The sequence below is a fragment of the Syngnathus acus genome, chromosome 13 (genome assembly GCF_901709675.1).
Source record: "Syngnathus acus chromosome 13, fSynAcu1.2, whole genome shotgun sequence".
NCBI classification, from domain to species: Eukaryota; Metazoa; Chordata; class Actinopteri; order Syngnathiformes; family Syngnathidae; genus Syngnathus; species Syngnathus acus.
Genome location: NC_051098.1, coordinates 7,116,710 through 7,404,846, shown reverse-complemented (window position 1 = coordinate 7,404,846; position 288,137 = coordinate 7,116,710). Strand labels below are relative to the sequence as shown.

Genomic DNA, 288,137 nt, shown 5'->3' with positions numbered 1-288,137 from the left:
CGAGAGGATCGGACGAATCTTTGCAATATTACGAAGGTGAAAGAACGCAATTCTGGTTATATTCTTAATGTGCTTTTGAAAGGAGAGAGTTTGGTCAAACATTACCCCGAGATTAGTTACAGTATCGCTCTGAGTGATAGTACGGTTATCTATAGTTATAGCGGTTTCCTTGAACAAGTGTTGAAAACGAGTTGGACCAATTATCAACATCTCAGTTTTATCTGGGTTAAGACGAAGGAAGTTGAGAGACATCCATTGCTTGATCTCCGCAAGGCATGCCTCAAGATTACAACAATCACGCGGATCTGTCATCGATAATGGCATATATAATTGGGTGTCATCCGCGTAGCATTGAAAACTAATATTATATTTACGTATTATGTCCCCAAGCGGGATCATATAAATATTAAATAAAATTGGTCCGAGAACCGATCCCTGTGGGACACCACACGTAACATTATAGAGCTCAGAGGACGCATTGCCATGGACCACTCGGTGCGTCCTATTTGATAGATAGGAATGGAACCAGCCTAGTGCTGACCCTGAAATACCAACACAACTTTTAAGACGCCCTAATAAAATATCAAAGTCTACAGTGTCGAAGGCAGCACTAAGATCGAGTAGTAACAGTACAGATGAAGTGTTTGAATCCATAGCTATGAGGAGACCCTTTTTAAAAGGGTCTCCCAGGTTGGTTTTCATTCTGAGATTTTGCAGTGCTTGATGACCACCACACAGTGGATATTATTGTTTGTTTTTAATCCACACATGAGTACAGACACATACTATCCAGGTGGAACTCCTTCTCCAAGTGCCCACTTCACAAATCTATGATCTCCCTATACTGCATATGATTCTACCAGAGAGGTCTGCTTACATCTCCTTATAATGCGGCATATTTAAAGACAAAGAAAGAATCCGCTTTGATTAGTGGTGAATGAAATTGGCTGTGTTCACACCCACAACTGCACAAAACACATTTTTCAAAAATATGCCACTCTGCACCAGTTTGCGCATGTTTCCAAAAATAGCTTAGTCCAGCCCATACCTGTGCAGATTTAGAATTCACCAGTTCATACTAGATTTGCACTGGGCATGAAAATAGAACCCACTGTTTAATTTCATGTCACTGCTCTAAAAAATAACACAAATGACGTACAAATCGTATGTATAATGTAATTCATATAATATTAAAGAAGGTTAGCCATTGACTGCTGTAAGGCACAGTTATTAGAAAGTGTGGTGGCACGGTGGTACCATTACTAGCATTAACAGGAGAAGTGAGCCAGTCTTGCTAGGAGCATTGCCCAAATCTTAATGAGTGACTCGGTGGCAGCAGACAGTAATTGTCATTTTATCAGCAACATGCCCTCTGTGTTGTATCATTAGCTTAATATCCTCTCAGAATGTGAGAGCATCATTTTCATCATCACCCCACTTATTTTTATTCATTATATGTCTGCAATAAAAGCCTGGAATGCAGCACACTTAAGAATATCGCTTTAATGTGAATGTACTATATAAGCTACACAATTGTTAGAATTTATTCCATTGGTTTGTATGAATTGATGATGTACCCTTTATCTCCAAAATGGACTGCTACTGCATTGCCCAAGTTAAAATTTCCCATGCAGAGGTATTTTTAAAGCTGCTGCTGTTTTTTCTTGCTCTGCTCTGTCTTTCTCCAACTTCAACTCCCCAATGCATGTTCCACAGCAGAGTGGCAAGCAACCTCCTTTACTTTCCGCTCTGAAGACACGCAGGAAAGTTTTGCTCCAACAACAAGACCTCCCCAAGGATTTTCCTCTTGGGAGGAAGGCGAAGGGAAAGGACTGTCATTTTACCTGAAATGGCCGCACGCCCCCAAGCAAACATTCAACAGCAAAGCCACAGCACAGGAAACCAATGACACATGAATAAAAAGAGAAATGGAAATGCATCAGAACATCCATATGCACATGCTTACCCATGCATGGCCACAGAAAAAAAAAATCAAGGGCGCAGAATAGAGATATTTTGCAAAAGCAAGAACTTTAACTATGATTCATAAGTGCAGAGGAGCAGTAGGGTCGTGCCGGGTAGTAAAATAGGGTAATCATTTCTTAATGTTCTTCTCCACCACTTTGGAACATAGAAACACAATCATAACAATGGTGCTGATGAAATGCTAATAAAAATGTTTTTGCAGGCTCTTAAGATCAACACCTTTGGACCAGAGGTGGAGTCAGAGTTTCGCCTGCATCAACATATAGCTCATACTGCAATGTTGTTGTTTTGTTTTTTGGAATGTGGAGAAAAGCTGGGGTACCCCGTAAATTGAACGAGCTGAAAAATTAATGTGTGACCTCATCGTGAAGTATAACTGCATGCAGTAGCAAACTTGAATGTTAAGTTAACAAGAGTCAATGGGTTTATACAAATAGGACAAACTGTTTTGTCAGTAGGATGAAGTTTGTCTCTGCCTGTGCAGTCATTGCATTTAAAAAGTCCTTTCTATTCAGCCCCAGCTTGCCAAATTAAGTGGAAATTAACCCACCCGGTCGTGCACAAACAAATCTCCCAATGAGATGAGAACGTCAATCAGACTCATTAAGAACTACTTCTGTGTAAGCGCTGCAAGACTGAATAAGCGAAAGTATGAAGGTGGTAGGATTCTCTCTCATCATTTCTCTCTACCCCCCATAACTCATCCTTATCCAATTATGATAAAGTCTGCAGCCTAGATTATAAGCTATTTTTTATTTTTGCACAGGCGGGGTAAAACTCATTCTGAAAGACGTATCATACAATGAATGAGAGGGAGATTTCATTTGAGCTTCACCGGGGCATATCCTTTTAATTAATGGGCCTTGCTTGAGTGAGAGATGAGTGTGGGTATTTAAAATGTTAAATGGTTTTTCTGATTCCTTACTTTGCACAGCAGTGCTGACACACACAGTCAGTGGATGTGTATGCATGCTCTCATTAATTTTGCTTTTGCGGGGATTCAAGTGTGAAGGTAGCATGTGTGCAAGACCGAGTTGTGACAGAACTGTAACAATAGACTGATGATTAATATCAACTGGAATCTGGTTCAATCCCATTTTTGAATGTTTTGCCATCACACTTGCCAGGTAAACTTGCACAATCTAAAGCGATCCAAAGCAAGAGCTGAAACTAGACGTCTTTCATTACAGAGATATAAATGTTTATTTTCAGTTAATGCAGAGCCAGAGCAGGGCAGACAACCCAGGCAATTGCCTAGGGCCCCAAGCTGAGGTGGGCTCCAAGATAGGCGCTGCTTTAGATCCTGCAACCAGAATGTTACTCCCCCTGCTTATTGCCCCTTACTAGCTGTAGCGTCGAGAAGGCCTCAAGAGATGGCAGCTATTGGACTGGAACCATAGTCAGCATAGATACATATATAAGGATTCAGCAATCACCTTATTGGGTACCCCATGTAACACAGGGAAAAAAATTTCCCCCAAAAAAACTGGCATTTCAAAAGAGCTGTTTTCCACTGTATATAATGATGTTTTCTTTTATACGCTTTCAGTGTTGGTAATTAAATATTTTATTTTCCAATATAGCAATTATTCAAGGAAATACATCATTGCTTATCCACAGTCCAGTTTTCTTTTAGGACCTTGTTGTCTGGGGCCCTCAAGGGGTCTAGAAACATCCCTGCGCACAGCAGTATTCATAAAATTATATTTGGTATTGTAGTTTTATATTGTGTAAAACTGCACCATCACATTGTGATCTGTGACTGGTGAGAAGATGTTCATTTAACTATGCATTATTAAAACCTAATCTCAGGATCATGACATTAGAATAGCCTATAGAAGAATGCTTTAGTCATATATTCCGACATATTCCTCGTGGAAAAAAATGCAGGCGTGTTAAAATCGCCACAGTGACATTTTCTTCCTATTAATACACGCAGTCGTTCATGTCTAAACATGGTAAAATGGAAAAAGAATTCACTTGGTGTTATGTTTCTCAAAATAATGCAGATGTTCCCATTATAAGCCATTTGATTAATATAGATGACAAGGTGGCAGATTAAAGTACATTACTGCAATAAACCAAATTCAATACATGACAAAAGAATAATTTAACATCCCTTGTGTGGAGAAATAGATTTAAATTGAATAGAAAGATGCATAGCTTTTTTGGCAGCTTTATTCCCTTTGCCAATTTATAGGTACACCTAGATATCACCATGGCAGTATAATACAACATCGCCACAATAAATTAATCTTTTATTATAACGCTCAGGGCTTGTGTGATCCCTTTTGTGAGTCACTGATTCATTCATTTGTAATGAATGACGCTTTTGCATCTTTGAGAATTGCTACGTCCACATTGGTAGATGGATAGATACACAGATAGTTAACCATCCATCAGTTTTCTGTACTGCTTGTCCTTATTATATAATCCTGGGAATGCTGGAGCCAGTGCACAGTCAATCGTAAGACACATAAAGTTACAACCATTCCAAATGATACTTGGCTAATTAAGACCACAATTTACCCTCCAAGATTTTTTTTAACTTAAAATTGTCTTCACAGTAAAGTGAGAAAGGTTTATTTTGGTCTATTATTTCTTAGAGTAAAAATCCTGATAAAGATACAAACAAAACCAGCATTATTTTCAAACTGAAAGGTTGGTGTCATGAACCTGGTCTGGTTCTTATTTTGCTGTACTTCAAATTAGCGGTTCAGAAAATGGACAGTCGGATTGGATATAATCGTGTTTATCTTTGTGTTTTCTATGACTTTGTGTTCACCCAGAACAGTCGGCTACAGGTGAGCTGCGCCAGATCGCATGCAGCTGTTTTGGATTCTTCTCACCACAGTTTAAAGGCTTAGGGCCTATTTTTGTAGACAGGCACTCATGCACTTGGCATAAAAACGGGCACATGTTGTCTTTCGTGCCACAGCAAGCCTAGTTTACGGTGTTTGAGAATTTGGCAGATTGCGTCACGCATCACTGGATGTTCTAGAGGCCGGAGCTGGTGCACCCCCTGACACACAATTAGTGGGGGTAAAATTAATGGGTGGTCTTCCAAGTGCATATTAACAGCAGCCAACTTTACATACGCAAAGTGATTTTCATTTGTATTTTATATTTTGTCTTTTGTCTCTGCTCTACCTTTTTGTTATTCAAACGTAGTTGCCTGGCGACCTTTGCTCTCTACTTTTAGGCTGATGTGGGATTTGTACTTCTGAGTTAAGGTCACCTTATCGACTGTATCTGCATTTGAATTCTCGTTCCTGCCCACACATCACAATTACTCTGTAAAGAAAATTTCAAAATAAAAATCCGTAATTGTAATTTTCAGTGTAGTTTATACTAGTTTAAGATTGTGGACATCAGACGAATAATTTGAATTTCAATCATGGTGTGAATAGCCTTGAGTATTTTTATATAATAACTGTCAACTGAGTATCAAAAACATTGATTCGGAAAATATTTGAAGGAACTAACAAAAAGTGACCGTACAATAAATCTTGAACATTTCCATCTGCAACAATGGCCTCATGAGAAGCATTTAGCGATTTCAACAGCTGTCTAATTTTAGGTGAAAAAAAGTTATAAAATGACCATAAGTGTAAGTGACTTAAACCTGAAAAACAAAAAAGAACAGAGAGGACCAATGAAAAATCCTAGGCACATTGCAGATTGTTTACCCTCTCGACCTGCTCGGTCCATTCCTCCCCAGTGTGCTCCACATTGCTCACCCTACCCTGCCCACCTCCTCCTCTCCCTCATGAAAATCAAGGGTCCCTTGGGCTACCATTTGTGAAATCATCTCTGCCCTCACAGCTCTGCTCAACTGTCACATCGCATCTCGCACACCCAGACAGTCAGTGCTAACAGTGTCGGGCTTTTTTCATACTTCATAGAGCCAACATCTACCTCTCATTGTGCACACATGCAACCTGCTCGTTGCATATTCTGACATCAACCACTGGCAGTTTCCATCTTTTTTATAGGAGGATCACAAAGGCATTAAACCTCAATATTATATACTGAGCATATCACCCTTCTCTATTGCAAGTATACTTAATCTATCCTTTGACATTAGTGTAATTCATAACGGTCAATCTCATCTTGAATGTAAAATCCTACTTATATTTATATTTTTGACTAGTAAGTCATAAATATATTAAAATCCAATTTTCATGACAAACCACAGAAAGCGAGAGAAGCTCTGAAACATTTCATCATAAACCTTGGGGATCTGTGTTTTTTAATGGAAGGTAAAATTTAGGGCAGGATACAGAAGAATGAGCCCAGCTCAGGAAAAAAGAGCTGGCCAAATGCATTGTGCGAGTGCATTTCAGGGACAAGAGGCCTGGTGGGATAAGACCAAGTGGAAGATGACAAATAGAGAATGTTGGGGGGAAAATGACAATAGAACAAATGAGGAGAGAGGAGAAACTTCCAAAATTGCTTTTTTGGCATTCTTCAATCTGACAACTGAAATCTCAGGTATGAAACAGGTTTGTTGTTGTTTACTACAAGTGAAGAATGACTTTTGGCAGATAAACTCCCATTACAGAAGCAGACAGACAACACACTATGACAGAAGGATGGAGGGACTTCAAATGCAAGCTGTGGGCTGGAGTCTGTCAAATCAATAACACCTCAGTGTGCACCTCTGCCATCTCCACTCCATTGAGTGCATGCATGAAAGCCCTCTTCACACACAGCAAAATAAACTTCAGCCAAAGTTAAGTGACACTTCATTAGGTACACTTGCAAATGCAAGAATAGAAACGACATCTTTTTTAAATCTCACCCCAATGTTTCATTATTATTATTATGATTATTCTGATTATTATTTTTATTATTATTATTACTATTATTATTATTCCTATCACACACGCACACACACGCGCACACACACACACACACACACACACACACACACACACACACACACACACACACACACACACACGCACGCACACACACACACACACACACACACATTTACTCCAAGCAACTTCAAACTTGAAATATGCTTGAATTTCGAATAAGGTTACCGTAGGGTCAAGCCTGTCCATACATAATTGTAACCGCTGTGAAGAACTGCCCAGACAGTCAACCACTGAAGCATTAAGCACATTTCTTGGCCTCTTTTACTGAAATAAATATTTGCTGACAGCCCTTTCCCCAAACCCCTTACTCACAGATTGTCATGGGCATATTTTTGAACCATGTCAAGAGTTGGCTTCAATCACTCAGATTTAACCTACCAAATACACGTTTGAGTGTCATGTAAGATTTTTGTAACGCTCATCGGCTTTGCTGCGATAAACACGATTAAAGAAGAGTTGTTCACTCAAGTGGTGATTAAACTTAGCCAAGCTGAAAAATAATAAATATATATAAAGGACAGAAAAACACAATGTAAGTTTTGCAATTTCATGCAAGACTGCCTTGCATTATTGTGATGTATTCAACAGCTTTTGTGGTATGAATAGCGATTGTTGTTCCTTATTCACAGCTGCTCATCTTGCCACTCCAAGCATGCTAGTCCTGATGTGGACTAGACTGGGTTCAAAGGGAAATAAAACGTCGGCACATTTTTGTCGGAAGTTTACCTGCTGGGAATTTCGGGAATAATCAATTTCAAGCACTTGCAATAATAATTAGTTTTTTTGGAAGGACATTGCTTTTTGTATGATCTCACAGGTGTTCAAGTTTAGAAGATTCTCTAACATATGACTGGAAGCTGGTTAACTTGTTTATTTAATTTCAGCAAGCAGCGTTCTGTATCACCTTCTTTGAATTAATTGGTATGTTCCACTGTGAGACAGCATGGCACCCCATAAATGTAGCTGAGGCAATCACCATCCCACCTACACAGCCTAAAATTTCATGCAAGACATAAGTCACATAAGGTTATAGCGTCTCAAACCGTACCATGGCAAAACAAATCCAATTGTAAACAATGCTAAGGTAAAGATGCAGATTCTGGAATCTTTCTATTTTTGTCTTTGTGCTTTCTGTGTCCACTGGGATGCCTGTCACATGAGCAGCCCTGAAAGGTTCTATGCCCCAGTGAGAAAAACAGAAACAAAGCATTGCAGAGCAGGAATGGGGCTGACAAGGACACTTGTCAAACTAGCATTGCAACTAAAAGTGATCGATATTAGGCCGACAACAAAGCCAAGCCATCTTTAATTCCGTGGTTATCCCAACTCACTGATTTGCGTGTCCACTTATGTCAGGAAGAAAAATGTTTTGCATCAGCATTGTGCCGCCGGGCTGTGTTTGGCATTAAGCGTTTGATTGCATTATGGGACATAAGCATGATTGATGCCAGTAGGGGGAAATGTGAATGTTGCCGACAGTGCAGCTCCTCTGATAAATTCACCATTTGCATATTGACCACTTTGATCGTTGTGTGAAAGACTCAAAGTTTACAGTTACTTAGCATATTATGTAAAATGATCCAAAATGTGCATAAATATATATATTTTTGCTAATGGGTGGAGAATTCTGAAACACAGTAGTAACATTGACCAATGATATTTTAATTTGCTAGTCTCCCTCCACTTATACAATCAGCAGTCTCTGCTAATGTTCTTTGCCCTCTTTATGGTACGACTGACAAATATATGGTGGAGTGACGCCACAGATGTGTTGTGCAGTTTTAATGTCGAGCCGGAGAGCCTTTATATCTTGTACGGTACAGTTGCCATACCAGACTGTGATGTAATTGGTCAGGATTGTGTCTTGTGTGCATCTTAAGAAGTTGCCGAGCACTTAAAGTGGAATTCCAAATTTGATGACATTGGTGTCATCCTGGCAGGAGATGCAGGCATGGCTGAAGAGGATGTAGAGAAGAGGGCTGAGCATGCAGCCTTGTATTTGTGCCGGATGCCAATGTGCCAACTCTGGCTTTCAGGGGTCTGTTCTGTGATGAAATGCAGCATCCATTTGGAGAGTGGGGGACTTAGTCTGAGGGTGAGCAGCTTTTCAGCAAGCCTGCTTGGGATAACCATGTTGAATAATCAATAAAGCACATTCTGGAGCGGTTCTGGGGATAAACAAACAAGGGTCTGGGGCCTCCCTCATTCATGTCCTGTCATGACTACTTTTTCAAAGTACTTAATTATGAAGTGAGTCTAATGGGGTGCTTGTCATTTAAAGGTGTTACTGGTGGTGGATTTGAAACAGATGGGCACAGATGAGTGAAATAGTGACAGGTTAGAGATGTCGGTAAACACCTCTGTTATCTTCAGAATCTGGCCTGTTAATTACTTACTGTAAAGCACTTTGTGTAACATTTATGAATGTGAAGTGTGATATAGATAAAATGTATTTTGATTAGGAAAAAAATGATCTTGGATTGAATTTCAAGATCACATGAGGAACATTCTCCTAGACTGTCTATTGAAGAATTGGGATCCACACAAGTGGAGCAGAATGAGACAAATATTTGGCATAAAAACATACTTCAGTAACCATCTAGTAAAATCATTTATTCATAGCCTGTTCATCTAAGTCATTTACTTTTATAATAGGGCATTTGCCCTTTAAATTAAGCCTGAATGCCGAGTTAGAGCATTATTTCATATGATCACTACCCAAGCATGCTCCCGGGGGCAAGGTTACATGATGACTTTGACTGATGACTTGGTTGTGCTGTTCTTTCCATCGGCATCTTTTCCTTTAGATTTTACCATAAGTGTCCCTTCAATATCACTCCTTATTAAATCATATAAATGCCTGATGGCAACGATGGCTCTGTCAACAGCAACATTGAAGCAGCAATGTTGTAATGTCTAGGCTTGGTGATGTAGCTCATGGTTTGTTCTCAGAGCGGTAAATGGTCATTGTGTTGCGGATTTGGACACATCTGCTTCTGCCTTATTTACTCCAGTGCGTAAGAGAAAATAACAGCTAGCCTGATGTGATCTAGTAGATGGGCTTTGTAAAGAGTGATAACTATGTGATGGTCAGTCGCATTAACATCAGCATTGGGAAAAGATTAGAGACAGCGTTGATCCACAGTAATAACGGTAGGCTGCATCTGTATGTGTTCCTTGAATGAGCCAAACACATAATCAGAGTAGTGTAACGTCCAAGTGAATCTAATCCAAAACTGAGACTCCTCCATGTACAAGCTTAGTTTTTCGTCACCACCACCACTTGACGATGTGAGATTTTAAAATAGCTGAATATGCTTGTGCCAAGCCTTGAGGGAACTAGTGTGCTCATGAATAATTCATAGTCTGATAATCAGAGGAAGACAGGTTGTCAGTCAGATTTTTTTTCCTTCTCGTGAGAAGAAACAGGAGACAGTGCAGCAAGAAAGGAGGAATCTACAGCATTATGGATGGAAACCATTGTCCTGACATCCCTTGTACTTGAAGATAAAGTATTTCACCCGATCGCTCCAGGCAAGGCCAATGGCATACAATAATTAGCCACCGACAAATACTAGCACCCAGCCATATAGGGAATATACCACAATATTCTTCCCATCAGAGTGTATTGTATCCCCAAAAATGATGACTGGAACGTCGCTGTTGACAAGTGGAGACAACACCAATTTCCCTGAATAGCCTTGTTCTGACAACACTCACCCAAAAATAAATGCTGGACATCTCATCATCAGTTTGACTTAAATCACTGCTGTTTCTGAATGCTGAGATTCCAGTCAACACACATTTTTTCCAGGAAACACAAAGAACCCTAATGTTGGAAAGATTTTAGGGGCTTTATGGCAATGCACCATTCCCGAAAAGGGATTTGTAATGGTGGCCATTCACAAGTACATTTAAGCTGTGAGGAACACTGTCCTTTTTGCACTTGTGCAAAATCTAAACGGAAGTGGTCACCTCTTTCCCTGAGGAGGTGGTGCAAATGGATAGTGCAATGGCTGCACTGTGGTCTGTGACTGCCTAGTGGCTACATGAAATGGAGACGCTCTGTTCGGAAAACCAGTGATCTTCCACTTATCCTGTTAAATGTAAAGGGGCGGGAATCCTACCAAAGAGCGGCATGAAGCGTAACAGTGTGTGATCTGTGTGCCTTACAGCCCAACACGAATGTCTACTCTAATTATGCCATTTGCTCTACTTGCCTATCTGGAATGTGTTGGGTTTCTGGATGTCTAGCTTTTTTGGTGGCATAAGAAAATAAGCTTAATTAAAAAACCTGCTGGCTACATTGACATAGAATGCAATGACCTAACAACCGCCCTACTAGAAAAAAAAAAATGTGTAAGCATATAAAGTTACAAAACCGGATGGCCAAATGTTGAGGCATATGGGGTCTTTTTTTTTTTCCACGGGCACTCGACTTGCTAAAGCCTCTGACTTCAGATTTTGATTACTTTTATTTTCTGTTAAATGCATCTGTCATCTGACAATCACAATGAACGACATCAAACAACTATATCTCCTTTCCTCCAAGTGCCCTACCAAATGTAAATAAGTGACACTGTAGACATGTATATTCCTAATGCAATCTGTAACTTGTTGATAGTTATGTCCCCTATGAATAATTTTATTTTTGATCTTTTACTTTTTTTCTTCAACTTTGTGATTGTTAGATGCCATACTGATTGTTATTGTGCCTCTGTAATATCTTAGTGTATTTTATTATTTTTCAAGTCCAAAGCATGAATACTGGGGAGGAAAAAAATCCCCTATTTCCTGAGCTGTTGTAGATAAAGTCCTTAAAATCCTTTTTGTGGATTATTATTTAAGAAATGAGTCATCCTAATGCTTTTACCGTGATTGATAAGATTATGAATCAACATTTGATATTATTTACAATTTCAAGCACTTTAATATTATTACACTCCATTTCCTTAATGCATGCTGACCACAGTACCGCAAGTGGAGTAACCGACTCTTTCTTTTGCTACTCACGCACGTTACTGTGTAAAACATTAAAATCTTAAAATGTTTAATTTCCATTCACGTTCTCTTAGGGAAAATCTGTTTTATACTCTCAACTGCACCAACATTTATTTTGCAGCCGACTTCTTAAATTAAGGGTACTCTGCACATGCTCAGTAAGAAGATCAGTCCATCAGATTGGAAGGGATAACAGACTAAATGATTATGATGAAAAAAAAAAAAACTTTAATGTGTTCTAAAGTCCACGAGTGTGAGCTAAGAACTAATTAAAGAAACTTTATGAATCAAATTTTATGAGACATTTGGGGACCTCAAGTAATTTCAAATCCCCAGGCAGCTTACTTATGTTTGCCTAATGGTACATATGTATGCCCCTGTCTCCCTGAGAATCCGTTTATTAGTTTTCCTCTTGAATCCCTGTTGAAAGTCACGGGGAAACTAGAACTTATTCGTGCTGACTGATCACCAGACAGTCATGGGGCTGATTCATCCATTGTTGATGACATCATAATGCCACACAAAGGTTCTCCCAGGTAAAGTCTCCTTCAAACGTGGCCTTCTTTTCACTTTTGTGTTTGTTTGCCACACACACACATACCTATCTCCATTCAAACTCATTTTGGAGCTCTTCAAATACTGCCTCTTACACGAAATCAATATTGGGCAGTGTACAAAAAAATAATTACCGTATTTTCCGCACTATAAGGCACACCGGATTATAAGGCGCACCTTCAATGAATGGCCCATTTTAAAACTTTGTCCATATATAAGGCGCACCATACTATAAGGCGCACGTTCAATGAATGGCCCATTTTAAAACTTTGTCCATATATAAGATATATACGTTTGGCCCGCGGGCCGGACTTTGGACACGCCTGCTGTAGTGGCTCAATATTGGTCCATATATAAGGCGCACCTGATTATAAGGCGCACTGTCGGCTTTTGAGAAAATTGGAGGTTTGTAAGTGCGCCTTATAGTGCGGAGAATACGGTAGTTAATGGGCAAATGAATCAAGGGGGATTTGTCAAAGTACTGTGTCTGTGAAATTTGTAACTCATTAACTGCCATGGTGTTATCTTTCTTAGATATACAAATATTATCGGGTATTCTCATATTGACAGAAGACTGTGAAAACAACACAATTCTCCAGTGTATACAAGCAAACAAAATATTGGCTTGACTCCATTGCAAATGTGGAACTTGTCTGGGAAGCTTTCAGTAATGAAGATAACTAGAAGAAAAGGAAAATACATAATGTCGACAGTGTTAGGATAATGCTGATGGGGTTAATGCTAAGGTTGCAATGATTATTATTGTACAAATGTGATTTGCTACGCATTGCTTGTTATCTTATGAAAGGACTAATTACTGACATCAACCCCTGGAAAGGTCGAATTGACTGAATGCATGGTGTTAACTCGTTTGTTGCTCATAACCGTCAGTATAATCAAAGAAAGTCATTAGCATTGTGAAATAAAGTCTGAAAATACAAAGGAAATGTTTAAATGCCTTGTGTTGTCATTGAAAAAAACATTTTCTGTTCTGTAAATTGGGTCGTTTCTTGTCATGGTACATAATGCCTCTATAAGTATTTTCATACAAATTCCACTTTTGTATTCCATGAGACTCACCTCTCAGTACACCTCTGAGACTGACGGATGCAGTGGCCTGAAGCCAAAGACAAACTTCCTTGTCGGACATTGACATTTATCTGCCATAATCAGAGTTGAGCCTCATTTTAACACAAAGCAGAACAGTATCATGCAAAGAGAAGAGTTCCTGCAGCCTCGATAACATATACAGTGTGGTCTGGACCTGAAAATTTGGTTTCCATCAAACATAACACTTGTCCTGTGGAGGAAAAAGCATGTCAAACTAGGAGAAAAAACAGATGTGTATGATAGGATTTATAAAATATTTCAGTGCATGTCTACCAGTGTACAGTGGAAGTGAGGCAAAAAAAGATATTGTGAGGCAGCCTTAATATGGTGTATATCGTCAATTTTCTTTCCGAAATACACGAGGACGCACCAATTTGTTACAATTACACAATCAATGGACCCGGCAAAAATTCTGCCTTTACAAAATAACTTTGTTATTTTTTTACTAACACGGTCAGCTATTTACATAGCCTGAATATATAAAACAAAGTAAACAAACACAGTACGCTTATTTTAACATTTGTGCCATACCATTAGTTGATTAAGTTTGTATGTTTTGACCTTTGACTTGGGCAGCCACATCATCATCAGTACATGATGGTTCTTTATAATCACGCATTTCTAGTTATCTATGTAAAGCTTTAGTTGTTCTTTGGGAATTTTTCCTGTCAGCATGTCAGTGACCAAAATAAATGACCAGACTTTCTTCTCCACAGGTGCATCTGAGGATGCCTCAGCAACAGATGTCCAGGGATTACCCCGTCTGTGTTTTTGGTTTTAATTTTGCTTTACTCGCTGGAAATCGTCAAGTATTTTTAGACAATAGCGGGATGAACAGCTGAATGAGCAGGATGTGCATCAACACATCGAAGGTCCTATGTAGGTGACACCTCGTCCCTCCCGCCTGGCCTGCCCGTTGCTGCGTGGCACGAATTGATATATATTTACAAAATACTAAAAGATATACTAAAAGTTAGGTTGTGAATGTAATGGTGTGTTTTGTTTTTGTCTTTCTAGTCTTGACTGCCTACCACTGACATTGATAATAGTGTCCATTTTGGCTCTGATTTAACCATGGTGCCATGGTGGCTGTCCTGTTGCAGTTGTGTATTTCTTCATTTTCAGGCAGCTAACTTGTTTGTTCAAATTATTTGCAATAGAATTTCATTAGGTGAGCTTTTTCGACTTCACTAAATGATGCGGTATTCCTTATGTTTCTTTTTCCCCATCTGCCTAGAAGCTCTTCTGCTTGCCAGTTCATCATACTCCTACGGTGACTCTGCCATCTGGCTAGCCGATGTATTGATACAGATTAGCTCTGGTGAGATCAGAACATACATTAGATGACGAGAGAAAATTTAGTTAACCTTCTCTCACATGAGAATCCATTTCCGCCTGGCTCTTTTGCAAACTATTTATGTTGCCTGCTTCACGCACACCAATTAACCTTTTGTTTCACTCAATTGCGTTTGCAAATGATTCTCTCGTCAAAGGCAAAGCCAGAGACTAATTCTCTATTGGCCGTAGGTAGTTGTCAATCGATGTGGATGTACTGAGCAGTTGGGTGAAAAGGGTCTGTATGTGATATTGTGAGATCAAAATTACGTACTACAATCAATAATCAATAGCCTAAAGAGTTTGGACCTGATCATACATAAATTAAGTGATTAGTACATCTGCTTCATAATTCTGAGGTAAGGGATTCAAATCCAGGATCCTTCTTATGTGGAGTTTGCCTCATTTACTTTCCTTATTTGTAATTACCGAGTCCATGCATTGGGACTGTATCGGACAAACCACATCCATTCTGATAAGCAGCCAAATGAGACTCTCTTGTTTAAGCTTGGTGGTCATAAGGTTAAACACACCATCCTTGCACACAACTCCAATGCGGCAGTCACAACCATTGAGATTCATCTATCAGGTATTTGTAGTATCCTGCCAGAATGGTGAGAATGTATTCAATGAACCATAAAGTCCTGCGGGTCAATATTGCTGTGGTATTTGTCCTTGAAATGCTGTTGATGGGGGATTTTTATTTGTTCAAGACCTTTTTTTGTCCACCTTTGACGCCAGCTGTTCTCTCTTGCAAGCCAGCGGCAAGAGCACCAAGATCCTTCCTACAGTTGCTTTGAGAGGACTAATTATAATAAATACACCTGCAAGATTGACTTTTTTTATTTGACACCTTGGGTAATAGAGAGCAGTGATAACCTGCTGTGATTCATTGTTCCCTTCACGCAATCATGTGACCGTTTTGTATTTTTTCAATAGTAGGCTCAATTTTAAGATTTTTAGTAGAAAGTACAGTGAATCTAAATCTCGTTTTTTTTTTAAGGAAAACTTTTTTTCCCCATTATTGGGGCCAATAATCAACACAATTGATATTTTGAATTTTAATCTTTTTAAATGACATGCACACTGCCTTACAATCAATCCCTGATGGTCCAGTGGTGAGGATGCGGAGCTTTTGCCGCCCGTGGCCTGCGTTTGATTCCCAGTCAGGGAACCTTATGTAGCCATAGGAGGGCACATGTCAGTGCCTTCCTGGTGCTGGTCCCAAGCCCGGGTAAATGCAGAGGGTTGCGTCAGGAAGGGCATCCGGCGTAAAAACTGTGCCAAATACTTCTCATGCGAATCATCTGGACAAAAAACGGGTGTTTCGCTGTGGCGACCCCTTCAGTGAAAAAGCTGAAAGGAGCCACCACCACAGTCTTACAATCAAGATGTGGCTGTGTTTGGAATTAACTATTCACATTTAAACTTTTTAAATGGAAATCAACACACACTTGCAATTATTTAGATTGCTAACGATTCACCCAAAATAAAAGCATGATTCGGCCACCACTATGCTTCATGATGTCAAAAGAGCGTCAGTGTTTAGTTGTGACCGCATTATTTCCATTGTTTATTTTTACTGACTAAGAGCAGGTTCCAGTCATGGACGTATCGCTGCGTATCACATTTTGTTGAAAGCCAACCTTTTGGTTATTTGTTGATCTCAGCACTGAATTACTGTAAAGTGCTGTATGGTCATACCATGCGATTGTTTTAACTGCTCAAAGAAAGCACTGCAGTCAAGATTTTCGCCTAGCGGTTCTACAATTTACTGCTCTTGTAACGCTGACAGGATTAGATTTGGCCGTTGCCCAGTCATTCAGAGCCCCCTTACGTTTATGGGCCCAGAAGAGTAAGTAATTGGTGCAGAGTGATAGAGAAAGTAAACAACATAGGGCGTACGTGTGCTATTGTGGTTTCGTCCACTTGATATCGCAGCCCTTTAAGATCAAGTAGCCAAAGTCAATACTGGCGCTGTAGTCCAATCAATTGTACTCTGATATAGTGAAGGGCAATGTCATTTTGACTGACATTTCATTTATAACCAAGAGCCATGAGACTGCGGAGGTACAATGCAAATAGGCCGTACTGTGTGCTCTTTATGGACTTGCATAAGCATACCACCACCAGCCAAGAACAACTAACCCTCTAATATACTCTCCCTGCTGGTTGAGAGTGATAAATCTGGGTGACCAGACTTTGTCCTTGTCCATGTCCTTTTTGTGAACTTAAAATGCCTCCGAAAGTTTTTGTTTCTTTTATGATGGTAGACACACTCAATTGTAATTGGTCGGCATCTCGCCCCCGATAATTGGCTAGGTTATTTAAGTTACTATTTGAATGCAAGAATAGTGTATTTACAGTTTGTTTTACTCACTTTGCATGCTTCAAATGTTTTCTAGTGCCTGAGGACATCAGCTGCCTGCTTAGGAGTAAGCATCTGTGCTTGCAGTGCCATCTGTGAAGAAACAATCATTTGTTTTGTTTTTTTACCACTAATCAAGGTATGTGACCACCTTCATTGATGGTTACTCTGACGAGGCAGAAATGAGTGCTTTTTAAGCACTTCAAGAAATCAGGTGCTATTGTTCACCCATTTCTTTCCCAGAATTCAATATTCTAATCTATAGTTCAAGAATAGTACTCAAAAGAGTACTGCCGATGCAGATTAAAATGGCTTTGTATGATATAAATGAGTGATACTTATCTTTTCTGATAAAATTGTATTCCTTCCCATTGTAAATCATAATGTGTTTACGGGGATTCTTATAATTCTGCATTGGGAAGATGCTGATAGGACAAAAATGTTTAAGGGCATTCATTGAAACTAAGCAGCGTGCCAACATGGAGAGGGCACACTTAATCAAATTTTCATCCTAAAGTCATAGTTCCACTGACTAAGCATTATGACCTTTTCTGAAATTTAAATGACTAATCCAGCCACACTACTGCATCATTCAGCACTTTGAGTGGGCTTTACCGCTATATGACAACTCTGCTCTGCGGGAAGAAGCAGTCTGGCAATCTATTATTGAAAAAGTCCCAAACACAGCATTGTTTTATACTCTTAAGTTCTCGCTGTAGGCCAAGCGACCAAACAGGAAAGATCTGTTCAAACTTGTCTTGTTCAGTCTACTCATTCATATATAATCAATGACAATCACATGAGAGGCACAAGGCAAGCCCCTTAAATCTAAATAACCGTTTCCTTAGTTCGGTTCATCTATTAACGGCGTGAAACTGCAAGCACATCAATTATTGTCAAAAGCGCCACACTAAGAGATTCTGACAGTCAATGTTGAAGACACCCATGATTAATATATTATCTGTGCGAGTCACCAAGTCAGCCACAAATTCAGTGAATTCATCTAAAAAGCCAGAGCAAGGACCAGGGAGATGGGAGATGACTGCAAGATAAAACCGCACAATGCTCTGGATCACATAATGAGAACCTCAAATGTTTTCAAGCCATTGTGAGATAGAGATAGGGCTGACTTTAAGAGCCATTTTGGAAATGAGAGCAATACTAAGAGGATACGCAACATGTGAGCTGTGAAGTTTAGAGAAAACGCTTCATTTAGCGGCAAAACTCATTTGGTTTCAACCAATTCTCACAACGACCAATCATATTAAGATTATTCTCTGATAAGGTCATTAACTAACAAAGCTTTTGAGGGTAGTGATCTAATATTCATGGGACTGATTTCCATTAGAGTGGGTTGATTGAAAGAGAGTCTCTCTATTAATAAGTGCATCGTCTATAACCCATATTGTATTTTGAGTCATTATTGGTGCTTACTATGCAGTACTACCTCAATAAAAAGAGTTGTTTATCAGTATGTAAAGTGTGCATAGTACTGATTAGCCCGAGCTTTAAATACTACGTATTTGTCAAGTTCAAATATTCGCTGTTTAGTGTTGGAAGTGGTTTAACCCCGCACATCCCAAGAAAAAAGATGTTTTTGTCACGCAAACTTGTGTTTTTCTCTACGGGTATACTCTCCAAAACAGCAGTGTGTCTGACATGAACAACTCCTGCAAGTGGATTGTGTTTGTCAGGAAGTGAGGTTCTAAGTCCTGTGGAGGACCAGACTGGAGCCTTGTGGCAGTTCCACAAAAGGAAGTTGTATTTTTAGCGGTTAAACAACAGGAAGGAGAAAAAGAGGCCAATTCTACCTGGCAAGATATGCAAGAGTGATGACATCGGCTCAGTGGAGTGTAAATCGAGCACTGAGAGGGGTTGACACCATTGAGGGATAGGCAGGTTAAAGCTAAGGAATTTCTTCTTAGTACTGTATGTGTAAGTCACAGTAAAAACCTGATATTCTGCTTAACATTACATTTTCTGGAATAAGAGTTAAACATAATAATTCATCAACCCGAGGGGACGCCATGTTGGACATTTCTGTTCTGTTGTTGATCGAAAAATACGTAACTGAGAATGCATTACATAATTCTGTTTGAGTTTCTTCCACTACAACTGCTATTGTTTTTGTTAATAAACATTGTTCAGTACATTCTTCATCCCTGCCTTTCTAGATCTGCTTCCATGTATGTGGTTTTGCAATCATGACAGCATTTCCCCCTGTCACAGTTGTGGACACAGCAAATCACACTGTCAGTGGCACACACACGGGGCTGCTGAGGTGCCGGGGGTGCAGTTGGGGGTATCGGTGTCTTGCTCAAGGACGCCACAACCATGGAGCCAGAGGATTTTGATGGCTGATGGTCTATTGCTTCGTTATCCCAACTTCTGTCAAACTGATGGGAGTGGGGTGGCTTCAAAAACTTGTTATTGTAACAGTAGGAGTAGTAGAACAAATGTTTTTTCTTTAATGCAATGTTGGGGAAATAGACATTTCTTCCACTTGATTTACTTTTTATTCAGTTTTCATGAATGCTTCCTGTATGGTATGCCATCATGGTTTGCCGACATGTTTGAATGCATAAAAATGAATGTGACCTTCTTCTGACTTGGCATGTATAGTGTTGTGTGGAATACTTGCATATCAAAGAACATTAATATGCAATAAGCAGCCTGTTCAAAGCTGGTGGTGAGTGGATGGGGACTACATTGTGTAGGAGCAGATTTTACCCCCATTGGACTCATGTACAGCATGATGTCAACACAAGTACCAATGTTACATAGGAAGCAATGGTGGCAATACATGAATATCGTTATTAAAAATTGAAATGACAAGGTTTTAACTCAACAAAAAGTGAAAGTTGTAGGCCTTGTCTTGCAATGGAACATCTTTGTTTAAGGGGAGAGCATGTATAGAAATTTATTGGATTGTGCTGGGGTACCTAATAAGATGGCAGATTATTTTTTCATTTGAGTGTGTCAAACTCTTCTGTTTTGTTTACCTTTTGATCTCCAATACGCCACAAGGTGTTTATTATAAGTGTCCGGTGCCGGCAGCTCTCATTAGCAAGTGACCCGCTTACAGAAATCTCAAAGTTGGCTCGGCGTGTAGTCGAGGGTACTGCAGAGTGAAGATATGGCTCAAACGCCAGCTCGCTGCTTCACAGCAATTTGTTCAGGTATCTGAAAGCAGTGCATTCAGTGGTAGTCTCATGACAGGCTGTGCATATTGTGTCTGCAGGGGTTTTGTGTCTTTATTGGTGTGTTTTTTTCCTTTCTTTTTTACTGGGATGTCTAATTGTAAGAACTGCCACTTCGTCTGCATTCACCTGCATGTAAAATACTGAATGCGCCGGACGTCTTTTTCATTTGTCATCCGCTGGATTATTATGTTGTTATTCTAGCAACAGGATTATATTTGTCACTATTTCAATGTTAGATGTGACGTGCAACAACCCACAAGGACTCATTTACATAACAGTTCAATGAACACGCTATCACTTCCGACATATTCGCAGAAGACATGCATCACATACTGTAATCCTGTGATGTAGCAGCTGTGTTTTCTCTTATGTCCGATACAGAACAGGTGTAAGGTACTCTCCCTAAAGATGGGCAAACACTTTTTGAATCAACAGTGTCCAAATTAAATTTTTCATTGAAAGCAGTTTGTTCTACAGAATTTAAAAGCAACAAGGTGAAAATAGAATACGTATTTGACTATTTTTTCCCATGTCTTGTAAATCCCTGCCCACAAAATGTTACATAAAGCAATGATTTAATTGAGATACTAGTACCGTATTTTCCGCACTATAAGGCGCACCGGATTATAAGGCGCATCTCCAATGAATGGCCCATTTTAAAACTTTGTCCATATATAAGGCGCACCTGATTATAAGGCGTACCTTCAATTAATGGCCCATTTTAAAACATTGTCCATATATAAGATATATACATTTGGCCCGCGGGCTGGACTTTGGACAAGTGCTGTAGTGACTCAATATTGGTATATAAGGCGCATCTGATTATAAGGCGCACTGTCGGCTTTTGAGAAAATTGGAGGTTTTTAGGTGCGCCTTATAGTGCGGAAAATCCGGTAACTTTATTCAATTGTAATGAATTGATATGCTTGGAAGAAAGGTAGCACAGTGGTCTTAATGAGGACAATATCGAAAACTGATGGTTGGATATATTATTGGAAAATTCCCTACCCATCATTAAAAAAAATCCATAGAGATGAGAACATTCACAACCAAGTAGCAGACTGTTGAATCCTCCTACATACAGTACATGGATACATTTGATAGCAAGGCCTTCAGCTGGGAAATGGAACAAGGTATGCATTTATTAGCGTATGCAGTATTCTTTCCAACCTGTCACCCTTCCGACTCTTTTTCGCCATGAAGTATTTATTATTCCCTCATGAACACCGATTGGTGATGGCTGTAAGCCACTTCCAGGTCATAATAAAGAAAAGTTCTTCGTAATACGGAGTGTGTCATATAAACTGCGGAATAGGTAAATCCTTACAGGTAGAAAGGTTGCACTATGAACTTTTAAAAATCAATAGTAAAAGGAAACAGACACTTCAGATGTACAATGTGATGAGGGCGTTTTTATAATCACCCCATAAATCAGTAGGCACAATGGTCTAATTAAAAATATCTAATAAAAATGATCTTTCTTCTTCCTAGGAGTATAATGCTGCTGGCGTTCAAGACTGTGACTGAAACGCAAAGCGGATTTGATTTCTAACTCCTATGTTCTCAATTTCAGGTCTTATAGGGAGTTATTTCTGAGTAAAATATGGGTCATGGCTGGCAAGGTGTTATTTTTAAACATCAGCCCCCTTTAGCCAGCATCTGAGCCACAAGAAAGTCAAGCAGCCTTGATTTTTTAAGGAGATTTGGTTTACTTTGCAATGTCTCTTCTACTCACTTGCTCCTCAGATGGTAAAGAAAATCCTAGATAAAGCTATTGTGTCTGGCGTCGGTCCAATAAAATGCGACACAAAGTGTTAGATGAGCCTCATAGCGGATCCCCTCCCTCACGGCTTAATGAAGAAAAAATGTCTCACTTGGATGATTTCATGGCACCACACGTCATTCGGGGAAACTTTAATTACTTTCGAGGTTCCATGTTACAATCTCCAGTGTGCATATATTTGGAATGCTGAGACACTTCTCATATTTTTTTCTGGAGTTTAACTCGGCCATTAGCGTGGTTCTGGTGACTGACCACATCTTAGCACAGGGAGAAATGATATGGGAATAATCACTTTTAAAGCAGCCTTACTGGTGTGTGCGTCAAGATGACTTGAACCCTTTTCCATTTCAAAGTTAGACACGGCCACTCTTCAATATTCTGCTTCTTCTCTTGGCCTTTTAGTTATCCAATTAGCTACTTGAATTGACTGAATCCAATTAGCTGCTTGAATTGACTGAATTCTGACATGGGCACATGGGTGTGATTCCATGATTTCATCTATTATAATCCAACGGTTGACAGAAATGATTGATAAAATATACATATACCTGCATATACACGGAGAGAAAAGTCCCCCATCAGCACCTTTATTCAAACCAACATAAACAATTTGGAGGCAAACAGGAAAATCGTAACCATATTGTTGGCTGTATTTGTTTTCGACTGCTTTCCGGATCTCATCCGTTGTGCTTGAATGATGCTCTCTGCTCCAAGTAGCGTATCCAAGCCCATTTGTCTGAGCACTTCCATTCTTTGCCCTGGTAGGAACTCTCATCTTTTTCTCTTTCGTCGCTGTCACATTTTGAGTAATTTGTTTGCCGAATCACACAGAAAAGCCACTTTGACTCCAAAGACGATCACTCAGGTTGGGCCTCGAAAACAATGACCCCTTCAAGCACAACTCTCGTGTTTATCATGTTCAGACTTTTTTGCAGGGGGAAAAAAAAAAAACAGCAAACACTCTAAGTATTTATCACAAACAGCAAGTGACAGAGGATATTCCGCCACAGCGGCCAGATATGTAAAATGTGTTTCTCCATGCACTATGCCAGTGATCTGCAAGTATAATGACTCTGGCAAGCAAACGGCTTATCCTAAGTAAGGGAAGTGTTTAATGAATTCAAAAGGTCTATGCGCTCTTGCACCATTGTTGATATAATCATCCATCATTGAGTGGATTTTTCCCTCTGTCACCTTCATCTCGACTGCTGCTGTCATGGTGCTTTTTAACGTAAGTAATTAGAGTATTGTGGGACTAAAATAGCACACTGAAACATACCGTTAGAATGTCTGCTCCATGGCACAACAGTTTGGAGTTTGATTCTAAGCTATGGTTGCTATTTTTCATGTTTTCTACATGCTTGCATTTTTGCTATTCAACATTTAGTATTAGCAGCGGTTAACTAACACTGGTGTGAGTCTGACCTCGAAACAGATTACTTTCATTTCCATTAATTCCAAAGCGAAAACAACCAGCGGTCAACCAGTATTGCAAATTATGTACACTGTAGAGGTGCCACTGTAGTTTTGCAACCCACCAATTAGGAGATCTAATTGCCAGATGCTGTGCTTAATGCCCCCTTTGGTGTTCTTGCCTCGATTTGGTTGCTTGCACTGTTAAATGCTGACAATCTACTTTTATATTGTTTCTGGAAAGGATTTTTGTTTGCAGTGGCCAAGCAGGCATTTCTTGCCTTGTGCCTCCTCTCCTTGTGCTCAGTTCCTGTCTGTTGGAGCTCATTAAACACGACTAAGGGACTGCGAGACGTGAGCGGCGTGTCCTGAGGAGGAAGCTTGTCTTCCAAAAGAATTACCATAACCCTCCGAGCATGTCGCTCTACCGCTCTCTCTCTTCACCATGTTTTCAGTAGCCCTCAGCCATGTGTGTATATATTGACTATTATTAGGAAGTGCACTGCTGGAAGGTATGGAACATGCCAGGAAGGGCAGCTATTTTTAACAGCTGGTGCTGGGTCTTCGCCCAAGGTTTTACCTTTCTCTCTTATGCATTGCCACCTTTATCACGGAGCTTACGTTTTTTTTCTCATTATCCATCCATTCCTATCGTTTTTGTTTGACTAAGAACTATGTATTGTTGAATTGAGGAGATGTTGCATTAAAATGTTTTCACCATGTATATTTTTTCCCACACTTTGGCAAAACAGCTGACACACACCCAGATTATGCTACACTTAAATAGCTTGAGCTGTACAGTTACATAGTTGGGCCACCAGTCGGCAGTCACATCATGCCCCCATTTCTATTTTATGGTTATATTCTACAGTAACTATTAAATTTTGAAGGTCTCATCAACTGATTTTACATCACATAACGTACCAATACAGTCGTTGTACTTGATTTAAAGTTAACAGTTGAGCAGGTTGTGGTTAAGCGTATACACAAAAAGCATTTAACACAATTTCTTCACACGTTTTCTTTTGCCAAACACTTTTCATTCTTTTTTTTTCTTTCTTGTTGACACCAAACACTTCTCCAAAGGTGAAGAATGGGAACAGGTGGTTTTACCTGATAAAGAGGCACACACATGAACAATACTCAACTGTGATTATAGCCCATTACCCAATAACCACTTTGGGAGCTGTCACAGTGGTAACAATGCGTCAAAGTGTTAGCTAGGAAAAAGGTTATGCAAATGGAGCTGGTGGTGTTTTTATTTTTACCCTGTTGTCATGACTACTACTTGAAGCCAGGATGTGTGGCTGCATGGTGTGGAATGTGTCTCATTTAGCCCCCTTTATTTACAAAACTATCACAACTTGACAAGACTTGACTTGACTTGACTTGACTTGACAAAACTATCACAAGTGTTAACATAACTCAAACCTTTTGAGGGTTCTTCAATCTAGTGCAAGTTGGATATTATGTTTTTGAATTAAAGTTTAGTCTTTTAAAATACATGCACACATTTATGATGGATTAATACCAAAATTGAATGCACACATCAGTTTATTACTGTGCCATTTTATACATTTTACATACAAGTTTGTTGTTCCTGAATTGATGTACCCCAACTGGTTTTAATGCAAGTAACCTCAGTATTTCTCCAGTGGCTGCCATCAACAGTCTTTCTTTTATTATTTAGTGGACTGTGCCCTAGGGTTCATATTTACCATATTTTAATCTATGATTTTGACGTTTTTTTTCTTTTTTTAAAATGTACTATGGACTCTTTAGACGACATTATTTGTATTATGTGGTTAGAAGTATGGCATCAGCCTCCGATAAGCCGGAAAGAGATCTGTTTTCAATGTCTGTCATATTTAGTATGTCTTATTTTAAAACTGAGTCCAATACAAAATCACAAGTTGTTTCATTTCACCCTCCCGTGACATTTTTTAATTGTGGCATTCGGGAGCAAAAAAGTCAAAGTTGTTTCCCGATAACCATGTATTGTAACCCCAGCTTTAGATTTGGAGGGTAAATGCAGCCCTTGTAGAAATAAAGCATTGCCCTCAAGAAATTTGCATGTCCATAAAAAGAAATGATTGTGACCTGCACAGTCACCTTCAGTTTTTACAGTCTAGCAGTGGATGTACTCAAGCTTATATGAGCGCGCAAGAGACAGAGAGAGAGAGCAGATAATTATAACTGTACTGTAGATGGACAGCTAGAAATTGTGACATTGTGCAAAGAGTGAGCGGACACGCAGCTGGAATCAACCCAACAAATTCATTTAGCGACACTAACAAATCATGCGGTCTTATTCACGTCAGAACTTCAAACTTGTGTTTGCAATAAAATGGCAGCAAAGCTGTCACAGACTTGGAAGAGGATCAAAGTGGATTGCGGCACAACGTATATACGGGGAACCATTTCGCATTTTAATTCACTTGTTTAGCTTCTCGTGTGAGAATCATTAAATGGCGCCCAGTTATCCACCTACAGCATAGAAGCTGACTCTACATTGAGTGGACCGGTTCAGTCATGCGTAAATGGCAAGCACCCCCACCAGGCATTTCATGTATTTAAAAAAAGAAGAAAAAAAGGAAAAAGATGTTTAACCTTATCAGACTACATTCAGAAAACTGAATTTCAACATTTAATAAAGGCGCACTATGAAATATGACATCTTCAATAATAGCGTATTACTGTGAATGGTTGATGAATAATGTAGGAGTATCGCCATTAAGCACACCGCCACATCAAAACCTTTGCACATTTTTCAGCGTACCATAAATACCCAATAGAGACCAGAATTATTTGCAGTACATTAAATCTATTTATTGTGTGTTCAGGCTCTCAATGCTGTAATGAGCTGCTTGATATTTAGTGGGTGGCCGTCCTGGCTAAAACAAAGTGACAGCTGCATGCTAGCTTGTAATTTGTTTCCTACGGAACCCCACTTCGGTGTCCAAGCTCATTAAATGTGAGAATGTGTCACAAGCTGTATTTTATTGCTAAGTAAATACGTCGGTGTTGAGCACACAACACCTCCAGTCTAATGCCCAATGCAATTGTGTCGGTGCAAAGCAACCGTAGCTATTGCGGTGCCGTTTGTTGTACAACATAACTGTGGAAATTTAAGTTACAGCTATTTTAATGACGGACTTGAACCGTCTATGGCAATGCTTCATGTTAATTGTAATCTGTTCATTTTTCTTGGGTCAAGCTTCATTGACACATAATCAAATATTAAAAAGACTTACTAAGGCCGATGTCGACTTGTGTTTTACTTCTGCATACTTTGTACTGTCACGGATCGGATGGAGCAGGGCGACCAAGTGCAGCTTGGACCAGGGTTTATTGAAGAAAACAAACTAACAGACCCGGCAAACTGACATAACGCAACAAAACAACAAGAGGACTAACCGACAGGGCCGTGAAACAAAGGACGTGAAGACATTAATGATCCGACGGGGAGTGAGGGGCAGACAGGACTTAAATACACGACAGGTAACAAGAGGAAGGTGAGAATGATCACACTAATCATGGGCACACAGGAGGGGAGGGGCGAGCACACAGACAGAAACCATGACAACAGACACAAAGTAAAACGGCTGGGGATAAGACGTGACATGTACTATGTCCTGTTTTACTACCGCGATGCCTGGATGCTGATGACGGGGTTTGGGGTTGCACTGAATTGAAAAAATTCTGTCAAAATGTTAAGTCGGATTTATGGTCACAGATGATTCCAAAACACACTTTTGAAAAGTGCCGTCCTTTTCATGTTGGCTGCTTCATTTTCAAAATAAAGTACAAAGTCACCCTTGGCTTGGTCTTAGTTGTTTATCATTTCTATCAAGTTTTTGCTTGAAGCCTGAATCTCCTGATTCTGATGTCACACAATCGCACAATAGTGTTGGTATGAATGAAAGGCTATCAAAGCCTCCAATTACAGCATAACAAAATGCGCGTCCCAATACAGTCATATGAGACAATTTGATGTTGATGTCACTGCAATTGAGAACACATCATGGTAGCGGAAAGAAATAGTTGAGGGACTAACCGGACACTGAAAATAAAGCAAAAACAAAATCATGTCATTACATGTCAAAATTGAAAGTAAAAAGGAAATTAAATTGTTATCGTGCTTGAACTATGCTGCAAAGCATCTCTCATTACATGTCAAAATTGAAAGTAAAAAGGAAATTAAATTGTTATCGTGCTTGAACTACGCTGCATAGAATCAAGAAAAATGAATTCTATCCCCCTCTGCATAGACAATAACTGTTTCACAGAACACAGTCTTCTCAGAAATATGCTTGCATGTGAAATAAACGCATTCTGTTAGATTTTTATGAGGCTAGCATATTTGAATAAATGGAAATTGCAAACTATTTTTGTTGCAAGAGGTTGGAGACAATCTTTATTTGGAGTAGCTGCAAGGCATCCCAGAGGATCCAGGGACTGCTAGCTGTATTTGATTGTGTTCATCAGTGCACCTCTCTGGAGTTTTTGCATCAACTCAGTTGGCTTGATAGCTTCCTGAAATGTCGCATTACCTGACCCAGACATGATTGACGCTTGACACGCACATACCTCTTTTATCATATTCATTATCTGTGTTATTGGGAACTATAGATGCAAGTTGGTCCATCTCCCTCCTATGTAGAGATGCCATCCCAGGAGACCAACTTGTGCTTCTCTGCTCATGCTAGTTAGTTTCATATGGAAATTCTTTTACTGTGACTCACTTGGAACCAAGCTGTGAGTGGTTGTGCACCAAGCAGGATCCCATCAGAACAACTTAAGACTACCATGAATAAAGTTTTCTGAGAGGAAGGAGGCAGAGAATCAAAACAGACATAAGAAAAACACCCCCAAGGGCTTGAGCTGATATTACTCTGATTTTCCTGATATGGCCAGCTAGGATGAAACCTGCTTGTGCTTTCATCAGAAAAGACTGAGCCACAGAGATCTATTTCCCACTCCAGTGACAAATGAAACCTATTATTCGTCCGGAAGCTAAGGACAGTGGTGGAGAAGTGCTGAGCAAGACAGTTGACACAATTCATGTCTTTGCCTTGTACTTTAGCATTCACTTTTCCCATTTCCTTCCTGTGAGCATCATGGGAATGCTTTGATGCTTTAACACCATCACATTGTAACCTTACCAACCTGTCCGGTGTAACATTTTAGGTTGACCTTGCTCCCAGACGGGCATCACCTACTTAATTTCCCGAGGGATCAATCCCAAGGGATGAATGAAGTTGAGTATAAGTCTAAACAAATTAAAGAGAATAAAAGGAGCCACTTCAATTGGCCGTGAATCAAGTCGACTGTGTTTCTAAGCCAGTCTTCGAAAATATCAAAATCCGTGCTCTATGTTACGTGACTCACATCACAAACAGTGGGGTGACAGTGAAGTGAAGAAGTAAAACGGGATAATTTCCCATTGCTCAGCACCCCCTGACACAGTGATGGGGAATGACTGCTCTCGAACATTCTGCGCTTTGTAAAACCCTCCAGAAAATATGCTACAGAAGATCCTACAGCTTTTTGGAATAACATTAAACACCTAAATTGTTCCTGTTATTGTTTTGTGTGGCTCCTATACAGTTGCTGACTTTTGAGAGGTGCTCTTTTGAACATCTGTCCAGCACTTTTCCTATGACAGCAGAGGCGTGCTCCATAATAGACAACATGGAAAATAGATGGATGCTATGTCATTTTCTGTGAGTTTTACAGTAAAGCTCCTGGCAATCTTGAGTATTATAGCTCGTGTCATTTTCTTCATTAAATAATATGGTCACTGCACTGAGACACTGAGGCATTCACTCTATGCATCGCTGACATTCCATCAGGGTAATTCCCTGTGATCGTTATTAAAAAGAAAAGAATTAAACACCCATACACGATTAGATGTGTGTCACATGGTCCTTAATACCCAATAGGGAGCACCTTTCCTTGTGTTGAATTTTTCATTTCTTGTCATTCTTTCTTGCCTAGGACTTGTCAAACAAATAATCATGCTTCACTAGCGGCTGCATCGGTCACGCCTCAGCACGTAGTCGGTCTGGAAAATTGGCCGGGCTTTAGTATAGTCCCCAGCTTTGAGTGGAGAAAAAGCTGTGACCAATATATCTTTTTCCCCCCTTCCTATTAGAAATAAAAATTGCTCATGAATGTACTCGTTAAAACCTGATAGCCTCATCCTCCAAAAATTATTTTTACAGTATGGAAGGTAAATCAAGATAGATAAACATGTGGGAATGATTTTTCATCAATGTCTTTCACAGCTTTTTTGGTATGACTTCCCTTTTGCTGTCACCAGTGTGTAATTGTCGATGTAAGACATTAAGCCTCCTCCATAAAAGATCATTTCATGCCTATAAATTGAAATAATGGTGCTCGGTGAGAATAATACATGCAATGACATATTTGACCTTGCAAGCTCTGCTGCCTGAGAGCTCCTTAGAGGACTGCGAAGTATCCTTCAATCATTTAGCAGAAAAAATGAAACTGCTTTGTTGAAGGACAAAAGCACCCGTTATAACAGTTTCGTTTCGGGACAAAATTCGACGCAAAGTATGAAATTAACGTTTGCTTGTAGTACAGGATTCACAGTCAATTTAGAAGTCATGTGTTTTCAAGAAGACTTACGACTTTATTCCCTCAAACACAGACTGTCCTTTGTAATGGCAACATTGTTAAACAGCCATGAAATATGTTTTCCACTCTTAAGTAGACAATTATAAATGGAAGCCTACAACACATTTTGCCTTCAAAAGTTAAAAGGGAACATCTTTTTCTGGAAGGGAGGAGGAAAGACAATATACCTATCTATACTGTGCTGTACTTCTTCACCTCATGCAAACAATTAGAAATATCCACAATATCCTCTAATAAAAACTTAGCCCCAATTAACTTGGTGCATGATCCACTTATGCCAAATGAACACCTCCCTCATTAAGACGCTGACATTTTCTCAGTTCACAGTTGGAGATTGTTTGTAGCCCACTGCCAGCTCGGTTGCTAAAATAGCAGAGCATTAACGAGCACGTAGATGCACATGAACAAAATGGATGACTCTTCAGTCTTACTGTGCGTTGCAAACGAGTTCCCTGTTCAGTACTAAAAAAGTATCTCATGACGGCATCTTAGCATTCCAATAGGTGGCATACCTTGGCTTATGTATTATAGGTTCCCTCAAGTCTGTCTTTGTTCTTGCCATTGTGCTGTCTGACCTTCACCTGACAAAAAAATTAATATCATATATAACATTACATAACAGTATTTAATGTTATTATAAAAGTATGTTGAATAAAGTTTTCTCCTGCCCACTTATAGTTGAGAAAACAAATATAGTATGCAATCTGTTGATCCAGATTCTTTCAAAATATGCCTCAGCCTAAATTGACAAATTGCCAATTACTTTGAATGATAAATCCAATAAATCTTTGAGGAATTTGCATCGTTCCAGCAGCCTACACATGACCTACAATATAATGCAAAGGACTGTTTGATTTATGCCTCTGCTCCATCAACATACAGTATACCTCACATCAATCTCTTCTCGATGAGAGGAAACCAGTTCATCAAGTTAAGAGTAGTACTGGAAATATTGCATGGAATGGACTCTGAAACCAAACACCCTGAGGAACGTATCCTCTGTGTACACCCTACCTTTTTGTACCTATTGACTTGTTTTTGTTTTTCTACCAAACGGGATTACAAGCTCTCCACCCCTTGCTGATAAACCTGAAAAGACAAAAAAATCAATATCAAGGGAGGCTTTCAATTTACGTTTTAAATCAGAGACAAATCATCTATTTTGCTTGGTTCTGTGTGAGTAAAATCCCCTTACCCAGTCATGTGAATAATCACACTGAACCAAATTGACAAGCTTCTATCTTACCAGGCATACCAATCAGCACCGTGCGTTGTGATAAATCAGCAGAAAGTATTAACGCTACAGGCACGAAATCTGATTTCTTTCTCTTTTTGACCCATAAATTAATTTTAGCTTCTCTAAAAATTCCAATGTGCAGAGTTACGACGCGCACCACCTAGGATTTATGCCATTTACGAAAATAGAGACACAGCTGACACAGAAGGAGACAGGCGAATGATGGCAAAGGTGTCAACCCTGCCGGACAATCTAAGCTACCCCTTCCACGGCACTCTGACAGCACTGCACAGCTGCTTCAGCAAAAGACTTTTAAATCAGTGCTATGTCAAGGAGAGATTCCACTGCTTCTTCCTGCCTGCAGCTGCCAGCGCATAAAACTGTAGGTGATTCTAGCCCAAGTTTGGGTGCTCAAACACCCCAAACTTAAATCTCGGCACCCCTAAAATTCGAGTTTGTTTTAATATATGCTTCAGCTGATCTGTGACCATTAAAATGATCCATCAATGGATGGATGGTGTCAGTCTCCTTAGATTTCAGTTCTTGGATGTCACATGTCATTAAAAGTCCATTTAACTTTTTTTTTTTAAGTTACAGATTCAGAATGATACATTTTTCAACTCCTGCTGGTGTTGAGGCAATGCATTCTAATGCAGCATGCAAGGTGGTGGAAATTGCATTCCAACATGACTGATCTGTTTATCCTGGACCAGGCTAGGTCACAATTTAACATTATCACCTTTCCCAAAGACAGTTATGCAATTTAAGATGAACAACCATCAATCATATAGAGCATCCTGGTGTGTTTGGTTAACTCAACCATTTACTTTCACTTGCGTTGATAAATTCATTCACTTACTGAACTGCTCCATCATCTCCTCTCAGCTCATCATTTGCCAACTCACCGCACACCAACGGATGTATAGAAGAACTATGCGCTCATGGTTTTCTGAATGCAATTCAGTCAGGCTTCTTCTCTAATTAGAGCACGAGAACATCTTTCTAAACTCTTATCCTCCCCTACCTCGTGTTCCTGGAGAAACGCTCATGAATAAATTGAGGGGGAACATCCACTTTTGAACTTGCTGAGCTTTGCAGTGCAAGAACACGAGTGCTGCGCCCACTGGATCATGTGGAACAGGACATGACAGAAAGTTGTCTAAAATGGGCAAAAGCTCCTTATCTTCTTCAAAAACAGCAAAAAAATGGTCTTAAAGAATGTTTTAATATGATATGCAAAAAAGATCACTTATCAGAAGTTAGTTCCTTCCTTTAGCTTAATGTCCATCTGACAATGTTAATGTTCTTGGTGGTGGGAGAGCGTGAAGCTGCTTTATTAGCCAATAAACAAACATCCAATTTGAATCTATAAGCCAAGTGGTCAATGCTGTCTCAAGATGCTCACCATAAATCTCTCGTAGTTACCGCCCTCTCCCTCATCAAATTATAAAGGATCTATGAGCCATGAAACACTAACGGTGACACATCACACTGGTGCCAAAAATAGTGAAGGCCTGAACAAAACATTTTTTTTACATTCATGTTGTTACTCAAGAATCTTTTTAACTATGCTTTTCTCATTCCCTGAGGCCAGTCCAGAGAGGTGGCCAAGGCCAAACATCCCAATGTGCTATGCGTGTGTTTGTAGAGCGGATCAGCAACACATCCTCATGATGTCATCATGAGCTGCACCCCAAAAACACTGGATCAAGTGCCTGTCCTCATCTCGACTCACAGGTTTGAAATGAGTCTCGTTGCTGCGAACCAATCTGCGAATCCACTAAAACACAGGTGTCAAACTCAAGGCCCGGGGGCCAGATACGGCCCGCCACATCATTTTATGTGGCCCGCGAAGACAAATTGTGCATCAAATTCGTGTGTCATTACTAGAACTTCAAATAGTCTTCACTTTTAATAATAGCTTTTTTAATATTTGACCAGTTTTAACTTGTCTGATTTGAAAACGAGTTATTTGTCCATTTGTATTGTAGCTTTTACTGTATATAATATGAGGTGCTCATACATTTATTGGGGTTGACAGTCATGGCCCTCCGAAAGAAGCTGTGACTCCAATGCGGCCTGCGAAAAAAATGAGTTTGACACCCCTGCACTAAAACCACACAAAGCAGGGATGCTCTCAGCTAAAATGCCTAGCAGAAGAGTTGTCTTGGCTGGGACCCCAATATCAGCCACCATTCTTCTCACTTGTAGGTAATTAGTCAGTACTCACCATGGCAATGAGTCTTCTTCCCTCATTAAAATATAAATATTTGGCATACTGTCATTAGGTAACCTACTGTAACTTAATGCTATAGCTGGACATACATTTCCAGTGCTGAATGAAATAAGTGGGGTAAGCCTGTTGTGCTGGGAGAATGAACAGTTTTCACACTGGTGACTTTTCAAAGCCCTGTGGTATAAATATCAACCATCTGTGATGCCATCTGCATTGGGGTGCTACATCATACTCTAAGGCCAAGCCACCAAACATAGACAGGTTGCCTCTCATGGCACCAACTGGACTGCATGTGATATATGCAGCTCAACTACAATGAGTTACAATCAACAATGAGCTGGTGTCACATTTCATGTCCACCTGCCATAGATGTTCACTAAAGTGAGGTCATCTTTTAAAAGAGCAGTCATGTTCTAACATGTCTGTGATTCCACTAGACATTGGTTCCAAACCTTTGACTTAATTGGTCCAAACCTTTTCCTCATGAACTCCTGATGAACTGTAGACAAAATATTTCAGGTAATATTAGTCTGAATGTGTGAAAAGAAGTTAACCACTGAATGACGGAGGATGAGAGGATTATTGTGGATAACAGGCAGGTGGCTCTCAATATAGATTTGGTGTATATTCCAATCTTCCTTCATCATTAATGATCTTTGCATATCACTTTATTTTTGTTGTACTGGGCAGCCAGCATGCATGCTTACTTCTGCATGGATTTCATCTCCTGTTCTATGGTTATTGGCACAATTCCTCATTGCCAAAGCTGGTGCCTGGTATCATGGGGTTTAAAAAACAAACAAAACACAAATAGTCCCGTCCCCCCTGAAAATAACACAACTTAACCTCCAATTATTTGAATTAATTTTTGAAGGTTAACTGTGCTTTGCCACGAGAGTCTGCTGCTTTTAAGGAAATGTTGCCAAATGCAATCATTCATTTGTTTGTTTTGTTTTTGATCAGAACTTTCATTACAGTTGCAATTGCAGGGCAGACGCCTTTTAAAACGAGCCATCCATCATCTTTTGACATCAGTTCTGTAATAGTTAGGTTGCTTTACCACACTTTGATACAGATTTTCTGCTGTGACCTTTTTAAATCCACAGAAATCCACAGAAAAAAATCGACAAAACAAAAGGGAGAAAAACACTGCGGTGTTGTCCGTGGTGCACAGAACTGAAGACACCACTTTACTACATCTTATCTTCCTCTTGCTCCAACACTTTTGAATTATGTTGTGTATTTGTCGCTCTGTCTCCCATCAAGTGATGTCTGTGTGCATTTTGTTTTGTGTGCTCCGTGAGTGAGTGCATGCAAGACGTCATTTCAAGCTCTCTAGTTATTGGAACGGAAAGGAATGGAGGAAGGCTGGTGCTGAGGCTGAAGAGCAAGTCACTTGAGGGGGGGGAGAAGGAGAAAGCAGGAAACAGAGAAGAAGCCACTGGGGGATGAGAGGCCTTTTGTTATCTCTGTCGATTGTTGGGAAACTGGAGTGGGGGATTAATTTCTTTTGGGTTCTGAGAGCAGACAACAGTTCTCTACCTAGATTAGTCGGTTTTCATTTGACCATTTTTTTACTCCTGTTAAAACCATTAAGCAAGACTTGGCGGTGAGACAGGGGGGGTCAAAAAGTATGTAATTGTTTTAAATGGGGAAACAGATTGATCACATAATCCCCAAATACCTGTTTTAAATTAAAAAAAAAAAATGCAACCTGGTTTCAAATAGATGTATTTAAATGCCTTTGATCACAAACATGCGTCATCTCAGCCTGAAAACTATAAATAGCCGAGGAGAATATATGGAGCCTTTGGAAATGAGAACATGCAGCATATTTTTGTTTAATCTCCTCTGACCTCAATGACTTAATGACTTAAAAAAATACACATAAATGAATAATGAAATTAAGGAATAATAAACAAACAAATAAACAAACAAATAAATAAATAAATAAATAAATAAATAAATAAATAAATAAATAAATAAATAAATAAATAAATAAATAAATAAATACAGAAAGTATGTGGTCATTACATTAGGTCCACCTGCATAATTCAATCACATCCAATGCAAGAGGTGAATGAGATTTTTTTTATTGTCATTCGCATGTTCATTCATATAATGGACGTTCATGTGGACAGACCAACCTTGTGCTCATTGGTAAGTGCATTGTCTGATCTTCTGGCAATGGTATGGCATCAATGTCACAGACAAATGTTTTACATCCCCACATTTTGCTGTTTGGTCAGGTATCAATTTGTCAAGTTTAGCTTTGCATAAGTGCTGTCTCATTCACAACAAAGAACAAGTAAGGCAAGTCGAGGGAGATGGTTTCCCCACACTGAATCATTATGACGTGCTTTCAAAGAACTCCCTCTGCCTCCAAATTGCAAGCTCATGTGGGAGATCTGTTGGGTTTCTTTCATGTGGTTATCCACTACTCTTCATCCATTTTACAAGTACCTTGAGATTATTTCTGTTGGGAGTTAAAAGTGTAATATTATAATTGAATGAATACTGAGGTTGAATCCCACGCTACGGCAAACTTTCAAAACAAGTGGCAGAATAAGATTAACATTTAGACATAGTGACAATTTAAATTCAATCATATTGTGTGAATAAAAAAAGTATGAACAAGGATAGTAAGAGAAAAAATATGTGTTTTTGATGCACAATAACCAAATGAGGATTGACATTTATTTTGCAAAAAAATTAATGTTGGACTTGGACTGATGTGCTCATCAAAACTGTCACTTCTTGTCTCGTGTCTCGATATGCTTAGTAAGATTCCAATTGCAGTGGGTGTATATCCATGCATATTTCTCAAAGGATGTTGCCTTAAATTTCTCTCTTACAATAATGCAACCCTAAAAACAATCAACCAGAAATCCATTGGTGTGCAGAATGCTGCGTAAGAGAAGTTCAGACTCTAGAGGTCTCCATCCTTCAGCATCATCATCCACCTTTTCGCCCTCCTCCTCCTCCCCTACCTCCTCCTCCTCCTTGCTGGTATTTTGTGCAGCGGAGGAGCCAAAGGAGGAGAGCCTCATGTGAGGAGGAGACCGAGTAGACCCCGCACACGACACGCACGTCCCACGGCACAACCTCAACGCAGCTTTTCTGATTGCAGGAGAGGGAGGAACTTTGATCCGAGGCCAAGTGTGCTTGCGCGTGTTTTCCACCCAGAATGATGACATCGAAGGCTCGCGGAGACACATGATGTCCCCGTGTCAACATTTTTGTGCTCTTTTGCTGACATTCTCTCTCGTCTAATTCGCCATTCGCGTGTGAATGTGACGGCGTCCTCAGCGCATTGTTTCCACCTCCTTTTGTATGTGGGATTTCCAGCCGCGATGTCTGCAACATTTCGCTATTTGTTTCTGGGTAAGTCTGTGTTCTTTTATTTAAAAAAAAAAAAAAAAAAAAAGGGACTATATTAGACAAAGGCGAATGGGAACATTCTCCTCGTCCATGTCGTGATCTTTTTTCAATTATTTCTCTCCGTATAATAAGGGAGTCCTTGACAACACATCTGGCACCAGCCAAATGATGTCACTGGAAATATAAATAATTATTTCCTTCTGTCGTGCGCGTTCTATTCCCATAGCAAGTGCATACATCCATTTGAGTGATGAAAACACAGAATTAGTGGAGCCCCTCAAAAAGTTAGCTTGACCACTCCCTTATGAATAAGCTTTTGTTATAATGACACCGAATATTTACTGGCTAAAAATGTTAAATTGGGTTACACATATGCTTTTGCTATTTTATGGAGTTGGAACCCCATTTTACCAGAGAGAGAGAAAAAAAAACATTTATTGAGAGATGTTTTTATGTTTAGTTTTGATGATTATAATGATCACAAAAACATTCTATAAATTCCATTCTCGTTTTTCCCATACTTTGGCCAATTTTTTAAAATAGAAATACACTCCTCTTGAAGTGTACTGTCCATGAATAGTACTACTAACTGTAGTAATGCGCTAAGAAGAGGAGTGTCCGGCAGATTCTGAACTAAATTAAGGACTCTTTAATTCCACTATGACTCTTCTGGCTGGGAGTTAATGTAAGCCAGTGAGACTGTGTAAAAACTGACTTCCAGTAAAATGTCTCATACCTCCTCCCACTTCTGTTTCATCACCTGCAGTCAAATGGGAGGAACGGGCCAATTTGGGAATTGGAATGATTTAAACCTAGAAGTATGCACCAAGAGTGTATGAACAAGCCAGGGTTTCTTTGTTTGCGCAAAGGTTTGGAATCCCCTGTGTGTTTTCTGTTAGACCACCAAAGTTCTGCAGGCTTATTTTGTCTGGTCGGACTCCAAAAGTCTTGTTTGAGTGTGGGACACTTGCAGTTTGGAGAGGAGTCAATAGACTGCAGGCTTTGTGTTTAAAATTTCATACCTTTGTTTAGTTGTACAGTGAATGCTTTGTTTATGCTCCATGTTTTTTTTTTTTATTATTGCTGTAAATTAGTTATGTTGGCCTATATATTGTACATGTATTGTGTTCAGTTACTAAAAATGGGAAAAAATTGGGGTTGGTCCCAATTACTTGTCAGAGTTGTGGAGCTAAAAGACTATATATTGTACATATTGTACGTATCGTGATGTCCTGAGGCTCTTGATGCTCCCAAATGTGTCCCGTGGAGATGGTCGCTCGGACTGCACTTTAACTGCAAGAGCTGACGCTGCTGTAGACTTTGCATACAAGCACATTTTTTGGTTTACCTCATCTCTTGTGTTTGGCTATTAGGGGATTTTTAGCTCAACTTAATGCTGCTCAAAGTGACTTATTCCTGATAACATCATAGCACTAATTGCACACATATATATAGTATTTTTTTTTTTTTGTACAAGCAAGGTGAGTTTGTCTGGCCAAAAGAATGTGAAGATGATATACCATTCATTATATATATATATATATATATATATATATATATATATATATATTTACCTGAATTCTTGAATGTCAGCTGAATTCAAGGTGAGTTACATTCTATGATTTGACCACTGGATGGCTCTGGGTCTTGCACACTGTACCTTTAAAATGAAGAAATATGAATGACATATACAGTATACTTGTGTGCCTATGAATGCATGTACAGGTATTTACTCAGGTATTCATCTCTCAAAATTAGAAGTGTAGGTATGTACGGGCAGTGTGAACGTTTCCTGAAATGCGGCGGCATGTTCTGGAAATGAGGGTGTGTGTGGTTGCTTGTCTATGTATGCCCTTGACAGAATGTGCCCCTTCTCTCAGCTACTCAATTAGGACAGAATCATGTATAAAGTTATAAAACTGATATGATAATGTGAGAATAAAGTTGTCATAATATGAGAGTCAAATTCAAATGTATAAATTGTAGTGACAACGATTAGGTTGAAATTTAATGAGATGTCATCATTTCTGATCATTAAGGGTTTTCTTTAATAAAAATGCATCGTTTTAAAAAGTACAGATTTTACAAAAAAGACTAGATATACACAAGAATGCAGTCATAATAATTATTCATTACTATTCATATACATTCTACTGGTTCAGAATTTTATGAATCCATAAGTACAGTTAATTGTCATCCTTTTTGATTTGTCTCACATTCAAGCATGTCAGCAAAAATATAGTTTCCCAACTAGTGATCTATCAAACTATATATATACGTATATATATGTAGATGATTTTGCTGTGACTTAAAGAATTTTTTTCCACCTGAAATGGTACCAGCATGAATGCATTTAAAGATCAATAGCAGTGCAAGGAGAAGAATCAATTTTCATTAATCAGGGCTCTTTCCTTTTCTATTTGGCTACAGCGCTGCAAGTAGCAAAACTTTGTTAATTTAATATCTTTTGCCGATGTAATTTCCACTGGTGCCATTACAGATAATCAGTGCAATTAATCGCCACAGCAGGCTCCATAACTCCCTTTTGTATTTTGGCTAATGCAAAATGAGAAACAAGGTCAAATCAAGTGACTCCACCCGCTGCAGGGCTTGACTCGCACAGGTAAAGCGGACCGACAATGGAGTGGCCATCTGTCCTCCAGCGACTGGTTGGGAATGAGGCTATGACTTTCCAAGTCATAATAACGCACTGTAACATTTGTGACAAAAATGTATTTTTGTGTGTGTACGTGCGTGCGTGTGTGTGTGTGTGTCAGTCTTTCAAGGAGATCCACTGATGGCAGAATTTGTGGCTTCTTGCCTGCATGCTCTTCGAGAAGATGGCGGTGTCAAGGCACACAGCTTGTTTTAGATGTAGATGAGCAGAGCAGTGGTTACAAACAGCAAATTTTGTCCCCATTCTATATTTAGCATGTCTGCGGGGCTCGGCCGACGATATCAGAATTGTGAAGATGACAGGAGTCTCCTGAGCCAGAGGTTATGAAGTGACATCTTGATGTGTTTGCGCCTGAATCACACTCCACCACAAACATGCACATACACACACACACTCACACACACAGCTGCTGACGTTTGACAATCCACAAAACCATAGCTTTTTGAGATCTAATTATCAGGCATTATTTTTTTTATATTGTGTTGATTATTTAGCGTTGGGCCTTAAGTGCTGAAGATGCTTTGAAAATCACCACTAGGTATGGAATTTTCTACATATGCTTCGTAGATATTTAAAGCATTTGTCGGTCAGGTGGTGCGCTGAATGGAAACGGAATTAACCTTCATATCACGTTGCAGTAGCGTACACCCTCAAATGGCTTTCACTCTCAGTTTAATTGGCAGGCACAATTAATTTGCACTTGATGATGCAGAGGCAAATCTCACTTGCACACACAATGAACGAACGATGCAAATCATCCCAGGAATCAATATCCTGTGGATTTTCATCTAAGAGTGTACAGTGCAATGTAAATGCAGGAGGAGCTGTGATTACATTGCACCAACTAGTTCAAAGACTTCCTTTCCACCTGCATGGTAGATGTTATGACAAGCGGGGCACAGTATAAAGCCGATATCATGTGAGAATTGTTGTACTCGGTGTAAAAGTGGCACATTTGAAGGGCTCAGCAAGGGCACGGAAAACTAGATGAGCAAACGCTCTTCATGGAAGGTGACTGAAGATTAATACTGAGGGTCTTCCCAACAGTTGACCCATATTATCAACAAACACTGATTTGGCTTCCAAGCGCTCCCCCCCGTCGACATGCGTGGATTTTCCAACGTAGGAGTGCTTCTCTGAATAACAAGCTGTCCTTTTTCTGTACCTGAGGGCTTCTTCATGTTTCATTGATTGTGGTGCTTTTAGTCCGAAGGTCTTCCTTTTTTATTCTGTCGCTGCAAGCCGGCTGCCATGATTAGAATGCTTGTAAGTAGACATGCACCCTTTTGTTCAGTTAGTGTTTTACTGGTTGCACCATGTTTTTTTTTTTTTGATAGCAGTATAAGACACGGGAGGTAGGATTAAAGGTCACGGCGGTGGAGTGAGTATCTGGTGAATTTGTCGTCATTGTATGCGATCTTGTTTTTTGACATTTTCTTAAAATTTTGGCTGCCGTTTTTACGACCCCCACACACACACACACTCGCAAGTTATTCCAGCTCCTCATCTGTGTTGGCCTTTTGTCCCTCGGAGCTTGTAAAACACAAGGAACATGCATTAACAGAGCTGGGTTGCTGTTATGTTTCTGACTGATAAATTTGCCAGGATTTTTCTTTCTCTTGGAAAATGAGTGCCAGATTATTCTGAAACGTAAGAACGGGAACTGCCTATTTCACTTCACTCCTAATCGTTGACAGATGTTCTGGAGAGACTTGCATTCATATTAAATGAGCCACATGTGTGCAGACCACACATGACATCACCTCACTAGAATGCTATTATGCTTGTTTAAAAGAAATGTATACACAGATGAAGAACCGATTTGCTTGTCCTTATATAACAGCCTAATCTTGTCTGTCCAGCAGAAAAAAAAAGGAGTGATGATAACACCAGGCAGATGCTCTGGTTGTTATTATTACGATAGATGATATCAAATGATATCATAGAGAATCAAAATTCTCTTTCTTGGTCACCAAATCCAATCCAGACCAAGAATTTCCCATCATTGGCAACGAAACTAGCAGATCCGTTTGGTAAATACATTTCTTTTTCGAATAACAAGCAACATTTGTCATGTCATGACACAATTTCTTGCGAATTGTAGTTTTGATAGAATCCAAAAAACATACACGCTTATAGTTATAAATCTTGTTATGATCAACCACTTGGGATAAGCTAGGGCCTATGCAGGTTCGGAGGCGAATAACTTCAAATGAGGGCACATGACCCGTTAACAGCCCTATAGAAATATAGGGCCCCTGTTCCATATAAGCTTTATAGACCCGGACACTCCCCCCAAAGGGAGGGATTTTGATTTATTTGCAGTGGGGAATAACCATGAAAGTCAATGGAGCAAATGCAAATACAGCTTTCTTTTTCCTTGAAAAAAATGTGAGGTCATCTGCTCCATGGCATAAATATTGGAAAGAGGCACTTGAGATTTTGCTTTCAACTCACCCGAGAGATACATGCTACCACATCGTGGCAATGCTTGTCAAAGAGTGAATGTAACAGTACGACTATTACTCTTCCTACTACTACCACCAAGCATGAGATTAAGCTGCACTCTCAATATATTTTGGTTTAAAATGAAAATGTGTTGTTGTTTTATTGCAATTTTAATCAAGGTCTATTGATTGTTCTATGTAAGCAATACTAAGATCAAATCAGGAATAAACGCCGATTCAACACTCATGCAGTCCGTGAAGCAGAGCATGGAAATTGTCTTGTGCTGATTCACCCCACTGTGGTTTTGCCCCCAGTTATGGACGTTGCAGTAAACAAGATTCAATCTTTGACCAACACAACTAAAGTGCTCTTCGCCTGAAGCAGCTAAGGTGATACCAGCTCAAAACACCTTGCATAATGTTCTTTAATAGGCATTTCTTTATAAATATAAACACGGTCAGAGCTGAAGTGATAAGAACTCGCTCAGTCGTAACTGCTGGTGCAAATGCGCGAGTTTGATCTAATGTAAGTTCTCTTTAAATCTCCCAATCTATTTTCTGTGCCGTTAATTGTGCAATCCAACTGTGCTGCAGAATAAACAGCTTAAAAGGATAAATCTTTATTGCTCAGAGGGAGCTTGGAGTCTACGAGACGCTCTGTATTGCGGGCACATCATGGAGACAATGAGCTAATGAGGAAAAAATCCAAATACCACATTGACGCTATATGCCAGACAGTAGCTTCTGTAAAAATATGTGCTTATACCGCCCAAATATAAAACGCCTTGTCAATATTTCAGCATTATTGGTAAAAGTCACCCAGTCTAGGTAACAAATCCATCCATGTGAATGAATAATCATTGTAAATGACTGGTTGTAGTTAACCTCACGATCTTTATCTTTTAATTGTAGTTGTGACTGAATTAACAGCACTCTATTTTGCCTCCATGGCTTCAGGACACGTTTACAAATCAATCAATTCCATGTTTACATCACCATAAGAGCCTGAACTCCATGTTTGCTGGCTACCATTTCCCAGGAGCGCTGTAAAGGGAAGAAAAGTGATTAAGAGTCTGAGGGCCGTGACTGACAGGGGTCCAAGAAAATTCTAGGCTATTTTCAATTTTCTGCAAGAAATGGTGGGACCTAAAGTAATATTTTACTTCACAGTCCCAAAATCCCTGTCTGTACTTTTGCCCTTTCCCAATGAGTGGCGGGTGTGCTAACACTAGTAAACTGTCTTCCAATAGTTGTTGGTGTTTTCCAACCAGAAGCTAAGCACTTTTAATTGGTTATGACCCGCAACTGTCAGACCTAGCCGGTGGGGAGACTGGTTTCACACTGTGATTATCGATTATCATGTTGAAATATCTGTGTGGATATCAACGCAAGCTGCCGAGATACAAATCAGCAAGACCTCACAGCAGAGACCACAGGGAGTCTCCAACCATCAATCTTGAAACATGGTAATGTAGAGAGAATAAATTATAAAATATTGTGTACACATTTAGTCCATTTTGGCACAGCTACCTGAAGCATTGGCTTTTCTGTCTGTTCCGATGTTAGTCAATGGTCAGGATTAATTGCAGAACAATCGAAGCAACCCGTACCTGCCCAAACAATAACAACCCAGCCGTGCCTTTTTGCCTCTCCTCGCGCTTTTGCAATTGGTTTCTGGCTGAATGAACTGGTGGAAATGTTCCACAGCGCTCTGTTTAGTCGCCTGCTGTTCCTTTCAATTTGAAGCAGTCTATTAGCCCAGCAAGCAGGACACTCCATTAGGTGTTTTGAACCCTGTTTGCTCCATTGTCTCACTCCATTTCCTCCTTTGCTCGCCACTCTTGCCTAAAGCATTTATGGCTTTAATCATGAGAAACCTTTCTACCCTTCACACATTTATCTTTGGCCGCAGCAAAGGAAGGACCGGAAGACTGATGGTGTCTGATCGGCAGTGGAGGGCGTCCAGTAGTCATTGATTCATGTGGTGGAAGATAAACCAGTTTCCTGCATAAGACTTAAACAACCAGCTCAATGTAATGGACTAAACTATAAGGCAAAACTTGGTTATCGCTTCAGTTTGGATCAAAATATTTAAATGACTATGTAGTATAAGGCAGGATTGTGTTTTCTGTCTGAAAGATTTTCCTTGGAAGAAAAGCAGTTTCTGTTTTATAACTTAAATTTCAGTACAGTGGTTTTGTGAAATAAATCTGTATTGTTCAATTCCTAATTGTGCTTGCATTTTGAAGTTGTGGAACGACTTAAGAGCTACTCCTATCAACATACACACGACTTTACCCTTACAGATAATTAATTGTTGATGACATCAAGAGTTTGACCCTGGTTGACTCTTTTTTTTTAATGATTCCCTAAAAATGACCACAACAGAAGTTGATCCCTCAAATGAACCAAATCTCGAGAAACAACTCCAAAATAATTCCAACATTACACACTATGATATAATTTGATTAACTCGATGTCTGCTACTTTACTGGTTCTTAATAGCTACGGACCAACCAAGACAATCTCATGATACGTTATTAAAAATTATGTTCACCACACACTAAAACAATCTGTTAATATGTATTCCTAAATATGTTTTTTCCTGACCATTCTTTGTCAAATAAAAAATGCATTTCATGGCGATACATATTATTTCCCAAAGTGGCTTAATGTACAGATTATTCTTCAGTACAGTTCTCCCACACTGTCACTGCTATTTGAATTTTTATTAATCATTGATTTGAAAAAGTCATCAAAAGCACACCTCATGCATTTGATATCAGCAAACTGTGAAGTAGTCCAATCTCACTCTCTTGCAGTGTAAGGCAGGCCACAGTATTTGATGGATGGATGGTTTAATTATCTAACCACAATGCCAGCAATTTGGCCTTTCATACCACAGTATAAACCTTGTTAACTGGCTGTCATTGATTAATTACAAGACTCAATTATTAGGTATGTAATGGCAAATGATTGTGGTACTCCCCCCGGTGTTACATAGTCAGGAGTTCAGTGCTCCTCTGTCAGTCAAGGGGTCAAGAATGAGGAGTACATTTGTGTAGGAGATAAAAGTAATTTATTTGGAAAATCAGAGACTGGTCAAACACTTTATCTTTTTTTCTCCCTCTTTCCAGCAAAGCGCTTGAGCACAGATGGTGCAAACACCTTTGGATTTTCCAACTCGTTAGACATGACTGGTTGATGAAATGGAGTCTTAACACTATACTGCCCGTGCAGATGTGGAGCTGTGCATTTTATAAATGTAGACTCACAGTGATGACTGTATCGTCTACAGTGTTTAAGTATACTCACTAGGGATGTTACATATCTTACATGAGAGACGTCTCATTTTCTCAAGTATGAGGCAGGCATCTGTGTATAGCCATTAAATGTAAAACTGTTCTTGTTTAATATGATTTTTAATCAAACTCTCTTTGCTAAGAGGACTTTCACACAAATATCTTTGGTGAAAGTCAAATGAGTGTGATTTTGGCCCTTTCCTTTATTCTGGCAGCCTGCCAATTATGGAACTTGTCATATTTAACAGCCGTTGCATCAGATTGGCAAGAGCTCAGTACAACATTCCAGTCACAGTTTGACCTTTTACATTTGAGCAGTCATATGAGTATTTTGACAGTCACTGAAAGGAAGTGTAATGCTGGACTCTCTTTTTTATGTCTCTCTCAAAAATGTTTAAACAAAAGATGCCATGGACATCAATTTTTATTTTGTATTTCCTTTTTTAAGAGGGGAATCCAGAATGTTACTGTTTGGCTTGATTTATTCTCCACATCCCAAATGTGCAGTGTAGGAGGAAATACTGTAGCAGTCTGCACAATCAAGCTCTTAAAATAATTTGTTGGCATGATGACACTGCTTTCTAATGGATTCAAGCTTAAAAATAGACCGTTTGAGGAAGTAACATCATAGCAAAAGTATGGTGTGTTACATTCTGAGATTAAACCTGATGAAAGATGTATAAAATACGGTTACCCCTCATAAAACACAAATTTTCCACATGCCGGTTTCGCTTTTGACCTCAACTCTCAGTTGCACGTTTGACATTGAACTGTTTTTAAGATGCCGACTCCTCGCTGGCCCCTTTTGCTAATGAGGCAATTAAGTCTATCCTGTTTTGGTTCAGTGAATGGCTGAAAGAGTAAGGCAAGTCATCTGCTGTCTCAGCAAACAGCAAGCGTCTTAACCATGCTGCACTCAGAATACAGAACAAGACCTCCCTGCCGCTTTTTACTGTTATGGTGGCCCAGTGGCTGTGCTCCTCCCAAGTCACAACAACCCTTGACAGCTGGCGATCACAGGTAGCATTTGAAAACTCTGTGTACTAGGTCACTACCAGCAGGACTGGACAATTTGTGAGCATTTACCGTATTGAGCTTCTTGATTGATTGGAAATAATAGAAATCCAATTGATAAATTCCATGATCAAGCTGATGCACACATAAAGGGTTTTATTTGAAGTGCCAAGGCACATTCAACTTCTGAGGTTGAGCTGTTTTTCTTTAAATCTAGAGTCTCCTGACTCACTCATGGTGTAGTGGTACATCCGACAGGGAATGCAAGTGTGAATGTTTGTCTGTCTCCACATGCCCTTTGATTGACTGCTGGCTAAATCAGGGTGTAGTCTGTCTTTCACCCAAAGTCACCTGAGAAATTCCACCTCCCCCAACCCTGAACCGAATGAGCTGTGTAGAAAATGGATGGATGAACAGAATAGGCTTCTCCATAGCATAATTGGAAATGTTTAGAATGCCAAATAACGTTATGGATTGTGCTCAAAACATGAACACTAGTGTTTATTTTGTGCAGTTGTGCACACTTGCATTATGTATGCATTACTTGGAAGTCAAGCAAGTGCTGTCGGACCCGTAAATTACATTACCCATTTAATACTGTAAGCTCAAAGCTACAAATTGGAAATAACTACATGCAGTACTTGGTTACATCTCCAGGATTGAGCCACTTTCATTTCTTTGGGCTATGTGTCCCGTTGACCTGGGTATTTACAGTGTTTATTTTGTGTTATAAGTTATTCATGGTGCTAAAAGAGCTTTTGCTGGTTGACAGACTGAGAGGATGTAGAGCTGCTGAAGGCCAGCCATCAAGGCAGCGTACGCTGCAGCTTGAGAGTGATGTGATCCTTGTCATACAAGAGGGAAAACATTTTTTTAGGATATTTTCTCAGTGATCATCTCTGTTTCTGTCATTCTCGTATATCAACAGGGATTGAGCAGATTGACTGCAAAAAGTCCAACAATAAAATGACATAAATATTTCACTTAATTTTCAGCCAATAAGCAGCCACCACGGTGTACAAAAGAGGGTAGCATTAAGGCGTGCAGTAATGTGTTTAAGGCATGCACAATTCTAACGAGCGATAACGGAAAGCTTATGGCTGCTCAGAAGGGATCAGGGGACATCGTTGTCTTTCTTAAAGCTCAGGCTTAGTCATCATACTTTTCTCCCCTTCACATCCACCCACTTTCATCTCCCCTCGCTGGTAATGTATCAGCAGTGTTTCCTGACACGCGGCATGAAAAGGAACGTCTTACTCGACAGGCAATGAAGGCGGACCACTCATTAGCTGAGGAAAGGTGAACTGGACCGGAAAGAGGAGATGTCTGGACAGATTTTCCCGAAATCAATGCCCAACTCTTGAAACTTGAACTGAGTATGTTGTTGTCACAATTAATGACATCACACTGTACACCTGTTTCATTACTTTTGTGTATTTTTTTCCATGGCCCAGTTTAAAATATTTAACTTTGCCGGTTACCACAAGACCAGATCAATACGAGGGGATTACGTTTGCTCTTTGTGTGGTGGATGTTTCTGAAGAGGCAGAATGACAGAGCTGACGGTTTTCAATTACAGGACACAAAAGATGCACAGTGGCAAGGACGCCAGAAAAAGTGCACATGTAGCAAAAAGAGCTGTGCTGGCAATTGAGCCGGTTTGCCCGAGAGTGGCTGAAATGACCCGAGACGTGACATGTCGCTGTACATGGGTTTTTTTTTCTGTAAAAAACTTGCGTGTAAAGCTACCGTCTATGAATTCGTCCCTCAGTAGAATATTTTGTTTACTTTTATATATAACGCAAACTCTGTGGTCAAGCACGTCTAGATTTTCTTACCTAGAATTAAAAACAATGACATATTCAAACAATAATAAGTAATATTCATTGTCAAGTTTAAACATAAAGCAACCACGATACAATAATAATCAGATGTACAAATTATTTTAAAAAAGGGGATTCTCTTTGATGAGGCACTATAACTGTGGGGATGATCATGCAGAGGTTGGGAAGGAAAATCCAGGCAAGTGGCCTCGACAGATACCACATGGTCAATTTGGAGAAACAGAGCCTACTCTGCCTTAACCGCAAAGAAGCCGTGCCAGTGGGGCAGATGGCAAGCGTCTGTTGTAGGGGGCCGAATACATCCAGTGTGCTGGCGGTAAGAGGTCCACGAATGTCAAAAACAAACCAATGCATTTAATTTTTCATTGTACATTTAGATTTTTTATTTTATAAAAATGGTTGACTTCAGAATTATGCTGAGCAGCCTGGACAGAGACATGCAAAATGCTTTCTTATGTCACATAAGGTTTGATTTCAAAGTCAGATAACAAACAAAACAGGTTCATCCTTAAATTCTTTCAGTCAATGTTGTGGCTAATGACAAATGATCACATTTTCATCCACATTTCAGGTATTCTTTCTTGAACATTTTGGACAAATTACACATTTCACAATCTTCAGGCCGTTCAAATTTGAAGGTTATTCTCTAATTGTAAAAGTGTGTGCAACAGCAGATGCTCATTTTGTTGCGGTCATACTTTATTGTCCATACCATGTTCAGATGACAAGACTGACCTTTGTCTTCATGTGTTGCTGACCTTTACTCTAATTTTAATGATAGATAACCATGGACACTGTTTTACTAAAGTGACATTTGTATTGCTGTCATAAAAAGTCCTTTTGACCTTTTTTGTCATTTGCACCTTTACCAATAAGTCAGTCAATGAGGGTTTGGGCATAGTTCATCTTACCATTTATACAATTAGATTATAGTGAGGCCCTTTTCTGATACCAGTGTACAAAGAAAGTTCAGAAAGGCCTCACTACACGAGTTGGGTTTGGAAGACTGACTCCCAAATCATCCCACTTGCTTCATTTGTTCTATACACTATATCTAGACGTTGTTTGGGGACATGTTGTTGAGAGGTAATAGAGGTATGAATGATGTTTCAGAGGAGCCACCTGCATGGTCGTTCATCCTAATATTGTGACTCCCGGTCTTGGCTTGACTACAAGTAATCATAGCAATGTAGAGCTGTGTATTGTGCTGCAGGAAAAACAACTACAAGTGCAAAAGCAGAGTTCATCCATCTCACTGGTCAGACATTTCCCCCTCTGACAATCGGCTTTACATGACACCCTCCCCCTTATCCCGAGGGAATTTGCCCTTCCCCTGACTGTCCTCCACCTTCCCGAACCCCTCGCCCTCTGATGGGATGAGAGGTCTGAGCGAGTCGGGCGTGTATACTGTAGCTCTCCGCCTCAGGGTCATGATGGATGGCCACTCAGCTAAACGTGCTTTGCTCACCAGAGACTGGCCGTATATCTCCTTCACTGCCCACGTAGCCCTGTATCTGCATGAGGAAAGTCAAAAGTGAACTTTTTGGAGTGCTCAGCAGGCCCCGAGGAACAGTATTTGGTTTGTTGTAATGGAATTGTAATGGAATTACAGTAATCTGATTCCAGCTAAAAAGAAGACATCTGTAATCTTTTACAGTTACTGTAAATATGTTGGAATTAGATCCCAGACGCTTAAGAGCTTCAGTTTAACTTATTTACATTGTTTTGCCAATGTGGCAGTCAGCTCACTGAAGGTGCACTGATTAAAATTAAAATGAGCCACGTTTCTTCTCTGAAGTGTGGAAATTAAATATTCTACAATAATTGCTGGTTACGTTTTGCTTTTGCGTGTCATCGCTTGTTCATGTAATTGTCTGTAATCCCGCTAATGCTCTCGACTGGTGTCATGATCAATGGCATGTTGGTTGGTGGGAAAAATCGTCGATGGACAGCACGTTACCAGGGTATGATAACCTGAGGGTCTATTTTTTTTCCAGAGTCTGCTGCTCTGTCATGGAAGGAATAACCGCTGCAGGCTGCTCTGCATGAAAGCACTCTCATGCTTTTGGGTCACAGAAATAAGAGGAGAGAGCGGTTCTGTCATTGATCTGGTGGCATTAGCTTGGGCTACAGTCGTAATAAAGCCAGGACTGTGTGTTCTTTGAGTCCGTAGGAAAAAAAAAAACATGCAAATATCTGTTATTATGTAAATCTTTTTATGTGTACAGTGGGTCACAGATTTTTTCAGTACTTTTTCGCACTATAAGGCGCACCTAAAAACCTCAAATTTTCTCAAAAGCCGACAGTGCGCCTTATAATCAGGTGTACCTTATATATGGACCAATATTGAGCCACTACAGCAGGTGTGTCCAAAGTCCGGCCCGCGGGCCAAATGTATTTATCTTATATATGGACACAGTTTTAAAATGGGCCATTCATTGAAGGTGCGCCTTATAATCCAGTGCGCCTTATAGTGCGGAAAATACGGTACCTATATTAACTGTTCGAACTTTGTTATTATATGACTTTGAAAGCACTCAATTGTACAACAAACATTCAGTGTTTAAACCTCCATCTTGTCATCAAAACTACGGTTGAATATTTTTTTTTATTTTACATTTTACTGCAACCATTGTTCACTTTATATACCACATTTAAGAACTGAAGGGCACATTGATCACTAATGTTTTTCATGTCAACTGTGTTTTTATGTTTTACTATTAACAGCTGCTCACGTGTGTGCATGTGTGTGTGTGTGTGCACTTGTGTGTGTACAATGATGAGGCAGCAGAGGCTGTTTGGCGACTCATCCATCATCCTTCCCAATGTCCCATAGCATCACCAGAACAGCTCTGTCATGGTGACATTGGGCTCATTCTGGACAGAAAAGGTGTATCCGCACTCACAAGCTTGTCTGCTGCACGTCACTCGCTGCTTTCAGTCTCCAGTAACAATCCACATCATCATCTTTACATGCCACCTCCATGGGGACTGATTACAAATCACACTCAGCGCTCTATTTTAGGGTCCTTGTTTTGTTCACAATATTTTAGTGTAGTTGCTTCAGGTAGGCGTTTACCTTTTGTAACCTTCTCCTCTAACCTTTTCTCCTTCTCCAGCAACCCCCTTATGGCTGCCAATTTTGTATCCTTATCTTGCTGGTAAGCTACAGGGCAAGTCAGCATTGTGCAGCCGTGGTCCAATCAGTCTGTATACATTAGTCTCTCAAGAAAGTTAACCCATTGCCGGTGAGCCCTTAATGCTGCGGTGGGTCCGGTCAGTGAGGCAAGTGTGTGTGACCTGTGTGCGCGTTTGTGTGTGTGTGTGCCTGGTTTTCAACACACTACAGATATGGCTGTACAGGATAGCATCCAGCCAGAAGTGAAAGGTGCCAAGCGGAAATGCGGAGTAAGAAACATTCAGTCATTCGGGGAGCAATGAAAATGGATGAGAGGAGGAAGTGCAGTAGACAGTAAGAAAATTGCAAATGTTTGTGCTGCTGTCGCAAATGGCAGTCCAACTTTCTCCCTCATTTTGAGTTTGAGAGGCAGCATTTGAGGTACAATTAGATGCGTCAATGAACATATACCGTAATTTTCGGACTATAAGTCGCACCGGAGTATAAGTCGCACCAGCCATAAAATGCCCAAAAAAGTGAAAAAAAAACAATATATATGTATATAAATCGCTCCTGACTATAAGTCGCCCCCCCACCCAAACTATGAAAAAAAAACGCGACTTATAGTCCGAAAATTACGGTACTATATTTACAGTACTGTATTTTCCGCACTATAAGGCGCACCTAAAAACCTCAAATTTTCTCAAAAGCCGACAGTGCGCCTTATAATCAGGTGCGCCTTATATATGGACCAATATTGAGCCACTACAGCTGGCGTGTCCAAAGTCCGGCCCGCGGGCCAAATGTATATATCTTATATATGGACAACGTTTTAAAACGGGCCATTCATTGAAGGTGCGCCTTATAATCCGGTGCGCCTTATAGTGCGGAAAATACGGTAGTTGTTCTTTGCAATATATGGTCACAAACTCTGGCACTTGCTCATTATATCAACTCTGCAAGAACTGAAAATGAAAAGAATTGTTCACGTTGCAGCTAAAACAGCTTCTGCTCAACATCCCCGGTTTACCTAAATCAGAGTGGGAAACTAAAGTATAATGCACGTCACTTTTTATTGGATCATCGAATGTTAGAGTAGGATTAATACAAATTCTAGTTGATAAAGAGACGTGTCCCAAGACAGTAGCCCACTGGTTCGACTCGCCTCGTTTGGTGCACTTGGTTTTACATTTCAAAGTAGTAGCAGGGGAATTTGGAGGAAACATCAAAAACAAGACAATCAAACAGTAAAATTGGAGAAGAACAAGGTTAGGGTTTCCTCTATTTATTTCTCAGAATGTGGCTACAGTATTTGCCGCAGTCAGGATACACATTTGAATCCAGGCAACACTAAGAGCCGCAGCATGTCCAGAGCAAAGGGCCTAAAATTCACACTTAAAGATACATAGCACATTGGCACAGACTGTTGGAGCCGATAATTACATAAACAGATGCAGACGTTGCTCAAGTAACCATTTCCGTTACGTAACTGTAGTCACCATATTTTAAAGTCATTCCCCTGAAAGTGACACTTCAGTCTCCAGGGGTAAGGACAGAGAGAGGCAGCGAGACAAAAAGACTAGAAAAAGAAGCGTAAGAACAGAGAAAATCTGGAACAGACAAGCCGTGGAATATGCAAAGCAATGTGTGCATTTTAGAGATTACAGCATTCACTATCTGCACCTTACTTCGATCTGCGCCCCTTCCGGGCTCAATCCACTGATACATCAGCAAAGACGCGACATTTTCCTTCAGTAGATGGCATGAATCCTGATCTCAGCAGTGATGGAGAGCCCACTATATTCCTGGCATATCGTTTTGTTAACATTCTCTGACGGTATGCTTCCTAGTCAAGTGTAGGACTGACTGATCAGGCTTCCCAGTCAATGGTTATCAATTGCCATATTTTCTTATCCACTGGAAATCCTATTTGCTCCATTCGCCTGCTGCAACTTCGTATTTCAACCTGACCTCACCTTTCCCAGAAGTCAGGCTGAAGGCTACCGCATGTCATCAATTTATCTAACCTTGTCCATGGTAATGCCCTATTGAGCCATGCACTGTGCAGTGACTTGCTAGTATTATCTTTCATACCATCACAAGAATAACTTCCCTCCTGTTTACCTGATCAATAAAGTAGCATGGTCTATACGAAATATTATGCCATTTGCTTCCGGTAATGACAGAAAGGGAGGTACATCAGAAAGCCTGGAATCAATAGCGCTAATGTAACTTCCTCCCTTTTGTCTTTCTGTGATGCTATTATGGTTTGTCTGGCTAAATTTCTGTTCTCGAACAGTCGATTTCTTATCAGAGAAGACACTGTTGACAGTATTTCATTGTCTCCTATTTGGAGATCACAGCAGTTTGCGATTATGATGCATCTCTTCCCTTTTATCACGTCGCCCTCACCATAAAGAGAAGGGTGGATAGCACATTTTAATCACGCTGTCACGGGAGAACTCTAATCTTTCTTCTGCGTGGCATATGTCCTTGCACTTCTAACTAATCCTTATTATGCCTCTGAAGCGAAGGTCATTGTCAAAGCCGAGGGGTGATTAAGTTAATCCACTTGTTTTCTGAATCCGATTTACCTCACTTTCCAAACTAGGGAACAATGTTATGGCACAAAGACATCAAGATGATAGTGTGGCATGCGTTGAGAAGGCGGGACCTTACACTGCCGAGGCTCCTATTATCAGTCTGCTTAATGTCCATTGCATTTTACCTCCAAGTCCTATCAACAGTCTTCTAATGACTGCATTGGCAAGCTGTCCTGCGTAGAGGGTGAGCGTGAGGCAGAGGCGAGCACGCAAAGTTAAAAGCAGCATGATCTGACTGATTCATGAACAGGTCCACGCTGCTGCGGTATAAGCCAAGGCGAAGCGCAGAGCACCATGGTGAGCAGCAGTCCTGTGCAAGCCAGCTTCAGTGAGTTACGCAGTGCAGTGGCTTACAGTTGACTTCATTAGCCCGTCCCTTCCTTCGAGGGGATAAGTTATTTACGACCGCCGCAAGCATGGACAGAGCTTTTATACAAATACAAAACAGGTTACACCAGACATCACCAATGTGGTGCCCTTCAGGACCAAATACCGGTGATTGGACATTATGACTTTTTTTGCATGATTGTGTAAGTTATATTTGACAATCTAAACACTGGCAGAGATTTGTAGACAGTAAATCATTCACATTATTAATATTTATTAATTTTCTAAATAATGTGAAAAATCAATAACAGAAATGAAAATAATGCTGGGAATTACAAAGAGCAATAATGATAATATATGACTGAGAGAATTTCAGCAAATTTTAGAAGTGTGTCAAACTGGTAGGCCTATGCATTAATCGTTTTCCAAGAAAGATGTCTCGGTTTCAAAAAGGTTGGTGACCCCAGAGTTACACAATGTGTCTCTGTTAATGGACAGACAGACTACTATATTTTTGCTGAGATCAATTTGACCTTTCCCGACATTGTTTTTTTTGTAGTTATTCATGAAAAGGGAGAATTTTATTTTTTGAGTAGCATTTTAGCTAAATGTTACAAGCCAAATATAATATATACTTTTTTGAGGGCGGCTCAGTCATGTGTGAGTCAAGTGAGCAACTTTATTTTGGTCTTGTGTGTATCCTTTAATGCAGATTCGTCCAAATAAACATCAGAATAGTTGCAGAGAATGATAAAATAAAAAACACACACAAATTGACAGCATATTGGAAAAAGGAAACCTTAGCAGTCATGTGACTGTTTAAGGATAATTTGTAATATCCCAGTGAGTCACACTAAATGAGCATACTGCACAATTAAAACACCTCAATTATATTAAGCGAGGCTTAGAATTATCATGGGAGGTGAAGTGGAATTGAACAACTACGTGTGCATGCATGCGTGTGTGCGTCCGTGCAAGTGTGTGTGTTTTTTTACGCTTTCTGTGAACCCAAGAGAGATCTCTCCATGACAAACACTTATGTTTTCACATTTATTAAAACACAAACTCTATTATGATACTGTACAGTTGCACATTATTTAAAGGTATGACTTTTTTCACAATTTCCCAACAATAATGATTCTGGTTGTTTTCTGTTAGAAAATGCTGATGACTTTTTTTTTTTAAACTGAATTCCAATCAAGTTTATGTTTGTGGCCATGCTCGATTAAATTTTGAAGTATGTTTCCTTCCATTTATTGCTGCAGCCTACCCATATTGTTTTGGTATTCCTTGAATTTGCAACAGTCTTCAATAAACTCCTCAAACATTGGCTTAAGTTTATTCAGACCTGAGGATGAAATACATACCCCCAAATGGGAATAGGAATTGTACCAACATAACTATTTCATCACCGGTGACCGTGTAAGAGGGCTAACTGTCGGAACTTGAGGTCAACTGAAAGGTCCCATGTCTGAATTTTCGCTATGTTATTACTGTTAAGCAACCCATGGATATTCTGCCACAAAAAAAGGGACTTTAACTATTTTTTGTCAGACCTTTACCAAGGTTCACAAATGTAAAAATAAGAAAATAAAGGAGCAATTTTTTATGGTTTTTGTCCATATATTATCATGCACTGCCTGGTTTATTAAATATGACATAAAATGATGGGACCATACCATTTGATTCAGTGGCAGGGGAGTGTTTCATGTTTTATTGTGACTCAACTGAGTGAATTTGACAGATTGTTTACATATATTTAGTGCCAGTGTTGGTTAGTAGAAAATTAGCAAGACTGGTCAAGTGGGTTTAGCTGTCCATTGTTTGATGTTTGTATGTGAAAACAACTAGATCTTTCAATTATTTGAGGGAGGCATTTATTTGTTTTAGGGAGATGATTGCACTAACTGACAAACAGGGACTTAGTATCTTTTACAGTGACTGACACCTTTTTACATTCTATGCCATTAGGTTTAATGTAAATCTGTTGTAATCTGAGTAATCCAATCAAACAAATATCCAATCAAAACAAAAATAGTTCTTGCATTTGGCCTTGCTGGAGGCAAAAGCAGCTCATGCTTAGCGTCAGCACACTTATTGCTTTTATGTGGATTGTAGATGACTGTGATGATGATGCGTTGTTCTCGTTGTCGATCCATCCATCCATCACTCTACTATACTTAGCTTTAGCCCAAAGGAGCATAATCCCCAGCACGGTAGAGCGCGAAGCAGTGAGCACTAATGACAGAGGGCTTTAATGGTTTAAAGTGTTAATCCCCGTCTCCCCGCACATCCTTCTGGCCTATTAGAGTTTATGTTAATTAGCTTGTTTAACAGTTGCCCGACCTCTTTTGCTCTGTCTTCAACAGTGTATGCGTCTTTGGATCCTGCTGGCTACAAATGATCATAGGTAGTTAAGACAGAGGTGACTGTGTGTTGAATTTTCAGCAATGCAATTAGCTAATGAATTGGGCCCGTGAGATGATTTCTTGCGGGTTTTCATCTCTTTAGAAGAGTCGTGATGTTTCCCAACGAGTTAAATGTCATCTGTTTGGGACGCTGGCCATCCAGTTGAATCATTGTCTTCTTTGAGACTCTGCCTGTCCCTACAAATTATTTCTCGCCTCATCCAGGGAGCTGGAGCGCGATGATCCATTGGAACAAGAGAGACCCCCCCACACCACCATTACTCTCAGATTGAGCCTGGCATCCTCACACGGTCAGACTGGTCATAGACAGATCAGAGTGGGGCTGGCGTGCAAAGAAGGGCTCGTTAGACATCACAAATCTTTTATAAATAGCTAAATAATTGTGTCAGCACCCGTGTCGTTTATTAGCACAAGATAATAGCAGCCCAGTTACCACCATCTATCGCATCATTTGCATGTCTCGGAAAAATAACCAGGATTGCAGATTGGCAATGGCAGGTCAGCCTTTGGATCAGACTTGACTGATAATAAGATTATTTCTGTTGTGCGTGTTTTTGACTCACCGAGAGCGCCATTGAAGAGGAACCTTACAGCTTCTCTGTGCTGGGCCATATCCTTGCCGCTCTGTGAGGAAGGAGACAAAGAGTCTGTAAACATCAAGCCGTGTTCTGTTATTTATTGAGAGGCCAGGCAGAGATCAGAGGATTGGAGAACCTGAGAAATGGCGGTCAGCAATAACTCGATCGACAGCTTTTTTACTTTGCCAGCCAGGGTGGCGTGGGGGTGAAACAGCCACATGACGCCATGGGGTGGTCTCATATACAGCTTTGGTTTTTGCTCCACGAGAGGTGTTTTTGTGAGAGCTCAACATCCAGTTCGTTTGTCATTTTTGTCGATAATTGTGTATAAAGTGTTCTTGTTTGTATTTTTTTTATTTTGCAGAATTTTCAACATCATGTCCCCTCTTCGTTGATTGTTTTATTTTGCTGTCTGTTTGCTCAGGTTTTACCCACCTCGGAAATGCGCTTTGACAAAATGTAAAAACATAAGGTACCACTGTTAATGAAAATGTTATAAATGTTGATAAAAACACATTCAGATTAACCTAATTTAGCATAAAAAGTAACAGTGCATATGGTAAGCTGTCATTTTACAGAATTTGAGTGCACCAACAGAAGTCCACTTTATTTCTGACGTTCTTCTCTTCACAAAATATTCTTTTATCACCCCTTGTCGAAACTGCTCCTTTGAGGGTAAGTGTCAAAAATGAGTATCACAGTAATGCTCACTGAGGGTTTTATGTCTTAAAAGGTCTGCTGATACCACATGACAGAGCTTTTAATTCTTTTTTGTGATTTCTCTTTGTATTTAACTCATTAAATTGTGCATTGGGGTTCTGGGTTCAGCTCTGCATGTTCAAGTTCAAGATAAAAGTTGTCCTAAAATAATTATAATTGTCCAATGAATGTGCTGCTACTGAGAATTAGGCTGGTCTCAACTAGACAGGAGAGAGGCAATGGGCCGGAGGAATCGGGTTTCTCGGATGCTGATGAGTTGCGATGCATTTGGGTGCCAGATGTTTGGGGACATGCGATGAATATGGCATGTCTGGCCCTTGCAGCGTGCAGCAAGATGCGAAACTGCTTGGCACAGCCAAGGCCCATCTCTCTTTGGCACACTAAACATGTGTGTAATCTTAATCTCAGTCCCACTACCCAAAAAGTCGATACATCAAACGTTCCCTGTTTCCATTTTACTTTAACCACACTTGCCATTTATCTCCTCCTATTTTCCATCCTTTCCCTGCATAAAAGCAGCTTTTCTTCCTAAAATGGTATCACCACAAAGCCGGTGCAGGATGTAATTTTGCCAAATCAAACAAGTCACGCAGTCTTGTTCTAAGCAGGAAAGCCAATCATGATAATTAACGATCACCATCTTGTCTGCAGCCTCCTTCCAAATCTTAGCAGAGCTTGCTGTGTAGCCTTATTGTGCCATCCATCTTATTGTACCGATTCAACTAAATTGCAGGTAGACAGGTAAGAGGTAGTAGTTTGACTTCCAGCAATTGATCTGCTGAGGATAGATTGAGAGTGTCCACTGCCTACATTCATCTTGCAAATATGTCCACTCCCAAGGTTGTTACTCCTCTCGGCCGCTGTTTATTTCATGCCCAGGGTTTATGGTGTGGCATTTTGCTAACTTGCCATGCCTTGAGGGGTCAACCAGCGGGTCTAATCACTGACCTTCTGGGTCTCTGAAGTCAAGTTCGACAGCACCCACAACATCAATGACGGATGGCCTGTTACCAGCACGAAGTGCAACCTTGCAACCCTGAGGCTGATTAAAGCACAGGTTGATGGGCATTATTTATTGCATGGCCTATGAGTGCGTTATGTGTGTATCTGTCTCAAGGACTCTGGCTACAGTTGGCTTCTGGCCTTGGAAGCCCCTCCCCTTCATCTGTGTAAAAGGCCATGCGATCAAACGGGGCAGAAAGCAGGGTGGAGGCCAAGATGGCTGTCATTTCTTCTCCACTGAATGCATCACCTTTAACCTTGGCCAATAGCTGGTTGAAGGCTGCTGACATACGCCACGATGTTCCAAAATGCATGTGTGGTGTGTGAGACAACGTTGTGTTTATGTCTTAGTCCTACGTTTGTGTGTGTATGTGGGTGTGTGTCGGCAATGCGGCTGATTGCTTGTCACTGATAGTGGCCCCTCTGTGAAACAAAGGTCATGGTTACTGTGTGGGTCTCATCTGGCCTCTCATAGGAGTCCTGTAGTGACTATCAGGGGATAGACAAAAAAACTGAGAGTTGATAACTGGGGGAGGCGGGTGTACTAATGAGGGAGGAGAGGGAGTATAGGAGGCGTTACAGGAAAGACAAATAAGAAATCGAAAATAGAGGTTCAATCTGGAGGTGCAAGGGATTGGGTTCATCTGGACTCAAAATGTCAGCCAAAAGAAAAAAAGTCGCTAAATGTTTGATTGATTACAGAATGTGATCAATGTGACTAATTGTGTCTTGCTGGCTGCAACAACTCTCTAGATTCCGTTTCCTGACTTACATCTGTGTACACCAAAGGATTATTCAAGCAAAGATATGAAAAAACACACCCCTTCTAAAATTTTACAGAAATTGGATAGATTTTACATAACCCTTCTACTTTGATGAAAACAATACTTGTGCACTTTGTGGGAGTAGCACAGACTCTTGTTGCACACATTTATGTCGAGGGAAAATGGTCATACAGTGCATTTAAATTGAAAACCAAACTGAAAAAGTAAAAATAGTTTGTCATGGCAGCATAGAGCTGAGCAGTAGTGGCCTCCCGTCACCTCATTGCACCACACCCTCCTGTCTCCTTCACCGTCCATCACCTTGTGGTTGCGTCCATGACTCACCTCCTCCTCTGCTTGGCACCCTATTTGACTTCTCCTCTTTTTGTATCTCCCACTCATTACATTTGGGAGCAGAAGAGAGGGAGGGGTTGAGAGAGCTCTCAGGCAATGCCTTTAGGCCAACATAGTCTGGAATGATGGATTGGGTCTTGGGCACATTGAAGCGGTGGGGTGGGGTGGGTCCAGAGCACTGCAGTGTAGCATTACTGATGGGAACATGCATTATTTTCCTGGAGGGCTTGGCCGGCAAAGGGCTCAGCATGAAGTATAATGCTGGTACACTTTCAAACGGCCCGCAGTACAACGATGGTTGCACTTTAGAATGCATGTGCCGCAGCCCCAAGTTATAACCTTGATATGTATTCCAGTCACTGTTATCATTTTGGCTCTTGACAGCAAATGGGGAGGATATTGGCAGCTGTTTGAGCTGGACAACGCTCCACCACAGCAGTCAAAGCAGCTCCACCCTGCCCGGTGACTCAATTGGGACGTCATCTCACACCCACTTGGCTGACTGTTATGCATCATACATATGTAACACTGTGGTCAGCACCCACTGTACTTTTCCCCTTAACCCCCGCTCTGTGAGCAATACTTTACACACCCGTTGTAGTGCTTAAACTTAGAATCAATATTAAAGACTGTGAATTTCTCCAACCTCCATAAATGCCCCTCGCTCCGGCGTTACACGTCCCTGCCGTGTTGTGCTTATGTACTCCAGCCTGAGTCACTCTCATTCATTTGTTATGAGGCGGATATGACTCCCTTGAGTCATGCGGGGAGAACTTGCATCTTACTGTTCATTCAACCAGAATTTCCTGTTGGTGCCGCAAAAAAAGGGATATGCCATCCTAAAACTTTTTCTTTAAAACGTTTCCAAAAGGATTGTCCTCTAAAGTCACACAGTTCGGATTATAAATCTGTGATTGGTTCAGATGGAAATTTAGCACTCAGGCTTAGAAAAGATGTGGTTGGGTTTTTTTTTACAATAATTTAAAAAATAAAACTTAACATGGCCAAAGTCTGACATAGTCAGTATGCACAGATAAAATAAATGCTCATCTTAAAAGATGACTTTTTGGTATACTAATATCCGTCCTATTAACACCCTTGCTACGCGTTGACATGATTTGCATTCAAGTTTTTCATTTAATAATCATAATGAAATTGCAGCTCAATAGTAACTAATATTTCACATTAATTCACAGTAGCACAACCTTGTTTAATAATGAATATCTTTTCCATGCTTTTGTAATTTCTATTTAAGACTTTTTAATTTTGCGGCAAATCATGATTTATTGAGAGCTAAGTAAAATTGATATGTTAAGTGTCTGTTGTTTGTCTTCACACTCTTTTTATGAAGAGAGTTTTCTTTGAATGTACATTTGTTTCCATGTTAACTTTTACATCCTGCTCAGGTCATAATTAGTTGGCCATTTTGCAAGCAATGAAGAACATAATATTCCTAAGAACTAAAATGCATTACAACAAACCAGGTGACCCTTCTTCCCAGTGCATCAACGTTTTAATTAAACTATTGAGAGCAGTCCATGAACAGATTGGCAGATTTTACCAGCTTTTAAATTATTTTGAATGATCTTGCACTGGCATTCTTTGTAACCGTCGTCAATAACCTCCATTACTTTCATCGTTATTGGCATTTTTAAACAGGCTGAATGGTTTTAACAAGTTGTTGATGGGCTCCTATTTTTCATTTACTGTTTCATGTTGGAGCTGCAAGTGTCAAGACTAATTGTTGCTTCATGACAGATGTCTGTGTAAATCTTTTTTTGTTCTATTATCTTGCATTACACTGTAACCGCTTAGCAACCCGTTTTACGTAAAGAGTCAAACAGCACGCTTGTGCAAGGATGACAGCGTGTTTATGAAGACGGAGGCAGGATTTAGTTGTGCATCAAGTTAAGCTTTCAGAAGCCGAGGTGTCTATTGCTCAACATTCATTCGGCTGTCGTCATTCAGCTTGAGTTTCCCAGCTGAAGAAGTTTGCGAGAAGAGCTGTGTGCCAGACGGCCGCAACCTAAACAGAGTGAGCATCCCCTTTGCAAGGAAGAATCCTTGCTTTCATCACATCAGATTCCTGATCCCATTCTTCCTCCTTTATTCAGTCACCCTCCTCCAGCTTTTTATCACCCCCCAACTGAGAGCTAGCAGACCTGCAGAGAACACAAAGGCTGAGGAGTGGATGTCACAGAGTCAGCTCCCATGAAAGGCAATGGGTCGCTACCATGCCTGTATAAGGCCACATGACTAGCCTATTTGAGTGTGAGCGCCGGTGTGTGTGTATATGCATGGACTTCTTAGGAAATGTACTTACCTCTGTGCACTGTGGCATGCACATGAGGTTTGGGGATTTGTATTTATGTGTGTGTGCAAGCCGTGGACGTGTGGCGCGCGATGGCCAATGGGACCGAAAGAGGGTTCTGTTCCCACTCAGCTAATCCAAACAAAGCTCAGACAGCCCAAGTGAGGAATGTCACTGTTGGTCATAGACACCAAAGTTCAACCAGGATGACAGGGGGGAGGTCGTGTGTCTCGGTGTGTGTGTGTGTGTGTGTGCGTGCGTGCGTGCGCGTGTGTTCATTTGATAGAAAAACTCTACTGCATTTTGTCCGCGTGTGTCTGGAGTGGAAAGACTCGAATGTTTCCTCTGAGACTCAGAGGTCTGTTTACAAAAACAACCCGTTTCATTTCCTGAAAGTGGAAACCTTGTATAAGGTTTCTTTCTTTCTTTTTTCTTTTTTTTTTTTTTAATCCACTCCATTCGAGCAACTCATTCCCGTTTGGCTCTTTCTGACAGCGGAGCTGCAGTTTTCTCAGAATGATTGTTAAAAATTTTGCACTAGAGGTTTGGAAACTTGACTATTGGCCGAAGCCAAAGGGATGCTTATACACTGTCTGTTAAAAGACTTCAGCATATTGTGCATTTTCCAGTCCAGATTTCACAGCCAGCTGACAAAAGTAAATCCCTATCCAAGTTGACACGGATCATGGATCGCTCCCCACTGAAATATGTCATTTTAAAAAGCAAAACTTTGAGACCTATCTCAACTTGTCATACTGTGATGTAGCTATTTGTGGGTGTCAAGCTCGACACAAATGGAGATGCCCATCACAAACAGCAGCGTCACTAGAATCATAAAACACCGAACATGATATGAACATTCCATTGTGCCAATAGATGGTATTCACATGAAGTTTTCCCCATGTTGATAGTCTCGTAGGCGTCATGTTGATAATCTCATGGGAACTGTATGTCAAACACAGGGAGGAATTTGATGATGTGAGATAAGAAGACGTTGGTAAAATGTGCTGGCATGTCATGTTTGGAACGTTGTCCTTGTGTTTATGCTAAATACCCACATACAGGAGCATGTAGCCACTGGGGACATGGCAACATAAGAGCAGGATGACTATCTTTGTAACCCACTTTAATTCATTCACTTTGTTGATTAGTTTACATCATGTGTACTGCATAAAATGCCCCTTTTTGGCTTTGTATGAGTCTGTATGTGTTCGAAAGAGACAGAGTGAATGTGCGTGTCTGGTTGGTGTCCATGTGTCCCGTGAGCCCATCGGCCATGTACTCTAGAGCAGCTGTGACTGGTTTGACCTCTAACCTATGAATATTTCACTCGCGAGCTAAATCCCTGGGCGCCACCTTTTGCCTCCATAGACTGATGCTTTCTTGATTGTATTGCAGAGGAAATACAAATACATAATAACATCCCTTGTCAGCTGGGATTGCACCACTGGAGGGCTATAAAACCTTGAAGTGGACTGCAGAAAGGCTTTTTATATGTGATAATAATGAAAACAACATTTTGGGGACGTGAAAGATGCACTTTTACTCACTGTGCACTTTACCTTTCTCTTCATTAAGTAGAAATCGTGGCAGTAATGAAACACTGGAGCAGTGGAGTAGTCCATTAACATCAGAGGACGGTCCATTTGCAATGGCACATACTCAAGGCCTGAGCTCAGTTTTTTGCCGGCATACCCTAGCTGTGTCCCAAATTTTCACAAAGATCAATTTGACATCCGGAATACTGTTGTCATGAAAACGAACAATGAATTCTAATATGTATTAAAACTCGATATTGGTAGCATCATTATCTCTCAATTTCCTGCCAGTCATCCTGTAGGTCACAAATGAACTGCAGCCCATTCACTTTAACTTGATGATTGTGAATGAGTTATTAAGTGGACATCAGTCAGACAGTCCCCCTAGAAATGCAGCTCAATGAAACATGACAATTTCAATTTAAAAAGTTTGTTTCCTCCCAATATGTTTGCAGTCTTGCATTGTTTACGTGTTGTGCTTATGTTGGGTGATATGGTCGTTAGCGTGCTACCGCAGACAATTGGCATCTCTGCAATTCTGTGGAGGGTTTGTTTGTGTGGGTGCTTATTTTAACTGGTGCATGGGTTAAAAATTAAATTATCCTTTTTATGAATTCATATTTTTCCTAGTGAAGATCAGTAAAGTACAGTTCACCCTAAAATCGACCAGTTGTTATGACTTATATCATCAAGTCCGAAATGCGTAGTGAATTTCTTTAGAATGTATTTGTATTTTTCCAAAGTACAATAACATTAATGCATCATTTTTAAGCGAACCCCTAGCCCTGTCAAATTGGAATTTTTCAGCATTGGATTGTTGTATGAAGTCATTCCTAGCAACAAAGTAACATACATGAGGCATTTCACGATTCGTCCAATTAAAAGCGACTGACATTAAGGTAAGCATACGGAATGACATTATAGCTAATTCTCGCTAAAACTCAGCGGGCGCTAAAACCCAGTAGCGCTACTGCATCAATCAGCCAACTGAAGCGCAGACGTTCACTGACCGTATTCTAATCTGTGAGGTATTTCAAGAATTCACTGGCTTCAATCTTTCAAATGTCATTAGGCTTTTCCCTTCATTTGTTTCTTTGCGGCTAAAGTAATCGACACATACTGTACAGGGTAGCTGGCGGATGAAAGAGCTGTGTTCGGAATCTAAATTAGCTGCATTACTGAGAACATTAACATGTGAGATGCATTCGCTTCATTCTCAGTAGAGCTGCAACATCAGAGCCAGAGGACACTTGGTATTTCCAGTTGGGTAAAATGGGACGGGATAACACCACCCCTTTCACCTCGCTCCAATCATTCTGCTGTTAAATCCTGACAATCATGCGGATGCTCCCCCCCACCTCTCACTCTGCACTGGGAGTCATCAAGGACACCTCAGGGACGAAGAACATTGTGGCTTGAAGGTCGCGTCGTGGAGTAGGTAGCGCAATGCTTAGGACAGCAGTACTCCCTCGTGCAAGCGTGCGTGCACGTGTGTGTTTGTCAGGAATGTGCTAGACATGCATAACCTCAGCAATGTCTAGGCAAGCGCTTCCCGGTGTGTAATTAAGTATGTACACTCTCCAGCCTTAGAGTATTGGGAAAGCAAAGAGGACATTGTGCAGTGCTCCAAAAGACCTCGCTTCCGGCTAAACTATTCTGCTCATTAAAGCGAAAAGAACTCTTTTCTCCATCATCAGAATCATCATGCATTGCATTCCTGAATGCACTTCTTACTCACTCAATTATATTAGTGGACTGTTACTGCACGGTCATAGGAAAGACACACAACATACCACTTTGTATTTTTAGTGTATGTACACAAACGCGCTGAGAATAAATGGCAGCTCTGGCGCTCTCCGATCTAGCCTTTCCATTTATCCCCTTATTAGCCTGGCTTTTCATGCGAAGCCATACGTGTCACACTGCATCACTGACGGCCAGGCATTCCGAATGAAAGTATTCATATGAGCAAGATGACAAAGAAAATCTTTTGACCTCTTTATTCGGCATCCTGATAAGTGGCGAATTCAGCAAGGTTGACAGGGGACAGATCCTACCTAACTGGCTACACTGGGTGGAATAAACCGTTACAAATGAATGTACGATACGGAGGACTGTTGTTATTTTTTTAGTGCTGTGTATAGTCTGGAATATCAACTCGACAGTCCAAATAGATTGTTAGTGAACATTTGTCCTGTATTTGTTTTGATTTCTTTAAACTGATTTTTGAACTAAATGCACATACACGGTCAATGCCTTATACAACTTTCAATGTTTTTTTGTTTTTTTTTTACACTTTATGCATATTTTCACAATTCATGGACCCTTTTAGAGGTTCACTCGTGTTGTTCAGTTTGTGGCTCTCTTTCTGTTCAAGCATGCATCTCATCATAGTATTGTGGGCTCTCAGACAAGTGGGCAGCAGGCTCTCTATGTTACTGGCATGCGGTAGCTGATGTGGGGGGTTTTCTTACCCCCACAGAAGCCATTCAGTTAAGGGAGTGAGTTATGCACATGCTATTTTGATAAATCCCCCAGCATTCGTTTATGCTATTCCTATTGAGCATTATGAGATCACACCTGTTTGTTCTTATTGTGGCCCCCATCATTCATCACAAGCTGTCACAGACACCTATTATGACCATGCTTTTGCTTCTGTTTGTTAGTCATAAGTACCATCTCGCAACAAAAAAAAAGTCAGTTTTAAATGAAAGCTTTGTCAAGGAGCACGATGTCAATGACAAGAAGCAGGAAGTCGCAAAATCAGATATTAAACTAAAATGTGCTTCAGCTTCCTCCACACCATCCAAAAGCATTCTTTTAGGTTGTTTTGAACGTGAGGGTGAAAGGTTGTGCTCCGCGATTAGCTGGCGACCATTTTTGAGTATACCCTCCCTCTCATCCAAAGTCAACTGGGGAACTAGCTCAGCCATGAACCTATAAGTGTTACAGAAAATGGATGTGTTATTGCTACTCAACATGCAGTGTAAAACTGATGCAATGTAATTTTCTGGAACCAAAAACTCACCTAACAAGCAGAGTAACAGATGGGGCCTGTAAATTCCAGTTGGCGTACTAGATCACTCATCAAAGTAAAATTAGAAGAATAACATGAAATAAATTGACATACACCCATGAGATAATGTATTTTATGTATGGAAAAAAAGCCAAATGTATAGACATGGATTCACATTTAGTAGAAAATTTATTCAAATTTTTTTAGATACTAATTATATTTAAAAATGGATATATTTGGATCAAATACAGAATAATGATGTTTAATCTTAATATCTCATTGCTCCATTAAGAACATGCAATCGCATCGCACTGGTTGGCATAAATCCATATATAAAATTTGTTTCGTCTTATTTAACACATCAATGCACAAAGACTTTGCAGCCATCCGTATAAATAATAAAATGCTTTATATATCCTGGAACATTTCATCAGGTGACTTTTATTGTGTGGATTGAAATGAACCTTGTCTCCAGGAGAAATACTGAGACAAATGTAATTGAAAAAAAAATCATAACCCACAAAATACAGTCGAGCTTTACAAGACGGAATTGTTTCTCGCGGTGAGCAGAACCTTGTCGGCGGCACGCCACATAAACCTTTCACTGGTCGGGGGCTGTTTTTAACCTTTACGTGGGATCTAAAATGCCAAAGAGCAAAACATCTTTCATTAATCTCAAACACAAAAGCCCCTTATATCAGCACAAGCTGAAAAAGTGCTAGCAAATCATTTTAGAAAACTTTCAGAGAACACTAGTGCAGCACCTTGGCTTGGATCACGCAAACTACCGACTCCTTGATTTCCTTCTCTTAAGAAACAAAAAAGAAATAAAGAACTGTTGCCTGTTCGCTGAAGAAGCCTGAAGCATAAAACATGTCTAACCAGAAGATTTCAGATTCTGCTTCCTAAAATAAATTAATTAGCTGCTTTCTCCAGGCTATGCTCCCCGTTGCCTTGAAGAGGGCACTATTTTGATGATGGCCTTAGCTGCCAGCCTCTGTCGATTACACATATTCAAGCTGTGTGGCCATATTTAAATGAAAGTCTCATTTGCATAATGCACACATGAACAATGAGATGAGGCGGGAAGGTAGAGCATGACATGAAGTGACTCCTGATTTTATTAGGGCCAAAATGAAATCTCAAATGTCCACCCCTGCAAGCATACGCTATCATCTGTTAAATTACAACCTCACCTCTGTGACATATCCTCAGATACACTTCATACACATTCATTCTAATGTTTAATTCACTTGAAAGTTAGCATGGGCGTTGTTTTCTTTTCTCTCCTCTCTCATTTCTGCTGTTTCCCCCTGGCGATGTCACAGGGGATTAAGTCACGGAGGCCAAGGGAGTTGTTTATGATTCATCTGGAGGGAGGCCGCAGCCGCCAGTGGTGCCCACAGGGTAGAGGCGGCTAGTAGGCTACTTGCACAGCTACTTTGCCTTCTTGTACACACACGGAGATGTTGCAGAGGGAGCGTTCTTGTACATTCACATTACACGTTTCAGGACGTAAGTCTACTTGATGCAAATCCTACGTCACGTCGTGTACTGTACTTAAAATGTTTTTTTTTTGAGGCGGTGGATGAAGTTGAAATGTTTTGTCGTCATCTGAATGCCAAATGTTTCCACCGTCTCAACTTTTATGCCCTTCGATGAACTTTAAGTCACACCATCGGGCAACTGCTTTTTTTTCCTTTATGGTCGGTTAAAGTACATAAAACAGCAGTTAATAAAATTAAAAGGTAAATTTCTCCATGATTTATATTATGATTATTTCTCTGCCATAAAAGCACTTTGCAACAAGGGTCCATCCATTCACTGTTTATCCTTTACCCAATTATCCCATTGTTTATATCATTAGTTATTTATAAGCCACAAACTGTTTTTAATTATAGCCTCTTCTACAAAAGCATCATGGTATTTTGAAATAAATATTGGCAATTTTTGCACTGACACATGCATACATATAGAGGAATAAACATTGTATAGCGTCATAAGTGTATTCTAGCATTTCACTGGATGAAGCCCCTTGGTCACATACTCAGATGTGATGTATGCTTGTATAATTAACTTTGTTTGAAAGTCATTAGTCACCTTGTTGACAAACAGCAATTGTGTGTGCAAGCTTTTTATAATAAGGCCTTTTATTGTTAGTAAACCACAACTGTTGCCGTAGGTCAATTTGAAACACTTGTGGTTTGTCATTTGTCACGTGCGACAGTCTAGTCGAACTCAATTCTTCCCAACTTCATTCTGTCTTATTAATTTCTCATTTAATTAACTTGCCTACAACTTGTCAGACCATGCCCAAGCATGCCGTTTAGCACACATTTCGAGATTAATCTCCTGTCAACCAAACTGATGTAGATCAAACGTTGCTGTGAAAGGGAATGAACTGACTTTTATTTACTTCCATGCGAATGTACGTCTTGGGGTTGTAACATCGCTAAATTGTCAAGAGGATGGAAATTGGGCGCTTGTTTAGCTCAGATGCACACGCAGGGCCGACCAGCTGCAAACAGGCCAAACAGTATGGAGTTGTTACACACGACAGACGGCACACAGACAGTCAATGAGAACGCCGCTAATCTCTCAGTCACACTTGCACATGTGTTAGGCTTCACACACTCAAAGTAGCCAGACTCCCTCTAGGCTTGTCCCTATATACATTTCCAGAGCGCTCAAATGATACCCCTCCCAGTGCACACATTCACCAATATGTCACATGACCTGTGACACCACCCATGGCGAGATGCCACGCCTCTGATGAGCTACTAATAAGTTAAGGCAGGAAGGAGTCATTTAGTCTTGACATCTTTTCATCTGAACATAGCAACACTAAACAACATTCAGGGCCCATCGCCAAATTGCCAGATGCTCGGGGTGGCGTGCAATAGAATACTATCACAGTGTATTCGTCTCTCTAATTCACAAACATACCAAACTGGACTTGTGCCGCCAATATGTAATTGTTTATAATATGTGTGTACTGTAATGGTTATGTTTGAACTGCTGTCTGCACACTGCAATACTGTTTGATGTTGTCTCTTCTTGGAGTTTGCCCTCATTTTCTTGGTTCTCCAGTTAACAATTTCCAGATCACTGTCCTAATTATACCTTGTCCGCTGCTTAAGCTTCAAAAGAATAGAACCAGTTCTTCCTTGAAGTATCATGATGACTTTTACAGGAGACTGTTTGTCGATTTTCCGTGACAGATTTGCTTTTACTGACGAAACCTCTACTCGAACAGTGTGAACAAATAGCGCAGACTTAGGGTGCGACCTTCGGCCCGTTTCCTCTTTGCCTGTGGTGTCACTGCAAGTAATTGTCCTTCTCAGAGCCACAATAAGCCGTCTTGGCCGAGCTCGCGCCTCGCCTCATTTTAATCAGACTTTGGGGAGTGAAATATGGGCCCAGTAAGCGGGCTGTGCCAGAGCTCCATTCATCTGGTTTCAATCTTCTCTACACCCTTGTGATGAGGCCATGTGGACATTCTTTTTCTAGACTCTGGAGATGCGTGCATGTGTGTGTGTGTGGGGGGGGGGGGGGGGGGTCTGAGGACTCAAAGGACCCATATATGTTTGGATGAGTGCGTTGCTCTCTGTCATTGTGCATTTTTATCACCTTTTATAGTTTCAATTATTAACATAATTGCTGGCCGATTACTCACATTTTTTCGGTAATCACTGCAAGGCTCTGTCCCTATCCCCATCAAATAGATGGGCTTCAGTGAATAACTAATTACTGTCAAAAGATGATAGCAGGTTAACAGTCAAAGCTTGGGCTAGTTCCTTGGGTAATAAACAAAAGCCCCAATCGCTTAGAGTTCTCCTCTGCGATTTACAAGATATACTGCTGAACACTCCCCTTGACCACAATAGTGATCCATATTTATTCCCCATATATCTTGCAGGTGTATAAACGAGTGGCCTGTGTGAATGGACGAAACAAAAGGACAGATGGTGGTTGTTCCATTAGCCCTCTTAAATGAGTCAAGGTGATGCCTTTCCTGGAAGCTTTGCAGCCCAGTTTGACCTCAGCGGCCATCATGTAGCCACACCGCCACTCTGTCAGCTGGCTCACCAGTCAACACCTCTCAGTACACAGCTGCCAAAACACACATGGCATCCGCTCACCTCTGGGGAAAGGGTACAGCCATCATTCCGTTTTTTCCAGATAGAGTTACCTCGTTGTCCTCTACAGCTGCGGCTTGATACAGCTGTAATAAAAGAATGTTGTACTGCTGTTATCCCCGCTCACCGATTTAGTGATATGAAACATCATATGCATGCCATTAGATGGGCGACGTTGCTAATCTGTCATGGATGCAGAGAGCAGCAGAGCTGGGCGGATGGAGAGGGGGAGTCGGCGTCCCGTCTGTTTTCAATTAGCTGCTGAAATGTTCAACATGGGAGCTGCTCTGCCGTATTCAGTTCCTTCTCTCACTCGGATTCATAGAAGTGAATTAGAGACTTTGTTGAAATAGACTTTCCTGTCCAAGCCCAGGTGAACTCAGACTTTGGAGAGTGACAAATTATTGATCTATGTAATGGAATCGCATCCATGTGTGCAGTGAGGCGAGGAAGACATGAAGAAGAAGAATTGTTATGATCAAATTTAACACATGCACAGTATTATTTTTCGGGAGGTGCTTGGGGACTTCCAGCAAAAATGAAAAATTACTAAATTGATGGAGATTGGCGATACATGCTTTTCTTTGGACACTGACAAGTTATCATGCTGACGTCAATAATTGTATTAAATCCATGTGTGCACATAGGGGAGGAAGGCGTGGAGATGAATAATTGTCACTGTCAAATGTAACACATGCATCTCCGATTGTTGTTTTTTTTCTTTCTGAAATAACCAAGAGAAGACAAACCAAGTCATGCTATTGTTTGTGTTTGTCCGTTTTGTATTCAGCCTTCTAGACTAGGACAGTTGGATTATGTTCCACATATTCAGAGTGCAGAAAGTGTGCTCGATTGTCACCCATTACCTAGGAGCGCTTCTTGTTATTATGGTGGAGTGTTTTAATAAGGATGTATATTTAATCTCCAGCCTACCATCTGAGACAAACCTCCCAACACATGAAACACACAGGGCGTGCTTGCTGTTGCATCACTCTGCATTCATCATGTACTATCAAATCCAACCGTGTCTGCTCTGTAGTCTTTACACAGGTTGTTAAATGTTTATTTGACCTCCTCAAACGGAGTACTATATTGCATTACACTTAATAAATCAGGCATGTAATTCCTTTATATTGTATGAGATGGTGAGAATTCCAATTTTTCATTAATCCCACGCTATTGTGAAGCATCCATCATGGATGAGAACGTGGGTGAAAACACTGCCTTCCACTTCCTGTGGTCATACACCTAGTCAGCTCTATTTTCAACCTAATGGACATAAAAAAAAAAAATTGCGGATTGCAGCAAAATGGACTTGGCAGCACAAAAGCTTATTAAGTATTGATCCGCTGAGGTCAGTGCCCATGTCTCGGTGTGTGCCAACAACGTGAGAGGGCTTCGCTCTCATGCTTGCCAGCCACAAATTGTGATTAGAACACATAAATAATGAGGGGGGGGCGGGATGTTTAGAGAAGCTGCGTCGTTTCCTGATCTGTACTTTACCTGAGGAGGAAGGTTGTTTGCATACGCTCCCGTGAGCATTACGGCTGCTTATATCGGAGCTTACCCCATCTGTCTCACCCACCAGCAGCGCTTTGCTGATGTAAACCATATATATCGATGCCCAACAGGAGAGATTTAAGCTGATCAGCAGCAGGCAAAGCTGTCTTCTAGCGTGCGTTAATGAATACTGCTCACATTCTTACGCACTCTACCATCTGCCAGGCATGCAGAGTTGAACACAATAATTTAATTCGCCCAAAGAGTAACTTTTCTCAGAGTTTAAAAGTTGCACACTGTGGATTTTGTTCCTATAACTCATGAGCCACATGGCCAATATTTTCCTTATTCTTAATATCTTGCCAACAAAAATAGCTTCATGCCACTCAGACTGAGAAATGAGTTGAGCAGTGGGATGAAGCCTTACTGAATGTTTTTAGGAATGTTCTGTTGACAAAGGGGAACCAAAATTTCCTATAAATTGTTCCCCTCATGGGATATGGGGATGTTTAGGTAAAAAATTCAGATTTCCCGATTTGAAACCAACCGAATGTTTTTCCTCACAGTCTCATGCCAGATTTTTTGGGCTTTAATATGTTAAAATATTTACATAGCTTCATATGTCCTGGATTAAGATGTATTCAGTATGTGACCTACCGGAGATCCCATGCTTTTCCATCGACTCATATTGAATCACAAACAGTATGCAGACGTACTGTCAGATTTCTGCAGGAATGCAAAAACATCTTATCTTACGTACGTCAGGAAAATGAGGCATGTTATCTGCTGCAAAACGGACCATTTGACAACCCGCCAATCACGCAGACACATCGACGACAAGAATAGCGTGATGTAAAGTGTGGCAATTGGGGCGTTTTGAATCTGAATTTAATCTGTGAAAGGTTGCTAGATTAGTTTCCCGGAGATTTCTTTGCAAGCCAAGCACAAATGGATCAAATATATGACTGTTGTAACCTTGCGAGGCAGCTGGATTTGCGATAACAGAGGTGTTTAATCTTATGTATCTATCTGAGATTGAAAGCTGAAAATATGTTTGTGGTCAGTAGACAATGTTCACAGTGGCCAGACCAAGCAAATCTTAAAGTAATGTAAATAAAGTAAGTAAAAGACCTGTGGTCAAGGTCTTCTATTACATTGTAAAATGCCAGAAAAAGCGCCAAACATAATGATGATGGCTGTGATGAACAACAGATGAATGAAACTGGGGAAAAGGTAGATAAAAGTTGCTTAGTGTTGAGAATTAAAATGTAAGGTGACAAAAAATCAAGTTGGAACTTTTTGTAATTAAAGCCATTACAGTAAAAATGTGTCAAGGAAAAAAAGGCATACCCTTTTGTGAATTAATGGAATCAATTTATCCTCGACAAAATATTTTCCCTAATTTAATTCATGATACGCTTGTAATATGTTAACACATTTTTCTCCTCATATTAAACTTTTTCTTCTCTTCTCTCTTGGCCCAAAAAAGTTGTTTTAACTTAATATATTTTTTGTCAAACTGGTTCGCAAAACTGTAGTATTCAATTGTTGTGCTAAACTAGCAAAATACAAATGTATGGAACACCTTGAAAAAACCATTGTCAGCTTTTTTATAAGTGTGATTTGACTTTCATTTGTTTCCAATGTGGCTTTCTCCTCTCTACATTTCTACTTTTGCATGTTTTACTGTAAGATTAAGTGCTTCATAACTTTATTAATAAAAAAAGTTTTTGAAATTCCCAAAAATTAAACCGAATTATTTATTTATTCATTTTGTTTTTATAAAATGGTCCCCGATTGTCTTTCTGGTTCTAAAAAGCTAGAATCCGGAGATTTATGGAGCAGCTGTAGCATTTTGGACAGCAACACCCAAGAGTGTAGGAGGTGCCAGCAAATACAGCGCTGATACAATGTGTCCCTGTAAGCAGTTTTTACTGCCCTTCCCTCCCATGGGAATGGTGTAATTAACTTCCCCTCGCCATCTTATTCCTGCACTCTCCTAATTTGCAAATAGGGGGGGAAAAAAGATGAATACGTGGCTGAATACAACAGAAATGGCTGTCGTGGAACTAATTTTCTAACCAGTTTGGGAATGCGACGACGGGATGCGTCGCTCTCGCCCAATATTACAGCAGTGTTGCAGCCATGAAAGCGCTGCTAATGAAGGCGCAAGAGCAACACGGGGTGAACATCTTGCATTATTCAGGCATCTGCGGTGTTTCATCTCCTCCTTTTTCTCCCATTCCCCAATGGTCCTTCATAGCTTTTCCCTTTCACCTGCACCTCTTTTCTTCCCGCTTCAAGCCATTATCTTGAGAATGATTGCATTCCTTCTTTTCCTCTCTAGTCACAGCTCTCAGAAATGTCTGGGCTAAGGTTAATATGAGGAGAAAAGCCTGCACTTGGAAGAATTGTTTCACATCTTTCACATCACATACGCAGGTATGATTTGAAAATTGTATGTTGCGCCTTTAAGTGGTAGAAGCCTCAGTGGTACTACTTTACTACACTTGACTTCTCCATCTTGAGAGCTCACCTATTCCATTTTGACTTCTGAGTCTTCTAGTCCATGTCCTTTTGTCCATGCCTTTGTTACATCTCAGCTAGACTACTGTAATGCACTTTATTTTGGAGTCAGCCAGTCCTTCTTAAAGCGTCTCCAGTTAGTCCAAAATGCAGAAATTTGTAAGATGGAGCACATAATCCTAATATGGCAAGAAATAAATCATAATGACCAGAGAGTGACATGATTTGGAACTTTAGAGGTTCCACAACAAGACCGTCAATTTTGACGTAGGCATTCTTTTTTTGTGGCTTTATATGTTGTCGCCAAAACCTTGATGCCAACAGAGAGTACCAAAAGTAGAATTTTGATCTATGAGTCAGTGTCCAGTGAAGGAAAACGAAAACCTTTGCTTTTTGTTGGAGCAATTTCACAAGTTGTACCACGGAGCAACAAGTAGTGGGTCATATGCAAAATATGCGTGCACGGTAACCTAGTATGTTTAAGTGACTTAGCCTTATAGAAGCTATAATACAAAAAAGAAGCATAGCCGGGATGAAAAAGAAGTCTTGCAGAACGAGCACACGGGTTGTTTTTGCACTGTGCGCTAACAACTGGAGGCAGCCTGGTGTCTGCTGAGACATCTAAAGACTTTTCTCCCTTTCAAGCAATGCTGTCTGAAATCCCATGAAGATAACAGCAGCGGGAGAAAGAAGAGGAGGATGTAAGGTGTAACTTGCAGCCACAATAGCGGTATTTATAGGACCCAATGTTTGCCCTTTAAATCCCTAATTTAGGTCACGCTAGACGTTTGATGAAGGCAGCCTTCTCAAATACCTCCTGTCTGCTAACAAGCATGAAGGTTCTGTTGGAAGGAGAAGGGACAAGTGAGTGAGTTGTGCAAATGTGACTGTGACAGCTGCATTCTAAATCACAGAGTACAGTGGTGAAGGCGCTGTTTTACTCCGACGTTTCCATTACGCAGATAGGCAGAAAGTGTCCTTCTGACGCCTTCAGCACCGTAAGTGTTGTCATGCATGACGCCCTCGCCCTGTTCTACCTTTTGTGTATTTGCTAACCTGTGTCCAAATCCTCCCTTTGTGATGGTGGAATTTTCTCTCCACACTTGTGACTTTGAGAAGGTCTGCAGGAAGTCAGACATTGCACCATCCATCCTCCTCCCCTCCCGTCCTCCGTAACTCATCTTCTTCGATGTCGTAGCGCACCAGAGGTCATGAGCTTTGGTAGACAGCGAGGGTTGCATCCACTCGCTGCTGACTGAGGGGATATGGAGTTTGACTTTAGGCAGTGTGAAAGATCCAGGCCTGCCCTGTCATTCCGTCTGTCTCTCTGGTCACACTATAATAAGATTGCTGGGCTCTGTGAGGCAGATTTACTGGAGCACAACTCCCCCTAGGGCCTATTCATAGAAGTCGGTCCCTTTTTCCACCCTTTGTGTCCAGTCCCCCCTCTCTGTCGCTCTTTGCAAATCGTGTGTTTAGAACCGATTTTCCTTTTGTTAATCGTGACTCGCTACTTTCCACTCATCTGGTTGGGAAATCCTAATCTCCGATTCAAATGGCTGTGCAGATCTGAGCTACAGTGAGAAAAGCAGACGTAGCTTGGGACGTGGAACCTCTAGGTCACAACTCTTCTCGACATTTAACTCTCTCCCTCAACATATCGGATCCATTTATTTGACCTTTTACTTGTCCTTGTGGAATCTGAAGAAGACGTGTGAATTCACAAACATGACTGACTATATTACATCCGCTTTAAGGTTTTTTGTTAGACTTTTATACAATATTTTTTTCTCTTGCTGGTTTGTATAGTGGTGAGTTGGTCTAGTCGGGTTGAATTAGCAGGATCATGGGCAAACTACATCACAAAGTTTCGGAAAATATATTGTGGTGCCAGTTGGAATAATAAGGTGGCTTGAGGAGAGAAACACTAGACAGCATTTGATAGAACCTGCATCTTTCCATAATTGTGTGGGGTTATTAGAACAAGGAGGAATTCAATATTTCATTTTCATTATTACAATTCGCAGCAGTAACAAATTGTTTTCTGTGTTAACACATTTGAGTCCTCATTATTAACAGTCAAGTAATATTATATGCGTTAAATCTAAGTAGGACACATTTTAATGCATAGTCTTCTGGTAAGTAGACAGTCTTTTCTGAGGACACATCCACTTTTTACACTGTATTTAAAGTACTCTGCTGGCCTCTTACTTCATGGTATCTTTGTAATGGATTGTTCCATTTCAAGCTGTGATGTGGCCTACAGTTTAAGTCAAGCCTTTTTGCTATCTGGAGACTCGATTGTCACTCCATGCAGATGTATCATCGGATGTCATTTATTTATACTGGTAATGGCTAAAAGACATATTCTAAAAGTGACTATAAAGAGGATTGAAAGTGAACATTTGACATTTGAATAAACATTGTCTAATTTCATAACAGTACAAAAGCCCAGTGGAAAAAGGGTGTATAATTTCCTGTCATTTATAATCTGTTGTGCTGCTGTCATCAGTATGAGTGCATACACATTAAAGTTTAATCTCAGTTTTATGGCTGTTTTGGTGACAGTAAATCAAAATGAACAGAAGCAGTGTCACACATTACAATTTGGAGACAGTAAAACTGTGAAAAATTGAAAGTTATTTTAAAGAAAACCGTAAGCCTGAGCTGGATAGGATTAGAAATGAGCTCATCAGAGGGACAGCCAAGGTTAGATGTTTTGGGGACAAAGTTAGAGAGACCATACTAGAGATTTGTACTAATGGAGCACATTGTAACATCAAATGTGATTATTTACTGTTGCTGTATGAGCCACAAAATAATAACAATTGTTGTACTTTAGCTTGGGTGTATAATGTTTATTGTATTGCCCCCATGGCAATTTTCCTCAACAAAAATATTTACCCTTCAAAACATGTAACAAAGTATATAAAACAGATTTTGCTCCGAACTAATATATAAATAACATAATTTCTCGACTTTGTAGGAAATTAACACTCTAGTGAGTCTGTTTCCGATTGCTACTATTTGTAGGTTTCCGAGGGACTGCTGTATCGAAAATTGTCACACTGTGTGTGCAAAGATGCTACAATAACGAAATTCACCATCAAGTATTGTTGACACAAATGATGGGGTCCAGCAGTACAACTGTCCCAGCTGTGTACACTATGAAAGAGACCGACACAAACGCAAACTCGCATCAGAGCGAGCTTATTTTGGCAGTGTGGCGTCAGTCATTCCGCAGCACAAAAGTCTCCCTCCCCACCATAAATAACTGGCAAACTGGAGTGGTGATTATATACCAACCAAACCCCCTCACTTCTCACTCGTCTGCCAACTCTCTCTGGCAAATAGTGTCATTTTTCTCTGTCAAAAACTATTTTTAGCATCAACACTCAGTTGATATTTGGTAACATACTCCTCCACAATTTAACGACAGCCAATCTGTATAAAAAATTGTTGTCTAAACGAATTGTGCTGCTCCATTTCTGACACTGTTATGCATTGCCTCCATCGTGCGCATAAAGGAGGATATATTTTCATGCCGTTTGCGTCCTCGTTTTTTAGATTGCCAACTTTTGATTACACAGCTAAGCTACCTGACCATTTTTTAAGAAACAATTTTGAAGGAGTGGATGAATCTGTACTATATTTTTTATAACATTGCACAATACTTTGCAAAATTACCTCAATGCCAGTAAAGCTTAAAGACAAAATTCACTTCTCAATAAAAGGTGCAGATTTTTTTTGCAAATTGAAATTAGACTAAATGATTTAAAAAAAACATATGAGGCATGAAACATTTGGAAGATGCTCAGTGGCATCTATTATGGTCATCTACAGCCAAATATTTGTCGATATTTTTTCATGGAATCAGTTTAAAGTGAGTACTTTTGAAAAGCGAACATTTTCATACAGATCTGTTATTGGGCTGTATTAGATTTTGCTGGTGGGTTCAATGCTGTATAATTTTTGCATCACCATAAAGAAACTGACATTGACTTTCCTTGTTTGAAGGTCTTTTGAAAAACTGGTTTTCGTGTCATGTTGGAAAAATGTTATCGTACGCCCACTTTATCCGGTCAACCGTGCCATATCTATTGGGAGACTGCTAGATTCCCAGAGCCGTTGAGGAGTAAGTGGGAGGTGAAAAGGGGGCACAGAGGGTTCTTATCAGGCCTTTGGCACACTGCAGGATTCCGCATTGAGTCTCTGATGTGCTCGGCTGATTAAAGACTGAGGAGTCGAGGGAAGAGAGTCGACATAGCATTAAGACCCCCACCATCAACCATTAACCTCTACTGTAATGTTCAACACACTGCATGCACATAAACCCATATTTTTAGAACGATAGAAAACCGAAACACAGAGGAAGAAAGAAACTGCATCAAAAAGTCATTGACATCCACACAGGGAATGAATGTCCCATCTTCTTCTGCTGACTGGTGATTTAAAGGTCCAATAACAGCAGGACATCAGAAACTGTTCCTCTCAAGAGAGACAAAAACAGTCTCAGCTGTCAAGTTTTTTTTCTCTTTTCAACTGGATTGACAGTGACTGTACAGAAAAAAAACAAACAGAGATGCAACAAAACTCAAAGAACTGCTGAAAGCAAGCAAATGATGGCACGTGCATGCTTGAAGAAGCTGTTTATGGACGGCTGCTCTTCTCCTTTGTGCCCTGCGTCAGCGCTGACACTTTGGCTTTGCAGCACTGAGTTGACATTTTCATTGGCCCAGAGCTCACTTATGGGAGTGCTCAAGTAAGGATGGACCTGGAAATGAGTGGACAGGTGCCCACTGGGTGTGTATGCATTCTAAGACCACTCCACAACATTTGACAGTTTTAAACCAAGCACATTTATAACAAGTGTGGTTTCCACTAAGGGGAAAGGAGGTGGAATGATAATGGCTACAGTATAGCCGCTATACTTTGTTGAATTTATTGACGAGTTCATGACACACTATGAGGCCAAACTATGAAGCTGAAGCAGGTTTCACGCTACTACTAACAAACACAGCAAAAGAAGCGTGTTCACTAGCCAATCATACTGTGGTGAAAAAGGTGGAATGCTTGGTGTAAATGTTTCGTGAATTCCTCAATTTTTTAATAAAAATAGTCGACAAAACACCAAAGTTAATAGCTCTGTACTGTATTGCTATTTGTAAGGAATTCTGGCTACAAAGCAAAATGATCAAGCTATAAAATGCTTATTCATTATTTGCCAATAGAAGGAGCCATTAATCAGCAGATTAATGGAAGAAAGGATCTACTTATATACAACACATACAGCCTGAGACTTAATGATCATCTGCTAGGGTGGATAAATTTATTTTGAGCGCTACAAGCCCCACAAACTGTTGACTCACACTGCAATTAAATTAAAAGCAGGTAGTTAAGTTAAATGTTGAAAACCCAAAAATACTTTGTCGCATTTTAGTGGATGAGCCCGCTGGAGCTCTGCGTTATATTAGCAGTCTCTGGACCAGGAGTTGAGAGTTCGCTATATCAGTCGTGGGATACACCCTCTGGATGCACAAACACAATTTTCCTCCACATTTCTGTGATGCCTCTGGCTAATTCTGCTGAAGTCCAGCATGCGGTCCAGTGTTCGCTAGTAAATTAGAATTGCTGCTCGTCCACAGAGACTTGTGACGCCACGGTCTGGCCGGTGCCCTGAGTCACTCATTAAAAACACACATATTTATTGCTACGTATATTTTTTACTACAACATGAGCACTTCACAGAGTAGCCTGGGGTTTGTTAGTGCTCGCAATAAATGAGAAAATAAAGTTTCTTTATCTAGGACTTGGGTTCAAAGTGGTAATGTGATGGTATTTCCCTAAAAATGAAGATTTGTCAAAATTATAATTTTGGTGGAACATCCACAGTTAATACAGTGCATTAACAATTTTGAAAATCAGGTGGATCGGCCACTTCATTAGGAACAACAAGGAGAAGTTATTTTATGTATTTAAAGAAGGGTTACATGCTTTGGTAGTTGACAAGACAAACAAATATATTGGAACAGAATCTAATTTGATCAGTCCGATAATTGAAGGGACCCCTTACGTTCTGTTTTATTTTAATTTTAACGAAGAATATACTTATATACATTTCTGAAACATGCCAATAATGCCAGTAGTCACTCAGAAAAAAGTTATACGTATATTTTTTTTATATTCTTATGTTCTGTTTTATTTTCATTTTAACCAGGAATATACTTATATACATTTCTGAAACATGCCAATAATGCCAGTTGTCACTCGGAAAAAAAAGTTATATTTTCTGTCAACTTTGGTGTTGTACACAAGTTCACAGTTACAATGAAATTTAATTGAACGTGAGAGTGAGTTTTGTCATTCTGAAGCCTTTTATGCAACTTTAACAACCTTGATGGCATGGAGTACCCTAGTCTCTTTTATTCGCTCGCTTGTTTTGGTATATTCAGACCATGTCTTTGACGTTTTATAAATTTATGTTGAAGTTGATGACACTTCAGGAGAGTGCTGGAGAAATACAAATCAGATTATATTTTACTGTTGCTTTAATGCTCATGCAACAGTGCCAAATGGTCTTTTCCCACATATCCTGACAAAAATGTCGATCTGACGTTTCACCCCCGTCTTCTGTAACAGTTTTTTTTCCGAATGCAGACGTTTCTATCCAATTTGCAAGCTCTGTCTCATGTCTTTCAGTTGACATGTGTCGCTTGTTTTTGTTTCTCCGCCTCCAGTTCTCCTCAGTCCACTGTCAGGAGGCGCCCAGACCGAGATGAAGAAGGTAGTCGGGGACAACGCCACCTTACCTTGCCACCACCAGTTCCAATCTTCTGGCTCAATTGACATTGAGTGGCTCCTGCAAAAACCAAACTCCAAACAGAAAGTGGTGAGAACACATAGAGTATTTACTATCCTTTCCTTTTTTCAAAACAATCATACTTTTTAATGATGAAACATGGATTCAAGATAATAATCTTAGACATATTAATAATGGTTTGACAGGCATTTAATTCAAAATAGCTGTCGTGAAAGGGCAGACGATAAGTTTATGGTCCTTGTCACTGTAAAATGTCTTTGATGAGTGGCTTTGACAGATTCTGCAGACACAAGAAAGAATGTTTGGATAGATAAAAACATAAAAACTCATAGGGCTAATATAATTTCATTGTAAATGACCATAAATTACATGATAGACAATTTGATACATTGTTTCAGATTTGGATTTATTTATTCAGATATTGTTTCTATTTACTGGAATTCTTGTTGTAAATATTTTGGCACAAGAAATTAAACTTTTCAAATTTAGCACTCCAGAAATTATTGAATACAGTACACCACCAACTTATTATCACTGTGTTTATAGATAATTGATATCCGGTTTCCTTCCACATTCATGCATGGTAGTATAACTGAAGATTCTAAATTGTCCGTAGGTGTGAGTATGAGGGTGAATGGTTGTTTGTGTATGTGTGCCCTGCGTTTGGCTGGCAAGCAGTTCAGGGTGCACCTCCCACCCTCCACCTCTCACCCACAATCAGATGGAAAAGGCTCCAGCACACCTGCAACCATAGCGGATATAAGCGGTGCAGATAATAGATGCATAAATCTCTCTGTGCTGGGAGAAATCACACGGCTGCCAAATATAGGTTGTTGCTTTTTTACAAAATGAATCCGAAAATGCGAATAACAGTCTTTACTGTTATTGTGTTGTTTAGTTTGTTTTGCAGAATTAATCAAAGACTGGTCTCAGTAGAAGCACTCAGTGCCTTTAAACACATATTGCGACAGGCAGAAGCAATATATTTTTAGAAGTATGGAACAATTTGCAGTCCTGAACCCAGAAAGAGAGCTCTAAAACAGCAAATGGAATTATTATAACAGTATCAAAAAGTTATAGATTCATATTGAGACAACAAAGATATTACGTGAAGGTCGACTATAAATGGCTTCAGAACAAGCTTGATTTAATTTCTAGTGGGATTTCGAAGCACTTTTGTTTATGCTTCGGGCCAAATATCAACAGTGCTCGTGTTGCTGAATTCTCAGGCAAGTGACATTGTGACCCTTGTTAGTTCCTACGAACATATCATAATGGAATCATAATGGATGTGCTGGGATTCACTCGCTGTCTCTAGGCAGTACTATCATCGACATTATTTATTCTGTGTTCCTTCTTACAGCGCATCATTCTTCTTGCACGCATCTTGATATGTCGCTGACATTTTAAACGAAATTTACTTGGGGCATTGATGGTTTGTGTGAATTCCTGGAATATCCAAAATGTCACGGCAAAAGTAAACTTGTAGACCACCTTTAGGTCTATAAGTCCATAAGAATGATTTAAATTTATATTTTACATTTAAAAAACATTTTTGACACCTTATGACAGTTGTATGTATCTTAAAGTGAGCTTTTAACTGCTCATTGTATTCAGACGGAACTATTTTTTCCAAGAAATATATAATTTTTTCATTCATTCATTTTCCTAACTTCTTATTAATAATAATGAATTACTAACTTTTAGAAAGAAACTTTGAACTCAAAGCATCATCATTATCTAATTGGAAATCTGGTGTGTTTTGCTTCTTTTGCTTGTTTGTTTTCTTTACTTTTTGTGCTGACGCAGAAGTGCAGCAATGATGGCAAAAAAGTAGGAGTAAACTGAGAATTTGAAATGGCACTTAATGCACCATAGCAAAGTATGTGGCTGCTCAATGCAACATGAGCATATAGTAGAATTGATCAAATTAATTTTACTGTTCAGGTTTTTACGTAAATATATATAATATATAATACTACCTAATATGCAGGCTATACTTTGTTTCAAACACCACTAGGTGATGTTGCCTGTCCATTTTGTGTCTGTCAGGCTTCAAGGTGAGTAGTTTGACTTCACCTGTCTTTTTTTTTTCTTTTGTATATCTTAATAATGGCAACAGTTTGACTGTAGAAGAAATGAATTCACTGTCACTCTGCACTGTGAATAATTGTTTTCTTGTGATGTCAACAAGCATGACAGAACGGAATGTCTTCCACTGTACCTTGCCAAAAAAAAAATGTTCAAAACTAATGTGAAAGAAAAATGATTAATACCCTAGGGGCTTATATCTTTCAAGCTTCTACAATGACGTAGTGGTTTGTTTTACCTTGGAGAACTTGTGGGTTAAGAGACATTCTCTACCCAAAATGAACACATTAGTGTGCAAAATCTCTCTGGCTGTAGAGTGGACGAATTGAATTCTTTTATATTTATATTTACATTTATAGTCCATTAGGAAGTCGTTTGTTTGTGTCCTGATGCGTTAGCACATGGAAGTGCAACACAGCGAGAAAGAAAAGAGCAAGAAGAGGCCAGGAAGGAGGAAACAAGTCGTCGAATTAAAGCGTCTGTCTGAAGCTTTAATGATTTAAGGCGGAGAGGGGGGGGGGGGGGGCCACATTGCGATGAATATTTAACGGGAAGATAACATTGAAGGCGCCATTAATTAAAATCAAACATCTGAAAATTTGATTAGGTTGAAGAGTCTGTGCCTGTAGCCGAATGAATAAATCATTCTTTTGTACTGTCAGAGAGAGAAAGTGCATTCTGCAACATTTAGCCCCTTTTAGTTATTTTGCAGGTTCCATTTGCTCAGATCACCAAGGGGGCTGACCACAAGTTCAAGGTCAGGCTTTCAATCAATAAAATACATTCATCTATTAGGTGCAGTTGCATAATCAAACAGCAAATACAAGAGCTGGATTAGTCTATTTTAATTTGTTGTCAGGGTTGTAGTTTGCACTGCATGTAGTATCTACATAATATTGATAAATGTTCTTACCATAATGTAATGCAGTACTGAAAACCACAATGACAATAAAAAAATATTTTATTTTTTTTCAAGAATACTATTACTCTCTGGCAGTGATAATCACTGAGCATATTAATATTTTGTAAAGAGAAATTTGTACAAAGTACAAATGTACATAAAAAAGTGTCTGCTGGCTGTCATCGTTAAAACAACAACATAACAATACTGACATTTTAAAATCTGCGATTTAACCTACAAAAGGGCCAAAAAAAATGATCTGACTTATAAAAACATCTAGCAGTCATCAAATGTATTTTAACTTAAAATTATAATTCAGATTCTGAGATGTATATAGTATAAGGTGTGGCGGTACGATGACGCACTGGTTAGCAGGTCCGCCTCACAGTTCAAAGTCGCGGGATTTCATTCTGGATCCAGCCTTCCTGTGTGGGGTTTGCATGTTCATCCCGTGCCTGCGTAAGTTTCCTCTGGGTGCTCCGGTTTCCTATATATACTATTAGAGTATGCAGAATATTATGTCAAAGCATGCAGAATATTAAAATAAATACTGAAATCATATTTACAAAAATCCTCCTGTCTGTAGTATGTTGTTATAATATATTGAGGATTTTTTTTTGTTTTTTTTGCATTAGACCCAAACAAGTTTGAAATGCAGCATGACTTATTTCATGACAAAAAAAGTTTCTATATGTAAAAAAAATCCCAGTAAATGTGTTCTTCAAAAGCCTGCAAAGGAAATAAACCTCCACGTCAGCAATTTGTCATCACAGCTTTAAAACAACAGCCTGTAGCCATTTTGTACAAATTCCCTTGATTAGCACTCTCACTCTCTATAGTATGCATCTTTACATCTGTGCACAAAGACAATAAATTATTTTCAGATGCCTGTGAGCAGTAAATGTGCAGAAGCCATATAATAAACAAGAGGCATATGCTTAATGGTAGTTGTGTAGTCGGCTAAATGTTGTTTCTGTAGAACGCTGGAACGTGCTGTAATCATCAATTTGCATTCAGGGTCAGATTTTTTTTATTGTGTGCGTTTTTTTTACATATTTGGTGCAGGTAAGCAGCCAGTCGTCACCTGTGGTCACGGCAGGTGGCACCTGTTTGGTCGCCAGTGATGCGCTGTGGCACCGCCACTTAGTGGGTCCCATCTGCAGGCTCTCACTCGCCCTGAGTAATAGGCCACTGTGACAGCTGTGTTTGTGTTTGCGAGCATGTACATAGCCAGAACGACAGACTGATATACAGAAGATAGAGATGCAGATAGAGATACAGAGAAAGAAATCATCTTTTTTTTTTTTTTTTTAACAACACCCCAACTCTCAACTGTTCAACCGGTAAATAAGATAAGAACAACACTTTGACCCGTAATAACGTTTTGGTCATTGGCACTGAATGGCCTGCACGCTATTTTTGCCGCACTTGTTGTAATAACAATAAATCTGGATCTGAAATTAAAATGAGGAAACTCCATCTGTATGGTTGGAGGCCCAATGGTTGGGGACCACTTAGCTTAATTTGCTTGTGAGGGCTTCAGCATAGTTCACTAACCAACATTAATGACAGTCTCTGAAATGTTGCTCTTCAATATTTCTAGATCATTACGTTCTTCGGCGGCCACGTGTACACCAACGAGGCGACAGGCCCAGATGCCAGCCGCCTGTCCTTTGCTGGGGAGTACCTGGGGGGTGACGCCTCCCTGCTGATCAGTGACCTGCTACTGACTGACTCCGGGGAGTACTACTGCAAGGTCAAGACTGGAGGGAAGTACCACTGGAGCCAAGTCAACCTCATTGTGCTGGGTAAGGGTCAACACACACAAACACACACACACGCGTGCGCACATAGGCACACACGTGCACACACACATGTACACAATCAGATACCTCGTGAATGGGTCATTAGCCTAACACATTTCCTCTGTCATGCTGACTGATCTAATGATTCAATTTGATTCAGACTGACTGATTGGATTCTTCTTTTAGTTTGTTAATGAGGTGAGATGAGAAACATGCAACTAATTTATGAGTTTGAGTGTCAACAAATCTAACTTTGCAGTACATGCATGTGCGTCTTTTTGAGGAAAATGTGCCCTTATGTTTAAAGTGAATGCCTATAATTACAACTGTCTTCCCCTAAACCCTGTATAAGCTTCTTAGGGAAATTATTTACCCAAATTATGTTTGGGGGAGCTTGTTTTGGCTTTCTAATCCTCAGCAAATTCATTGTTGGTTATTTCATCCCTGCTATTTTTTCATTATTTTTATTTTCCTCGTTTATGCAACAAGAATTAGAGTGAGCTCAGTGTGAATGTTCATCCTTGCCTGCTCGTAGCTAAACAATTCTGAAGGACAAACGGCAAAAAGGCATAGCGTCCTAATACTCAAGCCAGACACAAAGTCCATCGGGAAGAGTGAGATCATCTCAGTGACGAAAAAGCGGGCGATTTATTAAAACATCATGGGAGATTAGTTCGGCCCGCGGTTATTGGTTTTCTAATAGAACAGTCTGTTAATCCTCTCACTCTCATCTCTCTTCCATAAAAACATTTCAGTGAGTTAGTGCCTTCGTTTGTACAAATTGCCCTCAGCTTTCGCGGTGACACTTTCGATTTTGAGAGAGACGGACATTTGCATTTCGCTCCACAAGATAATAGCCTTGTGCCAGGCAGGTTGTTTATTTGCCTGCCTCCTGTGAGTTGTGAGTGCTTGTTTTTATGACCCAGTTTCCAAAAGCATTCCTTACTATGGGTTTAAATACATAAGTTTAAATGTGGGTGCATGCATGTATCGTATGTTGAAACAGGTATTTGCGCCGTTGTGGGAGTGAACACAGCGGATTTACTTCCTGGCTATGGAAAGTGGCTCCTTCCATTCCATTGAAATTCAACGCAACAGAGTTGCACTGTCTACATGGCGGAAGCATATGTTTATAAAAGTATGTTTGTAAGAAACTGTAAACTGATAGTAAACTCTAAACTGGAACTGTGGATGATGTAAAGTTACAAGTGTAACTTTATACATTTCAAAAGTCAACTGTAATTCCAAATTTTCTCTGAGTAATATAACTGTAATAATAGAATATAACAGCAATTGAAGACACTTTGTAATTATATTACATAATCCCATGTAAATGTAAATCGTTGCTCTCCAGCCCTGTTAGGTGTATGACATCATTCGCCCCAAATCAGCTCACCCTCAACCTTTTGGATCGATGAACTAAATGTCCTGTACATGTTAATGTGAGTGTGAATGCTCGTCTATTTCTATACTGTATTGACCAGGTTGTAGTCCGAACGAGAAACTACTACTTAACGAGAAACTACTACTTAGTATTATTATAGATGCGGTTAGAGCTTTAACTTTTGAATCACTCTCAAATAGTTTCAATCTAATGTAAAGAAATCCATATAAGATGAGTCAATGTACAAGCTACCTCACAACAGTGAGGCTTTAGCAACATGCTGCAGCTCTGCAGACAATCAGCACCAGCCAAATGGCACAAAAGCCGACACTGCGAATATGACAAAATAGAAAAGAGCTGTTTAAAAATAGCTTGCCACTGATCTAAAAATACCCTGCTGGGATGGAAGCCAAGCTATTTTCGTTTTTTCATAGCTCAGCAAAGCCGTCCGGTGTGTTTAAAGACAGAGGCAATGCATGTTTCAACAGCATCCAGCACTTCTCTTCTGTGTTCTCTGTGTTGAGCTACTGGACTGAAATCTTTCAGCTGTGGCAAGAACAAAACAAAAAAAAAATAGAAAATACAAGACTCACAGCCAAGTTAGCACTAACATTAAACGAGTCTCGATAGACTGTATAAACTCTCTGCAGTCTCAAACTGAGACTCGTAATCTATGGCTGTATATTGACAGTATCAAACTGTTTGCCACATATGTCCCCATAATTCCCTTTATTTTCATCCATACAATGCATGTATTTATGGGTTTTGTGCGAATGGAAAAAAACAGAGCTTAAGCGATGACCGATGGGGTAACCGCAAGCATTCTGATCAGCTCACAAGGCAGCCTGGGAAATGGGTCGGTGCTGGGTCACTGCAATGAGCAAAATATGCCCACGCCTAAAGTGTTTCACTTAAAGGTTCTGCAAGCTTTTTTTTGTATTCCACTGATGGATGCATTGGACCGTAGTGTTGATGCTCACAGTAAAATACAAAATAATCAATGAACGAACAAACAAATAAATAGAAATAAATAAATAGATAGATAAATGAATAAATAAATATGTCTCCATCTTACTACATCTGAACCGTGTTTGTCATACCAATGAGTTAAACCCATTATTCCTTTGCTAATTTCATAGTGAAACCCTCAAAACCCAGATGTTGGATGGATGGCGATCTCTTGGAAGGTAGTGACGTCAAACTGAGCTGCAAGTCCAGCGACGGTTCTGACCCCATCAACTACAAGTGGGAGCGAGTGCTAGACAAAGGCAAGAGCCTGGGCAAACTGCCAAACCTGGCACTGATAGGTAAGAAAAATAATGAACGTTTAACCCCACTAAAAAATGTCAACTGAGATGTGCTATAAGGATTAATTTTCATAACAGCACTTTCCGCTGCCTCCATTTATTCTCTCAAATCGTTTTTGTTAGCCTTCCCACTTTTCTCCATTTTATGTCCACCTCCTGTTGCCATCAAGACACGCATAATAATTAAGTTAAGTTAAGTAGTGCTGATCTCAGGTTGATTGATCACGGGTTGATTTTGATTGTCACAATCAGGCCACTGATTCTGCATGACTTACATGGTTTGCACTACTACTACCCCTACTTGACAGCAAAAAATAGCTGCACTTCAAATTAATAGTAGAGTAGTACTAGCATTTTTTTTCCAAGGATGATTGTCACTTGCAATCCTCAGTATTCAGATATACATGAGGATTGATCTGAATCAGATGAAGATATCTATGACACTGATATGATAGCTCATAGTCTAAGTGAATTATACATAAAAGCGTACAGAGTTGAAACAAGCTAATGTCACATACTGCACATTCTGCTCTTCATCCTGGAACATAATCAAAGAGCATATATGCCTCTCATTAGCGACACAAATATTTTACTGCATAAACCCAAGTGAACAGTTACTTCCCTGGACTCTATGAATCATATATTGATTTTTCTTGAAACTCCTAGAAGTAGTCATCTATATTATAGTGATACAAAAACTTTATCGATTGGGAATAAGACTGTGAGACAAGCCTTTTAAACCATTTCAGTGCAATAGACTACACACTTACTTGATCATGACTAAACCACTCTGTAAAATGGATGTACCATTCTGCTGTCCAGATTTGAAGAACCCTGAACTGGTGACCCTAAGGAACCTCACCATGGATAGCACAGGTGTCTACAGGTGTACAGCCAGCAATGACGTTGGCGAGGAGAATTGCACCGTTGAGGTCACAATGCAGCGTGAGTGTTTGGGGGTGGGAGAGGCTTTGACTGGCAAGTCATTGCGGCATTCAGCTCACCTCCACCTGCCACACTGACTGATGGCTATTGTTTCAAACTGCAGATGGAAATACATTTATTTCTGCCTCTCTGCTTCCACACGGCCATTAAACTTCCCCAATGCACCAACACAGGAACACAGGGGACCGCATTGAACGTACTACTGGTGGTTACTGGTCACCACCTGTGCTCCAACATTAATGTTTCTCTGTCAGATGAATACATTTGCAGAGAGGCCGGGCGGTCGGGGTTACATGTAAACAAATGGAGAGCTTGATCTGCACAAGCGAGGTGATTTCCATAGTGGTAGTAAATTGAATTTAGGGGTGCATGGCATGGTGGAATTGCCGTTGTATGATGCTGTGCACTTCTACACCACTGGTGCTATAAATGAGAAATTCCGGTAGATGTGCAGTTGTACCTAATGTGACTGATGGAATGTGTTGTGTGTTCGCAGATGTGAGGGATATGGGCATGGTGGCTGGCGCAGTGGTGGGAATTTCCCTGGGTGTGCTCATCGTTATATTAATTATCTGGCTTGTCTTCCGAACGAAAGAGAAAAAGAAGTATGAGGAAGAGGAGACCCCAAATGAGATAAGGTTTGTCCTTTCTCCTTTTCCCAATGAGTTTTCCCTTTCTTTGTGTCTGTGTTCTAACAGACCTGTGCAATAGGGAAGTTTTATAACAGCATTGGGGACGTACTGTATTTCCTCTTTGCTCTAATCAGTTAAATTCTGAAATTAATTGCGGGACGTGTCACACCTATTTATTTCCCTGCAGTCACTATCCTAGCTCATGCAGTACTATCTTGTGTTGCCGCAGACGTTTTTATCGCAAAACAAAAGCAGACATTGTATCTGTAAAGCTGACATTTGCATTGAAAGTGCTGCTGTATGCAGTGGAGACAATTCTAGGGCCTGCTAAGGGTTTACCCAAAGGATTGAGATGTGTGGAAAATAAAATAACACAACTGTGAAGTGTAGAGAAACGTACCGTTATAATATGCAAAGATATGTCATTATTATCGTTGTAATGTAATGTGATATAATCATATTATGTTCCGTAATGTTTTAATTAATATTTATTTACTTGCGAGCAAAATGCTATAAATTGTAGTCTCTAAATTGTGCACACACAGAACAAATTTGTCTTATAGACACCATCGAGCAACCTGAAGCGCATCTTTCCCATAATAAACTCTTTGTAGTAAGTAAATAAACGCTTTATATGAAGAAGTATAGCGATTGTATTTGTTATGCTATATGAATCTTGCTCTTTATTGTCAATGGAGTTCTTGGAGATGTGTGCGCCTGTGGACACCAAGTGACACTAAAGAAGAAAAAAAAAATGTAAAAACACTTTTTTGTATGTGACTGATTTGCATCGGTGTAGGTGCTCATTCATGAATGTAACAATGAATAATGTAACACGTTAGAGGGCCAGCTCTCAGTAAATAATGCAGACGAGATGAAGCGTTTTCTATTTGTATGCCTTGTGACAAGTGGCAATGTGCTTAAAGCAGACCACAACCACTTTGGGTGTAAGGTTTATGACAAACCCCACCTATTACTTTTGCTTTATTGATATATTTTTCGGCTTCTTAGATTCTTTTAAGAAATATGTTTTTACACGAGAGGTCTTTGACTCTCTGTGGAAAAGCCGACACTAATCCCTCATAAGCAGCTGCTCGAATGAGCTTCACAATGCGCAAAAATGCTGACGTGATGACAGTGCCTGATAAACATGACACCACTTACTGTGGCCAGGCAGGCACATGCTGAGAAATAAATAGAGGAGACCCTCACTTTCCATTGTAGTTGTTTTTTTAAGTGTGTCTTGCTCTGACTGATGCCTGTGCATGTACATACAATATATTTTGACACCAGTGAATATTCTTCATGTGCGTGTGTTTGTCCAGAGAGGATGCAGAGGCTCCCAAAGCAAAACTGGTGAAGCCCAACTCCCTGTCTTCATCCCGCTCCGGCAGCTCACGTTCAGGTGCCTCCTCTACCCAGTCAATGGTGCACAACAGCGCCCAGCGCGGCCACCGCCCCCGCCCACCTGCAGTTGCAGCGCTGAAGGAAAACGGACAACCTCCGGGCTTTCCCCAGTCCCCTCCGGCCTACACCACAGTGGTGCCGTCCAAGACCCCCGCGCCCCCTACTCCTCCCAAATTCAACACCAGGAATACGTCTGGTCCGACACCACCGACCCTCATGGTCCCCGCCCAGACCAAGGCCTTTCAGACTGTGTAGGACTGAAAGTTAACTACTTCCCCCAGCCATGCCAGACTCCCCATCCTTAACCCTCAACCTTGCACCCCCTTCCCAAAGGCTAAGACTCTTCTATAAACAAAGAAATGCAACTAGTTAAAAGGATGTAATTAAAAATTCAATACTATAAGTCCAAAAGTACTTCTAATGAATGCATACTTAAAGGGAAAATATGAAATGCTTGTCCCCTACTCAATTACACAAAAGAAAAAAAACAAGATCAGAGACAAGACACTGTTTGTGTCTTATGACTCAAGGAAGGAAGGAAGCACTGTGTGTGGCAAACGGAAAGGACCCCCTTGCCGAGTATTTATCTAATCAAAACTTTAGGCATGTAACAAAGCAAAGGGGTAAAACGCTGAGGAAACTTTCAAAGCTGAGTGATAGTAAAAGTAGCCCCCTCCTACCATGAGATGTTCAAGATGGAGACTACAGATATTTTCTTCTCCAGCAGGAGGATGATGTCATCTTCTATCTAGCATCAGATCCAAAACCACAGACCCCATTTGCCACCTGTGGGTTGACCCAGTTGTGCCCATTTGTGCGGACAGGCACAGTATTTCAGTGTGTCTGTGTGTGCGTGTGTATTTGTGTGTGCGTCATCAACCTCTCTCATGAGAAACTCACGAGGAACTTACTTAGATTCACTCAGCTGACTGAACAGCCAATCTGCTTTACCACCAGCAGGGCAAACTTCAGGTATAAGGATGTAGCACTCACAGTGGAGTTATATCAATGGGATCGTCACCTTTTCTCTGGTATTGGATACCTTTACGTCTATTTAATACATGTACTAGGCCTATAAACAGACCATGTTTTTATTAGAGGGAATAAGCTTTGATTAGCTCAAGTCACATATATATTTTTCCCATCATTTTTTTTATGTTTCTTTTATCCGAGCTAGTGAAAGGCTGACAGATAGCTTGCTCATGAGAAGTGCCACCATTCTCATTTTTTTGGGTGGGAGAGTTTTTTTTCTTTATTTGTTTATTTGCTGCATTTCAGAAGTGAAACCAAAATGTGTCACCATGAATGTGATTGATGATAAGGATGGATGGCATCATTTTCGCTCCCAGGGGGGTACTGAAATAATAGAACGCAACTTTATTTGGGGGTGTTTGTCCTCTCTTCCCTGGTGTTATCTTCATAATCTTTTTATACAGTCCTTAATAGCTGTTGAATCTCAAAGTCTTTACTTGAGTCTTTACAAGCCCACAACTATGAACGACATCCCCTAATCTAGACCCCCCAAGAGGGCAAAGAAAACTGAAAAACCCATATGGGCAGGAATGAAGAAACCATGAGAAGAGATTGCAGATGCTGAGAATCCCACTTCCAGGATGACCAGGCTGCACTGGATGCAGAGGCACACAGCCTGAAGGTATCCAATATTAGCTACCTGCTTTCACTCTTGTAATATGACATGAAGAAATTAATAACTAATGATAGTTTTTTATCATTGACAATTGTACTTGCACTGTGCAGTGTAACTTCACAATTTCACAGTATTGATCGGATCAGAAATAATGGACTCATAGATGAAAGCATGAAAACACACCGCCTAAGAAGTTGGAAGATGCTATGGGGGTAGAGGAGAGATGCTAGAGAACCTTCCTATGGTTGATGTAAAGACCTACAGGTAAAAGTCATCAAATCAAGAAAACAGATACAGCCTTGAAGAGAGATTTGTGAGGTTCAGTTTCTTGCGGCCTATCCTCTCGTCTGCTTCCGGAAGTCTGTCTACTCTACTCCTTGCCTATCTTATCATGTTATGCCCTGAATTAGTGAAGATAACCCAAAGAAGAGACAATGTCTTAAGACATCATAGTGAGAAAGGGTCAATTAGGCCTGAGGAATGAAAAGTATGATCGCTTCAGTATGTATTGAGAGCTAAGAGTATGTATAGTCAGGATTCTGAAACCATTATAATTGAGTGGCTCAATGGCCGTCTGGCTGAATCAGCGGGTGCTGGTGTGTTATTGGTCTGCTTGCGATCAGCCATTTGCCCCTTTTGTCACATAGTCACAGAACCAGTGCGGTTTGATTGAACGTAGCTTAAATTAGAGCAAGTCGCTTTTCTATCAGTGTGCCTTTGCAACCCATTATTCCTTTTCAGGCTTTCTTTGTCCTTATCTTCAGCAATCAGCACACTGTCTCACCGACTCAGAAGGTCAATAGCGGCAAATATCAATGCCACTGCAATAAATCGCCCCGGAAAAAATGAAGCATCCCAACGGGGTGATTTCAGAAGAGTGCAAAATATCAGTTGTTGAGAGAGTAATCCCATGCCACGAGCAATGTACTGTACATTATGTAATCAGTATTGTTTTGTATTGTACATACAGATAGATATATGCACATGATGTCATTTGATTTAATAAATTAGGGGTACTTGAGGGGATATTTGCTCCCTACACACGTAAAAGTCAAATGGAAAACCCAAAGGTGAATTCAAAACATGTTGTTTTGTGTTCTCAATCAGTGCTAGTACAGATTTTTCGCTGAACGGCAACCATTCGCCAAGAGGGTGTTGGCTGCATTTAGTATTTACACAGACCTGGAAATTTTTTTTTTTTTTTTAAATATCATACTCCTATGCTAAATAATTTATTCATTGTTCACCAAGTGATAATGAAGTCTGTGCACTCTGCACAATGAATGCCATAGCGAGAACAATCTTATTTTCCCTTTAATTCTGTCTATAAAAACAGCTTTTTAAACTATATCCAAGAGAAGACTTGAAGTGAAAGCAGCAAGAGCATGCACCACAACAACAAAGTCGAGACTGTGGAGTATAAAGCTGCCCTCTCCAGCGCTAAGACAAATTCATATTAGCATGTGTGTTTACGAGGTACAGTTGTAGAAATACAGTGTAGTGATGTGAGTGTACCTGATTTAGATAATACAACATTTATGAGTCATTCTACTTTCAAGATTCCACTTAATGTTAGGATTTGGTACTAGTGTCTTGTAGAACTGATGTGAAAAAGGAATTTAACATTCAAATTCAAAGATCTGAGGTGGGCTGTGCACTTTGACTTCACATGTGGGACTTTCCATCTGACTTGCCTGTGCAGGGAGAGGGATAGATTCCTTTTATATTAAACTACAGCGGTTCATATCTGACCAGGGAAGCTAGTGTGTGTGTGTGCGTGTGTGTGCATGTGAGTGTGTACAGTGGGGGTGCGTGCATGTTAATTCAGTATAAGCCCCCGGGCCACACCCACACTCTACTGTTAGCCATTCAGCGAATGAGAGGGGATCTAGCCAGGCAAAGTAGCCTTTATTTAACAATGACATGAATGCAGACTGGCAGTATTTATTTTCATTAGGACTCAAAAGTCAATTGAAGCTGGCCTCACAAGCGGCAGCCATGTTTTCACTTGTGGGGGAGGAGTGAGTTGAGACAAGCGTGTACATAATTCATAACTGGGCTTCATGCTTTTACACTTGGCCATGGGTGCACACGCACACAAGAGTATTGTGCCCAGGCAAATACTATATGAAGAAGTTTGCATGTGGACAAAGGTCTTGGGAAGTAGCCTACCTCTTGATCAAATCATCAAAGTCAGGTTGGATTAGACTTCTCAGATGCCTGGGAATCTGACACTCCATTCCAGACTGCTTAAAAGTAGGAAATATCCTATTTTAAATTCCTGAAGTCCCATCTCAAAGTCAAACACAACATTGGGGTACCACCTCAAGGATTGAGTTCTTAACCTCACACCAGACATTTTGGACAATATGCACTTTGAGGAAGGTCAAGCATTGCTAGATGATTCTGGTCCGGACAAAGAAACCTAGACATAATATGAAATTATGTCTTTACCAGAAGACTGAATTATGAATACTGCATGGTTTCCTGTAGATGTGTCCCAATACCTTTGTCCATATAGCTGCATTTCCACAAGCACACAAATGCTCACACGTCTGCTCCTTCAGAATCAGTTTGATGGATGAAATGTTGGGGAGTATTCGTATTGATTAATAGAGGTACTGATGCAGATAATCATACCCACAATAACAACACGCAGGCACTCGCAGAGACAGCTGATGCATTTCAGCAATAGCCTGTTCTCCAAGACGTTGGCTGTCACAAGAGTCAGTCTGAGCACGGTCGAGCTGGGAATCAGGAGGAGCTACTCCTAACGCGATTGATATCGAGCCAAGGCTCACGACATTGAAATTCCCCTCCGCCGTCGATGAAAGCGACAATAGCGGCAGCAACGGTGGAGGAGGAATAAGGGATGCAAGTCTTCCAGCTTTTAGAACTCCTCCATGCGCTTTGACTCAGGTGGCAGATTCCTGACTTCATCCCCATGTGCTGTTTGCGCTTTCTTTTAACAGATTTCCGTTATCTCAGTAGGGAAATAAATCCCACAAACATACACTCTGTATCGTCTTTTAGAGCAGTATTCTATCGACACTGTATGTGTATTGTCTCATCGACACTCAAGTGTTAGGTTAACCTGTGTTGTGTGCTAGCCACAATGTTTTTATGTTTGTTTGAAGGTGTTTTATTTCTGACTTGAAGGCAGAGCGAAATGATGCTCAGACTTTTGGGCCTTGGAATGTGATGCGTTTTCCCCAAAAAATGATGGAGGGTGCTGAAGTCACCCTGGAAAAGGGATGTAAAGGGACCTGCATGTCATAAGAATCTGAGCAAAGGAATGAGAATGCTTTGCTTTGATGTATCATACCTGCATTTGGATAAGGAATTTAAAAGAATCTACAACTGTAAATACATTCACAGAAAAATTTATGAAGCTTTATTTTTGTCTTTTTTTATTTTAATTCATGTACTTTGCACTTTTATGTGTGCTAAGCTCATCATGGGTCTGTGTGGGATGTGTGTGGTCGGCTGTTTCTCCACGACATCTTAGCTGAAGCGTCAGGAGCAGACAAGCTTGGCACAGCGTCACTTAAGGGGACATGCAAGAAGACACTTGTTTCCTTTGTAGATCATCCTTTTTTTTTTCTGCAGTCGTTTGGTTTTGAGTAACCGTGCAGAATTCTTTGTTTGATGACAAAACAATCCATGTAAATATCACAATTTTAAAAATGTATATTTTTACGACTTATGAGTTATTACTCTTTCATTTGCAAATAAAATATTCAATGACAACCTACTCTGATTGCTCATGTCTTCTTTTAAACATTACAATCTTACAAAAAAGTTCTATCCACAGTTAGCTTGCAAGCAAGAAAAAGGCTTTTGTATATTAGCCAATTTAATTGCAGTGTGCATAACCTTGCAAGCTATCCCATGATAGATGATGATCTTTTTAAATTTCGTTGTACATGTGACAATGACAAATAAAGATCTATTCTATTCTATTCTATGATGCAATGCACACAAGCAGCTAAATCAAAGCAGTACAAAGTTTAAACAAAGTACACATTTTATTATAGTACAGTTCTATTTTGATTAGATTTTAGTTTTTTTCCTAGAACATTTTCACTCTTCTAAAACCATCAGGGCTGTTAAAATTTCCTACTCCACAAAAGTGATGGGAAAATGAAGCTTCAAATTTGCTTCATGAACCAGTTGTATTTTTTCGAGATGGCACTGTTGACTTAAAAATTTGTTTAAGAAATGTCTTGTTATTGTGCTTTCAGCCCACTGTTGAACAGAGAGTGAAGATGTAAAAAAATACAGCTGGTTCATAACGCAAATTTGATGTCATGTTCTTTGTTTGGTTTTGATTAGGACTTTGTTTTGTTTTTCTTGTCCCTTCTGTCAGTGTTTAGTATTCCTGGTGTTCTTTATGTCTTGTTAGATCTTTTTTTTCCACCTGTTGTCATTAGGCCCGCCCCTGTGTCTTCCAATCAGCTCCCTCAGCCACTTCAGGTTTTCCTCATTGTCTCATCATTTTGTCTGTATTTGTGCTGCCTTCACATGGTATGAAAAAGATGATCATTTCCCCTAGTGAAGTGAAAAGTGCATTGTGCTAAAGTGCTTTTGTTGTTGTAGTTAACAACATGGGAACATGGCAGACCCAGAGTTGACCCTTCCCTGCTACTTAGGTAAAACAGTATTGGACCTCTTAATTCATCTGCTACTGCAGGAAGAAGATGCAGCAAAACATAGACGGTAAATATAATACACCTATGCTATAATTTTATGGTGTTTTTAAACATGGCAACAAGATGTTATCACAATTGTGTATGCCACAGCACCATGGAGGCCACAAATTAACCAACTAAGAGCAGTAAAGAACACTTAATGCAGTATTTACCATTCACAACACTTTCGCTACTCTCTGCCATGTTGAAAGGTCAAAGTTGATCTCATCTCGGCAGCCCGTGTCTCAAAAATGTTTTCCAGCTTTTCAGTGGAAATTATGACGCGAGTGAGTGGGTGTCCATGTGCATTTTTGACATTGGTTTTTGGTATTTACTTATTTACCAGAGTACGTAAAGGCAGGATTAGTTCCCTCCTTTCTGTTTTTAGTCTTTGTTGGGTCCTCTGTTTTGTGAGTCGTGTACTAGGCTATGTGCTTTGTTCTGTCCTTGTCAGGCTTTGTTATTTTTATGCTCCCCAAGTTGCATTCAAATCTGTTTTGCTAGTGTTTACTTTGCCTGTTGTTTTGATCTTTTGTTTCTTTAGTCTGTTTCTTTAGTCTTTCCATGATCAGTTGATCAGTAATGCCTAGTCTGTCTGTTGTTTTCCTTTTAAATTAAATCCATTTTTATTTGAACCTCATCCCTGCTTCCTTGCTTTCCTGCACTTGGGTCCTCCATTCCCCCGCTTTGTGACATCACTACTCTAACTCTCCAGCAAATGTTTATCATCCTGTATCACAGCCGTTCGTGGGTTTAATGTGTTAAAGCCACATCAAAATTTCATGGGATAAAAACATGTCTTAAATGCTATACCAGAATTTGGAGGTCAAATTGTCTGACCACAAATATTATCAAAGTTGTCTGTGTCATAATGGTGCTCATTTCAGTGGTCATCAGTGTTTTGGATATAGTTCATTGTGTCATTTGTATGCTTTACACTTGGTGTACAGTTTAATGGCAGCATTTTGTTTGCTCTTTATTTCCAAATCTGAACAGTTACTGAACATTATTGTAGGTTTTTATTGATGGACCTCATGACTAAATGTACACTATTTATGATGCATAAATGCTCTCTGAATAGCTTTTACAATATACAATAATACTCTCTATTGGAGATTACATTTATCATTTTATGAGTGGAGCCTGTTGTAGGTGCCTTAATATTAAAAATAAACAGTCTCCCTGATACTAGAATGGTTCAATCGCATCTAGCATCAGCTGTCAAACTCCTAAAAATGATTGAAAATAAAGTTAATTATTCCTTTTTGTCTGGTGGAGGGACGTCCTATGCTATGAGACTCGTTGTTGGCTCTTTGGGTGAATGGACTCAGCAGTGCATGAGAGACTTTGCTTACAGTTCCCTCTAGTGGAACCTGGTGATACAAACAGCACTGATAGGCTTGCCATTTATCTTCTGTGTTGTTCCCTTTGAAATTGGATGGTCAGACAACTTCTATAACCAGCTTTCAAAATAATTACATTAAGTAAAAGGAAGTTCATTTGAAGACTTAATTGGTAGAAATCCTATGCTGGCCTTTGATTTGTTTTATTTCCTGCAACTGAACTCGTGTGAATATGTTGATTGACACATTCATAACAAAAGCTCTTTGTTTAAAGATTCCATTTCTACATAATTTATTTTCTAATCTGATGGTCCATTGTCCTCCAAGCATTGAAATGGAATAGCCGCCCTTGGTGTGCGATGAGTGTTACCCTGTGACTCGTGTCGTCAGTATATCGTACTCTCTGACAACTTATCCAATTATGGCGTTGCCATGAATCCATAGAGAAAAGTTAATAGCATGCTATTTTTTGACATTTATTCACTGAAGCACTTCCACTTTAAATCTTTGAGTTTTCTTTGCACTTGACGAGCAATGCGTCTGTTCTCTCTGGCTTAAATTGTAAAACCAGCTATCATTCTGACATGCGCCTAATTCAAGAAAGCATTCATCCATCCATTTTTTTTTTTTTTTTTTGCACGAGTTGTCATTAGCCCATCCCAGCCAAGAAGCAAGATAGGGTGAACTAAAGTCTGGTTGCCTGCCATGTGTATGTCACATGGAAACAACCATTCTCAGTCACATTTACTCCTATGGATAATTTGATATTTAGCAGTTCTGCCTAATTCCTCATTGATTGATGTCCGCTTGAAATATGTAAATTCTGTCAGGCAAGAAAAAGTATGCTTAATCTACACCAGCACAACAAAAACAAGGACATGTTCGAAGCTTCCTCTGTGTGTTATCAGAGTAGGAAATAATGTGGGTTGTCGGCTGTAACCGTCCATATCAAATTCAAATCGCAGGTGAATAGCATTGCAGATGTAACGTTTTGGATCACATGTGCAGTGGGCCTAAGAGTGGGTGAACATGCAATTTAGCACTTGGTGTGTGTGTGTATGGTGTACTTGAGTCTAGAGATGACCTACATAGCACAAGTCTGCTGTCGTAGCTGAACTGACCTGTGAGCGGCCACAGGTTGCCACAGGGCGTAAAATAGAAAGTAACATATCTTATTTTTGCAGCTGTATCAAATGAAGTTGTTGATGAATTTGTCATTTTAACACCAAGCGCAACTCACCTTGGTTAATCGATCTTTGATAACCAGCAGTGACCGAGCATCATTTTAAATTAGATTACAGCATGTCATTTAATTTGTTTGATGTTATACGGGGCGCTCTGATTTGACTCTTGCAGTGAGTTGTGTATATTTGAGCGTTCTGCACAGGACAAGGTTAGGTTGGGCCCACGCTGTCGTATGCTGATTGCCTCTACAAATGGATGATGGTCTCAGTGGAGGCAGGAGTGCTTCAGGGAGTGAAAACTGCTTCCGTAGCACCTCACCAAGACTGAAACAGAGAACTGGGAAAGTGTTCAATCTTACGAGGCAATGTATTTGCTCCTACATTAAAAAATGCTGGCAAAAACAAAACGTCCCTTTGAGCACTACAAAAATAGGAATGAATGTTACTAATTGGGCCACATTTGATCTGGAAATTAAATAAATGGTTTGAAAAAAACTCTGTTTGCAGCTGACGTTTCTCTTGTATGTGTACCAGTATATGGCGGCGTGAATGCTGTGTGTGCATGAGCACACTAATGAGGACTCAAGTCAAAGTAGTCCAATTCAATGAGAAAGCTCCAGATCTCAGTTGAGAAATTGATCTTTTTATCATCCCTGCAAAAGCTCTGATCACCAAAATGCTGGGAAAGAAAGCCTGATGATGCACTTCCCGTCTTCCAGCGTCTTGGATTGTTTGAAAAAAACTTTTGCAAAAAGTGTTAACAGAAAATCCAATGATAAATGTGGTTTTAACTTTTTTGCTACTCGCTTGTTTCGATGATAAAAATAGAAGAACAACGATGTGGGTGCTATTGACTGACATTATGTCACCAGTAGCAGACATGGCACAAAAGTTGAAAAGTCTTTATCAAGTGAAAGCAGGGCTGGGCACTCAAGAAAATTAGACGTTCTAACTGTAAGAAAGCTCGGTGCGCTGACATCTCTCAGTGTAACCTGAGTTTATATACTGTAAGACCTCAAGTCTATATGACAGAATAAAGGTTGACATAACAGGACAAAGCATATAAGGGAAATGGCAATTTATGACACAATGAACTTATGACAAAAGGATAAAGCACAAAGGATCAGCAACTTTATAACGACTGATCCATCGAGATACGACAACTCACCGACGGCCCGGGTCACAACACATTAGGCCTATTACATGCAGCAGTCTTTTAAATGTATTTTCCTATGGAAATTACATATACTGTATAAACAGTTGCATTCAAAATCTACCATTATAAAATTTGAAGTCATTCATATATGCTACATTAGGTTATGTCACTTCTATAATATCAGGATATAATACCCAGGCTGCTGTTATTTTTATTAGATTGTTTATGTTGTTGTAAAATGTCATTCGATGTTTTTAAACAACATATATCTCGGAAAAAATCAACGTTGTTGTATAATTGATGAGAGTTAATCTTTAATCTTAATGTTTTTCATCTGTATTGCATTTCATAATATTTGAAAAAGCAAAAGGTATAAGGTTGTATTTGTTATGTCCCTATTACATCTTTGTGGACCTATGCACTTGTTCATGGTCTTCCATTTTGATTTTATTATGCAGCAAATTCATTTGTGTTTAATATTAGTTTCATTTTAATCTGCTGTTTTCGCAACAAACTAGTAATTGGCCTGGCTTTCGGTGACAGTGTAGGAAATCAAGCTGATAAACCACAGAGGCAGTTAAACCCTCTGCAACATAATTAGATTCATATAATCCAAACAACAAAAGACATAATCCTGTTTGAATTTACAGAGTTCTCTTGGCGTTTAACTGGCAGACCAGTGAACAAAATGCAGCCAGAGAGATTATAAAACTGATCCTTTTATTGGATCGCAAACCACAAGTTATGCCGCATTATGTTATGCCATATGTCATAGTGAGGCCTTGAGTGTGTGTGCTCATGTGCACGCGTGTGCCTGTGTATGCATTATCACTTGACTGTAAATAATAATCATCATCATCATCATAAGTTAATGGAAATTGATTTTCTTTAAATTAATGAATTAAATACTCTTCCTGCAGTTAGTGAAAACATTGTAGCAGATTCACAGATATATGGAAGAGGATGGATGGATGGATTAAGGCCAGTGAAGAAAAAAAAGGGGGGTGACAGGATTCTGACTTTTTTCTTCTTCTCAGAATTCTGACTTTAAAGTGAGAATTCTGACTTTAAGGCTGACTTTAAAGTCAGAATGCCCACTTTCTGACTTTATTCTCAGAATTCTGACTTTAAAGTGGGAATTCCCACTTTCTGACTGTAAAGTCAGAATTCTGACTTCATGAATTCTCACTTTTAAGTCAGAATTCTGAGGAAAAAAAATCAGAATCCTGTCACCCCATTTTTTTTTTCTTCACTCGTCCTAATCCTCTTCCGTACACATGCCATGTTTACGCGACAGTTAGTGTTAATGGAGAAGTGAAAGCAATAGGGTTCAAATTTGTAGATGCACTCCAGTGTAAAAACAGGCGATTTTTGTTTTGTGTGTTGGCGAAAGACTCGTTTAGCTCATTTGGGCTTGCACCTTCACAATAACCAAGATGTGCTTGTTTTTACATCTACAAAAATAGAACCCATGATGTTAACTTGGCACTCTGCTCGGGAGCTGACCACAGTTCAGAGGATGGAAAAAAAATAGTATTGGGAATCTTCATCCTAACGACACAACTCGGGCGCCCCCAAGGGCAACTCCTTGGAGGCTGCCTCTTCCAAGGTCCTTGGTTAATGAGCAAATGCAGGGACATTGATTTAGTCTCCTTCTCTTTTCCTATCCCCTCCCTATGCAGACTCTAGACCACAGAGTCTCTCGGGCCGTGGCTTAACAAAGCCCCACCAGAGTTATTCTCTTTGCTCACACTCGAGCGCAACATTAATTATCTACCAATGTAATGTAGACTCCAGGCCAATTACAGTAGTGAGCATACTGAGTTGATGCAATTCTTTGCTTTAAAAAATCTGCTTGTGTGTTGCCTGGTGAGCCAAGCACAAATTATTATAGACTAGTAAAATCCTAGCTATTTTAATTCAAGTGGACCAGAAATGCTATAAATATTTTCTGGATGCACTGTAGCATGAAAGTGTTATGCTAGTGATAAAAGGTCCATCCATCCATTTTCCATACATATGTACTAAATTAAAGACTATTGTGTTGTGGGTGTAACGATGCATAACTGATATTGTAAACACTGGAATGGAAAAAAGACTCCCATGGTGATGAAAACTTTGTCCACATGGTGGCACAACAGCGTCACCCTTCTTTGCCGTCCTCTCCTTCAAGGCTTGCTTTATTTTTGGTGAATGTAAATGGACCTTCACTTGTATAGCACTTTTCTACCTTTGGCACTTCTTAATTCACCTACTGATGACATACCATCAGGAGCTACTGGGGGTTAAGCATCTTGCTCAAGGACACTTAAACATGGTCTGAGCCATGCCGCCGCATATAAATATGTTATCTGTTGCCTACTTCATATTGTGCAGTACAAAAATGTGTATTTATGAAGGTTAAGGAAAACTGTACAGAGAATGTAGAGATGTTATGCTTACATCATAATTTTGAATAAATCCCGCCATAAAATACACATAGAGAAGCAAGCAATGCTGTCAGACTTGTCCAATGCTCTTTTTGCGTATAACTATACTATAATATATATATAATACAGTGGTTGTGCTTAGATTTTTTTTTTTTTTGTCACAACAGGGTTTAAAAGATAATCACTGCTTATTTTACTGTGCATTGACTTAAAGCTGGCAGTTGTGGAAATGACAAGCTACATTCATGAAATTAACAAAGCAATGTTCAAAGTACCTCATTGTAATTCTCTGTCACTGTTAGATTATAAGCGGCTTTCTATTAGCCAGATCCACTTCAAAATATGGTTTTAATGACTCATAGCGACATCTACAGAAGATTCAAAACGAGAAAGTACTGAACATTCATTATGGGACAGAATTAAATGGAAATATCTGGTACTTCACTTGACATAAAACCAGAAGTCGAGTGATGTTGGGCATATTAAAGCCCATCATGTTTTCATTCCTAAAAAAAAAAGAATGAGAGAATGAAAAATAGCTTCATAGATGGAGGATCTGTCAGCCTGTGCTCAAATCTTGGAATGCTGAACAAACCTTTACACACACATTGTTAAACGTATCCATATAAATTACATGCATCGCGACTGCACCGTCAGCAAGATCTGAATCTGGATACATTCCTTTTATTATTTTCATATACTGTATTGTGCATAATGTCCTTGTAATGTAAAACAATACAATATATGAGCACACTTGTTTTTGCTAGTTGCAGGTTTTGCTCTCTAATTATCATATTACAAAATATAAATCTTAAAGAAAAATCGATTATTGTTACTTTGATTATATGTTTGATCGGACTTGAAAGTAAATCACCACTTTAAAGGTTAATTATGGACACAGATTACAGTATACAAGCGTTCGACAATGTTGACCTTCTCACACACAAAGTAAACAGAACGACACTAAAGTCACCTTGACTTATTACGTAAAGTTTCATTAGTGGTTTCAATTTCAAATAGACGCCATTCAGGGTCAAATCCAGATGACACCCCATTTGAACAATGTATCAGTGTTAAATCCCAGACTCCACAGGCACTTTTCTTACTGTGTGGTGTTAATGCGACTGTTTTTAATACAGTCCCCGAGCTTTTGACACTGGCCAAATTGCAGTGCCAAGTGTGCCAAATTCCCAAACATGAAAAACTAGATTTGCCTCAGCATGAAAATCTGCTGAATTTACACAAATATGCAACCACAAGTGTTTACCAACTGCAATCCTTTTTTCTTTATTTTCCAACAATGATTTCCTGAGTAATTTATTTGTTAAATTGAAGGAAGTTTTGATTCACCCAGTTACCGTAATTTTCGGACTAAAAGTCGCTCCGGAGTACAAGTCGCATCAGCCATAAAATGCCCAAAAAAGTGAAAAAAAAACACAAGTCGCTCCGGAGTATAAGTCGCATTTTGGGGGGCAATTTCTTCAACAAAATCCAACACCAAGAACAGACATGAACGAGCAACAACAGGCTAAACGATAGGTATGCTAACGTGACATAAACACAAACAAAGAGCTGAGAACGGGCCTGACGTAACATTCAGAGTTATTAAAAAAACTATTACATAAATAACACGTTTATAAAACCATCTGTGTCACTCCAATTCATTAAATCCATCAATTGTCCTTTGTCAACAATGGGTGCGCGCCGCTGACGGCGCTTGCACTTCAAAATATTCCACATGCCCATATAACGATATATAAATTAGATATCAAATAACTATTATATAAGCAATAATATTATCAAACCATCTGTGCACTCTAAATCATTAAATCCATCGATCAAATTCCTCGTCCTTTGTCAACAACGCCGCGCGTGCGCCCTGACGTCAGCCTTGTCGTTATTCCACAGATCTAGTATATAACTATATTGTAGCGTTAACAAAGTACAAGGAAAGACGTGGGTTTGGTAAACGGCTCTTTATTTAACAAAACAAACTTCCAGGCGTGTGGCGGCGTGGACTTCCAGCCACGGAGGTGGAAGAGAGATCCATAGAATAGGACCGGGCGTGCGTAAAAGCCATGTCCGAGCCCCATCCACCGTCCCCGGACAGCCACCCGGCCGAGCGCCGGCCCCCGACTTCTATCCACGGAGGTGAAAGAGAGCTCCGTAGAGTAGGACCGGGCGTGCGTAAAAGCCATAATAGTTTTTCAAACCTTCTGTGTCACTCCAAATCCTTAAATCCTTCAAACTCTTCGCCCTCCGTGTCACTTAGAAACAAAGCCGCTAATGATGCCGGTAGTACGTGGGGCCCTTCGTCATTTTCGTCATCCCGTGATCAATCTTTGTCCTTTTTGTAAACAACCGCCACGCCGCGTCGCGCTGCTGACGTCACTTGAAATTCAAATTACAGTAATCCCTTGCTACATCGCGGTTCGTTTATCGCGGTTTCACTTTTTTTTTTTTTTTTTAATTTTTGAAAAAAAAACACAAGTCGCTCCTTATTATAAGTCGCCCCCCCACCCAAACTATGAAAAACAACACGATTTATAGTCCGAAAATTACGGTATTCATTTTTGTGTACGACTGTGGCAAACTAAATTGATCTGTAGTCATATGGGGACATTGTGTAGCCATGACAAACAATAAAAAAAAAAAAAAAAAAGGGAAATATGGCTGTGTCAACCTGTTATTTGCTACCAGGTGGACTTAGCCTGCCATCTGGTAATGGCACGGGTCACCGCATGACTATTTTTATCTACAAGACAACGCCATCTCTCGCTACTTGCCTCCCTCCTGCTGTTATCCCCTTAAAGCGTGGACATTTTCTTCACGGATAGAAAAGCAGAATCAGTGGAGAAGGGGGCGGGAGGAGTGATGTTAGTTTTAGGGTAGATTCTCCTAATAAAGCACCCTCTTTCTATGGCTATGCATCACAACCGAAGGGCTCAAAATAGCACATCCCTACAGAACATCCAATCCGATTCTGCACACACCAGCTCACAGCGCCTGTATACATGACGCACAGGATACTATATATTGCAGGGAACCTGGCTTTGGGATTCCTTCTTCTTTTTAAAGATGAATCATAACATCTGCTTTGTCCTACCGATTGAATCATCTTCCATTCTGTCACAATGCCTCCACACTGTCTTTTTTCGGATCGTTCATTCAAAATCTGGTTAAATTGCAAAGGAAATGGAAGACATGAAATAATGCTGTTTAAATTGTCTGCAATTTTTAACCATCCCCATTTTTTGGCTGTCCGTTTTAACACAAAAAAATATTCCCTAATGTACAAGAGGATTGTATAGAACTGAGCTAACGGGAGTGTTTTTGTCTCTTTTTGATGGGTCTGTCTTTTGTGTGCATTTAGCACAGTGTGCTCTGTGGTTACCTCAGTGAATGCACGCCTGTGAGTGAGTGAGTCCAAGTGGAGCAGGATGAGGAAGTAGAGGGAGAGAGGGAGCTGAGAAAGGAGGCTGAAGACGTATGGTGAGTGGGGGACATTGTGCATGAGCAGCAACCGGAGCGGGAGGAGGTTGTGATTCCTCAAGGAGAGCATCCTTCTGGGTTCAGTTTTAGCCTGAAAGGGGACACCCCCAGAATCCCCTGTGCCCTCGGAAGTACAGTTCTCCTTTATCATGTAAATGGGAAGAGCAAGAAGAGCTAGCTTCACTTTCTTTTTTGAATCTGTTTGGCAGATGGCAGAATGATCTTTGACTCAACTCCATACCAAGGTAGCGTATGCCACCTCCGGTTCACAGCTTTTTATTTGTATTTGCTTGCTGCATACATGTGTCCTGCCTGCATGGTTTGCCTTGAATGTGCTTGAGTGAATGAGCCAATAAGTGAAATGTGATGCTCTCGTTAAATGTTTGGGCACTGTCAGGAGGGACGTGATAGCTCAGAAGTACTTTGACCCCATCATCACCTCATCGGCGATGAGACTGAGTGGACTTATTTGACTTGTCAGGTATCTTGAAATAAAGGTGCTTCACCTTCACAAGCAGTCAGGTAATCTGAGGTAAAGATGAAGGGTGCCGCTTCAGCGTCAGCCCAGTTTTTCTCACCTGTCAGCAGCCATAAATAAAGTCAGTGTTGTTTTTTCTCTGCAGTAAACCAAACAGAGGTGGCTGGCTAGAAATAGTAAGGGGTCTCTAAAATGGAGATGGACTTCCTTTTAAAAATGGGGTTTGCCTTGAAACAGGAACATATTAAGTCACAAATTGTCATGACATTTCTGACGTCGGTGTGATTAGGGAAGCAGAAAGCAAAATGAGTCATACAATTAGGACTTTATTAGGACCTTATGTTGTGGTCTGTTTGTAACTGAGGATTAGCATCAGGTGACTTGGATACAGGCCATTATTTCTTTTTATAAAAGTCTTCACACAATGTTCTTGCTTCTCCCAAACATCTGACACCATAGGACGCATATTGTTTGAGTTCCTTAAGAAAATACAAATCGGACAGTTTTTCAATCTAGGGAAGTTTGCTCCCAAAACAATAGTGTGTTAGTCAGACACGCACACATACTCAACATGATCCTCATAACAAAGCTTCAATCAGAACATTGATTTGACCTGATTAACAAGTAAGTGTTATAATCACTGAGTGGGTGTTATTTGTAAAGCTTATTTCCCACCTTTAGTTTGCATTCGATATTATTCAATCTACCGTATAGTAGACCCTAGGTCAACACAATACCATCCCTTAATCAGTGTTTAACATTTTTTACTGGGCCTTTGCACACACAGTGAAACCTCCATTTAGGAATGACCTAGTTTATGAACATTTCAAGTTATCTACAAAACTTTCAATAGAATAGAATCGATCTTTATTGTCATTGTCACACATGTACAACGAAATTTAAAAAGTGCCAACCGATTTGTGCATAAAATAAAAAATAGAATAAAAATATAAAAAAAGAACATACACAGACAATCATTTTTTTTAGCGGCATTTAATGTGACTACCGCTGTAGGGTAAAAACTGTTGGTGAATCTGCTAGTTTTTGACCTAATTGATCTGTAGCGTCTGCCTGATGGCAACAGTTCGAAAAGGGAGTGGCCAGGGTGGGAAGTGTCCTTCAGAATGTTCTGTGTTTTTTTGAGACAGCGGGTTCTGTGTAGGTCTTCCAGTGTGGGGAGAGGGCAGCCAACAATCTTCTGTGCTGTGTTGATGACCCCTTGGAGCTTTTTCCTCTGAGCTGCAGTGCAGCTGGAGTACCAAACACATATACAGTACGTTAAAGTGCTTTCTATGGAGCAGCGATAGAAGGACACCAGCAGTCTTTGTGTAATGCTGTACCTCCTAAGCACCCTTAGGAAGTAGAGTCTCTACTGGGCCTTTTTTAGCAGCTCAGAGGTGTTCACGCTCCAGGTGAAGTCCTCCTCGATGTGGACTCCCAGGTAGCGGAAGGAGGACACCCTCTCCACACAGACCCCGTTGATGATAACTGGTGGAATGTCCGTTTTATTTTTCCTCCTAAAATCAATGGCCAGTTCTTGGGTTTTAGCCGTGTTTAGGAGCAGATTGTTCTCTCCGCACCACTCCGATAGCTGCACCACTTCATCCCTGTAGGCAGACTCATCCCACTTTGAGATGAGCCCCACCACGGTGGTGTCATCCGCAAACTTCACAATGGTGTTGCTGCGGTGGGCGGGGGTGCATGTATGTGTGTAGAGCGTGTAAAGCAGTGGGCTCAGTACGAAGCCCTGTGGGGAGCCGGTACCAAGACTGAGAGGTGTGGATGTATGACGGCCCACTCTCACCCTCTGGCTGCGACCCGTCAAGAAGCTCTTAATCCACATGCAGGTATTGTGTGGAAGTCCCAGGCCCCCCAGTATGTCCACCAGTCTGTGGGGGAGGATGGTGTTAAAAGCAGAGCTTAAGTCCACGAAGAGCATCCGCACATAGCTTCCCGGCTGCTCCAGGTGGGACAGTGCAGCATGGAGGGCTGTAGCTACTGCGTCCTCTGTGGATCTATTTGCCCTGTAGGCAAACTGGTGGGGGTCAAAACCTCTGAGCAGGAGTGATGTGATGTGACCCCGTACCAGCTTTTCAAAGCACTTTATCACCACCAGGGTGGGTGCGACTGGCCGGGAGTCATTAAGGCTGGTGATGTGGCGTTTCTTGGGCAGGGGGACTATAGTGGAGGATTTTAAACAGGATGGGACGGTGGACTCGGTAAGGGACTGGTTGAAGATCTTTGTGAAGACTCCAGCCAGCTGATCTGCGCAGTCCTTCAGGACACGCCCAGTGACGCCGTCAGGACCCGCAGCCTTCCTCGAGTTGATGGTCCGCAGCGTGCGCCTCACCTCGTGCTCCTTCACTGTGAGGGTGAAGCTGCTGCGGACTGTGGGATGTGATGTGGCCGCTTCAGGTGGCTCGGACTCGAACCGGGCAAAGAAGGTATTAAGGTCCTCTGCCAGTGAGGCGTCCCCTTCAGCAGCTGCGATGGTGGTTCTGTAGTTGGTGAGATGCTGGACTCCCTGCCACACCTGCTTGCTTTTGTTGCTGTCCAGGTGATCCTCAATCCTCCTCTTATAGGCAAGCTGGGCCTCTCTGATGCCTCTCCTCAGGTTGGCTCTGGCTGTGCTGTAGAGAGCCCTGTCCTCAGACCTGAGGGACAGGGCGGTGTCCCTCTCCTCCAGCAGCCGAAGGACCTCCCGGGTCATCCAGGGCTTCTGGTTGGGGTATATCCGTATAGGTTTGTCCACTGTGACAGTGTCTGTGCAGTGCTTGATATAACACAGAACACTGTCTGTGAACACGTTCAGGTCCCGGTGTTCGAAGATGTCCCAGTTAGTCCTGTCGAAGCAGTCCTGCAACTGCTGAGAGGCGTCATCAGGCCAGGTTTTAACAGTTTTAGTGATGACGGGAGCTGATTTCCTGATGGTGGTGTATGCAGGGATTAATAGCAGTGACATGTGGTCAGACTGGCCCAGGTGAGGTAGCTGTTTTGCCCTGTAGCCTAGCTTGATGTTGGAGTAGACCTTGTCCAGAGTGTTAACTCCTCTAGTGGCACATTTACCATGCTGGTGGAAACTAGGGAGTGCTACTTTCAAGTCTACATGATTAAAGTCCCCTGCTATGATGTGGACTGCGTCAGGATATCTGCTCAGCTGGCTGCTAATACTGCCATGTAATAGTCCAATGGCTAGCTGAGCATTATCGTCATGACTACGGTAAATTCACGAGGGAGGTAAAAGGGCCTGCATTTAATAGACACATACTCCAGGTCCGGGCAGCAGTGACTGTCTACAGTCACCATATTAGTACACCAGTTGTTATTGACGTACATACAGAGCCCAACCATCCCCCCCCCCCCTTGTCATTAACCAATGACCTGTATTTAGGGACTATTTTCTGTGTAAGGACGGTCTTGGCATGAATGGCTAACTTCCATTTTCCCAAAACCATGCATTTTAAGTGAATTGAACTGTAACAGTCAATAAGTGTGAATGTGAGTTTGGATGTTTTTTGTTTTTTTTTTGTTTATACCCAAAGTCAACTGGGTTGAGTTCTAATTACCAAGGTGAAGACGAATTGAAAATTAAGATAGGTTCCAAGATGTCGTTTTCCTCCCTCACAGTCAAACTGAGTATTTACCAGTGAGTAATCTTAAGCAACAGTGTCTTTACTAACATTGTTTTCCATTGGGTTTAATAAAGCCCAAATCTCAAGATGCCTGTGTTAAAAGTAGATCCTTTAATAATCCCTCTGTTAACAAACAACCATTTTTAACATTCCTGCACTAATCACCTACATGCCCACTCCCTCATAAACATCAAAAGCTACACAAGCTTAGCGTACTTGGCATACCTGAGTGGTATTAGGAGGTGTTAATGAAAGCCATATTGACCCCACTTTGTGTCCAGACAGATTTTATTCAGTTATAAATTGCTTTAAGACTCAACAGCCCTTGACATAATTCTGATCTAAAATATATAGTCAAAATTTTCCACGTATTAAGAAGTTATATTTCATATCAAGATGCATGTTCTTCTTTTGATTTGTAGCACCCAACCCCCACAACCACATGATCCACATCACTTCTTGATCTGATGTGGCAGTCACTCCGGTAATGTGTAAATCTGGACTCATCAAACCTCCTGACCTTTTGCAAAAGCGCCTTTGCAAATGTCTTTTTGCTTAATTAGTGTCACTTCTGAGGCATTTTCTAAAGGCTGCACAGCTTGACTTATCTTTCTACATTGTGACAGTTACCATATTCACTTTTACAGCCATTGTGCCTAATTCTTCTGCTGAAATGTATGTTGGAGTTTTAGCAAGTGTAACTGTGATTAGCACATCTGCCTCTCTAGTCAAGAGGTTGAATTTCATCTTAAGAATTCCATCTTCCTCCTCTATTCCAAATACATTTGTTAGTTTAGTTGACGACTTATTGTACAGAGGTGCGGATGTGAGTTTGAATAGATGTCTTTCTATATCTGCCCTGCAGTTGGCTGGCAATGAATCCAGGGTGTCCCCCATCCTTTGCCCCCTACTCACCTGTGACGCCTGTGACACTGGATGACTGTTTAACTGTAGTGTTTTTATGTTAGGTCAGCTACGGTATGTGATTTAAATAAACATAAATTAACACAGTACAACCTTAGCTCCGACAATGGAGTTTACTTGCAACTGCTAAATGTGTAAGCAACAGGCAAGAACAATACATAATTTATATCTGCCATCATTAGATTTAAATGAAAGTACAGTATTATTACTCCTGAATTATAAAACAGTCATTAGCAGCTATTATGCATGTGTGGTAACTAGGATGGGATGGATAGACAATGCTACCTTTGGAATTACACCCAAGGGATTAACATCAAACAAGGCACACAAATTCAATGTTACTGAAGAGCATGAAACTGTGTTACGTTAGGAGAATAATTTTAGCTTAGTTAAATAATATAACAGAATTTAAAAGGAACCCTCGGACCTGAATGTCAACGATGGGGCCAAGACCTCTACGAATAGCGAGAGGCAGTCTGTTGCTGTCGCTGGATGGCCTTGTGTGTAAAAACAAACCAATAAATATTTTAAAAACCATATGTGCTGTAAAACAAGTAGACATTTTTACAGCATCGAAAATTCGTTGAGGGACACAAAAAGACATCTCTGGTTAAATTTTACGGTTGACTAGTGTAATGAAAATACAATTTTCCCTTCCCTGTGGCGTAACTTAATAAAGCAATTGGTTGCACATGGAATTCAACAGTAATAACTTTTTTTTTCCTTCCCTCAGAAATAGGAGGCAAACTTTTCGGTATAAAGATGTATCTCTGCGTGACCTCAATCTGGACTGACAGGTTCACTTTTGATACTCCTCCAAACTTTTGCTGTTACAAACAGCCTCAATTACACGCACAGTTAACTCCATCAATTCATCTTGAAGAGAAACACAGAATATATGAAACTCTTCTTTTCACTCTGCACATCTGACACACTGATAAAAGGGTGCCGATACACTGGATCACAGCTCTAAAGGTATTTCTGAACCAGTAAATGCCGGCTTTTGCTTCTTTTTATGTATCTTTATTGACTTCTTGTTTGTTATCATTAGTCAATAGCATACTATAGGGAGTCTGTTCAATTTAGCTAATGATTCCATAATGACGAATTATTTATATTCAGAAAAACTCCACGGAGCTTATTCATTGTGGTAAAAAAAAACAAAAAGAATATTTTCTCCACCTGTGACTAATGAGTAGACAATGCTGAGGTCCTCAGAGAAATTTTGAGACCCTTTTTCATGGGCTGAATATGGAAAGACCCTTCACTTTAATTAACTACTTGTAGCTGTTTGCACATGAACGTTGATTTGTTTTTTCTAAATGGGAAGGAGCCTGATGGGAAAACCTCTAAGCGCAAGCTGTGCAATTGTAATTATAATGGTTTCGTAAGGATTTAATAGCATGACTATTGCACGAAAGCTCAACAACCAAAGACTAAATTTAGTGCATACGCAGAGAGCAGATGCTGATTTGAATTGTGATCGATAAAATTGAGTCAAATAAGGGTTGTTCCTTTTCAGACAAGGACAAGTTGTGGAGAATAGACAGTTGATGTACTCATCATTATCATAAAGTACAGACACTGACTCTGCAGACTGAGGGTTAAATGTTCTATCTTTGATGCCAGAGATAGGAACAGCTTTCATTAGTTTGTGATTCTATATTGTCTAACATCTCACGCCTTCCCACGCAGGTTGTCTTCTGATTGAATTCTTATCAAGAACGAGCAGTGACAATCCTCATTATCTCAATGTAAATCTCTGCTTCACTTTGCTTTGATCTGTGCTCGTATAAAATATTGGTTAATGGCTTATTTATATTCAAAGTTTGCAATAAGGTCGAAATTACAAAAGCCCTTGCTGTCATATTGTAAAGTTTTACACAATCGATGTGTGACTTCCCCCCCCAAATGGCATATTTAAAGGATATTTTTAGCATTATGCATACAGAAGGTTGCCTCTGTGCGTGAGCCGACTCTGAGGACAAAGGAATAAAAGTTAACGTATTCAGCAACCTTTTCAGCATAAACTAATATCCCCCAGAAAGCCACAAAATGTTTGATTTACTGGGTGATGGATTCATCAAACAAAGAACACATTTTAGCGATTCACTTCGAAAACCTTAGACAGACATAGGAAGAGTCAAAGTTTAAATCACTGGGGTGAAACAACTGATGAAGGTGCATGTAGATTATTTATTCCAAACATTAGCAACAGATTGTGATAAATGATTTTTTTTTTCCTCCATCCATGCTTGTTTTGCATTGTCCATTTATTTCAATAAGAAAATCAACGCACAGCTATGTTACAGCTTCAGTAGACAATCTACATAAAAAAACAAAAGCAATTAGTTCGAACGATGGTGAACAAATTTTGACTGAAAGCAGATAAATATAGAAGCGATTATGCGTCGTGTCGTTGCTGTGGAAACCGAGCTGTTCCTTTGTGACCTCAAACCTTGTAAGCAAATCCTTTAGGAAAGTGTCTCGTGAAGAGGTGTTGGAAGCAGAAAATAACATCTGCACATTATTTATCATCCAGCCTAGTGAAATGGAGTTGCAAGTTAAAGGGATTGGCAGATGTTGAGAATGTGACTAACAAAATGCCTGCAGCTTCCTCGATGTCTACCATTTGTCACACATACTATGTACATTTTCTTGACATTTCTATTTGCTTCTCAACCTTTGGTGTTTGAAATTGCTTGGTCAGATTTGTTGAGGGGTTTGTCAAACCCACCATGAGACCCAATGTGTGATCTAATCTGTTCCTTTCTTTTGGTAATTTTATTGGTAGAAATGGGCAATTGCGCCGTAATGGGAGTGAACACACTTTTTTTTCTTGACTAATTTGCTTTAGATTCAGCACGCAAGCGGCACGTGGGCTAAATGATGAAAGCAGTCCAAATTACATGTAAAAAGAACTGCAAAAAGATCTCCGCTTGTGGATGATCGATGGTCCCTATGAAATAGGCACTTGGAAATCGCGTTCAACCCCTGATCGTGACTCCTGGTCTTTTCTGGTTTTACGTGGTCTATATGTACAAAGGGCGAAAATGCAAGGGCAATGTCAGTGAAAAAGAATCACAGCAATAAACAAATCATCTTAAGTCCCACTATTTAAGTATGTGCCAAAGAGGCCAAAATGTAACAAAAATGAGTCAGACTGCACAACAAATCAGCATGCCACACAACATGCATTCCACTCGCACAGTTCCGATGACGAATACAGTCATGAATTGAGCTGCATTTAAAAGTAATCACTGAGAGATTCTGCTCAGTGTTTATGCTGTTGTTGTAAAGTGCGTGGCCTTCTTCCATGTGAGCTAATGAATAACAGAGATGGGATTTTATAGGCAGCTCATTTGGCAATAATGTGATGTCTTTGAATGGCAGACATAGTTACTGAGTGTGTGCCATGAATTACTCTCGGTGACTGCACATTACAACCACACCATGTACCTGGAATTCCTCTTCCTGACAGTACGTGTGTTCAAACTACACTCTTATCACAAATAAGCTACTGTTCATGATTAGCCTATGTGCGTATTTGTGTAAAATAAATATATAAACACGGGGGAAAGTCAACAGGATAAGCTCCGGTGGTTTTAATCACATCTCAAACTGTGAAATTCCATTATTAACATATCTGTTTGAAAGACTTGCAATTCTTCCCTTAGAGAAGCTCAAGGCCCCCGTATTCATTCCCTCCATGTGTGAGGGGCACACATCTCAATCTCCACTATTGTGCAGAGGTTTAATAAAAAAAATATATATATATACAGTTGCAAGAGAATTGCATGCGCCAAGATCAGGAGAAGCGTATGCATGCTTTTATTTCAAGGAGACTTCCTGATTGCAACAATCTTCAGACCAAACTCACTCAAAAGAGCATCAACCAGCTCCGGCTCATTCGGAATGCTACAGCTTGAGTTGTGACCATTTCGCTAACCATAAAAAATATGCTAATAATGTAATAAGAGGAGTCAATCAGAAATGTCAGTACAGTATACTGAGGAAGCTCAGCATACATAAATCAGCATAAAATAGTTAACTTTAATCAGAGGAAATGTAGTGTTGATATAAGTTGAGAAAAAAAATCCTACACAGCAAGTAAGTCAGTGCCAATTTTATTTTATGGTCAAAACAGGTTAATTCTTCCTCCCTATAATTTTATTTATTTATTTATTTTTTACCAAATGTAGTGTAATGGTCAAATAATGCTGGGTTGACTAGAAAGTTTCTGTGTCACTTCACTATCAATGGTCACATTGTCTGAGCTCTGCTTTGAGCCATTTTGCAAGCGGCGCTCATATAAAGTCACACAGAGTGGGCATGAAAAGTCGCAATTACTCACTTTCATTGCACAACGGCAGACAAGGATCCCACATTGGTTGTCTGTGACCTTAAACCCTTTGTTCCCAAATACGCTCAAAAGGTCAAGCATGGTGGCTGACAATATATGTTTGTGCGCTAGCCATCCATCTCTCTGTTTATTTGCAAAATGTTCAAAATTGCAGTGCATCAGAGAACAAGATGATCAAACTTTAATATGCTGCATAGATACTTAGAGTATACATCTTTATCACACACACACACACAATCATACATTATATATATTATCTGCTGCTACAAAAAAATAATAATAATATCCAGGGTTGGGAGGGTTACTTTAAAAATGTATAGATGGAGCAATACTTTTTTGACCCTTGAGGGATATTAGCTTTTTTTTCTCCATAACAAAGATGCTGTCATTGTTAAGAGTGAAAATGGAAAAAAATGAAGTCCCCTTTCTCGGTATCGACAAACACACACACACACTGTAATTATGATTTTGATCATGATGTCAATATGTTGCATCAACTGGGGGGGGAATATAATAGAATAGAATACCTTTATTGTCATTTTACAACAGGTATGCAATGAAATTGAGAGCCTGCTACATCACTTTCTGGACCTGGATTTGACACCTCTGGGTTTTATGTGTCACAATGCTTTCACAGTGATGCCTCAACATCATCAATATTTCGTTTCTGTGAAAAGGCTTGCTAGTTACTACTGGCTTGTTAGCACACTGTGCTTGTAGTTGCCTGGCTTTGATTCTCGGGTTGCCTCTTTCAAGTAAAACCACTTTGAATGCAACTCACTTGCTCCGACAGCCTTTTTTTCTCAGCTGTTTAGAAACTGTCGTGCATGGGAAAACTCCCTTTTAGCCAATAGGAAATGACATTTATAAAGCAATCTATATGTACTGTTTACAGCAGAGAATGAAGTAGATAAGAAATGTTTGCTTTTGAAGGTTTTTTTTTCTTCAGTGTAGGCCTTCTGTATTACTTCTACAGAATTTTTATATATTAGCCCCCGAGAATACTGTCTTTCTCCTATTCTATATTATATGGTTCACTTTGTCTGTCAGTTCATTGTTGATCTCTTTAATTATGTTTGAATAATAACTCTTGGCACAATTTAATAATTCAATGCTGGCTGATGATGAACATCTGTGTGGTTAGTCACACACATGAAAAGTTTTTTTACGAGCTTGTTGAAACAGTGTTTGATTGGTTTGGTTCAATAAATCAGCACTAATGTTAGCTGGAGGGAGTCCTGTACTTGCTTGTCTCCTCTATGCAGGTATCTCACTTTGTTGAATTCATATGCTAAGGTGTTAGTGGAGTGGTCCATTTACTAAATAAGGAATCTCAGACAATGGCTTGGCAAGTTTTGCTCAATTCTTGATGCTTCCTTAAATACAACTTGTGTGCCAGTTGAACTCCACTTCCCATTGAGTGCATATGATTTGGAGTGTGACATCCTTTTTCAAAACCTTTTATGAAAGATTTATGGTCCCCCCCCCCCCCCCTTCACCCATTTTTTTGCTTGACTACTGTGTGTATAAATGGCAGAATGGAGAGACGCCCCAGCGTGTAAGGTTATTCTACGTGTAATGATATTCTTTGCTGTGACCAGGATATGATGTTTAATATCTTTTCACACTGCTGTGTTACTCGTCACTGTCTACCAAATATACATACATCGCATCAGAAGCCTTCAATTACTTGATTGTCACTGTGTGGAAGCACACACAGATGGGGAAATCTGCTTTGTGGGATTCTGTGTAAGGGGCTGAAGTGGATTAATACTTGATGTTGTGTTATGACACCGATGCACCAATTTTGCAAGATCGCTCGTAATCGAGGCAAAGGAACATCACACAGTTCTTGACATCCCATCATATATGTGTCTTGACTTGCTACAGTTTGTAGCTCTGTTATCACCCTTTTTTTTTTTTCTTTCAGCCCAAACATAGTAGATGACTGTAATTGCCCTAAATTGGGACTTTTTGACTTTAACTTTAAATCCTTTGTCATCATGGCTAATTTGTCTGAACTCTGTGAGGAACTTCCAGCCATCTGTTACAACACTGGTTCCACAAAATTCTTTCGAGTGACTTATTTGTTTGTCAAGTTTTTAGTATGTGAACATCTGGCATCAGGTTAGGACTTTTGGTTTCTGAACACTAGATGATGACTCCTGTGTTCATTAACTTTGAAAACAATGCCACCTGTTGGTGTTTTTGACATATTCCACATTACTTGGCCACAAAATGGTGGCAAATTTACCTGTACATTTGGCGGTACGAAATATGGACAGTACGGGAAATGGATGGATATTATTATTATTATTATTATTATTATTATTGTTGATGTGGTTAGGGTTAGGATTTGAAAAGGTGGCTAAGATGTCAAAATCTGCACGGTCCAGTCTTAAGTTGATTACTTACCCCATTATCATAGTTTAGATTTAGGTTTCATCGCTGTACTGTGTTATACAACCGTACTTCGTGTTCTGCTTTCCATAGTGGTAAATGCCTATTCTTAGAAGTTTCTAAATAAAAGATGAATGCAGACATTTTGAAGTAGGCAGATGTTTACACGATGGGAACAGCAATGCGTATGGAATAGCTTAAAAGCTCTGGAGTTTGAGTCCCTTTGGGTGCCTCATAATACTGCATCGTCAACGTTTAAGAGCAAGCTTGGAATTTGTATTAAATATTAACATGCGGCTTAATGATTTGTGATTCTCATTTTTAGAAATAATCTTGGGGTTGTAAAGAAAAATAAAACAAAAAAATCTCTTCCTATGATTATGATACATACTGCATACAGAGTACTGTACATGGAGCATAATTAAGTCACACACTGACAAACACCAAAGTCTCATGCTGAGTCAAAAGCCAACTAAAAATGCTTTCAGGCGAGTTTTAAAGATAGGTAGTGAGGAGGCTTACCTAACATTTTTGTGACATTTGATTCTCAGAACAATGAGAAGTGATCACAGAGGGACGTTTAACATATTTGAATCTGCTACAACTAGCCCTTTGCCTGTAGTGTCAGAGCAGACGTTTTACCAATATGATAATGATCTCTGGGAGTCAATGGAGCCAACGGGCACAAATTGTGTCCACATAGTGTCGGTCAAAAAAATCCTGCTTCGGTCATTCCAGCAATGATTATAGCAATGACCCCGAAGCCAAAAAAAAGTCTTGGCTTAGGGCACTGAGTTCTCTTACACTCAAGAACACCATATTCATCCTTTTAATAAATGTTTATTTTTTTAAATGTGTTTGGCTACAGAAAACACGGCACACACTGTGTCCCATCATAACGTATCATACTTAATTCATTAATGTTCGTTTTCTAAAAGCTCTGAGTGAAATTATACACATGGGTGGATGTTAGTCCTGGAAGAATACACATGAAATCTTCAGTAGAATTGTAGACATTATTGCTTCAGATGAAGGAGATGGAGTTGTAATGAAAATGAAAACTGTATGGCAGTTGATAACCACTGTGATCCTCATGTTTGACGCCGACAAGACTGGAATGGAATTATCTTCAGCAGCAGTCAAAATGATCTTCTCACATGTATTATGTAAACAAAGTTTGACCAGTTTTAGGGTTTGTACATTTCATGCCCCGTTAGATGGTGAATTGAGCTAAAGATGTTATTTCATAGGTTCTATCAGTGTTTGCATGCCTCCGTAATCTCACACACTGCTAAGAATAGAAAGGCACTGAGTAATTAAGTTGACCATTGATGGTCAGTAATGATGCGTTCAAAGCAATCAATGTCTATTCTGCTGCACACCGTTTATTCGCTACGGGGCGATAACTGTCTTCTCAGTCGCAGCTGTAACAGCAAAGCTCCTCTGTGGTAGGTCCATCTGTTCACGACGTTAATGCATGCATGACAAAGTTCTCAAGCTGCGTCGACACAAGATGGCTAGACTGCTCGGCTTCCTCCTGCTGTGCGCTCTGCTTTTTAATATTATTATGGAGTGTTCGTATTCGTATCACACAGGTGCGCCGTCTCTTGCCATAAAACCAGGTGTTGCTGTTTTTTTTTTTAATGCACTTTGCCTCATAATTAAATGTAAAAGAATGAACTCATTGAACCTCAATAAAGTTGCTTGAACCCTCCACTACATTCTTTCACAGCTCACCTGAGTTGAGCCTGGAAATGGCATCCCATGACCCAAAGCTGCCAGAATGTGTGAGGCTGTAATGAGAAACGTTGTCTGGCCATGATTAATTCATGATATTTTCCTGCTTCCACACGCCAGCCTCCAGGTCACAGGGAGTGTGTGCATGGCTGCGACCATACATAAAAAAAAAAGATTGTTTGCATGTTCACCATGGCGTCATTTTCCTTTCCTTTCTCATGGCTACAGCTTTAAATTTCTTTCGCAAAACTCGCTTACATTCAATAGATTGCCAAAGTTTGATGTTTCCTTTAGTACTTATGAAATGTCAATTATTCACCATAAAATTTTGACAAAAAATCGAAAGAATCAGGCTGAACCAGTTACTTTGTGAAGTACTGGTACACGTTTGGTTATTTAGCCTCATCTTGACTCGTTGTAAATGTTATTTTCATTCCAAAGGAATCACATTTTATTTCTCAAGTCTATCGATAAACATGAATAATTATGAATGAATTAAGTTCAAATAGACGATCATGATGAAAAAAAACCACACAAAATTGCACAACACAAAAATGTATAAGATTTCTGAGCCAGTTGTATAATTAAGACTTTCTTTCATTTTTTGGTCGATTAAATAATCATGGAATAATTTATGATTATTTATATTTTGTTGTATTTTGTTTATCTGTATATGCTCTAGTTTCATGTGTGGATTCTTACAACATTTTTATATTCCTGAGTTAAAAACTAAATGATTCTAAATTAGAAGTAATATTTTATAGCGGATTGTTGCTCATTCTTGTGAGGAAGATAGTGGCTAGGGAGTGATGCATTTGGCAGTGCTTGGACAATAAAGCCTTCAATATGCTTCATGAACCAATTGAGGTTTTTTGACTCCTCTAGATGGCACTGTTAGTATAAGGAATGGCCAAGTCAGTGTGCTTTCAGCTCAGTGTTGCATCTCAAGAAGTAAAATACAAAAATGATTCATGAAGCAAATTCAAAGCTTCATTGTCCCATCACTAGCATTTGGGCTGGTAAATGGTGGTGGCTTTAGACAGCTGGTTCGGGATACGACCATGTGGGCGTGTGTAACTTTTTACATCCATTCATAATGTTCCCTCCTTTCTCTGTGATTGAATTAATGGTGCGTGCGTGTGTGTGTGTGTGTGTGTGACTGTGTGTGTGTGACTGTGAGTGTGTGGCTGTCTTGTATGTTGTGTGTATTATGCTTAACTTGGCCATCATCACCCTCAGACTTTCCTGTTCCCTGCAGTCCTATCACCTCCCTCTAACCCTTAGGCCATAACTGCGTGGAGACAATGATACCCTGGAGCACAAGATTGGACCTCAAACCCAGCCTGCAGCATCCAGCATCAACATCACAATAACCTCATCAAACAACCTCAGTGACTTTAAACTACAGCAACATATGTATTAACAGTGCCTTCTGTATTACTGTTAGCAGAAAAAGCAAAGGTGACAGCTTTGGCAGCAAGGTCTTAACCAAAGGCTGAGTGTGTAACTTGGCCTGCCGGTCCCTAGAAAAGACCAGGGATTTGGTTACACTCCCTGACATGCCTTATACATGTTTCATCTGCTACTCGGAACAAAAGTCCCTTTTGTTATCTAACACAGCCTTCTCCTCACCCAGCCCGAGAGGTTAAATTTTGTACCATAAGATTGCTCTTCAGTCTTTCAGCCAGCCACCCACAAAATAGAGGCATATCAATAAACGGACTAGTCAGACCTCAGATAGCTCCTATCAGGACTCTTACTTCAGTCTACCGGCTGGTGTTTGAAAAGGACTTAAACAGTGCACCAGGAGGACAGTGGAAGCAGCGTGAGGACCGCCAAATAGGCAAGGATAGAAATTGTGCCTACTCCCTCCAACCCTTTCAAGCGCCAGTAGTGTCACTCTTGAATTGACGTAGTGAAGTATTATCGTCACCATGAGTGACACACTTAGACCTCCTTCACTCCAAGTGAGTGTTCCAAATGATGCGCCAGCATACTCCGAAGGAGGTAACAACACCGTATCGGATTGCTCCATGAGGTCCAGCTCCTCGACCCCGACGCTTCGCCGTAAACGTTTCAAGATGCGCCGCATGAGGAACGTCCCCACTGAGAGATCACTGGAAGCGGGACAGCTAAGCGGCGGTCACCTCAAGGCTCGCTCGCACTCTGGCTCCAAGGAATACCTTCAGCTGCCATCCATTGAGATCACGCCATCCAGTGATGAAGATGCTCCCTCTTCTTGGTCTCGCTGCTCTACGCCCAGTGCCTCTCCACGACGGAAGCGTTTCCTGTTGAGGAAGTGGCTGAAAGTCAGAGAGAAGAAGGAGCAAGGCAGTGAGAGCAGGTTGGTATGGGCCTTCCCTACACAGCTTTCCTTTTCCCACAAGGGCTGCATCGCCTTAATCCATGCTGCTTGGACTAATGTATCACACGCTTTATCAGCTTTGCTAATTTGTCACATTCAAACTTCTTTCAACATTTTTTATTGCTATGCATTATGAAACACCATGACTTTAATTAAGATTTTGTTATGTTCAAAGCAATGAATATTTTACCAGTTCCTAATATGATGCAGTGCTGCCCAACTTTTATAATACGTACACAATTCAGCCAGATATGCTTTGGAACAGAAAGTATTTCATTTCTGATCAATAACGAGAAAACATCTGTACATCAGTGGTACAGTTGTTATATCAGATAATGTTCATATTTGGCCTCCTCTTGGATGCCTTTTTGTTAAATGTTTTCTCAGAGATGAGCAGGACATGTGTTCTTAAATTGATGACATCAATTCAGAAGATAAGGTAAACAAACTCGGTCTCAGTTTGTCCACCGTAATGAATTATTGACGAGACATTCCTCTTTGGATCCAAAGGGGACTTTATATATTATGGACAAACAAAAAAACGATAAAATAGATTGCGTCATTGAACCGAGACAAATCAAGCACAAGAGCATATTCAGTGCATTTTTGACAGATGCTCCCTTTCAGTCTGATTTGAGATGATATATGGAATGTGTGCCAGGTAGCTGTGCTAAATCCTCTGAGGCCACTTACAGTAATTGGTTCATTACTCACACCTTCAATTGCTTGTCTTATTTCTAAGATTCCATATCCCCAGAGGCATCATTTCTGAGTAAGAAACTGTCATTATAGCCAGTGGACCATCAGCACAGGCCTCCATCCCCTCATCTTGAAATCTTTTTTTTAGCTTAGTACTTTGACAGAAAGCAAGGTGCCATTTAGACAGCATATTTTTTAAGAATCCGGTCATAGGGTCATAAATTATCCACACATTAATGGTTCTTCGATGTTCCACTGTGAGAACACATTTTACTGCTGTGCATTCAGAATTATTTTCTATCCAATCAGCATTGCTAACCTGTGGGATGGTTTTTGGGTTTTATTTTTATTTATTTTTTTATTCTCAGGTATCTTTTGAGGGTTTTTTAGTCTAATTTGTAACAAATTAACTCATCCACTCTCCAAGACAGATTTATATGTCTTGTCAGACACCACACGTTCACTCACTGGTACTTATTTATACTTCTTTTATTTATTTATTTAGAATTAGTGTAAAAAGGGGTCTGAAAATGGCTGGTATTTAGAAAACAATTACAGTGGAACCTCGGTTAACCCATGTAATGCATTGTGTGGCTCTGTGCAAGAAATCTTTCCATTTAAATAAACAAAAATGCGATTGATATGTTCCAGCCTCTGAATAACTACTTTATGTTTTATCAGAGGGTTGACAATAATGTGTTCACTAGCAAATTCCTGTACAATGAATCTTACATACATTGCTGTATTATTTGTGAATCACAATGCATTGTGGGATGTGGTGCTAGAGACATTAATTAGATATTAATTAGATATTAATTATTAGGGACTAGCAATATTATTGCTACTTTCGATTTTTTTTTTTTTATATGTATTATTACTGTACCACTATAGTTAAGAGTGTACAACCACCCTTAATATCATCATCTGTAGCTGCCACAGGGCATGACTCAACAAAGTGACCGTATTGGCTTGAAAACACGAACATCTCGGTGCTGAAAACGTGTCGTCACTCCCCCCAGACGATGGGCGTCGGTGACGTCATCCCACCTCATATGTCAATCTTTTTTATGTTTTATGTTCCATAATCTACAGTTGTTTGCTGGGTGCCTGTTGGTGAGCAAAACGTTGCGTTTTACCTGCTTTATTTTATTTTAACGATTAGTTTTGCTGCATGTGCAAATCATGCATGTACTGTGGCTAAATTTTGCGCGGTGATTGAATGACTTGCGCCTCATGATACTCAGTTCTGCAGCCTAGTGGCAACTATTTGCTATTGTTTTCCTTGAGGATAAACAGTTGACTATCTGTATTTTGTCACAAAGTATTGCATTTAGTCTTTGGATAGTAACTTAAATTAAACTTAACGCCTTAGGTAACTAATTACTTGTCAGCTATTATTGTAACGAGTTACCAGCATTACCGATGTGTTAAGACAACAATACAACCTTAAGTAGTAGAGAAGAGACAGGACAAACATTTTGGGAAAACGAGGGCCACAATTTCATAAATACTTGCATGCAGAGAGACCATTCAATGGCTGCTCTAAGTGTCCCCCCATTTCTTCTCAGATAAGGTTAGATCATAATGCCATAATGGAGACAATAGTCTGCTTTCATAATAACAATAACAATTCTAAAACAAAATAGAATTATGACGTTAGAATAACAATGTAAAAGTTTTTTTTCTGTGTGCAAAGTCATATGTGTAAAGTGTTCTAACAGTGTCCAAACTTTTACGGAGTTTATGTGGTTATGCAACTTTACCTATGATGACTGGTCTTTAAACGGCAAGGTTAATATACAAACATTATGAGTCCTTGCATATAGTTAATGGAATACTTGGCTTCTTTTGCTTTACAAAGGTTACTGATGTAGACAGACTGTGAGTTCAGTGACCAAGCTGTGAGTATTTGAGAACATACTAAATGAAAGATTTGAATCTTATTGCTGTGGGACCCTATGGGTACACATTGGTCAAAATGTAATTGAGTATTGGTTGTTTTTCAACCAGACACGTATAAAATGTTATTATTCCACGAGACAATCTGTCCTGTACTTTAAAATCTGCAATCCTTTTGAATTGGGTATATTTTTTCAGTGTGCTGTGCTGTGCTTGAATCTATAGTGAAAATTTTAAACAGGATTAGATAATTCTTCAGAAATAGGTACTACTGCATTTTCACTCGAACTTCATTGCCCTAACTTATGTAAACATTTCAATATTATTTTTTTATATACGCAAAGCATTTGAAATGTATTGGTCAAAATTATCTGCAGTAGTATTTCAATGAGCATCTTGTCGAGCTTCTATAGATGAAAGCAGATCAGCAGTTTGATTATAAATATTCCTTGCTAGTCCATCATTAGGAAGGTCATTTAAAAGAGTGTGACTTGAATGACCCAACCGCTGACTCAGAATCATTAATGACTTACAAGCAACGAACGGTTTTGTATTCAGTTAAAGTTCAATTCCTTTAACAGGCAAGGCTTTAACACCAGGGGGCAACTTGTGCCTCCCAAAAGAGAGTCTTAGGTACTGGGCAGACATCATCAATGAGTTCTCTGAAATTCTGGAAGGCTTCCCCAAATGCTACAAGAACGTGGAGGATGTGAATTGAAACTCTAGCAGGTGACCAGATGGTGATCATTTTGTAGAAATGCATTATTGTTTAAAAAGAATTAATACAGTATTAATGAAGTTAGCAGCTGATAATAGACATTGACTAAATGCATGCATGAGGGCAGATGGGCATTGTTGCATGGCAATGAGCGGACATGTGTGATACTAAAATACAAAGTAGATCCACTTTTGGTTGATTTAAATTCAAAACCCAAGTTAAATTTCAAATACTGTCTTCTCTGTACTTTTTAAAATATACACCAATTCAGCTAGGAATTGTCATTTTACTCCTTTATCTTAATTCAATTGATTGTTTGGTTTTTACATTTTCAATGTTTTGGGAAATTCTCTCTTTGAATATGCTGAATGTCAGTTTTGCCAACATTGTTGTACTGAATAGATTAAGAATGTGTGGAGGAGATCTTTATGGGTTTAGCTCAGTTTACTTTGTCCTGTTCTTCTTCAGACAGCACCGATGCTGGTGGGGTGATACATTTTTTTTAACTGCTTCAAGAACGAATTCATTAATTATATATGATTAACACAATTCTTATTTGTTCTCTATTGGTTATGGATGCCAGTATCATGTTATATAGGTTATGCCTCCATGCTGTCATGTTGAAAGTGCTACTTCATTAATTCTACATCACAAATAAATAATTTAGTGTGAGCCCACACCATATCCTGCTTTTTTTAGCTTAATCTATGCAAAAACTCGTTTTTCCAGCACAAGTACAGATTAGTCCTAGATGTCATGTAGCCCCCTCTTGTGTCAATCTCGGATATGTGCATGTAAGGAACCGCCATGAATGAGTTGGCAAATCATATTAAATAATGACAATCTACAATTTAAGAAAAACTATATTCAACATTTCTATATGTGTACTATGTTTGGTTATTTTTATTGATTTTGGTAGGAAAACATGATTATTTGTGTCTATTGGCTGTAATGAAAAGTCCTTGGTTTTGCAGAGCAGTCACATTCCAGTGCATTAAATGTATCTCCTGTATGTTGGTCAGGGCAAGACATTTGTGGCGTGTTATTCTGCTGTAACAGCAACACAATTAGGCCAGCGTGATGGATAATGCTCCACTTTTGCCCCACTGGACCCATCCATGCTGCGATGCAAAATAACCCCACATTCATAACTGGGACAAGATGCAGTTAATATTATTTTCAGTGTCCTAGATGCTGTGCTGTACATTTTTTATTTTGCACCTGTGTTTCTTGCTTGTAGGTGCATGTATGTTTCAAGGCATGAATAAATTGTGAAATAACTTCACTTTTCTCTTGTGTGACTGCAGCAGCCAGCAGAGTAGCCAGCAAAGCAGCCAACAAAGTAGCCATGAAGATGAAACCACTCGTTTCTTGACTCCATTTATCAGAGAGGAGAGGTGAGAAATAGTGTTTGAATTTTTTTATGCATTTATTGAAATGGTCATTATGTCCTCTGTTTGATTCTTATCATCTGGAGCACATGTTGATACTGTTTCATGAGAAGAGTAATCACGACCCTTTTACTGACTATGACTAGACGTTGTTACCTACAATGTCCACTAGAGGGCACGTTTCCTTTCCGGGCAATAAATAATCCAGTTTCTCCTCTGAATTTATAGTATGCTCCTCGCGTATTAGATTTAGGGAGGGAAATTTTGGTGGTGTTATAAAAATAGTGTTGAAAGGTATGATGGTATTTTGGGATGCATAAATGCAGCCAGTGACAGTTTCGGCTCAGTGCACGGTTTACCACACCTCCACTTATTCTTTCCGTGCTCTCGTCGCACGCTTCTTTCTCGGAGTCTCGCTTCCTACGCGCTATTCTAGCACCGTCTCTACTTGCATGAACTCGGAGCAGTACCCATGGGATACCTGGCTGCTCGCCTCTCTTCTAGCGAGGGGCTTTTGCAGCTTCTTGCAGGGCGAGTGGCGTTCTGTGGCCGGTTTTAGAGGGCACGGAATGTCATGTCTCCTCTGCAGGTAAAACAGCTGCGTATCTGCTGGGGGGTAGGGGGGGGGGGGGGGGTGCCTGTTACGGACTTTCTGCCACTAGTCTCGCTGCATTCTCATGACTTTTTATTGCCTGTGTCGCTGCAGTCAGTTTGCTGAATGCTTAATGTGCAGATAGATTTTCATGGTGGTGTTGCAGGAGGCTGCCGGATAATTAGTACTCGTGCTGCCGATTGTATTAGCGAGGCTGACCGGTTTGTTGCCATTGTCAGGAATGTGCTTGTGCAGTTCCATCCGTACAACTGCGTGTATCAGATTATATAATAACACAATGTGACTTTGCAAGACATGCAATATGACTCATCGGTGAAGATGCCGCAGATTGTGAGGAAACGTCGCTGTGGCATTACAGAATACAGACATAAAAATATTTATATAACAGTAAATGACAGTTTATATAACAGTAAATGACGGCATTGCAAATTAACTTGAGAGTTCAAATTTAGATGTAACTTTGTGATAGTTTGTGATAGTGATGAAAATGAAGCTTCAAATTTGCTTTGTGAGCCAGTAGTATTTATTTACTTGGATTTTTGTTCAGAAAGCACACTGACTTGACATTTCTTAAACGCCTATCTTTAAACCATCAGTGTCGTCGAGACAAAGAGGAAAAACTACAACTGGTTCATGAAGCAAATTTGAAGCTTCATTTCCCATCACTAGTTTGTGATGAAGGAATGTGAAAATCTCTTTTTGATTATTCTGAACTCCTGTTTCCATTCCACTAAACCAATACAATTGTTTTTCTTCTGTTTGCCTATGTGCAGGTCTGACAGTGCAGCCGACAAAATCAGGTGAGTGTGCAAGACCTGATTTGTTGGGCTTAAACTTGGTGTGGGGCACAGTATGGTCGCCTTTGCCGCTGTCGTCCCATTCGACCCAAACGAGCCCTCCCATTCCATGTTTGACACACATTGATGGCTTTGTGTGTGACAAGCAATGTGTCTAAATGTGCTTTGCCTGTGGACTCAATGCAGTTGCAAGCCATGGAATGCCATTGTTGGCTTTGATTGCTGGAACAACACAAACAAGGGGGGTTTGTGAGCTGTGGATACAGTGCTGTGGAGATGTCAGTGTGTTCGGCAGCAAACTTGTGTGAACTCACCCGATGATATATCCAGAAGTATCCTTGTGATGGGGTTGAAGCTGAAAAGGTAGGCCAAGATGATGATTTTGAGATGATCAAATACAAATCTTTTGTGCTTGTCTTGGTTTTATTAAATGATGAATGATTCTCTGAATGGTTGTAAAATAAGCCTTTGGGCATTGTTTTGGTGCACTCTGCTGGTCAAGTATTGTTACTATAGCATGTATTGAAAGTGTTCATGTGGGCATGTTTTGTGAATAGGCAGTGAGTTGACATTTTGTATTTGGAGTGCCTGTATGTTCGGTGCGTGTCTGTTTTGGTATGCATTAGCTGGTCGGTCATGCATAATTGGTACTGACAGAGCTAGGAAGACCACACTCAACTGCACATTACATAAAGGCTTTCATTCATGTTCATATCCGACCACTTTTTGTGTCATATATGCTTTTACATGAAACAAATACTCCTACCAGAGGTTACATTAGGTGTCTTTTAGGTTACAGCAGATATGAGGATTTGACTAAATTTCCTTGATCAACAGTGGAAGCAAATTTAACATTTACATGAAACATTCATAATGAATGAATCTCTTGCTGAGTTTTCCGAGCCTCTGTTTTCACATCAGTCTTGCATGGAAAAGCTCAACGAACTGAAACTGAATCAAGAGCGCCTCTTTTAGCCACAGCCAAGAAGTGCAGGACATTTGCCTTTGTTGCTTTAAGACTCAAATAATTAACAAGCCTTGTACACAATCTACTTTTTAACATTTGAGTGATTTAATATGGTCTTTCCCAGTGACACTGTCAGGGTATTTATTGTTGTGGTTGGAGTTAGACATTCAGTATATTTTTTATTAGTTATTGTACACTATATACATCATTATACGATATTAGTTCATAGTGAAATGAGCAGCTGTACCTTGGATCTTAGCCGGAGAATATAACGGAAAGCAGCATTGTTCAGGTTTGTCTGAACAGAGAATGGAATCAGCTGGTAGCAGTTTTATAGATCCTGCTGAATACAAGCTTTGAAATACTTTAATTCAGTTTGTATTGATATATCAATACAGCAAAGAATTAGCACATAAATGCCTCGTCAACGTCTAGGTAGCTCCACTGTGTGTGTAAAACAAAGATTTCCTCTGTAGAAGGAACAAGCACTTGCATGATTACTCATCTGCATTATTTTTGGAATAGTGCTGGAATTATGCGGTTTGCCAAGATAGGAGGGCATGAAAAATGATCAGAATGTAGTCCCAAATATGCTGATAAGATACATACTGCGAATTATATTTTTATGTTTTGTCCTAACAATCGGCACAGTTAAATCTCATGTTTTGTCATAAAAGAGGCACACACAGAGTCCATTAATGACCAAGGCAAGCAAAATGAGTGCATCTACAATATTTTTATTAAATCGAGTTAGGCACTCCCTTTCGTTTGTCGTTTGCATTCCTTATGATCTCACTGCAGGTACTTGAGGTCTAGAGTAAGTGGTCCACACAAAGATTGATTACTTTATTACAGCAACACAAGGTCTAAATTATGTATGTTGAAGTGGCTCGCTGATAGAGTATCTGGAAATGTCTGATTTGCCTTCAATCAGGTATATTATGAATCTAGAGGGCAGTGTTTGTACTAGATTAAAGTGCTCTTCCAGAACATAAGGGTCAGGGGTCAATGTGATGCTGGTATATTTGTAGATTTGGATACATATGTTCTATATGTTTCTTTTTTAGTCTTTTGATGTGATGTCCTCATTGCTCTTCGCTGTCTCAATTGCAGTATGATCGATATTTGTCTGGGGTTTGAGAGATCTTTGCTTCCGCAGCATAATCTGATCTTTCGAGTCTGGAGCCTCATAGAGATGCACATCAGGTTCACGGGTGAGCTACCAGTAAGCAACAAAAAAAAAATACTATTACTACTAATAATATAATAAAGTAGTATCACTTCAACATATAGTTCCACCTGACTATTTTACTACTTTCCTATGGGACAGGGATTTGGCATTTTACAGGATAAAAGGAAAAAAAAACATCAATTATCATGGTGAGTTTTTCAGCAAATAGCCAGGGATGTGTTTCCCTGAAAAAAAAAATTATGTAGTAGCTGAATTTGGCAATAACAAACTGCAGTTATTCAAGGCATTACTGTACAGTAGATGTTGAACTACTGAAGTTTTTTTTAGTAGTTGTTTGTAGTGTGATGAATGTTGAGCCAAAATCAACATAATCGTGACATTATTGATATTAGTTCAGCACAATCAATCTTTTTTGCACCACGGACCAATTTGACCTGAAGACATATTTTGACAGACCGTCACCCAGTCAAATAAAATAAAATGATGAACAATACAGCCCACCGTTACACGAAAAGTAGTTCATGTATTTAGTCAGAACCCTGCACATGATTTTGTCTTCAACAAGCTGACCAGTCTAATCTTGTGTTCAATAGTATCCATAGCGTGTTGTAAGATGAAACGTTGTAGCTGGCTTTTAAAATGTAATTATTTTTCCATTTCACTTTCATTCGGTTGTGCAAGTGTACCTAATAAAATGTCTAGTCAAAGCGGTTGTTGATGCTCAGAAACATCTGCTGTGTTTTGTTGGAAATGTTTGGATCCTCATCAGTTAGCGCTGTGCCCCCGCTCTGCGGGTCCAGCTGCAGCTGCACACAAGCTCAGCATGATGTTTTGACCATGATGTAAGAACACGTCTTGGTAAAATTAGGTCACCGGCTTAACCGGCCGGGGTAGTTATGTCTGAAAATGATTAATTTGACGATGCAGTCGCAGCCTAGTTTCATCTGCTTTGCTGCCCATTGATGGGAAAGAGAGGAAGGGTGAGAGAGGAATCGGAGGATGGAGCGTGATGAAGCCAGGGGGGGGATGAGAGGAGGTGAAGGACCACCCTTATTGAGCACAGCCATTCTCTGTGAGCCTACCAAAGGGACCTTCCCACACACACACCATAACCAGCCAGCCAATCAGAACACTCGCATCCTTGAGCCGTCCTCCCTCGTGCGACTGCTCATCCATGCCTCAGCGGCTCACATTTGAACCGATGAGTTTGGAAACGAGGTTGTGCAGCGCCTGAGCAAAAAAAATGGCTATTTCTTTTTTTTAAACTCTTATGTCAGATGTTTATTTTGGACTAAATTAATGACGCATTTAAGACAACAAGAACAGGTTTTTGAGGATGTGTTTGTGCTGAGACAGAAATATCCTTGCTGTCCGGACATCTTCTGGCTTCCTTAGCAGTCCGTTTAGTAGAAACCGGTGAATCACTTCTCGGACTTGTCGCCAAATGTGAGCTGATTTTTGCTTGTGGAGGCAGCGAGGGGCTGGAATGAGGCTTGGTGATGTTTTCCGGACAAGTGTCAACGAAAGAGCAGAATTGAAGTGATTGAAGAGAGGCCATGAGAGCGAGAAGAGAGGCCAGGATGGTGTCCACCTGTTCACCATGCACAAACAGAAGGTTAGGTTGGATTTTTGTTCCTTGGTGCATCGGTAACCCTTTCGAGTGTTGATATCTTATGAGTTACTCAAATCCTACTATTTCAAAAGTTGCATGATGTTAAATTACGTTTGTTGGCCAACGAGTTTTATTCTGCTGAATTAAATGTCCATTTTGGCTTCACCGACAAACTAGATCAACCTGATTACGCTTTAGATAAGGGTGGTTAAAAAAAACTCTGAGGTGCATTTGCTCAGATTTACTGTTTAGGTATATAAGCTGTGGATTCTTTTTTTTTGTAGGGGGGGTTACGTAAACTAACTGGGCATTAAATCATCCTAGAATGTATTGCTACAATATATGATCAATATATGATGAATGATCGATTTCTCACATACATCTGGAAAATATAATACATTGGAATTCTGAAAAAATAAAACTCAAGAGAATCGTTTATCATCACACGATTACGAGTCTGTATATGTGCATTGAAATGAGGACTGAGGAGGATCTTTTCTTGTTAGCCTTAGACTGTACAAGTGTGACCTACAATGAAACAACCACAATCTCCATCATCAGTAGAAAGACTTTAACATCAAATGTTTCGTTTTTTAATTTTTTCTTTAAACTGGTTTTGCACCAAATGTCTCTCTGTTTCAACATAGCATAGTATTATGTTGGGGAAATGCAAGAGAACAACATTTTATTTCTGTTAAACCCACATTTGTTCTGCTGTCAGTAAACCCAGCAAACAAGTTGACCTCATTGATTTACTTCGTCTGCTGCTTTCTGTAGTGAGATCCATTCCTACCAGTTTTATTGATAAAAACAATCTTATATAATTCTTTTGAATAAAAATGATCAATCAATGTATATCCTACTTTGGCTGCACAATATAGTATATAAAAAATGTGCATATCACAGAGACATGCACTTATTTCCATAGGGAATTGTATGTTTTTATCTGACTTTTCCCAATCAGACGCAACCTTGAATGTACAATATGTAATGGCATTCCTAACACTAAATAACTGTATACATATACATATAAGTTATTAGAATTAATTAATTATCTGAGAATACATTGAACCTTACTTTGCCACATAGAAACATTTATCTATTTCTTCCTGCCAATCATAAAAATATAATTTCTTTAGTTGCGTTAAATATCCTAATTTTGATGTCACCATTTTCAACACCCATAGGGCATGTTTTTCCAACATCACGCAGCCCTATATCATACCCATTTCTACTAAATTGCTTCTTTTATGTAATTGTATTTATCTTAAATATAGGCAGCATTAATTTTTATTCGTGGCACGGTGTCAGTTAGAGATGAAGTATACACTGGTTCTCTTGTAGTTACCACTTACTGCTTTAAAAAAATCTCCTTGGCACATGCATATGTATTTCACATGCACTTTATTTATTAATGCCCCACGTGTGTGCATTCAGGCACCCTCTGCTGAGTCATCTCAAAGCATCTGGTGACTCACCGTGTATTTCACATTGTCTTTATGTTTATGAGTAAATGCTGATTACACTAATGTTTCCGTCTTCTGCACAGGCCACAAGTTAATGCACTTTTACTTTGCATAGACACACTCCTATCCGACTGGTTACCCATAGCAATGAAACTTAAATAGACCGAACCACATGAAAGACATTTTCTTTACCGGGTCTTTAGCGTTTTTACAGTCGTTTAGTGATGGGCATCAGAGTGAATGATTTATCCTCTGTGATGCATTTGTGCCACAACATGCGCATTAACTAAAGGTACATGTTAGGGTCGTCCTTCATCTCTAACATGATTAATGTAGCCTGCAGATGCTCCAATGTCTTCATCAATAACGTAGCTTACCTCTGCCTTGTAAATAATTTGGTCACAATATATCCTTCTGCTCCAGGCCTTTTTTCAGGTAACCACACACCACTTATAATATTTCGCATATTAAGCTCTAATGGCAAGCAGAAGATAGTGACACATCAATGACTGTAACATCCAATGTCTAGGTCAATTTCGACTGCATAGAATACATGGAAGGAATAGGTGAAGGAGCATTTGTGGGCTTGTGATCACGGTGATTCATGACGCATGTGGGCGCCTATTATTGAGTCACTGACACTGGAGTGAAAGGGGCTGTGTCACTTTGTACTCTACATGCGATTAAACACACACAAATGCATGTCATTGTGTGTGAGGTCTGACTCGGAGATGATGGAAAATGTGTCTTGTTCCTCTGGCAACATCACTGAATATGTGGTGAAGAATGTCACAATATGATAAGGCTTTTAGTCGTATTTTAATCGAGGAATTTGCGATCCCTTTGTTCAACTGTATTACATGAACACTAGTTTCTCATTATGTTTACACAAATATGATTTTATACCAAGGCCTCTCACTTGCTTTTCTGTACCCTCACTGATAGGCCAAGCAAAAGAAGTGGAAGAAACTGATATGGAAACCTCAAAGGTAGGCTATAAATGATACTCCTCATATAAAAAAGTGACGCCATGAGGCAAAAATATTCTCCTTGAAGCATTTATTACGCTTTAAAAAATTAAATTATGGTTATGACGCGCTGGACTATACTGCATGCCGGCCCACCGTCAGAGGGAACGCTACAGTTTAATATCCAACAAGCTCGTCGAATTTTTTTTTTTACATTCATGCCCTTTCCATGGTGGTCAGTTGTATCTGTTACAATCAATATAATTCGGATTTATCTTTAGGAACAGTGTGTAAAATTTTATCTTGCGGCAATTTTTTAACATTGATACAATACATTTTGATTGATTTATAATTGAAGTAAAGTTTTTATTTTCCTATGATTAAGCATAATGTTAAGCACTTGGGCCACTACGCTACTGTATTGTAATGTTGATCATGATAGAGGCACTTAGTAGCGGTACTGAGCTTAGTAAATCTTTTTTGTGGTATTAGGTGCAGAAAGTTTGAGAACCATGGTTTTAAGGTATCACTATTACCTGTTTGCTCATTAATCTCACTTTTATTTACCATGCGAAATGATGTCAGATGTCAAAGACTGTTTAACAATATTATAAATCATATCGCTTTGTAAGATATGTTGGATTGAGTGTCAAGCTAGGACTGAAGGTCAGGATATCATGAACGTTTTATGCTTCAGTTGCTTACATTTCCACTCGTTTTTGTTTTTTCTTGTCAATATCCAACATTTTGCTAATTTTACACTGAATTGAAACATCCAGGTAGTGAAAAGGATATATGACTGTTGTGAAAATGGCAAAATACAAGATGTTCAATCAGCATAACACAGGCCAAATAGACTCCTATTTACCTGTGGTGTTGTTTTTGCAGAGCTAGCACCGCGGTGCTTGGCAACTTTTGAACAGCCCATCTCTTGAACAGCCCATACAAATCATACACAAGAACATTCATTCAATTTATGCAATGCGATTTTTTTTTTTTCCTTTCAGTGTGAAGGCTATGCAGACTGAAATGCTTGAAAGTTGTGAGGCCTTGTTGCTTTGTTTTCACAAGTGACGTGGATCATTCACGAGGTTCAAAATAGCTCAAGTGGTGTCCTTGTCAGTTCCTTGTGCTTTGTGGGTGATAATGGCATAGCAACCAGATAAAGCCAAGTCAGTGCTACATGACTTAGCGTTAAGTTCTCGGCACATTTCTACGTCCAAATAGCAGACAAAGGTCCAAATGTGGCCCGGAAGCTTCGGACTCGCATCAGTGTGGGATATACGTATGTTGTAATCAGGGTTGTCACTGTGGCAGCAAGTACCGATTGTCCAGTGGGCGGTGACGTTACAGTGGAGTTGGTCAATATTTCTCCATCCAGGCCTGTATTCCATCAACTTTTGGAATATGATTGATCGTTCTACTTCCATACCACCGTTATATACTAGTATGATGACTTTGGTCCTCGGTCATGCTCATTTGTTAATGTAGTAAGTTATGCATGTTATAAATGTGAAGAATTTTGGTTGTGATTAGTTTGATTTCAGATTAAACTTGTACACGAGTCTATGAAAATTGCTGTCATCAAATTGATGGAACAATGATTACCCATTAACCTTTCCACTCTGCGCCCTGCAAGTATGATATGTATTTATTCCTGAAAATATGCCTCAATCCTAACACTAACCCTTGCCATATATATGTCATTTTAATTTACTATTAAACTTTAAAATAACATTGAAAATTTTAATGGAAACATAAATTGGCCTCAAAAATGAGATGTATTACTTTTTCTACAAAGGGTCTGACAGGCCTTACATTATTTTGTGACAAAGTTCCAAATTCATTTTCATTACTTTCTAAATTAAATTCCCATATACTATTGATCACGAAGTTAGTGTGCTTAATCTCAGGACATTAAACTAAATGTGTATATAACATGCTGCATATGAATTAAAAAATAAATATTGTCCTTCTCAATTGTAGAACTAATACGATTAAAGCTCTGGGATGAAGTTTTAGATCTGGAGGCAATCGGGAAGCTGATCCCGTTTGTGTCGCTTTTTCTAACAGTGTCGGGGCGAATTGGAGGAGCTCAAGGTCATGATGCGATGACTCACGGATGTGCTGCATAAGAGCTTGAGCCGCAGGTAAAAATTATAAACAGTGGCAATGGCATTGTGCAGCTTGGTGTAGGCAGCCTGTAAACACACCCACACAATCGTATACATTGAATCCAACCTCTTCGCTTCTTTTAAGTCTAGTATATTTGTACATCATCTTATTCTCAATATGCAAAACCAAAACAACTTAACACAAATACATATTTACATATATATGTGTGTTTTTAGTTTCAGTTGGGACATTTATTTATCAATCACCACCTTTTACAATAATACAATTAATTATGCAGAACAAAGAGACCAAAATTACCTGGTCTGGTCACTCATTTCCATCTGTTGGATCTGGCAGGTAAACAAAGACAGTAAAACAGCAATTATGATCAGCAACTATTGGGACCCGCATATATGTGCACATATCTAGACTGAAGACATAAAAAAAGAATATTTGCAGCTGAACCTTTTTTAAATGTTAGCAAACACATCACAAAAATATTTTAAACAATATGTTCTCATGAATTCTGGAATAATTGTGACATATTTAATAGCAAAAAGAAAATGTGGGGACTTTCCTATCACACACAGTCATCCCTATTTTATTTTTTTTAACTAGTGTTTAACAAATGTATTTCAACACCAGTCATTAAAACAAGAAGGCAGACTCCACTCTCGAAATGCTTTAATACAGATTTTGTGAGCTTCCTACATTTGACCATTTTGAATCCCTTTTTCCACCCTAATTTGAGGGTTTCATTGGGTTCAACCGATAAATAAAAAATTAATCAAGCATGACATTCAATCCCTAAAACTTTTTTTTTTTCCTGTTCAGGAATGCAATCATAATAACTACTTAAATGGGAATTTATGGTTAGCAATTACTGGTGAGGGTCAAATAGGGCAGATTGGCATTAACCTTAAACTGTCCGGTAGTCTAATTAATTTACTTTACAAAGTTGTTTGTTTTGTTTGTTGCGTTTTGTTGTTGTTTTGTTTAGCGATCATATAATAGTAATTCATAATATTATTCTTCATAATAATAATACAGTTACCTGTTAGTTACAATATTGCTGTTAAGTAAACAAACGGTTCAGCCTCTGTGTGTGGAAATGCGGTTATTGTTTCATCATATTACTATATAACATTCTATCTCCATTGTGTTGTCTGTAATAATCTTAATAATCCCAACATTCACCTCCTCTCTTCTCCCCCCCCATTCCTCTTTGTGTTATAATTACGATGAGTATGCGACAGGGGTTTATTGAGTCTATTTCCATCGTGTTTGCCGCTGCTGCTGAACCAGGGAATGGAAGGGAGGCCGCTTTTAAAATAAGAGCGTTACTGTTAGTGCTTTGTTCTTTTATTCATGCAACACATGACAGCAGGCCGTCTGCATCTGACTTTGGCATTTATATGGGGCTCGACCCGATCATGAAGTGTTGCTTTAGTTTCTGACTATGTCATGCATCAGCATCATGGTGCCATCTTTCGTTGTGCAGCCACGATTTAGCCATGAGACTATCTGCAAAGAATTTTGAGATGGTGTCCTTTTTGAATACAGTTTTTCTTGAAACCATATACATCTTTCATTCTGAGTTCCACACTTTAAGATTTCAATCTTTATGTACATTTGTACCTAGTCCAGGATGTACCACACTAAAGGTAGCTGGTATCGGCTCCAAGCTGTACCGATCATAAACTCATGAATGGGTTTCAACAAAACGTCATTGTAAGTTAGCCAGCAGGGGGCATCGATGAGGGGAAAAAAAATACAATGACGTGACTCGTTGACTTTTCTGATGTGGAGCTGTCCATTCAGCACCACTGTGTTTCTCTCCAACATGCAGACTAGTAACTAGCATACCGCACAACATACGTGACAAAAGCCAACCAATACAAACACGTTTTAAGATTCATATTCCTTAATATATATTTAAAACAATGCATTTTTGCAAATTTATTAAATGTCACAGTGTCTGCCTGCTTTTGTTAATTTTTGTAGACTTAGATCTAGTTTAGGATGTTCCGCTTGTTAGAAGACTGAGTCATGAATTAGGACTGTCAGCAAGTGCACCTTTGGAGGATGTATTTTCTCTTTTGCTTGGCTAGCGCTAGCACCACGACGAGGTGGACACCAGATGGACTCTGTGTGAGACGACGTACTGTGCTCTAGCTGAAAGCTCTTGCTGCGTTGCACTGCCATCTTGTCCTGCTTTTTCCTCGCTTTCTTCTCCCTGCTGTCTCTCCGTTGACTAACAATAGAATGTGACAGGGGCCTCGTGTCTGTTCTGATCTGACGTGGGCTGGAAAGTCTTTCACTGTCTCTCCTTCCGCTTTGTTTTACTCAAGTAACTGGATCATATTGCGGTGCAATCTGATTAGGGATGCTACTTGCGTTGTAAATTATCGGAACTGACAATAGGAAAGAATAATTGACTCATAGATGCTTGATTTTTATGTTACTCTAACTAAATAAATGTTGTGCCCTGTGATTGGTTGTGATTAATCCTGGGTGGACCCCGCCTCTCGTTCAAAGTCAACTGGGATAGTCCCTTAAGTCGAATGACAGGTGGTGTAGAAAATGGGTGGATGATAATAACGTAAAAAAAGTGAGGTTTTTTTTCACACTTTTCTTGAAGAATTAAACATTGGATCCTGTGTTTAAATGGGCAATGGCCGAACGATTCATGTTGAGTAAATGAAAGTTCAGATCTTCTGCTTGTAATCTTTTGTCATATTAAGCAGTATAATGCTCTCTGGGTGCATGCCAACCACTGTAGCAGGCTGCGGCTATCTAATTTGCAATCGCCTCTTCTTTAGCCAGCAAACAAGTTGAGACTGAATCAACAGCACTTGCGCTACCTGTTGTTGCCATGCAATGCAATCTTTTTTCTTTTGGTGTATGATGCCTCTTGCTAAATCAGCTGGAATAGGCATTAGCTCACCATCGACCCTCATGAAATGCAAAATTTTGCTTTACGTACATATAAAGCAAAAGAAATCCAACCACTGAAACACTTATTAGTCGCAATATCAACCAATGGTAACATTTGAAATAGTTCCTCAAGTAGACTTCAACTTTATTTCACTAGGCACCAGTTAGTTCGCATTGATGCATTCGTTTCATTAATAGCTAATGAAGCGTAATTTGTTTGGAGTATGGACACTAGTTCGAGCCACAAGAACATGTCGCTCTGTCACCCATGATGGTCTTTTTTGGGGGGGAAATGACAGCTTCTCTTGGAAGTCTTTGGCTCATTGCTCTCTGACTCCTCTGACCTTGCAGATTAAACAAGCACTGCTTGATTTGACAGTGCAACTCCGGTGCTGTAAAGGTTAATCCCTTTCAAATATAGCTTGCTAAACATGACGTTATAGTTGCTGATTTGATTAGAGATGGAGTGCTCAAGAGCAAAATGTCAGTTTTTTTCGTTGAAGTATTTTAATTAAAAAAATGCACTGCTATGTACATTCTGGTTAGAATCACATTAGGTGATGAATATTGTCGACTGACACTGGGCAAGGCTAAAGCTCAAGATGAAAGAGAAAAATTGCAGCAGGTCCCGCTCTAAATAGCCTTCTCATACTTAGCGTGGAGGATGGGATGGCCAACGGCTACAATCAGCGATGCCGTCCTGCACTCCGGGTCAGCCGGGCTTATCTTGCAAAGAAGCGAAAGGGAGCCATCTAGGGAAGTGGACAGAGACGGAACGGGAAGGGGTGTTAGGGGAGGGGGAGGGGAGCTATCTCGCGCCTGCTCACTATGAGCACAGCAAGTGCAGCTTTCATCCGCAGAGGCAGTGGCTGAGGGAGCCATGGGGGGAGAGTTTGAGCCAGCAAAGTGGAAGCGCTCTCAGTCAGAGACTCGGATGTTAGAAGGATCAACCGTGTTTGCTTTTCTGTGCCGTTCTTAACTCTTTCTCTTCATGCTGTAGATCGCATCGTCGCACTGCTGGCTCACCTGCTTCTCTTCAGGGAAAACTAAAAAAAAAAAAAAAGAATGTGAATTTTTGGCACAAGCGCACAGCACTGCGGCACAGAATGTAACAGGGAGCGAGGCAAATCCTTGTGGATTTCGGTCAGCCCCAAAAATCATCCGTCCTGTCGGAAGACTGTGGCTTTGCTTTGGTTGCGTGCATGGGAGGTGAGGATTGTGGAGGAGGCTGTCAGTCAGCATGCAGCGGCATCAGCGGGCAGCCTGGTGCCCACAACATGCTATGGACATTAGACACACCTCGCTGTACTGATGAAAAGCTTCAAGCTCGCCTGGTAAGGTGCAAAATGAGAAGGAGAACATGTCTGTATGTACTCATTGCAATTGTGCACGTTTGAAGCAGTTGTGATTGCAAAGAAGAGCGCAGACATAGTCTAGACTCCAGTGGTGGTTAAACGGGTTAACACCTGTGATGCAGTATCGTGCGAGACTGATTAGACAATTAAACACAATGCATGTCGTAAGGCGCATACATACGTGTTAGAGCCTACATGCATCCAGTGTGGACTCGTGTGTTTGTTTTCAGACTGACAGTGGTGACCTCGCTCTGCTCCCCTCTGGTGGGCTCAATTTGAGCACAGAGCAGCTGAGGAGAGGCGCTCACGTGGCTGAAAAAAAATAAAATAATAATAGGACCAGGCACATGCTCTCCGTCATCCCTCACATGGGCGCACGCATCCACGTCCAGGTGGCTAACTTTCCGCCTTCGCTCACTGCGTGCAATCCTTTTTTTTTTTCCAGCTGCCCTCCTTTCTTTCATCATCTCCTCCCCTTGTTTGTTTACGCTTCTCCTCCTCTTCTTTGCGTGGTATTTTTAGACAAATTACAGAGCACTGCAGGGGGAGCGAGACAAAAACAAAAGTGAAAGGGAGAGCTGTTTCGGCAACGTGCATCCCGCTTGGTTCTTTGGTGACCACTCAAGACTTGATGAGCTTAATGAGATTGATTGTGTGGTGTCAGCAAACTCTGTGTTCCTGATGATTTGTGTGTCTCAGGCACCCATTGTACATAAACACTGTTAGACTTTAGTCTGCCATCCCTTAATCACCCTGATAGTCATGAGTTGAAGCACCATCTGTTAGCATCCTTTTGCCTTTTAGACTGAAATGGAGGCTGACCTGTCTGGCCGCCACACTGTTGTGTAACCTCATGTACGTGCAGATCTTTGTAGTTGGACCAAATCCAGCTGGATCTCACGTTATCCTCACTCTCAGACACTAATGCAAACGTCATGTTAGTGGAAGATTTACACCTGGAAATTGAACTTGTTCATAATTCAGGTCAGATGATGATAGTCCTGATACAGCAATAAGCATGGATGGGTATTGGGGATATTTGTGCATTTGGAGATATCTATGATATCACACTTTACCAAAGGAAAAGGGAGATGTTATCAAAGGCATGTCCTTGTGCATTCTTGCAGAAGCATGCAAAAAGAAATTCATAATATCAATGTTAGGACTTTCCACGTTGCTTTTTTTTTGTGTGCACCACAAGGCAGTGTCATGGACAACTGTGAAAAGGCCTACCTTTGCTTCATATTAATTAATAACGATACACTGCATCACAACATCAATAATGCCAAAAACGTACTTTTCAGCCTTGTGTTTGTTGATGGAAAAGCAAAGTCGGGGATTAAAATAATAATGACCTCCTGCGTATAGCCTGCACCTATTCTTAACATTGTCATGAGTGCACTTTATAAGAAACTATTCCAATTAGGATTTAGTTGCATTTGTGAAAAGTAATGTCTTTTGTTAGATTTTAATTAGAAATATTAATGCAGGTTATGTAACTACTATGCCCTGAGAGGGATAGAAAGAGAGAGAGAGAAAAAGGGAGCGCGAGCGAGACCTAGGGAGAGCGAGTGAGACAGAGAGAGAGAGACAGAAAGCGAGAGATGTGCGTTTGGGAGTGCCCCAACGTTGATTTTTGCACTGCTCACACGCACGCACACACAATGCTGTTCACTGAAATGTGTATCTTTGCTGTTGCAGCATTTTTACACAGTACATGTTTTTCTTACATATTTACTCCATCCATTTTCCATACTGCTTATCCTCATTAGGGTCGCAGGTGTTTAAGAGCCTAACCCAGTTGACTGGGTGAGGCAGCGAGTGTACATCCTCGACTGTTCACTGGAAAAAATCATAAGCATTTTCTTACTTTTAAAAACTGAAGATTAAATTTGTGCATGACGTTAATGTTAAACATTGTTCCGCTTCTTCTTCAGCCGCATTCTGTTGAAACATACCACTCTGTGCTTATACATACATTATACAATTGTGTGTGCACTTGTGAGTGCTGTCGTCAAGCAAAACATCAAAAACATTTGGAAACTTCCCCTGATGTACGCAGAGGCTTCAGATCCTCACAAGAAAACCAGAAACATCCTCAGGCGCGTTTTCTCCAAACGGCCTCTCTGATCTATTTTCGACTCATTTCTAATTGTAGCCCCCACACGTCTGAAGCTTGTCAGTATTCAAAAATTTGGCAAGAAACAAAAGACCCATCATATGAGGGCTGTAGTTTGGCTACTCAAGTAAGAAAGTACTGATTAAGTTCAGTATGAGATGCACATTTGGAAGATGTTGACAACAACAACAAAAAAAGCACAACCAATGAGACCCGACTCAAATGGGATGCTAGTAACGTAGTGCCGCTTTAAAGATAAAGTACTGCATCGGCAGACTAGGCCACAGCGGATTTCCAGTTTCCCCTCAGGGTCTCCGCAGCAAAAGAGGACAACCGAAGGAATATATTTTGCTTCTTGACTGCCGCTGTTCATCTTTTCCTGACATTTTTTTATACTTGGATCGCTACTATGCTGCCCCCACTGCATTATACCTACCTGCTATTTGTCATCACCATCGCACTGTCCTCTCAGTCCCAAATATCAGACATTTTCTCCCTATTGTTGACGTTATAGAGGACATGATGGATGATGGCCAGATTATCAATGTTGTATTTATGACTGCAGTCTCTGTGAAAGACAGAGGGGTGTTGGGTGAGTGCCTTATGATGGAAGAGGTAGTTCTAAATTAGCAGAGCGGAAGCACCAGCTGTATGCACATCCATCCATCATTAGTAAATTATTGGGATTAAGTATTGATGAAGATGATATTTGTTCCATCCCGGAATGTTACATTTTGGTCAGTTGCTTGTCTTGCACAAATTTGCTCCGGTTAGTTTCCAGGTAGATTAGATAGAAGTGAAATTTGAATGAAATTCTGTGAAGCAAAACTTCAGATTTTGAAAGACTTCTAATTAGACAAGAAAAAGATACTTTATACTATTTTATTTTTCCAGATTCATTCACATTGAAATGCATTCAATTAGAATAAATGCAGCCAAAAAATACTACTTAAAGTCTTGATTGAATATCTCTTGCAAGATTATAGACTTCCTGCACTTCCGGTTGAACAATCCTAATTTGTATTAGCTGCAAATAGATTCACACAAGATATTTTTCTGCCTTTTTTTTTTTTTTAAATCCCCTCCTGAAACAGTGTCACTCAGCCATCTTCCAGTTTCAATCTGCAGATGGCAGCGGGTGAGTCCCTTTGGGCTTTAATCCATTTCCTAACTCCATGTTCCTTCTCGCCCATCTTCAGGTCCTTAGATAACCTATCCAGGGTGAGTTTTGCTCCTCAATTCAAATGACTTTGTTTAGTTTAAAACCAACCTCTTAACCAAAACCTGCCATCCTGTCAACTACTCTAAAAATAATGACTAATAAACATAATGATTAGGTGAAACACTTGGCTTTAAATTTGCTTTAAATTGACAACTCCAACTGAAAAATGTAATGGCAGAGTGATTTCTCAATGCATAGTTAGCAAATTCTTAGCATTAAGCTATAAAAACATTTTAGATGGCTTGAACCCAACCTGGTTGGTCCATACAGCAAAGTGTGCTTAAACTGGTTGTAATCAGCTAATCAAGTGTGAAAGCAAATGCAGCATCATCCTCTCACCACACACACACACACACACACACACTCACTCATACTCCCCTCTAGTTGGGAACAGTTCAAGTGACGAAAAACATGAATGGCTTGACCAGCTGCCATGGTAACTGCACGACCAAGACGCAGTCAGACTTTTCCCAGTAGGCAGGCGTCGGTCCATTAGTGTTGCCAAGACAAGTCACTAAAAAGCACACACTCCCTTTAATCTGATGGAGGCATTTGTTAGCATGTTTCTTTCCTTCCCTATGACTAACTGTATGTCATGAATATCAATAACTCATTCACCCGGAATCTGTTGTACAGAAAATTTGTCACAATATTTCCTGGGATTAGTGCTGCAGTGACACGATCCAAAACCATGCCATAGCATCCGAGAAAGGACTTTCTGACCGTATTGTGGCAACCATCAGTTTCTGCAATCAGCAGCATGCACTGACGAGATAGAGGGAGTGGTTAACCTTAACACAAACAATAAGCCACTTCTTCATACCACCAATCACACCAGCAAAAAAAAGCAAAAACGCCTCAGTCAAACAAAGTACTGTGGTTTCTTTCCATATTTGTATTTTGTTAATACTATTAATACTATATTATGTTGCAAAATCAAAGTCGTTTGGTTTCACTGGCGTGCACCTATATTACATGAACAAACTGCCTTAATATAAAATATAATAAATATTTTTAAAAAACTCCATTATTCTCAGTCAATAATTACAGTAGGTTACGATGGTATGCAATCATACTTTGTTGATTTGTGGTCATTTTAGCCTTCTGTTGGTCCAAGTAGGTCAGTTGCTGTGTGCTAATGCAGGCTCATGTGGGCACAGAGTGGTTCGGCTCAGTGGACCAGCTTCCTCCTTTTTGTTTTCGCAGCATTCCTCTGCTCAGCGTTCCCAATGAGTCAGCCATTTTGGTGGGGTCAAGTCTTTCCAGAGTCTCACCTCATGGGTCTTTTATAGGTGTGTGTGCGTGTGTTTATGTGCGTGCGTGTGTGCGCATGTGCTTGTGTGTGTGTGCACGCGCGTGTGTTTGTATGAAGCCCAATATGTGGCAAGCAACTCTCCAATGAGTTAATTCTGCCTTCAAAACTGCTTCCTCAAAAAATAGAAGCACCCTAAGAGCATCATGTACTTTGTAGCTAACTCTATTTGCTAGTGCTATAAAGTTAACTTTTCTTGTCTTATGGCATCAGGTCGTTATTTCAGGGTGATGGTAAAATCTTTATCAGCTGTTTTTTCTTTGGTGCTGTTGCATGCAACTGCTCTCTGTATTTAACTGTCTGCTTTATGTGCATTATGTTGCAATACAGATTTCTGTGCCTACAAGTGGTATCGGATGTCATAGTGAAAGTAATTACAGCAAATTTATATATAATGTTATTTTGGGTGCAGTGAAATGGAAGTGTAAATTTGAGGTGCCATATTTAAAGACTTGATGTGCACAATGTATGGTGTGAATTAACTGAGGCATTACATCTAATCAAGCATATATCACTTTTTGAGTAAGCGCATGATGTCTTCATTTTCTCATTATAGTTCATGTATTGTTCCGAGACAAAATAAAAATGAGAAAAATGCATCTCAGGTACACTGTAATATAAATATTCATGAACAAATGCAGAGACCCACAATTTTTATCAGTTTATTGACTTTATCATTGAGTCTTTCTTGTTCCATGTCCTACCCACTTAATTTCCATAAAGTTTTGACAAAATATAAACGACCTGCATTGTTCTCCGGCATTGGTCTTTTTTCAATTCTCAATGTACTGTATTTCACAGTGAGTGTCCTTTTAAAAGGGTTGATTGACTGCTTTCGATCTTTATCATGGGCTGCTTGTAAATCCATCATTTACAATGAGAAAAGGAAACTGGTCCATGTGGGTGTCACCTCAAAGCAAGAAGTGACCTTTTGTGAGATTTAGAGGGAGCTCAGAATGTAAAGTGACCTGAATGCCGGTGATGTCAGCTCCTCCATTCATGAAGCACATGAATAATTGAGCATGCAGCAGGCTCCCTGTAGCAGCAGCCACAGGAAGAGGTGGAATGCAACCAGAGAGCGAGAGAAAGAGAGAGAGAGTCATTCTCGTTCTCGTTCCATACAGCCATCCGTCGCATTTGACGGTGAGCAGAAATCACAACAGAAAAGCCTAGCTTGAGTACATGCAAATGCTGCAATCAAACAGATGATCCAGTGAGTGGAGGAGCCGAGAAAAAGGAGAATGAGACCGAAACATAGAAGCTTGCTCGACGGAGCCTATCAGTCTCGACTAGACAAACGAGAAGAGAGCAAAGGATAAAACGAGACAAGACGACTGCCAGTGCATTTTTTTTTGTATCCTCCACTGCCGCCATATCTTCCTCCTGCTTTTTTTTCCGTCCATTTCTCCTGGCATGATCTGGCACTCATCCACCCTCCTCTCCGTTATCCCGTTCTCTCCTCCCCGCCCTCCTCCTCCTATTCTTATGCCAATGCCGCTGCATGAATGAAGCCGCTCGAAAAGGGCTCATCTCGCGGCTCTCTACATGGCTACGACCAGGTTAGTGCTGGGAATCACCTGCCTCCATGTGCAGCCGATGAGATTCCCGAGAGGCTAAATCAACGTGCTATTTAGGATGGAGGGCAGCCTGCTCCTCAGACCCCCAGAGTCTCTGCTTTGACAGCAGGCGTTAAGGGCGATGTAAGCTGGTTATTAGGAGATCAGAGCTGGCCGGGGAAGATCAGTACCCCTAAGCCTGCTAAAGAAAATCTCTCTCTCGTCCATCTTTCCTCCCTGCCTGCTAGTTTCCTTCCGTTCTCTTGGAAAGACAAAATGTGGTAGAGAGGAGAGCACCGTCCGTGGTGGGATGATTCGCTGGGTGAACAACTCGTTGCTGGGGCTCATCTACGAAGACATGGTGGTGTTTGAGTGTGTCGGCGTGGCCAACGAGGGCTGTCGCTGCCTCAAGGGGTGTGACGGCGACATGTTGAGGGACCGAGTCTTTCACCAGGGGTATGGCAAACTGCAGTGCATTTTGGATTGGTGGATGATATGTATAGTTATGCAACATGCACAATCTGTGCATTCAAATGTGCACATGCATGCTCATGTTTATGTCCGCTTGTTTTTCATCTGTGTGTATGTGATGCTAAGCATTGTGCCCCATAGCCACAAGACAGGATGAAGAGACTTTTGCCAGAGTTTTCTTTTTTCTAGGGGTCAGCAAAACCATGAAAACAAGCAGGGACCTCCCCCCTTAGAAAGGTCCGGAACTCTGAGGGCATTGTAGAATAGAACGTTTGGACCGCTTGAGCTCGTCGGATTTAAGAGCTTTAGAGCTTATTTAGAGGAAAGACTGTAACAAAGTAGCACAAGCAGCATGCTTGTTTTCCTTTTGCTTTCTTGACCAATCTGGGATGAGTGTGACAAGCGAATTGGTGATTGACACCGGAAAATCCCTCTGCTGTCTGTGTGCAGTTCAGCGCAGGGCATGCAGATGAGTTGAGTCTCTGATAAACAAACCCCAATACGGATGGGCAGTATTTGGATGCTCTCTATACTTGTGTACATGCAGCAGACATGGTTGCAAAGATAGTTTTGAATGATTGTGTTACCAACGTAAACCAATAAATTCACTTGTCTTTATAATGAGGCATGTTATTTCCCGTGTTGACTCCAATTATAGTTTAAGTGTGTTGATAGACTGACGATGGATGGATGGATGGATGGATGGATGGATATCATGCAGGTGTACCTAATGTTGCGAAAACTTCGAGTAGTGTTTGTTTTACATTACCCTGTTAGACTTCTGAATATTTCAGGGCATGGATTAGTTGTGTAATAGTTTAAGAAACAAGTGTTTACATTTTCAGAGACCAAGTACTCTGTCACTTTGTTTTCCTACTGTAATTCCTGCTCGGGCAGCAGACCAGAAGAGTATATTTAGTCACACACTGAATATTTAAACCACTGTTGCTATAGTGATCTTCACTCTAAGTTGAGATTTGTGTCAAGTGCGTCGTTGTGGGCAGTGCTCAGTATAGCTTTTTCATTGTTCAACCATTTGTCCACACTCCTCCTTATTACTGGACCTAAATATAGACCTCAGTTTGTAGGCCAGCAAATTATTGCAGCTGTACAGTGCCAGCAAGCCTGGGAATTGATCATACCAGTACCAATTCCAGTATCGGCTGTGCTCTGAAGCAGCTCTCTGATTATACCATAATTGATTTCTGATCAGTTTACTGCGGGCAACTCATGAAGACCTGCACAGATTTTCTGTCATGAGAGTAACAGTAGTAGAAGTGCAGGTTTTGTTTAAATCTTTTTTTTTAATGGATAATGTTATTAAATTAGAACACTATACTGGATGTTTATGTTCTTCATGTTTATGTTCATCACACGTGTTTGCTGGGGTTGAGGTCAGGGTTCTAGATGTAATTTAATTTTATTTATACTATCTATAGATAGCTCCACAATGGAAATTACTCTTCTGCAAATTCTTTCGCATGAAACTCATCCAAGCATACTTTTATTGACATTGCCCTTTGCCCTGGATCTCAGTCATGCTGTAAGAGAAAGGTAACTTATTGAATAAGGGACAAGAATAATTTGTATTACATTTAATTGGTCAGTGCAGGTGTACAGGAGAAATGTTCTGTTGTTTTACAAATATACAATGAAATATTTTCTACTCCAAACCAGTCAGTCAATCAGTGTACACTAATCAACATTGCAAATACTCAGTGACCAGAATATGATCATCCACCAAACAGCAAAGGTGGTTGCTAATCCTAAAATGGAGTTGCCACAAAGAAGCAGGCCTGTGTTATCTCCCCTTGACTTGTACAGATGTAAAGCCTCTTTCACATCCTTACTTTCAACATCAGCCACAGAAGCTGCCCACATTGTTCTCCATGAGACACTGAACAGGGTATCAGTAATGCATGGCTACAAGCAGCGGGCCTCTGCTGCTAGTGGGAATTTGGCTTACATAATGCCACGCCGAGTTACCTGACCTGGTGAGCTCATTACTGGGCTCATCACTTGCTGAGTCCATTGTTTGTTGCGATCATTGTGAGCATATATATATGCCCATTGGATACTTCATTGGGTGCTCTTGTACAAATGAGCTACTACAGGAGCTGTTTAAAAACGTTTGCCTTCATAAAAGAATTAATGCGGCATTTAAATTGAAGAAATTGGCCCTGTTGGATGTCATTCATGTTCCTATACTGTACTATACAACACGAAGTAAATAAATGGAGTGTCTAAATTTGTACTTGTTTTGAAGGACCTAAATCTCAATTTTACTTGCTTCGATCCTACGCGACTTTCTGTCTAACACGGTTTGGTCATGGACCCAAATTTTTTTTTGTCAGATACATTTTCAAGTAGTATTTCAAATGGATGATATGAGGGCCGTAGAAAGCTAAATGATTAGTGCGTAAACCTTAGCTAGTGATTTGATGAATTTTCGTGACCAATTTAAAGGTGTTTGATAATAAGTTTGATCTTTATGACTGCTTTATTACTGTGTTACGGAAAGCTAGTATTGTTTTTGATTTGGAAAGGGGGAAGTTTGCGGAAGCACCTCATCCACACAGTCACAAGTCAGTGTGGCTTGACACTGCAGTAGAATAAGTAGCTGCTTTATTTTCTCTTCCATCCAATTCATATAGCATCAAAATGATTTACTCAATCCGCCTGATATTGTAGTCTTTGTATTGCTTCTCTTTTAATAAAAGAGTCTCTCAACAGACTTGGATGTGTGTGGGTGACGGACGGCAAACGGACCTTCTGCTGCCCAACAACATGCCTGACCTACTGAATTAACGTAATAAAGGACCCCTTCCTGCCTTTCCAAAAAAGCAAGATTTTCTGTCAGGGTTAACACAATTTCCAAATTCTGAACCCCAAAGTCCGCGTAAAATCGAGATTTAGGTGTGTATATATTTATATTTGAATGCATCCTAAAAGTACAACACATGTAGAAGTACAGGGACCATCTAATATAAAGTCAAAACCATCATAGAGTGGAAGTTTTCTTTCAACGTTGATTTCTCATGGCAGGAAACAGATTTGTGTGTGGCTTTCGGCTTGATAATAATCCATGCTAAGATATGATGCAATGAGTTACTTGTTGTCATTTCACAATATGGCATTTCCTTCAAAGGGAATACAATTTGATAACAGTTTGAATCAATGTACTTTCATCTTAAATTTATATTTTCCAATTCAGATCAGTTTCTGTCACACTGCTAGTGACAGTAGTGATGTTCATCTTTACAGTGTTATGTACATAAAATCCCTTTTGCTGTTCTGTTGTTGTTGTTAGTGGTGCTAGTATTAGTTTAGCCTCAATTAACCAGGTTGCACATGATGCTTCAAGCCTGTTAAGCCTTACGTGATGGAAGTCAACAAAGCTCTTCTAAGGAAGGAAACCCACTGATGTTGATAACTTAATAATTGTCCTGTCAGGGTGATGAAGACATTGGATTCGTAGTTGTCTGTCCACCAGGATGGAGAATGATAGTGTACAAAACATGTGTTCTCACATGCAGACTTTGTGTTTGGTAACAATAGTTGAGCAAAATTTAAATCACAATCTTCAATTGTGCTGACATAATTGTATCCTTGCAAAAAATAAGAATAATTACTACCAGTCCCTGATTATTTTGTTTTGAACTTGAACTATGATATATTTTTACCCTCATATTGTACCTTATTTGTTCAACATACCTTGGGGTCAACACTGTCATTCCAGTCCATATATCATACGTAATACAAACATTATTCAAAAGACAATACAAACTGATCCAGATGTTTCTTGTCAATATTTTTCTCATCCCTCCACATCTTTCTTTTCAGCACTGCCAGTAACTCAAACAAGAGCACTCCTGCTTGCTCACCAGTCCTGCGCAAACGATCGCGCTCTCCCACACCACAGAGCCAGGAAGGTGACAACATGGTGGAGAAGGGCTCGGACCACTCCTCGGACAAGTCGCCCTCCACGCCCGAGCAAGTTGTCCAGAGGACCTACTCACTGCAGTCAGCACGCAGCGGGGGAAAGAACTCCAAAGTGAGTGCCGCCGTTTGCTTTTTCTAACCCTAGTGACCGAGAATGTTTTGACAGTCACGTAAAATACTATACTTACTATAAAAATCGAAAAACAAAAAAAATGTCTCTGTAATTCTTGAGATGTTTATAAAAATTGAGATGTTTATAAAAATTAATGGATTCCACCTGTATCACATCTGACGGAGCATCTCGGACCAAAAAACTGTTTTTGAGGTCGAAGGAAGTTTGCGGAGCTCAGAGACAGGACTTAGGTAAAGTAGGTTAGAGCAAGTCTACCAAAACACTTTTAAAGGCAGCATTTAATAAAATATAGTAGAGCTCTCTAGATAATGAGTGAAGATGGGGGATCATTCCAGAAGGACAATCATAACTGCAGGTCTACTGAGCTGGGCTTCATGTCAGAGTGGCCTGATAGCAAAAAACAAAACATAAAAAACACCTAAAGAACTTGTCTGGGAAGCCAAGATTGAACAATTTGGCTTTATTCTAAATAGTATGTATGTAAAAAAAAAGTTATAGTTGTAGTTTTGCTGAAGCATTTTGTCTGTATTGTGAGCTTTTACACTTAGCTTTAATTGTGCTGAGAAACCAGCTTTTACACGGATGCTGTAGTGGATGAAATATATTTTTCCTCTTATTCCTTTTACTATTTATCTAATTTTAAAAGAAAATCCAGATTCTGACAAAATCACAAAAAAGTAAAAAACAAATGTGACTTGATCATTTATAATTTAAGGCAAAGCAACCATAGGTGGACAGTTATATAGTTTTATCATAATGTTCTAAATAGACTAAGCTAAATTCAAATACATCATATACGTGCTGCTCAGAACGCCAAAGGGTTGTACAGTATTTGCATCGTGTCAAGGGGTTGCCATGATGTGCTGTTTCTAAGGGCAAATACATTTTCCAGTTTGTTTGTGATGAATGCTAATGAAGCCATTTCACCTTCACTGACTCATCGTCTGTCTTCTCTTTAACTTCATTTACTGTCCTCTTTTTTTTCATTCATCCACTCACAGTGTGCACTCTCTCCCTCCGCATTACTGGCCACCACTACATGTCCCATGATAACCTGCGCCATCTGATGACAACAATTCTGTTATCTTCAGCTGCTTTTTGTTCTTGGTGTTAATTTCTTTGTAGTCATCTTTTTTATCTGATTTTGTTTTTCTTTGTTCTTCTCCTGTTTGCATGCTAGTCTCACAAGCGACTTTCCAAAGTAAGCATTACTCTTTCTGTTCTTCAAATGTTTCTGTGCTCCTCCTACTCCTCCTCTGCCCCTTTGCGTCCCTCCTGTTGTCTTGTGAGAGCTGCTCTGTGGAAACATCTCACCCGAGCCTGCTTCTCCATCCTGTATACATGAACAACAGCTTATTACACCTCGCTCACCTCCTCTACATTCCCTCATGTTTCCTCTGCAGTGCTTTGCAATGTAGCCCTTGTTAATTGATTGATGATATTTATAACACACATTGACCCACCATATTATGAACATCTGCACAATCTAATAAGCACCGAAGCAAGAGCTGAACCATATACTGAGATGAAAGAAATAAAAATGAACACTTTCCAAGAGTTACTAATTCAATATGTCTTTTTTATAATTGTGGTTGTAGTGTAGAGTGCAAATAAAGTCTTTGATAAAGGCATGTTTTAAAATACAGGTCTTGTACTGAAGCTCACTAAATTGTGCAGATGTGGCAAACGTTTTTGCTGCACAGTGTAAAATGCATTTGGATCCTTTTTTGAGACTACTGGTGCAAAATCAAATTATAGCTGCGCACTGGGACAGGAGTTCCAAAACTGTGGCGCTATTAGCGCCCCCCAGAGAACATGTGACATTTAAATTAAAAGTGGTCTGGTGTAATATTTATTCAAATTGTTATTTTCTCCTATTTTTTTCTCACACAATATGTAGGTTAAATATGAACTTTCTCTCGATACAGATTTTAAAAGTGTGAAATGCCGTGCTATGATTTTCTCGCCCAGTTTAAAATATTTTCTACCATTTCTGAAAAATATTGTAAAAACAAGCAATGAAAAAGACAGTGAGTACATAAACAAGATGGTTGTTTTAAGGCTGCCTCGTGATGCTCTATTTGCTGCAGTGCACAATCTGCTTCACACACACTGTAACACACACAAAGCACATGCCAAATGATTACATCACTACTTCTGTGCCTCAAACTAAGCCGTCCACAACCCCTCCCACCCCACCCCACCCCAACCGCAATCCCTCTATCGTGTAAGCCAGTCAGCACTGGTCACATGACCCCAGCCATGGCGTGAGGTCGTCCCGGCAACGTGAGCTTGATCACCCTAACCCTAATGCAATCCAAATAAAAGAGCATGTTCAGCAAATGCCTCCCTGCACAAACACCAACAATCATGCTGGCCTGTCTGTCACATGCGCACTGGTCCGATCAGTGACATCATCGACATCAGGCCTGCGTCATGCTGTACTTTAACGGCAGCAGACAACTCCATAACGACACTCTTAGTTCTTTCAACACTTGTTTTTTCATTTGACTCACTGGTTGTTTTCTCTTGAATTTTCTTTCAGTATGACAGACTAAACCTGATTAAAGTAAGCATTATCTCCTTGATGTCTTTTGACCTTTTGGCCTTCCTCTCCAATCAATCCCGAGTCTCCCCACTTCCTCAGTACACCTGCCACCGTAGGATCCTCTGTGATAACTGCAGTGCTGTCAATGTTTCCCCTTTTCGTGAAAGGCCATGTAATTCTTATCAAGCATTGTTCAAGTTTTAAGGCTGAGTAAAAAGTACTTTCAATTTTATCATTGTGCATTCGATAAATGTCCACGCAGTCAAAGAACCGAAGCTTTTGTGTCACAATGATCCATTTTTGGGGCCATAATAATAATAATAGAATGGAATTTAATCAAATTAAATAAAACTATGGCTCTAAAGTCACACAAAACACAGCATGCATGATGTCATGCAGACGTCAATAGACCTCAGCAGTAAAGGTCAGTTTATCTTCAAGTCTGGTTGGAGCTCCCTGGAACATAAAGATTGTGGATTGGTCACATGAGATTCTGCTGGACGCTAATGGCCGTTAAATATTATCAGAATATCATGTTTAATACTGATCAGGCAATTGTTTTTTAACATACAAAACCCAATGCACGTTATCGCAGTCTCGTTTGCTTTCTACACCCCACTACGCACCACCCAACTGTTTTGATGCTGTCAAACGTCTTGTGCACTCACCACATCAAACATGTCGCACGCACGCACGCACATACACCCATGCATGCACTTTATTCAGCCAGAACCCTTAAAGTAATTCCTCTCTTGTGTCTGTGTCACCTTCAAATCAGATTAGTCCACATTAGCCCTGTGATTGTCACAGTCAGGCCTCGCCGAGCAGTGAGCAGTGTTGCATTATAGCAAATGACATGCCTGTAAGTGACTGCTTGTCAAATTCTAAAATGTACTATTGTCCTGAAAAGCACTTAGCACATTATCATTATTAACATTTTTTGTTTAAAAGCTAAAATGGACCCACTCATCATCTTGGCTGCAAATATATAATCAAACTACTACAAATAAACTGTAAATATTTTGTTTTGGTGGGTATGTTTCTTTGATTTTTTTTTTTTTTTATGAGAAAATGCAATCATTTAAAGAGTGCTTTCCTTTTATGATGCACCTGACCTCTATATTTTACCCTCATCTCATCCATGTATCTCCCCGGAATGGTGTCTTGCAGCATGATTCCCATTGGAAGGTCACTATTACAGTATAAGGCCGGAAATACTTGTCATTGACATGATTACAGTTGAGACACTCTGCTGCCCTCTGCTGTTCTGAAAATGTTCTACAAAACTTTTACTGAACACCGCGTTAGGTGTATTTATATATATGCACAGTTTGATGGGATAAATTCATTAAATATGCCAAGAAAATGCTGCTCATATTTGAATGACTTTCAGAGAGGAGTTCATTCATGACATTTTTTTGTGGTTGCAGTTTGCAGAAGGCATTGCAACCCAAAAAAATCCTTGTATTTTATTTTTTTTTTTAAACTTCTCACTGGCTCTCATTAGAAAGTGCCAGCTACAGTTTGACTTTCACAGATGGTGGTCACTTCTCTCATCCCCCGCATGGAGAGTAAAGTCATACTTTAAATAATCAAAATCTCTCTGTCTTTTTTTTTTTTTATCTCTTTGCCTCTGCAGAAGAGCCAAAGCTGGTATAACGTAAGTGCTTCTTTTCTTACTGTATATGTGACGTGTTTTTGTGTGCTCATTGTTTACCACTGTCTGTGTGTTGCTGACTTGCCAGTGACAAATATGTCAGTCAAAATAAATAGCACGAGTATAAAAGAGCAGCATGGACTTTTGTTCAACAGTTGATATTTAGTACATGGTATTTACATTAATTCTAACACACATGTTTGAATGCAATGTACTACTGCATTTATTCAATGATTGGTAAATTAAAATAAATTGCTGGAGGAGCAACAGGAATAATGTTCCAATAGGATATACACGTTGTTACTGTAAATGCACTAAGTCATAATATTCCACTTTAATAGAATCAATGCGTGTGAGCATGTTTGTCACATTCCACGTTGTCGGTTGAGAGCATTTACAAATTTCAGTAAAACAAAAAATAACCAAAATATGTCACAGCGGATTTACTCGAGACAGAGTCACTCAACAACACAAATATGTGCCAATTCTCCATGACACTAAATACTTCCTTACCAAGGCTATATAGACAATTCTAACTCCAACTGTGATGCAACACCCAGACATGGTCCACTGCAATGAAAATTGCAAGATGTAACGTAATTACGGTAAAGTTCACAGGCCGAATTGACTGTGGCAGTTTTTAATCATGCCACTAGGTGGCAAACTAACCCTGTTTGTAAAACAGTAACAGCACCGCTGTGCAAATTCTTCCTTGACACACTTTGAATGTCTGTTGTTTTATATCAAACCCACATTGTACACAAGAACAGGAATGTTGGATTTAATTCCACAGATTTGACCCCCGCCCCACCCCCCTAAGTCTTTTGGAGTCCTAATCCCATTTCTTTGATTATTATTATTATTATTATTATTACCCCTCCGTGAGTCGTCACCTTATCGTGGTGGAGGGGTTTGCGTGCCCCTATGATCCTAGGAGCCATGTTGTCTGGGGCTTCATGCCCCTGGTAGGGTCACCCATGGCAAACGGGTCCTAGGTGAGGGGCCAGACAAAGCACGGCTCATCAGCCCCTTATGATGATAAAAATTAATGGATCACGTTTTCCCTCGCCCGGACGCGGGTCACCGGGGCCCCCCTCTGGAGCCAGGCCTGGAGGCGGGGCTCGAAGGCGAGCGTCTGGTGGCCGGGCCTTCGCCCATGGGGCCCGGCCGGGCTCAGCCCGAAAAGGAAACGTGGGTCCCCCTTCCCATGGGCTCACCACCTGTGGGAGGGGCCAAAGGGGTCGGGTGCATTGCAAGCTGGGCGGCGGCCAAAGGCAGGGACCTTGGCGGTCTGATCCCCGGCTGCAGAAGCTGGCTCTTGGGACATGGAATGTCACCTCTCTGGCTGGAAAGGAGCCCGAGCTGGTGTGCGAGGCAGAAAAGTTCCGACTAGATATAGTCGGACTTGCCTCCACGCACAGTTTGGGTTCCGGTACAAGCCCTCTCGAGAGGGGCTGGACTCTCTTCCACTCTGGAGTTGCCCACGGTGAGAGGCGTCGGGCAGGTGTGGGTATACTTATTGCCCCCCGGCTGGGCGCCTGCACATTGGGGTTCACCCCGGTGAACGAGAGGATAGCCTCCCTCCGCCTTCGGGTGGGGGGACGGGTCCTGACTGTTGTTTGTGTCTATGCACCAAACGGCAGCTCAGAGTACCCACCCTTCTTGGAGTCCCTGGAGGAAGTGCTGGAGAGCGCTCCTTCTGGGGACTCCGTCGTTCTACTGGGTGACTTCAATGCTCACGTGGGCAATGACAGTGAGACCTGGAAGGGCGTGATTGGGAGGAACGGCCCCCCCGATCTGAACCCGAGCGGTGTTCTATTGTTGGACTTCTGTGCTCGACACGGATTTTCAATAATGAACACCATGTTCAAACATAAGGGTGTCCATGTGTGCACTTGGCACCAGGACACCCTAGGCCGCAGTTCGATGATCGACTTTGTAGTCGTGTCATCGGATTTGCGGCCGCATGTTTTGGACACTCGGGCGAAGAGAGGGGCGGAGCTGTCAACTGATCACCACCTGGTGGTGGGTTGGCTCCGATGGTGGGGGAAGATGCCGGTCCGACCTGGCAGACCCAAACGTTCTGTGAGGGTCTGCTGGGAACGTCTGGCGGAATCCCCTGTCAGGAAGAGCTTCAACTCCCACCTCCGGCAGAGCTTTTCCCACGTCCCGGGGGAGGCGGGGGACATTGAGTCCGAGTGGACCTTGTTCCGCGCCTCCATTGTTGAGGCGGCCGACCGGAGCTGTGGCCGTAAGGTCATTGGTGCCTGTCGTGGCGGCAATCCCCGAACCCGCTGGTGGACACCGGCGGTAAGGGATGCCGTCAAGCTGAAGAAGGAGTCCTATCGGGCCGTTTTGGCCTGCGGGACTCCGGAGGCAGCTGACAGGTACCGGATGGCCAAGCGGAACGCGGCTTCGGCGGTTGCTGAGGCAAAAACCCGGGCGTGGGAGGAGTTCGGCGAGGCCATGGAGAATGACTTCCGGACGGCTTCGAGGAAATTCTGGTCCACCATCCGGCGTCTCAGGAGGGGGAAGCAGTGCAACGTCAACACTGTTTACAGTGGAGATGGCGTGCTGCTGACCTCGACTCGGGACGTCGTGTGTCGGTGGGGAGAATACTTCGAAGACCTCCTCAATTCCACCGACACGCCTTCCATTGTGGAAGCAGGGCCTGAGGACTCTGAGGCGGACTCTCCAATCTCTGGGGTTGAAGTCACTGAGGTAGTTAAAAAACTCCTCGGTGGCAAGGCCCCGGGGGTGGATGAGATCCGCCCGGATTTCTTAAGGGCTCTGGATGTTGTGGGGCTGTCATGGCTGACACGTCTCTACAGCATCGCGTGGACATCGGGGACAGTGCCTCTGGATTGGCAGACTGGGGTGGTGGTTCCCCTCTTTAAGAAGGGGGACCGGAGGGTGTGTTCCAATTACAGGGGAATTACACTCCTCAGCCTCCCTGGTAAGGTCTATTCAGGGGTGCTGGAGAGGAGGGTCCGTCGGGAGGTCGAACCTCGGATTCAGGAGGAACAGTGTGGCTTTCGTCCTGGCCGTGGAACAGTGGACCAGCTCTTCACCCTCAACAGGATCCTCGAGGGTGCATGGGAGTTCGCCCAACCAGTCCACATGTGTTTTGTGGACTTGGAGAAGGCGTTCGACCGTGTCCCTCGGGAGGTTCTGTGGGGGGTGCTTCGGGAGTACGGGGTACCGAGCCAACTGATAAGGGCGGTTCGGTCCCTGTATCACCGATGCCAGAGTGTGGTCCGCATTTCCGGCAGTAAGTCGGATTCGTTCCCAGTGAGGGTTGGACTCCGCCAAGGCTGCCCTTTGTCACCGATTCTGTTCATAATTTTTATGGACAGAATTTCTAGGTGCAGCCGAGGCGTTGAGGGTGTCCGGTTTGGGGACCTCAGCATCGCGTCTCTGCTTTTTGCAGACGACGTTGTGCTGTTGGCTTCTTCAGGCCGTGATCTCCAGCTCTCACTGGAGCGGTTCGCAGCCGAGTGTGAAGCGGTCGGGATGAGGGTCAGCACCTCCAAATCCGAGTCCATGGTCCTCGATCGGAAAAGGGTGGAATGCCCTCTCCGGATCGGGGATGAGATCCTGCCCCAAGTGGAGGAGTTTAAGTATCTTGGGGTCTTGTTCACGAGTGAGGGGAGGATGGAGCGCGAGATCGACAGGCGGATCGGTGCAGCGTCGGCAGTAATGCGGACTCTGTACCGGTCCGTCGTGGTAAAGAGAGAGCTGAGCCAAAAGGCAAAGCTCTCAATTTACCGGTCGATTTACGCTCCTACCCTCACCTATGGTCACGAGCTATGGGTCGTGACCGAAAGAACGAGATCCCGGATACAAGCGGCCGAAATGAGTTTTCTCCGCAGGATGTCCGGGCTCTCCCTTAGAGATAGGGTGAGGAGTTCGGTCATCCGGGAGAGACTCGGAGTAGAGTCGCTACTCCTCCACGTTGAGAGGAGCCAGATGAGGTGGCTCGGGCATCTCATCAGGATGCCTCCTGGACGCCTCCCTGGGGAGGTGTTCCGGGCATGTCCCACCGGTAGGAGACCCCGGGGACGACCCAGGACGCGCTGGAGAGACTATGTCTCTCGGCTGGCCTGGGAACGCCTTGGGATCCCCCGGGATGAGCTAGATGAAGTGGCTGGGGAGAGGGAAGTCTGGGAGTCCCTCCTGAAGCTGCTGCCCCCGCGACCCGACCCCGGATAAGCGGAAGAAGATGGATGGATGGATGGATTATTATTATTATTATTATTCCTTGTGTGTGTACACTCTCTCCCCAGCATGAAAGACAACACATCATGAGAGTAAGCATGACTTGTATTCTTTTGCTCACTTTGGCCTGTCAGACTGGCGGCATGATACTAATCTGTCTCCCCGATCCGTTTGTCGTTTCATTTACAAAGGACTGTTCCCACCTCACTGCAATGCCAAACTAGACAGTTACATATATATCATTTGCAAAACTTCAAATGTATGATAATGTTGCTGAGAGGGCTATGTCAAAACATACTGTATTTATAGTAGGCATTAAATTCTGGATTGTGCAAATTTAATGTCTGTTCAGAGTTCTAAGTCTGGTTTGCAACAGGTGGCAACAGATGCATGGAATTTCTCACTCTACTAAACAAATCCATTAATGGAAGTTATGGCCTTTACATGACTTGACAATGAAGCATGAGGCTTAATGTTTCTGTGTCCAAATAAAAATAGAGACTGGGTCTAGTGTACTGGATTGTAAGCATGTTACTCACATCTCTTCTACTGATGTCAGTTAACAATTAGTGCTTTAGAGTTGACGTAGTTGCAGATGACATTGTTAACAATCCACTTTAACAACTAACCTTAACAGGGAGGAAAGGAGATTCATTGTTTTTATGTATAGTGAATTAGTTGACATTACAAAAATTGCTTTTGCTGTGTTATAATTTCTGTGTATCCCTTAATTTATTACAACAATATTTGTATGTGTACCTTTGAGTGGCACAATGGCCGACTGGTTAGCAAATCACAGTGCAGAGGATAAGCGGTTCAGCTGGATGGATAGATCTATTTGTATGCCTCCACTGTTCCAATATGCAGCATAATGCAGCCTCTGGGAATGAATACTCTCTGCCAAGTTCAAAAGGGTGAAGGCAAGAGGGATTGTTTTGCTTTGTTTGTTGGTGGTCTCGTGTGTTAGTCATTTGGATTTTTTTTTTGGTAGTTTCCACAAAACCTTTTGTAAAATCACGTCAAGATCCCCTTAAGTTTTGTCGCAAGTAAGAACCAAGATTCTCGTGAGGCATATAGTGTTGGGTGATATGGAAAAAAATCTTTTATCATAATATAGGCCAATGTCGTAGTATTTGGTTTTTGCATTTACCCACCTAATTATTTGTGAATTTCCATTAACTGTTAGATTTAATTTTGCACCATGGGTTTGTTTTTCACTTCCCTGGTTTGCTGTTCAGTCAGCCAGTAAAAAGCTTTTCTCCAGAAAATCAAGCTTCCTCTATTATTTGTATTTACAATTGCCATAATCCTCTTTAAGAAGCATGAATATTTATTTGAAAGAGAATAAATGATATCTGGTTAATATATATGGTTCACCAAAAAAACCTTCGACAATTCATGTCCTCATTTTCCAAACGCTTATTGGTTGCTGTCAGGAAGACAGGATGTAACACAATGGTAAACACGCTCATGCCCCATCTTTTTTTAGAATGTGCTGGAGGCATGAAATTCAAAGTGAGAGAATATGTGCAAAATATAAACATGATCTTGTCTTGGTAGTGCTTTATAGTCAATTGATTATAGGTTGAAAAGTATTTACTACTTTTCTATCCATGGCAAGTTACTCGAAACTGCATCTGCTCTTGACAAATCACACAGATGAAAACACCAATCTGCTATAGCAGGCATTTGCACAAGCCAAGAAAATATTAGCTACGGTCTACCTAACGGCAGGCATTTGCACAAGCCAAGAAAATATTAGCTACGGTCTACCTAACGAAATGCAGTATTAACAAAAGCTTGATTCTGCGAATTCTTTGGAGAGCGCTCGAAGCATTTGACCAACCTAGTCAGGGACAGAAAAAAACCACAATTATAAATACACGGCTAAAAATAGATGTTTTAATCTATGTTTGTGCATCCACCCCATGTCAATCGTGACCTTTAAAAGCATTGAGGCACTGTTGTTGTTTTTTCTTTCCAAAATTGTCCTTGAGTGAGTTCTGCGAATCAAGGCTTAATTCATCTGCACACTACAAATCCTTCCCCTGCAGATCTCCTCTGCACAAACAAGAGGGAATATGTTAGAGTGGTGCTCACTCTAACTTATTTTGCAAGAACCACACGGGAGACAGTATGCCCTTTTAAACACCTGCAGGTGGAGGGTCATTCGTCGTTGTGCATACAGCGATGATCGAATGAGGTCTGACTCTGGCCTCTTGCAAGAGCATTTTTATTAAGAGAAACAGGGTGGGGGTGAGAGTGGACTGGATGGAGAGAAAGCCCTTGACCTCTAGTCAAAGCATAGCAGGGGGTGTTTTACGACGTTGTGTAGGATGAGACAAGCTAGGTTATTTATTACAGGTTACATTCCAACATAAGCATAAAACTAATCTAGCTAGGTTATTTATTGCAGGTTACATTCCAACATAATCATACGATCAAGATAATCTAGAAAAACCTGACAGAATACATTAACAAAAAAGGGTGGGGAGTGCATGTGGTTGTTATTCAAAATAGCAGAAGAACTGTTGAGCCTGCCAACAAGGATGTAGCGTGCACGCGCTTTTCCTCGGTTTTCCTCAGTATTGACAGTGACACCCACCCACATTGCTGGTGTCGATACGTAATAATAAAATGGATTTCTAGTCAAATATTAATGAAGCCTTCCGTAGCAAAAAGGATGAGCTTATCGGTCACCTCCACCTCTAAAATGACTCAGACCCCACCCTGGTGTACTGTACCAGCCTCTTCCATCCCTGTCTGTTTGTGCAGGGTGTTAATCGTTAACCAGATCTATAAATACTGTCTCTCGCTGACTACCTCGACACTGCATTGGTGCAACAATGACCTCGTTCTTCACTTGATTTATTAGAGAGCAATGAATTGAATGAGCTTCATATAAAAGGGCACTTATTAAAAGGATTACAAGGAAAACTTATTCTGTCATCCTAAATTCAACAGAAATGTTTAACCACATGCTAGAAAGGCCTTCCACTTAAGAGATGTTTTTTATGTGAATCAGCAGCATGTTTCCATTAGTTTCTGCTACTACAATTTCAGTCCTCAGAGAGTAGTTAAACAGCATACTGTATATTGGGTAACAGCAGGAAGTCACAGTTAGAGTTCTTGGAAAGAAGGTTTAGACTTATATTGCCGTGGCCTCCATGCTTGCATTCTGGATTCTTGTAAATATTTTTAAGTCATGTGTTGCAGGACGTTATGCATGCCAATGTATGTGAAGTGCCATTAAAATAGAAGCTGCAAAGCTTTGCAAGTTTCTGGCCCGCTGGGGGTAATGTAAGGGGATCATGTGTCATGTTTTGAGGCCATTGAGTGGCCTCTAACTAAATTTTAGTCAGAGTGAACAAGAAAGTGTCTGCCCAAACATTCCTAGTTAGTGATCTGCTCATTTGGCACAAGAATCTTACCTGGCTTTCAACTCCATCCACCCAATTATACTGTATATTACACGCACACAAAAAAGGAGTATTTTTGCTTTCTATGGATAAAAATGTGAATGACTTGGCCAAATGGTTGTCGTTGCTAGAGCAAACTTGAAATACAGAATGGTCTGCTATAAAAATGTAAGCTGATAGCAAAATAAAACTTGCATCAGAACTCACTTCTTGAATTGATATAAATATATTTAGCATCTTTCTTTCATTATTCCCACTGGAACCTCACTTTTAGAGATTCCATTGAACATACTTGGCATTGTTGGAGGGAATTGCAGTTTCACGCTTTATTATACTATGTTACACTGGCTGTGTTGTTCTGCGGCCTAGTTGTGACTCTGTCATGATTGATGGTGTTGTTTTGCACTTGGAGGTAACTGGAGGTTATGCTCACATCTGTTCTCTGTAACTCAATCACTTGGGCAGACTCAACACTCTCTGCAACAGCCTTAAAACTTCACGTTTTCTCTAAACATCCTCAGCACCCCATTCACAATTCTTCCACTTCTTGACGTGCTTCATTCTGTGGCTCATAAACAGACTAATTACAACACTCTCAGAACACAACTTGCACACTTCCTTTGGAATAAGAAGAGAGAAGAGGAGTGGTGTCGGTGGGGAGGTGGGTGCTTCTGCCATGATAATAAAGGACTTGTTGCTCGGGGTTACTTGAGGGCAACGGCCGTAACTCCTCTCCCCGTGTATGTGTGTGTAAAAGAAAGAGAGAGAGACACACACACACAAGGCTCATGTGGTTGAAGTGTGCCTGTGTGTCCACTGCTCAACATTGACAGCGCGCAGCAACCCAAAACACAGAAGAGGGCGGACACTCACCAGCTACTCTTTACTTTGACTAGTCACTGACGAGCATTGGATTTGGGTGGCAGGCAGGATATTCGCAAAATCCATGAGACACAAAGGCTCCAACATGGAACTGGATGAGGATTGTTTGATGTCGGATTGGGAGGCTGTGCTGGAGCTGGATGAGGCCCTGGCAGGGTGGTTTCTGCAGGGTCCAGCAAGAGGGCAGTGGGGTTGGGAGTGGGGCTGGGCCAGCTCAGACCTTCAGGAACCCGAGTGGAACTCTGAAGAGATCCCAGCAGTAAGTCCTCCACTACTTTGTAAATGAGGCCATGTAGGGGAACTGATGATTTTGAAGATTCATTTGGCTGCAGTAGGAACAAAATGAGGCTCCAGAAATGTACCGTTTGCTCCTCTGTGGTAGTTCCCCATTAATAGATAAATAAGTACTGGCCTGGTTGTAAGTTGCTGCTGCTTGAAAGCTCAAAGAGCTCTGTTGTTTGGCGTCATCTCAGGCTGGTTTATCATTTGCATACTGCTCAGAAAAGCACATATTTTCATATTCAAACTTGCTCATCAAAGGAGATGTTCTTTTCCCTCTGGCCTTGTTCCAAGCGAATATATTATTTCTTGTTCGGGTATACATCTTGTTGCTGGGATGGCAGCTATTGTTTTTCTTGAAGGTTTCCTGTTGAAGCAAAAACATCTGGCTCAGACAGCGAGAGCCCTTGCTCTGGCATGCTTTTGGAGATTTCAGACAATGACCTTGTCTGGTCAAGCTAACAAAATGAAGACTTGATCAAGCTGTTGTGATATTACTGCCCCCCCCCCCAAAAAAAAGCTGGAGCATTTGTATCTTTGTGCTTAAAAGTAAAACCCTATCCGTTTTTTCTCAAGATTGACTCATAACTGCATTTTCAAGTATAGCCATAGCATAAGTTACACCTGGACAATGTAATAAAATTCTGTATAATAACTGTATACATGATTGATTACCAAAAGTGTAAAACTGCTTCAATTCATTAACATTATTTTGAGTTAATCAAAATAAAACAAACACCTCACAGAGTGTCTCACAAACATCATTGTTGGCATATTTTGAAACAGTCCTTTCACTGGATCAATTGTACAGGTGTACCTAATGTTTTGGTCATTGTGTAGCGCACAAGTTTGCTGTGTGATGCCAAAGAGAGAATGTGACTCTTTTAAAAGCTCACCGCATGTTAACTGAATGATCTGCAGTGGGCTGTTTTGGAATTGTGCTTCTACTAAGTCGCGGCTTTTCTGTGATAACTCTGCTTGCTGTTGAGTCAACAGCCTTGAACACAATCTTGTCAAAATCCCTCACACGATTAACACCATTGCCAGTCTAGGGATTTGACAAGCTTTGAAGATAATGAATTGGGCTGCATAACAGAGACTACGCTTGTGTGTCAACAAGCAAGCATGAAGATGCGTGTGCTTTTGCGTCAGGAGCCGATAGTGTAGCAATGCGTCTCACTCTGCTCGTTCGTCCCTGCAGGTGCTGAGCCCCACATACAAACAGCGCAATGAGGACTTCAGAAAACTCTTCAAGCAGCTACCTGACACAGAGAGACTCATTGTGGGTGAGCGGACGCCAGTGACACACAGACGCCATCTGAAACGATTGGCTCACACCCTCATACGGTCACATGTTTCATCTTGACTGTTATTTTGCAATTTGACTTGCCTCAAAGTCCTCGTGTCCTCTCGGTCCTCGTGAGGACTGCGACTATTGTGTCCTCGTGAGGACTGCTACTATTGCCTGATGAATACTCATCAAATAAACCGTGACCTAGCGCTGCTAAAATTAAAAATGCTGACTTACAACAGCAGCAAAAAATACCAAATGGAGCGCCAACTGATTAAGGTTCACAGATATGTGTGATATATGATGTCTCAGGCAAATGTGGTCCTTGCCTTTATTTGTGTTTGTGCCAAAATTGCTCTTTCCTTGCACAAAGGTTTTACGTAAATTGTTTGCAAGGAGAGTTTGCATAGTTTTAATGTCTAACAAATGGTAATGAAAACAATTTTTTGATCTATCCATCCATCCACCCATCTTGACTTGCCAACTGCTGACATGGCCGCTCTGCAGTACTAGTTAGCATTGTCAACTGTGTTTTGGTTAATGTAGTAGTTTGCACAGCTGACTTTCATGCAGCTAGTGTGGGATCAATTCCTCCTCATATCACAATATCAATCACAAGCTTGCAATTTTAGATATTAGAAAATGGTTGCAGGATTGTACTGATACTGATACTGTGTCATTTCTTCATGCGTCAGACTATTCCTGTGCGCTGCAACGGGACATCCTCCTGCAGGGACGACTCTACCTCTCCGAGAACTGGATCTGTTTCTATAGCAACATATTCCGCTGGGAAACACTGGTATGCTTGTTGTCATTCTCTGGGCTCTTTTTTTTTTTTTGCCCAGTGCCAGTCTAGTGTGTATATACGTACGTATGTCCCCCGTGCCAATACTTTGATGTGGTTCCATCAGGTGTAAACTTTATAATACAATACACCTTTATTTATATTGTGCATTCCACAACAGCCGCTGCTTTGATAAACTTTGCATCTTTAGTCTACTGTCAGGGGAGCTTGGCACAGGTCTAAGGATCCTGCTGGACACTCATCATGATGCAGAGAGATTCACCAAATTCCAAACTAGGGGTCTTGCGTCAGCCCAAAAATCAGGATATGGCCATTTTTACACAGAATCTCTATATAGAGCGCTCTTAAGTTTTCTATTCATTGGAAAGGTTGGCTGTTATTTTGAAGTTTTTATTTTTACTTTGCATCTTATTATATGCAGCTGACAGTGCGGCTAAAGGACATCTGCTCAATGACGAAAGAAAAGACTGCCCGCCTCATTCCCAACGCCATCCAGGTCTGCACTGACAATGAGAAGGTAAGGTTTTACTGGCCCAAAAAATTAAATACCACCCCTAGATTGTGCTCTTTGATGAGATAATTATTTGATTAGCTTAATTAGTGGAGCCATACTTCATAACACTTTTTCTCTGCAGCACTTTTTCACCTCTTTTGGAGCCAGAGACAGGACGTACATGATGATGTTCAGACTTTGGCAGAATGCGCTGCTTGACAAGGTAAGTTGACAATTTAGTTGGAAACTGAGATGATAAGATATGTTGTGTTCCTCTAGAATAATACACATTTTGCATGTTGAAATGCTGTTGTAGCTGTCACAGAAAAAACGGAATCATTTTATTTATACCAAGATTTGTTTTTTGTTGTTGCACACCAGTCACAGTATTACATGTTTTTGTTTTTGTCTTTATCATCCTACTCAGTATTTTAACACATTTATGGGACTCCAAATACAATTTCACTCAGGGCCCCAACAACCATCCACACTTGCATTTTCTCTGCCACTTTGTGATAACTGGATTCTCATTAGGCATTCAAGTAACTCAAGTAAATCACTAAACGAGGTGTGGTTATACATAATTTTCACACCCTGCAATCTATCATACTCACATTTACATTATCTGTCAAATCATTGAAACATCAATGAAACTATAATTCACAACCTTTTGCGATGACCCTCTAATTCATCCACTTGAAAAATCCCGAAGATGTCCAGTGGGATGTCCTGTGATCTTCTACAAAAATGCACCTACGATGGCATTATGCTTTCTTCTCAGCCGCTGTGCCCCAAAGAGCTGTGGCACTTTGTCCACCAGTGCTACGGCAACGAGCTCGGCCTGACCAGTGATGATGAGGACTATGTCCCCCCTGATGATGACTTCAACACCATGGGGTGAGTGTGGCTACACGGTGGAGGAGCCGGTTGCTATGGTTGCAAACAATTATCCAAACCACACGCTGATTGATTAAAAGCTGTTTACACCGGCACAATGAAAACATTAACAACCTCCTCTTCTCTCTGTTTATTTACACTTACTTAAGAGTTCCCAATGACTGGGAAGTGAGAGGTGGATTTCTAAATTAAAAGCAGCAGAGCTGTGTTTAAATGAGTTTCCCAAGTAATTACTGTGCTTTCTGTTGTGTTGCCTAGCGGCTAGTTTCTGAATGTTGTCGCTCTTTAGTGCAGGAAGTGTGTTTTGCTGGTTATACTTCAGTGGTTAAAAACAATTCTCTAAATAAGGAGTAGTTTTCTTAAGAACAACTCTGTATGCTACAGTTCAGTATGAATCATAGAAAGAAAAGAAAAGTCACTTTTTTACCCATTCAACATTTTTGTTTTGGTTGAAAAAGAAAAAAAAAAACTTGTGAGATGATGTTGGAAATATGTTCACAATTGTCATCTTGTTATTAAGAGGTAATTTTATATCTACTTTGAAACTACTGTTAGGTCATGAGCAGTGGGCAAACCTTTATGCTTATAGTCTACGTTTTACTTGGATGGACAGATGGGACAAGTCATTTTTAGATGAAATAGCAAAATATGTATGTAGAATATGTAAAATAAATTAAATAATAATTAAATGTCATTCTAAATTGCATTACTTGAATATTTTATTTAATAATGATTAGATATTTTATTTGTAATGAAATCCATAAATGTAAAATGTTACGGAAGAGGATTAGGGCCAGTGAAGAAGAAAAAAAGGGGGGTGACAGGATTCTGAATAAAGTCAGAATTCATAGAATAAAGTCAGAATTCCCACTTTAAAGTCAGAATTCTCACTTTAAAGTCAGAATTCATCCCCCTTTTTTTTTCTTCACTGGCCCTAATCCTCTTCCGTAAAATTTGCATGTATTTTCTTACTTTGCAATTTTTTATTTTAAAATAAATAAATGTGTTAATTATTCAATGAGATAAACAAATGAATACATTAAAAACACAAAAAGATCAAATATGAAAATGTCTTTTTAGTTTCTTGCTATTTTCTCTTTCCATCGCTCTCATTTGAAGATGAAATCGACTCTCGGATTATTATTTAATTATGGACTAAACTGTTTCTAACTCCGTGGCTTTGTGGCACCTTCAGGTTTAGTGAAGAGATTCCAAATGAAGAAAATGAGATGAACAATGACAACTTGTCTAAAAGCAGCGCAGAGGCCAAGTCTGATGGGAGTCCACCTCTTCTTCACAAGAAGGTCATCCCAAACAGCACCATCGACCGCACGGGCAACCATGACACACCCATCACAGTAAGCTGCATGGTCATCATGAACAAGATTTTAACAACCATCATCCGAGGATCAAGCAATGTCTATTTTCCACATTCCAATTGTCAACCAAAGAAATCCCTTCTGTGTCCCCCCCCCCACACACACACAAGTTTGACCTCCCCACAGACGATTTCACAGACTGCCAACCAGATGGCGAGCTTCTAGCTGTGCCTCTGCTGGTGGAAGAGAAGAACAATGACACCAGCGGAACCGGCGGCCCGGTTCCCTCGCCCTCGCTCGACTTCAACGACAACGAGGACATCCCCACCGAGCTCAGCGACTCTTCAGAGACTCACGATGAGGGTGAGTGCAAAGGACGGATTACCTCATCCGTAAATCAGCCATCAAAGGCAGACAAAAGAGTCTCCGCATGCTTGTGTGTGTCTCTGATAGGTGAGGTTCAGGCCTTCCACGAGGATCTGAACGGGAGGCAGTACATCAATGAGATCTACAAGTTTAGCGTGGACAAGCTGTACGACATCCTTTTCACAGAGTCGCAGTTCATGAACGATTTCATGGAGCAGCGGCGATTTTCAGGTCTGCTTTCATCCTGTCAGACTCCCAGTTTCACTCATGGGATATTAATCTACTTGTATGTGTTTTTGTGTGTTCAGATGTGATTTACCACCCATGGAAGAAGGAGGAGGCTGGGAATCAGACAAGGGAAATCCTGTACACCATCTCACTGACAAACCCTCTAGCCCCCAAGACAGCCACCGTCACCGAAACACAAGTATGCCCAACATACAATGTCTCAAATCGTCACTACTTTCAACCGTTAAATCTAAAATTCACCTTTCAGACTCTGTACAAGGCCAGTCAAGAGAGTGAGTGTTACATCATCGACGCTGAGGTCATCACACATGACGTCCCCTACCACGACTACTTCTACACCCTCAACCGCTACATGCTCACCCGGGTCGCCAAGAACAAGTGTCGCTTAAGGTAAGACTACCAGTTAGCTTTTTCATTTTCTTATCGCCATGTTGTTATTATCATCAGTCAAATTAGGCTCGGTTCTATTTGTCTTCTAGGGTATCAACAGAGCTGCGCTATAGGAAACAGCCATGGGGGCTGGTGAAAGGCTTCATCGAGAAAAACTTTTGGAGTGGGTTGGAGGAGAACTTTCGCCAGCTCGGTAAACCTGACTTTTGTGCTAAAAATCAAGTGTCTTGCTGAAATGGATGTAGTGTTAGTTTTCTAAGCAGTTTCTGAAATATGAATGTGAGAAATGTGAGATCCTAAACAGAAAAACAGCAAAGTCATAGCAGCTCAGCTTTCGGGAACTTGCTCTTACTTGTTTGACAAGATCTTGCTTAATTTCTTTTTCCCCAAACTAAGAACACACTTAAAAGCTTTTTATCCATTAGTGGCCACTCCAAGCAAAAAGAAAAAAACATTTTGGCTGGAGGCCATTGTTTTCAGGGATTGCTATGATGTATCTACCAGTAATGCTGGATAGTCCTCCCTATATTTGACATCTCTGAGGTGGCAGCTCATCACTGACACTCGGTCCTTTGGGGAAATGTCTTTCACAGAAGTGGAGCTGTCCAAGCTGGAGGAGATCCTGACCGAGGCCCACCAGCTCTCCCCAAAGGCTAAAGTGGTGAAGAACGCCACGGTGAGGCGGAAGAAGAGACCCACCCCCCACATGCGCAGCCAGCATCTGGATGAAGCGCTCAGTCCCGTCACCACGCCGACAGACGAGGAAGTGATTCAGCGCATCAAACAAGTGGCAGGCTCCACACAGACCAGACATCAGAGTCCAGAGCATCGTCGCCTGCCTGGGGGCTTGGCTCTATACAGCGTCTCCAAACTGCTGCTCATCATCAGCTTCGTGTATGTTGCACGTCATAACGCACACGCACTGGAAAATATACACACATCAGACACTTCATTAGATACATCAGCATTATCCCTCATTCATTTTTTATTGCTTTCGTCCATATTGGGGTCTCACTTGGAGCCTTTCCCTGACTTTGGGCGAGACGCAAGGTACAAGTCACCAGCCAATCACAGGGCATATATAAACAACAAACAAACATTGACACCTATTTTGAACACAGGTGTCAAACTCAAGGGCAAGTCGGCCAAATGATTGATGCTGAAATCATGCTTATGCTGATGATCAAAATTGCAAATTGTCTTTTTTATCAACACCAAGCAAGAGGTTGGACGTTACCATCCACTTGCATAGGGGCTAGTAGAGAAGTGGTCAATTTGGTCCAGCAGATGGTACTACAATACCAAGAAAAATGTCTTTGTCCATCCTGGTTAGGAACAATTAACATTGATGGAGGTCTACCCTCTACTAAGCGCTGTTGTAGTCGATGAATTTCCTCAAATAATATATTTTCCTTTCATATCTACCTCCCTTCATCTGTGACTGCAGTGGAGAACACCCTCGGTGTTTTTTCTAAAAATTTCTAAAAATACAGCTGAATTTTTGATACAGCAGATCTATTGATTTGGTCACATCTAACAGGTCATTTGCCGCTTTTTATTCTTAAAACATCTTAATAGTGATTAAGGACTTGCTTACACGACACATGCATTTCATCTTTTTTTCCCGAATATTTTTTTAATCTGACTTCAGTTTATAAGAATATACGCTGCCTTTGAGTGTAACTCCTCTCTCCTCTCGTTTCATTGCCACCCATAGGATCTGTCTAAGGTACATGTAGCACTATACATTTATTTGCATAGCCACAATAGCCTTAAGTATTTTTTTAAATCTAATTTTACTGATATGCATAATAAAATCCAAAATGGAAGTTATTGTTAATGAAATGAACTGTTTCTTGTTCCCCCTCAGTCTGGTCCTGTTGGTGTTCCTCAATATGATGCTCTTCTACAAGCTATGGATGCTGGAGTATTCTGCACAGTCTTTAACAACCTGGCAAGGTCTGCGGCTCCATGAAAGGTTTGCACACACACTCTTCGACAAGTACACACATAGTACACTATGAGTTCTGTCTTCCAAATGATACTGCAATTTCGGTATTGTTTACAGGCCACTGAGCACATGCAGTAAGTACATTTGGATTGTTGCCCAGCAGGCAATCCCACAAATTCATTTAAAAAGTATGCGGTATAGTATGAAATATATAGCATGCATACACATGCTGTAAACTGTCCACGATAATAACAAATGCGACCGTAATCCATTAAATCTCTTGAATGGCTTCTGGGCTGAATGAAACCATTTGCCAAGTTCTTTGAATGGAGGCGACGCTTCAGTGCCTGGACCTTGCTAATTGCTAAAGTCTGTACGTGCGCGTGTGTGTTCGCAGTAAACTTCCTCAGACACAAATGGAGTGGGCCCAGCTCTTGGAGGCACAGCAGCGTTTCCATGACGCCGAACTGCAGAAATGGAGGGAGATAATCAAGTCATCCGTGGTATTACTCGACCAGGTACTCATGGATGGATGGCTAGATGGACAAACGGACAGATGTGCATTCCCATGTGCTGGTCATAACAATAAGAATATCAGCACAATAAAGCTCTTTTTACGCTTATGACATACAGTGATCCTTCGTTTATCGCGGAGCTATCGGTGTGTATTTAAACGCCATTCTCTTGTCACTTATAAACCCACGAAATAGCAAATCTGCGCAGTGGCGAGGGATCACTGTACTTCCTTGACATCAAGAGAGATGGCGCCAAAAGCAGTACTGATAATAAATATTTTCGACTGAACTCAAAACAGATGTTTTTTATTGCGAACAGAGGATCAGTTCCAAAAGAAATCTTGAAATAGGCAAATTTGCAGATGCGTAAATATGAGTGGGTAAAATATGCAGCTAATAAAACTAACGTTTTTCCTCTTTATTCCTGTTTTGATCAGATGAAAGACTCTTTATTGAACCTCCAGCGGGGTATTGGGTTGAGGGACTACAGCTCGGAAACTGAAGATAAGAGGACTCACTACCACTGATCCGCTGCCACAAAACAAGGCCATGAGGGCATGCTGTGCAATATTGGACCGCTTTTGTTTTTCTTTTTTATGATTCTGTATGCAGGGAGATAAAAAGTAAGCAGGTCCAGGAACATGAAGAGGGGGTGAGGAGTGAAGACTGAGATGGGAATTGAGAAGATGTCTCCAGCAGCAGCAGCGACTTTAACCGACTGTAAGCCATGTGTGTCATCAAGGGGGTCAGGCAGGAAGAATGAGTTCACTCTTGCATGCATTTAGACATCTTACAGCAACTCCTGTCAGTATTCATGCGGTTCCAATTCCAGTTTGTGTATATCAAAAACAACTGGAAGAGGAGAGACAGGGTTCATTTGGAGAGTTCAAAGTCGTTCTACTCTCACGACTGTTCCTCATCGTCCCCCTAGAGGACCTCGCTGCAGCGTCTCTTTTCACAAAGGATATCCGACTGCAGTTTGTTTGACCATCATCTTACAAATCTGGTCTGAGTGGTCTTTGTCAGGGCTGGTTCCCTGTCAGACAGCCAAATTTGAAGACGACACAATCTGCTTTGACAGTTGTTTCTGCGCAGTGATAATGAACCTTGCCCAATCAATGATGGTCGAATGTAGAAATAGAATGTATGTTTCAATTAGAAGACTTTTAAAAAGAGGCACTGCAGCGACTAGTAGGGAGACGTCTTCTTACATGTTTTGTTACTAAACTGTGACTATATCTCTTTAGAAGTGTTTCCAATTAGAAAGAATTCTATGAATATATTTGAACTATATTAGTATTTCATTATTTAATATATATACATTTCAAAATATATGAGCATTACCTATATTTATTGTTCATTTATGTACATAAGAAATGAGAGCTCTACAGCTGCTGAAGAATTTCTAAAAAAAAAAAAAGTTTTCCTCTTTAAAAGAAAAAAAAATGCATGCCAGATATGTCTGTGACATGTCCAGTGTGCAAGTACGAATCTGCATTTGTGCGATTATATTCGCACGTGTGCGTGTGTGTAGATGTGTGTAAAGAGTGTGACATTTCTACCATTCCACATGTGGTTTTTTTTTCTGTTCCTGGTTCCTGCAGCCAGACTGCCTTTTTTGGGATGCAGCCTTGCATTAGCCCTAACCACACTGAAGTTTACCATCCAAACTTTTTTCTCACATTTTAATCAAATGTTTGGAAAACTACATCAATCCACTTGCTGTAACAAGTGGTGCTTTTCTAAGGAAAAGTAGCTGATTTGGCCCAATTACTTAAGTAGGCCCTAACAGCTATGTACTTGAGCACCCAAATAATACATCGTGTTTAAAACTACGCAAAATACAATAAAGTTTTAGTCGTCACAATGCACACTATCAGTCACTTGTTGCTAGGTACAATTCCTACCTAGCAAAAATGAGTGTTCCTTGAGCCCAAAGATAAATTTGCCATGTGCGGGTCACATTCTCTACAATGTTTTCATCATAAAAAATAAAAAAGGGCACGGAAAATTGGCAGTGAACTAATCAGACACTTATAGGACATAACTCTAAAAACAGTTGCGTATGAGGTGACTTTAATGCATATATAAAAAGTGAAAATGTCCATGCTAAGAATACAGATGAATATTGCACAGGTTATATCGCAATGTTGTTTTTTTTTAAAAAAAAAACATTTCAACATTTTTATGATCTAATCTGGGGATTTTACTTTTTCGGTACTACGGCTACAACATTGCAACTGAATTGTTACTCTAAATATACATCAGAATATTAGGGCCACACAAAAAAAGAAAATGATGATACAAGGAAAAACTAGAAACGGTAGGAAATAAAATTGTAATAGTCTGAGACAAAACTCAAAATGATATCAGTCAAAAAGTTACAAAAAATGTTATGCAAATGGGATTAGTTGGAGAAACTCATACTTTTGCAAGAATATAAATGAATATTTTACGTATTACATATTTTACATTACCAGAATGAAAAATACTTAACATGTTCTGTTAAGTAAACTCTTAATTTTCCAAGATCATTTTTTCAATTACAATAAAGTTGTAATGTAGGAGGAAATAGAAAAATGAGAATACACTTGTGAAGGAAAAGTCTATTTTACACAAATCAAATTCTAACTACATGAAAAAAAAACTAAAGTATAGGAGTATCAAATCATAAAGACTTAAAATTGTATCAGCAGAAAGTAATAATTTTATGCTGCTCAAAAAAGTAAATATTTAATGCAAATTGTTAATTTTGATTTTCACTCTTATAATCATGGAGATTTTTTAAAACGTCATTCTATTTTTGTAACTGATTTTCCATCATTTCAATATTATTTTTCTTTTTATGCCTGTAATATTCCTCAATCATGATATATTTAAAAGTATTTGTTTTCACTATACCACCATCTAGTGGATCTCATGGGGCACTGCCACACCTGCCCCTAATTCAAATTGTCCACTAGAGGCAATGCCATAAACTGCTTTGTCCCAAGATGTCACACTCTTCTTTAAAGTCTGCTAATTTGAATGCCTCCCAACTGTTTTCAAGTGTTTGTCTGTGTTGGATGCAACGTGCAGCATGAGAATGAAAGGAACCAAATGAAAGAATTCTAGAAATTGTCATGTTGTATGTTCAACGAAGTATTATTACATGTACAGTAGATTGGCATCAAGAGCATGACTAGAAGAGAAAACCTTTTAGCTGAACTTCAGCCATAACTAAAAGCACTTCCAAACCTCCTTGTATTCAATCATTCAATTTTAAAAAAAAATAAGAGAAGCACTTTATTCCAACTTTAATAGTGTCTCCAGGTATGAGATCATCTTCCAAACAGTTATTTTCATTTTGGTCTTGATGCGAATTACTTGATCCCCCAAAAAGTATATTTCTGTATTCTTCTTTGTGTGCGTGCGTGTGTGCGTGCGTGTGGTCTATGTGCTTGTGGCGTATAGGAATGAAAAGGAATCATTAATGTTTATGCGTGTGACTATAACGGATGAACACCTGCTGTGTGGGGGCTCACTTGAAGGTTTTTTTTGCTATGTGTTACACCGCTCCATGTTTTAATATAAATATTTTAAAGAGAGAAAAAGAGAGACCACTTTATGAGACTGAAGAGTTATGAAGAGAATCTATGCTTAATTTTTATGATGGTACAGAATGTCATGAAAAATGTGAAATGGGAACTATTTTTACTTTTCCAGATGCTTTTTTTTTTTTTTACTACTGTTTTGTTTAAGAAACACTCAACTGATTGAGCTGGATAGCAAGTATGACTCCATGTATTTCAAGGACAGATATTTGACTTAATGATTCTCATTCTATTCAAACACTCTGTTTTTCTATTTATTTTACAACAAATCTCATTTAGATGACCCCAGCTATGCTTTTCTATTTATTTTACAACAAATCTCATTTAGATGACCCCAGCTATGCTATTGAATAGTATAGGCTACTGTATTGTATTAAAGATTGTATTGTCGGTGCACAGCAGTGGAACGCTTTAATGGTATTAATTGGCATTAATTAATCAACAGTAATTAAACAAAACAGCCTTTGTTAACGCAACAGTGAAGAATAACCGAGGAATTTCATTTAAGGCTACCCATGTTCAGAACTTGGCTAAAGTATATTAACAGTACATTGTATTTAAGCTAGTTAATGCTGCTAATCTTTACTGCAATGGAACGCTTTGTTTTTATTAATTAGAACCCATCACTGTACCATTTCTGTAATTTAAAAAAAAGAAAACACCCTGAAGCAACATGAAGAAATAATTCTTGCCAGCATTATGGCAGTAACAAAATGTGCATTAAGAAGCTGATGAATGTATGTGCTAATGCATATGAGCAGTGTCCTGGCTGGTCCACAAATATTACAGGCCACTACATAACATGGTCTGTGGTCTCCATGGCAGTAAATAATATGTAGCCAGTATACCATTCAAAAACAATCAATATCGCGCTTTTTACACACAGCCCCTTTTTGAAGTCAGATGAAACATGTTGCTTTAACATGGGAAATGACCACTGATTGAGTCAAAATCAAGAGTTCTACTGTATGTTTAGTTTGATTTCTTTTTTTAGAAAATGTTTTGATCTTCTCCCAGGAGAATTTTAGTAACATTTCTACACAAGATAAATATATACTGTAAGTATATGGTGTGTATGTGTGTGAGGGGTATTTCTCCAGTGTGCACGCACACACACATACTCAACACATGAAATCTTAAGAGAAGAAATCCAACCTGCGCTGCGCGTAGGCTTTCTTTGACTTGCTGATATTTTTTTTGCCTCATAGAGACTAAAAGACAAAGTGGCTTTCTGGTTCTTGTGAAGTAGAGACTGAACGTATGAATAAAGATCTAATGCGGATACATTTGCTCTCTGTGTCAAACTTTCTCTCCATTCTATTGTGTGACCTCAGGAGAGTTCAAACACTGCATGAGTGGAGAGGAAGTGATGCTGCTGAAATGAAATATTCATCACTTGCTGCACTTTGCAGTATGAAGTATAGTACATAGACTTTAAAATATTGATGTCGAAAGCTTTGTTTTGGGGAGGGGGGTTCCTACAGTAGAGTGGGTCGCCATTGTCCATCTGTTAGCTCATTGCACTTTGAATAATCCTCTCAATCGCAACTCAATGACCTCATTTAGAGCATAAACGTCAACTATGTACATCAGGAATCAAATATCTTCCATTCTTGTTGAATGTCCAAAAGTTCAACATTGGAGGATGTAGTTGGGGGAAAAAAAAAGACTACAAATTGTCCCTGTTCTATTGCTCGAATGAAGTCCAGATCATTTAAAATGTGACAAATGTCTTGATTAATGTCAAATCTAAACAGGGTGATATAATTATTAATTCATCCCATGCACGCTGTCTCGTCAGAATTTTTTTTTTGAATTGTTTTAATAAACATACATGCAATTTTACATTTGCTTTGATCTTGATTTTTCTTGTTTCATTTATGGTGGGAGTGTCCATGTCAGAGTGCTGTGTAAAGTCTTGTCCAGCACATTCCAGAAATTCCCAATGGAGTTAAGGTCTAGACTGAGTGGTAGCCAATGCATGTGTGAAAATGATGTCTCATGTTCCTTCAACTTCGCTTCCACAGAACATTCATTGAAAGAAAACACTGTTCATTCAGTGGATTTACATAGTCCGCTCACCTCCCTTTTAGGGCTCGCATAGCACAAGTGATCATAAAACACGGGCTTGGACAGACGTCACTGCTTTCTGTGCCCATCCTCATACCACATTGCTCTATATTCCAAAATGAAGCCTTTGTTCTCCAATTAGTGTAGCTTCTAGTTATTTTCTTAAGCCAAGCAGCAGTTTACAGCCAATCTATTGAGTTATTTTATAGTTAATATGAAAGGGATCTTGTTTAACAAAGGCCAACACCCATTGAGAGGTTTGTTTTATATCAGTCGACATTTGTTGATCAACAGGGCAGTAGTCCAAGCTCAAAAATGCTGTAGGTAGAAAATTCAGATTTTAAAAAAATTGTCATCTGATCAGAAGCACTTTTTTACAAGTTTACAGTGTCCACTACATGGAAAACTGGAGTTCATGTGACTTGGATTCACTTTCTTGCCAATTTTCCATAAAAGTTGAGTGCGCGACTTATACAGTAGTTGTCCTAGGGACAGATTCTTCCAAGTGAGATGTGGATTTCTACAGCTCTTTCATGACCTGTGACCTCTTGATGGCTTCTCTGACCACCATCAAACCATGCAACCTTTTCCCTGACCTTTCAGGTGAGTTGCCGAGCCTTCGCGGAACAGGCAGATTTATATCGGGTGACTTCTGAAGGCAATGTTGAAAACCGTATATACATAATATTTGAAAAATAAACACCAAAGCTAAACCAATACATTCAAGTTTAAGTAAGGTTCCAAAATGCTGAAAACTTTGTTATTTGATTGTTTGACACCAGCATTGTTGTTAAGGGTGAGATCACTTATTTTCACTTTGTGCTAATAGTCTACCATGTTTGCCAAATATTTCATTACAAAATTGCCTGAAATGTTAATAAACATTTTACAATTGCTTTATTCTGGATTGTTATCTATGAGACTCTTGCTCAAAAAATGTTTTCTCCCCCCTGCAGTTGTGCAACATAATTTTTGAAGCATCTCACAGCCAGATGAAAGCTATTAATGCGTGCAGTCAGTGCATATCCAATGAGAGGATGTGAACTATTTGCTTAGTTGAATCCAGGTGTTGACTTGCCTTTGAGTGGTTCTTCTGGAACCATGAGAATCGTTTTAAATTTTTTCCTGCAGTCTTATCTCTACTGATTCCCTCATCATTCTTCTTTTTAACAGTTTTAAAGAGGAGCCCTCCCCCTCAAGTATTCCACTCTCCCTCCTCATCAGGGGGGACGAGGAGATGGGTGAGGTCGCTGAGTCTGGAATGAATCAAGGGGGATGGGATGTCCATGGCTCACAGACACCCCCATCCGCCTCCCGAGCTCCAATCCCGACCCAGATGGGACCGTGCGTGGACTGTGGCGGAGCGAGGGCGGGGCTCCGTGGCCGCGTTTGACAGCTGCAAAAATAGAGAATGTATCGCGCATAGATGTTGGGAAGCATGCTGCTCCCAACACACTCTTGGAGAATGGAGAAAGCTCCAATATCCGCGTAAAAACTCTTTTTGTATGCTTATTTATTCTTACTGTTCTCTAGAAGCAATTCGGACTATGCACCGCGCCTTCTCCTTCCCGGTGACGGCGGAGCGCAGCCGGACCAAGGAGCGCCTGGAGGCAAGTCTGGCCGGCTTGTGCGAGCTGGAGCTCCGCAAGCAGCGTCAGGAGGGGCTAGTGCTCGGAGCGCTTGCGCTCGGCGACCCCCGGCCCCCGCAGGAGCCCCCCACTTCAGGGGACGTGTCCTGGTTCAGCTGCTGGGGCCAAGATAACCTGACACTGAGGCGCCAGCTGGTAAGAACTTTTAGTTATTATTATTTATTTATTTCACACTGTGTTTGGATTCTAGGAAGTCCAAACACCACCCCCTCCCCTTTTTTGCTCCAGACTGTTTGCTCTGCGTAATCCGCTTGCCCGCTTTTACTTTGAGCTTTTGCCTATGGTGCAGAATGAGATATTTCTTCGTTGGGGAAAAAAAAAAAAAGTTACTCAACTTGATTAATAGGCTCTCTGTTCGCTGGGTCTGGAGGTTTATGCCTGTGGGCGAGCAGATCAGGGGGTGGAGCAGTCGCCGTTTGGAGCCCAGGCCGACTATTTAATGGCCCATTGTTCCCCATCATACACTTTTGTGCCTTTTACTGCTTTACAAGCGCGCTCTTATTGCAGCTTTCTCCACATCATAAAGACATGACTGATATTCAGTTGTTTGCTTGTGGTCGACGTCTTTATGTCATAATTGATGAGGTGCTCTAAGTAGATTTAAAAGTGGTGTGTTTTATTGCAGGGGAGAGGTTTTTTTTTTTTTTTTGCCTGGAGCATCTCAGACTCCAACTTTTATGCATCGCTGAGCATCATGTGTACAGTGTACATATGATGATTATAGAAGCATTACGGTCATTGTTATTGTGATTCATAGAGGTACTGTAGTTCCCAGCCAACTGTTACAACCCTGTAACAAAAGGAGGTATTTATTAAATAAATGAGGTGGAATGAGAAATTAAATCGACCGCCTTCTCTCTACACCTCATCCCCCTCCTCCTCCCCACAGCCCTAACAATAGATGCATGTGGACCAGAATACTAATGTTGCTAGATGACAGGATGGTGGCCTTGAACACGGCTGCTCGCATTTGGTATACCTCAGCAAAGCAGTCAGTTCCAAAACAAGAGCTGAATTAAATGCCCTTTTATCCATTTTCTATATACCGTTTATCCTGTTCAGGGTTGCAGGGAGCTGGAGTCTCCCGGCTGACATCTGGGGAAAGGCAGACTAAACCCTCGATTGGTCACCAATCAAGCACAGGGGACATATAGAGAAAGGCAACATTCACATTTCCTTTTCCTGAGTGGGAACAGAAACCAAAGACACAACACCTCTGTACACAGTTTGCCTGTAAAATACGAATAAAGCTATGGTGAGGTGTTTCTAATATTTTGACCTTATGTACCTAGGTATAATAATGAACATTGTTAAAGGAATCTGAAAGTGTCAATCTATATTCCGCTTTATAAAATCAATGTAGATCATACGTTGAAATAATGCAATTTCACCGTGGGACAAAATGTGAAATGAGGTCATGGTGGCGTAGTGGTTCACCTGCCTGACTTTCATGCAGACAGCAAGGGTTCAGTTCGCAGTCATTGACAGTGTGAATGTGAGTCTGAATAATTGTGTTCAGAAAATGAATGGATAGATATCTGAAGCATTCCTGAAGACATGCGGTGCTTATCTACGATCGTACATCATTCTTCTTTCATTTTATTGCCAACTCTTTTGAATTTGAATCTGCTTCCTTCGTTCCACATTTCTTCCTTCGTTCTTCTTCATTTAGCAGTCATTGTCGAGGATATTTCGTTTGGAAGAAATATTGCCAAAGAGGCCCCAAAAAAGCCAACTAAAAATCAAAAACAGTTCATTCTCAGATGTTTCTTGGGGTACGCTGACGTGTTGGGTGATCTTGACCTTGGGTTTTTGTGCTACGTGGATGTGCGTTCTGCTTTCCCACATTATAATACATTAAATTTCCAGTAACGTTGGAAACATTTCTGTGACAACCAGAAAATGGTGGCCAAATTCCCAGTGATTGAACACCATCATAAAACTTGAGGTTCCACTATTTTCCCCCTCCAATTGGATATTAGGATGCATACATAACAAACGAGAACAAAGCCATGTTTCCACTCAGGAGACAGCGCCCAACCCCACCGCTGTCCACCCCACCTTGCCGGAGCAAGCCAACATTGTCCTCATCACAAACGGAGGAGAAGCAGTTGTTTCATGGTCTGCAAAGGAGGGGTTGGCTTGGGGATGAAGGATAGGGAGGGGGAAAGGGAGCTTAGTTTCCTGTTTTCATTTTCTATCCAACATATGTGGATCAATGTCTATTAACTCTTCTGCCAACCCAAGCATGTGAGTAATTGCATGAGGAATGTCCCTACAGAATAGATGGCACCAGTTGTACTGAATTCAGCTCGCCATGTGTGTTGGAGACAACTCCCCGTGTAGTTTACAGGGTGTAGCTGTGTTGGGACTGTGGCTGTACTGTACTGTATGTGTATACATTGTGGTGCCCCCTCTGAGGCTGACCTCTGCCACAGTGTGAGGTGTTGACAGGGTTCAGATGGGAGACAGCAGCTGGTGACGCATGAAGAGCTGACCTCCTGTCCACTCACTGCTATTGTTAAGCAGACGTAGTACATGGCTAGAAGCAATGGCAGTGAGTTGGCAGCCCGTAGAGCAACAGTTTATTTCATCATTCAAGGCACTCGCACACCACCTTATTTGGTCATAGCACAACTTCAGTAAGAATTGAGTCATTACAAGGCTCACTTTCTATGGACATTGGTCGAGTTTTTTTTTATAGCAATATCTCCCCTAATGTTGTAATGAGGTATTTTGACTGTTTTGTGAAACCAGTTAGTGTGCCTTCAGGCTTTGTCTGGCACCCTCAACTACAAAGCCCTGACCTACATTTACAACTTAATATTAATACTTGTTTCATGGAAATTTTATTAATTTATTCACAAAGCCTTTCTCTTGGCACTGCTTCCAGTATTTTTTTTTCATTATATTATAAAATAATAATGATTCTGAACTATTCTGTGAACACATTCACCATATGTAACCTGGTCATTTGTATGCAACTACTAAAATGGTATGGTTCTGTGAAGCCTAAAGGTGGCCCTAATTTATGGATTGTGGAGTTTGGTAACAAGATTGGAGTTTTCTTTCTTTTGTTGTTTTGTTGCACTTTGCACAGGTAGAGTCAGGCATAACAAGGCGTTTGCCCTTTTGTGCACCGTTGTGGAATGGAAGTAGTCTTTTCCTCGCAGCATCCCTCATTTGCATCAAAATCAGGGAGGTCAGAGCACAGTACGCCTGAGTATGCTATGCTTGACAATGCAGGAACAGAAATTGATTCGCTCGTGTCTGTGCATGACATTGGCAAGTAAATTAAGGTCCCCCCATGTGGATGATGTAGTTGGCCGTGTATGTGACATTGGCAATTAGAAACCGCCTTGCACACCCGTCGAGTGACAGTAATGCTATTAAACAATTTTAATTTAATTGAAAGTAACTCAAGGAATTGATTTTTATAATAATTCGGAGGGATTGTCCCACGCTGTTGTCACATTTAAGAATGAAATCCGATGATATTATCGGACGACTCGTCTCTATCGTATTGTATTGTTGTGTAAATGTAGCAGCGAGTGCATTTGAATGCTTGGTGTTATATATCGTATAAGGGAACAGCTGGCTGATCAAGGGTTTAGCTTTTGTGCCCTGATAAGACATGGGCACATCATTCATTTAGTGTCTTTTTTTGTTTTTAAATGGAAAGTGCACAAACGCTGAGTCATCACATTACACATATTAGCACACATATGCTGAGCTGTCAAAGCTGCCACTCACAGGAGGACATCGTGGCACGTCACGCTCCTTTCACAGCCCCCCATGACATCCCTCCTCCCTGCCTTAGCACCCAGTCATAGCAAGCATCCTAATGAGCACCATTCACTGAAATTTTGTTAACACAGAGTATGTTAGTGCATGCGCTACAGAGGAAAACTTCATCAATTGTTTGAATGAAAAAAGACTGGTGAATCAATATGTGGATGTGTCTTTGAAAAGATGACTTTGAACTGCACGCCCTCGGAAAGGAGCACATTTAGGGTCACATTCTATTACACTAGCAAATGACTGTTAGGTTGTCAAGAATGTGCAGCGATGTTGCTAGGAGACACAAAATACATGTTGTGTTTTCATTTGCAACCAGCAGACAGCACGTCATGCCTCATCAACATCATCAAATTAGCCACATCTTGACCATATAATGTGCCTGAAGTGCAGCTCGCTTGTGTCCAACTCCTTTGTAGTTGGAGCCTGTGATACCAGCACGGCGCCTCTATTTGTCTGCAAATTTTGGAACCTACGTTTTCCTTCCTTATGAAAGATAGCAGCATGCAGTATTATGCACTGTTTTAAATCAAGGACCTTTTTTCCTTACCTAATTAAGTCAATTTTATTTATAAAGCTCTTTATATACCTTTATATAGCTCTTTTCACAGGGAGGACCTTTAATGGTCAATCTTCCATAATGCATTTTTCTTCTATGTTGGAGGTCAACAGTGTCAGTTATCAGGAAGGTAGTATTAACCCATTCTGACCAGCCCCAGATGTGATGTGAAGTGTATGATTTGAAAGGTGAACTTAAGGTACTAAGTGTTTATGATTTTTAATGCTTGGTGCGTGCATGTGTGTGCATGTGCGTGTGCGTGCGTGTGTGTCTGTGTTGTGTGTCAGACAGCCTTGTCTGATTTAATTATAGAGGATCCAGGAGTGAGGCTGTCTCATTGGTCCATTCCATAGATGTTTATGTCCTGGTGATGAACCACTGACTGGTTTATGAGCTCACTCCCTTTTAGCACAACCAGTGATCTCTTTTTTCCATTGTACATAGTGTGTTTGTATCACCAGTATCTGCACCTCTCATCTTCATCTACACTCTGAATGTGGAGACAAATAGAAATTAGTGGCGATGTTGGCATGAATTGGTCCCTGTAGTCTCTGTGTAGCTGCTTTATGGTTAGGTGAGGTGGGTTGAGCGTTGTCGTCGGTCTGCCCCCATCCCCCACCATCCCAGGACTGGGGATGCTGTAAAAGGGTAATGATAGATTGTGCACAGTGTGGTGAAAGCAGTGTGAGGGCATCAATAATAGACAATAATCTCACAGCAGCCTGCTAAAAGCTTCTTGCAATGAAGTACCTTGCTGTAGGAACCCATCAAATGCTGTAAAGTGTCAGACTGCTTTATATACTAACAGCAACCGTCTGAAAGAAGGCAATCAATTGTGTGGAATTGCATTATTGGTTCATTGATTTCCAATGGTTTTAATTGCAACAATGCTCCTCGTTTCTGGTCTCTAGCACACAAGAACATATTGATGGAGGGTTGCTTACAGCCTTGTTTGGACCAAGACAATAAGCACCCTTGTTGAGACAATTGGAATGACAGCAATTGTGGGGGGTGACAAGGTTATTGGGGAAGCATAGGTTAGCGTGGGTCAACTGACCCTAAGCGGCATTTGCATCATGAGTGCGCGTTAGACAAAAGGAGTCAACGTCCAAATGCATTTTCAGGTTTTCTTGTCGTGAGCAAAGCACACATTTGAACAACAGAGGAGGAGCAGGAACATGATGTCAATTTGAGATGATGCTGACATTGAGCGACGACACGACCTTTAATTCACTTACGGCTGATCACATGCATGCAGCAGTCTGACGAAGGCCATTGTTGCTGGCTGAGCAAGAGAAAGCTTTAACGTGTTGTTAGAGGTTAGCACTTAGCACAAAGATACTGCTTCGGTTAATTTAACAATCTCCATTGTGGTTGTAGTTTAGACTGAGCAAAACCACCATTTCCCTTGCGTCATTCAAAAAACGTTCTAATTCAGTAGTCTCATGACTTAAGAGGTGTTTGTAAGTTTATTGTACGAAAAGCTGTTAAAGGAATTAAAAGCAGATGTGTGTCTGTTCTCTTTCTTAAATGGAGTTGCAAATTATTTACATTTGTACTGTGTACTTCTCATCACCTTTTGTGCGTAGTTGAATATTGTTACACGTAATATGTCCACTCTATATGTTTAATACGTTTAAAAAAAAAAAAATGCAAATATAGCCTATTAGGCGTGGGGCTATCATTTATTCAATAAATGCTGACATTAGCCAAAAAATATCCACGCTGTCAGCAAACTCCCATAGTTTGTTGTTTGCATATACATTTTCTGATTGCAATTGATTTATAAAGAAGTGTGTGAGCTAGACCAATATGTATTTCAAACAGCATGAAGTTCAGTGGAAAAGCTCACATTTCATGTCACCCCCATGACGAAGTCTCAAATGAACCGCAGGGCGACTCATTATTTCAATTTGTATTAACCTTTGCAAGTAACTTGATATGTATATATCTTTTTAATTACTACAGCGTATGTCTTTTTGTACAAATTCCAACTAAATCAGTGTAGGCTTACATGTACTATGTCTGACACAAGTTTGCGTGACAACTGGTTTCAGTTGTTGCATCACATGTTCTAAACATGAGTGCAACATCCTGTATTAGGCCCACTCCATTGCATGCACTTTCAAGTGTATTTGAATAATTCATGTTCCACCTGACTACTTCTTGTGTACTGTCAGTTTGCTTTGATTCGATTTGACTTTATTAATTCATGCTTGCAGTGGAGCCAAAAAGGCCCCACTGAAAAAACAGCAGAACTTTACAATAACAACAACAAGAAATTTAAATATTAAAAAAAAGCAAGACACGTTTTTCAAGGCAGTGGGGCATGGAAAAAGTTCTGGGCATGGGCTTGCAAAACAACGTCCAGAGATACATCAATGACACACTACAGTACAATGGACATGAAGTGCCAAATACAACACCAAACTAAATACAACTAGTAATTAAAAATACGACAGCAATTAACTAATCCTAACATCGAACTAAAATCTAAAAACATCATATCAAAATACACAATAAATAACTAAATACAACAGAATAATGTAAAATAAATATAAATAACCACTGTCTTAGATTCCAGAGGATTTTTGTGAGCCCATGTTTGTGTTCCGACTTGTCCTTGACAATTAAATGACAAAATATTTTATTACATCATCAACTCAAGCCTGTTTGTGTGAATACAAATTGATGGGTGTCAATGAAAAGCCAACATGGTGTAGTTTATTGATTAGCATCTCTAGACTCCACTTGATCATTATGCATTGTTGTCTCAGATTCATGCCTCAGTCATATAGAGATTTCATGCTAAGAACAAGGAGTGTGTTTGTGTTTCAGAGTGCTCTTCAGAGTTCGCCATGGGGTCTCATGCAAGCGCTGGAGCAGCAGGTGGGAGAGCTGAACATCGACACTGACCACCATGATGCCGCTCAAGGAGATACAGGTGACAGTCGGCCGAGTTTAGGTACCTGTAATTAAGGGGAAGGGTTCCAGCAGCCTTATGAGCTAAATACTTATACCGATATTTAATTACCAACCAAACTTCTCGTAAGCTCATTTTTCTCATAAATTGCCAATTCAAGTATGATTTAGTTGCATTTTTGACTGGCTGCTATTTATACATATTTGTTTAGTGGCCAGCTTGCAACGTTTGCTACAAGAAACGTAGGTTTGATGGCTATGAAATAACCCTCTCTTCTCTCACACAAGCTGTACTTTTTTCTAGGTTTTTTTGAGTCAACTGAAGGTCAGTCGCCTAAAGGGAGAACTTGTTCTGCAGAGCCAGCAGAATCGGTCTCTTCCTGGCCTTACAACAACGAAAGGCCCAAGTCTGTGGGTAAGAAAATAAACACACATGGTCCTCTTTCACCGTTTCCTGTTCCACGTGGACATCATTATAAGGCTTCTGTCAATAAATAACGGCCGCTCTGCCTTTATGTGCCTTAAGCATTGGTTGCTACAGCTTTTTTATGTATAAAAGATGCCTCTGATACCTCCGTGAAGCAAGTACAAAGTGTTTTGTTTTAGTTTTATTCTTTTATGAGCGAGCCTAATGCAGTAACAAATTAACAAACAAACTCCCAATTTGGCCTTCATTGAGGCTCTTAATGTACCGTAAAATATTTACAGCACTTCACTTTCTCCACGTCATGTTACAGCCACATAAGAAAATAAATAATGTTCTATTCAGAACACCCCATAAGGACAATTTCACTTTGGGCAGCATTTACAGATCCTTTTTTTCTGGATTTTTTTACATTTTGGTTGATGACCCCTGAATAACTGAAATTCTTCAAGCTGTTTTATCAAATGCAGAAGTTGGTTGTGTATCCTTGCATAAACCACTATTATCACCACTATCCACAGTGGTTGGTAAGCCAAAACGTTCATGTCAAGTCCTGATTGTCACGTTATCTTTCACAACAATGACAGTTGTGGTTGCAAAGTGATGACAATCTTGAAACCTGGTCATCATGAAAACATCTACTTTCTTCTCGTGCATTCCGCCCTTTATATTTTACGCCAACGGAGACATATATGTAGCTACAGCAGTTGCTTTTTACTTGTTGTCCTGTTGTTTTTAGCGCAATAAAAATATATATGCAGTATAGGTGGTAGTTCAAAAGTGGTTTTTCTATTAAGAGTTTGCATTTTTTGTAGCAGCACGAACGGATTTCATGTAGGTGTGTGAGATTATTTGTTGGTTGTAATTTATTTGCAATTGGCCAGTTCAGATGCATTGCTTAGTGGATGCCACGTCTTACGCAATAGAAAGTGGGTAGAATATGGGTAGAGAAAGTGGGTAAAATATGGGTAAAATTGTTTTGATCATCCTACACACAAAAAGATAATTATTTGTAACCACAGCATTTTTCCCCACTACAGTATGGCCTGCAATGACCTAGAAAGTGCTAGAATGGTTAAATATTTTTTGCATAATACTCCACCCAAACAAAAAAAGGCAATTAAATATAAAAAAGAATTATGAAAAGATCATATTAAATGAAAATAAAATAATATTATTTTGAAGTCTACTGTCCCTGACACCATTGTACTAGTTGGTCTCTTGGCCGAATTCAGTGGGAAGATCCAGCTCCAGGATGAAAACGGATGGATGGGGGGAAAAGTCTGCTTGTATTCTCGTTTCTTGTTCATTATGACACTGCTGCCTTAACTAATACTCCTTGCATTTTTCTCTCTATTTGGAGACCCACTCTTGTTGAATGGGGAATCAGACATGACAGTCCCTCCAAGTGGCCTGCCTCGCTCATTCTCTGCCCCCCACCCACCTCTGGAGGGCATCGCCGAGGAAGGGACACCAGTGGACTCGTGGATGCTGGAGCAGAGCCGAGACGAGCAATCCTGGCAGCAGCCTCCGGGGGATCAGGTGACAGATGAACACTACCAGCAAGCCATGAGGGTGGAGGGTTACATACTTCATCTCGTCCAGCGTCACACCCTTTCGCCACGGCCGTGTCAGCCTCGCACTACTCTAAGTCCGGATCCGCCATACAACTTCACCCCCGCACATGCCTCCCTTCACAGGAAAAGCCCCTCTCTTTCCACAGAGCAAGGACATCCAGGTCCTCAAGTTGACCTTTCGTCTAACCCAAAGAGCCTGAGTCGGGGTTGTGACCCTCCGGAGGGTGAGTCCTATGGAGGAGAGGTCCCATCTTTGGATGAGGAGCGTTATTTGATGCTGCCCTACCCCCAGTGTAAGCCACACACCCCGGCTGGGCGGCAACCATCACCTCTGCCCTCCTTGGACCCCAACTGCAGTGCCGGGGCGCTTAACCTTTGTTGTGAACCCTCAACCCCCCTGCATTGTCCACAGCCCCCAATCAATCACAAGCACAATCTAGTAAGTGCTCAATACATCCCAGGGCAGGCCTGCCATGCCCCCTTGCGCTCCCCGAGACACTTCAACCCAACGCAGTCTAAAGCCCGCCAGGCCTCTCCTGACCACCCCAACGCCAAGTCCAGAAACTCAAGGAAGGGCCACAATGAAAAACAGAGGTCTAAAAAGTCAAGCGGTAAAACCGGTCGATCCCAATCAGAGAACAGCCTCCTTGGCCAGCGGGTACTGCCTGAACGCAGATACAGCACCACCGAGAGGCATCAAGGTAGGGGGGATCAAGCTCAAGGTCAAGTTGCTAAGATTCACGTCGGGAACAACGGCGACAAAGCAAACCGACGTTGGTGTTCCAACCTGGAGCTCAGTCAAGACGAAGGGGAAAACCACGTGGAGCAAGGACATAGGAGGCCACCTCGAAAAGCTCGCCATAGTCACAGTGGTCACCATCAGCAGCAGCAGCAGCATCATCCTCCGCCGCAGCAGCATGCCCAACGCTGGCACTCAGACTTCCAGCAGCGAGCACCACTTTGCCAAGGGGAGGACGCCTATGTGGGAGCTGCCCCAGCCGAGTCCTCATCCAGCATGAGCGAGGTGTACTCACCCGCCTCCAGCTCGCTCTCCAGCGACTCGGACGAAAGCGGGGGGTTAGTGTGGCCCCAGCAGCTTCCACCTCGTCTCGCTGTCACATCCTCTTCGTCCTCACCCTCAGCGCAGGCCGCCGCCGCCGCCAACCCGCCTGCCCAGCCAAAGGCCTTTGTGAAAATTAAAGCTTCCCACGCGCTCAAGAAGAAGATCCTCAGATTCCGCTCAGGATCCCTCAAAGTCATGACCACCGTGTGAATTGGTTTCAAAACCAAAGCATGACTGTCGGTTGCAGCTTTTCTCGGCTTTGCGCTGTACTCTAATTAAAGGCTGGCATGTCATGGTTGATTCCGACAAGCACCCACATCAAAACTAACTTCCCCTAAATGACGTTAATTGATGTGATGCCACATTACGAATGTTGACAAGGCTTGCTTTGTTGCTATGGAGCTGATGTCCAAAGGAATTATTGCGAATGACTCATGCTTCATGCCTGTGAAACTAATATTGTGATAACAATTAAAATGCTGTGCAAAGGTATTAGGCCACCACTGGGTTTGTCATTTTAGCGTTTTAGCAGGACTACCAAAAACAAATATTTCCACAAATGTTTGTGGATAGGTACTGCATGCACACGCCATAAAACTTAAATGAGGAGTTAGATTAAAGTGCTGAGACAGGAATTTATGTTCAATGTTTGCATCAGAGGATAGAGGCTGTCTGATCCCTTCGATGAACCAGGGAGTCACTTGTTGCCTAATCAACAGATAAGCACAAATATGCTCAAAGGTAAAAGTCTGTGCTTGGCTTGGTGATGTTCTAATTATATACTGTATGGTCAATAAAAATTGATGGAACAAAAAAAGTAAAGGATGGCCCGATGCCTTTGCACAGTAGTCTACAAAATGTCTTCAAGTATTGGCAAATTTCGCCTCTCTAAGTCATACGTATCATAAATCTTGACAACGACTTTGCTAAAAGCCTGAAAATGTACTTTGTGGTTTGATTGAAAACTCACGACAGGAGATTTATAATTTTGTAAACCAGCACTCAAATGAAATAATACCGATTATTTTTTGTGTTTGCATTATCTTCACTCACAAATTATGGTCAGGGCAAGAAAGTCTACGCAGTCTGTCTTTGGTGGGAAGGATTCTCATCGGAATTTAGTAGATCAGACTAAATCATTATCATCATCATCATCATCTCGGAGGAACAGTATCTTAGTGGTGAACACACCCACCTCACAATCATAAAGTTCAAATCCAGCTCTAGTATGTCTCCCTGTGCTTTCATGGGTTTTCTCCAAGCACTCAAGCTTCCTCCAACATTGCAAAACATGCTAAATTATGTGAAGACGCGGTATTGTTCTGAGTTGTCCTTAGATGTAAATGTGAGTGTGAACAGTCATTTGTCTTTATGTGCCCAGTGATTGGCTGGTAATCAGTCCAGGGTGTATCCTGCCTCTTTGGCCAAAGTCAACTAACTCACAACCCTAGTATGATTAAGTGACATAGAAAATGGATGGATAAATAATATGACATGTCAATAGATGCTTGTAGATTAGGCCAAAATGTAAATGCTCAAATAATCCCCACACACACACACACAAATACTAGTATATATTGCCTTTACAGCAATTTATAATAGTTTCATATGTCACTTTTGAGTTAAGCACGTCTGAGACTCATGTTACTAGAAATTGATGTTATACTGTTTTAAGGTACTATCGTACTTCATGTCAGTTTTCTAACTAAATTCTCATTTGAAAATGTACACTACATCTATGATGACTTGTCATTACAACAGAAGTCGTTTTGAAGGCACGACTGCAGTGAAACAGGGAAAAGCACACAAGGTAACACACTTGTAAATATGTAGTTAAGTTATATCCATGATGTGGCCTTGTTTGGAATGAATGTAGTTTTTAATAAAATAAAAATGTTTTGGTCTTTGCTATGTTCACAAGTGTCACGTCCTTATGTACGGAAGCGTGCAACTGCCAGTATGGTGTACACACATATTGTACATACACGGTGCAGCACTGGTTAGCACGTTGCCTCACAGTTCAGATGCGCGGGTTCGATTACAGCTCCAGCAAAAGTGATAGATAGGATAAGCAGATCTATTTAATCAATGTGTTTCGTCAGCTATTTTTGAAGACCCGAACTAACCAGTTCTGACATATTATGTATTGAGTACCGGGTTAATGCCTGACATTGTGCAATTTCCTATTTTTATAAATATATGATGAAGTAGATATGAATCAGTTAAGCTTCCTTGTGGTTTTGAGCGTCACATGGACTAACAAGATATGACGCAAGTATTAGTTCTTTGCAATTCTGAAGAAATCCTGTCACATGCTCTGAAAAAGCACACTCAAACAGCGTATTTATGCATCTGCAACTGATATTCCTATTTGCTACCTCATAGTTTTTCTCGAATCATTGTATACCACGAGTACTGTATTCTGTTTGCTCTTAAAGTACAATAGAACAAAACAAAAATAATTTCAATGATACTAAATATCATATTCAGTATCATTGAAATAATTTTTCCGACTTTTACACAAGCAGTTTTCGCGGGTGGTTCTGGAGCTCCTGCGAAAAACGAGGGATCACCATATATAAATTTGTGGAAATATATATATATATATATAATTTATAAATATATAGAATTTGTGGAAATATATATATATATATATTTCCACATATATATATATATATATATACTATATATACAGTGAAATTCTTTTTCTGACATTTACACAAGCAGTTGCAAGATTTAACATCTAATCTCCTGCAACAAACAAAACAGAGTACATGATGTATTTGCACAACTTTGACATGAACATTGAATCATTGGTAAAGAGCACAACAGATATTATTTTTTGCATTAAACATGAGAAATCTGTTTTTTTATTTTACAGCATTTTATGAAGTTGCATTTAATGGTTCTGTTTGTTTGTACTGCTTCATAATGATGTATGTGGCATCTATTAACAAATATATTTCTCTTGCCAAGAATGGGCCATCATACCATATAATGTAGTAAATTAAAGGAAGGAAGAAATTCCGAGCCTTCTCATCCACTGCCACAGTTGATCATGGCTCATGTCAATTTCTGCACCTCCTCATACGTTAGTCATCTGCTTTTCTGAGGAGCTTGTGGTAGTATGAGGAGTGATGCTGGTTCTGGGCGTGTGGTCCTCGCTCAGTAAGTGCAAAATGTTGCACAGGGAGCGGTTCATGGTGTCTTTGAAGCTTCGGCCGAGACACACATAAAGAAGAGGGTTGAGGCAGCTGTTAAAGTATGCCAGGCATAGAGTCAAAACATGGGCCAGATACACGGATGGGCTGTTAGGGGAATGCCGAGGGGTCACCAAGATCAAGAAGTCGACAATATGCAGGGGTAGCCAGCACAGGAAAAAGCTGAGCACCACGGCAACGATGACCCTCAGCGTCCGCTTGGAGCGAGTCCTAGTGGATGCCACTTTACTGTCGGCTTTTCTGTAGACCATCAAGTGGCAGATGACGATGATGAGGAATGGCAGGATGAATCCAAACAGGAAGCGAAGGGTTGTGACGGCCCAGGCCTTCTCCACACTGTAAGCCACCACACACTCGCGCTTGTACTCGCCCAACTCGATCTCCCGAGTGAACACAAACTGAGGGATGCTTCCTATCAGGGCCAGACACCACACTGCAACACAGCCCAAGACAGCGTACTTGGGTCGCCTGTTGTTGTGGCACCATATGGGCCAGGCCACCAGCAACCAACGATCCACACTTATGAAGACGAGTTGCAAGATGCTGCAATACATCACTAAGTAGAAGAGGCCTTTGACCAATGTGCACGCTATTGGGCCAAAGTGCCAGTGGTCATCGTGGGCAAGTGGCACCATGAGAAGAGGCAGCGAGAGGCAACACAGGAGGTCAGCCAGCGCGAGGTTGAGGAACCAGATGGATGTGACCGACGCGGGCATTTTGAATCCGGTCACCCACACCACTATGAAATTCCCAGGAACGCCAAATAAAACCACAAGGGCATAGAAGGTCAGAGCAACGACTTGGATAGGCTGAATCTTGGGCCTCATGATATCGGGAAAATCGGGAAAAGTGAAGTTGCCGTCTGGAATGCTGAAGTTATAGTCATAGATGTCACTCAAGTTAAAGAAGTCGTCCATGATTGAGCTGTAAATTCAAAACAAAAAGTTAGCTATGTAGCTCTCATAATGTGAATGCTGTCTCAAAACGATTTCAAGCTCCACAACTTTAGGAGACTTTTAGATCAGCTAAATCAGCGTCAAAAATGAGTTTAGGCCACCATCTCTGATTGAAATTTGCTGTTGACCATTGTTATTCATATGTTTGTTGAACTGACATGCCAGATGCATTAAGCAATGTGTTGATGTTGCAAATTTCAAGCCACATATTTGACAACATTTGGTCAAATTTCTCATTGTACAACTTTCAGGGCTCTCTGACATAAGAAGTTCAACTCTTCCATCAATAAACTGTAAAGTATATGATCAAAACATTCTAATCACAATAAACTAAATAACAGTAACTCAATTCTAAGTTTGAAATAAAGGGTTTCACAAACAATGTAAGTCTTCAAAAGGTTTAACTCACAGGTCACAGCAGTTGATGTTGCACTTGTGTCTTCGCTAGGAGGAAGTGATGTCCTTTTCTCCTTTTGCAATGTTTTATACCCCAAGAGACACACACACATGCACGCACACACACACACACACACACGTCTTTATGTTCCCATGTTAAAAACAGTGACGTATAATGACGTTCATGACTGGTCAGACAGAAATACCAGCTTCAGATTTAAATAATCAACCAACTATTAAAATTTGGATTTCTTTTTTTCAAGAAAATTTTGAATGTTTTACACCCATAATATTTTGCAGTGAAGAGCACTGTTTTCTGCAATTTAGAGAGTTTACTGCCCACTACATATCATTACAGGATGGATGGATGGACGGACCGACAGATGGATGAATAGTTCGAGGGATGGATGGGTGGATGGTTCTTTTTACATATGTAAGAGACATATCATTTATACTCTGCAAAGAACAATGAAATGTGTAATGTAATGTATGACTATATTTTAATAATATGATGGATGTATATGTTTACTTTTCTTCTATAAAATGTATTAAATATTAATTATGTGAATCTATAAAGTACATATAATTCATGGATTGTGGCAGTAGAACAAAATGCTTTATTGACAGGTTTATTTTTATCATTTATACAGCGACACCATCATATGTATATATGTACATAATATTCACAGGCAGCCTAGACACAAGACCAAATTAATATCCATGACTATAGTTCTCACTTTTATCTGAATTGCTCTATACAAACAAAAGTTGCTTTTTTTGTCAACATGATGAGTTCTCAAAACATGTTTGTGTTAGAATCTTTGACCTCCTATTATGATGACTAATGAGTATTAGAACTTTGTCTTCTAAATATACACTGAAGTCAACAATGGGTTGAAAAAGTTTGGTAATAGAGTCCAATAAGCTTAAGGCTCTTTGGGGAACAGCGTTAAGGGAACAAAATAATATGCAAAGCCAGCATGTCCTCTTATGGCACTGTGACTCACTGACTCATTTCAAAAATGGGAATTAGGGAAATGAAACATAATAACAGTAACAATGGCTCTGAAAATTGAAAAAAAATCTGACACACAGAAATGGTAATATTCCATGAATGTTTGCATTTTACAATTTATGTTTATGTAATGATCTTCCTCAGCGTGTTGCCAAGTGTGTAGACATGTCCATTTATGGCTTCTTTGTGAGCTTCACCGGCTCTTTATCAGCACTTGAAAAAATACTCTACTTTCAGCATTGCCCTTTAGTCCTTCAGCTCATAATATTTCATTGCCCGGATCAACTTATTAATGTTTTCTCACGGGGTCTTCAGAGGTTTCGGTTGAGGGCCGAAACACAGCTTGGTGGAAGTGTGGGGGTGTCATCTTGAAACGTATCCGATTGTAGGTCTGTAAAACAGAAAATTAGAAAATGACCGAGAAAAAAATGAATAAACATGGCATGATTTCATGAGAAGCTGAAAGACAAATACATCATGATACTTTGGTCAACCCACTTCTGCATGATTTCATGAAAAGCTGAAAGACAATTTGTCATGATACGTTGGTCAACCACTTCTGCTTCTTGGGCGAGTGATTGGACTTTCTGAATCCATTCCATTACGTCTTCACTCTCAGCAATTGGGTGTGACCTAAACCCCCCCTCGATGTTTGCACAAGACACGGCCATTGTGGAACGATAAGTCGTCTTTCCAGCTGGAAGATGTAGATGTTTGACCTCCACATCAGTGTGAAGGAAATGAAAGGGATTTTTGGAGGAGTAGCCGCCCCCACATCCACTACCCCAAATCTATCCCCTCCTCCAATTTTCATCAGAGTAGCTGTGAACACAGTCCAAAAATTCCTTGGAGTGTGGTTTTCCCGGGATTTTACGTGGGCTTCTGCCAACAGCATGAAGCCGCAGTTACGGCTTTATTTCCTCAAGAGATTGAGGCGGGGCGGCTTGAGCTATCCGATTCAGACATAGTGTTTATGATGGAGAATTCACAGATCGTTCTCCATCACATTTGGCACAGATACTACGCTGCTCCTTACAGAAAGTCTGCCACAAATTGCAAAAGGGATTACAAAAAGCAGCTTCCGTTCCAATGAAAAGCTCTCAATAATTAACTCTTACATTTTTCCTGTAGCAGTTCAGTCAGAATTATACTGATTCGGAGATCAATATTTCCACAGAAATTATGGGAGAAAACATTTGACATTGTCTGGCCTTTCTGAAGTTCTTAAAAATTCAAAGATGGCCCGTCATAACGGTGGAGAATGTGGTTATCACACGTGCCTCACAATTCTAAGGCTCAGGGTTCAAACTCAGCTCTGGCCTTTCTATATGGGGTTTGCATGTTCTCCCCATGTTTGTGTGTGTTTACTTCCTCCCAGGTTCCAGAAATATACAAATTAAACACTAACTTGTCAATCGTTTGGAATGTGAGTGTATCGCAAATGGGCTTTCGAAGTGGCTGGGCGAGGTGTACCCGCCTCTCGCTTCAAAATCTGCTAGTTTAGGCTCCAGCTCATCTGTGACCCGGATAAGAAATAGCAGAATGCCACCATAAAATTAACCCTAACCCAAAGCTCAATGCATCCAACTCACCAATGAGTGTCAGTCCTTGCTGTTGGCTCAGAATCACTGATGTTCTCTCCTCCTCATCCTCCTCTCCCCAGTCAGCAATATTGGCTGGGGGAATGCACTGCTCCAAAAAGAGGTCTTCCTCATCCTCATCCATGTCCATGTTTTCCGGGGGCCAACGCAGTTCTCCGCTCTCCACCTCGCTCACCTCAGTGGGCTCCACAACAATGGAGGGTAGACGCTCCCTCTGGTGGTTCTGAGCCAAGCTGTTCAGAGATGTCTCAGGGCCCAGCACTACCTCTACTGGGTCAGGAAAGATCTGGAGGAAAATGAATGGGAGCAATTGAGCACTTAGGACGACTAATTTAAGGAAGTGTAGCTGAGAGTGGAGTAGAATTTGGAATAAGCCCTGTCATGTCATAACAAATACGCTTAAATGTCTTGGATAAATTTCACACAAGAACAGGGAGAACATGCAAATCCCGCACAAAGTTCCGAGCCGAGACTCAAACGTCATACCTCAGTCTGTGAGGCTGAACCACATTCTCCACTGAGCCAAATGAGGCATTTTGGAAATACGCATTTCACATGACCAGAATAGAGATAATCGGTACCTGGAAAGGCAATCGTTGTTTCTTCCTTTTCAGATCTTCAGAATCCTGACCACTAAGCTCCTCCATCCCTCTGCAGACACAACAAAAGCACTTCTGTATACCAAAGTAGACTTGTGTGGACCATTAAAAACTGTCAACTTACTTGATGTCAAAACCTTAACAGAAAATAATTTACCCGCTTGTGACCATACCATCACCAGCATAAAGCAGCACTAAGGCTCATGGATGTTTCTAACAACTTTATGAGATCTTAGACATAACCACAAGCATTTTCCAGAAGTCACGTGACTATAAATGAAGCTTAAAAACCTTCATAATTTGACGGAATGTCATTCTGGGGGCTATTCGGAATCCCCGAGAATCCAGAACTGGACTGGAAAGAAAATGCACTCGCTAACCCAAAACTGTGTGGTCCAAGTTACATTCCTGGATTAATGACATTTGCAAACGTTTTGGAAAAAGCTCCTGCCAAACTATTGTGTTTAACACATACTTCAAAATCTGTCTGGATTTGACATTTCTCCACATAGTCCTTGTCAAGCATTTGATACAAAAGATTATCATAGACGCTTTCTTGTCTTTTAAGATAAATTTTGGCTGTTCTCAGGCTCTATGTTCTCGGGTTTACGGTCACTCCCACATATCCAAAGCTCCCAGACTAAGTGAATTATGTGGCTGTGTCTGCGTGTGTGTCATCACATGATGTCTCATGTAACAAACACACACACACACACACTGCAGATTAGCGCAGAGTCAAACAGATATTTGCACAAAAATGGATTATGTCTGCTGCTGCTCATAATTCATGTTGTGACAGTGAGCCATGCTGAACACATGGACTCCACGCCCTCCTTATGAAAGAGAGGGTGGGAGCGTGGCCGCTGCGTTTCATCTGCCACCAACCATTTGCTGCACTCTCCAAATGTGATAGTTGATGCGAGACATGCCAAGGTCCCCTGTTATCTTTAGTTCACAAAGATTCCTGCTGTGGATCGCACAGTGTGTTCAGTGGACGCTTCAAAAAATCTTTCACGCCAGCTTCAAATAACTTTGGGGTGTCGATAAAAACTGAGAGGGAGATTAAGAAGGACTGGCAATGTGCTTGAATCCTCTTTTTTATTTCCCTGACTACTTGATTTTTCTTTTTTTTTTTTAAATTGCTTTCTTTCTGTCTCATTCCCTGCTTAACTCGTACTTTGACTCAGAGTCATGGCGTAGCATGCAATCTGTTAAAATCGTGCCTACGCCTTAATGACATCTCGGCTGAAAGACAAATCTCATTTCAGTGTTACTTTATATAGAAGCTGCTTTGGACTCTTTTGGATGTTTGGTAACAGCAAGATTTAGCTAAGGCATTTTAGGGAAAGAATAGTTTCTTTCACAAACTGTTTCCTTTGCTGCAAAATGTAAATGGTCAATGTGTAATAGTCTGCACAGTAACTAAAGTGTTGTAAATATTATTCAATGTATGGGCATGAAATGACAGGGAATACAAATCTGTTTATTTGTGACTATGAATAAAATGCATGCACTGCACAAATTTTGTCTCATGTACTTTCAGATGAACCATTTAGAGATCACTTTTTATATGATTTTTTTGGCTCATGACAAAATAAATGTAATCTGAGCATCTCCATCAATCTATGGTGAACTTCAGATGGTTATTCCATCCAACAGAAACAAAACAGTAACAGAAACCTGATGAGCATTATTAGCATGCTAACATTGTAGCTGCTTGCAGACAACAACAACTAGTCACACAGCTCTATCTGCTGGCCAGGTGTTGCATGGCATGCGCACTAAAGAGAATTGCATGGTGGCATTAAGTTGTAAATCCATATTGATTATTCATGTTTGTCAGTTATTGTAAATGTGTACGAGCTAAAGATGCAGGTATAGGCCATTCAAAAAGAAAAACAGAGTTACCAACCATAATATTAGGTACACCTGCATAGCAGCTGCAAAGCAATGTGCTTTTACCGAGCCCTGGCGGAAATGGGGAAAATCTGCAAGTGATTAATGCCCCCCCTCACACACACACACACATACACTAATAAGGTTGATATTTCCTATGAACTTCCACTTCGACCTTTTCTCTGTCAAACTGACCTGCAGAACCTGCATGCTGCATGCTGCATTTGTTGTCAAGCTACATTTAATTATATTGCAAAATCCAAATAAAACAACACTGGCCAAAAACCAGGACGCTCATCTGTTCTCCTCCTAACCGGATCAGCTTTGGAGAGGGCGTTGCCATTTTTGACCCATTTCTGGAATGCGTGCAATCCGATAAAATAAAATAAAAATCTGATATGATGTCGATGACAAGAGTGTCACACTAAGCTGTTTGAGTGCCACCTGGGATGGAAACTTACAGGAGCTATTATGAAGAAGCTTAGCCTCCATGTAATCCCCTTCATATACACTCTCTCTCTGAGTCTGAACACCTGTGCGTTTCCACTCACGCCACAATCTTGTTTGCACGGCCAAAACCAGAATGTGGACCACAACAGTAGCAGCTAAGCTTGCTGTATAAAAGACATTGTGCCAAGACTAAATGCGCTTCAAATGATGCAAGATAACAACTTGATTTTTTTTTTAGTTCATGGGGAGGACAAGGATTTTATTCACAATGTTAAAATCTACAGAAAATGAACACAACTCTCAATGAGCCTAACGGATATCGGCTTAAAATACTGTGTATACAGTATTATTAAAAAAGGAAAATGGCAGCCTAGGAGTGCTACAATAAAAATCATTTTCTATATTGCTAGGTGTAACATTAAAAAAATGCATCACCGATGACCTTTCTAATTCAGGTTTAAATAAAGTTAATTATGAAAATTCTGCCTCCTATAAGAACGCCTGCTCTTACCCTTCATTTGCTGTCAGGTAGCAGTCTTCTTCGTCTCCATCTTGACACAGATCCACTGTGGTGAAAACCGTGGGCACAGTTTGCATAATGGGGGGTTCCGAAGGAGGTGAGCAGCTCCCACAGCATTCCCCCTCTGCGGAGCGCTCAGCGAGTCTGTTGGTGTCCAGGACGAGGCCTGGATGCGGGCGTATCACGCCCTCAGAGATGCTCAAAAGATGAGGATGCAAGAGGTGGTGTGCCTGAAAGCCTTTCTCCGATTAGAACAAATCCTGTTTCACTTGAGGAGCCTCAGTGTAGCTTTGGCAACATGTGCTCTCTTCAAACTTCCCTCCTTGTGTCCTCGTCCTCCCTCTACCAGCCCGACCCACAATCAGGCTTTGGATTAGCGTCTCTTTCGATTACACCGGCTTGATGGGTGACGTCAGCCAGGCTTGACAGTCCCCTCTGATGAGTTGGCACAGTGCGTCGTGAATGCATGTGCAAGGGCACAGATGGCGGGCACTATTGACAAACAGCAAGTTACATGACTGTTTGAGTGTAGCTCAAACTTTTTTACAATTTGTGATGTGTTTACGTTGTGTTTAAGAGATTTTTTTGTCTCATTTTAGAAATCTGAACTTTGCATGCTGCTGCGCCATCAGCAAATTTAGACTTGGTTGAATCATGGAATTAGCTCAGGGATCAAGGGCTCAAGCTTGAGAGGGGAGAGAGGAATATATAACAGGCACCGGAGACTGATAAACAGACAGAGTTCTTTTGACAGCTGTGTGTCAACCCTTCTGTGGGCTGTACATGGAACTACAAGGTAGTAAAAAAACACAAAGTAGCACCCTGCTTCTGCCTGTGTCCGTTTCTTCTTTTTTTTTTAAATAAAATAACAAATATGGTTCAGGAGATTTTTTTTTAATGTGAAAGGTTGATGGTGGGCTAGTGTAATTGATTCAGTATGTTCATCAGATAAAAGTAAAATATGAGTAAAAGGAGGCAATGTGGCCTACAGACAGTCATGTGTACATCTCATAAATTACAGATGTCAAATATTTATTTATTTATGTCTATTTTTCATTTTTAATACATTTACTGCATATTATTTGATTATTTATGTATGACGTTATTTAATTTATTTCAGTTGTTCAATATTTATTTATTTATTTAATTTATTTCAGTTGCGATATATATATATATGAATTAATATATTTTCTATATAGGTACACCTGCACAGCAGCAATATTTATTTATTTCATTAATTTATTTCAGTTGCTCTCTCTATATAAATATAATATTCTACATGGTAAAATACTCTATTTAAAGTTTTTGTAATATTTTTATTCAGACTGAAAATTAAACAGAATTCCCCATTGCAAGAAATTATAAAATTCGATATTGGAAATATATTGCGTATTATTCTCAACACTGTACAGAAATTAGGTAGGAATTGGCTTTCCTATGTTTTTAATTGATTTGAATAATGCATATGTTTATCTTTCAATCTGTTTAAGAAATTAACTTTCCAATCAATTATAAATCAATGAGATACATCCCGAAATGTAGATGAGAATAATCAAGCACGGTACACCTCACGAATTTAACGTTGCAAGGTTTACCTCCAGCCACACAGAGACGCTGTCTGAAAAACAAAAGACGCAACAGAATCGCACGCATGCGCACTTGTGTGTTTTCAACGGGTGGCTTGTATTTGCGTCTCAAGATTTTAAAATACTGTTTAACGTTACTGAAATAAATGTAGATAGTAGTTTTTTCTTATCCTTAAATAATAGTCATTCCAATGGATTTGGAAACCGGGACATACGAGCCAGGCTTTGTTGGGATCCGGTTTTGTCAGGAGTGGTAAGATTGTGATACGGAAAACTAGCTAGCTATGCTGTTGCTGAGTGGAAATATTAATCGAGGTGTTATCTTGTCGTATGTGCTTTATTTCAGTAACAATATGTTGTATCCGAAAGAAGATAAGGAGAATCGTATCTTACTTTACGCGGTAAGTTTATCAGATGTGTTAAATTGCTTCTTGTTGGTACGATAGCCTGAAATCATGTCAAAATCAGACCCCATGGTGATTCCTTCAGAAACGCACAGGGTTGCTCGTTGGTCATAAAAATATCAGTAATTGCCAGGAATTAATTGAGCACTTTTATTTCTAATCTTTGAAATTATCTCACAGTGCAGAAATTGTGACTACCAGCAAGAGGCGGACAACAGCTGCATATATGTCAACAAGATCACCCATGAGGTTGAGTAAGTATGAATTCTGTTGTATTTTTTAACTGTATATTGATGGGTGTTGAAACGAAGTGAACAGTTTACAGTAGCTGTATTTTCTTGTTTAAAGCAACCGTCCGTTTTTAAATAATGTTTCAGTTTACGTTACTTAATGCTGTATCTATTTTTCATTAATGATGTTCTATTAGAATGTGTAATGTTCCAGTCTAAATGAAATTTGATAATTGCTTTAAAAACATACTGAATCAAAGTGTTGTACAAAAAAAAAAACACCAAAAGCAAAGAAACTCCGTATAGAGAAAATTAAATGAATATAATCAAAAGACAGGGGTTGTCTGTCACAAAATGTAATTATTACTAATAGAATACAAAAATAATCGTAAAATATAACTAAATTAGGATGAACCCTGCCTCTCTCCCAAACTCAACTGGGATAGGCTCCAGATAAGTAGTACAAAAAATACATGGATAGAATTTAAAATGAATCTTGAAATGCATTGGCACTGCAGTGAGGCTAAAATGAGGGAAATGTTTTCAAATGTACATGCACTAGTTAAAAATGTCAACATGTGATAACATATGCAGCAGACCAGTTTATTTAAGGCTGCAAAAAAATATTTATTGCTATTCCCTGTTCACCCACATTAATCCTCTCTCCCTTTTCTGCAGTGAACTGACCCAAATCATTGCTGATGTATCTCAAGATCCAACGTTACCACGAACAGAAGACCATCCCTGCCCTAAGTAAGTTTTACAACGATGCAGAACTCGCTGATTTATACTGAATTGAAAAGAAAGGAATACATTCTATATGAAACATGTTTTTTAAGTGTTTTTTGTCTGTTTTGTGTTTTCCATCTGTTGTGCTTCATGATAATCAGACTTGCATATGGTGAAATGTTTGTGAATTAGGTTTTATTTTTCCTCTCTACCTAAAATATATCTTGTGTACACATTTTTCTAACATTGAGTTTCATTTGTACATGTTGACAATGTACATTTGGAATCAACAACTTTCACTTCTGGGAATATTTTGTGGGATAGTGTACCCCACAAAATATTCCTATTTTATAATTATTATTTTAATATACCTATTAATGTTCCGCACTGCATACTGTACATTCATTCACATATCAATTTCATTAACCTTCCCTGGCCACTAGATCACTTTGCCAAGTTACATATCAGCAAGGGATTTCTAAAAGATAAACACTTCTAAAAGATATGCATATATACATATGAGAAAGGTTTAGACATTGTTGTCACAAAACCTTACAGATCCTGCAACATTTCCTCAAGAGACGAAATTTAGGGCAAGACAACTCATGGTTGCTTTCCCATGTCAACGCACCTTACAATTCCATGAGCAGTTTGTGGCTGAGAAGAACATAGTCATGATGAAACAACCTCCCTACTACGCTTTTTTCATTCATGTGTGTCAAGGGAATAATTAAAAATATAAAGATATGGACAACATCAAGCACACCTCTTGTATGCGTGTGTCTGTGTGTTTTATTTAATATATATATAGTTTATTTAATATATGTATATACATATGGAATGAAAAATAGAGATGTATCAGTGAATGTTTGCATGTTATGACGCTGGGCTTGCACCGGTCCATCCCTAGGTGCGGTCACAAGGAGGCAGTGTTCTTCCAGTCTCACAGCATGAAAGCTGAGGTAATCATTTTTTGCACATGAATCTCCTCAAATCAATACTGTATAAAGAACTAATTGGCACAAATTTATCAAACTCTGTATTATTTTTGTTATCTCCTATCTTGTAAATAAATTGTAAAGAATTACAGGCTATCCAATGCAATATGTTTGTGGTCTGTAAGTGAAGTAGTCTACAGGAGTTTAATTCTAACCATACATTGTGTGTCTCCCAACACAGGATGCAATGAGACTTTACTACGTCTGCACAGCTCCTCACTGTGGACATAGATGGACAGAATAGTGTGCATGGCAACTTTGTCAGACATCCTTTGAATATAGTTGTTTTATTTGTTCTTTATTAGGAGTCGTCATTTTCAGACAGTTTTGTTATCAATACAATGCATTGTTTCAATGACAGGTGTGTGTCATTTTATTGATAGGATCAGAAATTCAATGGTCAAGTGCAACAAGTAACCTCTATAAAATCACACTGTTCACATCATACAAAGGCAATAACTGCTATTCTTTTGTATCATTCTTGAGCTACTGTCCGAACAATCTGCTGCCTTTGCAATAGTGGTAGGTGCATTGCCAAATAACTTGAGAGTGGATTTGCACTCAATTAGGTACACCATCCCAGTGCAAGTGATCAGCCAGTATGTATAATAAAAATCAAGCTTTTACAGACATCAAATTAGTATTAATTTCTTCTAAGGGCCTCATCAGCCTGCATGGACACCTTAATTTCGCGCTTGGTGAAAAACCGTGCTGCACTGAAATCCACTTCCACTATTTTAGTTACCTTATTACTTACTAAAGTTGTTTTAGAAACAACTTTCAGTAACCCCTCGATCTTGTGTTTTTCTAAAGGCAAAGTGATTGCTTGTGCTGGTATAATACATTTTTTGATGTTCATGAAAAAAAATGAATGTGTGCGTGGGTGCGCGCCCGCGTGTGCGTGTTGGGCGGAATTCATCTTTTTTTCCGGAGTGTGGGGGTGGTGGCATGAGTTACACGGTTGGCAGCAACTGTGCAGTCACTGTGATCATGCGCATTTGCTCGTGCACGCTGCTTTCCCCAAAAGAGGTTCCACTTGATCTCCCGAGCCACTTTGTCTTGATCCTCATCGCACGTCTGCTTGCAACCGCGCTCTTATTTATCGTCATCCCAAACATGGAACCCTCCAAGACTCCGCACGGTTTTTGCCTCAAGTCTTCATTCAGCATCAGTAACTTGTTGTGGAAGAACCGGGAGACATCCAGTCATCAGGACCGGAGCGTACTGGTTGATTCAGAACCAATGAGGAATGATGAAGACGAGAAAAGTTGCCTTAAAGCCGACAAACCTCCATTTAGTTACAACGCTCTTATCATGATGGCCATTCGCCAAAGTCCGGACCGACGTCTCACCTTGAGCGGCATCTACGAGTTCATCATGCACAACTTTCCCTTCTACAGACACAACAAACGTGGTTGGCAAAACTCAATACGGCACAACTTGAGTCTGAACAAATGTTTCATCAAAGTGGCGCGCCATTACGACGATCCGGGCAAAGGAAATTACTGGATGCTGGACTCGTGCAGTGAGGACGTCCTCATCGGGAGCACCTCGGGGAAACTACGGCGTAGGATCCCACTTGGTACCAGGACTGGTACCTCCTTTGCATCCAGGAGAGCTGCGGTTCGGTTGATGTCCACTAGCTCCTTTTACTGGCCGCCGGTACCACCCTTGATGCCGCCTCCATCATCAGTGCGCAACTACCACTTGGAAACAGAACATCACGTGAGTGCGCACACTCGCTTGTCTACGTCGCCTGTACACACATCACGGGCAACTTATGCAAGCCCCGGCGGTCTCACAAGCTTCGTGAAAGCGCACCAAGAGGAATTTGATTTTGGACTCTGCTCCGAGGTAAACGCTTGGCAACGAAAATTCCCTACATCCATCCCAACATGCACCTGTTGTCTCCAGGATCAACGTTCTTTCGGCATGATCTCAGGACAAGCCAACTTCTTCAAAATACCGTGTGGTGACTCGGAGTCAGCTAACAAGACGTTCCTCGGACAGTCTGTACCTAGTCACTCTGACCTGGGAAGAAGCTGGGATGACCTTTGCTCCCTTCGTCTAGGAACATAGTAGATGCAGGAAACAGCCTGTGAGCAAGAGCATTCGATACAGTCGGATATAGAGTTTTAAAGCCATCAGTAATTCCCAAAACAAATATTTAATGCTGTTTCCCTATGACACAAATTTGTTCAATGACATTTTTATAAATTTATTGTCCCTCTTGACTCCACCTAGGTCCTAGCCTGTGTGTTTTTCTGCTAGAATTATTTTTATTTTTAAAGGTTTTGAATAGTTCTACAGAATTTTTTGGTTTAAGTAGGCTACAGTGAATACATGTTTTATTAACAATACTAAATGCTACAACTTAATGCTGGGTTTACAAACATTTGTATAGTATATGTTTAGACAACAATAACACACCTAAAACGGCTAAAAACCATTAGTAGGCTTTTTACCTTTTCTCCACAATGAATACTGCATGCTGTAAACTATGTCATTTGAAATTTTGAGGTGCAAAACTAAGTCAAATCAAGAAATATAACAAAGTAGTCCAACAAATAAAGCATGAAGTAAACAACTTTCCACATAAAATTATACTTGTTGCTGCCAATTGTAAAATATCTTTAAGGGAGGAGCATGTTAGAAAAGTTATTAATGTAAGTATGCGTGAGTAAAACCAAATCTGAAATGGATAATTTAATTTGCAGTTCTTGAACACAGATCAAATGATTGATAATACTTATTTTATGTATTTTACTACTCACTAAAAAGGTCCTTTTTTTATGTGTCGTCTCACTGCTGAGCAAAGAAGGGCTTTCAGAGGCTATTATGGTGATTACAATTTGAAAACATATTTAAGGTGCATGTAAAAATGGAATAATAATATGACATTTTGGCGTGGACATTCTGGTGATTGCGAATCTTCTTTAAATTATTTGACTACAGTTTGAATGTTTCATCCAAGTTTATAATGCTATGAATATTAATTTGAACTGTCAAAATAAATTGATATTAGATTACAGCCCTTAAGCACATTATTTTTGTTTTGCCCATATGCCATGTATTTCTCATTGAACCTGTAAAATGGTATGAAGTAGTGATGGGGGTTTTTGTCGTTATGAGTTTGCATATTCATCAATATGTTTACTACCCATAGAATTACTAGTTACATTTATTAAGATTATGCCTGAAAGAAATTCTTTAGGTGGACGAAAACTGTTAACGGTTAACCTGCATGAAATACTTACGCTGTATAATAGTGAGCAGTCATATCAGTCTGAATAAAGCACATTTAAAATGCAGTACTGTGTGGTTTTTGAGTGTGTTTTTACAGTTTGGGGCTCATCTCAGTTGGTTACTTCAATAAGGTAACTAGTTGCAAAATCTAAACACAATAAGATGATTGAAGCGCACTGAGCTATTTTTGGGGGCCTGCTGAGGTCCACAGTTGATCTGGCTGTCTTTTAGCAGAAAGCTAATATCTTCATGTCTCATGTAGGTAATCTCATCAGAAACACTTCTCATCACACACTTTTCACACAGTTCTTCAGCATACCTGCACGCCGCAACCATGACAGCAAGCACGATAAAAATGAATTGATCAGTTTTAGCAAACATCGTCTTCAGCATATTGCAGGTATTTTCTCTAATCCTAACATCAAATATCACACACTAGTGCAATAAAACATATTGACATACTTCACGTTTTGCCAGTTATACAAAAGATCCTTGGTTTACAAACTTGACGTGTCAAGGTTATGAACGTGATGAACTAGTTTGCACAGCTGCGTTAAAATGTCATCATGTGACACAAGACAAGTCCAATTAGCCTTGTACTTCGCGTTTTTATTTTTGTTGTTTTATATTTATGGCCTCGAAGTGATCTTTACACATATATGTACCTAATGTATGTAAGCATGTAATTATGTCATACTGTTTGACATACGAGAACATTGCATTCCAACCTTTATTGACAAGACATTAAAAGATCAATATGGCTGCTTTTGGTGTTTTATTTTAAAATTGAATTGTATTTATTTTTATTGTAATTATGTCACACTGAGTTTGACATACGAGAACATTGCTTTCGAACCTTTATTGACAAGAGAGAAAAAGCTCAACATGGCTGTTTTTTTTTTTTTAAATTGTATTTATTTTTCTTTTGCTTTTGTCTTTGATTGAAGAAATCTAAAAAAAAAAAATTTTGAAATGGTGACGTAGTAAAACGACCCGGAAATTGTGTAGATTTCAGGCGCGGAACACCCGGAAGTAGTTCATTCTCCACGCGATTAGCAATCGTTACACTTACGAAGGGAGTCGAAACGTGAAGACTGCATTTTGGCAGAATTCATTAATTGGCAATCATGTGAGTATTTTGGTCTGTAAAAATACAGAGACGAGCGCGTGTAGACTATACTTGTGTTTTAACAGCGCTAATAATGTAGCAATCGTCGATAAATGTAGCAACGCTACCCACATTAGCCAAAGCCATTTAGCCGGTGTTAACCTGCCATTTGTATAGCAATTAAATTTATTTATATTTCAATACTCTTGTGATACGAATGCTTCATATAAATGCTTAACCCCCACAATCCGATAGTTTCCCCTCCCGAAGCAACTTTGACACACGGGAGCAACAAGATGCTGGTTTTGCTCACATGCTAATATGGTACGCTAGTGCTGCTAAACGTACTATCTAAGTAAATTATGCTAATGTTTTGACTGTGGAAGATTGCATTTATGACAATATTAGGAATTGCCAATCTCTTAATTTCGATTATATTTTATTATTAGTATTTATTATTACACCTGTAAAATGGGGTGTCTCCATTTCAGTTTCAGCTCTTTACGTCGTCAGTCATTGTTCCTACTCGAGCTTTGTTTGTCGAACTTTTTACACTAAGTAACCAACTCAACAAATTCTTAGCCCTCCAAGTTAGGGTTCACCATCCCTATCCCCACTAGCTTTAAAATACGTTATCATAGTTCGCCAAAGTGGTCGTCAGAACAGAGGGAGATTTTATCCCAGAATAGTGTATTTATTCTAGAAAGCTGCGCTATATTAAAATAAATTATTGAATTAAAATGATCAAAGTACAGTAATTGAAAAGTGAACAATGTTCACATGTAAAGCAATAAACTATATAAATAAAAATAACAGAGTACTGATACCACTGCCTTTTTTTATATATAAAGTCCAGTTCATATCATTACAGGTAATTGTGAGCAAAGACATTTATTTTTGGGCACACAATGATTCGTTGATATGTCAGACCACCCCATTGTAGTGCCAACTACTGGCAAGGAAAACTGTCAGATTTTTTTTTTTTTTTGCCTTAAGCATCAGTGCTTGTATCAGCAGCATCCATTAGTACCCAACACTGGTATCGATGAATTTAGATATCTATTCTATTAGAAAAATGTTATGCTTACAATTATACTGTCATACACTGATAATAGTAACCAAATGACTCTAGTCAATTGAATTTACATTTTTTATTATCAAGCTTCAGTGCAACTCTGATACAGTATGTTATCTTTATTTTTATATCTATCAATTATTTATTGTAGGAGTTTGTTAACCAAGCCCAAGTCAGAAATGACCCCAGAAGAGCTCCAGAAACGCGAGGAGGAGGAATTCAACACAGGCCCCCTGTCTGTGCTGACCCAGTCGGTCAAGAACAACACACAGGTCCTCATTAACTGTCGCAACAACAAAAAGTTGCTCGGAAGAGTCAAGGCTTTTGACAGGTATTCAGCAAAATGTGGCATCTGTCTTGTTGTGGAGTAGAGTGATTTTTTTTTTTTTTATGTCAGACTTGAGCTTTCTTTTGGGTTTTTGTTGATTTATGTTTCAGGCACTGCAACATGGTCTTGGAGAATGTGAAGGAGATGTGGACTGAAGTTCCCAAGAGTGGCAAGGGAAAGAAGAAGTCAAAACCAGTAAACAAGGATCGCTACATCTCTAAAATGTTCCTCAGAGGAGACTCGGTTATTGTTGTGCTGAGAAATCCGCTCATCACAGGAAAATGAACTTAATGTGAATTGCCACCAGGGTCTCTGTCTCTGTCCCATTTTTCCATGGAAACTTTTTAGTTGTTTGCTGTTTTGTTTTTTTCCGCAGCTCGTAAAACCTAATGTCCAAAGAAAATAGGGCTTTGGTTTGTCTACAGAAGGCTATTATAAGGCTACTGTATTTTGCATTTTGATAATAAAAATGGTTGTCATCATAACTCCAATTGCATGAGGGTTTCTCATTTGTTTCCCCCCGCTTAATTCCTTTCATAATTTCTAAGGTGTATATTTGAATGTATTTCTTTTTCAAACTGTCACTCTATCACTATTTTAATCACTTTGTGTATCAGAGATGCAATGACCCTGCTCCCACAGTCACCAATTCCCTCTGCCCTGACGGAATCTTATGTGTCAGGCTTGATTTCAGTGGGTAACGCTCAATCAGTGACAAACTGCCGTTTAAAGAGTTGCTGCATTATTTATGAAAACCAGATGTGCTGAGTGTCACTTCACGCCTTGTCTGGCCACTTGGTTCATAGTCTTTACAGCTGAACAGCATGGTTGATTTTAAAACACTCACTACAATATAGCAACAATGTCACACATTATATAGACACAATATAAGATGAGGTTGTGCTGAATGAAGGCAAACTGCCCATTTCAGACTTTGTAAATGGATTTTGGGGGGGGGGGGCAAACAAACATTTTACTGAAATTACAAGGTTTTCCCCCTGCTAATTCCTTCATAACCTAAATTGAACAATACTTTGTTATATTTGATTGTCATAATTTTCCATTGCTTCTTATATCAAATTGTTTTTTAAAAATACATATTGCATCAAAATTCAGCAGCTATTGTGTTTTGGACTGTTATGAGATTAATATACAAAATGTTTGCTGTCATCATGACCCATCCTAATGACAATGTGGCCCGCAATTAAATAAACTTAAACACTTTTGCTCTAGAAGTATTTCAACTATGGCAGTTTACATAATTGTGTCTTTACTGTATGCGCTAGCATACTTTATTTGAAAATAATTTACTCGTTTGTCTCATTTTTACATTCTTTATTACTCTGTAATATTTTTACTGCCCACGGAAGTAATTGATTCTTGTGTTTGGCATTCCTCGAGGTCTCTTCAGCTCCCCAGATTTGGTGTGGTGAGCAAGCATCCCTGAGCAGGAAGGAAGATGTTTTATTCAGTAGGTAAGTGATAAGAAGGAGGGGGAAGTGTGATTATGATAGCAATCGGTCAGGCATTGATGCCTGAGCAATGTGAGACCCCACCAGGGCATTAATGGTCACAGCAACCCAAGCCTCCACCGCAATTTGTTTCCAAGCAGAACCACAGTCCAAGTGTAGGAGCCACTAGAATGAGGGGATGATGTGTAAACATACAAATACTTACTTTTGTGTGATGGTGAAAGGACGGCATAGACAGCAAACACACAAATGCACGTAGGCCTATTTACATACACAAGCAAATGGACTGCACAGCAAAATTATTGCAATGCATATTAACAGTGCATAGTGAGTCTGTTACAATGTTTGAACTTTATTTTGTACTCACACTTAGTCTTGATGTCATGATTGCTTTTATTGTAAACAATAATTATCCCTAAAGTGTGTTGTATGTCCATGTTTTTTTTTTTAGCTAAATTCCGTTCTCGATAGAAAATGTGTAGAGGTCAATGGTCAAATCATTTCATTTTTAGTCGGACTGTAATTTGGGCATTATTACTCTGTGGTAATTTTTTTCTGATTCTTTACCAGATACAAATTTTGATCATTGAACAGAAATTGTAATCTGCTGTTTGAGATGTTATGGTAAGGTGATTTATTTTGATTCTATTCAATATATCAGTTTCAAGTTAATATAACAACTGTAACATATTTGGCTTATTGCCCTGTGATTGTCAGTTCATCGATGTGTTAAAACGAATTAATTTTCAGTTTTTCACTTAGCAACATGATGGACGAGTGGTTAGTACGTCTTGGGTTCAAATCTTGGCCCGGGGCCCTCCTGTGTGAAGTTTGCATGTTCTTTCACTTGCATGGATTTACTCTGGAGCCTTCTCCGGTATTCCTCAAAACATGCATGTGAGGTGTTAAATGAAGGTTCTAAATTGACCATATAAGAATGTGAGTTTGTTTGTTACTGTTATGTGCCTCTGCAATTGACTGGCGACTAGTTCAGGGTGCATCCCTCCTCTCACCCAATTCGCCTTCATTGAACCTGTGAACCGAATGAGGACAAGCTGGAGAAAATGTACTCTCTCTGTCCTTCGAGCTACAAAGCAGATGTACGTATCATACTATACCATAGGTAACGTATGTGACGCAAAGGAGAGAGCATCTGACTTGTGCTTTGGAGACTTGGACATACATACACGGTCACTATTATTGTGTGATAACGACATCTAGCGGACGCTTGAGGTAGTACAAAGAAAAGAGATTAACGCTGATTTTTTTTTTTACATAATCTCCAGTGATTGTCAATTGTCAATCATTGTCTTAACTGAAGACTAAACTCTACATGAAATTAAATGTGAACGTGAATGTCTATTTGTCTGTACTGTACAGGTTGTACAATTGGCTGGCCACCAATCTTGGAAAAATGAACAAATAAACAAACGAATGAATAAATAAAGGCTTTATTTCAAATGTGAAAGTAAACAGTTACAAAATAAGCAAAACAGAATAGTCAAACAATGCTAATACAAACAAAACAAGACTACTTCGCATATATTAAATGGAGACGAAAAGATAAAGACAAGCTTTTTCATATGCATGTACACTATACAATAAACCAATTTCTATTTTTATACAGTTGGATAGATGGATAGTTTTGGTTAGGGTCATTTAAATTTTTGAATAAGTGTGTGAATCATCATCCAATCATTTATAGTTTTAGCCATATGGTAAATCTCAGCCTGTCATCTTATCGGCATATGTACAAGAAAATGGTAAAGGAAGTGATATTCGTCAGAGTATTTCATAACCTGTGATTATTAATGTCAGCTTGCTTTCAGTTCACTGGAATTTTCAGTGGTCTTCATTTGTACTTACATACTTGAACAAGTTCAGAGCTGTTGTTTCTAAACTTTCACAACAAGCTCCACATGCTCTTTGGCGTGCTCAAATGTCTTTTTAAAATTTCCATTCCATAGCCCGTCAGAAATCCAGTTGTCGAGGAGAGCGACCGACTGACGTCAAGTTCTGGAAATAAAGTTGCGGTACTAAGAGAAACCTATAATTATGGTATGACTTACTTTCAATAGTTTAAGAACTACTGTACTAGCTGGGAACTCAACCAGCTTGGGCAACATGTTCCAGCACATGTTCCAGCACATGCTCACACAGGATCTGGACGCTGTCATCTGCAAAACTGCACATTCACTGATGGGAAAGATATTTGACTTTGCTTGACAGCTTTGGTGGACAGCAGGGTCAACAGGAGGTGCACGGCTCAAGAATGCCCCACTAACAGTTGGTCAGAGCACTGTTTGTGTGTGCGTGTTTGTGTAGTGGAACTAAAAGCATATTTGAGGTTTGTGGATGTTTACACATGCCATGTAATGGTAATGCATTCCTTTCTCATCCCAACTTCCAGCTTCATCCCTATTCGAAAGAAGGAATGCTTTTAGAGTCTTCTGCATCTCAGTGTTGAGAAGAATACTTTTTCCTCACATTGTCAACTTGGTGATTAGATAACGTTGCTTTCCTTTGTAAAGTGCTGTTAAGTATATTCCTCTTCCGAGTGTTGATTACCTTTTTTTTCAAACTAACCAGGAGTAATTATTATTCTGTAGCTTTCTTCTCTTCCCGTAGTTTATTACTGATTTAATATTGCACACATTATTCTTATCTAATAAACCACATAGCCTCTGCTCTGTGACTTCCAAGGAATGCCACTGTAAGAGAAAACGTTGGCTTTACGTACATATTCCATGCTGACGTGATATATTTATGTGAGGAATTAATTTTTGGATATGATATGTAACCACTTTGGCTAACAACCAAACCTTTCTAAATGAAACCTTTCATGCACTAATTCTAGTATGGTGTATCAGGAGAGCTCACTGTTGACAAACCATGGATGATGCAACTTTACAAAGGTATAAATGGCCATTGTCAATAAGAAATAGATGTATTTTAGTGTCGGCGAAAGCACAAGCAGAGGTGGTCACATTTTGCTTCTTGGCCAACAAATATCTCCTCATCAAAGATGGCAAGGATATATAGCTCAAGGTTTTAAGTACTTGAAATTGTGAAATGCTCCAAATGTATTCACATCACATCATCAACACCAAAGTAATGAATTAATAGACAAGCAAGCATGGCCTTGTTAGGGAGTTATGTAAGCAGATTACTGTAACTGATGTATAATGTTAACCAGCCAGAGTGGATGGCTGATACTTTTTTCATAGCTTTCTTTTTTGAAAGACATTTCACAAGTGACATCAATTACATTGAAGAGAAACTTATTTTGATGCATCTTACTTTGACCAAGTCAACCATCCAATTCTTTACAAAATGAAAAGTAGGGCAAGACTGTAATCATGTGTGTCCACTGCACACTTAAATTCATCTGCTTAATCTTAAACAAGGACATCAATCACATTTGCATCCAAATCCCAGCCTTAGCAAAGAAGCTCTGTTTTAATTGACACTTTCAGACATGTAATACTGCATCTACTGGGATGATTTTATGCGATCATTACTGTACCTCTACCCTGAGAGCTCTTGTTTAAATCACACTCTTGAATTGGATTGCGTCATCGGTTTGTTGCACCCTTTTTCGCTCTCAAGTCATTGTCGTTCCAAACAACAACGTCGCGTACGATCAAGAGGAACGTGTCTGGTGTGTTTTTCTCCCCGCCGTGGTTTTCCCCGAGGCGTCATGAACGCACCACAAGACCTCATAGACCTCTTTGAAGCTGGCGGGCTGGGCCCACACTCCAATGGGTTTCAGACCTACCGACCGCGGAGAAAAAAAAAAGTCTGACTTGGGCTCAAGTCCAGAAACGGGGTTGATGCCGCGACGCTTAGTATGAGGGGGAGCGTTTGGCTTTTACAGTAACGTCGCTACTTTCCGGGTTTCCCCACTTTTAGCTCGTCGAAACTAGCGTGAGATAGTGATTGGACTTGACAAGCCCGCTGCGCTACTGTATCCACCTCCCCCCCCTCCCAGTTCCACACAACCAGGAAATCGTCGAGGTGTACTTCGATTATCCCGAGAGTTGCTACCCCGTTTGCGGGTGTAGATGTGACTTTACCACCCCCTCCGACATATGTTTTAGTGTTGGTTCAGCTAGTTTGACTTTAATCCGACGTCTTCAGAGCTCAAGTGAGTCCAAGTTGCCCGCGAGGAGAGGCGCTTCACCCCGGCCGAACAATGAGGTGGGTAACAGCGACTCGAATCTCCTTCATCTTTATTGTGTTTCCAGGCTACACTCTTGTGTTTGGGCCATTAGAGTTCAACAAAGGCGCTGGGACAGCATTCGCTTTGTACAGAAAACCGTTGCGGTCGAGCCGCTGGTTGTTTGGAACACGCTTGTGCTACTTTCCGTGCTGTTAAAAAAGCCAAAATCCTCCCTCACATGCTTTTAAAATGTGTTGAAGCAAACAATTGTGTTTTAAAGATGTAAGTTGTGTGTGGCAGCTTTGAGAGTGAATGTTCGAGGTTGTGTGAATCAGGAAGTGTGTGAGCGTAATGACAGCCTGGTGCTACCTGTTCAGTCTCTCTGAGCTACTCTCAAGTAGTTGAACTGGTCAACTGAATAGGGTATTTGTTTGACAATTTTTGTCTCATTTAAAAGTTTGATACATTTATATCGTCCGGTAGCATTCAGAGCGTTGCCTTAAGACTTAAGCCGCAACTGCAGGATAACCAATTGTCCTAAATGCATAGCATGCTGCTTAGATCATGGCGTGCGTTTCAAAGGCACACATTAATTTCATGTGTCTTGTACTATTTAGCTCCCTCTGGGTTTTGCAGCAGGGATGAAATTGCTCAGTGGAAAGAAGCTAGTGTCTTCAAATTCCACATCCTGTCACAGCCTGTGCGGTATGAAATGACATGCTTCCAAACCACCACTCCTCACTTAAAGCGCCCGGCACTGATTTGGAGGGGGCAACTCTAAAATCTTTTAGAATTTGCAAACTTGACTTTTTTTTAAAATCTCACTTTTATCTCTTGCACCAGCCTTTTCCGTAACAATGGGCCTTTACGGAAAGTCAAATCTTCTAACCTTTCTACCACCTTTCATTAACCGTTGTGGAAAATGGCATCAGGTCACACTTGGGAAAAGACAGCACTGTTTGATGGGTAATCAGTTAATTGACAAATAATAAATTATCAAATGACTCATAGCTTTAGAGAAAATATTGAATTTAGAATTGTTCAGTTCTGTGGAATTTCAGTCTCTCAACGGTAAATCTACAGTTTTGTAGTCCTTCATAAAAGCAGACTGATTCTTTGTGTTAATTCTTGTTTTTTTTTTTTTTTTCCAAAAACAAGCAATTGACAAACGTATGCTTTTAAATAATTCCCAAAAATGGACTGAACTTTTACTTATCCAGTGCAACGACGAGTATTGCAGGCTTACATCTAGTGTAACACTGCAGTAAACCTTGTCTGTGGCCTATTGCTTTAAAGCCCTGCCCAAGAACACAGATGCACAGATAATAGCAATGTTGCTGAGAGGAACAAAGCAATTAGGACAGATCCAGATAAAAATCGAATGTTTAATTCAAAGTAACACGAAGACAATGAAGCGTTATTATGATGAGAAAATGTTTTTGATGTAAATGCAACAGTCTGAGACAAGCAGCTGTTGTCTCGTGAGACCTGTCACATAATATCATGCAATATTTACGTTTCTGGTTAGGTGATCAAACAAATTGAACAAAAGAAGGGTAACAATCTCTTTAAAGTGTTTATACTGGTGTCGGTTTGTTCAAACAGATTATTTCATTGTTTTGCATAATTTATACTAAAGTTGAACTTTCTCAATATCAGCCTGGACAATTCTCATCTTCATGAAGTCGTATATTTAAACTCTTAATGGTTAAATGGCAACCTTGTTTTTATAAAATGTAAATGACTAACTTGATTCTCTTAATACATCAACTTTGTAATATTGCTTGTAATACCTTTAGTTACTAGTCATATTTCCAATTCTCATATTTTTCTGTTCTGTATGATGTTGACCATTCTCTCTCCCATACCAACCTAACACCTGAAACGTGTTTCAAATAATCATGCTTTATTTTAGCCAAATTACAATTTTATGAGTGGTTCAACAATACTGCTGTGGTATAATTGTTAGTAGTGAAAAATAGAAATGAAATGGTCCTCCCTAGTCTTGCTAAAGGGCTGATGTATATTGTAATCAAGTGTTCCTCCACCTGCCTTATCTGTTTCTTCAAAACCTCTGGCAGCTTCACTCAAAAGACCCGCTTGACCTTGATATGTTGTCACTCTTCTCTCCGAACAGATACAAAAATGCAACTATTGTTTCTTTGTGAAATGCTCCGGTAAGCCAACCATGACATATTCAAACCTCCTAAAGTCCCTGTCTACTTCATTCTGATGTTCATTAGTGGAAGTGTTTGACCAGTATATCCTATCGTTATTCTCTGACTGGTTATTAAATATTAACTAATGTAGAAGGCATCCTGTGGTGCAAAAGTATGTCAGAAACGCACATACAGCATAGTGACGCGACGGTACAATAAAAAGAGTGCTCATGACGACTGTAAATACAGATAAGAAAACCGGTTCCAGTCAGCAAAAAAAACAATTCACACGCAACACTATGACCCAGTTTACACAATTTTAAGACATGACAGTAATATTTTGGCAAAATCGTATTTTCCACAATTGAAACATTCAAGCAATTCTATGGATTGTGAGTTAAATACACTGATTTTCATCAAGTATAGGTCATCTGGCTTGCAGTGTGCTGCTCTTGTACAACATGCTGGCATTGTGGACGTAGCGTTATCACAGAAGTCCAGCAATGGAGTGAGTCACAACACAATTCTACTGTTTCCTTTTGCTTTGCTTGGTGCTGTTGTATATTAATAATCCAATTTAACAACCATGAAGTGATGAGCATTAAACGTACATTAGTGTTAGCGTTGAATGACATCGGAGAGTAATAATAGTTATATATGCCTGGCTAAACAACCAATTTTTAACTCGGTTGTCTTTTTCTCATTAAGTGTTAAATATGTGTTCATTCTGTGCCTTGCCCTATATTGGTTTTTTTTTTGTCAAGGTTGAAACGTAGAGCTGTGACAGACTGTATTTAGAATCAGAATCAGCTTTATTGACCAGGTTTGTGCATGCCAAACAGGGAATTTGACTCCGGTTGATCTCAGCCTCTGTACAACATTTAAGTGACTGACAACTAACAGGAAACTTAGTTCAGGTAACTAACAACATTTAAGTGGTGAGAGCAGGATGTTATTGCACAGTGATGTCTCTGAGTTTTCTATTTAGTTTGAAATAGTCATCGCTGTTATTGAAACGTAGAGCTGCGCCAGACTGTATTTAGTTTGAAATAGTCATCACTGTTAGTCATATTGCTTGCAGTAGTCATCACAGGTCAGTTTTAGTGTTACTGCAAGGTAGGAGGAGGCAAATGAAGTCATGGTCTTGTCTACATTCAAGGGTGTCAAATAGGGTTGCGCGGTAAAATCGTACCTCACTTTCAAAGATTGTTTGTGTTGTAAGGATGAAAAGTGTGTGTACTGTGGCCAAACACTTTTACAAAGAAGAGACAAATGTTCTTGCGTCGAGTTGTCTGTCACTATCAGCTGTAGTTTATTACAGAACGTAGATGTACAACAAAGTATTAAACAACGAACGTCAGCTACATGTATGCTGTTATACAATAAAAGCCAGATATGCTAATGCTGATCAAAATTAGCATGGGTGTTCTAATGACTTTTAAAGCTTCAAACAACACACATGGAGCAATCCAGGGTGTGCTATATTGTTGCCTGATAACTAGTATTGAGGACACGAGAAACAATTGAACGCTTGCGTTTAAACTTTAGAACGCAAACAGGGCAATGTGCATTCCTTGTAGCCATGGCGACTGTTGGGAGAAGGGGAAGGGCGAGCAGCTACAGCAACACTGAAGGGACAAACTTAGTTGCTTAAACTAATCACTAACTGTGACTAAATGGCACTTCATGTATACAGTCACCCACAAGAATTGTTAAGTTAACAATTGACTCAACTGCGAGCGCTGTATCAAGCACTGTATACTCAAGAGCCTCACCTCCAGTTTGTGAAAAGTTGACATAAGAAATGGTTGGTAAAAAAAATAAACGTCTCTGATCACAGTACATGGCGACAGTGATCATTTAAGGCTACCTCAGACTCACACCAGCGTCTGGATAAAAGCCGGACGTGTGGCGCTCTGACCAGTCTTTTGTTGATATTACCTTGTTGAAGTGATGACTGGAATGCTGCGCCGTGTTCTTTGTCATTTGTCCTTGTGGAATGTCAATGTTGACCCTCAGCTGGAGCTAGCATGTCAAAAGTGCATCAGTTGCTCTTAAATGAGTTGAGAAGCATCTTTGGAATCACCTTTCATTATGCAATTCTTGCCATTTCCACTAATTGTCTCTGCACGTCAGCTCTATGCTAAATTTAAAGTTGCATTGCTTGTTATGTTGGCAAGAACCAATAGAGAATCCGACAGATGTGCCCCCTCCTTTTGGTCCCTGCCTGTTTTTCTGTTTATACCACCATTGACATTGTGACTAATATCACGGGAAGTACGTTGAAGTGCTTTATGTGTCAGTAATAAATATAGAGGGGTGATGCCAGCCCACGTATGATTCATCGACTGGATGTAAATAAAAAAAATAAAGACCAAGTATTAAAATGCTGGTTGTGCCCTGAACTTGTCAGGCTTGCACACACATAATGCACCTTTTTAAGCCACTGAGTTCTCTATGCTGCATGAACATGCTGGGAACCACAATCTCTCGGGACCTGAAATGGACCGGCCACATAGACTCTGTCCGGAAGAAGGCCCAGCAGAGGCTGTACTTCCTGAGACAGCTCAAGAAGTTCAACCTGCCGCGAGAGCTTCTGAAGACCTTCTACACTGCCATCATCCAGTCTGTCCTCTGCACCTCCATCACTGTCTGGTTTGGATCGGCCTCCAAACAAGACAAGCACAGACTGCAACGGACAATCAGTACTGCAGAAAAGATAATTGGAATCAACCTCCCATCTATCCAAGACTTCTACCTGTCCAGGACCAGGAAACGTGCAAGGAGCATCTCTAAAGACCCTTCTCACCCAGGTTGCAGTCTGTTTGAACTACTCCCCTCCGGACGGCGTTAAAGAGCTCGGTACGCCAAAACCAGCAGACACAGAGACAGCTTCTTCCCCCAGGCTGTTGCTCTGATGAACTCGCACCACTCTTAGAGTCTCAGAGTCATTACTGTGCAATAACATCCTGCTCTCCACACCTTTTTTGAATTTGTCTACACTGTTTGTACTGTGTGTCCTCTCTGCATCCATTGCAGCCTGGTCATCCTGGATAAGGGACCTTCCCATCTGTGGTCTCTTCTCAAGGTTTCTCATTTCCCCTAGCTGGAGTTTTGAGTTTTTCCTTGCCCTTTTGGGAGTTTAAGATCAGGGGATGTTTGAGAATATTTGCCATTTTTCACATGTCCTGAGTGTTGTTAGTCACCTAAATGTTGAACAGAGGGTGTGATTTACCGAAGTCAAATTCATTGTTTGGCACGCTCAAACATGGCGAATAAAAAACTCTTGAATCTTGAAAGCCAGATGCAATAGGCGGGGCACTTCTTAACTCACTGCCTTATTGATCATCTTTACAAGCAGCAAAATGGCCTTCTCTAACTGTACTTTTTTTAAATTGGCTTCTTGTTTTGCATTCCAGCCTCACTATTAGAAAGGCAGCTCTTTCAATGTTTTCTTTTTTTCTGCCTCGATCATAGCCTCCTTGCTCTAATTCTCCCAAAAGCTGGACGCTTTAATTTACAGTATTTAGCAACATTGTACTTGCCCATATAAAACCTTGCAAGACGTTACCGGTTGTTTTTTGCAAATAGTGGTGTGTTCATGCCATGGGGGTTGCGTAACGTCCTTAACAGTAGGTTTTGTGGGTTCTTTCATGTCTCGACTTGTTGTAACGCTCTTGCTCAGCCAGAGTTTTCTTTTGAAATCTGATCTGATCTACCCAATTAGTTTGCTTTTAAAATCATATGAAATAATTGCCAGCCTCAAGTTCAATGCAAAACATACATTTAATTAAAAAAAAAAAAAAAAAACCAACCCTTCAAATAATCACATTTGGGGAACTAAAAACTTTGCTCTTGAGCAAAATTGGCACACGGTTCTCCACTGGATGAGCAACAATTGTTCTAGGTAATAAAGTAATCACGGGAAATCCTTCCTGTGATGGTTTTATTGCATGCACGTTAGGTGGTACAAACTAAGGTGCAAATCATCTGTCGCATTCTGAATTTGCTTCAACATTCTAACTCTGCACCCCCCCTTCTCTGAAACATGTACCACTTTAGGTCCTCCCACCTCTTCTACTCATAAGTAGACCATTATACCCACCTGCCTTTTGGATTAGACTCTTTGCAGCGACATACAAAACCTTCTATTGTCCCGTTTCCTTGGTGGTGGCTGCTGTTTTCCTTCTTTAATAGCGGCTCTTGGCCGTTTGTTGTGTATGGTACTATTCCACTTTTTCTTTTGTTAGCTTTCTCACAGGAGATAATTCTGTATAAAGTAATACAAGACATTGGCTGCGCTGACTAATGGAACCGCAGTGGAGTGTCCAAGGCAGACTAGCTTGGAAAAGCGGAGTGTCTTCTTTGTAACCAAATGTAGCAAAGAGACATCTGAGATGATGGAGTGCCCGCATCTAACAACGCAGTGCAATCCATCAAATATCTCAAGATGGGGAGATGCTGTGTGATCAGCAATGCTAATGACGTGCACTGCAAAACTGGACATAATGGAAGCTGCTTTAATGTGTCCCCCATCTTAATATATAAAAGTTAAAGAATGTTGAATTTGACCAAACATGAACAGATTGGTGGGATTTAAAATGACTTCCTTTCAACCATTTCCCCCACTCCCTATGTATCATCAGTTGTGATCTTAATGTAGAAAGACTCATGTTACTCAAATGGGTGCTGAATAAGGCACTAAACATTTCCCTTTATGATCCTACTGAGATTCAGTTCCCCTTTGGTTTGCTTGAATGGTACGCTACTCATTCATTCAGACAAGGGGTCAGTTGGGTCACTGTACTCATCTGCTAAATGGTCAACACTTAGTCATGAGTGGATATTTCCATATTTTCTTCAGTCGAGCGTTAGCAGTCCAAGCACATGGCCGGACAGTAATTTTCGTTTTTAGATTCATTCACGTGGATTAGTCTTGGAAACGTTTTTGTGGTGTGTGTGTATTTAAGGAATTCTTTGACAGTTATGATGAGGCGTGTATTTTACTTGGTAGTCATGCATCGCCTTGGTTGTGGGGATGTATGTATAAAATTATGTATGATAAGCAATTATGTTGAACGATAATATTGAAATTTTCCATGTTTCCCCCTGAACCATTGGCAAAGATAGCAAAATGCTCATCTATGTCAGGGTTTGTTCAAGGTCACAAACGTTGGTAAAACATTCAAGACATTTGCCAACAGTTTTTTTTTTTTTTTTTTTTTCTTGTCGCAAGGACATTTTGTTTAAAAATTTCCATTTGACAAGCGAATTACAGGCGAATGTCTGGCAACATTTTGCGACCAAGAGCGAACCTTGACAAGAACACAACATTCCATACTTTCGTAAACACTCGCAAATGTTCACCGCTCGGTGGCTTCAAGGGCTTGAAATAGATGCTGCACCATACCTCCAGCAGAGTCGTCCTCCTTCCACCTCAGGAAAGAACAGCTGGTGCCACTAGGTCGCTGTTTACCTTTATTATGACTGTCAGCATTTTTCATGTCACGCGTTGTACTAAAAAGGCTGAAACATTGGAAAATTTGCTACAAAACAATTGAAGTGGCTTCTTCTTCAGTAGGTTAGCTTCCTTCCTTGGGCCAGACTATAGAAGATTATACCCTGACCTGTAAAAGGAATTGAGCTCACATAAAAAGGGACAGAGGTGAGTTGGTTCCAAATATGGGCATTGAATTTGCAGGTTTTACACGCTACACACCAGTGCCTCGGAAGCAGGGAGAATTGAAGTGTATGTTTGAAGTGGACAGAGAAGACTCATGTTTGCCAAGAGCTATTCAGGTTTACGTCAGTGCTCCATAAACAATGCCAGTAAGAGTATGAGTCAGCGTGCAAAAAATGCAGAGAGTTTGTGTAGTGGAGACGTTTAAGCTGACAATACGATTCCATTCACACAAATATAGAGAGAGGAACTAAGAATAGTTTGGGAAGAAAAGGCCCTTGTTTCTGTGCATTTAGCCTGCAGCCTGGTGTGAATTTGTCTCGGAGTCATTTCCCTTAACTTTTCTTCTGAAGCCTACTGGGCCACGAGAGCATCTCAATAATTCTGGATACTGCAACAAGTGCAGTGTGCAGCGCAGCTTTCACTGTGGTTAAACAGTAAGGAGGGTGCACATGTTTTTTTTTCTCATGTTTCCTCTTTGAAGCATACACTTCCTCTTCTCACTTCTGTATGCAGTGAAGCCTGTCTGCAATTATCTTGAATTTCCCAAGGGGTGTCGTGTGACCTGAAACGCCTTTTTCTATTTGTGTGTTCTTTTCAACCAAATAATTATGCCTGGAAGTAGTCCTGTACGATTTGGACCAAATCTTTTATAGCGATTGTTCGATGTTGTAATGTATCCATCTTTTTTTTTTTTTTTTTTTTTTTTTTGGAAATTATATGAAATTATTGACCATTTTCTTATTCTTTTCTCAGTTTCTTTCTGAAAAACATTTAATCGGAAAACAATCTAATAAAAATAAAGTACAAATTAGGTCTGGACGATTATGGGAAATCTAATTGCAATTTGTTTTTGTTACACAGTAACTCATCTCCCTCTGTCTTTGTGTTCGCAGCTAATAGTGTCCACAAACTAGAGGGAGAATGCTCTGCACCATGTATATAGGAAACGGACGCAATGCAGATTTTCTCCTTTGGGAAACTAACCCACACCTCCGTGGTGGCAAATATAGCTAGACCTCTAACAAGTATTGCTAACACTAATGCCGGACGCGGAGTGGCTAAGTATGCAACACACTTATTGAGAAAAGGGAACATGAGAAGTCACAGCTAATGGCTGTAATGTATAATCACGAAAGACCAGACAGTATACATTTCACAGAAGTCTGGCTGGAATTGTGTAGGTGGAGAGAAACCAGCAAGGACAGGAGATGAGCGTTATTCTAATAAAAAAAAAAAAAGGGGGGGGGGAGGGGTTAAAGTTGAAGTTAAGAGATCACCTAATCACTCTTTTTTTTAATTTGGATAAAAAACTTCCTCCTTTCAACATAAGGTTACAAGATGTGAAATGTTATATCACCACCCCCCAATGTGTAATCTGGGATCTGGAGCCACATGATTTTTCTATCACCCACACTGAAATGGAGTGTGTTGCTTTTGTCAGCTCCAAGGACAAACTATTGCCCCCTCCTACATTAAAGATGAAGCCAAATGTTCAGTTTTCATACCCCACAGGTCTCTGCATGGGTATTCTTCAGAGATGCATTTCTATTCCCTGGAATATGAATAACTCCCTGAAGCCTGTACAACATTAAAAAATAATACTAGGCTCTTCATGGAGGACAAGAAGTCTTTTCGTTTAATGGTCTTATGATCCCAGGGAATAGGAATCCCCATAAAGGCACAGTGAGCCTGAAATGCATAAAATGCAATTGGTATTACTCTGTTTTCTTAAATGTATTTCATGTATGTTGTCTTTATCTAAAATAGCAATCCCAAGGCTTGAGATCACTACTGACAAAATTGTGGGCACTACATGTGCACTAACCTCTTTATTATACAGTGAGTCAGGTCTATTTGGCTGATCTAAATTGTGCACTGCCATGTTGCATAAGATAGCTCCACATGTAGCACCAAGAGGCACATCTTGTTAAATTGTTTGATTTGGAGAGAGGGAGTGGGAGGAGACGGAGCGACAGGGCTTGACCGAGCTTGCCGGCACTGTGGCAAAGTGCTGCGAGAGTCTTCTACTCCCATATACAGACATTTCCAACCAAGGGTCTGTTCCCTGGCCTTGCACTGTGGTTTCCTGTTAACCCCTCACAAGCGTAGGAGCCTCAGACAGTTTTTGCCTCCGTATTCTATTGTGTGTTTATGAGCAGAGCTGAGGGGCCCTTTATACATAATCAATCAAGTGGAAGTAGATCTCCACTCTTTGTTTACGAGATGACTGCATTTTTGATATTGGCATTTCTGTTTAAAAGCAAGCATTTGAAAACATTACAGTATACTTTTGCATATTGTATTTATTCCAGCAGGGTGCCATTACTTACCAAAGTACTCATTCACATCACATAGCCTGCTGAAAGGAAGATGGTTTTATGGAGAGCCTTGTTTGACTGGTTTTGCCTGGCACATTATGTTAATTTCTCTTAAATTGAATTGAACATTATTCTGAACTTGGCACTGGTCATCTAACCATGGAATAGCCTATCACTAAAAAGTCAGATTCAGTCTGTGGTTTTCTGTCAGCTTCACTACACCGCACACCGGAGCATTGACAGGTGAGGAATGTGTACATGGCTTTGTCCATACGTTTGCACCTCGCCGGCTTTTAGAGTCTCTGTCTATAGTTGTATCAATAATGCAGGTGCGCACTCTCACTCTCACCCCCGAGCCAGCCCTTTCTATGCCATTAAAAATGCATCCATTTCCCAGTCCAAAGTGTCCGTCCCCTCCCAGTTCCCATAAGCCCGTTCTCTAGACCGCACATCAACAGTGTGCTCGAGGCTCATCCGATCAGGAATCCCAGGACTATTTTTTGATGTTTAATCCTCCAGCCATAATTAATTTTTAACCTGATGGAACCATGTGTTCACTGAACACTGAAAGGCCAGTGGTATGAATTGCCACGTTAGACATTAAGAATGTGGTAGATTATTTTTTATTCAAACTTGTTTTCCCACGGTTGTACCTTAATCATAAGCTTGTTACAAATATTTTCATTCTGTTAATGCTGAACCTCCTTGTCTTTTCAGTGCATTGACATGCTTAAAAAAACAAGTGTAATATTATTCTTACTTTTCAGTGTTTTCCAGACTGCTAACAGACAGGACAATGAACCCTCCATTTGTAGCCGTCACAACAAACTTGTGTGGGAGTGACTATTGATTGATTGGGCCAAAGCAGTCCTTATAAGGAGGGGTTTGCAGCAGGAAGTGGGTTGTGGTCTAGGTGCTGTGTCATAGGAAGGGAAGTTGCAGATTGTTTCATGGATGAGACAGATGGAGGAAGAGATGGATTAAGGCACTGTGGGGGCTAAGGGGTGGTATGTACGGTGTGTAAAATAAAGACAAGAGGAGGGTACTCATCCCTTTTCTTCCTGTGGTTTTCCTTCATACGGTCTATACTTGTTTGGTGTCATTGTTGATCTGACGTGTAAATCAGTCATATACCCAAGTGCTGACTTTTGGATTCGTGCAGGTGACTTTAAATACATTTCAAATTTTATTCACAAATGTTGAATCACGTTTCTTTCTGCAGAGGTTAATTTAGAAATGTGGGAGATTGCAGAGCTTTGCACAATTTCCTGTCTTTGTCAACTTCTATTATGGTTTGACCTCCCATTTTGTTTTGAATAAAAATTCTCTCGCCTCTCACAATAAGAATAATCTAAAAAAATGGTTGCAAAGATTTTCACTCATTGTTAGAAAGGATTATGCATTTATGTGTCATGTCCTAGCAATGTTGCTGTGTCTTACGATGACGCAATTGTTTTACTTGCATGAAATGACATAATTGTTAGTCAGATGAGAATGTTTGATCTAGACAGATTATGGGTTAGATTATGTCTGAGAAATGAGAAGTCAGACCTCTGAAATATGGTAGAAAGGAGTGGTTAGAAAATACCATAAAGTGGCCACGTACAATATAATTTAAGTACAACTATTGAAATCCATTACCAAACAGAGATGTGAAGTATCCAAGATTCTACCATTTGAACAGCCAGTTGAGCAAACTGTATGTGCATGCTGGTAACATTGCCCAGTCAGGCCAGAGATTGGTGCTCTCTGGTGAATATGTTGTTGGTGCTTCCATACAAACTCACACATGAACTGTATTCTGCCTTTCATTGTAGTGAGTCGAGTATCTGCCAGGCCCGGGCCACTGTGATGATCTACGATGACAGCAATAAGAAGTGGCTGCCAGCCGGTACTGGACCCCAGACCTTCAGCAGAGTCCAGATCTATCACAACCCTTCCAACAATGCTTTCCGAATAGTGGGACGCAAGATGCAGACGGACCAGCAGGTGAAATGAATCACTTGGGGCTGTGTGTTTTAACTACTACTAAATTATTGCGCATGTCTGGGATATGTATTTCCTTAACTGGATTGCCAACATTTTGTTTATTCAGGACGTTTCAACTAATATTGTGCATGAATCAGTCATAATTAGTTGGCGCATTTGATTGAGCATGGCGTATTAATAATTGATCTTATAATTTGCGGACTCGTATGAGATAATGTGACGTCAATGTAACTGCCGTTTTGTTGTTTGCGCTAGTTTTCCGACAGTTGCAGACCAGGTTGCAGAAATTGGGGTTGAGGCGAAAACCTGCAAAATTGCTAAAGAATTCAACGTTAATAAGTTATAATGAACGGAGCCAAACACAAACACTAGCTGTTGTATATCTATGGCCTCGGCAACTAGCTCCCAAGGAGGAACATGCAAGCTAACCCATCCAGCCTTGGAGGACTATTTATCACCATTTTGTAACACCACGGAGTGCAATAACTGACCCAGATTCTACCGTTGGCCACAATGCAATGTGAGATTTTACTTATTATACATTTGGAACAAACCCCCTAAAACAATTTTGTAGTTAGAACAAAACTGCAGCAATGCGTTTCCTTAATACGTTTTTATATAAATGTCATCACGCGATGACGTTTTTTATCTTTGAAACGAATGATCAGTAAGATTTTCAAGCATGAACTTAATCAACTGTTCTTGTTTTCAATTTCTGGGTTTTATGACACCATCTCACAGAGCATCAGTGATGGCACAATGGGAAATTGTGGCCATAGAACCGGAAATACAATATGTGACAGATGCGATACACTTCGCATTCCCCTCTAAATAAAAGCAAATCCAGTGCTGTTTTGAAGGCATTTCTTAGACTATGAAAACTACTCAGCCTTTTCCATGTCTCTCCTAAAATGGAAGTATTGTATTTCAGGATATATCAGTTTCATCCAATTCCAGTATGAACTGTTTGTTATTACAAGATCATGACTCATGAGATAACATTAGATAAAGGGTGGCCATCAAGTTTCTGTAATAAGGGTTAAGTGAGTTTGGAGGGATCTATTCTTGACCACACTCTCATTCTGCCTGCTGCCTCAGCGTCTCAGTTTAAACATTCACCACGCTAAAATGCTCCCCAGAGACAGAGTCTTAAAGTGGATGATGTTTCCTGTGAGATATTTGGCCTGTTTGGGCATTTCCTGTGACCGTTTTTTTTTTTTGGAGGGGGGGGGGCTTGTTGCACATTCTGGACCCTTTGGGTGTCCAATGGTGGAGAATAATATCACTAAAGGGCAACTACTGTATGTAAAAATTCATTTTTCCTGTTCTTTCTCTCCCAATGCGTTTTGCTATCTCACCCTCTCCTCTTTGTCTGCGCTCTGTGGAATTCAGAGGCGGTTAAACAAATAATGAAATGGCATGTCAGCACATTCAGGCAACACTCAAAACCACAACATTGTTTCCCTTCTCATTCATTAGCCTGACGCCACCTACTGGATTGAACGAATAACCATGACTGAATTTTGTAATCAGCAACTGAGGAATCTTCCAGAAACTACAACACCTTCCTTTTGTCTATTTGGTTACAGGAGAAAGTGAAGGGTTTTCAAATTGATCTTTTTTTTTTTCCTCTCTCTCTTTGTACAGGTGGTTATAAACTGTCCTATCGTGAGAGGGTTGAAATACAACCAAGCCACACCTAACTTCCATCAGTGGCGGGATGCCCGGCAAGTGTGGGGGCTCAACTTTGGCAGCAAGGAGGACGCTGCTCTTTTTGCCAATGGCATGACACATGCTCTGGAGGTGCTCAACTCCATGGCAGATGCAGGTGCTGGTTTTCACTACCTCAAGCAGCCTCAAAATATGTTTCTCCAAGCTTCACGTTAACTTCTCAAATATTGGCTTGTAGTTAGCGCAGTGTTGTGGAATAGAATTTATTTCTAAACTAGACTGAGTCTTTTAAGACTGAACGGCTCAATTGTGCCTTGACTGCCATCTTGTGCCGTCTTAAAGAAAGAGCCCCAAAATATGCATACAATACAATCACCTATATTTAGTGGCGGGGTATCTAAACTTTAGTAATCTTTTAAATTTGTCTTGTGCATTGTATTTTGGCAGGCTATGCAACCCTTCCCCGGCCGATGTCGAATGGTCCATCCCCTGAAGAGATTGAGCAACAAAAGAGGTAATAGATCTCGACTGTCCACACATGCAAGCCACTCAAAATGTTTGCGTACCTGTGCTTTAGGCTCAATTCACTGTTGATAAGCAATATGTCCAACTAATACGTCTTGGAAACGGCCATGTTTTTGAGGGGGGGGGGGGGGGGGGTGCTATTCAATATGTTATTTAACAATCAATTGTAAATTCTAACTGAAACTTTGCAGTTTTGCACACAAGCATATGCACAGGATTTGCGGGCATTAGCCTGACACTGCTAAACTCAGCCCCTATAGGTTAAATGTTAAATAGAGAGTAAGACTGACACATCTCACATTCCCCACCTTCTCTTCATCCATTTATCTGTTTCTCCAACGGAGGCCATAATGCTTGCCGGCACGGACATGGCATTAACCTTTAATCTCATTTAGACTAAAAGGTTCTGTGATTGGCCTGCGAGACTGCCTGTCAAACCAGTGTTTGTCCTGCTGCTCGCTGCCATGCTGTGGCTTAAGCAATAAAGCACTGCTATTAAAACCTTCAAAATCCACCGCAGCTTTACATGGAGGTCAATGTTATTTACACCCTTGGTTTGAGTCGAAATGAGTGCCAAACTCATCGTCAGAATCATTTTTCACTACAAGTGTCAAAACGGGGCTAAGTGATGTGGTTGTGATCAACCCACCTTTACAGTCTTTAGTCGTTTGATGAGTGAAATGTTTTAAATGACACCGACTGTGTCATAATTGTATACCACCAAGTTGTTTGTATTGTATGTGAGCTGTGCCGCATACAGCTGCAGAATGCCAGATGTGGCGGGGACTTAGTTGACGAGAACTGAAGCAGCTCGAATTAGGCCACAGTGTCCATCTGTGGACTTCTTAGTAGCAACACAAATTGGGAAGTGTACTTTGTTACATACTTCATATTAATGAACATCATCCCTGTTATTCCTGCTTTTAGTACATTGGATATAGCGTACATTGTCCAATTTGTTGGACAATAGCTGATAAGTTAGCTTAAAGTTTATTGTATCCCATTGGGGGGATCCAGGGATTAATAGTTGTCCGTCTGTTTGGATTTATTTGGATCACATTCAAATTTAAGCCTCTTTCACCCAGAGATATCACAAAATTGCTGCATTCGAGCCATAACAGAAGATTTGGCGTCTTAGCAGCACATCATCCCACCAGCAAACTCGATGATGCATTGTGATATCAGCGACCGTCTCATGTGACATATACTGTAACCACTTACTTGATACTTAACTACTTGCAATAGTTAACTACTAATTGTAATACTAGCTAAGATTACTGATAAGTAGAGCTGTGAACAAATCAGTGGTGTTTCAAATAGTGATGTGAAATGGCTGTAAAAACACTGAATAACAATTTCCAAATTGAAACAAATCATTTATTGTTGCACAGACTAAATGGCAACTCGGTGTGTGTGGCTCATGTATGTGAGGAGTGTGCACGCGTTGTGTGAAGATTTAAGACTGAGCAGGTGTTCAGAGTGTAAACGGATTTAAACACTGTACTCGTCACAGTACTGTTTACCAGTATTTACCAAACAAATTATATGGCAAAAGTTGTGACCATTTCCTCATTTATTAAATGTCATTCGCTGGTTAGCTATGAGTTTAAAGTTGAGCTTTCATTTGAACTGTCCTTAATGGGAACCTGAAGTTGACACAAAGGATCAATAAGGAGGACCCTCAGACAGTTTCGACATCAGTCATAGGAACAAAAAATATTCTACTGATCAACTATTTTTAAATCGGTCATTAACATAACAATTAATAGCCAAAATACATAGCACTAACAATGACTATGTGTTTGCAGATTGGAGCAGCAGAGGTTGGAACAGCAAGAGCGGGAACGACAGGAAAGAGAGCGTCAGGAGCGAGAGAGATTGGAGAGAGAAAGACAAGCTTCAGCAGGTCAGTAAAAATGTACTGGTTACCAGAATCACACCAGTCTGATACTTTTTTTTTTTTTTCCTGTGACATGATCTTTATTGGGTGCATATTTGGGTGTACAGTGCAGTGTGCAAGCAATTCGGGCTGCAGTCAACAATTATTTTTATAAGTGATTAATCCATTGATTATCTGTTAATTGTCAATGAATTGCATTGGATTAAAAAACATTTAATTTCCACTTTGTTTCAAATTTATAATGGAAAATACAGTTGAATTATCATTAGTTATTTCGGATAGATTGCTTTGGCTCATAAAATGTTGGAAAACTAGTAGGAGTTATTGATGATTAAAAAAAACAACATTTTTGTTGCCGTGGAAACTGGAAGATGTACCAAGATCAGCATACTGTTTTTTTTTTGGTTTTTTTAGCATCTATTCCTCCTGCTCCGCCTATGGCCCCCGGGGGCCTTGCTCCTCCACCAGCGCCTCCGCCACCGCCTGGACCTCCTCCAGCCAGTGGTGTTCCGCCACCTCCAGGACCCCCACCATCTGGACCCCCATCTGGAGGACCCCCATCTGGAGGACCCCCATCTGGAGGACCCCCACCTCCCCCGCCTCTGCCATCTAATGGAGTTATCGGTGGAGGTAGTGGAGGAGGCGGGGGCTTGGCTGCGGCCCTGGCAGGAGCGAAACTTCGCAAATTATCAAAAGTGAGTGTAAAGCAAGTGCTTTAATTTTGCCGACACTATTAGTAGCTTCATTAACATTCTTAGTGTGGCTGAAACAAGTCCTTGTGTAATTTGGTTACCTTGGATATAAAAAGAGCTGTTGGATAACTTTTCAACTGCAGTGTAATAGACGTAAATGGCTCTGCATCTGCAAACTTTGATCCTGACAGCGTGACACCGTTGCCTCCACATACTCTTACCATTTTTTATCCTCAGCAGGAAGAGGGATCTGTTACTGCTCCAGTGGGCAGAGCAGACGCCAGCCGCAGCAGCAACTCCTCTATTGGAGGAGGTGGTGACCTGATGGGTGAGATGAGTGCTATCTTGGCCCGAAGGTAGATGCAATGGCAAAAGAAATGTCATATTTCCATGTCGTGTAAATAATGGATGCCTGTTATTTTTTACATAACTTGAAGTTTTGACCTTAAAACTAAATTCCTTGTTATATCAGGAGAAAAGCAGCTGACACTGGAGAGAAAGTACCTCTGAAGACACACGACAATGTACGTAGATGCTTATTTGCTAATTAAACCAGGCCAACGAATAAAAAAATGGCCCTCATATGATTTGACACTGGCTGTTTCCATGGACACTTATTCGGATTAAAAGCCTGCTCGCAAAGAAAATGCTTTATGAACACAATCTGATCAGCGCGCATGAAAACACTTATTCTGAAATATCGGATCAAGCCATCTTTACTGCGCATTGCTGTATACGCAGTTCTGGTATGCGTGGATGGAGTGACGTTTTGTTGACACGGAAGTCGCCAAGGTTATTAATTCCGGTGTATTTGGTCAATCTGCACGTCAAAGTCATATGTTCCGATCAAAAGTGTGATGCACGAACACGCAAGAGTTTTTTTGTGTCCATGAAAACAGTTCATCCAATCATAATTTTTACCCGAGGTCTGATCCGATTGAAGAAATTTTGTCCATATAAACGTAGCCACTATGGGCCCAAATATCTGCTGCAGCATGACTCACGCTAAGCAGGTCTTTAATTTTTCCATACAGGAGGATTCAGAGCCTCAAGGTCAAAGTGGTGAGAAACAAAGATTTGTAACAACTCGCTTGCAAAAAAATACAAAGTTTATATTTTCACACTTCATCTTTGTCAGAGATCACGAGAAGAGCCTGGGAGAAATCGTCCACTATGACCAGGTGATTAATGATTTCTGTTTTATTAGGATGTCATCATCAGTTTCCTTTGATGCAATGTGTTTGAGCTCACCCTAAGTGTTGTCCTCCATCAGCGTGCATGCAACTTCACAAATACCCGCATGCTTTTTGCACCGTTGTCCAAGTGTGTTGTAGTAAGCGAATGTCAACCATCTCCATTCTAAGAGGAGAGTGTGTGTATGTTTCACTAACAGGAATAACTCCATTCCCAAGAGCATGGACTCCACCTCCTCATTGTCCCAAAGTTACAGGTATACATGCAGACTATCCCATCCACTGTCAGCTTCACTCCCCTTACTTTTTGTTTTTTTGCTTAGTGAGCAACACTGCTTGCAGCCGCACACAAGAATGCACTTTGTGTTTGTTCAGATTTTTATCTTGAGAGACAGAAGTTCAATGACATGATGATTTATTGTATTTCCATAGGATGTTTGAGCTCTTTGGGCAGCGCTGCCCCCTTTTGGTCAAACTACTGCCAGCCACTTTGACGGTTGCATAGGTGGCTGTGAATTGTTTTAGCCATGGTTTAACCATGAGTACATGTACAGGAATCTCAATTTGGATTGATGATGCTGTGGTTGAAACGATTCTCAATTATCTATAAGTTTTACGAATGCAAAAGTATGGGGGGAAAAAATAAATCTTGACTGACACCTGTGGGTGTGTACAGTCCATGTTTTCATGACATTAATTTTTTTTTTGCAGCACTATGGAAATTTTTCCCAAATACTCCTTTTTGTGCAATTTTACTTTAATAAACACACATTAAAACCAAAACTCTATCTGTTGCGCAGGGCGAAGCCAGCAAACAACAGTAATGACACAAGTGGATTCGAAGACTCAGATTTAGAAAAGATGAAACAGGTAACTTGATTAGAGGTTAACTTGATTGTTTTCTCTTCCTCACTCGTGCTCTCTGTCTGTCTGTCTGTCTGTCTGTCTGTCTGTCTGTCTGTCTGTCTCTCTCTCTCTCTCTCTCTCTCTCTCTCTCTCTCTCTCTCTCTCTCTCTCTCTCTCTCTCTCTCTCTCTCTCTCTCTCTCTCTCTCTCTCTCTCTCTCTCTCTCTCTCTCTCTCTCTCTCTCTCTCTCTCTCTCTCTCTCTCTCTCTCTCTCTCTCTCTCTCTCTCTCTCTCTCTCTCTCACACACACACAACAGCTTTTGTTGTATTAATGCCCTCATACAAAGTTTTGTCTGACTCATGGTGATTTTTCTGCAGGAAATACTTGAGGAGGTGCGGAAAGAACTTCATAAAGTAAAGGAGGAAATCATCAGAGGTAAGAACATGGCCCTGAATGTGGTCCAAAACTAGTATAAAGAGCGTTTGCGCTGAGCCGGAATATGTCTATTAGTGGTAGAGGGGCTCAATGCATTTGAATAATATAGTATTTAATTCGTCTTAACTCTTCACACAAAATACATTTATTACCATATGATCATTCATAATTGTCATATTCAGTATAGGGCTGGGCGAGGAATTGATTTATTCAGTATATCAATTTGGGGGGGTGCAAATACCCTTTTGAAATAATTGATCCTCAAACCTTTTGTAATGCAACTCCAACTGCACGCTTGATTGTTTTCAGGAAATATCAGCATGCTAATTCTTTTATTTAGGCATTATTTAACTGTGCACACTTTCTCGCCAAACTCTGCTGTCAATGTTGCCTTTATCGGTGCCGCTTCTGCAAAGGCAATTAATTATAACCATCAAGTTAGATGCTGGTGTCTATTTGAGGAACAGCATTAAAGTGGGTAACATAGGAAGCAATTACCTACTCGCAGCATGGTGTCTTCTATTAGCGCTAAGGCCACAGAAGGAATGCATTGCCAGACTGTTGACCTTTATTGTTTCTCACTCTTCTACCTCACAGCCTTTATTCAGGAGCTGCAAAAGAGAAGCACATAGTTTTGGTGCACGTCTGGTGTAGCAGAGGGATGTGATGGATGGAGGCTTGCTGGGACCTTTCCACCACTGCATCCTCTAATGTAGCCCAGGGATTTCTCATTTTCTTTTTTTTTCTGTCTCCCACAAGCATTGCTTTTGTGTCACCATGCCTAGATACTCTTCATGTAAATGGTAACCCAGGGAACCTGCTCAGGCCACCATCCAACTTGTTCAAATATCACTCACTTGTGTGGTGATGCTGTTTCTCCCTCATTCATTTGTCCTATTCCAAGGTGTCCTCAACGTGAATAAGTTGAATTCACAGCTGCGGTCACAGTACTGACTTGTCGTTATTGTTAATCTTCATATCAGGAGTCTTTCTGCTAGTTGCGTCTTCTGACAGATTCACTGATCAAGCAGTATTCAGGGATAGAAGGTATTTGCAACATTTTTACTGTAAACAGCAAGATGGTGGAATGTTGGCATTTGGCTACGACGCTTTCTTCTCAGCAACGCCTCAAAAACAGCCATAAATACATCAAATGTCTGCTGGTAGTTCGTATTCTCTTAATGGAAATTGGAAGACAGAAAATCAATAATTAGGGAGAGAGCAGAGAAGCAAACTCCCTGACTTCTGCGGTCTTTTTCTGCCACAAGGATTTACATCTCCCGGCACAGCACAAAGCCTTCACTGCTGCAGGAAGGAACGACGAGCAAATGGATGCCGATGGACAACTGAAATGCTGTGAACGAGAGAGTTGTTGTTTTATATTTTGAGAAATGTATTCTCTTTGCATTGCACTTGTTCCAGAGTCAAGTGTGAGCATGTGCCACACTGCCTTGACAACCCCCCCCCAGTCTAAATGCAATTTGTTGTTGGCCAGTGCAGTGGTCCTAAACTGTACTTCTGCGAGTTATTTTCTTTCATTCTTAGCTATATTTTCTACATTTTTTTCTTTTTTTTTTTTTGAAAAACATGGCCATGAATAGGTCAATTAGTTTGGCCATGACCAACTGCCTTGAGAATGGATATAAATATATATATGAATAAATATATTTGTTTTGAGGGAAAGTGTCAGCAAATGAACAGTTTTTTTCTATTTTAATTAAAATGACTGGTGAATGGGGATTTTGTTTTTTCCTTTTGATTATTGTTTTCTTATGAGATGTTATTTTGGGTTCACGGCTTTTTCTAATAAAATCTAGGCTTTTTACACTGAAATATAAAGCAAAGAGCTTAGAGACACTGGATTAGAAATGCCTTTATAGTCGAATACAACTGCTTCTTGAAATGCATTTCTTTGTCAGAGTTTTTTTTTATTTTTATTAGGTGCATTTACATTTGCATCGGTTTGGCAAAATCATACTCAGACGATGTAATACAGTAATGTGTAATTGTGTTGCACATATGAGTACCCATCACGTTTCGTTATAACTACCGCTTTCTGTGGCGCCATTATCAGAAAAGATTAAGGAAAAACATTCTTGAGAAGCTTATCTTCAATGTTCACCGAGCTCAAATTTTGGTGACTTCACGCGTAGTTATGGTTTGAACTCAAAACATTTAGTTTGATGCAATTTTTTTCCCCGGGACATTTTCTACTTGAGAGCTTTAAAATTAGAATTTACATTTTGAAGGATCTGACACCGTTAACAAGAATATGATATAATGGAAAATTGTGACAATTAGATGCGGATATAATGTAATTATATGACTCTAAATGGAAAAACAGCCATTATGAACATAGGTCTGCAGCCAGTGTCCTTCCAGATGCTTCCGGATCGGGAAGCCACTCAAAACCGTTTCCGCCGCCATTGCGGATTTTGGATAGAAGATCAGCCGTAACCACAGCCGCTATCCATCTTGTGGTGCGGAGTGCATAAGAACTAAACACTGACACACTGGGCTGCAACGTTTGGGTGGCGCTTTTGGGAGCAGTGCGATTTTATCGTGGTTTTGTCTCAACGGACTTGCTCCGACCTACACGTACCGTAAGGAGGTCGTAAGCTAGCGCGGTGCTGCTGCTCTGCTAGCTAGCACGGCGGCTAACATTTAAGCACTCTGGAGAACGCCGAGGAAAACACCATGTCGCAAATCTTGCCTATCCGCTTCCAGGAGCACCTACAGGTATGTAGGCACATTCGGTAGTGATATGAAACGCGCGACTGCTTTATGAATCGAGTTCTTTACAACGGAGTCGTATGACAGCTCGCTAGCCGAGCTAACGTCAATACCCGCAGCAAATAAATGACCTCCCCTCCCCCGTTTAGCATCAGCTAACAAATAGCCTTCAAGGCTAGCATCTCATTCATTGTCACCAAAGACACTGCGCAGCCCAATTCACCTTTTGACATGAGCAAAATTGGCAAATCGTTCTATTTAACATTTTCGCCGCCCTTCGGTGGACCGTCAGTGTGATTTTGATTTGCACACGCCTTCATTTTTAAATGTTAGCTCGTACCGTCATGAATGTGTCATGAGGGATGCTTGCAGTCACGTCATGAAATCGCGGCTTCATTGATTCAACGTGGAATTTGTATAAAAATGACGCGTTTAGTCATCGTGCTTTTATGCAACATATTTGGATTGATGTTTTGATGTCCAAAATTTCTCCAATGACTATTCTGACAGGATGAGTCAAACAAGAAACCGTGTTCAGCTGCTCTGAATTCATACAGAAGCGTCTGTTTAAAAACATTAGAAAAAATAATTTCTATTATACACACACGTTGTGTGTGCGTGTGTGTGTGTGTGTGTGTGTATATATATATATTTGTATGTATATATATATATATATATATGCGTTTGTGTATACATACATACAATTACCTACATATTGTGTTCCGTCAATATATAAGCTTGATATTGTGATAGTTATCATTTGCAAATCTTTTGTGATACTATCGCGATTTAGTCTGCAATTCCCGTACCTGGTGTGGTAGCTCCTACTTTTACAGCCCAGATGTCAAATCCAAGGCATGGGGGCCAGATCTGGCCCGCCACATTATTACGTGGTCCACAAAGCCAAATCATGTGCATTGATTTCATGTTATTTTACCAATTACAAAATTGCAATTTGTCTTCACTTTGTTGTGAGATTGCAGGCAGTTTTGTTACCAAACCCCTTTTGAAATTAAGAAATAATCAATTCTTTTTTTTTTTTTTTTTTACTAGCTTCTGATGACAAAATTAGTTGTCCATATATTTGTGTTATGTGTGTATGTGATATTATGCGGCAATCATACATTTCTGGTATGTGGCTTCAGACTTCGCAGTCAGAATGGCCCTCTGAGGCCATAACTATGATGTGGCCCGAGACCAAAATGAGCTTGACACCTGTCATACAACAACTGTTAATTACTGTTCAATTAGTAATTTGACAGTGACATTTTGTCTATTTGGTGAAATAAAAATAAAAAAAGTGAAATAAGAATGTGTTCACATTAAAACTGATCGAATCCTAAAGTCTCTGCTCTGAACCCAATGTATCCGGCCGGGTAGGATACATTTAGTCTAAATTAAGTGCTGCTCAAACTTGATCTAGTTATTTCAGTCTTTGCTTAAAGCAATATGAAAAACTTAAATTGGGTGTCATCTGTCCTAACAAACATACTCTATCTCCTGTCACTGGAGGGCTTTGCTATTTGTATTCTACTAAGACAAATTGTCTTCATATTCCAGCTCCAGAACTTGGGCATCAACCCAGCTAACATTGGGTTCAGCACTCTGACAATGGAGTCAGATAAGTTCATCTGTATAAGAGAGAAAGTGGGTGAGCAGGCTCAGGTTGTCATCATTGACATGGCCGATCCCAACAACCCCATCCGCAGGCCCATCTCTGCAGACAGCGCCATCATGAACCCTGCAAGCAAAGTTATTGCTCTTAAAGGTAAGTAAATAGCATCCCTAATTGTTCATTATTTTACAAGGCAGTGTGCAATTTGTCCTCAAATTCAAGCCAAAATAGTTTACGACTTAATTGAAAACTTTTTCTGTACACATACACACGGGTCATCTGTGTCGTTTATTCGGCATACCTCATTCGTTTGTGCAGACATATAAAATAGTGTCATTAATGTGAAGTTTTATCATTGTGAGTTGATATTAAGTTATTCAGTAAAACTGATGGTAAAAAAGTCATGCTGTCATGAATGCTTTGTCTGTTTTTGTTTTTGCTCTTTTTTCATTTCCTTAATGCTCTCTTATGTTTGCAGACGGTGAGTTGAATTTTACAAATCATGAGTTGTCAAAGTGTATCCCTGTATGCACTTGTCTTGACACGAATGCACAATACCGGTCATAGATTTAATGAATGCTTGGCATCGGATTAGTAACAGTGTCAGATGAGATTTGTAGTGTTGTTTTAATTATTTTTATTATTTTCATTAGTCTTAGTGCAGCACATAGAGCCTTAGAATTTAATTCATACAAGTAGCCCTTCTAATGGGCAATACAGATATATACTATGTTCATGAATTTTAGTTAATTCTTCGATTTGACAAATGATGAAAATTAAGTTTTCAGAATAACTTGATAAGCAAGACTATATTCTCTTTAAGTCAGTTTCCAGGTAAAAGACCATTTTTCAGATAAAAAGATATTTTAGGATATTGTAAAGAAAACAATTGACTTCCCCTCTAAAGACCCTTTTTCTGTTTTCTGAGTTTTCCGCTGTTTAGCAGTATCACAGGACATTTTAAACTCCCCTTGCCCCAAAATTAAAAACATGCCTATGCCCTCCAATTCTCATGGTCTATTCAGCTGCTGCACACATAACACATCACTGGTGATTTGGTTGGATCTATATTGCTTATTTTGTGTTGTATAGAACACTGCAGATCATATTTTATGAACAAACAAATTAGTCGGTGTTAGTGCATCTGTCCAGCAACCTTCCCATCATTACATCATCTGTATGCTTTGTAGTTCCCTCTTGCAAATCTGCATTCAGACCTAACCCAAAGTCTGACATCTCTCATTTTAGAATTTCATTCTCATTTGTGTTATTTCTCTTAAGATGGTGAGCCACAGAGGTTATTGTTTCATGTACTAGATGGAGGCTCTGAATTAATCTGCTTTAAGCTAAAGTGACGAACCATCGGAATAAAAAATCCAGAAGCTCAACAGACGTATTTGTCATTGCAGTAACAAGAAGAAAATCATCCAGAAGCCTCTGTTTAAATTATTAGAAAGAATATGATCTATTAAGTTTGCTTGAAGAATAATTCTTTTGAACAAGGCATTTTACCGAAGTTAGATACTGACTCTGGGTTAATATTGAAGAAACAGAAAAAGAAGTGAGCATTTATGATTTGCTGCATTCTCTTTGAATATACTGTGGAATATAAATCTTTTTTTCTTTTTTGTTGTTTTGAACCACAAGGTGATGTTTGCGCCGAACTTGCGCCTTCCTCACCGCTTGCCTGCCTCACACGCACCCTGTTGCTCCACTCGCAAAGCTGCTCTGAATTTTGTACAATTTGATTGGCCGAGTCATGTCATTTGGCAGGCGTTACAATGCACGCAATTGGTCTTTGTATTCCGAGTGTGTATGAGAAAGCTAACTGATAGTTCTGCACAGTAATACACGAGTGCCATTACCAATGTTACCCAATGTGTTGGTATGACCGCAGAGAAAACTAAATACCTCTTAATGTCTCTGTCTGTGGAATGTACCCAATAAGGCCATTGCAGCGACACCAAGTCAAGTAATTGTATTGACACATAGAAGTATGCAGTGCTTTGTCAGTCTGAAAACAGTTTGCGAAAGTCTGTCAAGCCATAAATTGGGGGTTTTGTCCACATACCGGGGGGGTTTGCATATCCAGCCTTGAATGTGCACACGTCAATGAACTGAATGCAGATCTACCACAATGTAGTTCCCCTTTTGTTGGTCTTGCCTCTTGATTTGATACTGCCTTGTTGTGTGGTGCTTTCCTATCACTGAAAGCAAACCTTGACTCCCTACTCTAACAACTGGAATTTGGTATTTGTCCCCTCCTCCCCCCATTGTCTGATGTGGGTGATGTGTAGTAGCTTAGATGACTCAATTTTCTGTCGAATAATTATCTTCTCACAAGCGTGTGGTGTTAAAACAAAACAACTTGTCGACTCACATTAACCTTGATGTGAATACTTTCAGCGGCCAAGACCCTGCAGATCTTCAATATTGAAATGAAGAGCAAGATGAAGGCTCACACAATGACAGATGATGTGACCTTCTGGAAGTGGATCTCGCTCAACACAGTTGCCCTGGTCACAGACAACGCGGTCTACCATTGGAGCATGGAGGGCGACTCTCAGCCAGTCAAAGTCTTTGACCGCCATTCCAGCCTGGCAGGCTGCCAGATCATCAATTATCGAACTGATGCCAAACAGAAATGGTTACTGCTAATCGGCATTTCTGCACAGGTACCAACTGTGTGGCCATCAGCTTTTCTACAAAACTGTTCATCTGTATTAGACTGTATATATATTTTTAATGGATCATTGAGATGACAAGAATGTTTACAAAGTGTTCAATGTTGTGCTACCTTAGTCACAAGATGGTTTTTTGTCACCGGTCAACATTTATTTGTTGTAATGTAATATTCAGTTTGTTGGTCGGGATATTGCATTGTGTGGGAAAAATTGTGATAAAGCTCCAGTGGGATGTATTGTGATCTACAATCCTATATTCTCAGTTAGTGTAGTAGTTTGACAGTTATTTATACAATGTGTGTATTTCTTCGTTGAAGTCCATGTATGTATCAATCTTTTGTTATGGCTTATGTTCTCCAGCAAAACCGTGTTGTTGGAGCAATGCAGTTGTACTCGGTGGACAGGAAGGTTTCTCAGCCCATTGAAGGTCATGCGGCTGGTTTTGCACAATTCAAGATGGAGGACAACACAGAGGAGTCAACTCTGTTCTGTTTTGCTGTTCGAGGACAGGCAGGCGGAAAAGTAAGATCGTGCACCTGAATGATGCGTCATATTATATTTCAATTTCACTTTTTGCGTCTTCTTTGTTTTGTTATTCCTTTATAGCTCCACATAATTGAAGTCGGCACTCCACCAACCGGGAACCAGCCATTTCCGAAGAAGGCTGTAGATGTATTTTTCCCTCCAGAAGCCCAGAATGACTTCCCTGTTGCCATGCAGGTATGAAGGATGATAAGTTGTTTATGTAAACAACTGTTATTCAGGGTTCCCGCGGATCCTTAAAAAGTCTTATAAAGGATTGAATCCATGAATCTAAAACAAGGCATTATTTGGCATTAAAATGTCCCAAATCATTCTTTCAAAAGTCTTAAAAATGTTGATTAGTTTGACCTGTGATGTTTTCCACTAACATAATTTTAATGTTGTTATAAGAAGTTGGTATTCTAATTATGTTTCTATTGTCTGTATTTTTAGATAAGCTCCAAGCAAGATGTAGTCTTTCTTATCACCAAATATGGCTACATCCACCTGTACGACTTAGAAACGGGGACCTGCATCTACATGAACAGGATTAGTGGAGAGACCATTTTTGTCACTGCCCCTCATGAGCCAACTGCTGGTATCATTGGGGTCAACAGGAAAGGACAGGTATGGAAAAAAGTGAAAAAAAAAATCTTGACATGGAATTGCTTGGACGCCTGTTCTTCATTTTCTTTTGCATCTATACTGTACCTAGAAATACGTATATATTTATACATAGATTTGCAAGGTCACTGCACAAAGGATTCATTTGACTGATTTCTGTGCAGCTAGCGTGAGTTCAGTTTATGATTAAATCAAAGTATATAATACCTTTCTCCCATACATTGATGGACAAGGCAGACCCTATTCCCCTAATGAGTATATGAAAATTGACTGATATTCATGAGATTTGCAAATTGACCTTGGTGTACCAGCACTTTTAGTGCGATAGGAGCAGCAGAAGAGTGCAGCTTGTTGAGGCAGACTTGAGTCTAATCTTGTTATTGCTCTTAAATCTCACCTGCATCTCCACCACGCAGAGCTTATAGGGTATTATGCAAACAAAATGTGACACAACACGCAAGAATTTGAAGAGTCTGTATAAATTAGCAATATGTCAAACCGATAAAGATGTTTAGAAAGTATTTGGGGTCAAATATGCAACTCAGAAGTGCTAAAATGTGCTTTCTCAGGTGTTATCGGTATGTGTAGAAGAGGAGAACATTATTCCCTACATCACCAATGTGCTCCAGAATCCAGATCTGGCTCTCCGCATGGCTGTCCGCAATAACCTTGCCGGGGCTGAGGAATTGTTCGCCCGCAAGTTTAACACCCTCTTTGCTGCAGGGAATTACTCAGATGCGGCCAAAGTGGCAGCTAATGCCCCGAAGGTACAGTCAAGTTCTAGCTAACCTTTTTACCTCAAGCAAAATCATTGTTCCAATCAATTGCACCTTTGACTCTGGAACATCGAGTAACATCGCAACATTTATCATTGCCAACATCACCCCTCAATTTTAATTAGGACACTGTGATGTCATTTAATGACTGTCGTCACCCATCTGTTTGTCGTTCTCCAGGGTATACTGCGAACACCAGACACCATTCGCAGGTTTCAGAGTGTTCCTGCTCAACCAGGCCAGCGGTCACCACTACTTCAGTATTTTGGTATTTTATTGGATCAAGGCCAGCTTAATAAGTTTGAATCTCTGGAGCTGTGCAGGCCGGTCCTCCAGCAGGGCCGCAAACAGCTGCTAGAGAAATGGCTGAAAGAAGACAAGGTCTGTGCACTGGGTGGTTTTATAGCTGGCAATGCTTTTGTCTACCACAATAGGCTTTTAGCGCTGTCTTGACTGATTTATCTGTCCTGTTTTGCTTACAGCTGGAGTGCTCAGAGGAGCTTGGAGACCTGGTGAAGTCGGTGGATCCCACGCTTGCGCTCAGTGTGTACCTGCGAGCAAACGTCCCCAACAAAGTCATTCAATGTTTTGCTGAAACTGGCCAGTTCCAGAAGATTGTACTGTATGCCAAGAAGGTTTGTTTTTGTGTCTTGTTTGCTGTTCTTCTTTACCATATATTGATAGTTTGAGCAATAGTCTTTTTGTAAACTAATACAATCATCATTGAATGCATATGGTGAGCTACGTCCATGTTTTAAATTTCAAATTACATTTCCAAAAATTAATTTTACTCTACAGCATTGTCACAAAAGAATAATGAATTTTTCTTACATATATTTTTATATATAATTTTTCCTATATATAAGGTTGGCTACACTCCAGACTGGATCTTCTTGTTGCGGAATGTAATGCGGATCAGCCCTGAACAGGGGCTTCAGTTCTCCCAGATGTTGGTGCAGGATGAAGAGCCTCTTGCTGACATAACACAGGTACAAACAAAGGAAGCAAAAAAAAATTTAATTGAGTTCATGATAATGGTAAAATGATTTTGCCTTGAACAAAATGGCAATTGTTTCTTTCTGTGTCTAGATTGTAGACGTTTTCATGGAATACAACTTGATCCAGCAATGCACATCTTTTCTGCTGGATGCCCTGAAGAACAACAGGCCCATGGAAGGACCATTGCAGACACGTCTGCTGGAAATGAATTTGGTCCATGCGCCACAGGTACATAAAGAAATAAAATGAGAAATATTCATGTTCATGCATTGATTTTTGTAATTTTGTCATTTTCAGTTATTTCAAGAACAAAAAGTGGCTTTAAGTATCCTAAAGTCCTCTGGTGATTTTTGCAGGTCGCAGATGCTATTCTGGGCAACCAGATGTTCACCCATTACGACCGTGCCCATGTGGCACAGCTGTGTGAAAAGGCTGGTCTCCTTCAAAGGGCGCTAGAACATTATACTGATCTGTATGACATTAAGCGGGCAGTGGTGCACACTCACCTTCTCAACCCAGAGGTACACTGGCGATTTTCTAATTGTTTCCATAGGTACTGACCCTTTTACTTACAGAATCCTAATTGTCACTCGTTTGTGCCCTTCTAGTGGTTAGTCAATTTCTTTGGCTCACTGTCAGTGGAGGACTCTTTGGAATGCCTTCGGGCCATGCTCTCTGCTAACATCCGCCAGAACCTGCAGATTTGCGTTCAGGTTGCCTCCAAGTACCATGAGCAACTCAGCACTCAGAGCCTCACTGAACTTTTTGAGTCCTTCAAGAGTTTCGAAGGTACACCTTGAGAGTTAGATTTGGAGAGTGCAAACAAGTTGTAACACGCTGTCACATGATTTTGTCTTTCAGGGTTGTTCTACTTTTTGGGTTCCATTGTCAACTTTAGCCAGGACCCAGAGGTTCACTTTAAATACATTCAGGCTGCCTGCAAGACGGGTCAAATCAAAGAGGTGGAAAGAATTTGCAGAGAGAGTAACTGCTATGACCCTGACCGTGTGAAGAACTTCCTCAAGGTCAAAGATGTCTTCAAGCTGCACACTCGGGACATGAAAAAACATTCTCCCTGCATACATCAACTATTTTTTCTTCTCTGCAGGAAGCCAAGTTGACTGATCAACTGCCATTGATCATTGTATGTGACCGCTTTGATTTTGTCCACGATCTGGTCCTATACTTGTATCGCAACAGTCTGCAGAAATACATTGAGATCTATGTGCAGAAGGTACAATGCTGATCTGAGCTTTTTAGTCAACATTTACTCTATATAGGGCAAAAGTCTGACTCCACATTTCTGATGTTCTGCAGGTAAACCCAAGTCGTCTCCCAGTGGTAATTGGAGGTTTGCTGGATGTCGACTGTGCTGAGGATGTTATCAAAAACCTGATCATGGTCGTTAGAGGACAGTTTTCCACAGATGAACTAGTTGCTGAAGTGGAGAAGAGAAATCGGTAAGAGAAGGAACAAACTGTCATGCACTGAAAGAACAATTTGGCTGCTTCCTAACCACTGTGCTGTGGAACACTGGCTCCGTAAGAGCCACAAGAAATGACCAACTAGATTTCCTCAGCCAATAACGTATAGTGATCTTCCACTAAAGCAGAAGATGCAATTAACCTGGAGCAATAGTACAACAACAAAAATACAGCCGAGTGTTTAATTAAACAGCACACTCAGTTTGGAAAATGAATGAATATTTTTGTTTGTTGGTGTGCTGTGAGAAATTCCTGATGGAGTGCATGTGCATAGCCAAATAAGTGTTGGGAGACACTTCTCAACAAATGAAATTCCGTCTTTCTTTTTCCCAACAGACTGAAGCTCCTGCTCCCTTGGTTGGAAGCTCGTATTCATGAAGGCTGTGAGGAGCCTGCGACCCATAATGCCCTTGCTAAGATTTACATAGACAGCAACAACAACCCCGAGCGCTTCTTGAGGGAGAATCCTTTTTACGACAGCCGTGTAGTGGGCAAATACTGTGAGAAGAGAGACCCCCACCTAGCCTGCGTGGCCTATGAAAGAGGACAGTGTGACCAGGAACTAATTCATGTGAGTTGTCATTGAAGGCCAAGAGTATTACACCGACCCACATTTTTAACAGATTTTTGTCAAATGTTATACGTGTGTATTTTTTACTTTTTTTTTTCTTCAACATTTTCAACTGATTTTTGTCAAATGTTATAGGTGTGTAATGAAAACTCGCTGTTCAAGAGTCTGTCACGCTACCTTGTGCGCCGCAAGAATCCTGAGCTGTGGGCAAGTGTGCTGCTGGAGACCAACAACTACAGAAGACCACTTATTGATCAGGTCTTACATCTTTGTGTTATTTGTATTCAATCGTGCAAAATCTAGTAAACATGTCTTGCAAATGTATAGAACACACTGTGCAAGACTTTGTCAAGGTCTTTTTCCTCTTGAACTGGAAATGCATTTTTCTGTCCTTGTGAAAGCTTCTGTTTTATAAATGTTGTGCCATTGATGTGTTTTTGTGATGCAGGTTGTCCAGACTGCCCTGACAGAGACCCAGGATCCAGAGGAAGTGTCTGTTTCAGTGAAGGCTTTTATGACTGCGGACCTTCCCAATGAGCTCATTGAGCTTCTGGAGAAAATTGTCTTGGATAACTCTGTCTTCAGCGAGCACAGGTATCATGAAATGTCATTGCTTTTATTTTTTCACCCATAGCTAAAAATCTATTTTCTCACTGAGATCTTCTTGTCTTGTGTATATGTTAGAAACCTCCAGAATCTGCTCATCCTGACAGCGATCAAAGCCGATCGGACCCGCGTCATGGAATACATCAACCGTCTGGACAACTATGATGCCCCAGATATTGCAAACATTGCTATAAGCAATGAGCTCTTTGAGGAGGCCTTTGCTATTTTTAGGAAATTTGATGTCAACACATCTGCTGTGCAGGTCAGTGACTTTTATGCTGCACTTGGTTATGCTTCATGATTTTATTAGCCCGTGTATTTTACTGGAATACTGTCCTATCATATTTAGGTTCTTATTGAGCACATTGGTAATTTGGACCGAGCCTATGAGTTTGCCGAGCGCTGCAACGAGCCTCCAGTGTGGAGTCAGCTGGCAAAGGCCCAGCTGCAAAAGGGCCTGGTCAAAGAAGCTATTGACTCCTACATCAAGGCTGATGACCCATCTGCTTACATGGAGGTGGGGCAAGCTGCAGCTCAGAGTGGTAAGTGTCATGTCATAGTTTCTTGTTTGAACGTTTGAGAGAAAACACGATTTGTGTGAAAATCATTTGAAATGGTCAAATAAAAGTCGTGTGCTGTGTGTAGGAAACTGGGAGGACCTTGTAAAGTTTCTGCAAATGGCCCGAAAAAAGGCCCGTGAGTCTTACGTTGAAACAGAGTTAATCTTTGCTCTGGCAAAGACCAACCGCCTAGCAGAGCTAGAAGAGTTCATCAATGGACCCAATAATGCCCACATCCAACAAGTAGGTTCTGAGACGCATCAAATTCTATCATTTGTTGTTGCCAATTGATTCTGTCTTGACTCATCTTTTGCCTGCCCTTTTCTTTAGGTGGGTGACCGTTGCTATGATGACAAGATGTATGAGGCAGCCAAACTGCTTTACAACAACGTGTCTAATTTTGGTCGCCTGGCTTCCACTCTGGTGCACCTTGGAGAGTACCAGGCAGCTGTGGATGGTGCTCGCAAGGCCAACAGTACACGCACCTGGAAAGAGGTGAGAAATGACAGATTAGTTTTGAATGCAATTAACTGCTCGTCTGATTTTAGCCTTTACCCAGTATTAAAGTGAAAGTGCTCTACAGTCCTCATGAGTCCATTCTCTCTTACTTGTAGGTGTGTTTTGCGTGTGTCGATGGGAAAGAATTCAGGCTTGCCCAAATGTGCGGCCTGCATATTGTTGTGCATGCCGATGAGCTGGAGGAACTCATCAACTACTATCAGGTACAAAGCATCCTTTTTACATGCACTGAGTACATGCTGATATTCAAGAGAATTATAAGGCAGAAAAATAGCCTAGCCTTGTAAAAGAACAAAAAGATTTGAATGAGGTATACGTCTGAACTGCTTCAGGACCGCGCCTACTTTGAGGAGCTGATCACCATGCTGGAGGCTGCTTTGGGACTGGAGCGGGCTCACATGGGAATGTTCACAGAGCTGGCCATTCTCTACTCCAAATTCAAACCCCAGAAGATGAGGGAGCACTTGGAACTTTTCTGGTCCCGTGTGAACATTCCAAAGGTATACCCAGGGAACCATCACACCATTTATTAACAACATTAAAAAAATGATGTTTACTCCATATGTTCTTGAAGGGATGATGTTGCCATGACTTTTGATACAGGCCTTTGTTGGTAAGACCCAATAATATTTATTGATGACGATGATTGATGACTTTTAAGGTTCTCAGGGCGGCCGAGCAGGCCCACCTCTGGGCAGAGCTAGTGTTCCTCTATGATAAATATGAGGAATATGACAATGCTATCATCACCATGATGAACCATCCTTCTGATGCCTGGAAAGAAGGCCAATTTAAAGACATTGTCACCAAGGTGGGGCTCCTGTACGAAACAAACTTGCTTATCGTCAAAATGTGTTCTCATTGTAAACTTTTTGATTTTTCCAACAAGGTGGCAAACGTGGAGCTGTACTACAAAGCCATCCACTTTTATCTGGAGTTCAAACCTTTATTATTAAATGACCTGCTCATTGTTCTTTCCCCAAGACTGGACCACACACGTGCTGTCAATTTTTTCACCAAGGTGAGTGCTTTCCTCATTTTATGCCACTGTTTTGTTTGGTTGATTAATGCACAACCCCATGCAAATATGAGCCTGAAAAAAATTATTTACATAAGTGAAGCATTGCACAGATTGGTAAAGATGGTTTTCATTTGTAATCATTATTAATTTATTTTCTGATTCATCTGTTCAGGTGAAGCAGTTACCTCTGGTTAAACCATATTTGAGGTCTGTCCAGAATCACAACAACAAGTCAGTCAATGAGTCTCTCAACAACCTCTTCATCATCGAGGAAGACTATGTGGTATGATGTGGCACTGACTTTTTATTTACTGTTATTTGGTTTGAATAAATGTTATATGCCTGTTTGTTTCACTTTTATGTACTTTGAACTTTCCGAGTGACTTGCCATTGCCACCAATGACGGGTCAAACCGAAAGTCACAACAACTTTCCATTGTCGAAGCGGTCATTAAAACAATCATTCTCTCCTTGTTAAAATTGTTTTCATCTGTCTTGTTTGCTTATTTACAGTCACTACGCACTTCCATTGATGCTTACGACAACTTTGACAACATCTCGCTGGCCCAAGGCCTCGAGAAGCACGAGTTGATCGAATTCAGAAGGATCGCAGCATACCTTTTCAAGGGCAACAACCGCTGGAAACAGAGTGTTGAGCTTTGCAAGAAAGACAAGCTCTACAAGGTGCGTTGTGGCAGCACTCACATGAACTGTATACTTGCGTTATGTTCACACAGGCACCACCTGAACCATTACCACGTACATTTTTTATGTCCCCTTGAGCAGGACGCCATGCAGTATGCGTCAGAGTCCAAAGACATTGAACTGGCCGAGGAACTTCTTGCGTGGTTCCTGGAGGAGGACAAGAAGGAGTGTTTCGCTGCCTGCTTGTTCACCTGCTACGACCTGTTACGACCTGACGTGGTGCTTGAGACTGCTTGGAGGCACAATATCATGGACTTCTCCATGCCCTACTTCATCCAGGTCATGAGGGAGTACCTCAGTAAGGTGGGTCATTCACACATGAAGAAAATAAAACACCACATTAATTGGGAAGAACAACATACAGTGGATGTATTAACGAGGGTGTAAGAAAACGATAACACTAAAACCTACGTAACTACATTTATAGAAAAGAATGTTCGTGATGTAGAGAGTTCGGTAGTGATGGGCACCTTCACAGTGACGTTCTCCCTGCGAGCAAATGTTGGAAAATACTGTTCACAAAATTTCACATGGCGATCCTATTAGATGGATTCTTCAGAATTTGTGTTTTCCTTCCACACCGTTCTATTTGCAAATACTGTTAACATCAGGCGGTGTAGCACAAGTCCATATGCCTGCACCTAAGTCGCTGCGTGTACATTCAGAATATTCTTGCTCCCTTGATTTTCCTCTTATGTCCTTCATGTGCCATCACTGGTGTTATTCTTTTTCACTTGGGTTTTCATCCACTCAAGCTACTTCCCCATACAAATGTGCTCCAGAGGAGATTTGTGGCAGTCGTAATCACTTTTCACGTTGGATGGAATAAAAGTTCATATTAAGCGGTAGATGTCCGTTATGGCATCTTTGACTTGCAAGTTACTGAGGCTTTTACAACCACCATGATTATTAATTAAATAGCGCTGCAGCATTATGCTGCATTTAGTGGAAAGGGAGTTCAAACTCGTCAAAACCTTATTTGTGCCTTAGTAGCGCTTTTAAATTGTTGTCATGTGCATAAGCAGGTTTTGCCCTCTGCATTTAACCAATCACAAATTCACCTTAGACACATAGCAAGTACACATCATTATACTCACACTGGAGCAGTTTGGGATGTTAAGGTTCCTTACTCAAGGGAAACTTTACTATGAAATCCCATCAAACCTTGGGCCAAATTCTGAACTACTGTACTTTGCCTTAGTAGTGAGGTTCACATTTGTATCAGAAGTGGCATCTCCTGCATCTCTTCTATGTTTTTGTGTTGTCTTTCAATGTTAAATTGTCCCCTGTTTGCTTGTTTCTCACTGTCAGTTTCTATTGTGGGAGACTTCCACTTGCTTTTTTTTTCCCTTAAGTTGCCTCTCTGAATTTCCTTTCCAGGTTGATGCGATAAAGGAAAAGGTGAACGTTGAATCCATTTCCTAATCATCCTTTTTGACTCGCTGTCCTATAACCTGTAGTAGTTTGGAGGGCTAAAATTAGCAGGAACTGCATGATTCCCCCTCCCACTTTGTCACTATGCTGCTTTCACGTGTACAACTCTCTGCATCTTCACTAGACTACAACTATTTCCCCACAATCCAGAGTGGGGCTCTTCACATCACATCTTTACGGCTCTTCTGCTGGGCTGTTGGCTGGGAGGGTCATACCATATTTCCTCAAATAGTTTTGTACACTAACATTCAGTATGCCCTAATTATTGTATACTCGAGTGCATTGACCATTTAGTCAGTAAAGCTCCTTGCTCAAGGAGGGAGATACAAAATAGGGAGCAGTTTCATAAAAAGTCTTTCGATTTATTTCTGTTTGGATTGTCAAAAAAGAAAGAATGCTAAATTAACAAAAGATTTTGTGGTTTTATTCCATGAGTGGTTTGGCCATTATAGTCTTTACTGGTTATAGACGAAATTGATCTTCAGGGTGTTCAAAAAAAGAAATGATCACTTGAAATATGAAGCAAAATTAAAGGTTTTGGTTGGAATATGAGTATGGATAGTAATAAATCAATAATTAGATCATAGATTTCCCCCCTACCTTGTGGTATTCCGTGCTAATGAGTAAATAGATGCCCCTGGGAGCTATCTGAGGAAATGCGTTTCTCCAAAAAATATTTTAATGGCATCGTTAGTTTGGGGATTGTCACCAAATGACCTGGCTATCACGAAACTCTGTTCGTAGCCTCCTTCTCGAGGCTGACAGGAATCAGTCAGTAAAGCTTCCAACCCCTCTTTAGTGTCAACGAGTGAAAAGTGCCACTCTGGATCACTACCTTCAGTGTCAGGTCTTTTTCCGATTACTTTGAATGTGAAACTGGTGGTTAGCTACCCCTCGACACCATCCTGTGATTATTAGCTGAGAGCATTTTCTCTAGGTATACAATGAGTTTCAATTCTTTCTTCATGGTGTTTTCCAGCGTATGTCTACAATATGCTTCAATTGATTCCTGTGCTTGAATAGTACATTAAAACAAATATCGGGTACACAGAGATGAATATGTGTTCAGTGATTTCTTTAAGCATCCCTCCCAACATCGTTGTCAAACAGTTAAAAAGAAAATAATATGCAGCTCGGGTCGTGTATTCAGTAAAGCTACATGATGTGTGAAGCAACACGCATGCACTGCCCCTCCCTCGATAACATCAGCAGCACCGGGCAAGGAGAAATCGTTGTTGGCTGTGCCTGCTTCTGGAAACCTTCAAGTGGCTGTACAAGAGCATCCTGTCTGCCCTCTTTCTCGCTCCCTCCACTATGGCGCTGTGCTTCTCTTTTCTCTTTCTCACGCATTCTTAAAGAGGAACGTAACCAAAAACTGCTGCTACCGCATGTCTCTCAACCCTTCTCTTTTCGAAATGCAACAGCCTGCTCAACCAGATTGACTGACATTGATATACTACACAGTATGTACAGAACTAAACCCAGTACCAGGACAGGGACACCTCACTTAACCTGTGCTTCATCAAAGTTCAAGCTTCTGTTGTTCAAGCTGCATATTTCATAACTCAATTTGCTGGCTGCTTATTTCGTTTGGATTCTGCTGGTAATTTTCTGCTTCTCAGCGACTACCTGGCAAAAATGTAATGTAGTCAAGAACCGAAAACAACCAAAGTTATATTTATATTGTCTTTTTAAATCTCTGTGCCACTTTTTTGTCAAACCTCCCCAAGGATTATACATTTTAGGACACACTACACACCTATGTCTTGATGAAACATGTTTATTTTTGAGGAGGCAGACCTACCTCTGTTGCATATATACGGCTAGACAATGGTAATTACATATTTCATTACTACAATGACTAGGGTGGACTGCACGTTGAGTCCGAAATCTAAACAAAAGCAAGAACAAACTTCAAAGTGTCTGTGCAGGAAGCCACAAAGACAGAGGGTGCATTTTCCTCTTGCAGTCAACACTTCTACTAACACTTCTAATTTCATGTGTCAATTAGTGTACAGATCTGTGAATGTGGCGCATACAGCGGACATATTGCCAGACACAATTTGGTAACAATGGCGCCAAAGTCTGAATGATTCACTAACAGACACGTTTTCAGAAATAGGCGCCTCAAAAGTTGACTTGATGTTTGATTTCAGCCTTGAAGGATGGCAAGCCCAACGCAGAGCCCATTACTGCATTTGTATACAAGCAATTAAAAGGTAATTTTCCCACAGCACATGCTTAATTTTGAGGTCAAACTTGTACAAGGATAAAACCTACCTATATTTTGTTTTCTGTAACACTTTAATATTATCGTAAAAGTAAAAATATTGATTATTATCTGGAGGCAGCGTCTTTAGTGACAATAATGGATGCCTCCCGCATTTGCAGCTGCCCTCTAATTGACGAATTACCGTTAATAACGACATAGATAAAATGTGAATTAGCTCCAATTACATTTTTAGAGCAGCCAAACATAAGAAGAGGTCAGTTGTACTGGTGACAGGTTGGTTCTCTACATACTCTCAAATCGTAGCGTAGATGATTGGGTGGCTGGATGGGTGGGACCATCATTGTTATAATCCGTCTATAACTCCTCCTCCTGCCCCCCGTAACACCACATTAGACTGTGTGTTCCTTAAACCAAAGCGGATTAGACCGTAATTAGATGCTTATAGCACTTTAGTTATACACTAGTGGCTTTAGTCACTTACTGGAGGACCTTAAACTGCACATTGTCACTCAAATGTGGACGGTGCTCATCTCCTCCGCCTGTCAGGAATGGTCCCATCCTTCAGCCAGTGAAATAACCCTGAGGTCAGTTTTTACAAACCTGGCGTCTTCAAAAGCCTCCGCCCAAGTTGCTAAACCACCAAGCTAGTTCTCACGCCACTGATGTTCTTTTCTTCAGGTGGACAAGCTCGAAGCCTCTGAGTCCCTGAGGAAACAGGAGGAGCAGGCCACAGAATCTCAACCAATTGTTTATGGTAAATGAATGCACTGCTGCTCATTCCCAGGGATGTACACTTGCCGTTTGGGGCCACGTCGCGTTCTTACTTTTTTATTTATTCGTTTATTTTCAGTTAGCCATTTTAGCTGCGTTAATGCAATTCTTTCCAGATTGAAATTTTTTTTATTTTTTTTACCAGATTACATCATTTATTATTTTTATTTTTTTGTTATTTTGTTTGTTTTTGGGAGGGGGCTGATTTCATGTAATGTGGAAATTCCAAAGGCATGACTGTTAAATGAAAAAAAAGGAATAGAGAAATGGAACAGGGCCAGCGTATTACATGTCATTGCAAGCTTTTTTTGACGAAGATTGTTGTGTTGTTTGCTTGACAGGCACACCACAGCTGATGCTCACTTCAGGCGCCAATGTTGCCGTACCACCTCAGCAGGCGTACGGCTATGGGTACACAGCAGCACCAGGCTATGGCCAGCCGCCACAGGCCAACTTTGGATATGGCATGTGAACACCCACTCCATGACCTTTCACCCTGTCCACTCCCCCCCACCTCTTCCTCTCTTTGTGTTCTTCTCCAGCCTCCCATGGTCTTCTACCCTCAACAGAGGCCACAAGCAAGCAACAGCCCACTTTTATTTTGTATTTATATTCTTACTATTGTTACAACATTGTTGTCATGTTTGAAGAAAAACATGTTCATGCTATGAAGGACTTTTATTTGTATTGTTTGAACTGAAATTGGACCACACTTGCAATCCCCACATTCCATATTTATAACCCCTTGTTTAGAAATGTTTTTGTATGTTCCTGTCATGTTTTTGTTTGTTTCGTTTTGATTTTTGAATTGTTTAAGTGGACTTGCTTAAGCTGAGCATACTTTGAAGTAGGTGGAGGAGCATTGGATTTTGCACTCGTGAAGAAATTCCTGTGGAGAGAAGCTCTTACGTTTTGATGTATGGAACTGTGTCTCGTTTAGTCTGTTTCAATCCATTACATCATTGTCTATTTTGAGGAGAGAGAGAAAAATGTTACATAGAGTATTTGAACATTTATCGCCATTCGAATGGCTACCCCTAGCAACACTAAGTACAGTCATGATAGTATATTCTGCACAGGTGTGTAGCTTTATTGAGTTTTAAATGCATTCAGATGTATGTCACTTTATGATTGAGCCTGTGAGTGTGTGTGCGTGCGTACGTGCGTACGTATGTGAATTAAAGATGGTCTAAATAAGAATTTTAAACCCTCTTGCCCTGTACAGGTGGTACCTGCCAGATATTAGCTCTCCTCTATGTGTTTAGGTGACCTCTTGTGCCGTGTACAGTGCTTGTGTGAGACTGTATTTGTGTATGTGCAAGGGCGGGACCACGTAGACGTTTATCACGCACGCGTGTGTGCGTGTATTTACGCTGAGCCCTCGCTGCTGAGGTCTGTTTATGCCAGGTGTTGTGACGTTTCCCTCGGGTCACCATGACGTTTTATTTTCATTCCTTTTTAGCGTGTACAGATGTGAACATGATTTTAAACATTGTAGACGGTGAGGCAATGCTCCCACGCACATACCAATGTCCTTCACCTCTCTCATCCTCCGAAAACAACAAATGACTTTTTGATGTCCAAATGACAGCTCGGTGAAACCCACGACATGTAGGTTGCATGTGTAGATGGTTAAGAAAAAAGGTCTCGGTACAGCCAGAACGGTGTCCAATAAGAGCCTGTATTTACCTTGATGTACTTCCTTACATCTCTCAAAGTGTGTGCGTGTGTGTGTGTGTGTGTGTGTGTGTGTGTATATATAAAGTGTCACCCTGCTTAAGTTCAATTCCTATTTGTTGTCATAAGGGGGCTCGAAAGGGGCTCTGCCATTGAAAAAGTAAAAGACCTAATATGACCTAACTGAAAGGGAACTACTAGCCTAAATAAAACGTAAAAATGGTCAAGTATCTTCTGTCCAGTCTGTATGGAAATGTGGTTTGGAATTAGAATGTTGGATTACAAGCAAACATGATGATACAGTGGTAAATCAAGAGACAGACTCGGCTCCAGATGTATGTTTTGGATGAATTAAAGTAGCCATGCTTTCCTCTCCACTTCACCGCAGTACTTCTCACTGAGCCCCGTTGCCCTGCGAGTGGACAAAAATGCATATTTACACAAACACCTTGAGAATTGTCTACAAGTACCACCTGCACTTACTTGAGCTCCTTCAGCTTCTTCTGTTTAATTTCACTGATGCGCTTGCGTCGCTGCCGGACCTCCTCACTCAGTCTCTCCGCCTCCTTAAATGTCTCTTTGCGCTTGGCAATGTTGGCCTGCTCCAACTCCTTCACCTGCTGCCTGATGACCTCGGCATGGCGCAGCGCTTTCTGACGCTGCTTTTTGTCCTCCTCCTTCTGTCTGACACTCGCCTCTTGCTGAACCCTAAATGTGGCACAAAGCAGCCTTACCAAAGGAGGTACAGAGATCCTCCGAACGGTGTCCAGTGACCGTGTGACTGTCGTCTCTCACTTTAGAACCCTCTCAAACTCAGCCTTCTCTCGGCCAGCCTCCATGGATAGGAGCTGCTCTTTACGCTGGACTTGCTCTAGGCGAGCAGCGCGAAGCATGGCCTCCTCCTGAGCCTTCTTGGCAGCCAACTCCTTCTCCTTCCTTCTCCATTCTCTGTCCGCAATCTCCTGGTTCCTTTTGGCACGGAGTTCATCCTTCCAAATGCATCCACACACAGATGCTTTTAGAGTAGCGGTTCTCATCGATTTCATTGCGTGCCACTCGTCACTGTTGTAAACCAAAGCCCCCTTTGCAGGTTTTCACTACTTGTCGCCGAAAATCACTTCGTATTTAGAGGATGTACCATTCAGTATTGAAATATTTGAGAAAATAAGTTGTAATTCTTAACCTGATCAGCCTTGTGGTCTTTCGCCCTCTCCTGCTGAGCTCTCAGCCTGGCGATCTCCAACTCCTTCTCCCTCTTCATCCTCTTCTGTTCCGCTTCATATTCGGCCTCACGTTGCTTCGGGAGAGATTAAAGTCAAAGGTAATGGCAAACAAGAACGCATCTGTCCATTTACTTTCTATAGTACTTGACTTCATTTTGTCACAGGTACGCTGAAACCTACCCCAGCTGAATTTAGGGCGAGAGGTAGTTTGAGTACCCCGACCTTACTTTAAACAGATGAATATGGCAAATTCTTTAACTTCTACCACTCAGTATCAATCCACCATTTAATTTCCGCTATATTTATCTGTAGGTTACTGATTATTTTTCTAGGTGGGAGCTAGCTGACAATTTTCTATCAAGGAAACATTACAGGTAATCATCAGATGGGACAATTGTCCTTTTTGAAATTATCAACCCCCCCGCTGACCAAATGTAGTCTGACACCCCGAAACGTTTGATCCTAGAACCCCTGTTCAATAAAACTACAAAAGTATTTCCAACATCAAGGTGATGCAGGTCTGACCAATTTGTTTCTGATGTATTCCATTTCTCTCATGTCCGCCATCTTCTCCTCCTCCCTCCTCAGCTCCTGTGCCCTCAACGTCTCAGTATTGATGCGCATGACCTCCTGGTGCAGATGCTGCTGTTCCTCCCTCTTGTTCTGCAGGGACTGGAACAATACAGGCAATTCAGTGTACTGTATGTATTTTACTGACCATCTTAATTTGTGGTACCATGAGATCCTCCATGTTCATCTTGACTTGTTTCTCTCTGGTCTGATGTTTCTCCTGCTCTTTGAGCTCCTCTTGTACCAGCTTGTCTTCCAGACGCTGCTGGATCTGCTCAAAGATTTGTTGTTTCCCACTGGAGCACACAGACAACACACTCCTGATGCCATCAGCATGAGAAGGGTGGTGTGTTTTTTTTGGGAGCTGATTGATCACCTGATCCTCTCATGCTTACGCATTTCATCAATCTGCTCCAGCCTCTCCAGAAGCCTGCGGCGTTCAGCTTCCATCATGGCATCTAGGCGCCTCTCCTCCTCCAGCATCTCCTTCTGAATCTGCTTCTTCTCCTGGATTTGGGCATCTCGTGTGGCTTGACACTGAGCGCCAAGAATCGCCTGAGGAGCTCGCAGATGGGGAGTTTATGACTTACTTTCTAAAGAAAATATATTTTCTTGTAATTTACTTTGACATTATGCCCGTTTTGAACGTTAAGTTGAGTTAGATACGCTAATCAAACAAACAAAATGCCCTCGCCCCAAATAGCTGCCTTAACTGCACATATATTTCCTACCTTGTTGAGCTCTCGAATCTCCTCCTCCTGCTCCATTCTCAGGGCCTTGGCTCGCTCCAGCAGATGCTGCCTTCGCTCGTGAGCCTCCAGTTCGATCTCACTCACAGCCTGCCTCTCCTGACGGCACATGTCGGCCTCAAACATCTGCCGCTTCCTTTCTTCAGCTGCCCGCTAGGATCAAGAATGCTGTTCAAGGTAAAGTCAGCAAGTAAATGTTTTTGAAACGATTTCTACCATTTCATTCTCTTTTCTACTCTTGTGTGTCTCCTTTATGGCCTCCTTCTCCCCCTTGGAGAGAACCTTGGATCTGAAGGTGATCCGCTTAAAGTCAGCTGATGGCAGAATGATGGACTGTCCAGAGGGGTCACTGCATGGGACTCTGGCCACACAAGAGTGTAGTTATACCTTCTGATTAATCACAGTAAGTTAGCAAAGACTGACCCAAATGGAAATTCCACAAAATCCACTAATCTCATAGTATACACACAAGGCATGATATCCTTTCCAAACTTTTCCATCATCTTGTCTTAATTTGGGTCGCAGGTCAGCAGGAGCCTATCCCATCTGATTTTGAGCAAGTGGCTGGAAGTGAGATTTTGGCCAGATAACAAGTCCATTAAATCTAAAAATGTTGCCTACCTGAGATTGCGTACAAGGTCTTTGGTGACTATTTGGATAGTCTTGCCGATCTGCTTCTGCACTGGAACATCCTTTACCTTCGAGGCCGAATGTGATGACCTCTAAACAATAAAAACACACTCATCTGACAGTTGACAGATGCAGAAGGTAAAGGACACACACTCACCTGTGTGGTCTTTCCAAACAGGTTCTCATCCACCTGGGATGAGGGGGCTCGTGTGCGATAGCAATGTTGTCTTCTCAAAGTTGAAGTGGAAGAGGTCTCACTCTGCAAAGTTTACACTTCTCCAATAATTATCACTGTCTGGTTCTATTAACGTTAACGACTCATGAATGTGATTGACTGTCTGTCGCTTTATATTTACAAGCATACAAATCTAATATATTATTAGTATTAATATGATATTCATGATAAGGTATACATTTTCCATTTACGAGCCATTAAATAAATTATGTACTATAAAATAATATAAATGTGCTTTTTGTAACATCAAAAACTGATGTATTGTCCATTCCACCCTCACCCCGGTCTTATTTTTCGTCCATTATTTGCAAAGCAAATTACACTAGTTCAGAATGAATCGAACTTAGGCAGAATTAAAGCTTCCCCAAAAAAGTGAAAACATCAGGGAAAAAAACTGCACAAACCATACCATTTCTTCTACGTCCGGATGTAGCTGAGACAGGGATTTTTTTTGTCACAAAAATAGAAAAGAGCAATACCACTAAAAGTTTCTGCTGCCTGGAGCGCGTGACAAGAACCTCCGTGGTAATGTTGTGTTGTTTCTATAGAAACATGATAATACAGCAAGGAAGAAGGTGTTTATAATTTTTCTTAGATATTTTGGAAAAAAATAAATCCAAGAGTCAAAAATATTTCTAATTCCAAACGATGTTTGTTTGTTTGTTTGTTTAAAACTTTTTATTTTGTCGTTTTTGGAGAATGTCTGTCTCGTGCCACAAAGAATCGATAGGAGGCGCAAGTGTACCCGAGCGTTCGGCACTCCTTTTAGATAGGAAAGTAAAGAAGAAAAAACCCGAAGAAGGGGCGGTCTTACACCAAAAGTGAAAACGGGTGGATGAGTAAACTGAAAGATAAAAATCGAAGCTTTATGTTGTAGCGTTATTCACGAACATCGTATCATTGAGTTAAATAAAATACAATAACGTCCACATTGGCTCGTTGTTATATTGCAACCTGGCATATGTTACCGGCCGCTTTTAATTGCTAACGACGTATTCGAAGCTATGTTAAAATGCACGTGTTGTTTTGTGTTACAAAAACTGATATTTACGAGACAGTTTTCTATAATTCTGTGCGTTTAGCGGTAAAGGTTGCCCAGTTGCAATCACGCCTCGTTGAGTGTCGACAAATAAGCGGCGGCGATTGGCTCACGTGATGCGGAAACATCATGGCCACGAGAATTCATTGAGAATAAATATTGTTCAAAACGATGCACACTAATATGAAAATAGTGGGGATAGAATCCCGTTTGATTTAGCAGTTTGAATTTTAAAAAAATTGTTATATGGTATTTTAAATAACAATTTTAAAGAAAAGTGAAAGTAAATTATTAACGTCATTAGTCCAAGGGTTCCATAACATCCCCTGTTGAGCAAACCGCAACATCGATCAAGGACATTGTTAAATCGTGATAATTTTGCAAAACAGTGACAATATTGTTTTCAGGATTCTTTTTTCATAACATACAACATACCGGACCTATAATACCCGCCCAAGAGGTCAGATTAAATCATTTGTGGTGTTTGAGAGTTGACCATTAACTTGTACAGATTGCAAACAGCCCTTAGTTGCAAGCAGCAGCTGCTGCTACATCGATCTTGAAGCAAAGTTCACCGGCAGGCACCGTCTGCTGATCTCCTCTCTGAATTCTCTTTTCAAATATATTTATATAAATACCTTTTTTTTTTTTTTTTTTTTTTTACATCATGGGTAGAGCAAATTATGGCTACTATAGGAGCACTATATTTTTGGCCATGTTTGTTGGCTACACACTTTACTACTTCAACAGAAAAACATTATCTTTTGTGATGCCTTCGCTGATGCAGGAAATTGAACTGGACAAGGATGATCTGGGTATGCTTGATCATGTCACATTTGATTTATTCCTTTTATTTTGAACTACAACTACATCATGTTATGTTCATGTTTTGCAACTTTGTGTTGTTTGTGTATTCCGCTCGCTCAGGCATGATAACCAGCAGTCAGTCTTTGGCCTACGCTATCAGTAAGTTCATCAGTGGAGTCCTTTCAGACCAGATCAGTGCCCGCTGGCTTTTCTCCATTGGATTGTTTTTGGTGGGAGGCATCAATGTGGTCTTTTCCTGGTCATCCACTGTGGCCGTGTTCTCTGCCCTATGGTTCCTCAACGGCTTGGGCCAGGGCTTCGGCTGGCCTCCCTGTGGCAGGGTGCTGCGCAAGGTAGCATAGCAATACATTATTGGCACATCATAGAATTTGCTTTTATATTTCCATCTTTTGCATTGACCATTTGCAACATATCCTGGCGGTACGCATGGACGATTTAATGAGGTCCAAGAGTAAAAGAGCTCTTAAAGATAATACTCAATTATATGAAGTATTGACGAGGTTGTGTGTACATTTTGATTGCATTATTTAGTTTACAAGGAAGAGCAAAATGATCAGAAACCGCTCTGATGTGTACAGCACTATGGAGCATTTCTAAATGCAACTACAATATAAAAGTTTTCCTTTTTGTGTATGCATTTTGACCATTTAAATCTCAACACCCCCAGTTAAATTGGTGAATTAAAATTATTCCTCCAACAACATTATTCTAAAAGCTGCTTTGTCTGCATCTTTTCGATTGCCTCTAATTAGATTGGGACCTATAATCTCTGAATCATTAAATGAAATTGATGTTTGTGCATTTTTTTCCAATTTGTTATACTAGGTAATTGTGGTCAATCTAAACCCTGAAAAGTAACTATTTCCCTAGCAACTGCAGTAAGTGGAAGAAGGAATACAAAGAAAACCATATTCTCAAAGTAGAAACAGGACAGGACAGCCAACAGCAGCATGGGAAGAAAGGCAGAAAAATGACTTCAATTGAGTCCATCACAGGAATGACATTGACAGCATTTCATCTTTCCTCTTAGTGGTTCGAGCCCTCTCACTTCGGAACATGGTGGGCAATCCTGTCATGCAGCATGAATCTGGCCGGCAGCTTGGGCCCGATTATCGCCTCAGTTCTGGCCCAGAGTTACAGCTGGAGGACCATCCTGTGCATGTCCGGAATGATCGGTGTCGTACTCTCCTTTGTTTGCCTGTTGGTAATCAAAAATGAACCCAAGGACGTGGGGTTACCTAATCTTGGAGTGGCAGACAAGAAGAGCAAAGGGGGTGAGTTTACTGACTCGTTAACACTTCCATTACACGACTTCGAATGACCGGGAGTTAGTACACACAAAAGAAGACACAAAATGTTTGTTTTTAAAAAAAAAAAAAAAAAAAGAGATACCTACTCCCTTGTGAAACCTTGTTTTCATGTCTATGCATTGAGTGACATTTTGACGGTGGTCGAAACGGCAGCATTTTGGGCAACTTTCCAGGAAGTATTGGTTGAACTCAGCTGTAGAGCCCTTGATTTATTCATGTCTTTTTTCGCACTGCATGTGCCTCTTGTGACTAAAGGTTGACTCTTCTGCAGACTTTGTACCCTGCATATCCCTCAGGTCTTCACATTCCCCTCATATGAGGGGGATTAGATTCGTCTTCTTGATTCATTTTCTATACCACTTGTCCCCACAGTCGCGGGTGTGCTGGAACTTATCCCAGCAGTCATCGGGCAGTAGGCGGGGGACACCCTAAACTGGTTGCCATCCAATTGCAGGGCACACAGAAAGAAAAAAACATCCGCTCTCGCACTCATTCCTAGGGGCAATTTGGAGTGCTCAATCGGCCTACCAAGCATGTTTTTGGGATGTGGGAGGAAACTGGAGTGCCCGGAGAAAACCCACGCAGGCGGGGAGAACATGCAAACTCCACACAGGGAGGGCCGGAGGTGGAATTGAACCCGTAACTTCCTAACTTTGAGACAGACATGTCATCCAGTGCGACACCGTGCCGGCACTAATTTGATTCAATGTATATTATTATACCTTGCTTGCATTCATTTCCGTCTAATCCACCCTTTGTCTCCTTCAGAGTCTTCTAGCAATGAGAGCACCCTGTCTGAGTTCTTGCTCTCACCTTACCTGTGGCTCGTTTCCGTGTCCTATCTGGTGGTTTTTGGGGTGAAGACAGCCTGCACCGACTGGGGACAGCTGTTTCTCATTCAGGACAAAGGACAGTCTACGCTAATGGGTATGCGATATTGATGATAAGTGACATTCTACGTTATATAGGGACACTAGCATTGAAGACCAAATGGATGGGTTATATAAGTACGGCATGTTCACCGTCCATGTGTTGTTTGTGTTGATTCCCTGCTTTCTTCTTCATAGGTAGCTCATACATGAGTGCGCTGGAGTTGGGAGGCCTTATAGGCAGCCTGGCAGCAGGTTATTTCTCTGACAAAGCTGTGGCCAAAGTGAGTTAGCAAGCCACACAGCCCAAACAGTTTTGAATTTCTGTCCCATTATTTGTTTGATTTTGTACACAAATATCTAATGATTCTTTTCTAATTGGTTGCCTAAATCCTTCAGTCCTCCTCCTGTAGCAGTTTACATAACTGCACCAAATGTACGAAATGTATTCAGTTTGCCATTTAAAGTGATGCAAATATTTGATTGTTTTGCATCAGATTAAAATTGACCCATATTTTCATTTTCTATAATTTGGCACCAGCTCAGGTGTAACCCTAAAGAGTGCTATGGAATGTGAATTTGATGGTTCATAACAGTAGTATGTTGCTTTTGCAATCCACATCACTGAGATATTGCAAACATTGCTGCTGGTTAGAGGTGTTAGTCTTCTATATGAGTGTAGGCACAGGCACAATTTTTTTTTTTTTTTTCCTCAAACCTGTCACATTTACCGTAAACTCACCTTCTGGACCAAATCTCCCTTCTCCTTACAGCAAGGCATAAAAATGTACGGCAATCCTCGCCATTATGTCCTGATCCTTATGATGGCAGGCATGTTCGTGTCCATGTACCTGTTTAGAGTCACAGTCACTCCAGACAGCCCGAAGGTAATTGACGACACATCAGATATTGTGTGAGATCATGAGCGTAATTGGCTGGAATTCATGTCTCTTTGCATTTGAAGGTGTGGATACTCTTTTTGGGTGCTGGTTTTGGTTTCTCCTCCTATGGGCCAATAGCCTTGTTTGGTGTGATTGCCAATGAGAGCGCTCCGTCCAACTACTGTGGGACATCACATGCTATTGTGGCCCTCATGGCTAACAGTAAGTTTAGCACTATTGTATTTACATACTGTTAGGCTGTCATTCTTTTTATATAATGATCCTTATTCATTGCAGTCAATACAGATACTGTATAACTAAATCGGACACAGCAGGTTTGCACAAATACAAACGTAATTTTCACAAAACTTAGAAGTGGAATGGTTCATGAAGGAGCACCCTATTTTAGATCAACAATTTTATACCAATCTGTTATGGTTTTTATTTGGCTAAATTGTATCTATATATTTTTTCTACTTTATAATTACAGTCAACATAGTACCATTCGAACCATTCAACACTTTGAATTAGATTGGCACCGCCTGACTGTTCTTTATCGTCTATTAACCAGAAGTCGCCTGCTAGCTAACAAACAAACCCATTTACGCTTAACATTTTTATTCATTATTCAGCATCTGTTCTCCTTTGTGGCTTTAGTTATATTTGATTTTATGACTGCTAGAACAACTTATCCAAATGTGCACAAAGCATCGTACATGCTGAATTTGTTAACTCTCCACAACTAAACTTGAACGTTTCAGTTTGAAATGCTTTTGATAAGAAACAACCGGTAAGCAACGATTATTTCTTCCTTAGTCGGTGGCTTCCTCTCTGGGCTTCCATTCAGCACCATTGCCAAACATCATGGCTGGGAAACGGCCTTCTGGGTTGCAGAGATTTTCTGCGGCATCACAGCTGTCTGCTTCTTCCTGCTGCGTAACATCCGCTCTAAGATGGGTCACGTATCTAAGAAATCAGACTAAGACATGCTAATTTCCCTCAAAAAGATAAATATGAAGCCTTTGTTGTATTACCCTGTTTTTTAAACACATTTTTATACTCCTCGTGTTATTTTCAGCATGAAAAATGAAGCTGGGGATGAAGCTGGGACATGCTTTTATCCAAAAACTGCTACACTCTCAATTTAACTATACATTTATCTGAACTTCAACTTTGGAGTTCCTACCAGAGAGGAGTCGACTCAAGCAGCTAATTATTTTAATAACAGAAACTAGTCCTAATATTTTCAACTTTTTATAAAATAAAAAATCAAGACTTGAATAAATAATTGTGGCCTTCAGTGTTATGAGTTACCTTGCAAACAAACCTAACAGTTGAAATATTGAGTTTAATAAAAATTTACCCAAAAAATGTATGTACAGTGTAGTCATTGTATCCTTAATTGGACACATCAAACAACCACAATTTATAAACCAACAAAAAACTAATGTTTGATTATTTTCTGCTTCATGATCCAGCTCCAAAGTTACCAGCCTTCTCTGCAACCTCCAGTGCACCTTTTAAGTTCTGATCAAATAGTTCACACCTGAAAACACAAAATTGAAACACTGTGAACGTATACACTCACAACGCGTACAAACATTTTTCCAGGTTGTATTGCCACAAAAAGGTTAAAGATGGCCAAGTGTACCTGATAGGCATTTCCAGTGAGTAGAATGGATTCTTTAGTGCAAAGTCTGCATAAATCTCATATATTTTTCTCAAAAGAGCATCAATGCCGGCTTGTCGCGGGTCCGCCAGCACTATGAATTTTATTCCTGAGAGGATACAGAAGTTCAGTTTTATACAGAAGGTAATCTGACAGTTTTTTTTAACTGGTAGGATAACAGATTCATGCGCCACCTGTAAGAGTCTGGAAACAATGGAGTTTGAACACGTCCGTTTCCAGCATCTCAATCCCTGAACTTCCAACTTCTGGAGACAGCTGTGATCCGATAGCAAACAACCTGGCAAAAACGTTAACGTGTGAGTCAATAATGAATGTTGCCAATCATAATGAATGAGCGTGACTTACGAATGGAACATAGAGGCCAGCATAAGTTTCTCATTGGAGCTGAGTCGAGCCCTTCCGAATCGAATTGACACCGGATAGTTGGACGGATCTTTTAAGTATTCCAGAATGTCCTTCCCATCTGCTGTACTCTTTCCCATCACATCAATCCCATTAATGGAGAGCACTGCATGGCCCACTGGGAGCGGAAAGAAATTGAATTAGACCAAATGGACAGACGACAAATCAACAATGTTTTGTTTCTGGGTGTAATAGCAAAAGTTTGAGCTTTGCCATATTTATGAGTAACATAATGCACTGTACTTTACGCCATTGTTCAGTGAAATATAACAGTGGCATATCGCTGATTCCGTAATTTAGATTCAAATTCAAACCCACGTTTACTAAAATACATTGGACTGTATGGGCTAACTGAATGCTAATGGCATTACCTTTGATTCCGTCCCTTTGCCCAAACGACACGACCACTTTCTCGTCGTGATGCTTAAGCACCAAATCTAAAGGGTAACTAAACGTCTTTTCGGCCTCCGCTCTTGGCACATAGTTGTCATATTGATAAATTAAACCTCCAGCCTTGTTGACTACATACACACTGAAGATCACCATTTTTGCGGCGTCTGACAGCAGTGGTCACGTGACGGTAAAACGTCATGGTGGCTATTTTTTAACTTGTTTAATTTATTTTACATTTTATTTTTCACCATGTTTTATTTTTAGTATGATGATTATTAGAAAACGTGGTTCTTGTGCTGATAATTATTGGCCTTCAGTATTGGGAAAACCGGGGTCACAAAAATAACTCAAATTCCCATAATCCCCTCCTCCACTTCCGCATATACGGGTTGCCAAAGTGCGTTTCGCACGGGCCTACTTCCTTTCGCTCCGACATCTTGACGAGGAAACATGGTGAGGATGGCTAGCAAGCACTTTTACGAGTTAACGTGAACAAAATCACACGCGTCTATGCCTTCCGCTGACAAATGAACAGTCGGAATATACTGCGAAAACCGTGTTATTAATGCCTTATTAGTCAAACGAAAGCAAACGTTCTAACAAAGTCAGCACACGCTACTTAGCTTACATGCTAACACTGCCACGCTTTCGTAGTGCTCGTGAGCGAGGTAGCCTAGCAATGCAATTGCCCCAATGATGGATCCTGTACTCGTAATTGTCATGACCATAAATTGATCTATTAGTTGATGAAAATGTAAACTTTCGCTTACTCTATGTTTTGAGTGTTTTGATGCTCCAGGGGATACCAACTAGGCCTTGCCATACCGGTGATGTGCTAAATTCTGCGTTCGCCTCAATCAGCAACTTAATGCCGCATTGTCAATTTCACGCTGTATTTTGAGTGATTTATTAAAACCAAACAAGTTTGTGTTTTGCATAATTAATTACTTGACATTATCGCATACAGCAAACCTGACAAATGTTGACGTGATGGGTTTAACTGACCTTCCTCCCTTTTCAGCCTCCCAAGACTGACAAGAAAAAGGACACTGGAAAGTCCAAGAAGGACAAGGACCCAGTTAACAAGTCTGGAGGCAAAGCCAAGAAAAAGGTATTGACTCATTGTGAAGTTATGTTTTATTGTTTATCCTGCTAAGACTTAATATGTTTGGTGTGTTTGAGCAGAAGTGGTCCAAAGGAAAAGTGAGGGACAAGCTGAACAACCTGATCCTCTTCGACAAGGCCACCTACGAAAAGCTGTACAAAGAAGTTCCCAACTACAAGCTTATCACACCTGCCGTTGTGTCTGAGAGGCTGAAGATCCGTGGCTCCTTGGCCAGGAACGCCCTGCAGGAACTGCTTGCTAAAGGTGAACTTACCACGTGATTATTATTATTTGTTTATTTTAATTTCAGCTGAAAAATTGAAAGGCCAAATGAGCAGCAATGAACATCTAAAACAGTAGTAACTCAAAATGTGACCATCTATTAAGATGTGCTAGTCAGCCTACAATTTAAAATTTTACAAGGACAATTCCCATTCATAACTTATTATTTTCTACAAATTGCATCATTGTTGAAACTGGTATTTCTCAAATGTAACTAAAACTTGTTTAAAAGTGTAAGCTTTTTTTTTTTATCATAGGCATACAAGTAAAGACTGAAATGAGGTTTAGTGATGGGAACTGATGTCACAGATGGCATTTTTACAAAATTTGTGTGGCGTGAAATTTAACTTAACCTAAGTTGTGGAGGAACTCGAAATTTAGGAACTTTCAACTTGGACTGTTCCACAGTAGGACGTCTTTAGAATGTGTATGCTTGTTAAACCATGGGGGATCTAGCGCTTCCAAGTTTTTTTTGTTTACAAATTGAATGTGCACCGCCCTCAGTGCTGAAAACAGTGTAGGTACGATTAGATTGTTACATTCCGTTTTTATCGTAGTCATTAAAACTAAAAATTGGATTCAAGGTAATGATCACTGTCTCGTTTTCCACAAAATTGTAGCGAAATGTCACATTTTTACAAGAGCACTTTATTGGCTGTGTCCTACTACTTAAACTTTGCCGGAGTCCTTTTGCACTCCCATTTGCTCAGGATACATTTGTAGGTGACAGTTGAAATCAATGCTCACATGCTCTACATACTCGAAACATCTAAATGAAGCTAAAGAGTTTAAATGCGTGTGTGCGCTGTGTTTTTACAGGCATGATCAAGCTCGTGTCTAAACACAGAGCCCAGCTCATCTACACGCGTAACACCAAGGGCGGAGATGAGGAGGCAGCTGCTGAGAAAGCATAATCAGGTAACATCTATAAAGAGGATGCCCAAATGTTTTCCTTCGAGAGCTTCCTCTCACCTGTCATTGTTCTCTTTTTCAGGTTCTCTCGTTTCCTTTGTAATGGAAGTTAAATAAAATGTAAAGACAAAGCTTTGACTCTTTTATTTGTATGGATGGAAAATCACGCTCAATACTGCAAACAAGAACATTTCATGGCTGTTAGAATTCTCTCGTGGTCATGCGCCAAGGAAGCATTCTGATCTTCCCACTCAGACCATCTCCACTCGCTAAATGTTTCTTACTTTGTAATGCTATCCTACTATGGCACACAGGGGACATCCAGTGGTCTTGTTTTAGTTCATGTTGGATCATTCTAACTGGGTGCCTCTTTGGAGTTCGATTCTCTGCTGTTATCTTTTTAAAGCCACAGGCAGTGAAACACTAAGATATTGATAAGCTGTATCACCAAATGAGAAAAAAAGGTCTTCATTATATACAAGCACAAAGCCTTTGTTGATGTCTCAGTTATTATCAATATTTTATCTATTATTTTTATTTATATTTTTAAAATAATTTATTTTAATTATATTTTATTTTTATATTAAGTAAATCTCCATTTGATAAACATGAGCTTGCAGGTGAGGAGTTGCCATCGCAACAGTTAAAACGCTGTTCTCGTTAGAAATTCCAGAGTAGACTCATGATGGTTTTTAAGGTCAAATAATGATGGCTTTAATAGCATGGTACTAATTTTGATAATAAAGATTAACAAATTGCAAGACAAGATAAAGAACATGTTTTGTTACAAAAAAGTAGTATTTTTATACACAACTACTGTTTAAAATACTTGCGAAGCATCTTATTGAGAAAGCCATGATGAACATAAGTGTATGAATGAAAACGGATATAAAGATTAAATATGGCCACAAAAGTTCATGTCTGAGTGCTAATCTCACATACCACATACGTACAGTCAGACCTCAATAACAATTAGGATGCATGCCTGTCCAACTGTTATTTTGCAAGGAAATAGCAAGTCTGAGATTTTAAGGAGAGGAACATTTGCCAAAAATTTAATTTGTGGCCAGCTACTACACTAATAATTAAGAAAATTGGGGATGGGGAAAATATCTGATTTCTCTAATTCTATTGTTGTTAATGCGCCCCCGCCTTACACGACAGCAAGATCTCAATAAACCAAGATGCCAACTGCTTTCTCTCGAGTCAGCCACTCAAGTTGGGGGGGAAAAATACGATTCCCAAGAAAAGTAAATACCAGCACTCAAGTGAAGAAGTTTACATATTCAGATGGTCCCCGGAAATCACAATGTCCCACCATTGCTGATCTATTTAGAATTTTACATTAGAACATTATTTGATTTATTTAATTTAAAACAGGCTCACCCACCTGTTGCCCACAAACAGCATGTTGGTGACTCCAGCTGCAGATTTGACAAGATGATGCCAAAGCACTACTTTTCCATTAGACTTGACTAAATGAACAGTCTAATGACATTTTTAACATTTTATTATGTGCAAACCGATCTGTGACAGAAAAAACGATTGGGGGACTCATGACAACAGTGAAAAAAATGTGTAACATATGTGGACTGACCACATCCCTCCCTTCCTCATTCCATCTCTCTCGCTCTCTCTCTCGCGCGCTCTCTCTCCCTCTCTCTCTCTCTCGCGCTCTCTCTCGCTCTCTCTCTCGCTCTCTCATATACGTATTCCAGTGCAAAGCACAGTGAGATGAAGAGTTGCTCCGCGGGGCAGCGGGAGCGCCGTCTGGTGTCAGGCGCGGCGCATAAGTGGATTTATGGACCGCAGTTGTTGAGCGGCTGTCAGACGTGTGTGACGAGCTCCACCGCTGCTCTACTGACGAGCTTCATTTAAACACCGGAACCTCGCAAACCTCGCCACAAACGCGGTGAGTACTCTTGTTGTTTTCCCTTTCCAAACTCATGCGTGTCACTAAAGTCTCTCGTGTGACATTTGACCTCTTTTTTTGACACCTCCACGCCTCACGCTGACCTCTGATGGCACCGTTAACAGTGTTACCATACAAGGGCAGCAATACTAAAATAACTTGAACAAACACAATGTCAGTGTGAGTTATATTTTCACTTGATTATTTAATGTGCCCATGAGCCAAACCACTCAAGTGTGTGTGTGTATGTGTTCTGTGGTGCCTTTTCTAAAATATACTTACAATACAGCACAGAGTCCTCTATTTATAGAAGGTAAGCCAGCAGTGAAAGACGGGAAGTCCACTTCATGAGCGGATAGTTTTTACCAAATACTTTCAGGACTTTTTCATTCATTATTGGTTCCAGTTAAAGAATACAGTCATAACGTTGGGTACAGGCTTTGCAGCACTTCACATTATGTGGTAAATTTACTATTGCAATTTTACAAAAGACTACAAAAAAAAAATAAGTATTGTTACAAGAATAAAGTAATAGACCTCAAATAATTTCAATAAAATACAGTTACGGAGTTGGCCCAAATGTTAATTGATCAAAAAGGAGGTTTTACTCCTAGTAAAAAGTAAGACACTGAAACACAATGTACAGTTTGAATACCAACAATGTGCTTAAATGAAGAAAAATAAAACACTTTTCTGATGTAACTATTCCAATTAAAATGAGGAAAAAAATGCACATATGTAAGAAAAAAAAAATATATAAAATGTACCTGAATTAATATTGATAACAACCAACTGGAAAAGGCTAACTACACTTAAATTGTCCTTAAAAGTTAAATACAACTGAACTGTACTAAAAAATATAGAGTAATCAAGTTATTCTTTTGCGTACCGATAGAGGGATCCCACGTACTAATGATGCCACACTTTCCTAATCAATCTGACCACCCTTCCTTTGGCGGCAGGCTCCAAATTAAAAGCGCGGACTCGAGGAAAATATTTTCCTTGAAATTGTCACGGCTAGTGATGTGCATTTCAGTTCTTTTAAGTGAACGGACTCTTTAGAATCAGTTCACTCAAAAGATTCGTTCAAACGAATCGTTCAACGAATCGCCCCCCCCCCCCCCCACACACACACTGATCCGTTTTTTTGTTGGCTCGTGAGTGAACGAGTCGTTCAATAGAACGAATTTCTTTTCAATGAACGAGAGTGAACGAATCACTTCCTAAAGTGATTGGTTCTTTTTTTCAGTTCATATGACTTCAACCAATAGGTGTCGGTAATGCGCATTGAAGCTGGTGCCACCTCGCCGTAAAACAAAACGAAGAAGAAAATGACGTAACTTCCTATTAACGAACGAGTCATGAATTGCATTTCCCGTTCGCCTACTGAACGGATCTGTGAGCGAACGAGTCAGTGAGTGAGTGAGCGATTTGCATTTCCAGTTCATCGCGAGAACGGATCAGTGAGGGAACTTCCCGTTCACGAACGAGTCGTGAATTGCATTTCCCGTTAACCAACTGAACGGATCTGAGGGAACGAATCCTGACTTTCCCGTTCGCGAACGAGTTAATGGGTGAACTGCCTTCCCGTGCATCAACGGATCAGTCAGTGAACGTGTTGCGTCTCCTGGCGTGGCCATATATATATATGGCGTGGATATATTATTATTACTATTATTTTTATTTATTTATTTATTTATTTATTTATTTATTTATTTATTTATTATTTATATTTTTTTAAAAGAAACATTTATGTTAAAACTTGTCTGGTGTTTTATTCCTTGTTTTTATATTCGCCAATTAAAACATAAAAATCAGACATTTGGTTAACTGCTTTATATGACAATATGTGTTTTACGTAAAAAAATGAATGAATAAATAAATAAGAAAGTGTAGCTAACGATTCGGTGAACGATTCTTTTGAACAAATCTTTTGAGTGAACCCATTTCTAAAGATTCAGTTCACTTGAGAACTGGAATGCACATCACTAGTACAAAACAGTGCAGACGGCCGACGGCTGCCAGGTCGATATAGCCGACTGGTTAGTAACATGGGCTCTTGCTTGTTAAGACCTTGGTTCAATCCCATGTGTAAGTATATACCTGACTGTGCTTTTAGATCTTTTGAGTGAACCGATTCTAAAGATTCAGTTCACTTTTAAAGACCGGAATGCACATCACTAGTACAAAAGAGTGCAGACGGCCAAGAGTTGACAGGTCGAACTAGCCGGCTGGTTAGTGACACGGACTCTTGCTCGGTAAGAACTTGGTTCGTTCCCAGGTGTGAGCATACAGTTAAATTAGCTTTTAGATCTTTTGAGTGAATCGATTCTAAAGATTCAGTTCATTGTAAGACTGGAATGCACATCACTAGTACAAAACAGTGCAGACGGCCAAGGGTTACCAAGTCGAAATATCCGACTGGTTAGTGACATGGGCTCTTGCTCGATAAGAACTTGGTTCGATCCCAGGTGTCAGCATATACTTAAATGTGCATTGAGATCTTTTTCAACCTTTTATTCAAACACAAACACATTCGGTATAATAACTAAATCAACTACAATCCAACAAATACAAAATTCAAACATCAATGTGGCCATAACGTGTGTCGGCTGCCATAGCAGTAACGCTGTCTGTCACTCACTCGTGAATCTTCGCGAACGAACCTGAAAATGGCGGTGTACCTAATGGAGTGTCCGAATGACGTCACAGATCAAACAGCCAATCAGAAAGTGGGGGTGAGGGCGAGTGTGGCACTTTGCACTTAAACCAGGGGTGTCGACCTCCAGTCCTCGAGGGGCCGCGTTCCAATATTTTTTCCAGGTTACCCTCGTTAAACACACCTGCGTGAAAAGATTTTGGTCATTTTGACGTTCTGCAGGAGCTAAAACTTTTCACGCAGGTGCACTTAACGAGGGAATCACACGGACACTCCATTAGGTACACCGCCATTTTCAAGTGTACCTAATAACAGGCCACTTTATTAGGGAAATATCATGGTCATAGGTCACAGGTGTCAAGCTCTAGTCCTCGAGGCCGCGTTCCAATATGTTTTCCAAGTTACCCTCGTTAAACACACCTGCGTGAAAAGATTTTGGTCATTTTGACGTTCTGCAGGAGCTAAAACTTTTCACGCAGGTGCACTTAACGAGGGAATCACACGGACACTCCATTAGGTACACCGCCATTTTTAAGTGTACCTAATAACAGGCCACTTTATTAGGGAAATATCATGGTCATAGGTCACAGGTGTCAAGCTCTAGTCCTCGAGGCCGCGTTCCAATATGTTTTCCAAGTTACCCTCGTTAAACACACCTGCGTGAAAAGATTTTGGTCATTTTGACGTTCTGCAGGAGCTAAAACTTTTCACGCAGGTGCACTTAACGAGGGAATCTTGGAAAACATGTTGGAATGCGGCCCCAAGGACTAGAGCTTGACACCTGTGACCTTTGACCATGATATTTCCCTAATAAAGTGGCCTGTTATTAGGTACACTTGAAAATGGCGGTGTACCTAATGGAGTGTCCGTGTGATTCCCTCGTTAAGTGCACCTGCGTGAAAAGTTTTAGCTCCTGCAGAACGTGAAATGACCAAAATCTTTTCACGCAGGTGTGTTTAACGAGGGTAACCTGGAAAACATATTGGAACGCGGCCCCTCGAGTGCTGGAGGTCGACACCCCTGGTTTAAGTGAAAAGTGCCACACCCGCCCTCACCCCCACTTTCTGATTGGCTGGTTGATCTGTGACGTCATTCGGACACTCCATTAGGTACACCGCTATTTTCAAGTTTGTTCGTGAAGATTCACGAGTGAGTGACAGACACCGTTGCTGGTATGGCAGCCGACACACGTTATGTCGACATTGTTTTAATTTTGTATTTGTTGGATTGTAGTTGATTTTGTTATTATACCGAATGTTTGTGTTTGAATAAAAGGTTGAAAAAGACCTCAAAGCACATTTTGGTAAATGCTCACTCCTGGGATCAAACCAACTTCTTGTCGAGCAAGAGCCCGCGTCACTAACCAGTCGGATACTGCGACTTGATAGCCCTTGGACGTCCGCATTGTTTTGTACTAGTGATGTGCATTCCAGTCCTTTGAAATGAACTGAATCTTTAGAATCGGTTCACTCAAAAGATCTAAAAGCACAGTCAGGTAAATGTTTACACCTGGGATCGAACCAAGCTCTTTCGGAGTAAGAGACCGTACCACTAACCAGTCAGCTATTTTGACCTGTCAACCGCCGGGCGTCGGCACTCTTTTGTACTAGTGATGTGCATTCCAGTTCCTAAGTGAACTGAATCTTTAGAATAGGTTCACTCAAAAGATTTGTTCAACAGAATCGTTCACCAAATCGTTCGGTACACTTTCTTGTTTATTTATTTATTTATTTATTTATTTATACCTCGTGTAGTGTACCTATTGAAGTGTCCATCAGGTGTAACTAATCACAGGCCACTCCACTAGGGAAAAACCTTAAGTGAAAGTGAAAAGTGCCACACCCGCCCTCACCCCCACCTCGTGATTGGCTGGTTGATCCGTGACGTTATTCCGACACTCTATTAGGTACACCGCCATTTTCAGGTGTACCTAATCACAGACCACTTCATTAGGGAAAAATCAATGTTAAATGTTTATTTAAAAAAATAAAAATAAATAAATAATAATAATATATCCACGCCATATATATATATATATGGCCACGCCAGGAGACGCAACACGTTCACTGACTGATCCGTTGATGCACGGGAAGGTAGTTCACCCATTAACTCGTTCGCGAAGGGGAAAGTCAGGATTCGTTCCCTCACTGATCCGTTCTCGCGATGAACTGGAAATGCAAATCGCTCACTCACTCACTGACTCGTTCGCTCACAGATCCGTTCAGTAGGCGAACGGGAAATGCAATTCACGACTCGTTCGTTAATAGGAAGTTACGTCATTTTCTTCTTCGTTTTGTTTTACGGCGAGGTGGCACCAGCTTCAATGTGCATTACCGACACCTACTGGTCGAAGTAATATGAACTGAAAAAAGAACCAATCACTTTAGGAAGTGATTCGTTCACTCTCGTTCACCGAAAAACAAATCGTTCTTTTGAACGAATTGTTCACTTACGAGCCAACACTAGTCACAGCATTCAAGTGTTTTTGTTTGGTTGCTAAGGAAAAGTTCCGAGCGTGTGCGAGGAAGAAACTGGACTGAGTCTTCCTTCATTAAGATCATAATGAACGACTCCATTAGGACTGATGGACGCGTTTACGTGGACCTGATTGTCGCGTCATTAACTTGGAGCACAATTACGTCTCTACTTTGTTTTCCACTTTGGATGTGCTAATGAAGAAGCAGCACTCAACATAGAAGGCAACATTGGCCACAACATTAGGCCCCGGCAAATGGGCTCCAAAGACATGCGTTTGAATTATTTGTCAACTCCCAACAGAACGAGAGCTTTTCTTATTGAAAGAAACAGTTTCTGGTAGCATTCCTTTTCTCTGCTTTCATTGTCGTAATGGTTTCTTAAAAGTTGGCCTGTACCAATACCGACTGTACCAATAATCTCATCTATTTACATTACTGTAGATAATAAGTCTATTTTTTCTCCATGTAAGATATATTCCCGTCTTTTCACATCTTTATTTTAAAACTCTTTTCCCCCCTCATAAAATGACACCTTTATTATCATAACTTTGCAACTTTTTTTTGTGCAATTTTAACTTTTATACCCCCAGTCAATTAATCAGTCAATCAATCATACAACTTGTGCATATGTATAAATAATATTATTTTATTACTATTTTATTTCATTTTCATGCTATTGTGACTTTATTCTCATAATAGTTCTTCTTCCTGGCTGATTATGATGCTTGTCATTTTTGCTTTGTTTTGTGGTTGATTTATCTTCAGTTTATGGCTTCTGTCTCTACTGTACAGTCTCCTTGTGCTTCCCAATGCAGATTAATGGTAAAAAAAAAACACAACATCATTGGTGCAGTCCTTGGCTCCAATGGGTTTGAGTCGAAGGCAAATGTGTCCCCGAGGCCGCTTGTTGTCACAGTGTGCAATGCTGACAGTGTGCTGACTGGAGGCCAGGCTGTGTTGATGCATCTGGACCTCCATCTGCCTTCGCATCAGCTTGTTGTGTGTGCTTTGCTTGATATGGCACTCAGGAGCCCGCCTCTGCTCTCTAATAAAGTGCATTTTACTTTGCTTTTTAGTGTGAAACTGCTGGAAAAGCTGTCAAGCTTTCCATTGGCACTATGAGTCAGATATGCACTGGGTGTGTCTGAGCACATAATGCGATTCAGAATGCTCAGATTTCTTTCGTTTCCTTTTCCCTTTGAAAATGTGGGTTTACTGATTTACCACTGTTCAATTCGATATGTAGAGCTAGCACATATGCATGCCTCTTTTATGAACAATGTAATGGAATCCACTACATATTAAATATAACCTTTTTTTTGTTTTTATTGTAAAAATGATTGCTTTATGGTCATTTCGCATGATCAGTTTTCTCCCTTCATTTGGATTTTTTCAATAAGATTTTTTTGGTCAAAAATCGTTGTATTATATTGTATTGTATTGTATTGTAATGTATTGTATTGTATTGTATTGTATTATATTATATTATATTATATTATATTATATTATATTATATTATGCCAATAATATGTTTAAACAATTTATATTTCGTATTTTTGGTCATCTTACATCATAATAAGATTTTTTTTGCTTTTTAGCTCTTTTTCAGCTTTTTATGTCTTTGTAAAAATAGCAAATGAGTCACATTTTTCCTCTTGTGTTTCACGTTCAATGTTTGTTCGTATTTCCTTACCCTCTTTGATTTCGAACAGCTTGTCAGTACATACTATGTCATAGTTGGTGATTGTATATCTTGTAAATGTGCTCCATGTACTGCAATGTAGTACAGTACATGAATACAGTACAGTGTTTCTCTTGTGTTATTATCCTGTTCAAGCGAGTATCCTGATGACGTTGTTGTGGTCAGCAGCTTGCAGATGGTGGGTGAGCAGTATGAGAGCAGCACAGAGGGCAGTGGCGCGCCCGTGCCTGAGCACATCTACAAGGTCGGCATCTATGGCTGGCGGAAGCGCTGCCTCTACCTGTTTGTGCTGCTGCTTATTATCATCCTGGTGGTCAACCTGGCCCTCACCATTTGGATCTTCAGGGTCATGTGGTTCAACTCGGTACGTGCCGCTCGCGTTTAAGCCCTTTAAGTCCTAACCATGGTCCCGATGAAATACTTTTGCATTAGGCAGGACTTAGGCACTAAAATAGCGAAATGGTGAGTTTTAAGCTTTATGACTGTGTGAAGTCAACAGGAGCAAATCGCAAATATGTAGAGGAACATTGTACAATGTAAATTAAATCAGTAATAACCTCAGTGTGCTTGCAGTTTGGCACCAATTGATTCATCTATTTCCAGATTTATTTTTCAAAATATGATCTATTTATGAATTTTTAGAGCCAACCTGTTTTTATTTTGCTGCAAGCGCTTAGTGGTGGTACTGTATATTCTTGCTGAGCTGTCAATTATCAAGTGCTGTATTTATGATCTGCCTCCATGTCTTGCGTGACCTCAGGAAGGAATGGGCCTCCTGCAAGTCCACTCGGAAGGCGTGAAGTTGGACGAGGGTGAATCCGAGTTTCTCTTGCCCCTCTACGCAGAGGAGATCCACTCCAGAGAAGTATGTGAACTTTCTCTGCTTTCTTTTCCCTCCCTGCTAATTAAGCCATCCAGCAAGGTTGTCATTATTCCCTCTGTGTTTAACTCCCCCCACCCCCCACACACACCCTGCATGATTGTTGGAAAGTGTGAGTCCTTGCTTTCTGCAAAACTGTCGTTTCCAAGCGCTCCGAGGCAGTTTGGATAGAGCCCAATCTCCTGAAGTCTCCCGCCGCGCGCGTGCTCCTGCAGTGAGCTTCCGATGAACCTCAAGGATGTTTGCGGTGGAAACGTGGTTTACGGCCTGCCTGCGAGCAGCACATGGGAACGCTTTGCTGCAGTTGTTTACATGTTATGGGTTTTCTTGCTCATGGAAGCATTTCTCAAGACATTTGTTATGCATTTGACATTTAGAGTCAGTGAGTGCCCTCACTTTTTAATGCTTATGCATGTTATACATTTCAGGCTCCATCTGGGTCTGACAGCTTTTTAGCACAGAACACAAGTCAAATTTCATTTCCATCCTATTCAAGTTGTGTGCATAACAGTACTTGGCACCTCAGCATGGGCCAAACATGCGATCCATCCATCTGTTTTCTGTAGCGCTTGTCCTTTGACTTTGGGTGTCAGATGGGCTACAACCCTCAATTGGTTGCCAGCCAATCAATAGGCTTATACAGAAAAACAACTCATCACATTCATAAAAATGTTGGGTCTTCCAACAATCTAACTTGAAATTCTGTAATGGTAGGATGCCTGCATATCATTATGGTCATCCACTAAGCAAAGTACACAACAAAAAACAAATACTACATGGTGAGTCGGTATGTATTCAGTTGCCCAATACTACCATAAGAAGTGACACAAAGCAACAATATATAACATGGATTGTATATTGGATCGGCTACATTTTGCTTGTATTAAGGACATTAGGTTCAATGTCATTGCCAAGACAGGTTGGCAATGAGGACACATGTTGTGGTAGTGCTAGCCAATTAAAGAGCTGTACTTACATAGTGACACTATTAAAATGCATTCCAGACAAAAGTTAAATGAAAATTTAACCTGCATAACTATTTGACAAAGAAATAATTCAAAAAGATTACATGCAAAATGTACTTAAAACTTAAATACACCTGAACTGTATTTAACAAATGTACTACGCTAGATTAAAAAAATGTTGAAGCTACTTTAATGTTATGGCCAATTTGAGCATTAAACTCTGTGATTCTTTCATGTACAACTAGGAAGCCAAAGTAACCATCAGTGGTTATTGTATCACACTTTATGGGATTTGTGTTGCACATTTACAGAATATCTATTTTTCCATAATAGTTAGGATGCCTACTTCCTTTCATTCCAGGACTCTCCACTCCTTATACACTCGGATACGGAAAAGGTTTACCTCAATGCCCGCGATGAAAATGGTGATGTCACAGGGAGGATGTCTGTGGGTAAGAAGCTGAGAGAGTGAACACACCCATAATAAACTCAACTCAACTTTTATTCATTCTTACACATTCATAATAAACAATCACTTTTAACAAACAGCACTCATTAGACAATGAGCTGTATTGGTATTGTTTGTCTGACCAAAACACAAAATACTGGGCTCTCGATAACTATTGAATTTATATTTACTTTGGAGTATTTTCATGTATGGACAATAATACCATGGCACAATGATCAAATACTTGTTCTTGTATTTTCTGTATCTGTTCACATACACTAATGAAATGAGTTTGAATTGTCATAAATGCTGCCGCAGGTCCAAAGCAGACTGAAGGAGATACACCCAACATGCTCATCAGCTCCCCTAGCGACAACATGCTGTTCTCTGCAGATGGCAACCAGGCTGTGAATGGACCAGACAAACTGCGTATCACAGGTACAAAAAAAGCATCCCATAAACAAATTGAATTTTACATATATGAATAAATGATGTAATGGAAAATGGCAGACAAATTAAGGCAAATTTGAAGCAATGATGAAACACACATTGTCATGATGTCATTATCATTTCCCCCTCCATTAGTTTGTCTTCTTTTTCCACTGCGTATTGATGCCGCTGTGGGCCTGTGACCTCACACAGGGGTTGTTTGATTAATGTTGAGGGGGTTGTCAGCCGCTAGCTGCATTACGCCTGGGGTCACTTCACTGCACACGGCACAGTAGCCCAGATAAAGCTTGTGCACCCCGAGGAAACACATTTAGCTTCACATCGTGATTCTTTCATTGACTCTGCTGTCGCCCTTCATTTGTCTCCTGCTCAAATCTGCTTGATCGCTTGAGTCAAGCTGAGTGGAGGTCATCTCCACTCCTCTTCTCACATGGCTGCAGGCCTGACAAGGCAACTCACTTTGAATAATACAGTCTTGCAAAATATTGGAACATCTGGCTTCTAATTTACATAAACTAATTTTGAGAATGTGAATTTATGTTCACTCATCAAAAAGAACGTTATGACATCAGTGTGTAGCTCCCTGAGCTCTTTCACTTTTTTCAAGCCGTTTTTTTTTTTTTAACCGTTATTGGCCACCATAGTTCTTGCTCGTCCGTCAAAGCAAAAGAACAGTCAAAACAATAAGAGTTGTTGTGCTTTGTAGCACTGAGCATCATTCCAATTGTTCACAGACACTCACATATACTGCAATTTGGACCGTGGGGTATTGAAGCTACTTGGCACTGTGGGAAAAAAATTATTGATGGACAGCATTAGTGAAAATATTTACTATGAAAACCAAAACATTGGAATTGGAAAATATGGAAATCGGTGCTGTGTTCTGGAATCATCTGTCATGTGTTATTTATTCACTCTCAGGTCCTGAAGGAGCACTGTTCCAACATTCAGTGGAGGTTCCCCTTCTCAAGTCAGAGCTCTTCAAAGACCTGAGGTGAGGGCTTCTGCCATATCGTTGTCATCCTGTCAGTTTACCAGCCAATCCCACCATGACTGATGGACGCTGCTCTTCCAAGATAATGGAATGTTTTTCTGTTCATTCTCAGGTTGGAATCTCCCACTCGTTCACTCACAATGGACGCTCCAAAGGGAGTTCATTTAAAAGCCTTGGCTGGGAACATTGAAGTGGCTTCCAATATGGACGTTATCCTGCAATCCAGCGTGGGACTGGTAAGGAAAACACGCTTTTCTCACTATCATGTCAATTGTCAACATGTACGGTTGGAGGTTGGAAACAGTGGTGTTGGTTTTTTTATACCAGGACCACTGGTCTCTTGTATCTGGGCAGAATTCATATGGCTGTTACAACTGCCCCAATAAAAGAAAAGTCATGTCCCACTAGTATGTAGCAAATTAGGGGACATAGATTACCAATGTGCACCTGAAAAAAAAATCATCATTATTATTTAATACACAAGACAATTTAAAAAAATGGTTACAGATTGTAGCCATGCACTTTCACGGGCCATATAAACTAATATGTCGGGACGGATTTGGGCCCCTGGCCTTGAGTTTGACGTCTTGTTCTACACCACTTCCCTTTAAGCCAAATTCACTAATTACTCTCTTGACTGGAATCATAAATGTTCATTATTGCTGTCCTCCTCTGCTCTCCAGTTGGTGCTGGACGCCGAGACAGTGCGCATGACCAATCTGCCCCAGAGTCAAGGAGGAGTTTCCGGAAATGCAGAGGGTCTTTTTGAAGTGTGCGTGTGTCCCAGTGGAAAGCTCTTCCTGTCCAAGGCTGGCGTCACCTCCACTTGCAGTGATAACCAGGAGTGCTAAGATGTGTATGTTTGTTTTTTTCCTGCAGGCTACAAGCACAAATGTTTCTTTCTTTTTATAACACTTTAATCTTGTGTGGATCACAGTGCTCAGAGTCCGACCAGCAGGGGGCGTTGTGCTTGCAGGAAGACGTCCTACGCACACGCGCGCACACGGGCGCACACTCACGCACACGCACACACACGCGCACACACACACACACACACACACACACACACACACACACACACACACACACACACACACACACACGCAAAGTATCACACAAGTATCATGGCTGGGCAAATGAGGAGCTGCTTTACAGCTTACATCCTATGCAATATAATATCTTGTGGTGCAATACAAAGTGGCACATGTAAAGGCCTTGGAGTGGTGTGAGAAAAGAAACAGGATATAGGCTTGTATCATTAGTTGTGATTGCTTCGATTTTGATGCGATATGCTTTGTGTTTTGGTTTGATAATTAGCATGTTTACGTGATAGTGGAAAAATGAGGAGAAATGATGATGTACTGGCTTCATTAGGCATATCTGCTCAATCTAATAAGGTTTAATATAATAGGTGTACTAAAAGAGTTGTCTTTTAAATGATATATTACATAGCTTTGATTTATATTTCACATTTGCATTGATTTGACATTATTATTTAAAATTTTATTAAAACAAAAAAGGATCAAAACAAGAGCTATAAGCAGCATAGTTGTCTACCACTGAAAAATACAACCGCAGTAATATATATATGTATATATAGAGATAATAAATATATATTAAGCATATATTATATATTAATATATTATAGTAACCTCTCTGGCATGATTATCTTTCTAAAGAATTAATTTTTGATACAGCACGCATTTTGGACCTGATTCGATTTGTAAGTGTACCTAATATTGCCCTTGGCTTTATAAATATAACATCTGTTTCAGATGCTAGGTAACAAATATTTTAAATTGGTTACAGGGTGGATATTTTGATAACATATTTACATCTAGTTGGAATTGTGTTCTTCTACTGTCAAGAAAAAATAAAGTTTATTGTTGGATTTAATTTTGAACAGAAGACAATGAAAAATATACAACAATAAAGTTGTTTGTGTTGTAAGATGTCTTCATTTTTTTCTTTCTGTAATGACAAATTTCGTATGCGTGCACATATTTGTAATACAGAAATATATTATGTATATTACGTGTTTTATTATTTTATTATTATTTGATTGTTAACCAAATGGTTAATAGTTTTATATACTACATGACCAAATGTATGAAATTATTTCCACTTTTATTTTGCTCTCTGTCGCCCTCGAGTGGACATTTATATTAGCAAAAATGTACAGTCCCTTAAACCTACTGCATTTGTCTGTGGCTTTCATTATGAACAATCATACGATTCCACTCAAAATATATTAAACATTATTAGCTCCATAGCTGCCAATAATTATTTATTTCTTAAGGAAAAGCCCTTTGTAGCGCATCAAACCGCATTTGTTAACTTCAGTGCAGCTATTTAAAATTGATGTAAGACGTGATCATGACGCCTCTGATCCACCCACTGGTGAACTCCACACAGGGAGGGCCAGAGGTGGAATCGAACCCGCACCCTCCTAACTGTGAGGCAGACATGCTAACCAGTGTGGCACTGTGCCACTCAAGCCTTACTAAACGGTTATTTTTAGAATAAAATCCTTACTCTACACAGTCGTTTTCAAAAACCAAACTTTACTAAACATGGTAATTTTTCTAAATAAAGGGTTAGGACACAAAGTTAGAACACATCAGAAATTCATGGACAGGATAGGCTTGGACTGGACTAAATGTTTGATTTTTTAAAAA

At 40.4% G+C, this 288,137-nt stretch overlaps 15 protein-coding genes and 1 long non-coding RNA gene across 40 annotated transcripts; 11 read left to right on the top strand and 5 right to left on the bottom strand.

Moving 5' to 3' along the window:
* The first annotated feature begins 36,792 nt into the window (after positions 1 to 36,792).
* On the top strand, positions 36,793 to 98,060 carry clmpb (CXADR like membrane protein b). The gene is made up of 7 exons (XM_037267095.1): positions 36,793 to 37,160; positions 82,104 to 82,255; positions 86,782 to 86,986; positions 89,507 to 89,674; positions 90,497 to 90,619; positions 91,116 to 91,257; positions 92,577 to 98,060. The coding sequence occupies exons 1-7, from the start codon at positions 37,130 to 37,132 to the stop codon at positions 92,911 to 92,913; spliced, it is 1,158 nt and encodes a 385-aa protein (XP_037122990.1). The 5' UTR covers positions 36,793 to 37,129; the 3' UTR covers positions 92,914 to 98,060.
* A 29,756-nt stretch (positions 98,061 to 127,816) lies between these two features.
* On the top strand, positions 127,817 to 180,142 carry LOC119132955 (protein Aster-B-like). Of its 15 annotated transcripts, XM_037268521.1 has the most exons (24): positions 127,817 to 127,827; positions 129,124 to 129,208; positions 130,592 to 130,620; positions 153,753 to 153,963; positions 155,165 to 155,185; positions 156,530 to 156,553; positions 158,172 to 158,192; positions 162,476 to 162,499; positions 168,189 to 168,273; positions 168,974 to 169,077; positions 169,505 to 169,600; positions 169,719 to 169,799; positions 170,358 to 170,473; positions 171,669 to 171,831; positions 171,963 to 172,155; positions 172,246 to 172,389; positions 172,467 to 172,585; positions 172,655 to 172,797; positions 172,887 to 172,990; positions 173,391 to 173,691; positions 174,515 to 174,526; positions 174,668 to 174,775; positions 175,146 to 175,266; positions 175,701 to 180,142. In XM_037268521.1, the coding sequence occupies exons 4-24, from the start codon at positions 153,850 to 153,852 to the stop codon at positions 175,788 to 175,790; spliced, it is 2,184 nt and encodes a 727-aa protein (XP_037124416.1). In that variant the 5' UTR covers positions 127,817 to 127,827; positions 129,124 to 129,208; positions 130,592 to 130,620; positions 153,753 to 153,849; the 3' UTR covers positions 175,791 to 180,142. The 15 variants fall into 15 exon arrangements, with proteins under 15 accessions (XP_037124416.1, XP_037124404.1, XP_037124403.1 ...); XM_037268515.1 differs by lacking the exons at positions 127,817 to 127,827; positions 129,124 to 129,208; positions 130,592 to 130,620 and adding exons at positions 134,016 to 134,391; positions 136,800 to 136,843; XM_037268518.1 differs by lacking the exons at positions 127,817 to 127,827; positions 129,124 to 129,208; positions 130,592 to 130,620 and adding an exon at positions 130,957 to 130,980.
* Positions 180,143 to 180,910: 768 nt separating this feature from the next.
* LOC119132958 lies at positions 180,911 to 182,587 on the bottom strand. The gene is made up of 2 exons (XR_005100018.1): positions 182,450 to 182,587; positions 180,911 to 182,322 (listed from the first exon to the last, which is right to left on the bottom strand). It is a non-coding gene; the product is annotated as an uncharacterized LOC119132958 (long non-coding RNA).
* LOC119132957 (dapper homolog 3) lies at positions 182,196 to 194,833 on the top strand. The gene is made up of 4 exons (XM_037268522.1): positions 182,196 to 182,710; positions 189,771 to 189,876; positions 190,159 to 190,269; positions 191,642 to 194,833. Exons 1-4 carry the CDS (start codon positions 182,207 to 182,209, stop codon positions 193,126 to 193,128), a joined length of 2,208 nt encoding a protein of 735 aa, XP_037124417.1. The 5' UTR covers positions 182,196 to 182,206; the 3' UTR covers positions 193,129 to 194,833.
* Positions 194,834 to 195,681: 848 nt separating this feature from the next.
* Positions 195,682 to 197,558, bottom strand: LOC119132684 (C5a anaphylatoxin chemotactic receptor 1). Its single transcript, XM_037268141.1, has 2 exons — positions 197,505 to 197,558; positions 195,682 to 197,063 (listed from the first exon to the last, which is right to left on the bottom strand). The coding sequence occupies exon 2, from the start codon at positions 197,054 to 197,056 to the stop codon at positions 196,004 to 196,006; it is 1,053 nt and encodes a 350-aa protein (XP_037124036.1). The 5' UTR covers positions 197,057 to 197,063; positions 197,505 to 197,558; the 3' UTR covers positions 195,682 to 196,003.
* Positions 197,559 to 198,085: 527 nt separating this feature from the next.
* lbhl (LBH regulator of WNT signaling pathway, like) lies at positions 198,086 to 203,820 on the bottom strand (the record flags this gene model as incomplete). Its single annotated transcript, XM_037268143.1, has 4 exons — positions 198,086 to 198,897; positions 200,099 to 200,393; positions 200,689 to 200,758; positions 203,564 to 203,820. Coding segments are annotated over 4 exons (702 nt in total), but the record flags the coding sequence as incomplete, so codon positions are not given.
* A 1,384-nt stretch (positions 203,821 to 205,204) lies between these two features.
* On the top strand, positions 205,205 to 208,147 carry polr2i (RNA polymerase II subunit I). The gene is made up of 6 exons (XM_037268208.1): positions 205,205 to 205,411; positions 205,505 to 205,559; positions 205,743 to 205,816; positions 206,471 to 206,545; positions 207,432 to 207,483; positions 207,701 to 208,147. Exons 1-6 carry the CDS (start codon positions 205,350 to 205,352, stop codon positions 207,761 to 207,763), a joined length of 381 nt encoding a protein of 126 aa, XP_037124103.1. The 5' UTR covers positions 205,205 to 205,349; the 3' UTR covers positions 207,764 to 208,147.
* A 409-nt stretch (positions 208,148 to 208,556) lies between these two features.
* LOC119132734 (forkhead box protein I2-like) lies at positions 208,557 to 210,810 on the top strand. The gene has a single exon (XM_037268207.1). It carries the CDS (start codon positions 208,636 to 208,638, stop codon positions 209,596 to 209,598), a length of 963 nt encoding a protein of 320 aa, XP_037124102.1. The 5' UTR covers positions 208,557 to 208,635; the 3' UTR covers positions 209,599 to 210,810.
* A 955-nt stretch (positions 210,811 to 211,765) lies between these two features.
* Positions 211,766 to 213,767, top strand: snrpd2 (small nuclear ribonucleoprotein D2 polypeptide). Its single transcript, XM_037268194.1, has 3 exons — positions 211,766 to 211,894; positions 213,100 to 213,279; positions 213,387 to 213,767. Coding segments are annotated over exons 1-3 (357 nt in total). The 5' UTR covers positions 211,766 to 211,892; the 3' UTR covers positions 213,562 to 213,767.
* Positions 213,768 to 218,472: 4,705 nt separating this feature from the next.
* vaspb (vasodilator stimulated phosphoprotein b) lies at positions 218,473 to 240,228 on the top strand. Of its 3 annotated transcripts, none has more exons than XM_037268531.1 (14): positions 218,475 to 218,948; positions 230,888 to 231,059; positions 232,707 to 232,887; positions 233,178 to 233,244; positions 235,064 to 235,161; positions 235,570 to 235,850; positions 236,088 to 236,203; positions 236,320 to 236,371; positions 236,882 to 236,909; positions 236,986 to 237,028; positions 237,241 to 237,297; positions 237,841 to 237,910; positions 238,264 to 238,321; positions 238,919 to 240,228. In XM_037268531.1, exons 1-14 carry the CDS (start codon positions 218,944 to 218,946, stop codon positions 238,951 to 238,953), a joined length of 1,263 nt encoding a protein of 420 aa, XP_037124426.1. In that variant the 5' UTR covers positions 218,475 to 218,943; the 3' UTR covers positions 238,954 to 240,228. The 3 variants fall into 3 exon arrangements, with proteins under 3 accessions (XP_037124427.1, XP_037124426.1, XP_037124425.1); XM_037268530.1 differs by having other exon boundaries at positions 218,477 to 218,948; positions 236,085 to 236,203; XM_037268532.1 differs by lacking the exon at positions 237,241 to 237,297 and having other exon boundaries at positions 218,473 to 218,948; positions 236,085 to 236,203.
* Positions 240,229 to 240,700: 472 nt separating this feature from the next.
* Positions 240,701 to 260,077, top strand: LOC119132959 (clathrin heavy chain 1-like). 7 transcript variants are annotated; one of them, XR_005100019.1, is made up of 34 exons: positions 240,701 to 241,060; positions 242,615 to 242,822; positions 243,148 to 243,150; positions 245,076 to 245,344; positions 245,714 to 245,875; positions 245,960 to 246,073; positions 246,329 to 246,502; positions 247,069 to 247,266; positions 247,456 to 247,656; positions 247,758 to 247,910; positions 248,142 to 248,264; positions 248,365 to 248,502; positions 248,631 to 248,795; positions 248,883 to 249,063; positions 249,136 to 249,299; positions 249,383 to 249,508; positions 249,592 to 249,734; positions 250,095 to 250,329; positions 250,465 to 250,587; positions 250,778 to 250,923; positions 251,014 to 251,197; positions 251,285 to 251,477; positions 251,581 to 251,738; positions 251,826 to 251,990; positions 252,110 to 252,217; positions 252,347 to 252,514; positions 252,676 to 252,825; positions 252,904 to 253,035; positions 253,208 to 253,318; positions 253,548 to 253,718; positions 253,821 to 254,042; positions 255,120 to 255,140; positions 257,330 to 257,392; positions 258,085 to 258,161. XR_005100019.1 is itself a non-coding variant. In XM_037268523.1 (34 exons), exons 1-34 carry the CDS (start codon positions 241,019 to 241,021, stop codon positions 258,647 to 258,649), a joined length of 5,058 nt encoding a protein of 1,685 aa, XP_037124418.1. In that variant the 5' UTR covers positions 240,702 to 241,018; the 3' UTR covers positions 258,650 to 260,077. The 7 variants fall into 7 exon arrangements, 5 of the variants coding, with proteins under 5 accessions (XP_037124422.1, XP_037124418.1, XP_037124419.1 ...); XM_037268523.1 differs by lacking the exon at positions 257,330 to 257,392 and adding an exon at positions 258,519 to 260,077 and having other exon boundaries at positions 240,702 to 241,060; positions 258,085 to 258,160; XR_005100020.1 differs by lacking the exon at positions 255,120 to 255,140.
* On the bottom strand, positions 259,838 to 263,789 carry cfap45 (cilia and flagella associated protein 45). Its single transcript, XM_037268528.1, has 12 exons — positions 263,671 to 263,789; positions 263,184 to 263,285; positions 263,018 to 263,118; positions 262,613 to 262,757; positions 262,379 to 262,549; positions 262,024 to 262,202; positions 261,814 to 261,943; positions 261,603 to 261,749; positions 261,038 to 261,151; positions 260,650 to 260,843; positions 260,338 to 260,562; positions 259,838 to 260,266 (listed from the first exon to the last, which is right to left on the bottom strand). The coding sequence occupies exons 1-12, from the start codon at positions 263,671 to 263,673 to the stop codon at positions 260,206 to 260,208; spliced, it is 1,572 nt and encodes a 523-aa protein (XP_037124423.1). The 5' UTR covers positions 263,674 to 263,789; the 3' UTR covers positions 259,838 to 260,205.
* Positions 263,790 to 264,967: 1,178 nt separating this feature from the next.
* Positions 264,968 to 269,560, top strand: slc37a4a (solute carrier family 37 member 4a). Its single transcript, XM_037267790.1, has 8 exons — positions 264,968 to 265,115; positions 265,228 to 265,460; positions 266,159 to 266,402; positions 267,207 to 267,365; positions 267,506 to 267,591; positions 268,081 to 268,194; positions 268,272 to 268,410; positions 269,005 to 269,560. Exons 1-8 carry the CDS (start codon positions 264,968 to 264,970, stop codon positions 269,169 to 269,171), a joined length of 1,290 nt encoding a protein of 429 aa, XP_037123685.1. The 3' UTR covers positions 269,172 to 269,560.
* Positions 269,517 to 270,860, bottom strand: trappc4 (trafficking protein particle complex 4). The gene is made up of 5 exons (XM_037267791.1): positions 270,652 to 270,860; positions 270,224 to 270,398; positions 270,052 to 270,155; positions 269,840 to 269,966; positions 269,517 to 269,734 (listed from the first exon to the last, which is right to left on the bottom strand). The coding sequence occupies exons 1-5, from the start codon at positions 270,824 to 270,826 to the stop codon at positions 269,656 to 269,658; spliced, it is 660 nt and encodes a 219-aa protein (XP_037123686.1). The 5' UTR covers positions 270,827 to 270,860; the 3' UTR covers positions 269,517 to 269,655.
* A 190-nt stretch (positions 270,861 to 271,050) lies between these two features.
* Positions 271,051 to 273,103, top strand: rps25 (ribosomal protein S25). The gene is made up of 5 exons (XM_037267792.1): positions 271,051 to 271,126; positions 271,695 to 271,784; positions 271,859 to 272,042; positions 272,880 to 272,978; positions 273,055 to 273,103. Exons 1-4 carry the CDS (start codon positions 271,124 to 271,126, stop codon positions 272,972 to 272,974), a joined length of 372 nt encoding a protein of 123 aa, XP_037123687.1. The 5' UTR covers positions 271,051 to 271,123; the 3' UTR covers positions 272,975 to 272,978; positions 273,055 to 273,103.
* A 1,584-nt stretch (positions 273,104 to 274,687) lies between these two features.
* On the top strand, positions 274,688 to 287,409 carry sgcg (sarcoglycan, gamma). 3 transcript variants are annotated; one of them, XM_037268102.1, is made up of 9 exons: positions 274,689 to 274,884; positions 281,891 to 282,086; positions 282,483 to 282,587; positions 283,929 to 284,019; positions 284,334 to 284,453; positions 285,387 to 285,459; positions 285,572 to 285,695; positions 286,143 to 286,315; positions 286,397 to 287,409. In XM_037268102.1, exons 2-8 carry the CDS (start codon positions 281,898 to 281,900, stop codon positions 286,308 to 286,310), a joined length of 870 nt encoding a protein of 289 aa, XP_037123997.1. In that variant the 5' UTR covers positions 274,689 to 274,884; positions 281,891 to 281,897; the 3' UTR covers positions 286,311 to 286,315; positions 286,397 to 287,409. The 3 variants fall into 3 exon arrangements, with proteins under 3 accessions (XP_037123998.1, XP_037123997.1, XP_037123996.1); XM_037268103.1 differs by having other exon boundaries at positions 274,688 to 274,884; positions 281,888 to 282,086; positions 286,143 to 287,409; XM_037268101.1 differs by having other exon boundaries at positions 286,143 to 287,409.
* Positions 287,410 to 288,137: the final 728 nt, after the last annotated feature.

What these genes read in the sequence shown, in the direction of transcription:
- trappc4 (XM_037267791.1), bottom strand. Translation starts at nt 270,826, where the DNA reads ATGGTGATCTTCAGTGTGTATGTAGTCAACAAGGCTGGAGGTTTAATT. An exon ending in GCAAAGGGACGGAATCAAAG is followed by an intron (nt 270,399 to 270,651) that starts GTAATGCCATTA and finishes TTCCGCTCCCAG; the next exon opens with TGGGCCATGCAGTGCTCTCC. An exon ending in CTGGCCTCTATGTTCCATTC is followed by an intron (nt 270,156 to 270,223) that starts GTAAGTCACGCT and finishes CGTTTTTGCCAG; the next exon opens with GTTGTTTGCTATCGGATCAC.
- LOC119132957 (XM_037268522.1), top strand. Translation starts at nt 182,207, where the DNA reads ATGTCCATGGCTCACAGACACCCCCATCCGCCTCCCGAGCTCCAATCC. An exon ending in TGCCGCTCAAGGAGATACAG is followed by an intron (nt 189,877 to 190,158) that starts GTGACAGTCGGC and finishes ACTTTTTTCTAG; the next exon opens with GTTTTTTTGAGTCAACTGAA. An exon ending in CGAAAGGCCCAAGTCTGTGG is followed by an intron (nt 190,270 to 191,641) that starts GTAAGAAAATAA and finishes CTCTATTTGGAG; the next exon opens with ACCCACTCTTGTTGAATGGG.
- sgcg (XM_037268103.1), top strand. Translation starts at nt 281,898, where the DNA reads ATGGTGGGTGAGCAGTATGAGAGCAGCACAGAGGGCAGTGGCGCGCCC. An exon ending in GGGTCATGTGGTTCAACTCG is followed by an intron (nt 282,087 to 282,482) that starts GTACGTGCCGCT and finishes GCGTGACCTCAG; the next exon opens with GAAGGAATGGGCCTCCTGCA. An exon ending in CACAGGGAGGATGTCTGTGG is followed by an intron (nt 284,020 to 284,333) that starts GTAAGAAGCTGA and finishes ATGCTGCCGCAG; the next exon opens with GTCCAAAGCAGACTGAAGGA.
- vaspb (XM_037268530.1), top strand. An exon ending in CTCTGAAGACACACGACAAT is followed by an intron (nt 236,372 to 236,881) that starts GTACGTAGATGC and finishes TTTTCCATACAG; the next exon opens with GAGGATTCAGAGCCTCAAGG. An exon ending in AAATCGTCCACTATGACCAG is followed by an intron (nt 237,029 to 237,240) that starts GTGATTAATGAT and finishes TTTCACTAACAG; the next exon opens with GAATAACTCCATTCCCAAGA.
- clmpb (XM_037267095.1), top strand. Translation starts at nt 37,130, where the DNA reads ATGTCTGCAACATTTCGCTATTTGTTTCTGG. An exon ending in ATTTCGCTATTTGTTTCTGG is followed by an intron (nt 37,161 to 82,103) that starts GTAAGTCTGTGT and finishes CTCCGCCTCCAG; the next exon opens with TTCTCCTCAGTCCACTGTCA. An exon ending in CAAACTCCAAACAGAAAGTG is followed by an intron (nt 82,256 to 86,781) that starts GTGAGAACACAT and finishes CAATATTTCTAG; the next exon opens with ATCATTACGTTCTTCGGCGG.
- LOC119132955 (XM_037268507.1), top strand. Translation starts at nt 149,749, where the DNA reads ATGATTCGCTGGGTGAACAACTCGTTGCTGGGGCTCATCTACGAAGAC. An exon ending in CTCACAAGCGACTTTCCAAA is followed by an intron (nt 155,186 to 156,529) that starts GTAAGCATTACT and finishes ATTTTCTTTCAG; the next exon opens with TATGACAGACTAAACCTGAT. An exon ending in AGAATGCGCTGCTTGACAAG is followed by an intron (nt 169,800 to 170,357) that starts GTAAGTTGACAA and finishes CTTTCTTCTCAG; the next exon opens with CCGCTGTGCCCCAAAGAGCT.
- snrpd2 (XM_037268194.1), top strand. An exon ending in AGAGTCAAGGCTTTTGACAG is followed by an intron (nt 213,280 to 213,386) that starts GTATTCAGCAAA and finishes TTTATGTTTCAG; the next exon opens with GCACTGCAACATGGTCTTGG.
- slc37a4a (XM_037267790.1), top strand. Translation starts at nt 264,968, where the DNA reads ATGGGTAGAGCAAATTATGGCTACTATAGGAGCACTATATTTTTGGCC. An exon ending in AGACAAGAAGAGCAAAGGGG is followed by an intron (nt 266,403 to 267,206) that starts GTGAGTTTACTG and finishes TGTCTCCTTCAG; the next exon opens with AGTCTTCTAGCAATGAGAGC. An exon ending in CTGACAAAGCTGTGGCCAAA is followed by an intron (nt 267,592 to 268,080) that starts GTGAGTTAGCAA and finishes TTCTCCTTACAG; the next exon opens with CAAGGCATAAAAATGTACGG.
- LOC119132684 (XM_037268141.1), bottom strand. Translation starts at nt 197,056, where the DNA reads ATGGACGACTTCTTTAACTTGAGTGACATCTATGACTATAACTTCAGC.
- LOC119132959 (XM_037268523.1), top strand. Translation starts at nt 241,019, where the DNA reads ATGTCGCAAATCTTGCCTATCCGCTTCCAGGAGCACCTACAG. An exon ending in TTGAGATCTATGTGCAGAAG is followed by an intron (nt 249,509 to 249,591) that starts GTACAATGCTGA and finishes GATGTTCTGCAG; the next exon opens with GTAAACCCAAGTCGTCTCCC. An exon ending in GTGACCAGGAACTAATTCAT is followed by an intron (nt 250,330 to 250,464) that starts GTGAGTTGTCAT and finishes CAAATGTTATAG; the next exon opens with GTGTGTAATGAAAACTCGCT.
- LOC119132734 (XM_037268207.1), top strand. Translation starts at nt 208,636, where the DNA reads ATGGAACCCTCCAAGACTCCGCACGGTTTTTGCCTCAAGTCTTCATTC.
- polr2i (XM_037268208.1), top strand. Translation starts at nt 205,350, where the DNA reads ATGGATTTGGAAACCGGGACATACGAGCCAGGCTTTGTTGGGATCCGG. An exon ending in ATCCGGTTTTGTCAGGAGTG is followed by an intron (nt 205,412 to 205,504) that starts GTAAGATTGTGA and finishes GCTTTATTTCAG; the next exon opens with TAACAATATGTTGTATCCGA. An exon ending in CTCACAGCATGAAAGCTGAG is followed by an intron (nt 207,484 to 207,700) that starts GTAATCATTTTT and finishes CTCCCAACACAG; the next exon opens with GATGCAATGAGACTTTACTA.
- cfap45 (XM_037268528.1), bottom strand. An exon ending in CGTAAGCATGAGAGGATCAG is followed by an intron (nt 261,944 to 262,023) that starts GTGATCAATCAG and finishes TGTGTGCTCCAG; the next exon opens with TGGGAAACAACAAATCTTTG. An exon ending in AAGACCACAAGGCTGATCAG is followed by an intron (nt 260,844 to 261,037) that starts GTTAAGAATTAC and finishes TGCATTTGGAAG; the next exon opens with GATGAACTCCGTGCCAAAAG.
- rps25 (XM_037267792.1), top strand. An exon ending in GAGGCAAAGCCAAGAAAAAG is followed by an intron (nt 271,785 to 271,858) that starts GTATTGACTCAT and finishes GTGTTTGAGCAG; the next exon opens with AAGTGGTCCAAAGGAAAAGT. An exon ending in GCAGGAACTGCTTGCTAAAG is followed by an intron (nt 272,043 to 272,879) that starts GTGAACTTACCA and finishes GTGTTTTTACAG; the next exon opens with GCATGATCAAGCTCGTGTCT.